Here is a 288,358-nt window from a genome sequence, read left to right on the forward strand (position 1 = left end):
GTGCATTATGCATGGAAATGTTTCTTTGTACAGAAAGCTAATAATAATAATAATAATAATAATAAATCTACACTTTATGGAGTTAATTGAACTTCCCCTGGGGGAAATTCAGAGCAGGACATTAGGGAATGATCTCATCTTGCCTACTGTGGAAAACCCAGGGATTCAGAAGAAATTTCATGTTAGGCAGTCTGAGTAGAGCTGGGTGAAGCCTCCATCAGTGTCCTCAATGGAAAATGACCAATCCATTTTCAGTTGAAAAATTGGTTTAAATCATTATTTTGATTGTTTTTGTTGAAAACACTTTTTGCATTCCATTTGTCAATAATTTTTCATCATATTAATTTCACCTTCCCAAAACAACAAATGACTTTTGGGTTTTCAATAAAAACTTTTTTWAATTGTTTTTAAAAAGTTTTTTTATATCATAATTTCTTTTCTGATTTTTTCTAGTTTGTCTGAAATCACAGTTTAATAGCTCATTTCTTGCTAGGTTATTTCAAATACTGTGGAATAAAGAACTAAATCATAGGTCTACTTTTATCTGCTCCTGTCACCCACAGTGTCTTCAATGCAGTAATCTTGCTATATGCTCAGTGGCCCTTAGAGCTTAAGGATCTTCTTCCTCTCAGTCAGGATGCTACACGGCTGTAAAAGTCCCAGTTCATGGTTAATGCCCATGCTAATCTACTAGGAATGAGTTCCTTCCCTCACAAAATATATGTATTTTATACAAAGCTTATATTTTTCTATTCACCTATTGCCTTTTAATTAAATGGAAACCTATTAAATTATGCAGATTACTTTGGTCATTTTACTTCTCGTATGTGGCAACACTTATTCTCTCCAATACCTTTCAAACCATATTCAGGGATTCAGTGTAAGCACAGTGTTATGCTGATTTCAATTCTAGGAGACATTTTCATAAACAGTCTTAAAAAGAAGAAGCAGTAGCAGAAAACAAAGTTACAAGACTAACTCCATTTAGAGAAAACATTTTTTTAAGGACTCTAGAAGTAAACTTGATTGAGTGCATTTATGAACCTGCTAAACAGAAATTAAAAGAACTTAACAGAATAATTTAAGGACGTGTAAAGAAAGGAAACACATTTTTCCTTTGTACAGTAATCTTGAAAAGACTTTTAAATAAATAATGCTATGACATTTGATATAATTAGGTTCAAAACCTATCATGAAATGCCATCCATTTAAGGGTTTGTATTTAATAAACTATCAGGGATTTGGATGAGGGGGAAAAAAAAAAGAATTCTGATGAACAATTAAAACAAATGTCATCTCTTTACTGAATTCACTTTTATTTATTTAGCAGAGAAAACATTAATAGAAATTCAGATACATTAGGACATTATGATAATTCTAGTACATTAATAATGCAAATGGCATAAGAACGTTAATTACTTCTCAAATGAGCAGTTAGTGTATAATGTTCTTCCTTTACAAAATGCACCCACTCATTCCAAGACAAAAACAATTTTTTTTAATTTGTTGTCTGCAGCTACTATCAAAATACACATAAGCATTTTGACCTGTGGATATGAAAAAATTATTAGTCTACTGGACCAAAGTCCAGCATTCAAAGATCAGGAGTATGTTATCAATGAGAAACTCCAGCCTTTAAGCAACATTGAAAACTGACAAAATTACCTCCATGGAAAAGGGTCATATGACTGCTAAAAGGTACCTTTCCCCAAAAGGTCAAAAATCAAGCACCATATTTTGCTTTCAGACCATCACACTGCTCTTGAAGAGAAACTTAAACCACAGTAGCTGATGTCTTGATTGAGCAGTAATGTGTTCTTTGAATTGTTTTAACACTAAATGAGATCTAACATACGCAATCACATTCAGAKGTCACGTTCAGATAATTATCTGAGTTGACTTTTTTGGTTTCTGGAAGCAGAAGTATTTTAGAACTGGAATTTCAGCTTCTCCAGTAATTTTTTTATGTACTCGTAAGAAGAAAACAAGTTTAAAAATTCCCTGCCACAGAATGAAAACTGCTGTGGCAGTGAGACTAGCATCTCAGTGACTGTCACACAGGTAAAAGTCACAGCCAGTGAAAAAGGATTAAATCTCAAAACATAACTTTTATTTATAATCCTTTGTGTGCGTGTGTGCGCGTGTATTTCATGCACAACATGAATATCCTCTATAGAAATGGCCTGCAGGCATTAATTACACTCAGTTCAGGGCTTCCACCCATATCATGATAACCAGAGCATACCCAAACATAACCTTGGACAAAATGTTAGATGACATGGTTCATAACAGTTAAAAGTCTGTGTCCGTATTTCCAGAAGCTCGAAGCTGGTTGGCTCTAGTATGAACTAAAAGGTCAGCCTCTCATTCCCTAAATATTTTCTTTGCTTTGTATTACTCTTAGTCCTTACTCTTAGTTCACTGCACTAACCCCATGATTAGGAAGGATTTGACACTGCATGGCATACCTCTCCATATGACCCGTGCTATATGAATCTGCCATCAGTCCATATGTTTTTATTGTGCAGCCTGTGTATCCAATAGAAAAATGTATCATCCTGAAGCAGTTCTTCATATGGACGGTGTATATCTCTGTGGATAATCATGTYTCCCAATACAAATTACTATTCTTACCATAAAATAGTTAAAACCTTTTTATATATTCTCAAGATGTGCTTTAGATAGCTCCTAACTTAATACAAGTTTAGTATGCAAGAGGTATATTAAAATTTATTGCAAGAATACCCCAAAATTCCTATTTTTTCCATTTAGTTCCAAAGCTTGCAGTTTTCCAGAATTGCTCCTACCCAGCTGCAGTAGAAAAGTATTGGGTAATCCTGATCCCACATTGCCATCGTATTGGGGACACACCAACTCATGTGTCCTCTGGCATGTGCACACCAGCTGGTTTTGTCCCACTACTATATATCATAAAAATCCATAGACAAGCTATCAGCCCAGTGCAGTCAAATGGAAGCATATCCATACTCTGTGTGATTATCTTCTGCAAGAGAAAAAACATGCCGGGGAAAATAAAAGAGGATGTAATGASTATATCCTCTAATTGTCTCATCTCCTTCAGCTATCGAATTGCCTCTATTCTTAGGTGAGGCACCAGGGCGTGTGTGGGTCTCAGACAGCTGGACAGTACACCCTTTTTTCTTTTTGCAGGTCTTAAAATGTTCTGGATAAAATCAACCATCTAAAGCACGGTTGTTCTGCCCGATACATCTGATTCTTGCAACAGAAGAAACTGACCTTTCCTCAATGCCCCAGAAAACACTCTTGAAACGTCACAGATTCACCTCTTGAATCACAAACTTCCAGATACATATAGCATTTGTACCAGAAATTCCCATATAACCTGGCACCAGCTGTCGAGCTTGTCACCACCCTCCCCCAGAACCATCTGCACAACTTTGGGGTTTTGAAATCCGATGAATCCACACCAAAGCATGAGTCCCAGTAAGTATTCTGAAATGATGGAAATGTGTAGCCCCGTTAAGAAGATAAAGCATACCAGAGATGCACAGATCAACCTGCGGCTAATCATATTTCGAGCACTTACATTTCTGTATGCCAGAAATTCCTCAAGCAGTAAAACCAAATAGTTTTAAATGCGAATGTCACCTTTGTCAGGGCTGATGGCATCCAAGTTTCCAAAGCTATGCTGCCTTGAGCTCCTTGCTGGCACTAAACATCAATTTCTAGGTTCTGCTGGCATTGGTTCCCTGTAAGTCTACCAGCTGCACCTGCTCCTAAATCACTGAAGTATCCCCATGGAGAGACTGCAACCATCCTAATCACTAATGAACACAACATAAGGAAACTCTAAGTCCACATAAACAAAATTATGCATAAGGCACTTGATTAAAATAGCATATTTTGAGTTAATTTCCATCTTTAGTGTCTGCTTTTCAATTTTGCTGTAATGATACGCAGTAAGAAATAAAATTCATGTCTGAATCACTTCTCTTCATTAAAACTTCACAGTTTTTCTTTAAAGGGCATAGTTTTTCCTCCTCACATTACAACTTAAAGTAACTTAAGTGTTCAAGTATTATTTAATAAGCATATTTTGCTTTTAATCAAAATTTAAGGAATTTACCAAACAGCAGACTAGAATGGGATAATTTTTTTTTTTTTTCCCACTACAGACACTATGAGGAAACAACTCTGGACACTTACTTTAAAGCAACTTAAAGATATTAATTGGCAATTTGATTCAAAGTCTAGCAGTGACTAGAGATGTTTTAGAGATATCACAGAAACTTAAGAAGCAATACATAATGTCTTATGCCACTAATGACTGCATTTTAATGCATTTTGCATTAGGAGGAAAAGTGCTAAATAAATGTGGGGAATGTATTGCTATTACTGCAATATTTATAGGCTAATATGTCTAAAACTATTTATACCATCATATAAAGAAAATGGATCTACCTGCAGAATRAGTTGCTATCCATGTGAATGAAAATGGCAGGCCTCTGAACATTTGGCTCTGTAGAATGATTGCGATTTCACTCACTGTATTTAATATTCTTCCTTCAAGCAAATGTCTTAAAAAGGGGAACACATAAGAATTTGTCTGTAGATTTGGAAACTAAAAGAAAGACATTATTATTGGACAAATAACTATAAGCAACAAGCCATTCCTCAAAATTCATTTTAGTCTGGTGAATAGTATGATTCATCATAACAAAACACAGTAAACCAGTTCTATGAAAGTAATCTGTATCTTTGCTATATGTAATTACAATATTTGTTTACCTGTAATCACATGTATTGAATAACAAAATGCATTCTTTGAAAATCAGTAGTATCTGTATTTAAAATATTAAAGTAATAATGATGTTAATATAGACAGGTCATTAATATATATTTATTGATAAGAATTTAATGTGACTTTATTGGAGACTGATACAGTGACTTTAGAGAAACTATATGAGAGCTGGGAGTGATCACAGAGCAGTAACCAAAACAGACTCTAGAAAACATCCCCTCCAAACAGCAGAGTAAGATGAGTTAGGAGAAAAAGTCTGAAAAAATATTTTGAGGAACAGCCTGCTAAACTCATAAAAGCTGTCTGTAAAACCAGCCCCACACACGAGATCGTGGGGACGGGAAGGAAGCGGGCACCGGCACGGCTGCAGGACAGCTCCAGGAGAGGGCAAGGGCCCGTGGGTAAAGGCACTGGGCGCAGAGGGGCCGAGCTCTGGTGGAGCACCCCAGGGCCCCCACCTGCGCTGTACCCAAGCTGTCATGAGCACAGACAGGCAAAATACTTGACTACAGAAGGGTCAACAGAAGATACTTCAGAACAGATCAATAATTTGAACGGTTACAAACAACCAGGATCAGGTGGTATCTGCTTAAGAGCTCTACTGCTGAACTATTAACCTATTGCTTAAAATCCACTTTGGTATGAAAACAGGTGGAAACTGTGAAACTGCTCTAAGTAAAAGGCTCCAGTGGTGAACCAGGGCACTACAGACTAAGAGAAATCTTATTTGCATATCAGACAACTAGAACTATAGTAAAAAATAAAACATTAGAATAGAAAATCATCAGTAAGCACATATTATATAGTAAAAGAGTTCATATTACTTTCTTCCCTCCTCTCCCCCCAAGTCAGTGCTAAGGAATCTGTTGCAGTTTTTGGATGGGTCAGCAAAAACGTGAATAAGGGTGATACAGTCAATTCACTGTTCTTGCATTTTCTGGCAAGATCCTTCCCTACAGACTACAATGCAATAGAAGGGAGGATTTTCTAGTGAAATAAATTGCTGGTTGAAAACACTAAACGAGTAATAAGTGATCAGTGTTCACAATGGAGAGATGTTGCCAGAATGGTATGAAAAGGTTGAATGCAGATAATTATCTCACAATACAAGTTCTAAAGGGCAGAAAAGGAAATGATTTAATTGCCAGCTTAAAACAATGGATATTTTTTCGTCTAACACATATCTAAATTTTGTAATTCCCAGTGAAGGGCTAAGATACAAATGGGTTTAAAAAGATAACAGACAGGAGGATAGGACCCTCTAATCATAGTACACACAATTTTTGCACGTCCTTACCACCTCACTGGCTTTGTAATCAGCTGTTTATAACAAAAACCTGCTACAGCTGTGTGTTCCCATGTCTGTGGCTAAAATGGGAGTGATCATAGAGTTAAAAGACAAAGAAATAAAGGGGAACTTCATTGACTGTGCATCTCTAAAGAATTCAGCTCAAGAATATGCAGAGTTTCACTGATCAACTCTTTTTTGTGATGAAATTTTTYGTCTATTATTAGCATGAAAAAATGAAACTGGTATTCATATTTTATAATGTATTATCTCCCTCTCTTGCTAAATTCATTCTGAATATAAATATTTATAGCATTAGCTGGATCAGTAGAATATGTTTCATGTTTTGCAGGCTACTTATATAAAATAAGTTACAAAGGACTTTTACTGTTTTCAATGTGAGCAATAGAAATAGTGCACACTTTACTGTAACAATTGCTTTTCACAATTAGTTTTGGCTGGTCATGTCATTGCAACATACTTTGTCCCAGTCTTGCAAAATGATCAGTGCTGTCATTCTTATATTTATTTGTACTCTGACAACACTAGTTCTCTGCCCATGCAGATCCCATTATAAGTTCAGGGACTTAGTTTGCTTTGCTGTTTCCCTTTTTGATTCTTGTCAATCTCCAGGATGATGTATTGTGACAAATATCACCTTGTATTAGCATCTTCCATGTTACTTGATGGAACAAGTCATAAAATGATTTGTTATTTTGGAAAAGAAGCTAACTGTCAGAATTATGATTTACTCTTAGGTTTGTAATCACTGCTTTTTGGCTTCAACCTGGAACAGATTTCCTAAGCAGCAAGCAGAAACAAACTATCCAGTGTTTCAAATAAGAGAGCTAACTTCTATAAAAGGTCATAGTAGGAAGCATGGTCATGCTACTACTTTTATTCATTAAACATAGGGCAGAGGAATCTCCCATCCAAGCYGACTGTTATTTTTTTACAGATGGTAGCATTATTGCAAATGTGTATTCTTAATGGAATTCTTACTCCATATTCCTAGTTGATTTCTCCTTTGAAACTTAGTTTCCCTTATTTTGTTCCGTGTATCAGGCAAATATGCAAGCAATCTTAGCAAAGCGACATACTTGGGTATCTTCTTAACACAGTCTCAGACTCTGAGAAACAGATAAGAGGTGGCTTCCACTGCTCAGCACCTTTCACATGGCTCTTTACCACATGGTCTGAAGACAGAAGTGTATGGGCAAACTGCAGTCAGCGGCACTGCCCTGCATTACAAAAGGTGAATACTAGATCCTAAACATTTGCAAGTAATTACAAATACTGAATTATCTTTTTTTTATAATTACTAACAATTACTCAGGGTTGGAGATTCTCTATAAGTTTGTTCTGTACCTTGCAAAACAGGCTTCTGGTTCCCTTTGGCACTTTAGAAAAACTTGCATAATGAATGTTAACTTTAGTAATAATAGTATGAATAAAATAATTACACCTGAACATTATTGYATTTTATAGAGGTTTTTATTAAAACCACCTTCGAGGATCAGTTCCAAATTACAGAATCACAGAATCACAGAATGGTTGAGGTTGGAAGGGACCTCTGGAGATCATCTAGTCCAACCCCCCTGCTCAAGCAGGGTCACCTAGAATGTGTTACCCAGGATTGTGTCCAAACGGCTTTTGAACATCTCCAAGGATGGAGACTCCACAACCTCTCTGGGCAACCTGTTCCAGTGCTTTGTTACTCTCACAGTAAGAAGTGTTTCCTTATGTTCAGATGAACCTTCATGTGTTTCAGTTTGTGCCCGTTGCCTCTCATCCCATCACTGAAAGAGTCTGGTCCCACCCTCTTTACACCCTCCCTTCAGATATTTAAACACATTGATAGGATTCCCCCTCAGTCTTCTCTTCTCCAGGCTGAAGAGYCCCAGCTCCCTCAACCTTTCCTCGTAGGAGAGATGCTCCAGTCCCTTCATCATCTTAGTAGCCCTTTGCCAGCCTTGCTCCAGTATGTCCATGTCTCTCTTGTACTGSGGAGCTCAGCACTGGACACAGCACTCCGGATGTGGCCTCACCAGGCCAAGGGAAGGATCACCTCCCTCGACCTGCTGGCAATGCTCTTCCTRATGCAGCCCAGGATACCACTGGCCTTTAATTGGAATTAAACATTCCTATACATTTTTCTGTGATGATTTTTTTTATATTTTTCACAACCAATTTATTTTTCGTTTATTTTGTTGTTCTTAGATATGTTACATTCTGCTTGGCAGTAGGCACACTGTGTTTGATCCTAATTTTTACATATCTAAATTTGAATATCTATGGCACAAATGAGTTTAAAAGACCAGTATTTTGTACCAAACAGCAAGCAGCTGTAGTGTCAAAAATCTGTAAAAATCCTCTTCATTTTTTATATCAGCACTTGCTGATCATGTCCTCATTCTTTTTTCAGACAGTTTCACTCTCCATAATGTACTGAAAAAGACAGTTTTGCAGTTTGAAAATGAATTATTATAGCAGAATCAAAACATAACATTATCTCTCCCTGAGTCTCCCTGACTCTGAGCTATTGGCTGTTCTGCTTTCTTTTTTCCTGTCAAATATCTGAGAGTTCTTCTGTGTGGGACAAAATACAAAACTTGAAAGCTCAACATTGTTTGCAAAGTGGAATTCTCTACTTTGTTTCACTAGGTACTAAAATGAACCACACTAGAAAGATGGGATAGCAGTGATTTACTTAAGGGGCAGATTTTTCATCCATTTTATAGGAAAAAAAATCTGTAGAATCACCCTTTTTGAAGTGAAATATGCAGTTGTGATTTCTATAGTTTTCACAACATTGGGTCATTTTGTTTTTATACATTATACATATACAACATACACTTAGGGTTTGGTTTCACATTCCAGCCAACTTGGTGCAACAGCAGTCTAACCCCAAGGGTGTCTTAGCTCTTCCCTCTTCATTTCCACCTTGTTCATACATCCAAAAAATCTAWCTTTTTACAGAAAGCAAAAGCAGTTCAGCACTCTGAACCAGCCCCCCTTGTGGGTGCATTTTTTGCTAATCCATCTGAAAGGAAATAGCAGGAGTAGGAGCAAGCAGAGCGGGACTACATCTATCAGTGGTSCCCTGCAGTGTGGGTGCCCGGATGAAGTGTAACGTTGATGCTGCACCTTTATCTCTAAGGAGAATACCATTTAAATTCTAATCAGCAGATATACACAAGCAGTAAGATTTTGTGAGACTAATGTTAGATGTGAATATGCCCCACTCTGTGATAACATCTCCTTTTAGGACTTTCAAGTCAGAAACGATCTTGCTACGTTTCAGATTTGAATCTTTTTAACAGAAATAAACAATGTAGTAATACTCCAGACTCTTTTAGGATTTAGCTAAATGTCATTTGTAATAGGTGTAGATTCTGGTTATAATTCTTTGTGKTTTTTAAATATTAAATGAGAGAACGGTGGTAATTATTAATATGACATGTTGGAAAGAAAATGAGTTCATAAACATATTTGCATTACTTAGTTATAGCATTTTATTTCTATTCCCTGTGGAAGTTGTATTAATATTGAGCATAATTTTTAAGCCACAGAATGTATGTAACAAAGACTGCAAACTATAAGCTGCTGCATGGCTACACTGTACATCATCTTGATGTATGCTAACCATTTATATCATACTCTTTACCGGTTACTGTAAGCAAGGGCAGWTAGTTTGGCCTTACTGGAACTGGACAAGAGTCCCATCTTTCATATTATAGATTAACCTGCCTCACAATCCCATGATAAATATGCCGCAATTTTTTATACATTATTTATTTAGTGTTTTCCACTCACCAGATCTAAAAAGTTGGTACTGTAGTTCCAAAGTTCTGTCTTAACCTTTATATACATATATCTACCCGGAGAGGAGAAATAAAACTTTGAGAGTGTGCCTTAATTAATCCAGTAGAAGATTTTTCATTTTTTGTTTCTTCATATYGGAACAAACAATTTGAAGCAAACAACATACTTAGCAAAGTTTGTCCTTTCTATTAACTATGAATTTTTAATAAAGGAACCCAGATTTTTACAAACTTTGTAAAATATTGTATTTTTTAAAGGAAAATGAAGTTTATGAATGAGTGGTTTCAGGTGATAGGAGGGTCATGAACTACTGATTGGATCAACTATTGCCTTAATTTTTCACAATTCAGAACAAGTTCTTCATGTCCTAAGGTTGGTCACGAAGGTCACATGATGTCATTTATATATCTACTAGGAAAACAGTCATATTTCCAGAATTTCTGGAATTCCTTCCATTCCTTTCTGGAATGAAAACTCACGTGAAACCTACACAAAGATTTCTAATTTTTTTCTAACYAGTAAGAATTTGAGTCCAGATCTAAACACTATAATTATTTTAAAGTCTCCACTGATTTCAGTGAATTGTACCAAGTCAAAAACGATTACAGTTTAAAAGTATGAAAGCTCAGAGGAAGCAAAGAGAGGGAGTCACAGATATTTTCAAAGCGATTTTAAAAAAGCACTCAATTAGACAGTTGTCTTCATCCATTCCCAATCCCCAGCTCACCAAATGATTTTATTTTATCAGCCACAGTATAAAGAAATGCCTGGGTTTTAATCAGCACAATTCACTCCTCATTTCATTCACATTTCCTAATAAGAGGTCTACTCATCCTCTTAACATAYGTTTGCCAAGAGCAGAATGCAGCTTTAAGTTTTAAGGTTTCCATTCTGAAAAGCTTGTGTTCTTACGGTCCTATACCATCGAGCCTGCTTTTTAACTGAGCCAGCAAGCAGCACCACCGGAGCCAAGGGCCAGTTAGTATGCCTATTGTAAAATTCGCTTTTGAAAGTTTATATGTAAGAATTCACTGTGGGATGAAATTTGGCATCAAAGGCCCTGGCATATAGTACTCTTAAAATGACACTAGTGCAGAAGAAAATCATTTCAGATCTAATTCAATATTTCAATGAGGAACTGCAGAAAATGTTCAAATCTACTAAAAGTCTGGCTTTCATAGCATTGTCTCCAGTAAGGTGTCTGATAGAAAAGTTTCAGTGCCAAGCAAAAACAGAATTATCCTCCATTTAGGAGGAAGTAAATAGATCATTTCTCTCTGACGTCCAAAGAGGAAGAACTGTTCTACCCACACGTCTGTGAAATGCAATAAAAACAATTATACTCTTGGGATCAGTTCTACCAATGAAAAGCCACTGAGCACTCTAACAGCATAGATAATCAAGGTAGTTGCATGAAAAATGAGGAATTTAAAGGATTGCTGGGAATGGGACTCTGGCCAATAAGAAAAAAAGGCTTAAAGACTAGCTAGGGGCAGTGAGTATAATTTAATATATTTCTGGCAGAAAACAAATAAGAAAATACTCATCTGCAATTACAGAAGATGTCATCTCTTTTGAACTACAGTTTGCAGAATCTATTTGTAAAACTGCTGTGTTTTCTTCTCATCTCCACCCCTACCCAACACAAAGCCTTTGCTCTACAATGGTATTAATAACATATATACTGAAAAATTCAGGAAAGATTAATACAGTTTGAAGCAGGGTAATATTTCACATTTCCACTATACTGTCCACACTGTTTGCAAGCTCATTCAGAAAGATACGGATAAGGATATGGACATGAGATCAACCAGGCTTTTTCACAGACACACGTAAAAGAGAAAACATAATGGTTTAGCTTCAGGAAAAGACTGGTGGCTCCAGCTGGGCTCCAGACTCTCTCCCTGCCCTTGGGAAAGTGAACTGTATTGGTCTTTTACCCAGAAGTACAGCTCCTTTCTTTGGCTTAGCTGTATAAACCTAATGTGGGCTTTTCTTCACCCACAGGCATGGCTGAAAGGAGTTTTTCTAAGGACAGGGCCATCTTTGCGCCAGTCTGTTAGAACTTTTGTTGCGGGTTTTTTTGCGGGATTGTTAGGAAGGTAACTAACTGGTATCAAACACGATCGATGCTTACCTGGGCCATGCCTCTATCCCCCTGCGTGGCGTAGAGCTCAGCCTGGCCACCTTCTCATGAGACCTGACACAGAAGAGAACAGTATCAGAGAATAATAAATCTCTGCAATATTGGGCGCCACATTCGGTGTCCTTGACAGGTTCTGGTTCTGCCTCAAACCCTACTCTGAAAATTTTGCTAGTAAAAAACACCTCTGGCTTAAGTGATCACATCTTCTTACTCCTGTGAAGTCTGCCTGAGAAGGGTGAATTTGGCCTTTCAACATTTATATAATTGGAAAAGATTCTACTGAATTCTTTTAAAAGTAGAAGAGCTTACCTAGACCCACAAAAGCATCATACTATACGACCTAAATAATTTAGTGCTTTCATATCCTGTCTTTTTAATGCTTAACTGTGCATGCCTTAGTTCATGCTAATTCATCCTGTGGGTAGTTGTTTCACTATGCATTATCAAGCCATTATTCAGCATCAAAGATTTCTCATGATTATAGCAAAAAKATAAAACATGTAAACTTCAGTATAAAGCATGGATACATTAAATTAATATCTCAAATTAACAATGCTATCAAAGATTGGTGTTGTATCAAAATGCTTAATATATGTATGCCAGTTACCATGGGGATGGCAAAGCTTTGAGAATGATTTATTATTAATGGCAAGAACTTGAGAACCTAAATGCTTCCAATTAGGCAATACAGCTACATAAACCAGGAAAAAATGGCAATTGCTATTCTTGATACAAGCTAGCTGTCTGATATATTTTTGAGTAGATGTTTAATAAGAAAACAGGCATTAGCAATAGCTGTATATGCACCTGTGGTATACCTTGTTTACAAAGGCCTCAGCTTTTGCAGTAATAGAATCCATATTACTTTGAATTGAACTGAAGGTGTTCAGTAACCMTAACATCTGCTTTCTGCAATTCTCTCTGCTCTACATAAGCACTTTTCCGTATTACAGAATGAAAAGAGCTGTCAATAAATGGCTGACCTGCAGTCTGGATAAAAAAAGTTACTATCTCATGAGGATTAAAAGATCGCTTTTGACCCTGTCAGCAGGTTTAATACCTACCTAAACTGTGTCCCAGTTTGACCAGAAATTAACTAACTTGAGAGCCACTGTAGAATAGGAGTGATGTATTAGCCCTTTTAGAGGAACAAAATAATTTATCCTGTAAGTCTGTTGTTTTCTGTGGATCATACTGAACATGCCAGTAACAATCGGTGAAGATTTGAATGGATTTTTGAGAGGGTAAAATGTCATTTTTCTGTGTTCTAATTGGCTAAAGCCTGTTGCATGTTGTCTCTTTATCCGTATTGAATATCTCTGTAAACTAAATGTCATATGAGCACCTGTTAATGCAGGTGAAGAGCAAGTCCACTGAATTTGCTAGATTTGTATAGCTCACTGTAGGTCTGACATGAGAAAAGACCAGATCCTCCTGTAGCACCTTCTAATTTTATCATCAGTGACCTTCTTTTCTGTCACCAGAGAAAAGCATAATATAAATTACAAAGGGAACAGGGAGGAACAGAAAATACAATTATTTCAAACTAGCACCTACAGTTTGAGTTTAGATTATGAAAAATACAGAGATTTCACTGGCAGTATATGACAGAGAAACCTGCTGAAGGCATTTTAGACTACCACACCACCAAGACACTGTACTAACTGAAAGGATGAATTACTGATATACATTTTTATGGACATAAACTTGCAGCAATTATCCTTTGTGTATGAGTGTATTATTAATATATGTAAACATTAATGAAAAAAGTATTATAGATGAGCTGGTTCTGGTTCTTTTCTAGTAAAAGACTGACAACATACCAGTTCTATTAACATGAGCTTTCCAGTGATATTTGAGGGAGTGTAGCATGAAGAAGCCCCATTGTCTTCATTTAACTTTCTTTGAATTATATCAATTAGAGGCTTAACCTTAAGGGGTGTTGAAAAGCATTGGTCCAACACTACCAGCATTTTCCATCCAATTCAAGTTTTAGGGGAAAAGCATCTACCATCCTGCATCTATTCTGGGATTACGAATAAATGATATCTTTTGTAGAGCCTATCTATCATTCTATAACTTCTGTGAGAGCAAAGACAACCTGCTGCTTCAAAAAAAGAGTCATTGCACACATCTTCTGTGAAAGCAGTTGATACTGAGATCTGAGAAACATTTGTTTTGGGAGAGCACAATTACAGGAAGCAGGCTCAGAAATAAAACACTAAACCATCTTATTTCACCAGAGAATGCCAAATCAGAAGGGAACATTTCCAACATAAGTTAATGTCAGAGTTAACTGAAATAACCTGTGCATTTTAGCAGTCGCATATGTGTAGTCAGTAGGGATTTTTCTAGCTACATGTGTTTTTTTCCCCCTGCATCTGTCAGATAAATCAGAGCGCCAAATGAAAATCTAGTACTCAGGAACATTATGTATTATAATATTGTGTCACATCCCCCRGAGGGTTGCAAGTTCATAATGCAATGAATGAATTATAAGGCAGCATGCAGGCTGAGATCCTGAAAGTTCCACCTACCCTTTAGGACATGCACTTCAGGATAAATTCCATTTAATAACACCAAGCACCAGTAAAAAATGATAAAAAACAAAAAAAACAAAATAAAAGTATTGCTTTTCTGTCTGATAAATGGAATTTTAAAAGGCTCCATGTGCGTAAAAGCAAATTGACCTCATTCACTACTGCATTACTCCAGTTTCATTGCATTATAACTCCACAGATGTGACACTGGAATGGATTTCAACTAGCATAAAAATAGAACAAAACAGTATTTAACTAGGCCTATATTTCAATATTTGAAAACAGGGTAAAAAGGCAAAACTGGCTAAGTGTCAATTATTATATTAATGTAAACCCAAATAATTGGCAAAGTTTTTTTCTCTTGCCTCTACAGTGTTCTCTTACAGAAAGAAAAACACTCAGCAGTTCCCTATAATCAGTATTGTGAAATTTTAAAATAATTATCACAGCAGGATAAAATTGAGAATGTGTATGACAAGCAATTTGTTTCCACATTTAAAATTCTCTTAAAGGAGATAGTGCCTATAATTTTCTTCTTTTTGCTTTACAGTAGTAATTCAAAGCAAATACCAAGTAAAGATATGTCAGGCATTGTTTTGGTTTAACCTGAGGCTCACAACGGTGTTACTTCATTGATTTCTCTGAAATTTTTGCCAGTTAACCTCTCTGTTTAGGAAAAAAAAGTAAGCTTTTGCAAATGTTGGATCTGTTCAGTGGTTTATGTCAGAGACATTAGAAGTTAGKCCATGCATCCTTTTAAGATAGTGCTAAAGCTGTTAACTTCTCAATGGGGCAAAGAAAAATATGAGACAGTCTGTAATATAAATTCTTCCTCATAGTGTTACACAATATAAAAACACCAACAGTCAGCTCTCCTATTCTAGACAAGAAAATTGTGCCCTGTCATTTTCAGCACCTTTTCTGGACAAAGTCCCCATGTAATGTCAAAGACTGGTCACTTAGAGCTTTTTAACAATCATTAAAAAGAAAACCAACTCACAACAGAATGACGTGTAGGAAACTAATATCCATAATCCACCCTAGAGGATTTAAAGAAAGGATCTTCCAGTGGGTTTACATTTGGTTTAAATCAGTTCCCACTGAAATGAGCAATGAGCTACCAACTGACTTCAGCAGAAGCAAGTTAAAACTATCAGACTGTTCTTTTGGGTATGTGTCCTATCCTAAAAAAGCAGAGAACTTCAGGGAAAATGATTCTTGGTCATGCAAGAAAAAAAAGAAAGAAAGAAAAAAAGAGGAAATCTTTGATTTTATAAAACCACAGCTTACAGTAACTGAACTTTCTCCCCTGAAGGAAAAGAGAACTGAAGTGATAAAAGAAGAATTTTTGAATGCTGCATCTCTATGGTTTCAGCTTGCCCAGCTTGATTACAGAGCCATCTCCTGGTTGCAAATAACAATTTTGTATTTGYTGAAAGTAAGTATGTGCACGCACATGTGTGTATTTTACTCTAGCTATGCCTTTTAAAGTGTTTTAATTCTTTGCTTTTAGTCACTTTAGAAAAATGACACAGAAATAAAATAGTGTGGATTCTCCTTTGTTCTGAATCCAAATGGCATGGTGACATGTCAGGACTTTTAAAATCTTCCACTTCATGCAATTAGGTCCATTTACAATTGTACAAGAAACTATCTAAGACTGCAAACATTGACCGTGAGAAGTGATGAAAACAGAATCAGAGTCAACAGAAACAAGATAAGAAAAGTTCTGGTTAGATCCCATGAAGCATCTCTTTCACAGCACACCCTCCCTGGCTGTTTCCACTTCCAGTAACATCACTTTCTGAAACACAGACACCACCTCGTTAATYTTCTCTTTTCTTAGTTTCCTAGCATTTTCTATTTTGGATTGATTGCCATAAGTTTTAGCTAATACAGCATTAAGTTTTGCACTGATTACAGTGTTAGAGGTGGCTGTCAAATGATTATAGCCTAGCTAGAAAACTAATCATACAGCATCTCAGGCAGAGCGTGAGTGTTATAATGTCACTCTGGTTCTCAATAAGTTTTTCTTGTAGTTGTGTGATTAGAGATGGCTGGTCCAAAACCAATATAGGTCTCTCCTCACATATTTCAGAAAGGCCAAGGATTACAAAGGCATGGAGTTAACAGTTTCTTAGCAGGATCACTACTAGAGATACATTAAGGAAAGGTAGGGATATATTAAGGAAAAAATGTTTTTCAGAAAAAACCCTTGCTTTCCATTTCGGAATAAAAACAGATGTCTACTTTTTTTGGAGCAAAGTGACAGAGATAGATCCCCATCCCGGGATATGGGAGAGCCAGTGATTGTTGTACTCACTATGGCCTAGAGCAAGAAACCAGCCCATCTCCTCACAGCCTGACAGCTGCAGCTGCATCTTCCACACTGTAGGTAGGTCCCAATTACAAACTACCTCATTTATCTTGGAGCTGTTCCAGTTTCTATAACCAATTTTATTCCCATTAGGTAGATGATGTGAACCTCAATCTGCCTCCTACCCACCAGGTAAGTTCCCTAACTACAGGGCCCTAAAATCATTTCTGTTTTATTCRCTCAGTGAAGGCAGAATTAGTTATAGAAACTAAAACAGCTCTAACAGAAATGCAAGAACAAGACTTACTTATAGCCTCTAGACAGCAGATCAGAGCCTTTTTATTTATTTATTTATTTATGCCAAGTAACAGGCTAACTACTTGGCATCTTAGTTTCTATCTTTCTCCCAAACAGATATCCAAATTTCAATAGGAGTTGCAGGCCTTCCTTATTAAAATTAGCATTTTCTCASAAAGTATTTTTTTTTTGGTATATTGGCAAGAAAGCAGTTGCTACTGAAATTCCTGACTAGCTGTAGATGTGGTGAGCTCATATTATACAACACAGGGCAAATGTATATTCTTACGCAGCAGTCGCACTCTCAGCGTAGAAAACTTCAGGTTCCACAGCTAATCCTAAGGGACGTTATAGTAAAAAGTCAAATGTTGTTGCCTTAGCAACTCTGCAGCCATTAAGGAATTAACTTACTAAAGTTTGAATTTTATAAGAGACTTGAATCTTAAATTCAATAGTACCTAAATCAGGTATTATTAAAATCAATTGTAGGACTCCCAATTTAGCAAGACTAGATTGTAGCAGTCATCAAACACCCGTATGTTACATTTGAATTTTTCTTGTTCTTTGGGTTATGCACACAAATGCACATATTCTTGTAAGTAACTGTATTTAAATGAAACTTAAAAATAATTTTGTTATCTGACAAAGCTGCTACTTTAAGACAGGTTTATGAATAATATGCTTTTATATTCAGAGGAACAAAACTGAACTTAGTTTGCGTTACACTGATTACTGCTGAATAGAGGACTTCTGAAGTACCATTTTAAATGTTTGGTATGTTAAAAACAAAAGTCCTGTATCTGCTATCTCCATACTAGAGATATTCAAATTATTTCCTGAGAATAATCAAACTAAGTCAAATTATTTATAACATTTTAAACAAGCAAGTTCTCTTAGGTCTTTTAGATTGGTTCCTACCAGGAATTGCTTGTTCTCTGTAGGTGGCCTTCAAACTGCTTTCACTTACAGAGTGTTTTAATAACATATTATTTGTGAGTAAAAATATGGTTTTATAGTTAGCTCCTGTTTAATGGCCTCTAATTCCTTATCTGCATTTCTGCTAAAGAGGGAGGCTCAAAAACTATATCAAAAGTTAGAAGAACAAATCATTCCTGAAACTGGGTGCTAGATCCTTAACTTAGTACATCCACCACAGGTTCAGTAACTTCAGCTGCTACACAGCAATTAGAGTGAGATGAGGATATGGCTCAGTGCTATCAAAAACAGTAGTCCTTTTATACCAAATAAAACAGAACTGGCTGGTCTATGAAACTTACCTTACTACATGTACTCCACACCTCTTAAATTCATCAGAAATAAGCAGCAGTGAGGCAACAGTGCATCAGTCAGCCATGCTGCTGGTGACAGGGAATGAAAAGAAYGTACTGGTATTTCTGAGCTTTGGTCCAGATTTTCTGGGGCCAGAATTTCATGCCCAGCATGGTCTTTAACAGACCTCCTGCTCGTCCTTTTAGTGTTACAGTACTGCCAGCTCAAGCTGGAAGAGCAAGTCAGAATACTTTTCAAACTACTATTTCCTTTCCACATAATCCTTGTATACAGAGAGGACATACATATTACATATATATGAAACCCCCTACATATATATGCAGAGTTTTTACAATATTTACAATTATATTTACAATAAAGGCCATGTTTTCTGTTACAGGTTTGTTTTTTTTCTCAGTTCTAATAGCACAGAAGTCATAGAGAAGTTCAATTAAAATAAGTGAGCAAATTTTAAAGTGCTGTATGTAAGCTTTTTGTTCTTTTCCCCACTGGCTACTATATTAGTAAAAAATACTTCAAAGTAACACGTTGGATGCTCAGCTCATGCTTCTCTGTAGCTATTTTAAAATGGATCACTATAAGCAGTGTTTTAGTTTCTTCACTTTTTCAGTCAGTTTTCCTAACACTTCAAGTGGAAAAAATACAAAAAGGAGAAAAAAAAGCAAATAAAAAAATGCTTAAATGCTAGTAATGGAGAYGTGCAAAAACATTCTATATTTGCATGTGATGTTTTAGATTCCCAAGAAAAGGGTAAAGAAAATCAAAACCAAATTAGCTTTATTATTAGAAAATAGAAGTCTTTGTTTAGCTCTTCTCTTATATACAAGCAATTTTTTCATGCATTTCTATTAGGTAAATAGTGTCTTTATTTTCAAGCAGAGTATTTATTACAAATGAAAATATTCAATATTTACAACATTYATTTTATCTTATGCTAGCTGGATTATTAATTTTAGTTTATTTCTTCATTTTTTATAATCAGAGGTTGTTCCTCTCCGATTTCTACTAGGAAGATCAGAGAAGTAGAACCAGAGGGAATCAAATGTGAGGTAGATGAGTGAATTAGGCACAATAATTTTTCAAGACACAGATTTCTAAAGTATCACATCTGCTGGAAAGTTATATGCAAATTATAATAAGTTCTAGTGGCTTGGAGAATATACTTTATGACTTTTCCTGTGCCGTCTTTAAAGTGAAAATAAACTATCAGTTTCTTCCATGAGAAACAACCTTGATTAGGGGCATATTTTTGATGACTAGATGTCTGATTCATTTAAGCAATTGTCTTCTAAAATGTYTTTACATGAAGGAAAACTTGGGAAAAAGCAATCACAGAAGAATGGTCTGATGGAAGGAGGGGTGAGAAGACCAATGCAACATCAGTTGTTCTTGGGAATACAGGCTCACTGGAAGGACCTGCGCTTGGAGCTCTTGTTGATATGAACTTGTAAGAACAAGCTGCTACTACTCATCAGGCKGTGCAAATGTTTGTTATACAGAGCTAAGAAAATAAAGATTGGACATTTTCTGCATGGACATGTCCACAAAGCAACCTTTGCCAAAGTCTTTGGCACTGATTGCTAAGCAGAATGTCTTTCTTACCTCTTGTTCTATCCTTGCAGAGAAAGACATTTGACATAAGTGGGAAAATCCTGGGTCCCTTAAGCTGACATCTCAAAACACCTATCTGAAATTATAAATTTTCAGTGACACATATCTTCAAAACTCTTATCTGATTGCAATAAAGATGCGTAATACAGAAAACAATAGCACAAAAAGGAGTTTACGAACTTGCACAGAGGTGTAAATTAATTATTTTAAAATACACTAATATCAATACTCTGAAAAGTTTATTTCCTCCAAGTATCAGCTTACTAACAGATGACACTTTTGTGTACTTTGAGATCAGCAATGACCAAAGAAGCTCTTCCTTTTAAAGGAAGAGGCTATAAAATGCTGTAACACTGAAAGCAAAGGAAAAATGTACTACGCTGGTCCATCCATGTTTTCCAGAAACATGGGAATCAAAATAGCATAGAGAACTGTCTATGGTCTATGTTGATTATTGCTTAGGAAATTCAGGTTAACTAATTGAAACAAAATACGACTTTTAAAATTATCCTCACTTAGGTAAGCCTTTCTAAAAAAATTACTTTAAATTTGCATATTCCAGCATATACTTCAATATTCCATTTAATTTGACTTTAAGCACACATTTCAACTGAAGCGTCTGTTTAAATACCTTGTGACAATACAGATGGACTTAAATATATGCTTAAGTGCTTTCCTGAAATGGGATTTTTGCCACAAATTGTGCCTTGGATTATTACAATGAAATAAGTTTAAATTATAATATATTACCATTTATGCCATCTATTTTCCTGCCCCATTTAACCAGGCTGGAAGGAAAGCCACTCTGGTAATTTCATCTTTTGTTGTAGATGTATGGGAAGTAGAACACCAACTGTAAGCAGCTATACTTTGGGGAAATCAGGATTCAGATCCAGAAGCATTTCATCTAAGTATCTGAGACTTTTTTCACCTCTAGTAATGTCTGTGCTGGTTCCAGCAATTACATAATCATCAAATTGTACTGACCACTTTTGTATGCCATCATTCTCCTTCCCTTGTTTTTAGATCTCCAATACTGCAATCCTGAAACCATGCTGTTTTCTCTTCACCTGTTTTCTTAATTCTGTTTCTGTCCATACATTTCTTCCATAATACCATTGGAGACTTCTTGCTGCTTTGGTTTTAAGAGGACAAGTTATTTACACTGAACTATTCACACAAGGAAACAAAAGGAAGTAACACTGCACAGATGACAACCTTGAAATTAAAGAATTAAAAAATGTTCAAATAAAAATCTTACTTTTTTGTCCTTAATACACAATGATTAATACAAGATAATCTCCATAGATCTAATTAGTAATTATGAAGTGATCCTCCTCATTCATCAGCTCTTCAGTGATTTTCTATTAAATTTATATTGATTTTTTGTATAAAAACAAAGTCTTTTTCTTCAAAATTTTCCAATTATTTTTCACACCTACTTTCACAGTGAACAAGATGAACTGTTTGCTCAGATGCCTGCACACACAAACATATGCACATTTACATATTTTGTATTTCACAGATGAGTAAGATAAAACATAGATGTAAAAGGAGATGGATTTTGAGCACGGACATATGTCCCAGAAGCCATGGCATATCACCAAGTCCATGACCATTGCCAAAGATACTTATAGGATTCGTGCTCTGGAATGGTTTTCTGGAGGAAAACATATCAGATCTAAATTATTCCTTCTCTTGGCTTATTGAGTCAGAGAAGTAGAGGAGATGATGAGCGTTTATCTGAAAGATTCATCTGCATCTGGATTTGACTGAAGATGATTCCACAGGTTGCACCTCAGAAAGCCTTAGGCACAAACAAATATGTTTTTATAATTTTAGAAAAAAAGTGAATTTGACACTGGTTTCTAAATACATTTTATCACAAGTTCTTTACTTCAGTTGTCATATTTTAAAAGCTTAGTTCAATTAGGTATGTTTATGCCATTTTTTCAAGTTGTTTATCTCCATTTAAGCCAGATCATTTAGTCAAATGAATACTGCCACAGATCATTGCTATTCATATGTTTATGCACATGACTAAATGCCTGAATGAATCAGATTTCAGGATTGGTAAATGACTTTTCATTTCTTATATCTCTTTCTCATCGTTTCCATAAACTGTGTCCAGAAGAAKTTACTTAATTTGAACCAGTAATAATTATACAGAAATCATTARATAGAGATAGTCAAAGACATTGTGGCTAAACAGCTTTCTGCAGCAAAGCATTTAACTGTGAATCTTAAAAATTTCCTGCATCAGAAAAATATCCAAATATTTTGCTTCACTTTCTTATTTTGATTCATTAACATCATGCATTTTCTCTCAGGTATGAATGTCAATGTCAGTATTTAATAGATTTTAATCAGACAACATTAAACATTAATTTAACACTGCAATTTAATAAATGTGAGATGTATACTATTATGTTATTTGGTCATATGAAAATTTTGTTCAGTACTGCATAGGAATAATGAATCTTCATCCTTTTCCTTTTCTAAATAGACCTATGCACAGCAGTTAGTCATTTCACTTTGGCAAATCCCTGTATTTAGATTGGCAGAGAAATTCTGTCATTTCAACATTGGTTCCCATCCCAAATTGCAGTGAAAATTTTAATGATTAATGTTTTAGAGAAATGAAAATTCAGAARAAGTATTCTATGTAGAACTTCTTAGCATTGACATGTTTTAGCATTAAACAGCAGTTTCCTAGAGGGTGTTAATGGACTGGCCTTTCTCATTTGGGAAAACAGGAACTAACTACACCTACCAGCCACTTGACAATATGTTTGTTACTGTTCCACAGTTTTGATTTTGTAGCAAATACCAAATGCTTTTATTGTCTGAATGAATTAACTTTCTCAATAAAATGAATTGGGATTACAGTATCAAGGAAGAAGCATCCAGCCCAATAGTCACCAGACTCTCAATGCATTTTACATAGGGAGAGATTCACATTAGTGCTCCTTACGCTGCTGGAAGGAATAGTTAACATCACAAATGCAAATCTGTGCAATCCACAAATGGAAAACTAAATGAATCAATCAGTGTATCAGATGGTCAAACAAGAATTTGCTTATGACATAAGAATAAAGCCCCTCAGAACAAAAAAAAATAGCAGCTGGCATTTTAAAAGATCTGCATGTTCAACGGTACAAGCAAGGATTATATGGCACATCCCAGCTAACAGGTCATGCATCTAACAAGGTTGCTCAGCCAGAGATGCTTTAAAAACCTCTGACCAATATTATATTTAATGTGCAATAATTGGAACAATTGACACTTGTGATAGATTCCATCTGAGTGGAGTTAAGCCTGAATACACTGGGGAAATGAAAGGGACCATATGCAATGTGGGGGCAGATCTACTACAATAATCAGAGAACTCTTGAATGTCATGAGTTTTAATTATGAGATCAGACCCAAGTATTAACATCTGAGGTAAGACTATCATGGTAGGGAGTGTTTTAAAATATCTGTAGCTTTCTGTGAGATTTATTAGCAATATAATTATCCTGAATTAACTCCTAAAGCATTAAGATTTCAAAACCTGTCAATGAACATTTTCCCATCTCTCCTTTTCCTGTTTTCCCATTTTCTCATCCGTCTCTTCCTATGGCTCACATGGGTTACCTCATTAACACAGTCATGTATTTTCATTTTCAAGTCATAATACTGGAAAAGATTTGTTTATGCCCACAGTATGCAGCACTAACATGCAGCTGGGATCCAAGAAATACAGGCCTTAAACAGAAGCCGACTGGCTTCTCTGTTCTATTCGATCCCTGGGATTTTCGGCTAATGAGAGAAGCTTCCATTAACTTTCCTGTAAGCTGATACCTGATCCAGTACATTCGAAATARTATGGAAATCATGTAAGCAGGGTCAGAATTAGGCCCTTCAACTTAGTGTAATCTGTTGGACAGCAAAATGAACATAAATATGTGAAAACTCCATCAAAAACCTTTGGAAATACATATTTTGCCTTTAACAGAGGAAGTACATATAACAGCTTTAATTTGCATTTCACTCAAGCCAAATTCATTTATGCTAACAGTATGGAGAATTGTTTTCATTTAAGTCTTGCTGCAGAAAAGCATATTCATTTTTTTTCCCAAAAGAAGCTTTTTCACCCCTAACAAGCCAGTTAATCCAGAAAAAATCTGCAGCTTGTCAGTTTGACATTGTTTAATTTGCAACAAACTGTAAACAGAGTATAGAAAATGGAAACTCTAATAGAGACAGGCAGAGACAAACTCTATTTTTTGTCACTAGGAAAATCTATGCGGCAAGAAATGAATCACATACATTTGCATTTGTCCCTGTGACCTAATGTTAAGTTTAATTACTTATGTGTGAAGCACCCTATTAGAAGGTATGCACCTAAAAATAAATAAATGCTGTTTTAGTTAATGGCAGTCAAATTCTAGTCAATAAAAGAATATTTTGCACTCATTCATAGATGCTTGCAATCTACATACTTCAGAAAGCATATAACATTCTCATTTGCTTAAATGTCAAGTGACAGAATTATCCTGATAAATATCATTTAAAATCAAGAAATATTCAGAAACCCTCCAAATGCAATTCAACAATTTTTTGAATAAGAATGTCTAAGTCAATATGTAAGAGGAAAGCATCATCTATTCTAAATTTCCACTGAGAAGCTGGTCCTACATTTTATGCTACTAGACTTACACATTTTAGTCTTTCTTATTCATCATAACATTCATTATAGCATCCAGTCCTTCCAATTACTCTATATCAAATGCTTTGTTAACCAAAGCTGTCCACAAGGGAAGTTGTATACCTGTATTCCCTTAGGCAAGCAGTTTGCTGTGTGATGAGCACTCCTATTTATCCTTAAGTCTTTTAATATTTCCATGTGTTTTAAACATTAGCTTTCCTTGCTTGGGGTTGCTCTGACATGCAGATAATATGCATGAGAATGATGTGAATACAATACTTGAGGCCGTTGGAAGACTTTTGAAAAAACTTTTTATTACCAAAATGATTTTGCTAAAGTTGTTACTGATCATGAATACAAATAAACCATAACAAATCCCCAGAGCAACTGTAGGTAGAAGTGTACATTTTAATATTAAATTATTCCTATCCAAAGTTTCAAGTTAAAGCTTCTGATAAATACGAAAATTCTGAGCTACACTTAGTCATAAGAAAATATCAGAAAATGGACCTTTGGTCATTTCCAATCCTCAGCATTAGAGAGAGATCTTTGAGTGGCATCTAATTATGACACTGAGGCCTAAGAAGTGTTTAAAGGTGTGAGATAGACAAATTTAACAGTAAGTGATCCTTTACTGGGATCTAATCCAGAACCTGTTAGCATTACTAATACTCATGCAGAACCCATATTTTGCATACTCCTCGGTAATCTGGCATGTGGAAGCCAGTACTATGACTGAGCATCTAACGTGCTGGTTTACGTATTTGCAAATTTTTCCTTCTTTTGCCTGTGCTTCCTCTCCATTTACCTTCACTAAGTGGGTGTTGTGACACTGAACTGCTAACATGCAATTTCAGCTGCTTGGGATAGCTGTGAACTGTTCTGTCATTCATATTTTTCTTTCCTACTCAGCCACTGTGCCTAATACAGTGTCTAAATTTCATCTGGCAACGTCTTCCCTATAGAAAATAAACTGTTTATGGCAAACAAAAAAATACAGTTAATTTGGAGAGCATAACAGAATCTTACATGACTCATTATTGTCCCAGTTCTTCCAGTAAATGAATAAATTTAAGCATGCTGAATCAGGCAATCATTCAACACATGGTTAAGCCAAGCTGAAATAGTGTTGATGATTCCTATTTTCTAATTGGGACCATTAAGAATAAAGAAAACCAAAAGTAATAGGCAAGAGAAGAAAAGTACTGAGAGAAGGCAAGCTGAGGAGAAAGAGAAGTTATGAATAAACTAACATACAGAAAACTGAAGAAAAAAGCAAATCCTGGGTTCATGCATGGAAGCATGTAAACCCTGAATGTTAAGAAGAAAACAAAGAAACAAGCCAAGAGAAATGCAAAGCATCTCAGAGAGGTGGGCCACAAAGGATCATGTTCAAAAACTGGAAAAAACTGCAGAGTAGAATCAAAATCAAACCATACTTTTGTAATTACAGTCAGTTTTTATTTAATCCAACCAATTATCTAAAATGTGATTCAAGCATACTTGACTTTAGTGAGTTATGTTCTATAAATTTTATATGTATCATTCTCAAAAGTCAAGTGTGCACTGATTGCATTTCAGAAAACTAGTTACATTTCTGAAACAGTGGAGAGGGAAAAAAACATTTAAATGATCTGTGGAGCATTGTTACATGATATTTGGACATGTTTTCATATTCTTTACTTCTGGAGTGCTTCCATGTGCACAGGGCCTCRAGTACTGTGCGTCTGTGTGCTATGTGCTGTGTGTCCCTGATGGGAGCAGTGTGCTGGGTYGACTCAGCCCAGCATCTGGCCAGGCTCAGAGTGTCCCCCCCATCTAGAAGTGTAGCTGGCCGAGCTAAGTTTAGCTGGCTGTGTCCAAGGTCAGCTCCTTCGCTGAAAAGAGCTGTTGTGCAGAAAGCTAGCAGCGAGGGCTGCCCCTCCTTGCCCTTGGGAGCAGCCGTACCCTGGTCCTCCCTGTGCTACATCGCAGATGTGCTGCAGCCCCATCTCCTACCTCCGCAAGTCTGCCTCTGACCCAGACCCGCTGGCTCAGCTTCCCAGCTCGGCCTCTGACCTGTCTCGTTGCTACAGACTTGCTGGGTGACCACCGGCACCTGACCCAGACCACTGTCTCTGGCCCTGATCCTGGCCCGGGTGTGCTGCTCGGCATCCCGGCTCCTTGCTGGTGACAGCACTGCTCCCTCCTGCCCTGCTATTGCTTCCAGCTCCTGGTCCTCCTTTCCTTTTGGAGCAGCCAGCCCTCACTGCGGCCTGACAGTGATGGAGTGTGGTGTGGGTTTTAGCATAGACCTGTACAAACTGGTCTTCTGGAGCCCAGGACCTGCATGAAAGTAATATGGGTAATTTTGATGTCCCAAAAAGCTCCTAGGCTAACATTAGTTGAAAGGTCCTGATTGCCATTCGCCCTGCTCTGATCACAAGGTCTTGCCCTGGCTACCTCCAGGATGCCAATGGCCAGAATTACATTCATCAGTGACTCTCCTTTTTTGGCTGCGTCACTCTCTAGAGACTTTGTGGGATAAATATTCATTCTGATGAACTGCCATTTTGATGGCAGTTTTAAAAGATCACTAGATAAGGGCACAAAAATAACTTTGAGGAGCTTCACTCAGCCTGATTCGTCAAGTGCTGAACAACATGGGATAGATTAGACTTTTCTACTGTTAGCAGTGCTGAAATGGAAGCTGGGCACGTAGTCATCACACTTCTGAGGTGTGGCAGCACTTGCCTAGCCTTAGTCAGCATCTTATATTCTGTAAACAGACTGTAAATAAAACCATACATTGTATAATGTGAATAAGATACTGCTGCTAATGACAATCTAAATCTGAGAATTAAATCAGGACCGTCTGTGGCACTGGAAAATTTCAGTTGTTACGTAAGTGAGAGGGAGGGTGTTCCTTCATCTTAGATGTCTTAATAATGCAGCCTGGAAGAATTATCCCTGTTCCCTTAAAGACTGTCTTTCTATGGCTGTTGTGCTTGCATTCCAGCTGGTTTTGCCTCTGAAGACTCTCCAGGTGGCAATTCTTTGTGTCCCTTGATGAGACAGTAAGTGGTAGGCAGTAAGTGGTAGGTGTCCTGTGGCCTCCTTTGGTAGACAGAAGCACAAAAAACCCAAGCAACCTGCATCTGTTTTGCAAGACATTTGAAGATCAGCTGCCAGCAGATGTGTTTTGATCAGAAACAATGAGTGTGAACTTCCTAAGGCATTTTTCTTTGGGTAGCTCTGAAGAAAACTGTTGAACTCCATTTCCAGCAAAGATATTTCACCTGTTTTTTTCCCTCCCTTTTAACAGGTAGTCCTACAGGGCCTAAACATGCATGTAATTAGCTTTGTATGTAATCAGTAGAAATACAGTATCAGGAAATAAAACTGATGTTTATAGAAAGGAAACATGAATTCAGTGTTTTGATTTGAAAGACTGATATGAACTTCAGCAAGATAAAAAACAAAGGTTCTTCAAAGTGCTCACTTAAAACCCCTCAAGTTTTGAGAGACACATTTCCAAAGGTTTTAAGGCATTTTTTTTTCAAAAAGGCAAAAAAAATCAAACCACCACAGATCACCCCCACAAGCAGATTATCAAACATCCATCTAAGAATACCATCCTATGGCTGATGGAAGTTTTCCCCACCAATTTCATTTGATTGGTCTTGGATGGTTGGATTTTCAGCACTCTAAAGGTATGACACATTTTTCCTTCAGGTGATTTTGCTTTCTCTTCTGTGTTTGGAGTAAAGTATTCAAATATTTTTCTATCTCAGTTTAATTTAAGGCAGAAACATCTTTTTGACACCTAATTCTAATCTCAGAATGTCAGTGATCAGTCTTTTCGGACTAAGATCACCCTTTCTTGGGTGAAATTGTTAACAATACCATTCGCAGCAATTAGGGGATTTCTTGTTATGTATCTCTGACTAGTAAACTAAACCTAAACTACTAGTTTAGGTAGTAGGATGGATGTTAAGTTTTAATGATTACTTTGAGCATTTAACTAACACATATTTAATCACTTTCTCTAGTTCACTTTTCTAGTGCTCTGTTCAAACTATTAGTTTCAGTGTTATTCACATGTCCTGAATTCACACAGTTATCTGTCTGTGCTTGAGATGGATATGAAATCATATCCTATGAAAATCATTTTTCAGCAAAAAACTTCTGCAACTTAAATATTTGGCAGAAACTTGGTGTCACAGAGACCACCTTTATTTTTTGTTGTTTGTTTGTTTGTTTTCTTTGAAAGAAAATAGAATGTTTATTTCTGGCTGATTTGAATCATTTCTGAGCAAGTTACATACTTAAATTTCATTAATTCACCTAATCCTACCTAGCACAGACTGCTATGACCAGAACTGGAATATAATCTTTGGACTTTAAAAAGGAATGTRTTGTCAGTCCAACCCAGAGCAGTCCTAGCTGTCTAAAGGAAAGATAAAATAACTCACAGTCGATCTTGCAAGCCTGCAGCGACGGAAAAAAAACTTCCTGAATCAGAGGATGTTCAAGACTGCCTGAAGCACACTGGGAGGCACAAACCCAATAAAACAATAATGTATAAAAACAGAATGCTTGAAGCTGTGGGAGGAGGGGAGAGGGAAGATTTACCTTGCTCCCAAATACTGACATGTGCTATGTGCTCCCGTAGTCCAATTTACTACACCCTTAGGGATGATGAGAGAGCCACTGAACAGCTAGCAAGGCTCAGACCTGCCAGGGAGGCTGCAAGATCCTCCCTGGCTTGGAGAGGTGACTGTGGGAGAGTTCACAGCAAAACAGGCTGCTCCTCCCTCCTTGGTCCTCTTGCTTCCTTCCCTTGCTCCTTGTGTGACCTCCTGAAAACCAGCCCCCCAAGACCTTGCACTGACTATTTTAAAAGCTTACTCTGGAAAGGTGGGTAAGAATTTAGTTCTAGTAGTTAAGAGTTGATTTCTAGTATGGTTTACAGCAGTATATCCTCTCCTACTTCACTTCTTTAACAGATGTCATTTATTTTTCTTCCTGTGAACAGAGGCAATGAGTCTTTTGTTCACCTCTTTCTCAACATAGCAGTGACTGGGTGATGATACAGCAGCCACATAAAAGCAATCAGGTCAAATAGTACATTGAAAACTGGAGTAAAAGAAGCACAGGTAGCAGTTCATTTTTAGGAGGCAGGTAGAGTAGCACTTCAGGATATATTTCATTTTAAGATGAATTCCTTCCATTCAGAGTTGTAGTTCAGAAAACTAGCAGTCATTAAAGAAGTCCCAGCTGCATCAAGGTTGAATAATAACTGAAAGTCATCCCCTGCTGTGCCTCTGTAATCCACAGATGTGTCTCTGGGGGTTGCAAGACAGCGATGAGTTTAGGAAACTACGAAAGTTGCCAACAAGAAAGTGCTGCAGTCAGCAAAGGCTTTATGCCCCTTGTTGTGGACAAAGCAGGCTTTGTCTCCTACGGCCAGAGAGAGCAAGCCAGCCTGACTTTACTAGGGCAGCCTTTGGCCACCAGTGTGTTCATCAGCAAGCAGTCACCTGTGCGGCGGAACAGTGGGAGCCTTTCATTTATTTATTCATTTGTATTAAAACAGCAATAGCAACACAAAAAGTTTTACTGGTAATATCAATAAAAATAACACAAAACTTCTCAAAAGAAAACATTAAATGAGAGCAGTGGTACCAGGTAATATTCAAGCCAATGCACAGATCTTCTCTAATGGTGGAAAAGTGAAAGGTTTGTTGTGAAAAGCTTTTCTATCCTGTTAAAAATATCAATACCACATGCTAGGACTGGCACTCTCCAAGAAATAAATATTGATTTCCCTCTTTCCTTCTGTACAAATGGCAGACAATAGCTTTCCTAGCTCTGACTCCTTCCATTGTTTCAAGGTTGACAGTTTCTGTTAGCATGGAATTTTTATTGTTTCATTATTCTCTTGTTTTCTGTCCCTGTCGCACACATACTTCTCTCTCTTTAAAACATTTATAGGTTTTGTGTGTGTGTATGTGGGGGGAGGAGGGGAGAGGGGGAATAACAGGACAGCTAAGGAGTAGCTGAAATTAATGTAGCACTCCCTCTGTCGGTTCTGATGTCAGGCCTGATTCATCTAATTTTAGTATTACTATCAGGAATGTTGTAACAATTTTCTGGGAACGCAAACTGCTAGTGATGATAAAACATTCCTATTTAAAAAATACATACTTTCCTGCAGATCATGCTGTAAGACATATGTTTGTTGTATAATAGTGAACTGTGGACATTACATTACACTCAGCTTAAATAATATAAACAAGAATCTTACTTTCTGTTCAGTGGAATCCATAATTTCACCACTTATCTAACAACTGTGAGTGGCAGAAGTGAAACAATGTCAGGGGAATATATAGGCGACTGCATCTTAAATGATCTAAGCACCTTAAATATCTTAAATAATAAAGCTAAGCAGAATTTGGGGCAAAATGCAGAGGATAACAGCAAAATATTCACTTTCTTTTTGATAGAATACCCACCATCCTTCAATAATGGGTGTCATGAAAAGCTTACAAAATAGTTATTCATTTTCTTGAAGGTCATCCAGACACAGTAAGTTCATTTCATTTTCCTGACAACAGATCTAGGCTTGTTATGTACCCTCTGAAAGATGACAGCAAGTGGCTGTCCCTCCAGTGCATTTCAAGCAAATATGATTTTACCTCTGAAGAACAGAAAGAAAGAGAAGGTAGACAAATCTGATCCAGCTGTATCTGTGATAACCCTGGAACAACAGGTAAAAGGGAATGCAATGCAGAAATAGCCACACTGGCTAGAAATAGGCCACAGTAAACTGAGGCTGAATCTGGCCAAGCCAAGCTCATAAGGTAAGCGGCACTTACTGCCGCAGTGGCAGCACTGCATGAGCAGAGCTGGTCACGAGGCAGGGTCTACCTTCGCAGTAAGGCAGGCCAGTGCTCTGGCCTGAGGGCACAGGACAATTTGGCTCATGCCCACAGGATTCAATCCCTTTCTCCCTTAAAACATGGGTGCAAACCCTGCACTGCTTTGTGGGAATGGCTTCTGCCATGCGCTGTCCTCTGAACCATGCCCTGACAGTGTCCGGGAGGGTACTAGGTACTACAGCCAAAATCATGCTAGGGAACATGCTAACAAAATGTGACAACCATGGGATGATGCACAAACCTGGCCCTTTTATTTTCTAGCATAAAGGCAGCATACGTGGCAAGTTATGGAAGTACGAGACTTGTTGCGTGTTTGGCTCAGTTTCTGCTAGTTCAAGGCACCACACTCTGATGTAGACATGCAGAGAAAGAAAATGTGGATCTACACTTTACTATGATGCCAAGAGTTTGTAATAGATATTAAAAATAAAATATTTAGATTTTTTTTTGAGTGCTCTGGTTACTTATTTTTCTTTCCTGCAACATCTTTGTTAATCTTATTTCTTTTCCTATGCCACTTTCCTCCCAGATTATCCATTCTCCTTTTCATTATTCCATATTCCTTCTCATTATTCATTTATTGGACACTAACACCTTCTATTTTGCATGGATTTGAAAATGTATGATTGCTGATTCGATTTTTCTTGTCTAAAATGTTTAATTACTGTCTATCTTATGACATACAATAGAAGGAGATCTTTGGAAATATGGATGCAACTCACATTTGGGAATTACACATATGCAGACTGACAGTATAACAAAGGCGCAATGCATAGGCTTTGAACATCTCTTCTAGTGCTTTTGTTAGTAACGTGCGGGGGATGAAGCAGGAAGGACCTTTAAGAACAGGGAGTCTATGGCAGTACCACATTGAGATAGATGCAAGCAAATGCAGCAATTAAATGGGGTGTCAAGCATGTATACTGACGATAAACAAACAAACAAACAAACAAAACTGATTAGTTAAAATTTGTCTGGGAATTGGTGAATAATAAGAGCTATGAATTATGGGACAGCTATCAGTGTTGCCAAATTTTCTCCTGTCCATCTTTTCAGCAATGAAAGTTTATAAAAACACTGAGGCATAGGAGATTTTTATTCATTACATTCTTTGAGAATGGAAAGATTAAAGAAATCTAGGAAGCTCTCTTACTGATTCTAAAAGACAGGTATTCTCAACTTATTTAAATATAGTTATAGAAATTACATTTTATAATATTATAATTATAAATATAATTATATAAATATAGTAACAGYGTCGAGATTTCAAGTGACAGAAAATTTGTAGAGACTAGAAGAGCCTGTGCTTGTAACCTCTTCAGAGTCAATGAGCCCAACACTGTTTATTACTTAATCTACTAGACTAGCCCTGGTTCCATGCTAATGATATTGCAACACACTGGATATCTTGCCTAAAACATAATTACAGGCAACTGAATTTCCTAGGTGTGGATATTTAAAAGTCAATGTTGATAATTTGCCTAAATGTATTTTGTAAAGAAAGAAATGAAAAAAAAATTAAAGAATCAGTAATTCAAATACAGAAAGATTTCACACTCAACTAATCGTGTTCTTCAGCTTAGGGAAACTAGAAATTGGAACTGATTAACTTCTGTGATAAACATGTTAATGGAAAATTTAAACCGGACCAAAACATGAAGTTTACATTCAAAAACATGATTTTTTCTCAAATTCTCTGGTATTCTATCACTTTAAAAATGTTGTGCTTTTTCACTGAATATTATTCTATCTCCTGATTTTCAAGCATGAAAAAATGTTTTGTGGGAACAAGACTTGCTCTGTGTTAGAAAAAAAAAACCAGTCTCCAAGCTATAGCTTTTCAATTTTATATTTTGGTCAAAGTCTTCAAATTTGGCTGGCAAACTCTAGATTTTCTTTTTCTTTTAAACAAGCAGTTTTGTTTTTCTGTTTTATTTTAAAACCCCTGGAGCCTTAACATATTTTTTTWAAATAAAATTACCAACAAAAATCATTGGAATTCTTTGATCAATTTGAATGATATGTTCTAATGCGACACATTAAATAAAAAAGAGGTATGTTAAGAAATTGTGAAAACTTGCATGAGTAACTGCAATCATTTTCTCTTGGCAAAGTCTGGGAGAGCTGCCAAGAAAACTCTTGCCTCTGACAATGGTTCCTATGCACTACAGTAACAAAAAGAGTAAATATATAAATATTAGTGCCAACAATAAACAAGAACATATTCATGGTGAAGGAAAAGGTGGCTGTTGAAACTTTGATTTTCTTCCATCATCACTATGATCACCAATGAATACTAAATGTACTGTAGCATTTTATGATGGGATGCACTTGTCTTCTAAGAATTGGACACAGCATAAACATAATGCATGAGGATGAACAGTCTACAAAAAAATTCTGACTATCACTGAGCTGGCCAGACTCCAAAATATGGCATTTTCACCCAAAGCAAGGTACAAAAAATGTTTGTTAAACTAAAGAGCAAGAAACAACAGCTCAGAGCTGAGAAAAGCAACAATAATTTTAAGCCAAGCAAGCTTCTAATGAAAATGTCTCCTAAACACTTGTGATCTGAATGATTCTGGAATAAAAATTGTGCTCAATACAAGTAAGGGTTGCAACTGGATAGAGGTAGGCCTGAAAGAGAGTTTGGATCCAGATCTAAGCTTTCAGCAAATTCTGAATGTTTAAATTTGGGGGTTCATTTACTAACCTGACTTCATAATACTAGGTCATAATTTGCCTTTAAGAGGTTTTTTTGGATGATATCATACAGAATAGGTCTGTAGAAATCAATGGATTTATAACAATTTACATGAGCTAAGAATATGCTCCTTTATCTTTCAAAAGCACAGATTGCAGAAACCTAATATACCAAACTTGATCATTGCTGGAACATCTGACTGATGAAGCCGCAGATTCCCGTGAGTATTAGTGCCTCAGAAGGGAACTGGGATTAAAATTGAAATGTGGATAATATCTCCGGTATCTCCACTTGGCAATTTCAGACAACTTACAGTACGTTACCTCACTTTCATGCAATTTGGTGCTTGTATGTCATAAATTACACTGACATGCCATTAACATAGGTAAATAGAGTAAATAATTGATCTCTCCAGAGAAACATTAGAACCCACTATAACAACACAGATCTGCAGCACATGTGAGTGAACAAGTCTCTGTTAGAAACTTACACACCTCTATTGTTTTTCTTTTTTCATACCTACCACTACAAAAATATGCTTCAAACTAAAATTACTTTCCTTTTGGTATCTTACTTTTGGGCTGTTATTCTTCTATTAATTATAACACAATACACGTTTAATAAGTGAAGCCAGAAAACTAGTTTACTAAAAGAAGTTTACAAGATATCCATGGAATTGTATTTTTCGTTTTGGAGGAAAATAGAAAATTAGATTATTTATGTAGTCTATGCTAATAGCAAGCTTGGTTTTTTCTCAGGCAAAGAGCGTGAATGCAGCAGGGTGGTGAACTGATTTATGCACGAGAGCAGGGAAAAAAATGGATTGTGGAAACTCTTCAACCTAGACGCAGGATGCAAAGCTGTGACACTGTGACCACAGTGACAATGGCCCTGGCTGTGACAAAGACCCTGCCCATCCAAACTGCAGAGCTGCCTGGAGAGCTCAGGACACACAATGTGCTTGGAGACAGGGTYTGGGTCAAACACCTGGAGTTTGACTCTGCTGATCTTATGCCAGCAGTTAGTAGGCCTCTCCCAAGAGCCATATTGATTACAGTGGCTCTTTGTTCTCCATTCAATACTTTGCATGGATCAGCTTTTTTAAAAACAGACAAGGGCAAAGTAAGAAGATTTAACAGAGTAATAGAGCCCCAGATCACTGAGGGCAGAGGTAGGTACTGAAGGCTCAGGGGAATCAGCCTTGGAAGAGGGAAGACATAGAAACTGTGGAAGAAACTGCCACAAGAAACTGCGGCAAGTAGAAAACACACTTAAGACGAGATAGTGTTTAAACATGGTTAGCCCTGAAAACATTGAGGCATGTGGGAGCAAATATTGATGTCTGCGACTGGTGGATGCACAGGGTGTTAAAACAACAGTATCAGTACTGTCTCAATGTATTTACCTTGAACTCTACTAATGATTTGCAAGACCGGATAGCACAACTAGCTCAGCAAGGCACTTCTGAGACATGTTCACTCTTCCTCATTCTGTGGATAATGAATTCTACTGCCAAAGGCAGAGGCATAGTGAAATCTCTCTTTTCCAGTATCTCTCTTAATGATCATCATGAGAGGAAGGAGAGGAAAAAATAGGAATTTCTGGGCTGAATTCAAAAACAAAATTAGATCCAGCCTAGCCGAGCTCCTATCCACTGATTGCTGAGTTTTTGGAACATGTTTTGGCATAAATAGTAAACTATGAGATCATAAATATGAAGCCAGACCTTTGGCCAGTATAAATTTGGGCAGTTCCATTAGATTCCTATTAAACTGTGCAAGTTTACAACAGCTGAAGATTGATCTCAATATGCTTCACTTTGCTTCCATTTTTAGTTGCCCAACTCTGTTAAATATTGCTAATTAACAAAGAATCCATATGTATCTGGCACTACTTAATGGAGAGAAGTATCTTCAGTGATTCCAAAGCATATGTATTTTCTACCTAATCCTGAACACTGGGTTTGCATTCTGTGGGTGGGCTGAAGACAGGTGGTCACAGGCAACCGGCCAAACTGTTGGAGGTAGAAATCCTGACACCATCTTTCACAGCCATCTCTTGTGTGGGTGATCAGAGTAACCTCTGCTATCTCCAGAGAACGGCCTTAGTATGTGGGAGCATTGACTGTAAGCAGAGCAACATCTTGGCAAGCAGTCTGACCACCTTGTGAAAAACCCCATAGACATGCATCCTACACTACAGCTTTTATTTTAATTAAGGAAGAGTATTACCTAAAGCATAATCTTCAGGCAAAGTGATACATGACTACTGACAACTTTTTAAAAAACACATTCTTTCTTTTAATCGTATTTTCTTCACCTAATTACAGGAGCCGAAGGAGAATGTTAATGTCCCACCATGGACATGCACAATTTTCCTCTGATTAATACAATATTACATTACTATTGTGAAACACAAATCTTTCAAAACAAAGACCCAGTTAGGACTGATATTTAAGGACAAAACTGCAAAGTCAGTTGGACAAAGCTTCACAAAAAGCTTCACAGGAGCACAAAGATAATTAAGGGGCTGGAGCATCACTCCTACAAAGAGAGGCTGAGAAAGCTGGGACTGTTCAGCCTGGAGAAAGGATGGCTCAAGGAGATATTATCCATGTGTTTAAATATCTGATGGCAGAAAGTAAGGAAGATGGAGCCAGACTCTTGTCATGGATGCCCAGTGACAAGACAATAGGCAATGGGCACAAATGGAAATACAGGAAATTCCATTTAAACATAAGAAGAAAACTCTTTCTGTGAGGGTGGCCAAACACTAGAACAGGTTGCCCAGAGAAGCTATGGAGTCTCCATCCTTGAGATATTCAAAACCTGACTGGACATGGTCCTGGGAAACCTGCTCTAGGTGACCCTGCTTTGAGCACAGGGATTGGACTAGACGAACTCCCAAGGTCACTTCCAACCCCAACTATTATGTGATTCTGTGATTCAGGCAATGAAAGAGCATGCTCATTCCTTGGCTTTGCTACAAACCTCCTTGCTCAAGTGTCCTTGCATATGTCATGGTATGACCTGTTTCACTTTGTCTTTTGTTTTTTCTATTCACATTTTGGTGAAGAATTATCCTTCAGTATATATTTGTGTTTGATAAAGGACCTGTCTGTCAATATGTAAATTGTCAAACAATTGCAGATTATGCAAAAAAAATATGAATCCTAACTCCTGTAGTTTGCAAGGACAGTTCTGCCATTTTGAAGTTTGGATTGCAGTTGAGATTCTAGATGATACAAGGAACTAGTACTCATCATTACTTTCTACCTAATTAGGGATCAGTGGTATGCACTTAAATTCCATGGAAAATGTTGCTAAAGTACAAGACATATTTTTTCTAACTTACTGATCATCTCCCTTGCTCCTGCACCTGGAAGGAAAAATAACATTGATGATTTAGAACACACTCACCTTTTAGAAAACCTAATTTGTCTGTGACTTTCTTTGTATGAAACACATCACTGCTTCTTTTGTGGCCAGAACAGTTTGAGATAATGGATCAATACACAACAGATTTTAGAACTTACAGAACTCACACGCACTGGTAAGGGGGTTATTATGAAGAGATATACAGATGCTAAAATCTAGTAAAGAGAAATAAATAGGTGTAGAAGTTACTAGTGTTTGAGATATGGCAACCCAAGAAAACAATAGAGTAGCAGGTTGTTTCACTGTTGGAGAGAAGGAGAGAAGGAAAGMAGGAAAGCAAGAGAAAGAGAAAGCGAGAAAAAGAACAAAGGAAAGGAATGAAAGGAAGGAAAGGAAGGAATCCAACCAACCATGCACATAAAAAGATGAAAGTTAGGCACAAACTGATTCACATTTTTAAAATTCTGACAGGTTTTATAGATGTATAATAGGATGTCATTATATATCAGATGGGTGACAGTGATCCAACACACAATGTAACTGAAATTATACAAACTTTTGTGATAATAATATTAAAAGAAAAACAGAATCGTTATCGGAAGCACAAAGTACAATTTATATATATATAGTTTATATACCTTTCTAAAAATAGGTGGCATATGCTATTTAAAGAACAGAAAATGTTTTAAAAACTGGGTTAATAATCCAGCTCTTAGATTCAGCACAAGTGATGAAACGTAGCCACGTGTTCAGCTAGTTGAGGTACCAATCGTTTTAAGGCTAGTAAATCATCCCAGATTTTCATAAGCCACCTGCCAAGTGAAAGAGCATTAGRTGTATGCAGAGCCAATAATTTTTACATTTAATGATTATAGTCAGCATGACGCATTGTCAAGAACGGTGGAGAAATACTTCTGAATACCCACAAAACTATCATACATGACTTATATATAGTAGGTGACTGTAGGTTTGTGTGGGCAGTCACAAGTAAGCGGAGCTTTGCATGTAAAGGGGCCTGCTTTGAGAACGTGGCTCTTCTACTTTCTCACAAATTCCAAATGTTAATTTTATCAGCAGAGTTGTATGTTTTCTTTGGAGCTGGTCAGAAGATTTGTAGAAATCCAAGTTTGAGAAAAACATAGAACAAATTGACCATGAGTATTTTCACAGGCTCAGGGTACTTTGACTCTAGATTAATATTATTGCGGTTTTCTCTCCCACATCACATTCCAATGTAAATTCTGTTAAACAAACTCTAGGTCAGCAATATTCAGCCTTTAGTGGTCTATGGTAACAATACCAAGCAAATAATATCCTGATGGTAGCATTCTCCTCTCCCCATATAGCCTGGACCACAGCAGAAATAATGTCATCTTTATCTGTAATTTCCTGAAATACTTCAAAAAAGTTTGACAACCCTCTGAATGTTCTGTTGTGTCTGAGCTATCATAGCAGCCTGCTTCCTTACATGATCCATAATTAAGAACTACACCAGTAAACTTATTCATGTCATTAGTGCAATTAGAGTACAAACTGTAGTATATAATTTAGATTTAAATTATTAAATTCAAAATTTTAGTGGAATTTTAGATTACTGAAAACTGTAAGTTGTTGAAGATAGAAAAGAAAGGACACCAATTTAGAAAAAATGCATCTACTTAGTCCAGGCTGCAATCATTCATCTAGTCAATATTTGGTAGACATGCAACGACATGGCTTGCAACTGTGTGGCTGCATGGCATACCCAGAGGAAGTGACTCCATTAATAAGAAACTGGCAGCTCAAAAAACAGATGCAAGTAAACCATTGCAGCAGGACAGGAGAGTTGTTGCCCTCTTCGTATGATGTGACCAGCTGAAGGTATGCCAAAAAGATTAATGAGCATTTGCTATAATATTGGTCTCATTAAATGCTTCCTGTATCTTTTATGGTACAGCTGCCTAGTATTCATGAAATCTGAAAGAACTGGATAAATACTTTATACATATGTTATAAAAAAATACCCCTATCAGAAGGATGATATTTTCTGCTTTTCAAATTGTAGCAAAATACATAGTGTGAAGGATATCTAAATTAAAACACTGGGTCACAGCTTAGTTTATGGAACACAATGGTGACCTAAATCCTACAGGAAATCAGAAGCAGAAAGCCTAATAAAAAAAGGGTTGTGATCACTCTTTTAATGTGTGGGTGCAAAGCGGTTTTGTTATGTGTTCAAATCTATTAGACATAATCTAACCATATGACTTCTTAAACTGACCATTCAGTTCATATTTACTGAACACTAACCAGCTTCACCTCTATATTTACTTTCTTTCTTCTGCTATGTTGTAATATATTTTTTTCTTATCATATTTCTGGAAAGCTTGAAAAGCCTTTAGGGGAGCTGAAAGTTTATTTCCAATAAATCCAGCTCTCGAGCAGTATTGGTCCAAAAATTTTGATATTGTACTGGTATAGTCAGGAGTCGAGTATAAAATCTTAGCAGCCTAACATTTTTTCCCTTATATGATAAAATAAATTAGTTTTCTTTCAAAATGATCTCTTTTGAACTCCGGAAAAGTCAGAAATTCCAAACATACAGTGAACTTTTCATCACAGACTAACTTAGCTTTAAATTCCTCCCTCCCCTCCCCTTCTCAAGAGTACAAATAGAAGGGTCAGCGATAAATATTCAAAAATGAGAACTTTCAGCTCTAAGTCACTATTCATATCTCAGTGAGGTCGGGCTAAGGCACTCATATTTCTGAAAGTTGCTCACTGTCCCTTATGACCTCCTGAAGGCAGTGGATCTAAGACAGTTCATGCGAGGGAAGATCAGTGATGTTACAAAGCCTGTTCACAATTCCTTTGAGTTTTCTGCCCACTGCATGGATGTCCACACCCCCAAAAGCCATGACCCCCAGAAGTCCCCCTGCTGAGATTTTAAGGCTGAGGACTAGGACTAAAAACAGAGAGGAAATTATCCTAAGAGGAAGGAGTCCTTGATTATGGGTGGCGGTACTCTGCCAGGACAGTCTGGGCAGCCTAAAGACCAAGCTTCTGTCTTTGCTGTCCCTGCCTAGTGAATGAAGATCACTCAGTTTCCATTTTGCTCCAGTAGAGTCATACATAAGCATTAGGTTTAAGATGATGGTGATGAGGGAAAGGCATTGGTGAGGGAATGATACACTTACCTGTAACTACCAGTTTGTGCTTGGAGTTGCAGAATGTGTTGAAATGACATGTTTTATCATGTCTACCCTGCCCTTTGCTTTTCAGGGGAAGAGAAAACAGTGTTTCAGTTTCTCACATTTTTGATCTTAACACTGAGCTGCAATTTCACAAAAGAAGATTCTATCCAGTCAAGAACAAAGAGGATTAGGCATAATATTTTGAGTATTTCATGAACTGAGATTGGAAATTAAATCAGGGGAAGTGCAATAAATACAAAATGTAATTTGACTGTCTTCCTAAAGGTGGAAAGATTTAGGTTTAATTTGGTTCAGGTGTGAAAGTTCAGATGTTTGGTTGCTTTTCTTCTTTTTACAGCTGCTGTACAAAGTAGCAAGTTGCCATATTTATGAAATCACTTAAATCACCAGAATGGTATTACAAGCAGCTCTAAAATGTTATTGTATAACGTCAGTTTCAGTTAAATGTGGCATTCATTCTATTAAATTTAGTTTACTATTTTTAGAATTTATACTTTTCAGGTTAATCATTTAGGCTTTTTAGAGACAACAGAGATCAGAAACATAAACTTTTTCATCATTAAAAATGCCATAAAGAAAAGGAAAATAATATAACTTTAATGTATTTACCATTCAATTATATTTGATCATACTACAGTGCTGTGCTGAGAGAAGGATGAAGAACAAAATCACAGACAAAAGAAAAAAAATCCATTTATGTGAAATGTATTCATTTCACTGGTTTAAGCCAAAATGTCTTCACTGTTTTTTGACAATAGCATTTGACTGTTAGACTCTGTGTCCTATGCTGATGAATAAATAATGTTGAGAATACAACTCCTGGGTTGTATGCCGATTTCTCATTCACAAACATTGGTTTAAATGCACATATACCTGCAGAGTGCTCAGAGCAGGACTGTGCCTCCCAGCTTGATTCTCTTTTCGCTAGGTAGTGCAACTGTGCCTCCTCCCCGGATTTTCTCCCCACCCCATGGGGTTTGAAAGCTGTTGTTCCTAGTGATAGTTTCACAAAGGAATGGAGAATATTCCTTTACAGACTTGCACTATAACTTAGTGGTTCAGTCATTGCTTGAAAATGTAGATATGAAACCCCAGAAAATTACATTTTCTGCATAAAAGTACTAAGACGGTATTTAAAGAAAGCCACCTCTTACCTCTCTGGCTTTGTGCTTTGGATTCCAGGTCTGAAAACTCTGGAAAGTGTCTGCTTTCAGACTCCCTTATGTTTTGTATTTCATATTAGATACTAGATGGTAGATGTAGAAACATGCTATACAAAAGCTTCAGTATCCCACCATGCACTATACAAATTGATGTTAATATTCTCTAAGCACAGGCTTCCAGCTGGAATGAACTTTTACACACTTTTATCACAGCACATATTGGTAAATACCTTCTCATTTTGCTTATGGAATATAGGGTATAATGAAGATTTGAACTGTGATCTTTTAATGTGATCATTTAGTTCATTAAACCACTACAACTGCACAATCTCTTGTTCATGAAGTTCATTGCAGTGAATTGCATTGCAGCACACATGAGTAAGCGCAAAGTAATAAGGACTTTTCCTACATCTCTGCGGTGCAGTCCGCATTGGGTTCTCACACCGAGGGCTTTTCAGAGATTTCTGTTCTAAAACAAACACGAGGGATCCTCCCAGCAAAAAGATCCATTTTATTTTTAAAGAATGTAACTCAGTTTATTGTGAGCCGTTACCCTGCAGCATGGGAAGTTCATAATTGGGCTCTGAAGTTCCTGTTCWTCCAGTATTACAAACAAATAGTGAAAACAACTGCATTTGGTCAAAGTTTTGCATACTGGGATTTTTCTGTCCAAAAGCAGAGGACAGAGAATGAAAGGATGGGGAAAGAGGCATCACAAGATAATAGGAGAAAATTTGTACGAAGTGGAACCTGAAACTGCTAAAGTGAGCTCTAACACCGAATTCACTAACATCAGCCCCTTCCAGGGCTCTCCAAGAATAGATCACAGTTTGTACAATTGTTGAATATTTGAAAGCAACCAGTTCTTTGGTTTTACAAGAGTTTTTCATGATCTTTTTCCTAATTCAATCTATTCATTATTTTCAGTTGGCTCTTTAGAATTTCTGATCACCCTGTTAATACATACTGTTGATAAATGGAAAATGAGCATCCTAAGGAGATAATGTGGGCAGGATGCTTTGAAGTTTACTATTCATATGGCATAAATAATCCTGACATCTTGCAGATATTAAGGACTGAGCATTTTTTGTCCAATCTGTGGAATCTTGCTCTCAGGGTCAGATGCTTAGTTTAGCCACAGAACACTCTGGTGGTGTTGGGGGAAAAAAATGGAAAGCAGATGATTACTGAACACCTCATTCCTGCTCCTCAGTTTCTGCAGGTAGGAAACCAGGGCTGATGGACTGCAAGGGACCTGTGTCACATCCCAGACAAATTACTCAGCTAAGTGTTTGGGTGACCATGACTGTGGGCCGCAAAGCATCTTTGCAGTCAAAAAGGAAGGTCCCACAGTTAATGCCTGTTGCAACTGAAAAACTTGTAATACATTACTTCAGCTTCCATCAAGATCAATTGACTTGACTGAAAAWTATCTATAATTTTCATATTTGATTTTTGTGGAGGTGTGTCTTCTTCTATTAAAGGAAATTCATAGAAAGCTTGCTTTACTTTTTTCTTTCCAATCAAAATCCAGCATTCATTCCCCTTTAAAAAAATAAGTTCCAACTAAAAACAAGAAATAAATTTAGTGACAATGCTCAGCTGCTTTGTTGGCAAAGTTAGACAATTTTTGTCAAAAAATCACTGATGTTTGAATGAAAAAAGTATATACATCTTTATTTATTGAAGGGTGAATCTTTTTATAATAACCTTTCTCCTCCCCTCCCATTTTCTAGCTAGATCTACCTTCATTTAGTACTTAAAATGCATGCTTTCCTCCCTGACTATGTAACATTTGGCAAAGGCCTGAAGTGCCCAGGGGTAGATTAGTGTGCAGAGTGAAGAGACACAGTCAGAAATACAGGATAAATGTAGTTCATCATATGGCTGCCCAATTTATCACCCAGACATCGCTGAGTGCTGAGGGTATATAAATTATATTAACCTAATCAAAATCCCTTTATCCAAAATAATTGAACATGAGAGCTAGTGTTTATGAATATGTGATCTAGCCACAAGATCTGTATTCTGATACTTTATAGCAGCGGAGGAGCAGCTCACCCTTAGCTCCCATAACATGTGAGATAAGGTACCACCCAGGTGATTAGACCTGACAGAATCCTACCCTGAGATGTATCAGCTTATATAAGACAAGAGTTGAATATATTTACCTGGACAGTGTCAAGCTATGTTGCACCATTATTAAAAAATTGACAAGTAAAGTGCTAAAGGTAAATAGTAGTGGATAATGTAAAAGGGCAGGGAAAATCCAAAGCCAACAAGACATGAGGAAAAGAGGAGAGGATTTCTGTGGAGAGTCCTTCTTACGTTAAGTCACTTAAATGCACACAGAAGAAAAAAAATTTTTTTRTCATAGGACTGTTATAAAGACTTCTCTAAGTCAGAGTGCACTGAAAGAAACATTTTCAATCTGATAATCAGAAGTAGAGAAAAAGCTATAACAGAAGAAGGTATGCCACAGAAAAATGTCTTTTACCAAGAGAGTCAGGGTCCTGATCTTTGGGACCCTGAAAGTAATGGTTTCTGATTAAGCCAAGCTGGGAGCATCTGGTAGAAATAAAGGAAAACTAAATTTTTAAGAATAGCTTGAATAATAATAATTTTTAAAAACCATTTACCCTGAAATAAATGACTAATTTATATCCAGAATTTTTCATCATTTCTGAATAACATACGTGATGAAGTGTGAGAATGATGCTTGATTAAATGAGGTCCCCAGAGTGTATCAGAGGAGATTTAGTTTGGAAAACAGCATCTGCTGTCTCTTTCTTTCCTTTTCTCAATGCTGTGTTGTTTCCAGTTTTTATAGCATATTACCCTCTTTCATTTTTACTGGAATGTGGCAATATTTATTCAGACTTCTTTGTGGTGGCCATACAATAGGTCTTTCAATGTGTTAGGGTCTGAAAAATATTGCTGAATACTTATTTATTTTTCCTGTCTGGAATAATAATAATTAATTATCAAATATGTTGATCCAATCTATCACCTTTTCTTAGTCAGTCAAAGGTTATACAGATCTAAGTCATTATTTTATATAATCATGCCAGTAAATTTAATTGAACTAGCTTTTTCCCAGACTATTCTTTTCTGCCTTTCTGCTTTTAACTATCAATGTACCTGACATTGAGTATCATGGCTTCCGTATAGCACCACCGAGAGCTAAACAGCTATATGAATGAACACTAGTTGGAGATTTGACCACTTTTATCCTTTGTTATTGCATTCAGTTTTATGACAACGAAATGCATAGACATTGTCCAAGACAACTGTGTTGTACACATCCATTCCTACCCAGTTTTAGAAGCTGAGCACATGAATTGCTCGGTTGGAAGGCCACCTGAAAGTCCAAGTGATCGTAGTTAAGATGCAAACAGTAATAGAGAATTTTGCACTGTATAAGTAAAATGAGTTGGGAGATTCCATTAGTCCCATTATTACCGGCATTTGGGAAGATGAGGCTGGGGAAGAAATACTGAACAATGATAAGAAATGAGAGAAAAGTCAATGGTGCAATCAGATCTCATATTTAATGTGTATTTTTCAACGTTTACATTGAGGCAACTTCAAGGAAACACAGGAACATAGTAAAAATATCAGATGGAAAAATCTTTCATTTTTAAACCTGGAGAATATAGTGTCAAAAAAGAGATACAGGATCACACCAGAAGCAGAATCTAAATTAGAGCATGTTTGACAATTCCCAGTAGGTTACAAACCTGCATCCTTAGAGATGTATGTAGAGACTATAATTGAAATGGGGGGTGGGGAGAGAGGGAAAAAGATTGCCAGCATATGACTCCAACCTCAAGTAACATGCAGAGAAGGAGGTACGCTGAAGTAAGCCAAGATGACTGCAGGAAAGGACTTTTCTAAAGCATACTTGCTGGCTGTGGACTATAGGTTAAAAATCAGTGGAAATCCAGYGACTTGCCCTTCCTTCTCTCTCGTCTGCTATGTGACTTATATGGTGCTCCAGATTATAGAAAATGTAGGGAGGTACATCAAAGCATAATAGTTGCCCATCATTCTCTAATTTAGAGGTGGAAGAACTCTTGAGAATTGAAAAGTAAGTGAAATCTCTGCCTTTGAATATAACAAATTAGCATCAGCTACTGCAGTGTCCCCTTAGCATGTCTGATAGCAGCCCACACAGCTAGCCCCATAAGCACTTGCACCTACCCTGACAAGGGAACAGCAGACGTATTTGCACAGCTATGTGCCCTGCTCCTCTGAACTGTTACTGGGAACATTGTGCTTGGTACACTCTCGAGCACCTTGTTCTAGCATAATCTAACTTGGGCAAAAAAGCAGTACCTACTGCCATCCCCTCACATAGCTACTTAGATGTGTCATTTGCAATGTACCTTAAACTACACATTGGAGAAGAAGGGACTTAAAAAGAATTTGTGAAGTTGTCCTAAGTATTATGTGCTTTGTGGTACAATCAGTGAGGATCTAAAGAGCCTCTTATGTTTTTCCCTTCTGTAACAACTCCAAAGCAATCCACTGAAGTGAAACCAGAAAAAACATTAGAGATACACAAACCACTTTGTCTATTCAGAATTGCCTAAAACAGACTTACTGCTTGGTAGTCGTTATTAAATGGCCCAAATTAAAATTAAGAGCAGGCTTCCCCATATCCTTTCATGCAGCAAAGACACCTAAGCACAGCTTGGTCAGTAACACAGGAATGATACTGTCATGTCTGGCACCCAGAGCAAGAGGTTGCCTTTCTGGTAACCAGATCCCACTGTCTGGTAGTAATGTTCAAGAGAAAAAGCAGCAAACAAGGATATTGTAAAAAAGTGCATGGTAGTAAATGCTGTGCCAGAATCTGGCCACCAAAGAAGAAAGGAAGTGACTAAAAACAAACTGAATACCCTTAGACAGCTCTTAGATCACCTCTAAAACATGTAAGACTGGCTCTAGCCTTCAGCAGTATCCCAACCTACTATCTGGATGGGGTTTTCATCCTACTTTCTTTTGCTGTGCTAACACCATCTGCTTGCAATTCATAGTGCAACATTCAGTACATTCAGTACCTGTGATAGCTGTAGCGTGGGTAAAAAAACCCCACTGTAACAGCGTATTTATTCAGCATCAAAAACAAATGCTGAAAGATAACTGGTATGTAGGTGGCCAGATTCTTGTCCACAAAAAGCATAGGATTAATAATGGGTCCAGTGGATTTTTTTTCTTTTTTTAAACTGAAAGTAAAATTGTTCACCCACTTCCTGTGTGCATTGCTTCTTTTTTGGCACACCTTTCTCCCCATCATGTATTTACATTTGATTAGAGAGACAACCATTTTTACAAGAAAATTTTATGCCAATATTAACTAGCAACAAAGATAATATGAAAGATAAAACTGCCATTGAGTTATTACAAGGCTGTAATTTGCTGGAACATTTTTATGAAATTATAAAATGGGATATCGTATCTATATCTGATTATGAACAGCAACATATCCCTGTGAGTTAATAATTATGGTCTTATTTTTACTAATTGCAATCTGAAGAGAATTTAAACAGATCAGTTCAAAATCAACTATCTAAAGAAAGGTAACATATTTAATGTAGGTATTTACTTTGGGTTGTGATATTTCCATACTTTAGCTGAATTTTGATATCTCTATAGGTAACATGGTAGCTCCTTAAGATAATAAAAATCAACTGCATTATCTATAAAAAGAGAATTTACTAATTCAGTCCTCGCTAAACATTTTCATGCTTTGGGTTTTTGAATGCTGTTGTTGTTTTCCCTGTAGTTAGAGCAAAGCAGAGTGCACAAGGATTTCTGATTTCCAGTCTTAGGTCTTCCACTGAGTAGCCATGAGCAACGAATTCTGGACCAGATTCTGCCTCAGTGAGAGCAACACTAGCTAGACCTGCATTAGCAAGTCCTGTGAACTGACAGGAAAGGATCTGAAGAGTGATGCACCTAGTGTTGAGGACCTGATGTCCACCCTATACACACTTGGGGGGAGATTTGGATTTGGGGGGGGGGTGTTTTACCTTGCTCCCATGCAATCAATGTCCTTTTACATCTGAAGTCCATTAGGTGCTCTCCCAGGGTGTATTTTCCAGCGTTGTTTCAGCTGAAAGGCGTCTGGGTCATACTCTCTGAGAGTATGCCATAATGTGGACCCAGGCACAATAAGTGAGGACGAAGCGGAGATTAGCTTCAAAAGCATGATCGTCATCCACATTAAACCAGTAATGCTCTCATTCTGTAGCACTGTGTTTAGGAATAGCAATATTGAAGCCTGACTCGTTAGTTCAGTAATCAGGAATGACAGAATCTTACCTTAAACCTTTAATCATCTAGCTTTCAGAAAGCATATCTCTGTTTAAAAAATAGGCACCTTTCCCACGTCAGATGGTTTTTATTATGTTTATCTGGAATGTCATTCAAAATGCAGGCTTTTGTGTGCTCTTTAACAAGCAGACATCACCACTACTCCTAAAAAGTCCCAAATATTGTGTAAAAAGGTAGAGCAAGGCTACCCAAATCTTTTTTTCTTATTACCTTCAACTTTCTCTTTATTAAAATGCCATGTCTGATTTATTTTAAATATAATATTTAAACTATAATAATGGCTGAGATACTGCAAGTAAGCATACTGCCCATTTTGGAGACTTTTAGTTCTGTYTGAATAGCATTAAGTAATTTTCAGCTTGACAGTGTACTATGTGGGGAGAAATCTGTGCTCTCCTTTATGTTTATCCAATGTTGTTGATTCTACTGAAGTGGAAGAAAATACAAATTGTCACTTGCTGACACATTTCAGTTGGTGGTTGCAAAATAAGACTCATATGTAACTGACATAATGAAGAACCAGTAAACACATATATGCATTCATGTTTTAAAAGCAACAGAGTAAAATATAATTATTTTAGTGTTAGTCTTCGTTTTGAATAAAAATTATAGAATCACAGAAGCTGAAAACTAAGAAACAGAACATCAGCCTGGGCTGCATTAGGACGTGCATTGCCAGCAGGTCGAGGGAGGTGATCCTTCCCCTCTACTCAGCACTGGTGAGACACATCTGGAGTACTGGGTCCAGTGCTGGGCTCCCCAGAACAGGACTGGCAAGGACATACTGGAGCGAGTCTGGCAAAGGGCCACTAAGATGAACAAGGAACTGGAGCATCTCTCGTACAAGGAGAGGCTGAGAGAGCTGCGGCTGTTCAGGCTGGAGAAGGGAAGGCTCGGGGGGATCTTATCACTGTGTATAAATATCTGATGTGAGGGAGTAAAGAAGATGGAGCCAGGCTCTTGTCAGGGGTGCCCAGTGACAGGACAAGAGGCAATGGGCACAAATGGAAATACAGGAAATCCTGCCTGAACATAAGAAAAAACTTCTTTACTGTGAGCATGGTCAAACACTGGGACAGGTTACCCAGAGAGGCTGTGGAGTCTCCATCCTTGGAGACACTCAAAGCCAAACTGGACATGGTCCTGGGCAACCTGCTGTAGCTAACCATGCTTTGAGCAGGGGGGTTGGACTAGAAAAGCTCCAGAGGCCCCTTCTAACTTCGCCTGTTTTGTAGTTCTGTGAAGATTAGCAGTAAGTAGCTAGACCCCAAATTCTTTGCTTATATCATTATATCAGTACATATCACTGGCTAAGTGCCGTATATTCTAAGAATACTTTCAGTAGTAATAGCAGATTAATTTCTCCATTATCAATGAGTTTCTGAAGTTGATTTATTTAAAAAATTTATAAGGAACATTAAAAATATTTAACTATCTATCTAAACTCTTCAAATTAATAATAAAGGCTTAATACTCAAGGGAGATCAGAAAGGATTTAGTAAGTTAGTATTTGAAGGTACAGGTTAATTGAACTGTGGGTCATTAAGCAAAACATTATTTTGGCAACAAATAATTTAACCACTGAATTTAGCGTGTGAACAGAAAATGATTTTCAGCATTTGTTCATATTTTTGTGAATAAATTTACTTGGTGAACTTTTCAAAAGCAGTTTGCTTTTAGCTTTCATTCAGTGTTTAGTACTTGCTACTCAGACTAGCGATGGATTTCTGTAATTGCATTTTATCTTTTTGATTCTTAAGAAGATGACCACAACCTTAACAGTTTTTTCTTTCTGCAGTTTGGATGAACTAGGGAAGATATGTACAGAAAGCAAAGTGCTGCTGAAGAAGTGCTTTAAAGGTAAATCTGGAAAACAGTGCAAACAATTCTCATTGAAATGGATTCTTAGGAACACTGAATAAAAAAGGCAACAGATCTTACCAACATTCAATCCCCAATATTATTTGTATTTTTCACATTTTTTAAAGATATTCATCTAATTCTATCCACATTTAGTGTGTACGAAACTAATGGAGATAAATGTGTGCCATTATTAGTGGAAACTATTTCAATTCATTTATTCTCTTTCCCACCACTTCTACTGAGAGCATAAGAAAATAGAAATGAACATTCATCTCTAAGAGAGAAAGGAAGAATAACTGAGACATATTCAAACAAAATTCAGACTTCTGCAAACTGTGATTTTTCAGAAGGCCTCTGATTAACTTGTGAGAGAAACAACCACACAGTGCAAAGCATGACCCCAAGTGGGGTCACATGGATGGCTGGTGTTCGCCAGTGCCTGCTCAGTGCAACAGCTTCTTTTTCCCACACTTGGTAAATGGGGGTCAAGGAGCATGAGGGCAATTCACACTGAAAACACATGAATTTCAAGTCTCAAAGCAGGGAACCAGAATATCTGCTAAAGACCTCTTATTATCTCTTCCCAGGAAACCTACATAAATCTTACTATTTTCTAGATTTCTTAGAAGTCTTACACACAGACACAGAGGCCAACATACAGTACCTTATAAAAAGAGAACAATACAGAAAATTTCAGGAGCTTTAATATCATTGGCAAAGCTAGAGATGTTGCCATTGTGAAGTGTTGTTTTTAGAACTTTAATTAAACCATTGATGGAAAACTGTTGGAAACCTATTTATTATTTGTTCCTCACACATACATGATTCCCACTCTTCTTAATAAATAGATATTGATGTTTGTTTGGGTATCTACTGAGACTAATTGAGTCAAGAAGTAAGTATTGACCATAACAAAGATGAGGTCAATACTTACACCGAAGGAAAACATATCTTCATCTCTTTGAAAACATGAAGCCAATAGGCCAAATGCTTGCCCTAATTTATTCATCCTCTGGAATTCCTGGAGCTTCTGCCAGTGCAACTGAGCATAAAAATTTTTATAGTATCCAGCATGTATAAAATCAGAGTGATTAGGTGAAATGAATTCTCACTATTTTGGCTGTTTCAAAGGGAGATAAGGCTATTAAATTCATCCTAACACCACAGTAAGACTCAGCAGTTGGGATTAACTGCTCTTCCAAAGTACCGCAAGTTTTCTTTTTTTGCTGCTGCCAATGCATTATGGAATATGTGAGCCATCCAAGGGCAACATATTGCCAATAACACTGGTTTTATTAAGAACTATTCTATGAATTCTACAAATGACCAAAACTATTTAAAGAATAAAAATGAAGACATAGTCCCCCTTCTATGTAGAATTTCCCTAAATGGATTATGTTGTCAAGAATATTATATATGATTAAGTCTTAGATGGAAGAGGAGTTGTGTAAGATTGACCAGAAGACCCCTAGATATCCCTTCCAACCTGTACTATTCTGAGATTCTATGAAGAAAAGATTTCATAACAGAAATTCCATACTGTTACACACTTGATTGTAAGTAGTGTCCAATACATAAGTAAAGACCCATTTAGGTAGCTATAAGACAGGAAAAAATACTTAAAATCAGAGCCATAATATTTTTATTCTGAATGGTTACCTCTTTTGCATATTTGTAACTTAGAACTCTTCCCTTATCTAAAACCTTTTCTAGTTAGGAACTGAAGTCATACAGCGTAAACCAATAAATACTGTGATTACTGATATCTGAGTCATTATTTTCCTTGCAGTTTAATCTGACCTAAATACAAAGCCTACAGTGACAAATATATTATAAATGAGCAGTAGGTTACACTTTTATCACATCTTACATGAAAAATTTTATCACAATGTGTTCTGGGTATTATACAAATTAAATAGGCATTCATCTTGCATATTGCACTGGAAAAACCTCATACGGTGTGTTTAAAAAGCAACCTTTAACATATTAATATGTCATAAATACATTTTCCCAGGAAAAAAGTCTTTGCTGAAAAGTAGGCATATTGCACAGTAGAGAAAAACAGATTGCACATTTTTTCATATATTTTTTAATTCATTTGATAATGAATGGAAATGTTCACATGCTGTTAGAATGCTGCTTTACTGGGAAAAGTATGTGCCTTTTAATGAAAACACTACTAAAGAAGTGGAAACTCCTAATTTATACAGCACAGAGAAAATTCAACACCTGCTTTTGAATACATGACTTGGTTGCGGTTTTAGCATGAAAGCAAGGATCTCTCATGCAAATGATTCAAGTTCAGCTAACAGGTTTTATCTTTATTTTCAGCCTGGTGTGATGAGGAAGCAACATGTCAGCTTCTTTGTTTTGATATTCCCATTTTGCTCTTCGGCGGTATGCATAATGTCTTAAGCAAAGCCTGCTTTAATAGTGTTTCTGAGGAGAAAAACATAGTGAGAAAATGGGATCCAAACAATGTCACCCCTCACCTCTTCAAAAATTTCAGTCTTCTGAACCATTTCTTTTGTTTCATTAAAAAAATCACTTCTATATTCCAGTGGAATTGTGGTCAGCTTTCCATCTATGTCACTATTTTGGAGAGAGAAAAATAATTGCAGAGGCTGACATTTTAATTTCTACCTGTCAAGAATGAAATATCTGAATGAGCACATACTATAGCAGGGCAGGTGAAACTGAGATCTTCATACTAGATTCAGGTGAGGAAAAAGGAATCAGAAAAACTCTAATCATCTATATACACTGAGGAAAACTCCAAGGTTTTACTTGGTATGGGTGGTCACCTTATTTTTGCATAAAACTAACAAATTCAAAAGTGTAAGTGAGAACAAAACGAATGATTCCTGTGCTATTTAATGATGATTATGTCAGAATCAAGGCAGTTTTTCCTGATACCAGCTAAACTTTTATTTCTCCATAGGTCTCCATAATATCTCTCCTCAAAAATACTACCTTTGAAAATACAAAAATGAGTGTTTGTTCATAAGTTATCCCTATAAGTTAGGGAGACAAATCTGACTGTTTTCACATGAAAAGGTATAAAAGACTGTAATTCAAAAATTCAGAACTCCTGTCTCTCTTATGACTATAAAGAAAGAATAAGGATATTAGCTTCTCTATGCTAGAATCATCTTGTATGAACAACTGTCTGCATTTTGGAGCTTGCTGATCCCTCAGTAAAAAGTATTTTTTCCTTCAATATTTATCATGTATATATTTGTAACAAAAGCAGGATGCGTACAAAGAACAAAGGAAAACATCATTTCTTTTTTGTAAAAATTGAAGAGAATAAAATACTACCATTGCCCTTTCTAAAAATGAATGAGTAAAATATGAAGAAAAAATGGTGACAAGTATTTGCTAGGAAGTACTAAGGAATTAGCAAGGGAATTTCAGTGTCTGAAGCAAAATCATGGAGCCATTCAGCAGCAACATATGGAAGAAAGGCACTATGACACAATAGTCAAACTTCTTAAAATTCTAACTGCATTCAGAGTACTTACTCCCGCTTAAAAAAAAAAAGAGCCTAAAACAAAACAAAACAAAACCCTTAAACTTTCAAAAAATTCCTGTGATGCAAGCTCAGGAAAATATTAAGAACTCTAGATTTTCAAGTTTGCTGAGTACTGAATCAAATGATGCACCATCATTGTGATAAAGTTTTATGAGAAAAAATCATCGCTGTGTGTCATGCAGGAGAACTATTTGTGAGTCAGTAACTAGCTTCAAATGTTGTGATGTATAAATTCAGGAGTTGAATTTATGATCATTTTATTTGCAGTTGTGTCAAAACTCCAAAGGTACTTCATAATCAGGTGTGACCAGTGAAAAACTTGTGCGTAGAGAGATACTTCATTTACAAGTGCATACTATAAAAGATAGTTTGAAAAGAACTAGGGTCATCAGTGTCAGCAATGAGTTGAAGAGAAAAATTACTTTGTGGCAGGGATATTTAGAGAAGTCCAGGTTTGATATATCTGTTGCTTATATCACACTTCCAGAACAACTGCTTTCTATAAAACTTGGCAAAATGAAAGTAATTCTTAAACATAAAATAGAACTACCATGTTTTGAGTCCACCTTCAGTCTCAGTCTGTGTAACAGGCCAGGACACTGAGATAATGTACTGAGAACAATAAAAACTAATTGTAAATGCTAAGAAAAAAAACCACTTCTTCACCTTAGTCTGCAGATTTCTGGGGGAGTACTATAATCAGTGCTTTTTCAAAAGAAGTTATTGAAATTTTAACTCTTTGAAGGTAAGGAAGAAGTGCTCAGGTCAATTATTTCTGGAGGAGTTAGTAAAGACAATAAGTGAACAGTATAATCATGAATTATTTTCTGTATATTCTTGCATAAAATCATGTTTCTAATTTTACATTAATAAATGTCAAGTGCAGTCTGCCCCAGACGTATTTCAACAGTGGGAAAGAGAGATTTTCCATTCGCTTTTTGGAATAGGAAGCTTAGTGATTTGGTTAAGTAACTTGGCCAAGCTGCAAATTTAGTGATTTGGTGAAAAAGCTACTTATTTATATAGACATGAATAGACTGGCAGACAATGAAATGAACAGTTTCCAAATTTCTAATGGGAAAGCTTTTCAGATCCTTTTATTTCTGGTTGCCATAGGAGAGAAAGGAGTTATCATGGGCCCAGTTCCAGCTCTGTAATCATGAGGTCAATTCTAACTCTGACCTCATTATGGAAATGAAAGGTCTAGGATCCATATCCTAGTTGGCAGAAAGCCAAAAGGAAATTCCCTCCATCAAGGATCACCAAACTTGCGCACCTGCTGTTCCTCTACACTGGCACAGGAACTAGCAGAGCATTAACAGAACCTACCGACCTCTGTTGCAAGGAAATGTAATTTCTGCACACTGGCAGGGGAAATTTTCTGACTAAGACTCCCTTCCAAGAATTAACCTTTGTGACAAGAGTTGTATTTCTTTGAAAAGCATGAATACCCGCCACTATTTTTCTAAGACAAACAGAGCTTTCGAATTTTGTGATCCTTTTGATAAGACAAAAAAAAAAATCACACCTAGTAAAAATGGAAAAAAACACTATTCCAGATACTATATGAAAGGAATTCAAGACCTCCAGCTCAAGATAATCTACTCAACCTTCAAATTTCATTTGCCCCTTGATAATTACTCTCTAATAATGTTGATCAGGATGGTAATTTCCCTAAAATATTACAAAGTGCTTAGCCAGGTAACTAATTTTACCACCTGTAGCTAATTGCAGCAAGTTATCCAAGAGAGCAGAAGCTTGTTATTATTGCTGCAAACAGCTGTATACCTTGGCAGAAGAGCTATACAATGACCTCCAAACAAATTTACAAATAAAGCTTCATCAAGCAAAGTCCTCAAGTAGTCAAAACCTTATCCTGACCTGTAAAGCCTCATACAGTTCTCTGTCAACTCCTGTGTCTCAAATTACAACTGTGGCTGAAAGTACGAAAATGTCACATTTGAAGTGACAAAAGTATGTTGACAAAGACTAACTTGGCAGTAGTCAAGCTTCTCTACAGGCATTGGAGAGACACATGCTCCCCATGCAGAAATGAAGAGCAGGAACCTAATTTAGCTACTCTCATTCATCCTCTAGACTGAAGGAGATTAGATTCACTAGGTCAAAGTGGACTTTTTGAATATCTCATTTTATTGCATCTCACTTTATTCCATTTCCAACTGCAGGAAGAGCATAAAAAAAACAGTCATCTTCTCTAGCTTCCAAGTAGATCTCCAAATTTATTACGATTTTATCATGTATATGTTAATTCTAGAAAATATCATATGTTAAAAATTATCATTAAGGTAAAGTCATTCTGACAAATTAATCACTGGCATAATTCCATCAGGCTCAGTAGAAATAAACCACATATTTTCACCATTAGTATTTAAACGGGATTCAAAATCTGCATTACATGGCAAAATTACATGTGCAATTCAGTCTATAAATCTACTATGATATACGCATTGATCAAGAGGGTAATTATGCAAAAAGGATTATCAGGGTGGTGCTTCAGCATTCTTCTTGAGAGAAATTAATTGTTTTTCCTAGGTTGAAAGTGTTCATGGAGTCACTGTATTAAAGTGTACGGAATTACACCAGAAATGAATTTGGTCTTCAGTGTTCGGAGTGTAAACAAGAACATTATTAATGCTTTCAAACCTTGCTGGTCTTAATGAACTGATCTGGTTATTCTATTCACAAGCTTCACAATGATGAGGATCATTATGCATTGTCAAAAGAATCAGCACATAGCATTCATAACACTGAAGCTCAGCTGAAGTATCCTAAAGTTAACGGCTGATAAATTAAGCAGCCTTAGAATTCTCATTAAGTATGTCAAGCTGAATTTCTGTATGTTTTGCCTTAGCTAATGGGTTGGGTGACCAAAAGCAATTCACAATTGAACTGAGGGCATAATAAGATCATCTTATTAAGGTAGCAGAATGAGTATTCAGAAGCTATGAAGCAGTAAAAATCCCCACAAATTCAAAGCGGGCGGTTCCATACTACAGATTGTAAATACTTCTAGAAGAAAGTTTCACTGATCTTCTTAAAAATAGACAGACACAAGCAAGTGAGAAAATATATTTCCAAGGACTAACATAAAAATGAAGTGGAATCTTTCTTGATGATGGCTAAATGTGATTCAAACTGCTTGTTTTCTGCTGGTTTCAGGCACTGAACCCAGGCCCAGACGCTCCCATTACTGATTCATTCTCTCCAGGCAAATGTTAAAACTCACTATCCACCATCTGTATTTCCCTTCTTTTTCAAGCAAAGTCTCTCATCGCTCATATCTGCTGCCAATACCTTCCCATAATTTTTATGAGAACATTTTGAAAAGAACTTCCTTTTGTGGTTCACAAGGCCCATCTTCATACACAACAGAAGCAAGAAGATACCAAAGATGTAGAAACACCCACAGCAGTATTATTGCTCTCTGGTCTCCTTTTAAAAGGTCTAGACCATTTTCCAGCTCTGAGATATCCAGTCTGGTTTTGTTTAAAACAGTTAAGAGACTGGTGACTGATCTTTAACTGTGACTGTTAATGAAGCCTTAAATAAATTTAGCTGAGATGAAGAGAAAGCATCTTGTTTTTCTTACATATTTATCTGTGCACTATCATTATCATAATTTTAAGTCTTGCAAACATTTTGCACTGCATTTAATGACATTACCAAAGACTTGAAACAGATACTATTATAATTCTCCTGTATTTGTAGATACCAAAAGCCATTATATTAAGTGACAATTCATTTTCCTTTGAATAACCCTTCTACAAAACTGTAAATAACATTTTTAAGTGTATACAAAATGAGGAGAACAAATGAAATGCAGTAGCATTCATGACAAGCATCTTTTTTTCCTCATGTGTACAACTTTTCCCTGTAGGAATTAACCTGTGATATATTGTCAGCTGTAGAACAGTGTAATTCAACTCATTTTTGGCTAACTTGACATTTTTAATTATGTGTGTTTACCACATATTTGTAGAGGTGCATGGACTTTCTTATTCTTCTAGGACAATTTCATGTTATCTTTTACTTTGAAAGTAATGAAGTAAAATTCTCCACTGTTAGGTTTTTGGTGGATTAAAGGTGTGCACATAAAGTACGGATTGCCTTCTTGATTCAAATCTTCAGATTTTCTTGCTTGCTTGCTTCTCAATACTTGGTGAAGAAATACTCCTCCTTCCTTACTGTTCCATTACAGTCCCATAGATGAGTATTGACACAACACAACATTTTAAAAGATTTCAAATGCTTGTCTTCATCACATACGACAAAAAATAAAAACTAGACCTTTCTTTAAGGATGAGGATTTTTAATTTGGACTTCACTTCTCACTAGACAAGTTGGACCCTTCTCCTAGTACTGCCTGTACTCTGGATTAAGACAACACACCAGTATGCACTTTTGAGTTGGGATGTGTGCAGTGGCTTTGATGTATTTTCTATGTGCTCCCCAAATTTTCATTTAGTTCAATGGATACAAGTGCAACGGAACCAAGAATAGTGATACTAATTTTACTACTGATACAGTCTGTAAGCAAAATAGTATCCCTTGAATAAACACAGAGCTAACTGGGGCCACAGTCTTCCTTACTGTGTTCCTAAAGCACAGTCACTCTGTACCATGTTGTGGAAACATACCCTAGCTCTAAATTACAATTCACCTCTTCAAAAACTTTCAAAACTAAAGAAGTCACTGACCAGAATAGGACCAAATATACAATTCAGAATACAATTTCATCTCAATACGTACACAAATGGATGTATTTTTCAAAGCAAAAATACCACAAAGCAATTTAGACTAAAAGATACAAAATTCCTGCAATACAAAATCTAGTTAATGGCCTTATTCACTGTGTCTCGAGATAATTAAAAAACATTACTGTCAATGACAATTACTTTGAACTTTATTAAATCTTGTGATGAACCCATCCCTATCAGTTTGTCACATGAGTGCTGGGAGAATTGTTTGATGCAATATTTTCTGTCATCTCAGGAGCACTGTAGACTGTTCCCCATGGTGACCTTACTGAGAGTTGTAAAAGACAAAAAAATTTTCAGTGTGAAGGGCAGAATTTCTAACTGTGCAGTTGATCCTTAACTCTTACAGTACTGAGGATATTCCATATTAGCCTTCTCCTGATTTGTTGAATATGTACTCTCCTGAGTGTTAATATTCAACCCACAGAAAACCAAAGCCTTTTAGGAATAGGGTGTAGGGGTTCCAGGTCACCAAAAACATTCCTGAAATGCTTGCACCTGTGTCCTGGCCTGGGCTCACGGCATTCCACTATACATATTATAGAGGGACTGAACTACAAAATGCAGAAGTAAAGCTGAACTCTGAAAACATTTGTAATATTCAGCTCTCACATTCTGAATTGGGCTATTCATTAAAAATACAAATTAAAAAAATGCACAAGCTTCCAGGGTTGCAAGTTACATGAACTTTTTGTTTAATTTGCTTCAAAAACATCCTCTCATTTGAGACCACTTGAAAACAATAGCCATCGTGGTACTGGACTTTGTGTAAGAAAGGCCATTTCAGCTAGCTCAGCTGGCTCAGCACTAAGAGAGGAGAGATGCTATATTAATATTCCTTGGGCATGCAGACAATTATTTTCAACAGAGAGTGGTAACAAATAGTTGGTGGCAAGAACTTTTTAAAAGATATCCTCAAGAGCTTGTTTGTGACTTTAATAGTGTCTATGCATTTAATAATAGTAATATCCCCATCTGAAACTTCTGAATTACGAAAACTTTCTCAAATTGCATTTAAATTTAAATAATCAAATGCTTTTGATTTTTTTTTAAATTAACCCACAGATTTTTCACCTGTCTGCTTAAAATGTGATCTCTTATTTTGGTAAAATTTGTCATCATTTTTCTTACTCCTTCAAAATGGATTGTTCCAACCTACCAATCACTTGGCATATATGTTATATATCTTTTAACATAAATTATGGAACAAAATTACCTTCTTTCATCTTCTTAAACTAATATATTCCCCAAATGCTGATCTCAGGTGGGGATAGACAACTCAAAATTTTCCAGTGAGAAAGTCCATTGTTTAAGGATTGAGCACATCCCCTGATTATGGTCTACTTCATGATTTGGATGGGTACCAAGTATTAAAACCTTTGTCTTAGGTATGTAAGTGCGAAATTTCAATGAGTTTTTAAATTTGCAGATAACACAAACCTTGTAGGGACTGCAAATATGTTGGAGGACAAGCCTGGAATTCAAATGAACTTGACAAAAAGGAAAGCAGATGAAAGCATAGGACGTTATTCAGTGGGGAAAAGGCAAGGTTTTGCACCTCGGCATGAACAATTAGCTATGTAAATGTAGGACGTAGAACAAGTAGTTAGCAGTTTCACAGAAAAGGATGAGAGTTTCATTATGCATCAATGCTGAACATGAGTCAACAATGTCATGCTGTTGAAAAAAAGCCAAATATGACCACCAGACAGCTAAAAATGAAAAAGAATCAAGATCTATGAGGTCATCTTTCCCTCTAGACAGAACTGGTAAGGCTTTGGCTGGAGTATGCTGGCCAGCTTTGAGCTTTGCTCTCCAAGAAACGTGGACAAACTGGAGAGAATAAAACAAGAGCAGTGAAACAGTCAGGGCTCATTATGTATGACAAAAGACAAAAGTATTTGGAAACGTTTAGCCCCAAGAAGAGAAGAAGGGTAAAGAGGATGATAGTCTATAGGTACATGAAAGCATTTTGCAAAACAGAAGTGAATAACATGTCTGTATCTGTGGTGTTTGGGATAAGAAGAAAATTAATTGCAATAGTAAGTATTCAATCTACCCTCTAGGAAAAAAGCCTCTATTTCAGTGTTTCTCTTTCCTTACCAACAGGAATCATGTGGACATCATCTTTAACACGAACACTTTAAGAACAGGAAAAGAAGTTTCTGTTAGGAATAAAGAAGGAGTAGTACATCCTGCCATAGTGTTCCTTAATGTCCCTTCCAGTACTGTATCTATTAAAAATCTAAATCAAGAAATAGATATTTGTACACAAATTGACAAATGGAGAATAAGGGCAATGAAATACATGCTGAGAAATCTTCGCTCCTTTAACTTTTCTTCTAGTTTTCCTAAATTATGGGAGAATCACATGGGAAGGATACAACTGGCTCAGGCTTCCAACTACTTTTTGGTATTAGAAGCTAACTTTGCCAGTTTGGATTAACGTATTATAATCAGCTCTTTTGCTTTCAAAATACACTGAAAAATACTTTCTAAGAATTTAATCTAACCAATAACCTGACATTGCTGATTCTCACAGGTTAGCTATTTGTTTATTCCCATGAACAGTGTTTAACATAAGATCCTGAATAAGGAGCATACATGCCTTTGAAATATGGAACAGAGAGAGTGCTTTTAAGGGGCTACTCCTATGGTAAGAAAACCATGCATTATCATTTTCAGATAATTAGTTTAGAGAAAGAGAAGACTAGCGTAAAACATTGCAAGGACTTCAAACTGACAAACAGAATGAGACTGGAGCAGAAAAGGATTTCTCCAGACTTATTTTGCAAAGAACTCACTCTCTAATACTTTTTACAAACAACATGAATATAGCTCAAAATGTCCGAAGTCTACAGACCATCACGCAATCTAATTTATTAGATTAAATTACCAATCAGATATTCTGTTGCATGGCAGAAACTGTATAGAGATGGTATAGACAGTGGAGGGCAGTAAATTAAGGGAATAAATAGTAGAATTGTGACATTCTRTATTTCATGGAAAGAGGTTGCTTTCTAGGACAATAGCAAGTGTTAAATGCAGAGGCAAAGGCCTGCAAACACCCAGAAGTTTCAGAAACATGTCAAATCCAAAGTCTGGGTCTTTTTATTGTAGGCTATCTACAAAAGGGCTTTGGCCATCTCATAAAAGGGGCCATTCTAGATCAGAAACAATCTGTAAACAAGAGAGACACCACAATTAACAAATGAAGCTGAGCAGAAAGCACAAACTTTTAGCGGTTAAAGGGATTATATTTATTTTATTTTTAATATATGTTTTTATATTTTTATGTATTRTTTTCTTATATATTTTAAATATATTATTTAATTAAATTATATGCAGCCAAACATATGAAGAGCTGCATTTCAATAATAAGATGTTCTTGACCATAGGTGGTCCACGATGCCTTAGCAGTATCTGTATCTGTTGTCATGGATTAAAAAAAACCTTGTTATTGTTTTGAATCTTATCCTTCCCATCATCTAACTTCCCTTCCCTGATTTACACATAGCAAGGATCTTTTAAAAAGAAAAATCATTACTCAGAATCATCAAAGGCTTAGTAAAGCAAATGGGGAAGGAAGAAGAAAATTTATCTACAACTCGGCAAAAGATAATGTCGGACAGCCAGCTACGTATATACATGTAATATAATGTTTTCTTGACTATAATGTTTTAGAAATTAAATTTCTGAAGGGAGTTTGCATGTGTAAACATAGTCAAGAGTACATAGCTCCTGCATGTGCTTTCATGCTAATCCATAAATGTATTGGCTTAAGGAACAGTCCTACTACATGGTGTAATTTTAGAAATTCTGCAGAAGAAATAGCTTTAATTTCTGTTGCCCTGAACTTTCATAGTATCAGATTTCAGGATACCTATTGGCAAAAATAACAACATTGATTCAGATGAAATGCAATTTATCATTGAGAAAACAGTTAGATAGAGATGAGACTTCAGGAGATACAGAGACCCCTCTCAATACATGCGCTTAATTCCTCTCAGCAGTAACAGGTATTATTTGGATGTTTCAGAATGGACTATATGCCTTGGACAAGTAACTCAATGTTTATTTCTCAGCTTATCTACCATGGATATGAATTTTAACTAATGATTGTTTACTATCTGAGAGCATCAGTAGCAAGTGATACAAAAATACAAACCACTTTCTTAGGTCAGGTATTTTCTTAGGAAATGCATCCTGTGCATTAAAGATTAGATGCAAAATTGTGATGATAGTAATTACAAGGTAAAACGCTTACAGAACCAGGTAGGAGTGGATATAGGAATGAAAGAAGATGCAGCATATAAGAATCACTATTATATTCCTGAGGGCCTCATCAGTTTTGGTTTCAATATTGATTGTGGTATTGAATACACCAAAGCATTTGACTAACTTTATTCCTAGTCATCTCAACCACATGCCTGATTGTATTTATACATTCGGTACTCCAGTGCTGACCAACAGGGATGCCTTACAGAGAAACTCAGAAAGTACTGGAAGTAAATACAAAAATTTTGAGTAACACTGGACTTTATTCAGAATATGGGTCTATTCAAATAACCAATATCCTGTGAATAATCAAACTTCTTAGTGAGCCTACTCAAAACAAGAAAAAAAATGCAATTCACCTTTCCTCATCTCCTGCTATGTTAGTAGACTTTTTCCAGCAATGAAGCAATGCATGACACTTATCTCTGATCATAGGCTGGTCCAAAATATGACAAAAGTTTAGGAGAACATGATATTTTTGATAGAACTGCACTTTCCTCATAAATTGCATTGAGTTGAGTATCACACACTTTCAAAATGAGAAGCGAAAGACAGGAATTATCCTACAATCACCATGGTAAAGTAATTATTATTGAACGAGTTTTACATCCCACCTATATGTAGTCACAAATAAAAATACATAAAGAAAATACAAAAAGACTCAGGTGATAGTTTTAATAGAAATATTATTGTTGAAAAAAGTAAGAGACAAATTCTTGACGGAAACTGGGAGATAAAAGATGCAGAATTTTTCTCTGCAAGAAGAAAAAAGAATACTTGCTTCAAAACTTACACAAAAATGTGCAAATTTTGCAGGAAAAATAAGAACTTTAATCAGTCTTCATTACACTTTATTTTTTGATTGGCAATGATGTTACATCCTCCCTTGAGAGATGCTCAGGTTACAGGACTCTGTACAAAGGGTTTGCATAGCTAAGCAAGTGACATTCCCTTGTAAAATCAGGAAGGCCATGGTATGAGTCTGAACCACAAACTTGAATCCCACGTGACTGAATCTTAGTCATTTTAAAATTTGAGGTCTAATTTGAGTTCGTTGCCTAGACTCCTCTGGTAGTCAATGGATGGATATGCACCTCCAGAAAGCAGTCAATCTCATCGTAAAATAGGCCAAATTTCATTTAATATACACCATATCTAGCATTGTGCAGATCTATTGCTTCTCCAAAGCAGAAGTTCTACCCTTGACATAATACACGGAAGTGACAGTGGGCTAGCTGGTGCATATCAGCATTTTTGTCTTATGAAAGGTGACCATGCTCAGCATCTTTGCAATGAGATCACTTCTGTTTAACTTTTTGACTGGACTCTTCCAGGCTTGGGATACTGATCTACAGATGTTTTGCCTTGGTAATGAGGACAACACTGCACCATGTGTTATACGTTTTGAAACAGCCTGCAGAAGATAGATCCTCCTTCTCTGCCTCTCCCTCTCCCCTGCTCTGTATCAGTAAATATAAACAGTTGCTTTACCTAAACTGTACTTAAAGAAAAGCTGCTATTAAATCACAGCATTAACACTTTACATGACGTTAAACTATTTCTCCTTCTTTGCTTCAAACAGGAAGACCTAGATATGATCCCAAGGTTACCAATAACCAGGGGTACAATGCTCAGAACAGAAAAGAGCTGTGAATATTGATATACTATTTAGCAAGTGGTAATGGTGGATCAGAATGATCCCTGCCTTTCCGGAATGCAGTCTCATTGCATTTTTATTCGAAAAATTCAATGACGCTTTGGTGCCTAACCAAACTAGCAATTAGTTGTCAAGGCACAGCTAAAATAGTGAAATAAAACCTGTAGATTTAATCAGCACTTCTATGGTAGCTGAAACTATGCTGCTTAGTGGCTGGAATAGGTTGCAATCAAAATGTGTTGACTCCATATCTCCAAAAATTAATTCCTAGAAGAACACTCAAAAACAATTGCTTCAGGAAATAACATTAAAAAGTATTGAACTACAGGTCTCTCAGTAGCCTTCAGACATGGGCACCAACCTGAATCTCTTTAGGAGCATACCAAATTTAGCTGGAGATGTAGCTGGAGAAAATAAAGTTGTAAATGGAGATTTTGATTGGAATAAATCTTTGGAACAGCTTAACTGATTGACTTTTCATAAAGACTATGTTCTCTGGGGGGAAAAAAAATAACTCTCCATGATGCTTTGGATGTTATTTTTATGAAATACCTCATTGTTTTCATTTTACAAACCCAGACAATACTGTTCTGTCATCAAGACAATGTAAATATGAAAAAAATCAAAAATTCTATTTGAAAATGATGAGCTCCACTTTGTCAAAAAATTGAATGAAAATGTCCTTGGAGTGCTCTGATGAATGCTGAAAACAGGCAGGATGTTAAACCTGGACTGTTGCCATCATTCCAGATATGACCAACATACATTGGACATAAAGTATCCAACAAACATTTGAAAGAGAAAACTATCTGAGAAACAAGATTGTTGTGTTGAGGTTACTGTAGACACTAATTTCACAACATCTCCACATCAATTCTGCAAACTCAAAGAGAATTTTCAGATCATGTTTATCTTAGCTTCTGAACATTTTGGTGAAATATTATGCTATCCACATTTATTCTCAGAGCCTTTTGTGGTTTGAATATAATTAAGTTTTGTATGTCTCAATATATTATGTTGTAATTTTATATGAGCTACTTTGTAAAATAATGTTGGAAATTGGTATTCTTTTTGTAATTCTGCTTGTGGATAACAACAGAAAATATTTCGCCATATGAATTAAACTTTTGGAGAGATGTGAGAGATCACTAATAACTGTCTTAATGTCAAATTTCAAAACAATAGCTCTTTTTCATTGTACTTTTATAGAACTTAAATCTATTATTATTACAATGTTTAAAAAAAAAAGTAAATAACAGAAAATTAAACTTTATTAGCTTTACCCACATGCTCATTTTAAGTTGTTAATATTTCAATACCACATTCCTCACAAACTTACCACTTGTGTTGGGCCTATGAAGATGGACTGCAAGAGTATGGATAAACTTTCTTTCTCCTTATGAGGAGGATGACACTATTTTACAAAATGACTTACAGACAGTTGTAGATTTATGGAGATATAAAGCAGGTTTTAGAATTCATGGGAATACCTGAATTCCTTTCCAACCTTAGCTGTCATGACAGTTCAAAATGATCTCAGCCATTATCTGCACTGTATGCATCACAGTTGCTGGTTCTGCTTTGGGAGAATTAGGTAGTGATGTCTGAAAGTATTTATAATGTTTGTATATATCCTGAGTGTTGTAAGGTTCTAAAAAATCTGAAAAATGTGCTTGCTAAAGCACAACTGAGTTTTAGCAGCTCTTGACTACATCAGAAAAGGAAAGCAAGAAGAACAAAATGGAGATCTGCATCATAACTCTGTCCATCTTCACATAGGGGCAAAACTCAGCCCCTAACTCAAGATTTCACTTCTACAGAAAAAAAAAGAAAAAATAAAGCATGTTACAAAGACACTGATGTGGTGGCTAAGATCACACAACATGCCATAGTAYGCATTAGCCAGGAAGCTAAGATACCTATACCAGGTACCTATTAATTCCAGCAGAGACATTAAGGTTTCCAAATAAGAATGCTTTCTTTTTGAAAGATCCTGCATGCCTATACTTTCCTGGTACAGAAACACAGAATAATTTAGGTTGGCAAGGAGCTGGGGAGGTCACTTTTCTGCTCAAAGCAGAGCTAACTTCAAAATTAGATTGGGTTGCTTAGGCCCCATCCAGTCAGGTTCTCTATGGATCTCCATTTTTCAGCTTCTCYGAGTCACCTGCTTCACTGTTCCAATACTTAACGACTTTGTGAAATTCTCTTTATATCTAACTAGAATGTCTTTTGCTGCAATTTGTTATCCCAAGTTGCCTCTTGTCCTTTTGCTGTGCACCTCTGAGAAGAATCTGGCTCTGTCTTTAAGGTGGCTTAAGAGAACAACTGGATCCTTCCTTGGCCGCCTTTTCTCTAGGCTAAACAAGCCCAGCTTCAGGAAGCCCTGCTTCCTTCAATATCATGCGCTCCAGCCCTGTAATCATGTTATTGGCCTCTTGACGAATCTTCTCCAGTTTGGCAATATCCCTCTTGTATTAGAGGCCCTCACACTGAACAAAGTTTTCCATACTTGGCCTTATGATTGCCAAGTAGAGAGGAATACTCACTTCCCTTGACTCATCAACACTGATGCCGATGAATGACTGACTCAAAGTTTCTACTGTTTGTGCATAATAATTACTTCATTTGAGTGAGATTAATTTGAGGAATATATTTGTAGCAATAAATTATGCCATAAACTCTTGGTATAGGTAAGCAGAAAATGAACAGGATTACACTGGATGAAATAATCACAGAAGGTAAAACACTTTTTTCTTTACATAGGAGCAAAATAGGAGAATGAAAAAAACCAATTAAATTATGATGTTAAGCTTTAGCAAATGTGAAACATTTAGAAAGTGTGATTCATTTTTTGCAATTCTGAGAAGCATTTTTAAAGGCCAATGATAGAAAATGCCTGGCATTCTGAAAGCAGAAGCAGTAGGAGTAAGAGGTTAGCATTTTGTCATTGTCTCCATAATAAACAAAGACAAGTGCAATAGCAATAGAACAGATATCAGGATTTTCATAGTTAGCAGCCTGCCTGTCACACCCCTCATTATCCCACTTGTGTACAGATGGCTTTCATGATATTTTCCCCAAGTATCCTGCAATACTGAAATACATTCCATAAAATGTTTTACCATATGTTTATAAATATTATGTACATAATCATTACATCTTGGCTGGAAGAGAGAAACATTTGCATATAGAAACTGTCAGATACCTCTCTAATGGATAACATTATAAATATACCTTACAACTAATTACAAGTGAAGCTTACTACTGGGAGAGGAATTAAAGGCAGTTGGTTCAGCACAGTCTGACAGACTTCATACGGATGTGTTCAACTACCTAAACATAATTTGAAAAGTCAGCAAATGTAGTATGGATAGAAAAATACTTTGCTGCTACAAATATATATCCAGTCACTTACCTCTTTCATCTCAAATGAATGTGTGCGGAATAGTACAAGTACTATGACAGGTACTTTAAATCAAATACTGGAATGTATTTTGAACATTTTGATATCAAAACAGGAAAAATAAAATAAACATTGAGAAGACTACATGCTAAGTCTAGGGGTTGCAATGACAAGAATTTTACAAAAGTATTGGGAACGGCTGCTCACTAAGAGAATTGTTTTTACACATATGCTTAGTGAAAGATGTAGGCTGAAATATGCCTAGTTAGTTCCGGTTTCTGAACTCTGTTTGTGTGAAAATATTTCTGCTCTTCTTTTAAGTAAATTTGTAAATCAAAGTCAGAAGTATCAGAAGTATCTTCATTAGCAACCTGACCTTTAGAGCTGTATTTTTCATGTTCTTAATGTTTGAAAGGATTGTCCAGAAAGGCAGTGAAACTTGGTCTTGAGATGATAAAGAAGACATCCCCATATATTTTGCTGTTACTTCTTCTAATGATTAATTAGCTTCAGCTAAAAATCTCTAAAACTGCTGAACATGAATTTGTCTTTAACTTTCACTTTAACTTTCACTTACGGGTTCTAGTTCTTCCTCCTTCCCCCAACTCACAAAATCTTGTATTGTAAATTTGTATTGTAAACAAGTCACATCTTTGTTTTGAGCCCTGTTTTGATAACCTAGCCTTTTTCCTCTAAAGGACTTTTATTCTGCAAGCCCACAAATCATGATGGTGGCTCTCTTCTGTGCAATTGAGTATTTTCTTTCACTGTATGTGCTCCACAGCAGCAGTTAACTCTGCATTGAAAATTTTCTCAGAATGGAGGTGCTAAATTACTAATGCACATGTAGACACTTAGAAAATGTACTGTATGAATCTCAAATAGCATCTAATTTGACATTATGGCCTACTGAACATGCAGTTAGCCTTGAGTAACAATCACAGTCCATGGTTGTGTTGTGCTAAGAACTCTATGGTCACTTTGGTAGATTCATTTTGTTAAAAAGTCTGTAACCCAGGTAACCCTGAATATAAAATCATTCTGTTGGAAGTTCCTCAAAAATTATAAATACTCTAAACTACAGGCATCTTTTTTAATGAATAACACCCTTTCTGACTGCAAGCTGAATGTTTCTCATCATCAAAGTGGAATTATTTTAGTTGTGCTCATCTAATATAGAAATGTAAGTACAATACAGCCTCTTTTCCCAAATATATCAGTCCACATTTTGGAAACTGTTTCAATGGAGTTCATGCAAGCAATGTGTGTGCTGAAACTGGTTACAGCAATAACTCAGTTAATCAGTCTTAGTAAGTCATTTATTTTAAAAACATGATTGAAATTGGCAGACGTTTTGTGAACAGCAGAACAAGACAGACATTCTAGGATAAATGATTCAAAGCTGTAGTTTACTTCCTTGCACTGTTCTGCAGAATCTTCTGCTGTGTTTCAGATCAGATGCTGTGAGTAGGGTCACTGACTTTACTCCTGTGCCTAAATGCTATTTGAACCCTGCAAGGTGCATGGATGTCTACAAGACACAGGCATCTCTTGGAACTGATTTGGGAACAGCCCAGACCTACTAAAATGGATGGCAACATGTTCTAAGTTTGTAAGGGGAAAAAAAGGAAGAAGAAAAGCCACCTAATTAATTAAGAATAAAATATCTCACTAATGCAGCATGATTTTTTTTGGTCCAATTTAGTAATTACAAGAATCATCACACCCCAAACTGACTCTTGTGAACATCAGACTTCTCATTGTATGGAACAGTTTGACATTAAAATACATTCATTGACTAGATGCAAAGCTGAGACACCGTACACTACCCCCATGTATCTTTGTTTAGTGGCTCTGCACAACAGATGGAATTTTATGTCATGCAGCATTAGGCTACTGTTAAATTTTAATTTCAATTAATGGTCTTTACACTCTTTCTTTATGCACACCAGGGATATTTTAGGCATCCATTTCCCTTCTAATTAGCTTTTATCGCTGAATTCATTCTGAATCTCTGGAAGTCATTAGATTCTCAAACATTCACAGCTGAATTTACTTACTCTCTAATAAAATAAATTAGTCCCTTACAAAAAATGGCTAAATTTTGTCTACCTCTATAGATATAGGTGAGTACTGAATGGTTGGTGATTCTATACATCCCTTTGTTAGTCTTCTTCTCTCTCCTTTATTTAATATTGACTTTTATCCCTGTTATGAACATAATTGTTTCTGAAGCTGATGTTTTCCCTACTTGACTTGAAATGAAAACCATTTCAAAAGCTCCTAGATTATGGCATAGTATCAGTTACATGCTAGTCGCTACTAAAAAGCTGTTATATGCTGGACTTTCCTTGGAATATTGTGTTCACTGTAAAATGAACATAGGGATAGGTAATTCCCAAACATACTGCTTGTGAAACTCAGATTATGTGGGCTGATAAATCATATTAAGTATAAAAACACTTAATTAGTCTGTGTGAAAAAGAGAAACGACAAGGTACTGCAAGGAAGAAAGAAGTCAAAAACTATTTTTATACTGCTGATTTACTAGCAGAAAGCCTCAAACCCCAGTATTCTTATTCTGACAGCTAATTTCTCTTTTGGAAACCAAAATTTCAGCCGTACAATATGTAAACAAGGAGGCTTTCATACTTTCGGGGAAGGAAAAATGTGATGTTCTGCACACTAGAGTGATTGCTTTCATGCTTTTTAACATTTGGATAGCTGCTTATAAAAACCCTGGTAGCTTAGTAGCACAAAAGCATTAAGCTCTAATTTATAGACATATAACTATGAAAACTCTAGAATATATCCTCAGGGAAGAAGCAATGAAAGGTTTTTCCTTTTTGTATGGATTATGGAAGAATATTTGTGACACTGTGGTTAAGAGTCTGCAAGAACTTTTGAGGTAACCTCCCATTTTAAGAAATACAAATTGTTTGTGGATATTATATAGATGCAACATGTTATAAATAATTGGTAAAATATTAAAATATTTCTAAGATTCAAAACTGAGTATAGCACATATTCAGTTTCCTTTATTTATATTTAATACTGTCAGCTTGGTAACAAGCTCATGAATGGTTTTGCTTTTAAAAACTGCTTATGAATATGCTATAGACATATCTATTTATGTATCTAAATATATATAGAAAAGGCATCTTTTTATTGAAGACACCATGTGTTATGTATTATATACACATTATATACATACTATTACCATTGTATACAYGGACATAGCATTAAATGTAGTGATAGCAGTGTTGTTCTTATACAATTTCTACAGCCAAGTGCTCCTCATGTAATTACTCATTTCTTAGGTTTCTTCACTATTATTTCCAGGCAGTCCTTTGTCATAAGATTAAAACAAGGTAAGTAAATGTATTTATAGAAAATGTTTAAATATGCATGGTCATGAAGCATGGCACAACCTCATTTTATGTTATTTAGCCTCATGAAATGTGAAATAAAATGATATTTTACTCTGATTCAACTTATTTAAAAAGGAAATGCTGACTAAAACAAAAGAATCATGCAAAACAGATGATTAAAATAAAAGGATCATCTGAAGTATGGATGCTAATTGAAGCTTTCATTTTTTTCCTCAAAAACTATTATGTGTTTTCATCTAGAGTTTTCGTTTTTGTATTTTATTTTTTTTGCATGAATATGTTTAAACAATGTATAATACAGATTGATTTACAAATTTGTTAGACTGGAATTTTAAATAGTCTTAAGAATTCAAGCTGGTCAAATATGAAATAATAAAAATAAGCCACCTGCTCCAATTAACATATCTAATTTCTTCTCTATGTACCTACCCCCTTTTCCCAAAAGCCCATTTCAAATACAAAAATTAAAAGTCCAGCATATTTCCTTGGTTTTAATATTTCAGTACTCCCTTCCTATTTACTTTCTCCAGATCTTAGATTTTCATTCAGGCAAAATTTCCAAGAAATTAAAGCAAGTCAAAGATTTTTAAGATTTATTAATTAATAAAGTAGTTTTTTTCTTTTTAAGCTGATATATTTCCTACATTTTTGTTTTAAAGTATTGAGTCAACTGTTCCCTGAAATTCACAGCCACTTGGTTTTGAAGTAACACATGTGACAGCCTTTCTCCTTGAAATGCTCAAACATGTTTCTTCTACTTGTCCTATATATAGTCACTTTGCCACAGAAACTGCTCAGCTGCCGTTGGGTACTGTTGGTACTCTTTCAAGCTTTTTCCTTTCTGCAGCTTTTGTTTGGGATTGTTTTATTGTGTCAATGACTAACAGGCCTCCTTGGATTGTCATCTTTTATTGCCTATTCCTGCCAGCTGCAAAAATACTGGCTTCCTTTTTTAATCATGAAATGAATAGTTGCAGGAATGGGGAATGCTACAGTTTCCTCCACATAACATTCTCCAATCAGAAAATTGTAATTTCTCAGATGCATTAGCACAATATACTAGGAAACAGCTGCATAATTTAACTTAATTGTTAAGCAATACCTCATTATAGCTAGACAGTAAATTCAGCAGTTCACATTTTTTTGTCTCTCAGCTTTTCAGTGCTTGAATCATGTTCTTTTTCATCTGTCTCCTCCCCAAGGTRCTGAAAAAGCCATATTTATAATAAAATGAATTTAACCTTCTTTAAGAACAAACCTAAATTCATCATAGATGCCCAAGATTCAAATCTATAGGAAAAGACCCTGGAAAGTTTGGTAGCAGATATTCACCCGTTTTCTAAACAAGATCAAAAAGAGAAACCCAAACATCAAGATCAAGTAAACATTCACATCTGAAATAGGTTTTAATTTTTAGAGGTCTGTGACAGCAATAAATATTACTCAGCAGAATAGAGGTGGAGAGCAGCAAGAGAAGTACATTTCAATGCAAATGTGTGGTTAGCAGCTAATGTATGACTTTAAGACACTATGAAAGAAGAAACTATTCGCATTAACCACATCTTCATCCAAATGAAAATTTAATTGTTTATAGAAACTGGACTTGGAGAGGTTCACAGATTAGCACCATCTAGACATTCGGTAAATCTAGTTCTTTAATTTCTTTTGCCTTCCTCTGTCATGCCTTAATAAAGGTTTTGTCCCAAATCACTTTATTCAGTTTGAGGTTTTCTTCACTTTCAAGACTTTATTTTTTAAATTTGCTACTTTCTGAATCAATTCTAATTTATTTTTTTGAGTTCAGCAACCTGACTCTGTCAGCTTTTGCATAGTGTATTCACATGCATGTTTATGCGCTGATTCCTAACTCCTGTGCAAGTTATTAATTTACTAGCTTCTGTGGTTTGAGGGAGAAAAAATTTCACTCGTTTAATTTCTATATTAGATATATTTCATGTTTCAAATAGCTATTCCAAACATGCATCACTTTTAGTGCCTTTGTCTAACAACACGTTTATGTATCTCTAAAATATTTATTTTGTATCATAAAATAAAAATACAATAAATCTACTGAAGTGAGTTGCTAGTAACTCACAAGTGGTTATCAGGCTTAGATTTTATGTAAATGTTACAAGAACTGAAACAAGGAAAACTAGGTCTATACACATATACACTGCATTTTATTAAACAGACTGATCAATCTAAAAATAAAATACAGTGTTACCAATATCATCTTTGTTGTGATCAGCATTTTCTATCATAAGAACATAGACTTCAAGCTACAGCATTAATGAACATGCTTGATCTGTATAGTTCACTCAAACACAAAAATTTCATTATAGTTACCTGAAATAAGAAATTATTATTAATCATTATGTCCTGAGGCACATGCGGTCATAAATACTGAATCTGAAAGAAAGAAACTGGTTATTCAGAAGAAGAAGGGGGGAAAAGCTTTCATACGGACTAAAAGTAACTGTTCTGACAACAGGATTAATGCAGAATGAGGAAGTGACTCTTGTAAAAGTTGCATCACTCATCTTCTTATAGATATATTTCCCAGGGAATTCATAACTTAAATGAATGTAAGAGAAAATTATCAGAAATTGTTTATGTTATTGGATGTAAATACAATGTTTGGTAACTACACAGACACTCCTCATTCATTTTATTACTCAAACACCGAAACAACATATCTGACCTAAAAATACATGAATTTACAAACTAATGATAACTGATACTTAAATTAAATATCATAACTGGTATTTACAGCTGCTAGCATACTGACTGGAATGGGAGGTCTTGCAGAGTAGTTACTAATGGAATTAATGACTAACAGAATGAATGCAATTTTTATGTTCATTAGTGGACACACAGAAAAGAATAAGGAAAGAAAAAGCTATCTTTCAAATGATTCACAGAAGGACAAATCCCACATTGTAACACGTTGGGCACTGAAACAAAAATATCCTGTAGAAGTCAGGTTATTTTTGCATTGTGGATGTCACTGCAGTTATCTCCAGCCCTATATTCCAGCTACTGCTACTTTGTGAACCTGCACCGTTTCTCTTCGTCAGGTTTGTCAGCAAACAAGATCACAGTGTATTCTGTACCTACCGAATCTTGTGCAAGTGTCACGGTCCATCTGGCCTCCAAGCAAACTGCACTAGTTCTGCTATAGTTAGAACTCACCATGGGAAATAAGGAACTGGAAGCACACTGAAATTTAGATACTCTCTGCTTGACTTAATGGCTTTAATTTGAAACCCAGACTGTTGAGGTTTTAAGGCTATCTTGTGGAATTTTGTCCAGCACAAGCCCTGCAATGACTGTACGGGTCTCAGTCAGCCACTTTTGTCCCTGAACATCTTCTGAAAGCTCTCTGGAACTCTTCTCTTCCAACATGCCTTAAAATGTCCCAGATCAACCAAACACCAGATTTATTAATGGGTGGACTGCTCTGGTGCTTATTATAACGACCAGTGTCATTGTCTTCCTGTACTTTCTGATCTTTCTGTTGTCACTTGACTCTCTCTCTTTGGACCAGAGATTTTCTTCTGTTCTAAATGTGGATCAAGACTGGCATGCTATCACAAGTAACAATGACGTGACTTGCACTGTTTTTAATAGTTGTTCATTTCCCTTCTATATTCTTAACCTAGGGTTTGTATAATACCCGCAAGAAGGAAAAGATTTTAAAAAATGGGGATATTCACACTCTAGCCTCCCAGAAAAGATCATCCTCTCCAAATGGTGAAAATAAGGGAGATGATAGTATCTGAGTTTATAAGTCTACTTTAAGTCACTCAATAACATACAGAACTCATTTTGAGTAAGGTCAGAACAGTAAATATTAAGAACAAGTGCTTACATTCCCCTCTGTATATTAGGGCTATTATGAAGATGAATTTAAAAGATGGCAGAAAAACTTCAATGACCTTTTTTCTTGTCAGTTCTAAGTACTATGTAGTATGTGCATTCAGTAATTAAAGTGTTCCTATAAACATAGCCAAACATGAAAAAAAAACTTTAAAAGTGAGACCTTTGTAAAGACCTTTGCTTTGGGTTTTTTGTTCCTTTGTTTTTCCCTTTGTTCCATTTTTTGTTCAAGAAGATCAGGATAAAATCACTTTGGTGTAAGAAAAAACAACACTAGGAATCTGAAAGTGTTTAAAGTCAGAATATGTAATTTTTGATAATAATCAATCATTCCTGTAGCTTCTGCTCTATGTAATTCACCGCCCACTGAAATTCAGCTAGTTTCTAATAAATGTGTCATTACAAAAAAGGTTATAAAAAAGCAAATCTTAGTTTATTTTGCCACTAATTATCTCGCCATCATAATCAAATATATCTTTTTTTCCTGATTACTGAATATTTTAATACAGCCTGAATTCAATAGATGAAGAACTTTGCACCACTGTAAACTGGCTTTTCTGCTAAGCAGTATCTGCATCATCTGATTCTGATTTCATGAATATCTGTGTATTAAAGGCAGGGTTTCAGATATAAAACTGATGTCATTTGGGAATCAGGGCAGTTCTGTGAAGTTTCTTTAACTTAATTGCTGGTTTTCAGTATTTTGGACTGCTACATGAATCTTTTTTTTCTCCATGAAAAAATAAAAGGGAGCTGATCTCTACACCTGGACTTTGAAACGAGGATCTGACATTTCAGGATCTGACACACAGTGGCGAAAAATATGTAAGCATATATTCAAATACAATTATACAATAAAATTTGTCTCTAGGGATCACTAAGGGGAATGGCTAATTGCTTTCCAAACCTGGTCATCTAATTAGAGTAAGCAGAACTATACTCATTACGCTTGTTTCTTAGCAGAGCTGGTTACTTTTTCTTGATAATTATAGAAGAATAGGAGAAAAACAGATTTGACAGTGGTTGGGTTAAGGGAAGAAAAATAGTACACTTTTGTATCAGGCAAAGAAGAGGAAAAGACCATTGCAAACACATGTTGAGATTTAATTTTGAAATGTATGATTTATACAAGCATTATCTATTTGCTCTCTCAGAAATACACTGTTTTATTCAGAAAAGGTATCAAAATAAGAGGAAACCTGCAAGAAGCAAACACCTTCTATGAAGTATTGTCGAGGTACAACAAAACAATGATACTGCAACCAGTTTGGAACATGCTGCCCTAGGATACTGCAGGCCTGAGCAGGATTCAGAAAGATCAGATGTTTATAGAGATTTCATAAATGTCCAGAGCTATATAATAAAAGTTTTCAATGTAAGATTAGCCTTTGTGTTACAGACACTACCTGACACTCACTGATGAGAATTAAGAAGTAAAACCCTCCCTGGGGTAGATTATCCTGTAAGAAGTAGTTTCTTACACTCTACTTCCAAACCTGTTGAAATAGGCTCCTTGGCTGTACAGACTGCCTTCTGGTGCGGAGTGGGAATTTACATACTTTTAGTGTATTTGATGTATAGTGAGTGATCTGGTCATGTAATGGATAATTTTTGTTTGCCTGTTCCAAAATGAAATATATTTTTGACCAAATCAGACCACCATTGCTATTATTTCTCAGTATGATTCAGCTGGTCTAAACATGACATAACAAATGGGATTCTAAGTTCACTGCTCCTAGTTCAAATTCAAGAGTAACTCAGGTGAAGAAATTACACCTGTTTAAGTGAGAGATGAATCAGGCCTGTTATTGAAAAGATGACAGAGAAGGACAATAACTTAGCAAACTGGAGAATGCTAAAGAGTGACCACTATTGTTTTTAAATCAGTTCCCCCAAACAAGTGTTTGTCAGTCACTTATTTAAAAATATTTACAAATGGTTCTAATAAAATCTGTTGGCCTCCTTTCAACAGAAAAAATGCAATCCTTCTGTGGCCAGTATACTATCTATGAAAGCAACATCTAAAAACAATAACAAATCTGACACTCAAAAGCTAAAAACAATTATTCAAACACTTGTAACTGATGCCTAACATACTAAGGTAAGCCATTGCTCCATTAGCATGTTTTGTAGTTCCCTGACACCCAATCATACTTATCAACAAGGAACTGAGTCTTCATTCTGCATGAATTAACCTTCATCTTTATCTCTCTGAGTTTTTGAATGGCAAACACTATAACAATGATCGAGATTAAAATGTTAGCCTGAAGTCAGATACCTGTTACAATGGATGAATCTTTAATTCACTTTTAAATTGCTTAAATAATGTTACATTCAAAATTTTCTGCATGGATGAACATTAATTCATCCAGTAAAGAAATGTTGTCATGTTTAATTCAGTAGTTTTTAAAATTTAGTTATTAAAAGATCCTAATTTAACATTTCCTTTTTTTATGACTTCCTTATTAAGAAGATGCATCAACAGGTCATGATAAAGATATTAAATAAAGCTGTAAAAATTCTGCCAGAACTGAGTATTTGCTTCTATTACAATAGCTTTTAACACAGGCAACTATGACAAAAAAAGAGTGACATAATTCAATAGCAGGTCAACACGATCATAATCTCTGTTTCTCCAGCAGTTCACTGATCGGTAGGTTACCACTAATATATGAAGCTCTATAAGGATAGTGGGTTTTACTCTGTAACTTATCACTAATTTGACATTTACACAAACAGATGCTGTTGCTTGTAAGATAAAAGATTGACCCTTGATGAGAAAAGTGCTAATCACAAGTGTTATAAATAAAAACACAAGGTCTCAAGTGTGATTAATGTTTCTTAAAAAATAGATTTTTAGATTTTGGAAGCACATACAATTTTAAAAGTCCGTAAACTGCTTTAAAAATATGCTGTTTTTAATAGCTGTCAAATGAATAGTTCCCTCAAATAACATGAATCAGCATCCACTTGCTTTACTGTGATACCCATTAAGAAAAAAATAAGAATGCCCACATTATGTGTAGAAACCTGTCACTATTGGCATAGGAGTTTGGTATTTCAGTTATAAATCCTCATACGAATTCTTTAACGTTAAACATTGATGTTCAGTAAGATATTGTACAATTAGTAGAAATAGATCCTTCCTGCCAAATCATGGGACTAAACATTTTTATTTCATCTTCAATTAATTTCATAAATCTCCATATTCATTATAATAAGTAGCACTCTTTAGGTCTCCACCTCCCTTCTGCATCCTTAGAAGTCTTGAAGGGGGGTCTAATAGCAATCTAAATGGAGGTCTTCTCATAGTAACAGGCTATCCCAAATGTTTTGGGTAATAGGAAAACATTTTTGAGAAAGTTCAAAAACGTTCTTTCTCATCTTCAAATAAAAATATGTGATTTTAATCACTGAAATATCTGTGCTGCTCTGCTAGTCTGGATAATCGAGCTTTAGGAATTTTCTACCAAAATCAGTTTTTCAGGATGTGAAATTGCAAAGAGTATTTGACAGTAAAGCTGTCTCAGGTCCAGGTCCCAGATTCAGATTTGTCCCAGTCTTATTTTTGGCCCAAAGGAGTCGGACATTCATCCACCAATACTAGAAATTTGTCTTTTGAATAGAATGCTGAAGGTCATCGAAAGCACTGGGTCATTTTCTGATCATTTCCTTTCTGGAAACAGCTCTTTCAGTGCCATTTGTTAGAGCATTCTTCCTTCTTATTTTGGTGTCACCTGACATTTAGCATCCATTGTTTTTACTTCATTTTCATACTTCATTAAAGAAGTTTGAGTGCGACACAAGAAGCAATCTATGAGGAGACAAAAATGTATTGGGACCTTAAACTATGGCAGGCTGCTAGAAGTCTGCTGAATTGTGCTGATGATTGTGGGGTAAAACACTTTGGCTATCCAGGTTCTAGGCAGCTTTCGCGATAGATATACACAGCTAAGCAACACTAACAATTAAAAAGTCCAAGCCATATAGCTTTCTATAACTAATCATCCATGTCCCAGCTGTATGTAGAACTCCGGGGTATGACTGGGGAACTCCGCGGTAGTTAATGCACAAATGTGTAAGTCCTTATCTCACAGCCTAGGGTTATGAAGAGATCTGAAAAAAGATGGAGACATATTGGGTGGGAAGGCAAGATAAAGATAAAGCAAATATGACCCTGCACATTACGACGTGGCTTTAGGGTGCTGTTCATATATCAGAAACGCACAAAGAAATCCCAAATCAGCCGCCTGAGGCAATAGCACTCCCCAATGAGCTGTACKGTGTAGAAAATGTTATGAGCCCAATACTCTTTCATGGATGTGAAAGAAAAAAACAGAAAAAAAAAGCCTTAAGCTTAGGATATCTCCAATAAAAATCTCTTTTGAAAACCTATTGGTTTATAGGGCAAAAATTTAGGACAGAATTTGAAACTGCTGAGGGATTTTTTGTTTGTTTGTTTGTTTAAGCCAGGGACAGTTCACATTGTTCAGCTTCTGGCAAAAGAAGTAATTAAGACTAAAAACTGTCCAAAGATTATTTTTGCTTAAGCTTACTTTTTTATCCTACCGTCAGCAACATATAAGTTTCAGCTATTGTTAACTTGTCATCTGCTACGAAAAATTACATTAAACTTCAAGTATGAGTTTAGGTGATGCTAAAAGCTTACAAAATATACTACTTTTTCATAAAAGTATGCTATGGTATGTTATGACCTTGATTTCTCACTGTGGTAGAGCTGAGAGTCGATGCAATACATAGAGGTGTCTAGAATCCTAAATTGTGAGTACAATATTTTTCCACTCTTAAGTTGTCCTACATGCTGTCAGGAATTGGGAATGTTTGTTTCAGTGCATGTGTGTCCAAATTTAATCTTGTAACCTCAAAAACATCATCATTTATTTTCATCCTAATGTGGTCAGCGAGCTTGAAATGTATCTAGGTGACATTTAACTATGCCACAGGTTCATATTCATATAGAAATATCTGCATATCTAGTTCCATGTGAATGTATACTTTTGTTTTTCTTATCTCAATTTCCTTTCCATGTGTGCTAAAAAGCTGCCTCTTGGTCTACAAATACTTCCTCACTGTTCAGTCATTCAGCCCAGCACACTTGTGCAAGCCCAGGATTTGGAAGAATTTTACATGGACATAGCAAGACCCAGGTATGAAATACACAGTTGCTTCAGACTTGGCATTCTACAACACAAAATTCTAACCCTTCTAAATCTGAACTAAAAGACTGAAAACAGACTGTTTAAGATTGAAAGTAGAGAAAGGTAATGTCTTAGGAACAGCACCAGCTGTGGAAGCCAAGGAACAAGCACGCATGACCTCGGTACATATTATTAATGATGTAGCACTAATTGCCTCACAAACCTCCATATACACATGGAAGCATCAACGCATTCCTTGCAATACCAAAAAAAAAAAAAAAAAGCTGCTCTATGTCTAATTCCTATTTCTAGAAACTTGTTTTTCTTGTTTTCATGCTTCAGGTTTGGAACAATATCCATGAAGGTGCGCCTTTTCATGTGGAAGTTTGAAACACCTGTTTTCCCTTCTAGATCTGCAGGTTAGAGACCCCATCACACTGTATCAGGTTATCTCAAATCTTTGCTCTACGAACATAATATCTTATCAACAGATTCCAAAAATAGTTAAATTTTGTAAGAATTAAAACCTGGCATAAAACCTCTGCAAACATGCCAACAAATAAGTATACTTAAGGGCCCACATTCCCGCAGATACGTAGGGCAGGAAATGTCTCTCACCCATGGGTGCCCTTTCTCACRTTCACAGTGTAACATGACTTACATGCACGCAGTCCAGGACTCCTGCACATACGGCTGGGCAGATATATTCCCATAGCTGTAACAGTTATCCARATGTTTGACTACTTCATAATAATATTACATGGGGATTTTTTATGGACTAATATGTGGTAAGAAAGGGAAATTATTCTTATTAAAACAGAGTAAGTGGAAACATAAATTAATTCTTACTGTTTGCAATAAAATGTAGGATTTGACTGTGAATGCACTCACAGGGCTGTGTTTCAACGCAGTGTATGTGAAACTAATTCCACACAGTGAGGGAAATTATGCCATGATACAATGGAGTACAAATGCAAAGATCTCCATAGTACAAGCAGAACTGGAATCTATCCAGCAAAAGCAGCCTTTTTGCTGCAAGCATAGTGTAAGGTAAGCACCCTTTCGAGACCCATGCAGGCTTTCACTGTGCCACGTACATGCAATACGCTTGCCAACGTCCATGTGTGATGGTGCGCTCCTTTCCCCCCCACTGATGTGCTCTCTCCCCCTCAACCTGACCTCCCTGYAAACAGCACGTATGCAGGGACTAATTGAGCATGCGCCTACTAAGGCCCATCTAGCATGCAAATATGAGTCAATCTTCTCCCCCCCCATAAACAGGGGCAGCCCAGAGCCCATGGAGCTCTCCTGCATGGCAGCAGGCTGCACTGCAGAACCTCCTCTTGAGCAGGGACGCCCCTCAAAGTCACTCCTCGAGGCTGAGAGATTCCTTACCCGTGACAGAGCCTCGGTAAGTGATTAACAACATGCTGAACTTTTGCGAACTTCATGAAACTTTGCTGAGTTATATCTCTGATTAATTGTGCACATAATCCCTTAGATATAAACCATTGACCAASTCTGAGACTAGGATAGGATCCAGCCACATCTAGGCTTCTCTCCAAAGGAGTTTAGAAAGCGAAGGGGTCCTTTCTGAACCTCGTGACTCAATGGGAGGGTCTCCGTTGCACATGCATCTGGCCCTGTCCTTCATGCAGTAAATAACTGAGCGAACCTTGCCAATCGAACCTCGTTAAATCATTCTTATTTACGACTGAACTTTGTTAAGTTGCTCTTACCGCAATAAACACAGTGCTGCTTCCCTCTTATGGGTGAAGTGCATCACTCCTTTGCGACACCATGTTAACTCAGACTTTTTTGCTCCACTATGTATTGTGGGCTGTAGGTATGTTCATAGTTACAAACACACAGGTATTCCCAGGGCTGCAGTGCTCAGTTTTCATTGATCAGAGTGAAAGATCTGCTATCATTTAGCAGCAACACTGTTAAAGAGCAATGATTCTTAGATTCTCTAAGGAGAACTGCCTTTCTGAATGGGCACCCTGAGCTCAGGAAGTGAATTAAATGAATTAAATTAATTTTAATCAATTATTTTGAAATATTCCACCTGACAAAGACAGCAATCCTAAATTTTCACTTTCTTAATTTTAAAGCCAAGCTAAGGACATTTAGAATCTTACAAAAATGAAATGTCTCTGTGTTTCTTAATATCTAACTATATTTTCTCTCACCTTTCAGTAAATGCAAGTGGTTAGCATAAGAAAATTCACCATATTGTTTTCTTTTGCTAATGTAATACCTGGTATCTAAGCTGACAGAACATGTTCCAGGAAAAGGGGGCCCTCCTTGATATAGTTGCTGTTATTGATATGGCTTGATGTATTATTTCATGTTATGCAGCACACTAAAATGGTATGACATAAAGATGGAAGCAGCATCTGCACCATCCCAGATGTGTGGCAGTGAGAAAACCTGCCTCATTTGTATCTGTGCATCCTCAGGTGATTGAAATTAGGCTGGAGTAAATGAGCTAGCACTGCTATAGTTTGTATTAAAGCTAGTCTCTCAGGACTACTGATAGCCTGCACAAGGGATTCCAGCCAAGATGCTCTGGGGGTATGTAGGGGACATACTCCAAACAAAAGGGTTTCCTCCATCTGTTTGTTTTTTTTTTTTTTTTTTGAAATTTTGAAAGCCTTTTGGGGAAGATCTATTCACTGCTCTGTATTCATTACAGAGGAAAACCTGCTTCAAGAAAAATAAGAAACAAACAGCAATACAAGTTTCTTCCCTCTTTCCCACCCTCTTTAAATTAAAAATTTTGATAATATATGAAGTTTAGGGAAAATCTGATAATTTGCATCCCAAGACAGTCATGTCAAAAATACTCTGGGTATAAAACGCAAAAGGATATGTCCTAAACTTGGTTATTTTTAAAATTATGCATGCCTAGTTTAGCAAAATACTTCTACATAATGCAAATAAAACCTTTGTAAGAAAAGTACTGATTTTTTTAGTTAACAGCTGGGACCCACTGATTTTGTGCCTAGACAAGGAAAATTAAAAATTGTTTTATTACTAACTTGCAGTAGTATAGTAATTTATTGGAGAAGAAGAACAGCGCAGGTGCAGTATGAAATTGTGGTTTGTAAAGAGTATCCAGAGGATCCTCAGGAAACAATACTTAAATTAAATATACTAATGCACTAAAAAAGAAAAAATGTTTACTGACCTGAAATGTTGAGGAAAATTAACTAGCAGCAGCAAAATCATATTGTTGTACCTTTTACATAATTAATCTAGCTTTGCTGAAGTTTTGTAACTTATAAATAAGAGAAAGGGATGTTTGACATACTTAGCCTGTTTTTCTAAATGATTTGTTTATATAATGTGCAGGTCCACCCTAGGAACCTGCATAATCTAAGCACATACAAAAGTATACCTGGCTGCAACCTGTATATTACTTGCACACAAAAGTTGTGATACCCTGGGACAAAGGGTGAGAGTTCTAAGAAAGAAAGCAAGAAGAAGTAAATGACTGATATTATTTAAGATCATAATAATAATTTATTTCTTAGCTAGTTTTCAAGTGAGAGAAAGTAGTCTTGAAAATACTCTTGTGCCAAGAGCCTATACTTGAGAGGGCAAAAATGGTGGGAGAAAGAAAGAGATCAAAGACAAAAAATCCTAATTTACTCCGACTACTCTGGACTCTGTATGAGGAAGCACATTAGACTGAAGATCATCTTCAAGCAAGGTGTTGTAAATAGTACATTTTCTTACAACGTGTTACTAACATCATGAACAAATGCGTTCCTTATGGTTTTATGAAGTGTTTATTTTAAACATTCTAGTTTACTCAATATTTCTTCTGTTTACAGTTTCTTTTTCAAACTTTAATAGCAGCCAGAGCAATAATATCTAAATGTTAATCTAATGCTAAATACCAAATTGTCTGTGTAAATATTGTACATTGACACTAGAGATATAAAAATGTATCCTCTCAGGCTATCATCTCTCAAAGGTTGGAACTGGAGAGTATATATGAATCACGGCCTCAGATTCTTGTTCCAACACAAGACCATTCCACTCCAGTGCAAATTCGATGCACACCAAAGGTTCAGAGTGTGTCATACATTTGAATACTGAATGTATATGATATGAAGGCATCTGAGGGAGAGGTCTCTGACAGCAGCTATGATTTGTTTTTGGCAGGTAGGTATCTCTCTATTCTTTGAAGAATAGAAATATATCACTATTTAGGAAGGAAACATTGTTTAAGTGGAAAAAAAAATCTTTCTGCATTTTTGTATATACTAAAACTGTCACTTCTGAAATGAATTTTCTTCCAGAATATGGGTAATGACTTGTCACCTCTTCAGTTTGATCTTCTACCCTTTCACCATCGGGGATGGCTGGCAATGGGAATGCAGCACTCTCAGCAGCACAGCCATTCATGGAAAGCCCTCAAGAATGGAAGGGAGGTACAAAAACTCTGAGGAAATTATTCTGACAAACCTGTGTTTCAAACTCATTCATTTCAGAATCCCCTATCTCCTTGTTTAAAAAGTTTCCTTCTGCAGTATCGCCTCTTTGCCTGCATCTCTGGTACTTTACTGAGCATGCTAATAGTCTCTATGCACACCATTTAGGGTGGTTTGTCTAATTTTGCTGTCGAGGTGAAACTTGCTCCTTGGAGACATTTAATATGTTTCAGATTCATCTGCATTTGTTATGTAGGGAGCCAACTCTTTACATAGCCTGTTGCAAAATGGATTTGTTCTCAAGATTTCTCTCCCCCCCCCAAACTTTCACTTGTCATACTATATAAAAAATGATTTTACTATTTCAGTGATCTTTTAACATAATGAAATAGATCCTTCTTAATTCTCTGTTTGTCCTAGTGCCAGCAGGGTTTGTGTCAGTAAGTTTCCAGGTTAGTGGTTTTTTTAGGTTTTAGGTTTTCAGGTTGGAGTATTCTTTATAGAAGCTGAACAATACTTGTGTGCCTGGCATAATCACCGTGATCCTGTATAACTAGCAGTTTACCCATATTCATCAATAATCTACTTCATCCATTTTGAGGTATAAGTTTCTTGCAGCAGTATAAAACCATTTCAGTTACTTTTTTTTTTTTTAATTGACCACATTCAAATTCCCAGCCTTGAAAATTCATCGCTGGTCTGGCTTTTGAGTTATCCTTCTCATAAAATTGTAACAGGAGGATAACTAGTGCAAGAGAAACATGGAGCATTTTCCTCTGCTGAACTGCGACCATGGAATCAGGGACAAGATCACTAATCTCATCACTCACCACAAACTGAAAGAGCCCTTCCTTTGACTTTTAATACAGTAACAGAATAATCTAAAATGTCAATGTACAGTCCTCCTTCCTTTCAAGGCTACAAAAGATCAGGACCAACTGGATTACAGAAAGCACCAACCTGGTTTAGGGTAATGCTTTAAGCACACAGTGATAAGCTGGATAAATAGGAAAGTCTTTCCACTGGGCCAGCAACACAAGACATTTGCATAGAAAATAGGCTAGAGTAATGCATTATCTCCCTTGTAACTTAAAATAATGGTCCTGACAACAGAATTAACTTATGTAATGTATTCTTGGAATTCCAGAAATAACTGCTATGGGTAAAAGGCATTTTAGCTACTTTTTTTTTGGAATTCTACTGTACTTCAGGTCAGAAAGAAGCAAAAAGGTGTCATTTTAATTTGCCACGTTTACTGTTAAAATGGATATCATATAAAATTCACAGAAGATAAATGCAGGGTTTCACTTTGATCAAACACCCGAATGTGTTTATTTTGATCTCCTACAAATATTCTGAACTGATCTATTAATCTGTAAAACATTTTTTACCTTTCAGATGCATTATTCCAACAAGATTGATTCATATTCTGTATTTGCTGTTTCTAATAAAATGGAAGGACTGGTGTTAAGAATCGCAATGTGTAATCAATTGCCCAGTGAATCCGTATGTGCAACTTCTGTACAATGAACCTAGTGGGTCATTTTAACTGAAGACCATCTGATTAGATAATTTATAACCAATATTTACAAACTAGACAGCTGAACCTAAACTAGGTTTATTTTTGAGTCAAACTTGTACTTGTGTAAAGTGAAAGTCTTTGAGTTTCTTTTTTTCCTGCAAGAGAGATACTGGTCTTCAAATAGCTGTAATTAAGGATGCAAGCAATATACTGTTTGAGAATGATTTACAGCACATCAGCTTTGTTCTAAACCAAACACAGAAAACAATGATACATGTCAGTGAGAAATGAATTTCTCTAGAACAATTAATTACTATGTTTTGTATGGCAATAACTGTGAAATGATTCATGAAAGGAAAATACTTTTATAAATCATTACATGACACAGTAAAAAGCTGATTAAACTGTAGTAAATCATAAGAAGTGATTGGCATGAAGCAAGGTCCTCTTCAGTCCTTCTCTATACACTTGGATGTAATACAGTGACTTTGGAAGTTTGGAACATAATTTTGGGGCATGTTTGGGTGTTGATGTGATGAAACTATTGAAAATGTTAATTGGGTAAGAAAAGTCTCCCAGTACATGAGCTTTAATTATTTCTGCAGTCTTCATCCTAAGCTCCTTCTCCGTACACACTGCCCCTCTTCTGAAAGGCTTTCCAAGATGAAAAGGATAAAAATAGTAGAAAATATATATGCCATAACAATCTGCAGGATCAGGGCCTTAACTTGTAGAGAAATTAAGAAATGGCATAGACCCAGGTGAAATTTTGCATCAACTTCCTACTTTCTATTATAAAATTATTAGTCAGGAGGAGGAAAAGGCAAGGTAAGTTAATTATTTTAATAGGGGTGGTGTATGCTCCCTACCTTTGAAATACAGGACTGTTTCGCATGATAGACTGAGGAGCCAAACTTCAAGCATTAATTTCTCCTCTTAAAGTTCCTTAAAAGTCAGCTCCACCCTTTACTTTTTGCCACAATGGAGAAAGATTTGTACTGCCTGCTCAACAGCAAGGGCAATTCTAAACAATAATATTTAATGCATCAAGTTTTGCCCTTCTGGGGAAAGTTAAAGTTACTGAGAGTCACTCGCAATATCCACGAGAGCAACACCATTTAGAACAAACGTAGCTGCTTCTGTAATCAAACTAAACGGAAACTCTCTAAACCAGGTTTTTGGATTCTTTTTCTCTCTCTTTCAAAATCAGCTTCAGGAACAAAGAAAAAAAGCCAGAACTCAGCAGAGAAGATAGAGAAGAAAGTACACCATAACCAGGGTTTGTTCTGAAATTGCCATGGGGTGTAGGGGAACTAGAAACTAAGTATTTTTTATATACATTGTCCAAAATAAGCTTTTTAGATGCTTTAAAATTACTACAATAAATGCAGTGTAAGTGTACAGAAAGACAGGTAGATTTAATTCAGAGCATATTCAAATACACTAAGTGCTTGAACACCGCAGATATGTAAGAGCTTCCTAGTTTCAAAAGCATGAAACTTTCCCCATAAAAGAGCCAGGCTATTTGCTTCTCTTAGTACCTTTTCTTTGAATTCTTTCTTTGCCAAATAAGAACTAGCCAGAGTGAACTTAAGTGTGCTAAAGCTGAGTGAGAGAGTTTTAACATATTAATACATGAAAGGCAGTTTCAAGTGAAGAAGAAAAAGTTCCTTCAGAGCTAAAGAAAAAAATATGGCCAGAAAAAGAATTCTTAGAAATGCAAATGCAAATGCAAGTCTGGCACCCTAAATTTGCACATGCCTTGCAGAGTATTTCCTGCAGTTGGGGTTAATTCCAGAGAGTTCTCCTGGATTCTTCAAGAACAAACACAGAACAAAGAGAGGAGGAAAAAAAAAAAAACCCAAAGACAAACTAAACAAGAGCACAAGATTCCTTTGCTGAAGGCACAGGGAAAATTTCAAAAGTACAAACCCTGAAGCTGTCTGAATGCTTTATAGTCAAAGTGTAAATATATAAAAACATAGTCCCTGAAAAAGATAGAAAGTATGTGAAATTACTATACTGAGACTCATTTCAAGGAGAATAGAAAACAATAGAAAAGAATAGAAGGCATGAGACACATTCCACATTTTTCCTATTTTGACATTTGATGAATTGATCTTGATGCATTTTCCTCTCATTTTCAAATGCTGGTAACATCCAGTTGAAGCACAAAGCTAGAGAAGATCTGGTAACCCAGAAAATTCATCTTTTTTCTGCTCAGAATCTTTGATTTCCATTGGTGCTTTGAAGTTTTGCACCCAAAATGAGAGGTTAGTTGAGCAAATATTATACATGTCAGCTTACTAACCCAAAAGTCACATGTACTCTTCAAAGATTCAAAATGGGTTATTTGTAAGAAAGACTAAAGTAGGGCTATTCAGAAAATACCTCCTGAAACGGAATCCATTTTGGTAGATTACAGACTTAAATGTTGTTCTTCAACAGCAGCTTTTATAAGCCTGGGCAAAGCCAAGCTAGAGGAAGGCTTCAAAGAAAGTAAAATGATCAATAGTTTACACTTATTGGAATTCTACCCTCATATAAAATTCAAAAATTCAACTGTTATGGGTACTGGGAGGCTTTTTCAATACATTTTCTGTTACAAGATTATGTTTAATGAATGTCTTTATATTGAATTCCTAATTCATTTTAGTATTCACAGTCCTACACATTCTTCCTCAAAGGCTTGTGATGCATACTATAATTGAACAAATGCACTGGTAGTTTTCTTAGCCCATTTAGGTGAATGAATAATGCTCTCCTGAAAGAACTCCTGTAGAGGCCAAAATCTATCAATATTTTCACCAGCATATGTTTCATGTTGCTCCCCATTTTCCATCCATTTTTTCTCTTACTGCTCACTATCTTGAATCTTCAAGTCCTCAACCACCATCAACAGTAAAAGGACCTTTCTTCTAATCCTGTTTATTTTTATAGTTTCCATACTTTCTTTTCTTTTTTTTTTTGAATCAAAAGCATTGAAATAATTTTTACAGATGTAAAATTTAATATAGATAATGCAGATGTGAAAAAAGTTTGGGTGCCTAAATTTAGGTATGCTAAGTGAGATTTTTAGAAAGGTCTAATCAATGACTTCTTGAAAATAAGTTCTGTTTCCAGTTAAACACCCCAAATTTCTTACTTCCTTGGAAAATTTTGGCTAAGCAGTAAAGACTTTTTGACACGTATTTATTCAGTTACTGAATTCCACTACCTCAAAAATAACCATTATAATGTTTAAACATTATTTCCAAAGTCTAGAGGAACCAATATTGAATCATGTACCATACTACTCATCCTGCTGCCTAATGATCTAATTTACAGATTAATATATACCAGGCCACAGTAAAATAGGTGTAAAAGAAGAGAAATTATGTTCTGAGTCCATATCATCTTCTGAATAACAAAATTCTTCCTGCAGTACACTTGGCAAAGCTACTGCTTCTTACTAATATTATAGATGAAAATGCATGGCTTTTAGGGGCAGGGGAGGAGAGGGAAAGGAGAAGTGATATTAAGGAAAGAGTAATAGTTTTGTATTATATTTGTTAATGAGAATGAATTTACTTTGTACAGTAAGACAATCATAATCTAACACAATAGATGAACATAATTTTTTCTACTACTGTGCAGTCAGTATTCTTTATACCATTTTGACAGTATTTTCTCCTTTACAATCTTATTATTTTTATAAGATGAATATGTTATTTGAAAGAGAAATGGTGGCATGGGTTTTTATAGGAATTTGCCAAATTACAATGTTGCTTCCTGACAACTTAGTTTTGAGTCTCAATTCTTTTATGCCTAACGTTCTCTGTCTTTTTAGAGTTTTCAAATATATCTGCTAACAGGAACACACACCTTGATAAAGTACTGTCTAACATACGGTCTGCCAATTCTGACATCCTAATTCCAGCTTTGGCCTATTGTGTGCTTAATAGCTTAGATGAAGGCAAAAATTTTCCAATAATGCATTCAACCTATGGTAAGTAAACAGGGGATAAGGCAGACCAACATATCAAATAACTGAACACTGAAAAGGTCAAAATGGTCTGATTTACAGTACTGTCATGTCACGCGCAATGCGTGAGGCATTTTAATCCTCATTGCACATTCTACAGTGACAATGTCTGTAATGAATAGGAAATGACATATTATGAATTCATTCTTGTGATGATAATTGTAATGAGAATAGTAAATAGTACAACAAATCCAATCCATCTTACGACAAGTTAAAAACCATAATCTGGTTGCAATTGTGGGGTATTTTTTAGATGCTTCTCTTAAGAAAACTAAATACAATTGACTAACAAGCAAAAATATTGTATTTTCCAGAGATGCTATGCCTATATTTATTGAAAAGTAGTGTGATCTCTGTAAGTCTTACACAAAAAGCTTTCCTCTAATTATACTGAAACTTCAATTTCTCTTTTATTTCAGCATAATATGTTATGACTTTATTAAGAGATCTTTAAAGGTCATCAACTCTAAATCACGCATTAGCAGAGAAAAATGAAAGAACAGGAAAAACATGAGTTATTCCAATAATAATCAGATGTTCTGTATGTAAGATAATAAGATATAGTGATGTATTGCATTTAATAAACCTAAGTGTTTAGGAAACCAAACTCTGCTACAAAAAATAAAGCTCAGTTACTTGCACAGATTTCACAACCTTTCCTAGGAGCGTGGGGGGGAAACAGTCTTTGTTCTAGTGCAAGACACAGCAGAGCACTTCCTGGAATAAAAATTCAAAGGCAGTATCTTCTGCATGCAAAAAAGAAGGAAAGAAAGAAAGAAAGAAAGAAGGAAAGAAGGAAAGAAAGAAAGAGCCTCTCTAAAAGTGAAAAATAGTGGGCCTCCTAGTTAGGTCTCTATCCTCTTTTACTGCTAGAGTGGTATAATCTATAAATACCTGAGGTGGTTTTTTTTTTTTTTTTGAAACAACATCAATCCACCTTTCTAACTAATATTTTACATATGCAAATGAGATAACTAAACAATTCTGCAATCGTATTCCTGTTAACTATTACTTTATTCTCTCCAGAGTCCCACAGAAACACACAAGGGCTTACTCAGGGACTGTGGTTCCAATCCAAGCACTCAGTTCTGACACTGAACCCTGGAAAGTAACGCTTTTGTTCTGATCAAATATCTGTCTTCTAACAAAATAAAAAAATATAAAGATGCATTTTAAGATTCATCCAAAACAAGAAAAAAATGTAGCAGTCATCTGGTTGAAAACACTTGTTAAGAAAAGGTCATTAAACTCATGCTAAAATAGGCCCTGTTCTTCTAGGAAACAAAATACACAGACATCATGGAAGAGCACGAGGGGGCTGCTCCCTGAGGAGTTTTTTATTTATTCCCTGGAGAATAAATATATTTATTCCCATAGAAAATATACAAAGTCAAGACATTATAGACCTGTAGGATCTTCTACTTTTCTTGAGCAAACCTGACAAATTTTCCAGCATATCTGCAAGTGTTTCTATCAATTCCATGCTTATACAGTTCTGAAGCATAGCTCTGTTTAGGATAAGCATGGTAATTACAAAAGCAGGTGACAGAAGAAGGATGATACTCTTGTAAATACATAAGGAACTATGACAAAGATCAAGCAGACTGTGGCTAGAAGAGCATCCTATCTATTCACAAATAGGAATAGGCTAAATCACTGCTAGGAAATAAACCTGACTTGAGACATAAAGGTTTTTGGGTGGCCAGATTTGCACCTCCTCAGAGCCATTTATTCCTAGCTGCTGCTGCCTGGGCCCATGGCTTGTCGTAGAGATTTCTGAATAATAAAGCCTATGCTTTTTGAAGACAATGGGAAGGCTCATATTGACTTCAGAAGGATTGAATCACTCCTATATTTTTAGGCTATGTAGAAGACCAAACTCGACAGAGCCCTCCCATCTACAAGGGATATAGAGCAACATTACTACAACATAAAAATACTATAAATTTACATTTAAATCAAGGTAGCAAATGTATTTTCCAGCTTCTTTAGATGAATATAAGCTGATCACAGCCACTTAAAAACTATTTCTCAGATCCCTAAATCCAGCCACATACAGTCATTGAGTCTGTGCTATCTCCTATCCCCCACTGTGTTATTAAAAACTGGAATTCATTATAACCACTCTATTTACTTGTACTAAATTACTATAGTGTTTCTATTGAAAATTTGTTACCCTCCCCAAACCTCTACCATCTGATTTCAATGCTCAGAATTAAATATTGGTTCCACAGCAGTCATGTGCAAAAATCAGACTTGACCTCACTGGGACCAGGACCTCATCATTGCTTGTTAATACCTTCTGTCATTCTTCCTCTCTTCCACGAATGACACTCAAACAACCCGCCAGGTCAAAACTTCCTCAAACCACTCTCAAAAATCTGAATTTAAGTCCAAGGGCCAGCTATCTCTGAGAAATCTCACCTTTGCTTCACCATGACTTCAATGTTATTTTCTGTTTTAATTGCTTTCTTACTCTCTGGCTAATCGAATCAAGCCCAAGTTATATTATTGCTCCCAGCCCAGGCTTGAAATCATGTAAAGTATAGGAGGGCTCATTTAATGGATCATTTCTTGCTAAGTTTATACCGTATTGCTTGGCTTGCAAGCCAGCTTTCTATGCGTGTTGTTACACAGCTGATGTTCTTGTAACTGTGCTGCTGTATCAACTGAAATTTATGTTTCTATTTAAGATTTACTTTGGGAATGATTTATTTTGTTTTCAAGCATAATTTGTACTCTAATAGGGCCTGTTCTGGGAAACGCAGAAAGCATTCTCTGAAAGGGTTACATAAGCAAAAATAAAAATAACAGTGACAGTCTATAATTTTCACGGATGAACTTTTAATACAAGTGCTCTAGTAAGCAGCAACAATTCGAGTTCACTTGTAGAATTAAAATCACTTGATATGTTGAGCATAGAACTGGTATTGAATAAGTCAGCTATGTAAGTCATGGGTGTTGATTATTGAATTTTTTAAAAGGTCTTTATCGATTTTTTAAGGGGAAATTGTATTTAAAAGGTGGCCCACTAGTGTAATTCTGCTCATTATAAAGTGCTAAATAGCTAAAGGGGACTAAAAGAATATTTGGAAAAAGAGAATCTATTTTTAACTAATTAGCTTTGAATCATTTGTCTAGCTAATCCACATTTTCAATCTATGGCAGTATTTGGAAGATAATTGAAAACCAGTGTTCTAATAAATGTGCAGATGATTCTTATATTGCCCTAAATAGGAAAGATTATGGCACTTACGAAAGGGGACGGAATGTTACAAACCAGTTCTGCAGGATTTAGGGCATGACTGACGGCTGAGCGCTCACTACGAAGCACTTGACATGTGGTAATGTGAGTCAGGCACCAATCTGTTAAAATCATAAACGACTGACAGCAAAATTACAGGAATTAAAAATAAAACTTTATGCTGAAAGACTATTTTGTTTGAGGTAAACTGTTTATCACTATGACTGGGATAGCTTTTAAAGCCTAATCAATAAATATGAATGAGACTAATTTGGGAATAAAAATATGAAAAATTAAGGAAATTGGAACAATATTTGGGCAGACAATCCAATTAAACTTCTGTAGTTTCAAATTTGCTGTAAAGGTCTAAATCTTATTGGAGTTTCAACTCTTAAATGCTTTTTTTCAGTCTGTCTGAATAATAGAGCAACATAAGATTAAGGAAAGCTTCCTGTTTAAAAAAAAAACCCCAAAACAGTATTACAATCTAGGAAGGGGATGAATAAGGCTCTTTGAAATGGGATGGTACAAAGAGCATTTTAAGATGCATGAACTAGCACCAAACAAATACTGTAAACAAATAGAGAATAACTCGACAACATAAAAAATAAAGCCTAGTATTAAGATAAAGCAACTAAATACTGTTCAGAAATTGAAAAGCATTATTTAGCAGAAAGCCAAGATTGACTAAAGATTTAGAAAGCTATCATGCTCTGCCAAACTTTACCTGACTAAAAGAAGAAACTGAGCCAAAGCTGACGAGACCAGGTCTGGCAGCAGTTTTTCACACATCTACCTACAAACATAACTTTGAATGTATACAGAATACTTACTTGTTTCTACAAATTTCATTGAATCAAACTACTTTTTTCCCCTATAAAGCCTTTGTTTCTTGAAAATTCTGAGCGATTTCTTCTTATAGTAGAATACTTTCTGACCTAGATATAAAACTATTAAGCCCGTATTCTAACAACCTTTAAGTTAATTGCATGTTATCATAGCTTTTTATTCCAAATTAAATGTACCTGAAAATTGGAACTGTTGTAAATTATTTGTAATGTTTAATTTCTAGAGGACGATGCAGTTGCTGGTTACATTTCACTTCCTTTCAGACTTCCAGTGTCTGAGAAACTCTTGATGAAACCACACAACCTGGTAGGTCTGTGAAGACCACAGAGCTGAACTATTGGTTGTCTTCAGCATTAGAGAATACAGTCTTCAAACAAAGATCCTATCCAAAGCCTATTGGATCCACTTCACACAGAAAAGTGGCCTTTAATCCCAATGTTGCTCTGTGTTCCTTTGTTCCAATACAATGTAGTGTATGCACTTAGTTTTCTTATCCTTTAGAAAGAGGCAGAAACGTAAGAACGAATATTTTTGGTGCTTTGGATCCAATAATGTATTCATCATAAAACTGCTGTGTTACTTTCTGACTCTGAAGCACTTTTAAGTGATATTTAGTGTTGTTTTCTCCCTCAAAGAAAAAGAAAACCTGAGTAGAAATGCTTTTAATTATCTAAGATAATTCAAATGTCTTTGATAAAAAGTATCAAAACAACTCTGCATTATTATAAGAGAAGCACTGAACAAGCGTATAGTAGCATTTACTTATTTGTATTCTAGATACCGTGCAGAAGAATAGTCAGTCATATTTTAAGCAATCTCACTTAACTTAAAAATACAGTGCCTGTAAATAATACCCTAAGTGCACCAAGACTACTAAGATACAACTATTAAGATATAACAGTAGTAATATTGAAACGCTTCATCTCCTTCGTATAACTTTCCCCAATGCCTACTTGTCTTTCTCACCCTTTGAAAGCTGCTGATGTTTGGAAAAATTAACTCTTACAATCTAAGCGGCAATGAGGAAGCCCTAAAAATCCTGAAAACAAAGGCCCAGATCATACATGGTATTTTTTTGGATGAACTCCATGGAGGTTAATGGAACTATACTTATTGACTTTGCTAGAATTTTCAACCAGCTCATTAGAAATTTTCAGCCAAAAACGTTCCACTGGAATAATCTGAAAGCAAAACCACCTTCTGCAGCAAAATATTAAAGTTGATAAATATTTAGCCAAAAAAGCTTCTTACTTCCAGGGGGAGGCCACGAGTATTACAGTATTTTGTGTACTCCTCTGGGATGCAAAAGCTGCATGTATCCTATGATATCCGTTTGTGAGTAAAAAATAAGCAGCACTGGGGATTTAAATTCAATTCCAAAGTAAATGGATTGTGAGCACAACCTGCCAAGCAGAGGTTGTAGGAACCTTTCTTTTTTGAATACGGTCTTGCATGCTGCCCCAGATCTAGCTTTCTTCTGGGAATTATTCCTACTATACCACCTTCAAGGACACAGCAGGGCAGATGAATGCGGCTGTACTTCTGAAGACTCAAAGTCATATGAAGCTGCTCCACTTAGAAGTTCACTGAGTCTTTGTGAACAGAAACTTAGATTTTATTATCTTAGGAACTTCCAAAGCAGAGTTATACAACATTCCTGTTCTATTGTCAAACTGGTATGAATAATTTTTCCTTTTTCTTTCAGCCTCTGTGATGTAATGTAATCATTCATACTTTTTATTCTTCAGAAAGGACTGTCAACCATTTCACTAGCCCTGCATTTTCAAGAGCCATTTGAAACAGAATATACCCTATAGTAAGGGCTTGTATTGTTTTGTCACTTTTATCAAACGAGGTCTCTCAGCATATGGAAGGTAGTTTTGTGCCACTGGCCATCACTTAACTACAAATGCTCTCTTCGATTCTTTCCCTGGAGTTGTAAAATATATATTAATTTTTAAGAAATGGACATTAAGATAAATGATTTTGATTTTGTTTTATCTTAAAAGAGGCAAAAGATCAAAAATAATTTATCTTGGTGGGACACAGTCTGACTGGGCTTAGGGAAAGAGCTCACCGTTACCACCGTCTGAAACATCTGAATGCTGAATCTTAAAGCCTTCTCTCCAGCTCTGTTTCCTTTTAAATTCTCTTCGGTGCACATGGAATTTATAGGAATAAAAGGAAATCGAGTATCATACTATTTTCAAAGGAGCCAGAGACACATAGTTATTTTCCTCCCATTTATTCAGTCCTTTTTCTCAGCTCTCTTTGCAGTGTAAAGAGGACTCGAATCCACTCTGATGTTAGGATTTATTTGACAAAGTACAAAGCAACTCTAGAAATCTTCTCAATAAGAAACATTAGACCTGTGTTTCACCATGCTTAAACACAAAATCTGGTGCATTGGAAAAACATATTCTTCAGCTCTCTACCTTAAGTTCCAACGTGACTTTTCTTCCTTTTGGATTTTTTTTTTCTTTTCCATAAAAATTTGCTTGAAAGATTATATGAAAGAGTCTGTTTTTGCAAGATGAGTCATAGTGCACCACCAACATTTTAGTGATTCCAATTATTTACTAGACAATAGTAGAACCGGAAAAAAAACTTGACAGACTGTCATGGACAATGCTAGCTAAGTTGTTTAAACCATCTCTAGGCATGTTCTGATTTAGCTCATTATTAATTTCCTGCCAGGAAATCACTGCCCTAAACCTCTCTTTAATTCAGACATAAGTCATTGTAAACTCTTGTACAGGCAGCTGATTTAGCCCAAGACTTTTGTCTCATTACAAAGCCCAGATGCTTTCAGGCAGAAGACTGTTGTAGGCATTTAATATTTTGAAACAAAATGTACTGTATAATTAATTGAGTATGAAATGCGTTGTTCATCACAGAATTAGTTTATCTTTTCAAGAGTTTGCTAGCTGTATGCAATCAATCATTCGTATTTTACAACTGCTGTAGGTTTATGAATTTTCACTTTTGATACAATTGAGTTCTAACTGTGTTGCAAAATGAATACCAAACACTATCTGGAGGCAAACTGAGTGAAACCCCTCTTGTTTTAGCTGGTAAAATAAAATGTTAGGTCATTAATCACCTTCTTCATCACTTTTCATTTTTTCAGGCAAATGATTTGTATTCTAGCCATGTGGTGGATACTAGCAGAGAACAAATAAATCTGAACTGACAAAGCAGGAAATACCTCCTAATTACTGTGATTGTTGAAGAGGGCTATAAAGCACAGACAAAGAAAACCCAGGAAAAGGTTGCTTTGTGAATCATTTTGTTTGGTAGGCATGAGATGTGCTTGTCATGTTAACTTTGGTTGCTAACTTCTGTCAAAAGGCAAGTAACTCTAAACTGGGATGTCACCAAGGTGGAGAAACCCAAATACCTGCTCATTGTACTTCAGAAGAGACAACTTTAGCTAGTCAATGTCAGGATGTTTATTCTGGCCTTATTTGAAGTGGAAATAAGCAGGCTGAATTCTCACTAGTTTTCCATTATCTCGTGTGGGCTAGGCCAGTAATACAATGAGAAAATACTGTATTTCACTATATTGGTCTGTTTCATCCTTTTTTTCAAAACAAGAGGAAAATAATTGACTGTAGTGAGAACTGCATTATGCATTATATCCTTCAGCTTGTCTGGCCAGAACATGTGGAAGCCTGGAACATTTATAAACCATTTTTCTTCTTTCTCTGAGATCCCTTTTACCATAAGATTGAAACCTGTGTCCCCTTGCCCTCCTCCCCCGTACTGACTGTGGAGATTACACCTGATATTGAAATAAGTCTGATCATGAAGGATGTATTCTTCTACCTTTAGCTTTTATCTTACGTGTAATAAAAAAAAATGGGGTGCAAGCCCATATTGCTACTGCAATATTATTATAGTATAAATCTCTAGCTTAACTGTTACTTTACACAATAAATACTTAAGAACTTTCTTCTAACAGGACTCAAATGCACATACCCTAGTGAAAATACTTGCATTTTCTTTAGACAAAGCTTTTGTTATAAAGGGACTGACAGCTATAAGAAAAATGTCTGCAGAATAAATAACGTGTTATACTCAAGTAGGTGCTACAATAACACCCCATAGTCTTTTAGAAGATCTTGGCGGATTTGTGCTATTTTGATGATAGCTGTTGATTCACAGTTCCTCAGACCATTTGACAACAGGGCCCCTACTGTGTCATATAAAACATGCACTTTAGATTTAAAAGCTAAAACCTTTAATCAAATTCAAAATGGCAGAGTGGAAATTTCAAATCACTGTCACTATGACTTTACTCACATCTTTGAATCCGACAGTCTCAAAAAATACTTTCTTATCTATACTGTATCTAATGGAATTAACTTAAATATAGTGGCAAGAATTTACAATAAGGAACCACTTTTATTGCTGTATTTCTCTATTCACATGGAGAGCTGTATGCTGAGCCACATTTTCATTATTTTTGCTTTTTTCAGTGAAAGCCTACAGCTGTCTGAATTTACACCATTCTGATTTTCAATGATAGGATAAACATTTTTAGGCTTTTGCTTTCATAAAATAGAATGACTGATATCAAACTAATTTAAAAAAATAATAATAATTCTGAAAACAGGTACATGACATTCACTTTTTGACATTTTAGGTGAGCCAATTACTTGTGATTAGACACATAACAGTTACATAGCATTGTACCACAACATTTTTAAAGGTATCTTTAACTCTCCTCCTCAATACGGAAATGTAAAACAGAATTCACCAGTGAAAAAAGCTGATTCCAAAAATTCCACATTTCTACCCCCCACTCTGCTTTCCATTTGGGATCCAAGCTCTGTGAGAAAATTACAATTTCTGCCATCATTATCATTTAGAGAGAGGAGTCAGACTAGAATTAACAGATGTATTAGAAAACCTGTTATTTTTTGTACTGCGTCCTTCCCGAGCTTTTGCTCACAGATTATTTCTCCAATAGAGATAGCTGTTTAGAGGTAATTTTCTTTGTCATAGCACTGATCCTGCATAATCCCTCTGCAAGAGCAAAATATGGCTTTACTTTGAGCGTGTAAGAACTTTTACTGCAGATGTTGGCAGTTTCTGGGTAACTTCCACTAATACCATTGGATTCTATCAATCAATGGCAATTGTGGGAGGTTCTTGATGAGGCGGGAAAGCTTCAAGTATAGTTTATTTCAGTCACTTCAGTCTGAAGGTGCAGGTGAAAGGTTTGAAGAATATATCCTATATCCCTTTCACCTGTCATGCAGTAAGCCTATCTCATCTGTCTTTCTTAGCCTGAAGATATGAAGATGTGATGTCAGTACCATGTCCACTGACATGCAATAATGATATTTGTACATCTTCTTATTCCAGGAATGGTCAAATCTTTATCAGGCGTCTCATAACTGTTTTCAGTATTCTAGCTCACTTACGGAATCAGGAACTTTAGAGAGTTTTAATGAGACCAGTCAAAGAGAACAACATCACATTAGGGTGCAATTGTTAATAGTATCAGAGGCTTTCTGTTGAAATCCATTTGACATGGTCATACATCTATATTTTTTAATCTGCTAAGAGCAAGCCATATTTTGCTTTACATTTGTGCAAAAGATGATAAGCTCCCAAGCTGAAACTAGGTTCAAGATTGGATTTTTATAGTCAGGATAGGATTTTATATTACAACTGCCAGAGTCCAGCTGTGGTGACTCCACTGAAATAGTTTCAAGCAAAAACTTATATTCACAAGTCATGGAAAAGTACAGACCTCTCTAACAGCGTTACATAACAAACATAAACCTCTCAGTGCACTTATGAAATTCACATGTGATACTGAATTCAAAGTTCTGAACACCACAGGAGTAAAGAAATGATACAAAGGATACTGGAGATTTTAAAAATTTTTAACAGTAATTAAAGGAAAAGCACCTAAGAAAAGAATATAAACCATGGGAGGAAGAAATCTGAAAAGAGATGAAAATGCCAGGATATAATACTGAAAGATAGAAAGCAATAACATATATAGACATGAATTGAATTAATGATATAGACAGAAAAACAAAAGTTGTTTTAGACACCTTTTAGGCTCAGAAGAAACAAAACAAGGATACAAAAATGTCTTTTTATATGCCTCTGATATAACCACAGTAAAACCGTGTGTTCATTTTGGACCAGTACCTTTCCAGCAAGAAAGGAACAAAATTGAAAACTTTAACAACAACAACAAAAAACAGTGAAAGAACCAGATGAGCTGATTCATCAATAAAGATTAAATAAAGCATTTACCAAGCAAAAATACACAACAGCCTTCAAAATAGTCAAAGAATGTTAATGCAAGGAAGGGAAATTATTTAGTATGGTGTGTGAAAAATAATGGGGTAAAAATAAAATTAGGGAAATTAGAAGGCTAAATTTTAGGAACCCATTTTGTAAGTGAGTTTACTAGAATGCACAGTAATTTTGCAATGGAAGCAATGAAAACAGCCCATCATCTGGGAATTAAACATGGCATATACACGTAAGTAAATGGCATCTCTAATAGATTTCTTATTCAATCTATTTTGATCATTTACATGGTGAATAAGTGAATCCATAGCTCATTAGATGAATTTTATCTTTAAATGAATAGTCAGGCAAAAAGTTATTTTTGAACTATTYGTAGGTAAATACTCTAATGAATATGCAACACACATGAAGTGTTCACAAAGATTTCCTGAAAACTTCTAATTAAGGACTCATCCAGTCAAGGAACAGAAATATCGCTTAGGTATGTACACACAGTGAATGTCAAATTGCAAGTCATGAACACAATGTGTAATAATTCTCACATTCTTTCTGCAGGCCAAAATAAATAGTTCAAATAACAACGTAATACCAAATTATGAAGATCCATTCACAGATAATTCTGGAATCTAGAAATCAATCTTTTTAAAAATAATTAGTCATTTAGATTGACAGTTTTCAAAAACTTGTGTTTGATTCACTAATATTTTTTAATATAGATGGCAAAAAAMTCCTTTTCCCTTATATCAAAGCTATTTAATATTTACTGAGCCCTACTAGATAATTTTACAGAGGTCACTCAGCAGGAAGCCATGCACAGGCTCAAACTTGCCTGATCTAAGCACATGCAAACTTGTGTGATGCAGGCATTGCCCTGCATTTCTTCCCGAGAGACCAGACAATACTGGTCCAGTATTGTTCTCCACCAGAAATCAGGAGACAGCGCCTATCTAGGGTCCTGGAAGGTCCTGTCCTAACTGCCATCTGAGGAAATTTGAGACAGATTATGTCAGTTGGTCTGTTACAGAACTGTACAATCTATTTAAAACTTTTATTTTAAGGGAAGAACTAATAAATCACAGTAGCTTCAGATGACSATTAAGCTTGTCAAGATTTCACTTTCCTTCTTACGTTTCTTGTGACTTGACTCAGTATTTTAATGATGGCCACATAATGTAATGTATGTTGATCTTCCCAGTCAGTAAGGGCTATCCTGTAAGCATTGAGATGACCTAACCTCTAAAGAGGACATCAATAGTAAAATGAATATGAGCTTAGACTGTGTGACTGATGCTGTGGAACAGAATCCACACAATATTGCATGCATAGTACATGCTAGGACACTGATAGAAAACTAACATTGCTACTTATTGCCATTCTACATAAAATTACATAGCTTATGTATACATCATGGCTGACATTAGGATCACAGGGTTCAGGGGAAATAAAAAGATATCCTTTTAAAGAGCAACGCAAATGTTATGAAAAAGGGGTGATGGAGATGAACTGTTTTTTTGTAATTGTTAGTTTAATGGTGTGTAAGATATTAAACATGAAATTAGAAGCATAGCAACCATATTCCTGTAAACAGTAGCGTTGATCAGAATAAGAGACTAGCAAAACCTTTAAAAAAGTTAAACTCCTCTCCCCTGGATTTTGGTTAAACATATTCACAGAAGATGGATTTGCCCATGATTTACCTAACCAATTATGCTATTTTTGCAACAGGGGGRAAAAAATTATTAAGATATGACCATTGAACCAGAGCAATTGTCTCCTCACAAGTTCGTGGTATGACCTATTCCCTTCCAAAAAGTTATTTTTTAATAATAACCCAGTCAAAGCTTTTCGGGGTAAGTCCATTTCTGATTGTCTTTAGTCTGACAAGATTATTCCCTTTTCTTCATTTATAAACTCTTAGTGACTTGAAAATTCAAAAGGAGCAATGGTCTGTACTGCATTTTATCTCACTAATTAAGAAGGGACAACTAGAGCATACCTTAGAGTAAAAATATTTGGAACATATTTGTATTCTTAAAATGTGTTGTTCAATAGATTATACTGAGTTGAATATATATTCAACAGCCATTATGGCACCACAAAAATGTCACTTGCAGTTTTCTTTCTAAAGGTGTGTTCATCATGTTTTTCACGTCAATGCAAAGCCCATTTACAAAAGAAAGCACAGAATGATAGTCTTTCCCAAAATTAACTAAGGTGCTTCAAGTTAAAGGATTATCAGCTAGGTATGTTCTAGGAAACTTTAAATTGGTCATTTGACTGAGATTTCTTGTTTTAATAGGTAAATTGCAATGAAATTCACTGTAAGACAATGATTTGTGGGGAAAGAATACCATATTCTTTCTACACGGGAATTTAAGGTCAATCCTTGGATGCTGCTATCAGTAATATGTGTTAGTAAGACTAACAAAATAAGTGCAAAAATAAAGTCCTAGAACAACTGAAGCCAGCCTGTGCCGTACAAGGTCTACTCACCCCTTCCCTCCCTCCTTCCATCACCAGATCTAGGAAAGCTATCGCAAAGGCACATAAGAGTAAGTATCACTGAAATCATTGAATGGGACTTGGAAAACTAATTTTCCTCATGAAGCCCAGGCCTTTCTATGGCTTACATACAACAGCAACAAATCAGTGATGTTATTTTCACTCTTGCATAGTGAAAGATCACTTAATGATTATTATAGTTGTTTTGGGAATTTATATTATAACAATCTTTTATTATCTCTTAATGATCTTTCCAATGTCTAAAAAAATAGAGTGATTGTGTTTGGTTTTGGTTGTTGTTGTTTCTATTCACATAGTATTGAAGTAGTTGCCAAGCAAGGCATAATAAATCCAAATTCTGACATAATAAATAGATAATATGTTGTAATTGGATTATTTGTAGACTGTCTCTCTCAGCAGAAATTTGCATAACACTCAGAAAGAATGCTGCAAATATCAAAAATAGTTTTTGATTACATACATCTTCCTGAAAACACACTAAAGAAGCAGTTAAAACTATACCTTCTCTGTAGTTTTCTTAGGAAAGCTTACTTTAGACATGTTTTAAAATGGTTACTTCTTCACTGATTACAGTGTTCATGATAGATCATGGAAAGTAGAAGCTATCTAATATCCGATTTGTTAGAGCAGAGATTACTATTCAGGATTACAGAATGTACGCYATAGAATCATAACCACCCTTTCCCATCAAAAAGGAGACAAAACCTCCATTACCATCCATCACACCAAAGATAACTTGGCTGATTCCAACAGTATGTAGTAAGGCTTCTTTTAATAGACAGACAGATAAACAGATAGATATGTGTTCATGCAGCCAGCCACTGAATTAAAACAGAGAAGTCGACTAATTGTGGTCCTGATGTATCAAAGAGAGGGCCTTTGTGGATTCAAATGCTCTATAACTTAAAATGGGATTTCAGAAGAAGTAATCATTTTTTCTGTATTGCAAGTCTGGCTTTGAAGATCAACATTGATATGAACATACATGAATAATTAGACCTGAGAATGGCTTCTAGATACTAATGTAATATCTTTCAGACCTTTAAATCAAAGAAAATAGGGAATCTAGTTTGCTTTTATTTTCCATTCAAAAACAAAAATAAGAAAGCAATAAAACAAACTAAAAGATGTTAGCGATAATATAATTACTTATGAACTCTGGCCCAGATCACCAGATTTCCTACAGGATTTAGGTAAATAAATGTCTTCTGATGATTGAGCTCAGTCATTGGAAAATTCTATGTAACTTCTAGTCAAAGCATCATAAATGTGCATAATGCCATCTGAGAAACACTAGTTTTAGGTGCATCTTTAAGCTTTCAGGGAGAATTACAATGTGGAGACAAGATATTTGCTTTCAAAATAACTGTCTTCATAGATGACTGCTGCTTTTTGGTTCCTTGCAGAACTGGTTACTATCTGAAGCTGTGACATTTGACTGGAGAGCTGTTGTAGGAGACATCACTATCGGCACAGAGGTATAGCAGCTCTGAGAAAACCAAGACACTCAACTTGTCTGATACTGAACCCTCTGTCTGAGAGAGATCTCACAAATAACCCTGACTTGGCTTGTACTTTTCAGTACTTATTATGGAGTCACTTATAGATTATGATGTTCTTCTCTGACTGTAGTGTCTTTCTTCACTCCATGCCAGTATATTAAAATCACTTGTATCAGTTACAGAATAAATGGATTGCAACTCTGATATAAAATAGTGTTACCCTTCCACCATATCCATAATTTACTCAGATCTTAAACCAACATCCAAACTGGGAGAAGCTATTTCAGTGACATGCTACCATGTGTATCATAATCATATTTCATGTCAGTAAGAGTGATATGTCTTTTCTATTTTCTCATGGGCCATACTGAGTCAAAGATAATTAGTTTAGACTATCTGAAGTAGCCCTGAACTATTTTGAGTATCCTAACAAGGGCAATTTGATATAGACTGTTGCTTAGGCATAAGGAAAATACTGACTCTGACTAAATGAAGTCTGTAGTAACTCCACTCACGAATTACTGTATTTCTAAAGTTCTTGAAAAAAACCAACAGCTGCAGTGGGGTTCTGTTCCCCGAGCTGAGGCACTGAGAGCCATTTCAGACATAGCAGGGTATCTGATATACCCGCCAGCTGCCATCTCAGAAGGCTGCAAATCTCTAATACGTCTAGATCCTTCAAACAGTTAAAGCGTTGCTTCATGCCATCTAGAATAGTACTGTAAATGCAACTCAACCGAATCCAAGGTGTTTTGCTGTTCAGCTTTTTAAAAAAAAGGAGAAGAAAACAAGAAAAAAAACAAATATTTTAGTCTCTCTCATTAGAACTGTATCCTACAAGAATTCAAAGTTTAAGTATAGTCTCAAGAGGGAAGAACTGTGTTAAATAGGATTAAAAGTTAATGAAATATTTTATGACAGTGTTTTACCATAGCAACTGAAAGTTAGAGCTAAGCATTGTATAAATATTAATATTACTCTTCTCGTCTCAATCAGTGAAGGACTCAAGGAAGGTATATGGAGGGGGAAGAATCTCATTTTTATGGTTCTAAAATTCAAATGCGAAAGAGGAAGAGCGATTTGGTTATAAAAATAAGGTACAGCATAACTTGCCTAATGGCCTGTAATCCTCTGGAAGTACAGCTGCAATGGGCTTTTAAACAGGTGCTTTGCTTATAGAGCATAACAAACATGTTGGGCTTTGTAGTGCATTTAATATCTTATAAACAACCAGACTAATTTGGGCAAGGCTAATGGATTAGTTCAAATGGTACTCTTGTAAAAGGTCTGTGATCATATCTGTGTACATTAAAGCTAAAATACCTGGTTTTCACTACACTGAGTTCCCCAATCTGCACAAGYGAGCAGAGCCACTTCAGGCATAGACAACTGGAGCCTATGGAGCCTACCGTAACAGCTACTGGAGGCTGCCAAGGGGCAGACAAAAAAATCCTCTCCTGACTTTTGCCTACCGGCAGTTGTGTTGTAGGCCACAATGCACCCACTTGCTGCTGTGCTGGCTCCCCACAGCCTACTAGAATCAGGTCTCAATGCCACTGGCTAGAGCAAACTCTAACTGCATTGGGCGCGTAAGCAGAGGGAAGGACTCACTCCATCTCAGCATGGATGGTGAGTTCAGCTGGCAGAACCTGGCTGCCTGCGGGAGCCCAAACCAGCATGGCCTGGCGCAGCAGCAGTTGTGGTGGGTAAGTGCTGTGAAACATTGAGGTCCGACTCCCTGGAGCACAGTGCTGACTGGGAGGAACCAGGGAGCAAGATGGGGGAAAATAAAAAGAGAAGATTCCAGAAACCTCTCACAGGCACAACATGAGTGACTAGTAGTTACCAGTCCTTGAAACCACCACTGCTCCTCCTAATTCCGCTTCAGCAGCTTACTAGGAAGAGCAAGGACAGTAAGGTGCTCTACTGAGTCACTAAAGTGGCTTTGGCTCTCCCAAGGATGAGTCCTTGAACTCACACCACCCAGTTTTGACAACGCACCCAGTAGCTACGAGTTTCTTCTGCCTCTGATAACTGTTTTTTCTTTTCTTGGATCCTGTATCTGTACAGTCTTTCTTTCTTAAAAGGAGAGAAGTTGAAAATGAGCTTGGTGGCCCAAGGTACTCTCTCTGCTGTCATTTAGATTTACTTCTTCAGAAATCTGTGACTATTTTTTCAAGTGCAGATATAGTAAGTACTTCTTTATAGTTCAATTGCCCATATGTTTTGTATTTCCTGAGGTTCATTTTACCACGATACCCGATGCCTCTACTACCTTGAGAATAAGCGGACTATACTTCCAAACAAAAAATAGTGTATAAAAAAAAGTGAACAAAAATTAATGTTAGGTTTTATTGGGGGAAATAATCAGAGTATTTCTTTTTGCGCAAATAAACAGAGTAAAGAACCCAGCGCAATGCTGTGTCCTGAACAGCACTGATCTTGTTTGGGACTGCAGTTCCTCAGTGTGTTAACACCTTGAACACTGGCTGCAGATGCTCTCTGCAGTTGCTCAGTCTCAGGTATTTCTACCGATCTACCACAGTATATATCACCGCAGCCTGCTTGCCCTGTGCACAGGAACTGCTTCCTCCTCTGCTCACATAACACACCCAGAAAAGTCAATCTGTACATGAATGCACTCATATTTCTCTGTTTTGTTCTGTCCAAGTAACACTTTATGCATATGAGTAAAATCACTGTCCCTATGGTCGTAAAATGAGGTGTTTAAATATTTTATTGACTAGATTTTAAAGCCAACATCCAAAGGGGTGAGTCTACACAAGACAGTAAGACATGCTTCCCTCTGGCTCTGCTTTGCTACTGCTCCGTAGCTAATTAATCCTGCTGAGAGATCAGTTTATCAAAAAGAGAAAGGATGTGGCACTTTAGGAAGGATCATAGAGGAAAAGCAGAGTTTGTGGACTTAGAGGGGAAATGACAGAAGAAATAAATATTTCATAGAAAATTATGGGAGCACCTCAGAGGCCCAAATTGTAATTGGAGCCCCAATGCCAGCTGCTGTGGCTGCAGTTACCTGTACAGGACACAGTTGTAGCATCAGAATTTTTAATCTAAAGAACGTGTCCTAGCTGCACTAAAAAAATTAGTTCATTTCATGAGATTTTTTTTAATTACTAATTTTTTATCAGAATGATTCTTTATACCCTAGATCAAATTCAATTCAAATTCAAAATTAATTTTCAGTATGCTTTTTTGGAAATATACTGTAGCTCACTGCGCAGTCAGAAATGGTTAAGTCACTCAGAAATTTCTGCAGCTTCTGGGAGTTTTTCTAAAAATTGACATTAAAATTTTAATATTTATGCTCAGTTGAATTTTAACACCTAAAATATCAGGAACTGATGTGACCTTTTAAGATTCCCATTTTGTTTTTATTTGAAGCACTGCTGTTCTTTCAAGCGTCTGTTTGCTGGCATACCATACATGAACACTTATTATTAGATTGTTTATTTTAAGAACAATGATATAATAGATATGTCATCGTTAGTTGAAATACAAAATATAAAAGATAGAATGTAAAGCTGGCAACACAAATATGTATTTCTGGGGTGCATGTTAGACAGCGAATACATTTATTATTCTGTTTCTTCCACAAAAATAGAGAAGCAGATTCTTTTATAGCTACATTAATACATGAACTGTTCTGATTCAAAAATACAGAGTTTCAGATCTGATGCTGTAATCCAAAAGAACAATGAGATGAAAAGTCTCCCACATCTTCAACATGRCATTTTTCATTTGAAGAAGAATATTATAAGAGAAAGAGATTAACCTGCTCATGCTGTAAAAATCCAAAGGTTAAGCCCAAAAGATTTACAGCAAGCACACACAGTAGCTTAAGCCAGAAAACAGTTTCTCATGGTGAATCACAGAGTTACAAAGATGCTTATCTCAGCCCAATCAAGTTCCTTGAACTCTATATGTCTCTAAATAGATGTATATGTCTCCCTGAAATCATACAGTAAAACCAACAGCAAAATATCAGCTGTTCTAATGACCAAATGATTTTAAACATGCTCCTGTCTAACCAACCAGTTGTAGCGGAGGCATAAAATTAAATCTCAGTGCTCTATTATTTTTTAACATATTGCATCATGGATATACTATTCAAGATCATTTTAGATTTTATATGTGCTTAATTATGTGATATCTTAAAAGCCTAAAATGTGATATAATGGACAGTTAGCTCAAAGATAAGGAAAGCTACTAAACTGCACTTTGCGACCATTCAATATCCTGACAGGAAAGGAAACTGACACCTGAGAAACACAGAAACAGCCTAACACGTGAATTATGGCCAGCACAGTTCCACTCATGCATTATTTAACTGGTATCACAACACAGTTCACTTTAGAATTAGCCAGGCCACCATTTTGTATTTCTTCAAATAGATCTGTTGATCTATTGGAACACTTACACAGATTCCCGTGTAAAAAAAACTGACAGGAACAAGTAAAATGAAATTATACATACAAATGATAGACAGAAGTATGAAATAACAAACCCAAGGGTAATTGTGCACATTCTGTCAATTCCCAACCATGAAGGAAATTAAGTATTCAGATGTTACGGTGATTCATAATGTATAAAGGGCAGATAATGTAAAGTTATTGTAATAACCCTGTATGACACAGGACATAAAACTTCCCTGAATTAACTTTTCCTTCCATCAGATCAAGACTCCTATGAAAAACATTTTAAAATTTACACTGAAGGAGAACCCAGTACTGTCTTTGTTAAATTGCTTTTACAGTTAATAATCCTCACTGTAAAGATCATAATTCTATAAAAGTCTCCTTCATTAACAAAGCATCACAAGCACCTTGATTCTTTCTGTTAAACATATTTCCCAATTCTTCCATTGCTCCTGCAGCAGCAGAACTGCATTCAGTTTATTAACACCCAAAAGTTAAGAGAAAGTAGTAAGCTAATTAACCATATACAAAGAGAAAACTCAAAAACATAAATCCAGGAAGTACTTCCTTCTACAAAGGCCATGTTCTTCCGTAAGCTCAGAGCTTTAGAACTAAAATTAGAGAGAAAGAAAAACAAGTATTTTCTTTTGTTTGTCATTTCCTGACGGCTGCCTTAGATGTCCCTGCAGGCACTATGCTGCGAAGGGCCCATCTCATTTGGAGAGGCCAGACCCAAACACATCCTGATACAAATGCGGTCTGCCTCTGCCCTCCCTCGCTCGAGTCAGCTCTGTGTCAGTGTCAGTTCTTACTGAAGAGAGAATTTAGTCTCTAACATTACAGTTATGATCCTATTTTATGGATCCATCTTTGTGAAGCTGTTAATTTTGTTTCTTCTTTTTTTTCTTTTTTCACTGCTGTTAATCTTGAGATGTCCTGGCTACCTGGGCTGCTTTTTAAATTATTATTTCCACCAAGTTTGACACATATTCTATTATTTCAATTATTTCCTACTTTCTGGATAATTTTAGTGACTGACATAAATTTCCTGACTTTATCCTTTGGTGGTTCATTTCAGATATGTAAATATAAAGCAGGTTTAGCTAATATCTGTTCAAAATATATAACACTAATAATAGAAAACTCCTTTCTTGATCAATTTGTCAAGTATGGGTCTTTGCATAGAGTATCTTAGTTTTTTATAGTATTAATCTGAGTTGCTGCTAATAAAATGAGAATATGTGAGGTTTCACAACAAGAATATAAATTCCAATTAACAACCAAAGAGAAGAAAAAAATTAATTCAGTAGACTCTGTATGCCAAAAGAATGCTGCAGTTGTAGCTGTTGAAATAATAAATATTACAAATATTTCTTACATTTTCATAGTCTCCACACATCAATAGCTAAACAAGGTTGAGAAAAAAAATCAATAATAAATTACATTATTTGCAAACATTAGTAAATATTCCTGTTACTTCTACAGCCCCTGTGTAAGAATGCAAAACAATAAATAATAAAGCTTGTTTCATTGTTCCACTTGGCCACCACCCAGATGAAAGCAGGTGGAGAGATTAAAGGAGTTATTAGAGAATTTTTTTCACTCAGTTATCTGTCCATTAGTTGTTTCCTTGATAGCACTACTATTTTCACTTTCATATACAACACAGTAGTTTATGTCCAATTAGAGTGTTGTAATTTATGGAATACTAGTTCTAGCAACAGAATGTGATTATATACACTACAGTAACTCCTCTGGATAAGTAAATTCAGTTAAAAAAATATGTTCATACTCTTAGCTACTGGACTTTATCCAGTGCAGAAATTGTATCTGTAATATATTATGTGCTATTAACTCCAGACAAATCTATTGAAGTTCATGATATTCTTTAGGTCACATGAGGACCAAAGAAAAGAAAATGGAAAGAAAGTGAGACAAATTGTGAAACTTCAGCATATGGTACAAGAGAATTTTCTTTAGAGAAAAAGTATAGTTAGAAGTAAGTATAAATACTACCGCTCTGCTCAAAAAGGCAGTCAACCTAGATCTTTCCTACTATGAAGAACATAAAAAATTATAGGACAGTTCACGTGAATGAGTATGGAATGGGTATTGGACAAAAATATCCAAAGGTAAGAATTACAGATATGTTTTTAGCAATAAAATGGTTTTCTGTTGCTTTAAATTGAAGTGCATTTATTTAAGTGATTTGCTGAATTTACTTAAGTCACACAAAAAGAACGACAAGGAGGACGGTGTCCTCGTTACCCACCATGGTTCGACGTTTCACACCCACCGAGTYCCGCTACATCCGACGCGGAGCCTTGCGGTGTTCGGGAAAGGCACCGACGCAGAAACACCTCCGCGGACGGCGCCTCGGCCGCAGCGGCTGCTCGGTGCTGCGCGCCAGGAGCCGCCCGGCGCCGCTCACGGCCGGTTCCGGCCGGTCCGTAGCAGCTGGCAGCTGCTCCCACGCCAGAGCTGCAGCCTCTCAGGGGAGTGTGGGCGCTGCGCCGTGGATGCAGTCAAAAGAAAGGGCGGCAGGTGCGAAGGGCGAGGGGCACCGACCCAGGAGGGGCAGAGGGGCGGTGGGAGAGCAGGCGGAGGGGGCGCGTGAGGAGAGATGCGAAGAGGCGCGTGTGGAGGAGCAAAAGAGAGAGGCCAACAGAAGGGGGCACGGCTGGACGTCCCACACTGCAGCAGCAACGCCCCTTAGTGACTGCGGCCCGTGGGCGATCCATGCCGGAGCTTGGACACCCCTGAGGGACTGCGACCCATGGGGGACCCACGTTGGGGCTTGGACACCCCTGAGGGAATGCGACCCATGGGGGACCGACACTGGGGCCTGGACACCCCTGAAGGACTGTGACACTCCTGAGGGACTGCGACCTGTGGGAGGCCCACGCCAGAGCAGGGGCACCCCTGAGGAACTGCGAGCCATGGGAGGCCCACCCTGGAGCCTGGACACCCCTGAGGAACTGCAGCCCGTGGAGAAGCCACGCTGGAGCAGGTACACCCTCAAGGGGACTGTTTTGCTCGCAACAATAGTTGGTGAAGGATGCGGGCAGCACCCCTTTTGGGCATAGTCTGGGGCTGGAGTAATTGTAGTGACTCTRAGCCTGCCGAAGCAGCCTTGGTTCTGGCACTGGGTTTTGTGGTGGTGTGCTGTGGTGGCAGTGGTGTGCCTGTTGTGTATGGGGGGTAGGAGCGAGCCGTGCATGAACGGGGAGAAACGGGGAGTCGGAGGGGATGTGGGGGAGAGCGCTTGCCAGGTGGGAAGGCATTGGGAAGAACTGGGGCGGGTCCTGCTCCAAGCTCGTGCCCCGGCGTCCTGGAGCCAGGGTCGTCTCCACGTCCAGGATCCCAAAACAGCATGGGAGCTGCTGAGGGGCTGCGGGAGCTGTGATACCCCTGGAGAAAAGCATGCTGCTGAGCTGTGGGGTGCACCAGGCTTACCGTGTGCTCCCAGCGGGGCGCCAGAGAGAGCAGGGCTGCCCAGCAGAGCTGGCGAGACGAGCTGGCCGCCTTTGTCAGAGTAACGGGCTGCTCACRGCGGCGTTAGCCCCTGCTCGGCACGGGAGGCAGGCCCTGCTCAGCGGCCGCGGCCTGGCAGTGACCGCCGGGGGGACTCGCACCTTGCGGGGAACCCGGGGCTCGGCTTACGGACTGAACGCAGAGCCCTTCCAGGCCGCCCCTGTTACGGTGGCAGATCTACGAAGCGGGAGTGTGACCGCTCAATGCTCCTTTACTCAGAGTGAAATTAAAGAAATGTGGGACACCTACAAGGCACCGCCCCAGCGAGATGCCCCTGCAGTGGCTTTGGCGGTGCTGGGAAATTGCAACTACTGAATTTAAGCTGGGGGAAAGGGGAGGGAAAAGTGTTTCCTTAAGTGTTTAATTGTTTATGTCTTCTTTATTTCTCAATACCTGAATTGGTAATGAAAGGTTTATGTTAATGGAGAATAAATTAAGTGAAATTCCCTAAGTCGAGACTGTCATACTGTGGCTGCTCTTCCCAGCATTGCCTGTTGCCTGCTGACATTAGTCAGTCTTTCTCACAGCAAAGGCTTGTGTGTTTTGTGTAGATTTAACAATGGTGATAAAAAGGATGGATGTCACTATATTACTAGTAGCATCCTACACTCGTTGTTTCCCAAAAGTCCACATACCATTGTGAACTCAATTAATTAGTTCTTCATTAGACAGGCCTCAATCCATTCAGAACAATTTGTCTGTTAGTCTCTAGCTAATGGTAAATTGCTGTAAAGCACAGACATTTGTTGGGATTAACAATAATTTCACCATATGATAAATTGTGACATATTAATTGCAGTGAAGTTGTAACTCTGCAGCATTCTGTATTTGTGGTCTTCCAATTGCTTTCCAACATTGCTTTAAATTTGCTTAAGCCTGAATATTTACCTGTGGGTTCTCTACAGTACTGTGGTCGCAGGGATATTATGGCCAAATGCTATTGCATATTAATTGCCCATCTTGCCATCTAGAGAAGCCCCATCTACATATGTTTACTCCTGCCCAGAGTAGGAAAAGTTAAAGTTCTCTTCTAGGCCTTCTTCCAAACCCTTTTGACTGTCTGAGATGGAGACATGGGGACAGGCAAAAAGCAAGTGCAAAGGGTGCTGGGTAAGAACAGAAGCAGGTCCAGAAGTTTCAGTATCCAGTTAAAAAATGTCTGGACTGGGAGATGATGCAATCGTTTGCCACTTCTTATATGAATCAGGGTGTTGAACCTTGTGAGAAACACTGAACCAAGCTCCTCCTCCTCCTCCTCCTCCCTGTTTTCTTGTGATATGGCAGATACTGGTTTCACGTTGGCAAGGCAGTTGGCTCTCCTCTGCAGGATAACAGGAGAGAGGCAGCTGTTGTGTCTTTGGGGTATGGTCTCCAGTAAGAGCCGAGAAGCTGGAGGAAGCAGCACACGAAGTGGACTCTCAGAGAGGTAATGTGGCAGTCTGCTCACAGTGTGGTACAARCCTCATGCTCATTGTAGATTTGCCTCTATACTAAGTGGTCCTGAGAGGTTTATGATCCAGACACTGTGGACAGGATAAAGACAGGGTACAAACTGGACTTGGGGTTTCTAGGTAGAGTAGAGTAGCATTGAATCTGTGCAGTTCCTTCAACTGAACAGTTGCTCAGTAAAATAGTGTGACCACCTTTGCAGATACCAGCACCGATGCTGATAGTTTTAATTATCAGATTTATGCTTATCGGCTAGTTCTGTTTGTAATTAACAAACCTGGCAGGCTCTTACAGAGACTCTGAAACTGGTATTAACTAGTATCTTACACTCCATTTTCCCCCCTTTTAAGCAGGCATTCCTACTGTGGGTTTGTTTCTTCTTGTTTTTTTGTTTTGAAAACAATGTTCAGACAGCTTCTGTTTTCCCCACCATCCTCACTCCCAAAACCTCATTTTTTTTATTCTCCTGTTTGTTTTTTCTCCTTTTTTCTGCGTAAGAGCTGTCACATCTGCAGTCAGCACATCAGATCTGTATCTGAATTATAAATCAGAAAATTAAAGATGTTAGGTCTCCAGTTTAGCCCACAGTAGGGTTTGCATGAGCCAGAAACTCTAGAACAGGCTTTGAATTTATGGGGTCTTCTCGCTCTTTATTTTCTAGCACCTTCCTCGCTCTAAGTAGGAATGGACTGGATGGGAAAAGGATGAGTAAAAAGAGCCTTTCTCTCTTCCTGTGTTTCCAAGGGTTTATTATTATCTTGAATTTCTAGATGGAAGTATGGCAGTAAAAAGAAGCTTCTACCGTATCTTTGTCATCCATTCTGTTGGCATCCCTTATGGCAGGAAGGAATCTTTAGTTTAAGAGTTAAACAATAACCCTTTTTACTGGTATTTATATGACTGAATGCTAACAGAAGAAAATCTTTGAACCTGTATGTGCTACAGCAACTGACTGTAATGTTTTGCATAGTCATTTTCCTCAAAGATAATAGAACAAAGATTAGTACTTGTATTCCACCATAACTGCAAACCTTTTCTTATGTTATATCCTATTTATTTTTATACAATCTTTATTGGAGAAAAAGGTTTTGAAGAAATGAAAAGCAATGTCTCTAAGAGTATTCTGCAGAACATAAGCATTATGTTGGACATCTGAATCTGTGAAGAGACAGTTAATATTGTGCTTCTTTGCAACAAATACTGTGCTTAAAGGTCATTCATGACAGGGGCTTTGAGATCATCTGTTGCTAGGAATACACAGACTGAATCTCATTATTGAAAACTATTTGAGTGGCAATCATCACTGTTTCACCATTCATTATCTTTCCTGTTTGGCAAGCGATCTGTACCCTCTTTCCGTCATTCCTGCAACCCAACAAATATGTCAGAYGATCTTCAGTTTGACAATTGTGACCTCAAAATCACCTGTTTCAGGTTTTATTTTATTAAAGTTTTACACTGCAGAATAGAATATTTGTTACCTTGAGGCAAATGATTAAGCAGACATTATCCCATGGATACTGTAGCCACTGAGCATGGTACAGGGGTGAGTTTAGTTCAGTGTGAACACGTAGACGTTTAAGCATGCTAGAGCTTGAATGTTTCCTCAATGATTTATGAATGACAGTAAGAATAACTTAATATTATTCATATTTGAACCTTCACTTGAAGTTCGCTCCCAGTTCTGTCAGAAAATTGCATTGTAGTATAGAATAGAAAGACTAGCAGTGGGGAGGGAAACTGTACCAGTCTTCTCACACCTACACACAATCTTCATTTGTAGGCAGAAGAAATTTAGTATCTGTACAATTAAATTGAAGAGACAATTGATTGACAAATTGGTTTCCCAAAGCAAAAACCCCAACCAAACAAAAACAAATGAACAAAAATATAGAACCCAGGGATTCTTGGCAGGCTTATTTAGATTGTTTCATTTATTAGATAAATTAAGCATTCCTATCTTTAATTCTAAGAACATTTTACATTTTAATTCCTTAATATATTTAGTAATATATACATCACAGTAAAAGCCTTTAAATTCTCCATACCAAAATTTAGCTTCCAGAAAAAAACATGATGCAGTATCATCAACATACAGAAACATTTCTACTTGTTTGAAAGACTTTGCTAGTTCTGCTACTATTACTCCACTAAAAGAGCTGGAAATATCATCTGTTCATCTAACAATGAAAAAACCTTTGCTGGTTAAAAATGTCCACCTCTTTTAGACCAATGCGAAAGCACGAGGGCCAAACAATTCTGCCATTAGCCTAGAAATATTTAAGTGTATGAATGGCTATCTTAAACCCTCAGCTGAACATGAGAAAAGACAAGCTCTGTAAAGTCCTGTCTCTGTAATGCTGCTAATGTGTAGTGCTAGTCCTGTGGAGCTTTGCACAGAGATCTTTGCAATATCTGGGTATAAAATAGTTACAACCTGAACTATAGCAGGTCTTTGTTTTCTTCTGAAATAAGCTACAACAGTGGCAACATCTTTGGTCTTCCCTGCCCTCCCTTGCTGGGAGCTGTGGATGGGCAAATGAAAAAGGTGGTCAGTTGAACTTTCAACCTTGGTTTGGTCCATTGCATGAACTGGGGATGGCCCGGACTCTGTGGTCCCTCCTGCTGGCCCCTTCCAATCCTCTATTTGTATCTTTACAGGTCAGCAATTGCACCATACAAAAAAGACTGACCCAATGCCATTCTCTTCCTCCTCCATCAGTGCATGCTGTAATCCTCGCCCTGAAACGCCTCTGTAAACTTCCCCTCCCCTCCTTTGGATGCTACTGCCTGGGCTCTCGGGATGCAGAGCCCTGCTCTGACACAGCCTGGGAGCTTGGCTGAGACAGCTGGAAAAATTGTTAGGTTGTAGAAAGCTGTGGGGAAGCTTGCTGAGAAATAAGAAAGGTAAAATTACAGGGAGAGGAAGACTTTGTTTATTTATTTTATTTTTATTTATTTATTTATTTATTTTGGAGACAGGCTCATTAGTAGCTCAGGGATTCAACAGGGAGAACACTAACGTAGAAAGATACCAAATCCTAAAGGAGGAAAAAGGAAGGTGGTCAAGAGTTGTAGAATCATCAGGTTGAGTTGTCAGTCAGATGTAATTGGCATGTTGGTGTTGACAGAAGAGAGCAGCTTTTCATCCATCCACTGAGGGATAGTGACAATCAGCCTAGCTAGCTGGTTAAAGCTCAGTTATCTTTTGAGTGTTTTGGCCAACAAACGATAGCTTTATACCTTTACGTTCTTGCTTGCAGACCCTCTTTGTGCACACCTGAAGATGGCCAAACAGACTCAGAAGAGGGTGGCAGCACCATACGGCCAATATGAGTTTATGAATCTGCTGATTGTAATTTAGAAAATCTGCCTCATCTCATAGCAACCAGCTACTCTTGGAGTACAAACACACTGAGTATATTGAATCATACACTTTGTGAGTCACAGCAACCTCCTGAAACTTAAAAAGCATTTAAATGCTAGTGTCCTACAATCTGGCCTACGTGTCTCACAGTTACAAATGAAACACACTGGTATACCTCAAAGCAGATTACCAATAGACTACACAAATCCCATCTGATACTTACATGTTTGTCTTTGTTTTGTGTACCAATACAGGGATGACATTTAATAACTTAAATTTGCATCAGCAGAAATGGTAATAACAGTTTCTAGCAGCTGACTAAAATATAAGCAATATTTGGAATTTATACCATTCTGGGTTTTTATGACAGATGACAGAATGCTCAGCTAATACAGATTTTTCTCCCATAAACACTTGATGTATACATTCACATACAATATTTTTGAAAACCTTAGAATAAGGATCCAGTGGTGTCAGTAATATTATATACACTAATCTATTAATCTACCATGTGACATACATTGAAAAAACTTTGTTACTTCGGTGTTCATTTCTATTTAGTTTTCTGCCACATTCCCTCTACTCGTCACTGAAAATCTCATTCATTGATTATTTTCTGACAATGACAGTAAACATAGATTTCTTCTTTTATTTATTATATATGTTTATGGGAGCAGGACAGCAATTTTGAATTATTCAGTTTCCCAGTATATGGTATATTTTTGCAAACAAGAATCAGCACATGCCAACACAAAATTGTTAATTAAGGTATTGGTTTCCCTTACACTGTACATAAAGTATTTTCCCTAAGCATCAAGCTGTCCAAAGAGGAAGACATGAGTGCTTACAAAAACAAATGCATAATAGTACAAATATAAATTCCTATGGGCATATTCCCCATTGTCTGCCTACCTGTGCCATCCTTTATCTTTTGGTAAAGTGGGCATATAATGTCATCAGATCTGAAAAGCAGCTGATTTATTCCTCTTTTCACAATGGTAAATGAAGATACAAGATGCAGAACAGCAAGAAATTTCATCTCTGGGCCTCCATAAGCCTCTTTTGTTTGCGCTAAAGTACCAGGTATATTTCAGGTCAGTGGAGATGAAAGTGTATTGGAGCAGCTATAGCATTTGCCATAAAATGGCTTCCACTTCTCAGCAATCCCTAAAGCAATCAGCTATTACCAAAAGTTTTTTATATGCTATGCTTAGGAGATATCTAACAGCTGAAAGGAAATAGTTGGCAAATGTTGATTCTGTATTTTGGGAAGCTGACATGCATATACTACTTTCTCACATTTACATGTAATCTCTATTATTCTTTTCATTACTGTTAAAAGCCACATCCTCAGAGCCATTCACTACCAGTTATCTAAATGCATAAAATTCATAATTTGGCCTGTATTTCCAAGGGTGCTCAGTGCATACAGAGCTCTTTTGAAAATGCAAATAGTTATACAGGTTGACTGAATGCTACTTTACATGTGCCAGAATCAAACTTAACAAAACAGCAGTAGCAGTATCTAGTGAAGAGCAATAACTAACTTTAGTAAAAAAAAAACAACAACAAAAAAAAGTGTCTTGCATTTGTTTAATCTTCAGAGAATAATTATTTTACTTGTCGCATTTCCGTGGAGTAGTATGGTATCTTAAACTACTATCAAATGTTATTAAATGCTGCTTTGCAAAAAAATGTTATCATCTGAATACATGTTGATTTATGTCCTATTTATGAAGGTGCTAAAGGTGTCAGAGCTGCTTATAGCCTATGGCTCTCACAATGCCAAGTCGTTGACTATTATTCAAATTAAATATGGTTTGTTTTATTTATGGTTTCTGCAAGCAGAAACATTTGCTTCAATATTCAATAAAGATTATGTGCCATCCACATGCACCCCTCACTTCCCCCCCTGCCCTCCCATTGTCATGGTTCAGGAATAACTTTCATGGAATATCTCCCCCTTTGCCATCTACGTATTTTTTAGCTGGATTTAATTTCTACTGGTTTTTAAAGGAGTAGAGGAGGTTAGAAAGGAAAAATAATTTTTGAAAAAACTGTTTAATTATAAAACAGGACAAGAAGCATCTTGCCTTATAATTAAATCATTCAAATCAATCAAGACTCAGTTTTGAGTTGGGATATTATACATTTGAGATCTACAAAATCATGAAGGCAATGGGTAAGGTGGTTTCAGAACTTTAATTCACTGAATCCCCCAATTGGAAAATGAGAAGGCAATCAGTCAAACCAACAGAAACTGTTTTAGAAGAGGGTAGAGTGGATAGTGAACTGCTGCACTTTTTTGCCACACAGATTTGGGGACTGGACCAGATGATTTCCAGAGGTCCTTTCCAGCCCCAACTCTTCTGTGATTCTGATTTGCTATGGAGGCAGACAATATCATCAGATTTGAAACAGAAATGAGACTATTTCATGACAACAGCTTCATAAACAGACATGGTAACATATCAGATAGGACTATTTCTGCTGCGGGATATACGAAGGGAACAAACTAGAGAAAGTGGCCAGGCTTGCATCGTGTTTAGCTATTTTAAACAGTAGCTCCCATTGCTGTCATCAAAAGCCTGAGTGCTGGGTGGACCATTCGTTTGGCACAGTATTGGTTTCTCATGTCCTTATGACTTGAACTGCATAGGCTAAATGTGACTGTGCTGAGACTGCTTCTCATTGCATCATTGGACATAGGAAAGAATGATGCATTTCTTGGTGGTTGGTCAAAAACCAAACCACATCAGAATAAAAGAAGCTCTGTGCTCACCCTGAGGATGCAAGGATTATGTTTTCTTGGTAGACCTGGGACAGAACTGGGGGAGGGTGTGAGGGACACCTTCTGCCGATTACAAACCCATTATCTGTTTCCCAGTTCTGATAAAGGAACACTTTCTATGAGATGGAAACATGTATGCTGTGACCCATGTGAGAAATACCTGCGGACATTTTTGTCAAGTATTTTAGTATATTTTATGAAATTAGATTTTATTCTGCAGTATTTAATATTGTCTTCTGATTGCCCGCAGGACATTTTTAACACACATTCTCTGGGTAGGAGTCTGACATATGATTAAAGATTCCTGTGGAAGCTGGAATCTAAACAAGTACAGTTTTGAAATAAARCCAATATAAGACATTTTTGCTTCTGATTTTAGTGGTGCAGTGTTACCTGTGATATTCCAGAGACAGGACTTTGTTTTAGTCTTTAAGCAGATCTTTGCTCCTGAGTATATTCTTCTCATAGGTGCCTCTGCCTGCTTTTCTTATTATATGCAATTTAATAACTTTCAGTTCAAATTTTAAGTTATCTGTTGGGCTATGGAGTTGGTGTGGATAAGTCATTTCTCATTGATACTGACATATCAAAAGCCAGACTTTTGCCAGAACGTTTCTGGAGCTGAGTTTGAGTGAGCATTCTCTATGAAACTGAGGCAAGGGTCTCTGATTCTAAAACATTACAAGACAGAGTTCTTCAGGAAATGCCTCATTTTTAACAAACTGCCTGTGTTAGTGGTGGTGCAGAGAGAGAAATCACATTACTGATTAGAAACAGCAAATATTATGAGAATCTACTTTTCATAAAAATAATCCAAGCTGTGAGAGAGTCAAAAGAGGGAGAATAATTTTTATTGTTTATTTGTAGCAGTAGCTACATGCTAAAATATGAAATATTAATAAGAACTATAATAGTTGTATTTCACATTTTGTCTAGATTCTTGCTACATCAGTCTAATTCAAATAAATATCAGTTAGATGCATTAAAAATACATCCTTAAAAATGGAATAGCATGTGACTTTTTCTTTGGAATTACTTAACATAAAAAAACCACTTTTATTTGTACATGTTCTAGTTTTATTTCTGAAATTAGTATCATTGTTAAAGAGTGACAGATATAATCAATAAATATATCTGAATTGGTCTTGCAAACATAAAATAGCTGATTTCATACAGAGAAAAGTAGAGCATTCTTTTGTCACTTAGTGCATAAGGATGAAAAAGATAAGATGCCTGAAAGGGAGGAGTTATGCAGGAGGAATCATAAACATTCACTGTTTTTGGATTTGGTGGTTTCTTGTTCTCATTCTTACTTTACTACTGAACTCTTGGGTGAAAGTCTTCAGCTGTAAAACAAACAAACAAACAAACAAACAAACAAAAAACCTCAAGGGCCTTCAGCAATGGTTTAGCTTGATTCTAGGTGAGATTTGTCTGTAATGTCAAGGGATATTATTCTGTCTGCATTGCTGAACTTCCACACAGAAATTCCATGGGGGTTTGGCTGATGGAGCAGTTGCAAAAGAGCCAATGTTGTATACAAGGAAAAGTTCTTGCATGAGAAATAAAGACCCAAATGTAGGCCAAGGAAAAGATTGCTATTGCCTACCAAAATACAATTCTGTATTTCTGCCTTTCTGTATTATGTAATCCACACAGTTTAAATGCAGTATATGTAAACAGGAATGGCCTTTCCAGACATTCTGCATGCCGGCTATGGAAAGTCCTACAGGCCAATTTCTGCTTTAGATATGACACTCACTGCTTGCTTTTATTAGTTCTTACTGGATGGAGCACCCCAGCTGATGTGCAAAGAAGCTGAAGCTATCAAAATGCCACCCAACACTTGTGCTTTCAGATGAAGTGCGCCTTCCACTGTCTGAAATCCAAGCATGTATAGCAAACTTCATTGACAAAGTTGCAACAATTGACAGCACCTTGAAATGCGACACTGACAGAAGAATATACCTTTCATCCATTGTTTATTTTGTATTTCAATTTATCTCCCTCTCCTGCTATTTTATTTCAGTAACTGTATTACCTTATTCTGTAAAGCACTTTAGGGATGTAGAGTGTCAGGAAAAACAGGAAGAGAAAAATACATTTTTGGATTTAGCTGGCTTTTATAAAGATAGAAGATGCTTCAGATATTCATTAACATCACCTGTTGCATTGTTCCAAAGTAATTTCTGGATCACAAAGAATGAATTAGTTATGCAGGAAATTAAAGTACATTAGTAATCTTGTTCACCGAGTAATCAGTAATCAGCAGTAGTCCTTCAGTTTAAAACCTATCTTGTTAACGGCCAATGTAAAGCTTGCTTAAGGTTAAATGAACACCTGTTTCTAGTATATTTGTAGTATGCTAACACTCTTCCTTTATCTGTCTGTGCTACTGTACTTGGAGAAAGTCCCTAAAAGTTGCAATAAGCAGGTACTTCCATTTTATTACAAGAGCTTGTAAAGCAGGAACCACGTATACCAAATATCAAATTCCTACACACTTACATTTATTTTCTATATTCTCTCTCCTACTTCACATTCATTAGTTGCCTGTTAAGGCATTTGCCATTTTCAGTTGTTCCTTGGTCTGTGAGAGTGTGTTTGTGTATATGTATGTATGAGTACACTTATATAAAAACAGTTACGGAACAGGTATGTAATAACTGGGTTGCAGTTGACTAAGAAGTACAAATGTGATGCAGTAACTAGGACAGGGAGGTAGAAAAAGGTGCTTGTTTTTTTTTTTAAGGCCCACAGTTCTGCTTAAACTTAGATGGAATCACAGCAGAAGTTGTACTCTGTTATGCAAAGGAAAGAGATGGACAAAGAGACAAGGACTTCAGAAATCTTTGGTAGCCAATGTGTTGTGTACAAGGATAGCAAAACATAATAAGCTATAAACAGTTTAATAACATTAATCAGCAGTAGATACACCCACTCACTTGTTCACCTGAATCGGACAACTCGTTGACCAGATGCTGTTCTCTGTTGACRCAGATTGGGTATTGATAGATGGTTCTTCTCTCTCTTTTCCCTCAAAGGAGGGGACAAGTACCATCTTTTATGGTGTTACCACTGTGCTTCTGTACATGAACTCCTGTTGACTTCTACACACACACGACTAACAAACTCAGATCCTGATTAGGCCTATCATTTGGCAGGACAATGAAATCATCTTAGTTTAAGATCACATCATCCTACTTTCATAGCATTTTTCATATCAATAATAATAGTTTAATGGTTTAATACAAGAGTTTAATTTCAACAAGCCAATAATATCCTTAAAATACTGTATGCCAGCAAAAACACCTGCAGCTATCAGCAAAATAAGAACTATCTTTTTTGCTCTGTGTTTATATAGTATATGGCATATTGGCATACCCATGACTGGCTACTGATACAATGGCAATGCACATGTAAACATTAAGTCTAACTATGGGATGGAACTAAAGACTAACAAATTCATCTCCAGGAGTTACTTGAAAATCTTTAAAAACAGATAAGACGGGGGTTTTTTGTGGCAGCTGTACCTTAGCAGGGCTAGATTTTCTCCAGAACAAAGGGTAACTGGAAATWTATCAGTTTGGACATGCAAAAGATGGAACCCCAGATCATTAAAATAAAAACTGAAAATCTGTCCAAGTAATTGCACTAAAATAGAAAGTATATAAATCAGCATATCACAAGATTTAGGTATTATGAGTGACTATACTGCATCAGCGGTTGAATAAAGAGTAATTACTTCTCCTGCTCACATTGCAGATGTGAACATGATAAAAATAAAGAAATACCACTTTACTTATGGATAGAGGAGTAGACAATATAGAGCCAATAGAAGGAGAATAAAACCCCACTTCTGTATAACAAATCTATGCTCTACAGTGGGTTTTTGCCCAGAAGTGTTAGCGTGGGGAGAAGCTTACACTGCTGAGCTACGTGTTTTATTTCTCCCTATATCCTGTAGTACCTGTGGCCTGGATTTAGAACAGCTGTGACAAGATGCAGCAGAAATCTCTGGTTAGCTCTRTTTTCTGAGCAAACAGTCCCTTTACTGCAACTGTACATTCTTTATCAGGATTTGGCCCTTTGTAGATAGGTTAATGGTTCTTTGGTTGTAATCCCAGTGGGGTGTTTGATAATTTTGTCAAAAAGAATCAAGAGAATGTAATATCACTGAACAAATAATAGGTTGTCAAGAAGACTTGAATTACAGGTGCTGAAAGTTAGTCTAAAATTCTTTGCTCTTCAGAGAAACCTAGAAAAAAATTGTCTTAATTTGGCCTTCAGAACTTTGACATCAGCCTTTGCTTGTCTGTAAGCATTAACTCAAACACAGGAATTTATGTGGATAGTTAGTCCTCATGAGAGATTTCGGCAGGCTGCTTTCCCTCAGGTCAGTTACATACACCATGAGAAGCTACAGCAACTGCTTTTCACCTTCATTCCTTTATGAAAAGTCTTACAGATTGTAGCAGAGAATAATTCCTCTGTAGCTCTTTTTTAAACTATCCAATGCAATGAATTATCACTATTACAAAAGATTAAAAACACATAGAAAAGCTATTTCTGTGAATTTCTAAAATATTTTTTAATAATTCCCATGAAGCACATTTCAATTAGCAAATTCCTAGACATTAAATTCAATGGATATTCTTACAGAAATAATCTGTAGTTTTAATTTTACAGAGAGATGTACATTAAGAGGCAAATAGAACTAAGTTCAATGCTCAATATGTTTAGCCAATACAAGCTTTTGACTTTGAAAAGGGTTTTTAGGGGAAATTCTGGAGTGGACACCACAAAAAATAAAGTTTTCACATCTCCTCCTACCTCAGCCTGCTGCTGCCCCACAGCTGCATTCCCACCAAGTCACAGCCATGCACCTCGGCTTCTCCAGCTGCTGCCCCACCAGTTCCCACGTGGGAGGAGGACATGGACAGGCAGAGGGGATCCCTCTGACTCCGGCCTGGGAGACACCAGGTCTCTGCCTCCTCTGGCCAGGCAGCTCCAGCTCCAAGACCCACAACCTGGACGAGACACCTGTCTGCCTTGGGACTTAATCCCCCTCAATCCCCTGATGCCTGGTTGCTGCCTTCCTCCCAGGCCAGCTGGGGAGATGATATTATCTGGTGGGTAGTGGCAGACCCATTTGGTCTTGGAGGGCTGGGAACCAGAACCCCCCTAGCCTGGCTCAGCTCTGCCATCTGGGGTTGCAGGGAGAATGATCTTTCAGAGCTGCAACCTCCACCCTGCTGAGGCACAGAGGCTGTGTTGGGCAGCCAGGAATTAAGACAGCTGTTTCTTGAAGTGTTTGTTTACCACTTGCAAAAATAATTTAGTTAGGCCCAGCTTTGGGTTGACAGTTGGTCCAGATGACCTCCAGAGGTTCTTTCTGTGGCTTCTGAACACTGACCACACTCTACATGAGCAAAAAGTCCTTCTACTGCGCCATTGTGTGAACGTTCATCCAGGGGACCGGGAAACACTGATTATCACTTGGCTTTATACAGATAATGATCATTTTAAGCAGTCTTAGCCATCAAGCTAGAAGCTGCAGTTGCTGGAGTATTCTACTCCATCCGCCTGTTGAAGCTGTAGAAAAGGATTAAAAGTTTCATTTGGCCAGAGAGACATGGCCTTTAGAATTAGGGTGGATTTATAGCCTGGGAGTCAAGTCACTTCTCTGCAACGACGGAGCCATAGGTTCCTTCTTCTGGGGCAGACACAGTGAGATTTCACTGTAAAATACAGGAAGAATCCTCAGGTGATGGCAACAGCACTACCTAGACCCACCAAAATGAAGTTTTGTCAATTAAATGAGGAAAGTTTACAGGATATCTTTTAAGCTGCGCGTATTTTAATTGTATATACTGTTTCTAGCTTGGGAACTTAAGCTATGTTTGTTGTTGAAACAGATTCCAGTTAAAACCTTTAAACTGTTCACATTTCACAGCATTGGTTCTCAAGCTATGGAAAGTATTTCTCCTCTCTCTTCATATCATGATTCAGTTCTGCTTAAGAATTTAGATGTGAAATAGGCATGGCAGACATATCTCCCGTTCCTGCATTCAACACAATAAACAAAACAAAGAGCAGGAACAACATGCAGTACAAAGATTAAGAAACTGCATTTCTGTGCAGACCTTCTTCCTTACCACTTAAGGCAATAAATCATTTCAATTGGACATAATAAAAACAGTTTGAAATGTAAATTAAAATTGAAATCAGTATTATCCCATTTCCCCCTTTCACATCCTTTTTAACTATCAGGAAGATACCATGTGTCTATCTACTCTTGGCATAGATTAAGCCATAACTTGTATTTTTTTATGTATAATCTCTGCTTGTAATCAAGCAATGGTATATGGACTATTATCATCAATTCCACAGTTACATAATTTTTTCCAAGTTCCTGCCCAGATACCTGTGGGCTTTAAATCCTTTATTGCCTTTTAGAATTTTCCTTTTTCATCTAAAATTAATTAGAGCACAGACAATGTTGTCTTTTTGCTATTCCATTCAGCTTTCAGGGCGTTTTTGTTCTCCGCCTAAACAGTGCTTCTGTGAAGCTTTAATACACTGCTCTCCTGTCTAGGAGTGTGAAATCAACAAAAAGAATGCCATGACAGCTACAGGCCAAAATTATATGAAGAAAAATAAAGAAATCTTTTGTACTCCATTATGCAAAAAATACAGCATTATGATATTAGAGTGCACAGCAGCAGACTGATTAATTAAGATAATAAAACTGATGTAATTAAACATGACTTGGATTCCTTTTATTAGTCCTTCTGTTGTCGAATAAACCTTTCAAACCCTGTAAATAAGCAAGCCAAATGACAGTTTCAATTGGTATGCAGGGAATTTGAGTTGCTTGATGCAGTAATTTTTTCCTGATTTTCCCTCTTTTAGAGCATCAGAACTAACACTTGGAATAAACACGTTGATTTGGTTGTATTATCAGTGGGTCACTAATCAGAGTAATCATTGATTAGACAGTAATCTGACAATTAAGTCTGATATTGTCTCTGGTGCCTTGGCAGTAGGGGGGCTGCATTTTTCTTTAAACTGAAACCTTGACCTTGTTGTTTTCACAGGCTGGAGACTGAAATCAGGATTCATGTTAAGGACAAATGTTCTTTGTTTTCTTTCCTTGGTTCTTTCAAGCTTGGGACTGATTGTTCTGTCTTTTTCTGTCTTTATCTCTTTTTATAATGAATACATGCCATTACTGCACGTAGGTGACATTTTGACAGGATTTTAAAAAACTTAACCATTTCCTCCCTTCATTTCTTGAAAATTGCTTTTTTAGGATTCATTAATCCAAATGATGTGGTGTTAGTAGTTTATAAAACTTGACTTTCATGAGGTCATTCTTATTACATCTTGGGGGATTCAGAATGTCACTCTGTGGCTAGTATGATTTTTTGTCAGCCTTTCAGAGCTCTTCAAATGCACAGCCCATCCAAAGTATACCAGCACCATTCATGGAGGAGGGAAAGTGAGATGTGATGTTAATCTCCCTGCATAGTACCAGAATGAGTAATTCTTCCAATCTAGCAGTAAGACACAATGTTAGCCTTGAAATTAGACACTTGGGCCCTGCCTGGTCTGTCATTAATCAGAAAAGCACTTGAGCATGTCTGTACCTTTAGGCATGTGCTTAAGTGTTTTGCTGCAGTGGGACAGGCTAAAGTAAATGCTTAAATGATTTGTTGAGCTTGTGTTTCAGCATGTTATTGTTAACATTTGTACATAGCAGCAGGAGCACATGTTGGTTTCTATACAGAGAGGATGGTTGTTAGATTCTGATTTCAATGAATTAAGTAAAGATCAGCTTAAATTAACTCAGTTACAAGAAACTGTCAATGCTGTCATAAAGAAAGTTCCATTCTCTCTCCAAGATCCAGTGGAAGTCAGTGACACCTATTAACTTACCCAGAGAAAAGATTTTGCTTAGATCTGCAGCATGCTGATCACCATTTTCAGAGGGTGTATTTCAGACCCAGATATATCTTATATATGAGAAACGTGAACAGAAAGCAGTATTTTAGTAGTCAGATGCTAAAAGGCATTTGCCTGTATTTAGAATAAGAGACCACATTTTCTACTGACAGGAGAAAACTAAAATCAACACTTAAGTACTGCTTTTATTTTTTCTGCCTCATAGGCCTTCATGCTATATATCATAGTGCTGCCTCATTATATACTGATAGATCTGAAACCCAGAGGTAGAAAGCAGGTATAAATTGGTATTTAAAGTTATATTTGACGGCATGTTCCCCCCCCCTTTTATTCATCTTCCAAAGAATTCCCATAAAAATGGGCATAAAAAGCAAAACAAGATTTAGGGAGAAAAGAAAGTCTCTAAGTGCACAATAAATACTCAGCCTGCACGGACCAGTTCTTAACTTAGAAAATCTTCTGATATTAGTAGGGTGAGAATTTAATAAAATAGCACTTATCTCCTAAGAAGTCTGTACAAGTATTAGTCTGTGTGTGAAGAATGGTACCAGCTTTATTTATTTGTTCTCAGTTTGTATGTTTTGTTCCTTCAAAAAAGGAATGACTGGAAGAAGAGGAAATGGCTCTTTCCCTGGGAAGCAACTGGGTTTCCCTGGGGAGCAACTCACCCTGGGGCTTCAGGGTGAGGCAGGAAAGGAGGAGCAAGAAGCTGTGTCCTTGGACAACCAAGTGTCCTCTAATTACAAAGCAAATGTCTAGTTCATTTGCTAATAAAACCAGGCTATTGTGTCAGTGTTTTAAGACTTTGGGGAGTTCACTTTTGAATGGCAGTCTAGGCAGATCCACCTTGACTGTCTGCTTAAGTTGGCTTCTGCAACAGCTGAAGTACACATACCACTGACGTAGTGCTGATTTTGCCCACCAGAAAATAAACTTTATCAGAACAAGAATATTATTGCTTAAATTCAGGGAATCCATTCCAAGTTTAAGAAAATCCAGAGCAGAATTTTGACAAATGTTCAACACATTCATTTTTTTCATTGCTCTTCTTTATTAATGGAAAGCTATCTATAGAGCTGTCACCTGTTTAAATATTTGTATTCAAGGGGACTATGTAAGCTTATTCTTTATTATAAAAGATCTGTCAAACTTTCTTTAAAAAATCCTCCACCAAATACCATTCCAATTTTTGTTTTCCTCCCTTTATTTTCTGTGCATTCTCCCTCCACCCAATCCATCCAGCAACCTGCTGAAATTGTTTACAACACAGATAGCAGAACGCTGGTCTCCCTGAGAGGCTCTGAAGTACTTTGGTACACATTTCTTCACTGGGAAAAAACAGTATCCAACATATTCTGCTTACTTAACCTCCCTTTTGATCAGTTCTCCCTCAAAGGAAAGCCATCAGATTTCTGTTCTTTTTCTTGAATGATATGTTAGTGGCCTTTACTGTGTTTCTGTCTCCCACAATGGATATCTGATTCTAGAGATGTAACACATTCAGCACTATCAATTTCAAACACAATACACAAGAGTAACAGATGTTAAAAATTGCCTCAGCCACATAGTATATTGTCAAAAAATAGATTTCTTAGAGCAAACTCTGGCTTTAAATAAAAGGTGACATTGTTAATGAATGTCGTCAGAGTGATAAAGTGGTAGACCCTAGCCATCCCTCTCTATGGACCTTCCTGAACAGAGGCGGTATAAAGAAAAGGGTATTTGTCAAGGAAAATTGGATAGAAAATGGAAGTTTTATGACATCTATTGTCTTTTCTTCAGCTCCTGTTCTATAGTGTATCTGAGTGTTTTTGTGACTTCTTATTTGGTTTAATTTTGAAGTACGTAGTGATGAAAAGTATAGGCACACCTTAGAAACCTCAGATGGAAATGAATTAATAAAAACAAGCAAGCAAAGAAACCTCCTCCTCCCTCTTTAATTCATTTCACCTAATATAGCCCTATCCCTATCAAAGAAATGAGAAAAATTAAACTACAGTATTTAGAAAGGCTATCTTACCTTGCACATCTTCATATAAAAGAATACATTAGAAAAAAAATGAATCCCCCAAAACTAATCTGCAGAATGGGATAAAATTGTCCTGCAAAAAGGTGTCTGCTACAAAACAATGTTTACAATATTGTGGTGTAAACAAGTGGTTAGTTTATCACATTCCTTGTATCAAATCCTGATTAACGGATAACTGATAACCATACAATGCTCACAAAAAAAGATTGAAGTTTTTTTCATTTGATGCAATTTTATGTAAATATCCACCTTCGTATGTTCAGTGTCAAGGACAAAACATTCTAATAATCACTACCCATCATTCACTCAAAAAACCGCAGGTGTTCCTTCTTGAATCATTCTTCATGTAGTAGTGCTGGAATTCATGTATGCCTATGTTTGGATATCACAATACTTTTTTTAGCAGTGTGTGGCTATTTCTGATTACATTAATAACTAAGGTCCTTTAAAAAAAAAACAATAATTTTCTTAGGTTCTCCAAGAGCAGAATTTATACAGCAGTTTCTCTTAGAACATGCTAATAAAGCCAATAGTACATATTTGTTTTGCCTATACTGTAAGAACGTAAAAACAACAGAAAAAATGTTACTTACAGAAATATGCAAATTAGTGACATCCCTCTGTAATATTCACCAATAGGTGGCATTGGCAATACCCAGTTGTTTGCAATATGCAATCATTTTGATATTGTTTGTGCTTCTGATTCCAAAGCCAAAACTCTTAAAATTCCAATTGATAGGTCTTTGTCATTGTTATTCATTAGAATTTGTTAAAGCCATTTAATCATGTGCAGACCCTACAAAGGATTTCTTCCCCTTTCTCTTTTTAACAAATATGCTTTTAAAGGTAAGCTTGCATAGGAAATAACTTATCTGATAGAAATAATTACAGCAAGAGGAAAAAAATCTGATCTGCTGGGAATTGTTCTTTGCTTTCATTGTCCTGCAGCACCATTTTACCAGAAAGTGCTCTGAATAATTTAGGAGCTGCTAATATGATTGCAGTATCTTCTGATGTTCACCACAATTGCTTGAGTTCACTATGCTCTCTGGTTATATTCGATGCCCAAGGAAATAAAAGGCTCTGAAACTGAAGGCAGTCTATCAAGTAGGATGATCATTCCTGTTGCATTTAGAGACATCTTACAGGCCATTTATGGTGGTCAGTCATAAGAGAAAAAATTAAAGAAAGATGGTAATTTCAGAGGTTTATTTTAGTAAAAAAACCCAAATGGGAAAATTGATTATTAGACTTTCATATTCTTCTTGCTTGTTTCAGGTTAGTGGACTGAGTTGTTAAGTCAATAAACATAAACTGCAGCATATTAAGTTAGAAAGCCTCTTCTCACTTTTTCAGACTAGCACTCTGTGGCCTGGTACCCTGCCCTGCCCTACTCAACAATCCCCATGGATTGCTGAACCTGAAAGTCTTCACTTTTTCCCTCAAAGAAAGAATTTGAATTGAAACAAAAAGATTCATTACTTTCAAAGTTACAAATAGCACAGGACACTATACAAAAAGTTTCTCCACTTAAACCAGAGAAATAAAAAAATGCAGAAAGGGGCATCCAGCCTTGACCTTGGGGCGGGGGGGAGGGCAGACAGAGGAGTTGCTTCCTTTGAGTCTTTTTCAAAGGACTGGATATAGAAAATAGATGAGAAAAACTTGGTTCCCTGCAGGTGTTTTCAAACTAGTGCCTTCAATAAGCAGCTCACCATATACACTATGACTGCAATGAGAAACAGAGCAATCTTACAGGTCTTCAGCAGCTTATGAAAGATGTAATTTCCCCACTCCAAACCTAAGAAAAAAAAAGTTAATTATTCCTAAACATCCAGGATTCCTTCTTCTGCAACTGAGCGGGACTAAAGAGAAGAACAGACAGAAAGGACTGCTACTGAAGACTGGTGACCCACAACCCGCATATGACCCCAGAGACAGGAGCACAGTCAGAGAGCAGCATACAGACAGAATAAAATAGCAGAAACAGGGTTTCTCTGAGGAGAGTATTTGCGATTTCAAGAACCTGCTTGCCTTGAGGAACTGCTTGCCTTGTATATATCTAAAAGAGATCCTAATTCCACCAAAGAACACCTTCTTAATTCTAAGGCTGCTTTTCAGTTCTTCTGGTTTAGTTTTCCTGATCTATGTAAGGAAACACTTTCCTTTTTTTTTTTTTCCCTCCTTCATGTGTGGCATTCCTCTCTTCCCTAGTCCATCTTGCTAATACTCAGACAGAGGAACCCCTCCCCCACCTTTGGTCTTCCTTTTTTCTATATCTGATCTTAGAGGTCAAGCCTCTTTAGCCCATAAATTCCTTGCTCAGTCTCTTAATTCCAGTCATAACTCAGTTCGCCCATCAGCAGCTCTTCTGGACTGGCCTCTTCTGGTGCCCTTCAGTGAGGTCTCTAATTGTTCCCAGGTTAATGCTAACATTTGCCTGGGTTATTTTAAAGGTTCCTGGCTATAGGCACTGAGCGGTAATGGGTTAGGTTTCTAGAATGTTTTTCTAATTCTAACTTGGTCTTACAACTATCTGCTCTCTAGCCTTATTTAAGGATTTCCTGGTTTTCACATAAGTGCTATGTACTGCAGTAATTAATCTCAAAACTCCATACTCTATTTAGTGCCTTTACTATTTAAATTTAATGGGTCTAAATCAGCCAACTTCAACTCTTTTGCTTTGGACATGCATCTTTGCATCATGGGCCTCTTATTTAATGTGTTCAGAATATAATTGGTCAAACTGAAAGAGAAAAGTCTATTTTTGCTACTCCTAAGTTTCTCTGTGGAGCTGAATACCAATGAATTTAATGTTATTTGTCTGCAGAGAAGTGAGGATGTCTGAATGAGTTTCTCAAGGTGAGCACCCTCCAACCTTTAGGATGAAGCTTCCAGTTGCTTAAGCTAGCTACAATTAAAGAATAGCATGAGATAAGAATTGTTATCACTGCTGCAAGGCACTGCGTATTCACCTACACCCTGGGAGTCCTAGTGTAGAATGAGACCAATGTGAATATGAGCTATGAATATGGTAGCTCATCTCTTAGGTATCGTCTCTTGCAGCTATATGTGAATCATTTCTTGAGCTGGTTCACCTAATAATTCTGTGCAATGAATAAATCTAAAAAAAACCTGTTGTAAATGCAAAAAAAGGTAAAACTTTTGCTAACTAAATTATTCACTCTGAATCATTCCTCAACTGTATCATGTGCTGACAGGTTGTATGAACTGTAAGTATAGCTTCAAGGGCTCTCTGGAAGTCAAAGATTGCTATTTTGTTCTTATTTAGCATGATGTGTTCAGAAGTAGCAACTAGTCCTAAACCCTGGACACTGGATGTTGGATGTATTGGAGCCGTACAAGAGACAAAACCAAGTCCTTCTATTGGACATCTTGTTAGGGGTTCAATATTAGTGGTTTTAGAGCTGGGGAGGAAGAGGGTTTTTTTAAGCAGATTACCACCATTTTTATGAGGACTCCTTTGACTACAAATGACTGAAGACTTTTTTTGGCAGAATGGTCCAAAATGTTGCAGTTAGGGACCTCAAGTCATCCAAACCACCAAGGTATCTGTGAACATTATTTATCAGTACTTCAACACGTTCTTCCAGATAAAATAATTCACATTATGCTTTTTCCTGGCAGTTCTTTGGGGTTGTTTTCTTCATTCTTTTTTAAGATACTAAAAATTTGAGCTCTGAGATGTGAGGCAAAAGCCCTGAAAGGAGTGCTGCAAGAGATATGTGTGTCCCTAAGAGCAAAATCCTGAACCTAGCAAAAATTTTGTGATGCACAATTTAACACTGCCATCAAATGGCCAAATATATTTGTTATTGTACAATGGCATTTCAGCTGAATAGACATTGATCAAGACATGCATATTAAAAGCAAAACAACAATGGCTTTCCATTTTCAGGGTTTGATGAAACACAGGCCTGATCCTGCAGCTAGCTTCCTGGAAGGCACTCGTGTCCGAGGAGATGCCTCACTGATGTCTACGGGGCTCTATGCAGATGCAGGCATCCACTGAGGTGGAGCCATTTAGGCGATCCAGATTTGCGTGTCCTTTTTGTGAAAACAAAAATTTTTCTCTGTAATGAGAGAATCAGCATTATTCCTTGGCCTATCACTTGTTAGCAACTTCCATTCTGCGCTCTCAAAAGGAAATATTACTGAATAGCCACATTTTCTGTTCCCAAGATTCTGTACTAAACAGGCAAATCGGATATAAAATTAAGTAACATAAATTAATGATGATCTGTCACGGCAGAGGCAAATGAGCAAGAAGCTGCATACTGTGGTGAAAAACAATAAAGTGCCAGACCAACTTTGCTGCCCATCACCCTCAGTTACAGACAGCTCTTGGCAAAAAGCTTTGCAATAGCACAAGGTAGGTTTACAGATGAGCTACGCAACTTGGACGTGCCTAGCAATGAGCACAGATGGAAACCATGCCTGTCAGTCTTGCTGTACTCATACTTACTGCTGAACAGTACCTTGCTGACATTTTTTGCTACTTAGTGGACTCGTGGCTCTGCTTCATGGAATTATCATACAGGTACCTGTTTGCACTCTCAGTACGGACCTRCAGAAGTAGTATATCTAAATAAATACATCTACACACCTCTAACAAAAGCTACCCAACACATGCAGAACATGTTATTCGGTAATTACTCAGAGCCAAGGAGATTCAAAGGTACCTTTTCCATTCAGTGCATTAACTCTACTGGTAAGTGTTATGCCATAAAACTCTGGGCATGGAAACACTAGTTCTAGTTCTAACTAGTTGCTTAAAGAGCCTCTTGAAAAACAGCATAAAGATATAGCAAACCCTACTTTTCTTCCCCGGCTGGTTAAAATAATATTCCCCTAATGCAGAATTTCAAAAGATTTACAGTGTCCAGGATGTGATTGAGATGCCATTGGGACATCCATACTAAGTCCACTACTTCTGTCTGTGTCGAGAAATGCAGCCTTTTGTGGCTGTTTTCTGTCAGAGACCTCCAGGCTTTGCAGCTGGGTCAGTTGGGGACTTTGAGAAGGGGTAGCCTATAGTTGTTGTCTGTGTTAACCTGGCATTTGCACTCAGCTGATTATGGTACTGCAGCTCGTTGCCACTTTATGGCTGTTTGTCACACCTGTTTAAGAATGTTTCATCTGTAATCTTAGGATTTGTTTTACTTTGAAGGTTTCTCTGTACATCTTTAGACCTCACACATAGTGAGATGAGTATTAACTTCATGCTGTAGAAAATGTCAGCAAGCTACAATATACATCATTGGTACTATTTTGTAATTTAACAAAATTAAATCTTGACGAGATTCAGGGAAGGTGTCTTTTTTTAAAACATTTGTTGTCATTTTTTAAACAGTTGTCTATATCCAGTGGCAAAGGAGATACATTATCCTTCATCTTATTTATCTAATTATACTGAACTGCAAAAATATTTTTGCCCTAGATTATAAGCATTGGCTRCTTGTCAATTATTACTGTTAGGTATAGCATGACAGTTAAAATCTACCTGATGTGTATGATGAAATCACTAGTGGTTATTAATAGTATCCTCTAGTAAAGCAATTTCAAAAAAAATAAGTATAGTATGTTAGCAGAAGTACTTATTTTTTTCCAATTTATGCTTGTCTTTGCTAGAGATCTTCGTGGAACCAACATGAGCTCCATTAGTTATGTAGGTCTATTTTTTATAACATACAATGAGCCTTAACAACCCCTCAATGTTACTGTTCATTTGAGTTTAATATAAAACATCTCTGAACTTCTCTTGGACGATTTGATCTCATGCATTCTTCATCTTCTGTAACACTTGAGAAATAATCATCCTGTGGTCTTAAAATAAAACCACATTTGCTATTGAAATTCCCACTTAAATTTCTAACAGTGCACTCCTTGCTGTTTTAGTTCGTTTCTGAAGGGCCTCATTCTAAGTAGAAGCTCTGACAATGACAATCTACATTTTATCTGGTCTTGGAGAATTCTTTCACGACAAATTGATAGGAATATAATGTAGATGTAGACTTTTTTTCCCACTGCACTTTTCTAAACTTCTCTAGAGAATTCCTGCAAACACTATCTTTCCTAATCTTTGCTTTCAATATACAATTTTATGGCTCGAAAAACCCCACCTACCCTGTAGTTTAGATGTGTCTGAGATATGGATTATGCCAACGTCAATTAATGGTTTATAGTCAGCTTTAGTGACTACTCCCACCTTTTAAATGCAACTGTTTATACTCATGAAACAGGTTTAATTATTATTTTCTTGTTGTCACCTATATGCCATTACATCCTCTTACCAGTCTGAAAAAAGTGGACATTTTCCCTGTACTCTGTTTGAGGGTATCTATAGGTTAGCTACATTTAATTTTATACATATTGATGTAGCACCTCGTCTCCTAATTCTTTTTAGTTAATTGCTCGAGCTGTGAGGGACTAGAATTCCATGTCTGTGCATCTGCGGACATCTTTGTGTGGTTGCATACATACAGTAGATTTTCCTTTACAGTTCACAGTTGAAAGAGCCCTTTTATTCCCTCCTTGTGTTCTGGAGAAAGCATTCTAGCAAGTATGAAGACAAAAACAGTTTTCTGTGTGCCACTGGTTACACCCTGCTTTATTACTTTTTCTCCCAAGCACATTATCGTACTCAGAAATTATATTTTATTTAAGCCATAACCCCACAGTTTTAGTTCCTTCTGTACTTTAGAGTGTTGGCCGTGTTCTTTTCATAGATCAAAATGTCATCTTTGTAAGGTGTATGCCTGTGAAATTAATAAAAATGGTAGTCTGGGGAAACATAAGTTTACGTCACATAGTGAGATCCCTTTATTACTGTAAGTTACAAATTTCACCAGTCCACCTCATTCTACAGCCAACCTTTCAGTGCTAGTTTCACTAACTAAAGGTACACATTAGTTTGGGTATCCCTGCTGAGCCCATCACTTCTTGCTAAATAAGTAGAGAGACAGTATTAAAGGGTCTTGGTCTCCCTTTTTCTTTACTACCTCACCTAACTAGACTCTAAATTTCACATAGAAGTTCCTAGTTCTTCTGGGCTTTTTTCAGATCTTAAAATAATCCTGTCAATGTCTCAGACTTCTTTAAATAGTGACACTACTGCACTTTTCATATTAAGCATACTGACAAAAAAGCAGTAGTGAACACATACAAATTGGTAATGATTGTAGTAGAATATTAACCACCTTATTTATAGCTTACCATAGATGACTTAAGTATTTTTCCCTAAAGAAATACTTACTAAAGTGAAGCTAACAAGAAACAGGCAATCAATACAATCACCCCACCAATCCACCAAAAATTAATCCTCCTCTTTCTCAGTTCCAGGCTGTGTTGAAAGTGGATAACCTTTTGCTGCTGGAAATGTAGTACTGCCTAACACTTTACTGTAGGTAAGAAATCATATCAGCCCTCTTAACCTGCTATATAGCTTCTGGGGTTTGGTTTCAAATCATCACCTTGTACATTGCTTGGAGCTCATGAGAAACTAAGTTAATTGTCTTTGTCCATCTTTGTCCTTGTCATATATTTATGAAAATGATGACAGGTCTTCTGCAAAGTTGGAAATGAAGTATAGATAAATCTGTGGACTGAGACTGCCTGATATATTAGACTTCTGTCTTTAAGCTTTCTCCATTCCTGATTTACAGTAATAAAATACACCAAAAGTCACAAGAAAGTTTTCCTAATATTCCTTAAAGGAGTGGTTAACTGGTTTTATCCTCACAATTTATACACTTTTGAGTGAATTACCTTTCCCTGCGCATTCTGAATTTCTCCACTCCTTCGACCAGGATGCCCTCTGTGTCCTAATAGTGACCATTCAGGTAATTCACTTTTACATCGCTCTGGGCTGAATACTGACAAGTGGCATTATCTTCGGTAATGATTACAGTGGGATAGCCCCATCTAATTTGCATTAGATAAAAAAAATGGCATCTTTAAAGTCAAAATAGACAAATCCTATAAACATAAAAATTCCTCTGAAAGTTGCTATATAGATGTCAAAGAGGCAGTGGAAAGTTTAGTCCAATATTAACAGAACTATTAGTTCATTCAGTTAGAAGGTAGGAGGCCAGAATCCCAGCTGATGCAAGATAGCCTTTTCCATTAAAATCAATAGCGCTCCTACCCTCTTGTAAGTCAGCAAAGGATTTCCATTTTCCCTTTGGTATTTGGCACACATCAGTCTGATTCCTTCCCAAGTTACAAATGAGAGAAAAGAGGCACTCTCCCTGCTTTTATGAAGTTGAGTCCTTCCCCAAGGACTTCGGGTGCCTTTCAGAGGGTTAGGCATCCAAACCCAAACACCGCAACACCTGAGCCCCAGTTCAGCACACAGTGGGCTCATGTGTTGATAATGCTGCTCCATTGATTTAGTTGCATTACAGTAGATGAATTAGGCCCATTATGCTCCACCTCAGATCCTACTCAAATGGCAGAGGAAATTGTATATATGTCTCAGATTTCCCCTTTATCCCTAAGCCATTTGAACTACTTAACCTACTTGGCTCCCAGAATCCCACCTAACTTGTTAAAAGACGAGCAGCACACAAAGGCGCAGTGATATTTTGCTCATATATGAGAGGTACAGTTTGTGTCTATAAGGGGAGTACATATTACATATCCAAGCATCCACAAGCAGAGCACCCATGAGAGCGCTGAATGGCTTCAGAAAACAATCTATAAATCTCCAGTGTTATCTTTCTGACAGCCTCCTAATCTCTGCAGGTTGTTGTTAAGAGTTGCATTAAACTAGACTGTCATTGATCCTAACTCTCCCTACTTCTCAAAGAGATGCGCTTCCTGTGATCAATTAGAAAAAGAGTCAAGAGCTTCTTAAAAGCATCTTTACATCAGGACCCTGTAATAACATGTCTTCCCAAAATGTGTATTTCTGCCATCTACATCATGTCTTGTCAAAACACTGCCAGCATTTGAACCAACAACATCAATTCAGAGTCTTCTGAAATAAAAAGCTTGGATTCCACATGTTGAATCATCACTCTCACCTCAAACTTGTGCTCCAACACAAATAGTTATGTTAAAGCAGTAGGTGCAATTTCTTGTCATTTATTTAATTCTGAGTTAGTTTTAGATAAGTTCTAGATAGGAGGTAGTGCTTTCTTAGCCACTTAGGGGAGAAAAGAGAATGTCATCCTTCTGCCTTCCTGTTAAATCTTTGAGAAAGGAGCCTGGCTTACTGTCCAGTTCCCCTTTACTCCACACTTTAATCAATATGAAAGTCTTTCCTCTATGAAGTCCTATGTACTAATTTCAAAGTGACTTAGAAAAGACTTCTCTCTCCTTTAGAAAAAAAATAGCGATTGAGATTCTGCTTGTTTTCCATCAAAACAATAAAAATTCTGAAAACTGTTTGAAATAAAAAAGTTTGAACTCCCTTTCTGTCCCTAAAAGTACAGACTGGTTTGGCTCACTAGGCATTTTTACCTGAGGTCGTTCTAAAACTTTTCATTGTGCTCCCTTTGATACTTTTAATTTCATACCAAAATTCATGATCTAATTGTAATGGAATGAGCAGGTAACAAGAAACAGATAGTTACTTAATTACAGCACCTCTGGGAGTTGGGGCTCCTTATGATTTTATGTGTTCTACTATACAATACATCAGAGGTGATCAGTATTGTAAACTTAAGCGAGGGATAAGCTAAAAGACAGTATTAACGAAAGAGTAGGTGCCTTTAGTCTTGAAACTGGTAGAGTCCCAATAATCCAAAAAAGTAGATAGGACACAGAAACTTACTACTCCTAAGAAATATTTTAAAACAGTATAAGATGTGGTTGTGTTTAGTAATAAGGGATTAGCTTTGATGGACCAATTACATTCCTATCATAGGAATTACATTTCTATTACCTTCTCCTGCACTAGCTGGAGAAGGTAAGGTGCCATCATATCCTCATTCCAGCCAGGGTAAAGTCCCATTGTGGTGATGAACTGTAAAATTTTCTTTAAAATATGTGCTTATTCCAAGTATGTTACAGTCCAAGTATTGGAAGACCCTCAGTTCCCTGGTTTCACTACAGGAACATTGATCTAGGGGGAAAAAGTGGGTGGGGGCAGGGAAGGGAAGGACCTGCCATCTCCAGGTGCTTGAAAGTGAGATATTATTTTATGCTGGATTATTGCATTCCAGAATATTTTGTGTCACAAGTATCAATGCTTGACTTTTCTATTTCTCCCCTTTCTTTCTTTTTTGTTATTTTTTATTTTTCAAATTAAAGAGATTGGCCTTTAAACGATCATGCTTTTTTTTTAGGACTTGGAGTAGTCCTAAACAGTAGTAACAGGGAAGTAGAGTGGAAGAGGAAGTTAATGATCTTTTGAAATTAAAATATATATTCTTTGCATTTGTTGAACTATGGCAAGATAAAGTAGCACAAATTCTCCTGGATGGGTATTCCGTTTCACAACTTTGTAGCCACTGACACTCAGACAAAGAAAGGCAATTTCTGTGTGTCTTAGCTTGTAGAAATTTTAAGACAAGACATTCTAAAATTGCAGCAAAAGGATGGATCTGTTTCAGTGTGCACTTGCAACACTCCATATAATTAGCAGGCTAAGCAGTAGAGCTGTATTTAGCTCACTAGCTCTTAAATGGAGTTACTTTCATTTGTTTACTGAATGTCTCTACCCACTAAAGGCTAATGAACTGGTAATGGATCTGTCAGAAAATGGAAAAGACAAATACCTCTAAATGTTGCTATTATAGCCTAAGAATGTGGCTATTAGTGTTCCCCTAACTCATGATGTTCATAAGAAGGAGGGTAGCTAGAGATTTGGTATTCTATGGGTGTAGGGAACCAGGAGCATAATTTATATACTGATGGAGTGGAAGGGAGGAGTGTGGTAGCCCTCAGGAGACGATAAAGCAAACCAGCACATTCTTTCTGCATATTTCTATTATCGCTTTTACATCTTCAGTTCCATGGTTCTGCATAAAGCATTTTCATCTTCTCAATTTTTATTTATACTATATAAAGTCTGAGTGTTCGAATCAAGAGCAGCATCCTGCTGTGTTAGATACAGCACATACATGAAGACAGTCAGTTCTGGAAAAGCTTACRATAGGGAAAGTGATTCTCCCAGGTCTCCACAAATGGGAAAGAGACACAAAAGAAACGAGGTGTAAGCCTCCTTTTCTAACATGAAGGCCTGTTCGGAAAAAAGCCACAGCCTAGGTTTTGGAGCTTGCCAGAGGCAGAGCCCAGGCAACCTTAGCTGGCTCCAAATTTGTCACTGTCTAGAGGGACTGAGCACAGAAAGACCTGAATATACTCATATCTAATTTGACGGCAAATATACCAGGAGGTCTAGTAATCGTTCCTGGGAAAAACTATTTCAGATTTACTGCAGCAAGTGATGTAGGGATACTTCATCAGACACTACACTCTTGATACAGAGGGTGAATTAAAGTCAATCCCGTGGAGGGGAAGTGCAAGGATGTTGGTGCTTGTACTTCCTCTCAGATCCACTCTTGTCTCTGCAGTGTACACATGACTTAACTGACTTGTCTAAGGTTCCTTAGGATGTCAGTAATAATAGTTAAAAAAACCAAACAAGTTATTTTTCCATCCTAAATCCAAGGTCCTACTTAATCAAGTAGGATACAACCACCCCCACCCTCAATCTCTCCATCCCTCCCAGGACTATCATATACCAGTTATAAAGGAAAATGGGGTCTGTTGTGAGCCTAACCTTGGAGCAGGCTGCCTAGAAGAGAAAAATATATTAAAAAAAAAAAGTGAGGTCCTTGGAGGTGCCCTTGAACACAGAATGGCCCCAGAACTGCTTCAGGACAAACAGAATAGACAACTCATGAGCGTTTTGGATACAGAGTTATCATTATCTCGTTCCCTTTCTAGGGGATCTTAAATAAGCATACCATTTGCAGCTAATTTTCTTATCAATCTTCACCTTTGCTATATCAACACACAGTCTGTCCTACAAATTTCCATGGGGTAGTACTTGCTTACAGAAAGCCTGAATTCAGCTCAGTAGGCTAAATTTGCATTTTTCTGTAAGTTAGAAAACAGATCATGAGATGTCAAAGTAAATCCAGTTTTGCCCCTTTGAAATTCATCAATTGAAACAAAGGGCCAGTCAGGTTGTAAACTGAGGGTTTAGGGGGAAGATGCAGCATTCAGAGTAATGTCCAAGTAGATGTGCTATCAATCAGAGAAATTGTCTGAAGAACATAAAAAAAACACAGGCGAACAGCTGCCTGGAAATTACACTTACTGTATTTTGTAGTTTTGAATGTTCTTTTTGAACTAAAATCCTGTTCTTATGAATCTGTATTACTAAATTTAGCCCAAAATATTCCTTGTGACTGAAAAGCAACTAAGAAAAAATGACTCTGGGCAGACTGTCTTTTTAGTTGAGTAGATGTGATATGAAGTACAATCATCGGAGATCAATGCTTTTATGGAAATATGCATAAATTCATGAATGCTATGCCAGTGCAAGAAGAACAACATTTACACATCTAGTAAGTAGTACAACAGCACTGTTAACACCTTAGTGATAGATTTAGTTAATTCATGCCTCTCTTTAGAAATAATGTTTAAATTATTTAATATTCACACTTTGGAAATATTCCTCTGTTCAATTCATAATACCTCTGTCCTTTACAGGCAGCTGTTCCTGTAAATATATAGAAACTTTTCTTATGTGGTACAGTTTCAGGTTTCTTTTCAATAGCCTGTTATTAGTTATTCATTCACTCCTCCAGTCCCCTGTGGTAGTGTTATACTGCACTTCAAATTTTATCAGGGGATTATTTTTGTGATCTTTGTCTTTACAATTGATCTAAGTGTTATTTCATTCCCTTCCTTCTAAAGGCTGTGGTTCAAAGACCATCCCTTGTGTCTAAGTTCCACTCTGGACAAGCAGAGGACTCAGAAGAGTCTTTTCTGGTTCTCAAGTGTCAGAGCTTCCACTATTCAGGACATCTGAGTAGTTTCTTTCTAGCTTGCACAAACAGTTCCACATCCATAATGACACAAGGCTATAGGAGTAGATAGATCCCATCACTGATGCTGCTCTAAGCCAAAGTGAGTGAAAAAAAGTATATACAGGACCCAGAGTTTCAATATCTGCCTTAATGCTTATTCAAGTGGTCAGCAGAAAAAACTCCTGTCAGAGCAGAAGAGTTTCCAGCCTCTTTGCGTCTCTTCAAGGCATGGACAATCTGGGTATGATCACAGAGTGCACCTCACTGCTATGGTTTTTAGGGCCCTAATGATCTAATTTTGCAAAGTAGAAGCCAAGGAACCTAATCAGTCCCATAACTTCTCTTTTAAATGTAGCATGCCTATTAGAAAAAGTTCAATTGTAATTTAAAGACTCAAAGTGATGTAGACTTACTTTTCTTGTAATAATACATTACCAAAGTCAGTTCTTTTTCTTTTGAAATCAGGTTATTGAAAGGACAGTCACTCTTGCAGAAGAATATAAGATTGAGAAAATATTTATGATGTTTCTGTTTCCTCAGAAAACAATAATAGGTCATTTGCAGCTCTAATTGGTTTCCTTGCAAATATGTACATAGACTATGTTTAAAAGTCAGCATGGTTTTTAGGGGTCATTATGAAAATGTGCTTTAGTTACTCACAGACCATCATGACTCTATAACTATTAGTCCAATATTTACTGTAAAAAACTTTGTAATATTTCTTAAAAACTATATTAGATGATATCAGTCCTCTCTGAAGTGCTTATTAATTTTAACTGCATAGGTATAGATTTGGCAAGATTTCAATCACATAAGCATCACTATGAGCTCTGTCTTTCAAGCACTGAGAACTCTGGTGCTGATATAGTGCCATATGTAACCCAAGGGTTGTGAAAAATGTTTTAACACAGTTATTTGGAAATACTGACATAATACTGAGTACATCTTAATCAACAAATTTTATGTGAATCCCTTCCATTCTCCCTTACAACTTTGAAACTTTTAGACTCTTCTGTGCTTCAGTAACTCACCTCCCTTTGTGTGGATAACCTTCTTTTGAATTCACAATCTCGTATCATCCGTATAGCAACCAAGCACTGTTGTTAATTCAGAAAAGTAATGTTAGGAAATATTAATGCATTTCACAATCACACTTCACTGCTTCTGGAAAAATGCCTTGCTTCCATTGTGCCCTGCTTTTTATTTCTTTTCCCCTCCCATCTGTTCCTGTTGAAAACAAGGCAAACCACGTGATCAGCAATCCACTCACCAGTCAGTCAGCCCAGGTTTAGCAGACCCCCATCCAGAACTGAGACAGAAACACCATGATCAATCCCAGCCTTAGCTCAACCCTGATCAGGTTTTGATTTCATCTTAAATTTGAAAGTAATCTGGAAAAAGCTGTTTCTTTCCTGTAATCCAGAAGATGATATCTTCTCTGATCCATGGTATGGGCAAAAGCTTCTTTTCTGTTCAAATTTTAGTAGCATAGTTTTGGCTGTTTAAAAAGGATCCAAGCTATTAGAAAGTACACATGTGGACTTTACCTAACAAAGTATACAGTAAAGACCAATGTACCTATTCAGCTCATTGATCGTTAGATGGCAAAGACAGCATCTGTCTCTGAAGTTCATGAAACTTGTCGAAAGATTTCATTCCTTTCTGCAAACATTAATGTCATAAAGAACATAACATTTACAATAATGTACTTAATTCCATTTTGTATGCATGCTTTCTTTCTATCTTAACATAAAAAATTGTATTTTTTAAATAAATGAATATCTCATTTCTGTTACAATTGTAGAGCTAATGTCTTTCAAAATAAGGTCTATTTTTAGAGGAATATAGCTAATCTAATTTGTAATAGCTTTACAAAATCATTACTGTCTGTTCAAAAAGATTCACTGAAGTTCTGTCTAAACTATTTTTTAAAATATACAAATGAAAACACGATGGAAACTGTGGTTTCACAATTTAGTATTTCATGTTTCTTAAAACAAACAGGTTGTTGTTTTCATAACATGTTCAGAAGCTTTTTAAAAAGTAGGTTCCTACCACAGGGTTTGAATAACGAATTTCAAGAGAAAATTCGTGGTAAGACATGAAAATTCTTTCTGCCTGCAAAAGCAGTGTATTTACCTGTATCTCACAAACAGTCCTGGAGTGGGCATATCAGTGGTTGTTCCTATGTTGTTTTGGAAGGAAATAGTAGAACATGTGCTCATATAGTCATATACATAATATATAGTTCATAACAGTAGTCCAAACAGGTTACAGCAGCAATTCAGAATAATTCTCATCCTAAATTCACCTCTGCTCCTTCTATCCAGATCTGCTTTCTGAACTCTGTGAGTCATAGTCAGTGGGCAGAACATTAGGGATGTTCAGTAAACCTAAGGGAGCTGGGTACCCAGTGACTACCTGGTACAGACTATAAGGTTCCTTTGATTACATAATTTTTTAACTCCAAATTCAGGTTGTGGATAGTATTCATGCAGAATTATGTCTTAGACAATCTTTGGTCAGCTAACTGTTCAGCTAACTTATATGGCCTTTGGCATTTGAATAGCAATAATGAATTTATTTATTTATCTATTTATTTAAGAAGATTGGAGAATAATTGAAATTGAGGTGAGAGTGTATATAGTTTTAATAATTGATTTCTTGTTCTCAGAATTCACTGTTGTATTTTTATATACATTTATTGAGGAAAATGTATTTGACTACAAAAGTATCTGTAATACAATCTACATATATTATTAGCATGAAGAAGACTGCTTATGTGGACTACAAAATGTCTTAAGATACTTTCAGAAAAATAAATCCCAAGTACGAAAGTATGTGTTGTGCTCTTTAACAAAGACTAAGATACTTCAGAAAGTATGTTATATAGATACTGTCATATTTCAGAATGGAGAGTTTCATTTTGATGGTTCCTTAGTATTTTGAGTTAAGGATCTCTTGTCACTTTAGTTTTAATAATTTTTGTTTATTGCTTTTTACCCTCATAGATACTATGAAGGACAGACAGTTTTATGTACTAGGATGAACAGAAGTTCCATGGCTTTTAGTGGCTCATAAAAGGTCTGCCTGAAATCTGAAGTCCTTTGTCAGATCTCACTGATTTTTGGGGTGGTGGAGTGGTAAGAAGTTAAAAGTTGTGCTATATTCCAACAGGCATTTTAAAGGCCAGCTCCAAACAAGGAAATTTAGATAATGCTCATAAAACAAAGCAAAGATAAAAATGTCTTCGTAATATCACACTTTCAAATGTTGCCCTTTTGAAGATTTAATGAAAGAACATCATTAGAAAGTTTGATGTGTTAGATCAAGCATTCTGAAACCACTGAGCACTTTCTAGACGGCAATACAAGGCTTCCCCTCTGGCTAGACAGAGGACGATGCCAGGATAAATCAGACATTGAAATATCATGAGTTACAACAATAGGATATACCTATCAGACTGGACATATCCTAGCTTAACACAGTCTGTTTTTCTACTGATCCTACGTTCTCTAATCACACCACAAACAAGTTCAGGGTGGGGGGGAAGGGATCTATTCACCTCTGCAAGTACATGGACTTGGAAGACATTTTTTATCTCTGAATTCAGGCTGTGGCCAGTCTTCCACACAGCTTGATTTCATGATAGCTCTGCAGGAAGCTGACACAACTGACACACACAAAAGGGAAATACCATTTTCTAGCTTTAACTGAACCAAGATAGCTAAAATTGTGAAAACAAATGTCATGCTACTTCCAAGGCTCCAGGATGTTATAGGCAGTTTGGCATGTAAGGGGTGGAAATGAAATTTGACTGAGGTCAAAGTGGTCACTGCACACAGCAGTAGATCAGAAGCTAACACTTGGAATGTGCATGATCTTCTCATCATGGCAATACAAATTAATTTTAAAAGAATACATGATGTCAGAAACTCCAGCCACAAGTTCCAGCATGGAATAATTCCAAACCAAAATTGGGAAAGATGTGGAAGCAGAAAAGCATTGTAGCATCCCACATTTCAATTAAGCATTTGGTATGTATCTCAAGGGCAGTATAGACTGTGGTAGAGAACAGCAACATTAACAGAAGAAATTAACAGCTCCCAAAGTCCTCTATTTGCACTGCAAAGACTACAGTTCTTGCACATGGTGCTTAGATTAAATAGCTCAGTAAGCCATAAATGTTTCTAGTTGCTGTGTCTATTTCATCTTTTCCTTATGGTGCTATGTCAGAAGCTCTTGAAAACTTTGAATGAATTACATTCAGCAGAGACATATTTTCCACTTATATTTACTTGATGGGACAAAGAGGATCAGAATTAATAGATTTAATGCTAGGTGGTGTTGCAACTTGAAGGGAAACTGATACTGAAAAGGGTATCTTATAAACAGGGAAGAACTCTTAACACACAATAAGGAATCTCTCTCAAAGATGGTATGCCTGAAAGAATATTCAGAGTATACATGAAGAACTGTTCAGGTTCCTTGAAGTAACAGACTGAAAATCTGAAACAGAAATTAAGTGCAGAATTGTCATCATGACAGCTGTATAGGCAAAATATAGGCTCAGAATCTTAGAAGGGCAAGAATTTCTCAAGTGCATCTCAGATAGAAATCCTCAGAATTATTATCTTCTCAACAGTAATATATTGTTGTGAATCCAGGCCTAATAACACAATAAACTGTAAAATTTAATCCTAACAGCAGTAAAAAAAAAAATGTATAATTTAGCTAGAGACCAGAATAGCAAGCCTAAAAACAGTTAAATAATAATAATTAAAAATTAAATAGTAAATGTCCTTTGTGGACAAATAGCATATTTCCAAATAAGATTGTATTGCTAAAAAAAAAATCTGTATTGGAATATTCCCAATCTGTGAAAACAACCTTTTGTGGAGAATTGAAATGGGGTACGGATGAGGGCTGGCCAGAGATTATCATAACTTGTGCCAAGGGCTAAACAATCCCTGATTAGCTCCTGAATTAACTAGAGACTCATAAAAGCATTGTACAATTATCTTTCCTCCCTGCTTGARCTCTGCACAAGTACTTTGCAGCCAGAGCCAAGAATCTTGCAAGGATAGAGAATATTGTGATTAAAACCTGTTTCTTTCAAATAGGCAGACAGCAATTTCTATCAAACTGCTCCGTACATGAAAATCTGTCTTGCCAAAGCCAGAGTCAGCTAGTAACATGATGCTAGTTAATAATGAAAACATGTCCCAAACTTGCCTCAGATAACTACTAATTTGTTTTTCAGGAAAGAGAAATGTCAGTTTTTTCAGAAATCCAGCTTTTCTATAAGCTTCTTTAATGCTGTTGCTGAAGTGCCCATATTTTATCAGCATATGTAGTAATAATAAACAGCTATGTTGTCTCTTTTTTAGAGCTTGATTGTGAAGAACCATTTTCTGTCAGGCACTGGGAGTTTGTTTAAATTTTGTGCTCTGCATCATAGTATCTTCCCAAGAAGCAGTTTAATTTTGTCTAAACATTTTAATTGCAATCCTAAGGGAAGGGAAGTCATTGCCCATATTAAACATGAATCCCATTATACTAAAATGTTTATGTTCCTCAAAGGCTATTTATAGATGCTTTGCTACAGTATGAAAATGTAAAATGCCAGAGCTGAACAATCATCTCTTGGCTCTGCTTGCCAGTCTCAACCAGCTTGTTTATTCAAACGGTCAGGCGAGACAGAGAAACAGTATTACTTTCAAAATTACCATGATTTCCTATAAACATTTATGACTGGCTTGTTGAGTCAGGGCAGATGCTAGAGGAGAGAGGTATACTCAGCAAGGAGAATAGATATTAGCTTTGCAGAAATACAGGAGTACAATGAAGGGATGCAAGTCACAGGCCAACAAAAAAACAAGATGGAATTGAATAAATGGTAGGTCTGAGACGAAATGATAGTCACAGAGGAATGAAGASACTTACAGCCAGATTCTTGTGTCATCAGTATGGTACAAATACGTTCTTCAACTTTGAAGAAATTTCTTGATATCTTTATGCTACAAAATACATTGAACCAGTATCTAAGAGACCTGAACCAATGGTTAAACAAAGCCTACCCATGTCAGTAGACTCTTTCTGTAGTATTAAATGGCTTTTCAGGCATAGCAGTAATTGATCTCTCTCCTCTGAAAAAGAGGGCATGAAAAATGGAGTAACAGGGTTTCTAGTTTACTGTTACGGATTTCTACAGCAAACTGATTTGGTTTACGAATATAAATTTCTTTGTATTATGTGCCAAATGGTACTCTAACATAGCCTTGAATCTGTTTCATAGCCTCTCACTTTTCAGAGGTTGTCAAAGCAAGCAAAAGCCTAGTTTCCTCTACTGAAATAGAACAAAAAAAGGAAACTGGGAAATTGGTAACACAGTATGTGATGCTATAATTAAGGAAATGTGGAGATTTAATACTAAGTAGAATTGCAATTACTTTACAGATATGCCATCAGGAGAAATAGATTTTTTCCAGATTATTAGTGAATCATATGCTCAATGAGAATGCCTGTAATTTTTGACATTTAATAGAAAGGATCACAGATAACAAAATAGCACTCCCAGTAATACAAATACAACAGCAGAACCCCATTACTTACCAAGAAACTACTGAATGTACAGCTTAACTTCTGTCAAAGGCATCTAAGAAAGAAAACAATTATGTATTCCTGAGTACTCAGCATAGTCTCATATGTCTTTGTTTTGTTATTGATAAGAATGAGTTTTTCTTCCAAAAAAAAATCTGCAATAAACAAAAGAATGTTTCTGGAAAAACAAGAACTATTTTTTATAAAAATACTAGGATTCCAAGAAAACAATTGAATTTGGATTCAAAAACTTTTTTATAGCAATCTGAAAAAGAAAAATAGGAAACATTTGGTATTCTCTTTGTTCTTTTCCCTCCCCCAAAGAATTTTTAAAACTACAAATATGTTTAATTTCACAATGAATACTAATCACAGAAAATTTCATCCTCTAGTGAAAGAATACTTTTTCCTGGCATATTGAAATTAACTGTAAGCATCTCACTGAAACAGCCTGAACACTGACAGACTAGAATTTCTTCCTGTACATATCATTATCTAGGAATAAACCATAGTAAAAATGAAAAAGCAGTGCCAGTGAGAAAAAAGCTATATTACAGAACACTTGCTCTTTTTTTTCTGCTCTCTCCTACTTGACAGTACTTAATAGATCACATGATCCCAGTGACAACAAAACTGTGAAACTGCATTTTCTAATATCCATAGCATCACAGGGAGCATCCATTTCTAGGAACCCCTGAGTGCTGAGTTAATATTACAAGCTTATTTGGTCTTACATAATTAGTTGTAATGACAAAAGGACTACTAGAACATAAAGTCTTTTCAGCAGGCACTGTCATTTCTGTGTGGTGTTTTATATTGTCTAGACAGTGGGTCCCTAGCTCTGCTGAAACTTCAATTAATGTGCAACATAAAAGAGGGTGAAACATTTTGATTATTTTGAGCATGGAGACAAAACTGATGCTTAGTAATATATTTTAACATAATATTTTAGCCTTTTTTAAAATAATGTTGCATTTTTTTCCCCTCGATGTCAAGAGGGCACTAGTGCATATACAAAACTTACGTAGCAAATTAAATAGGAAAGACAGCCATGTATCACTTTTAAGATGCTTGTAGTCCAGGCAAGTGTGTGTGTGTGTGTGTGTGTGTGTATTTGCATGTTTGTGCATGCAAAATTTAATGATCAATGAGTAACAGAATGTAAAGTTGAATTACAAGTTGTTATGGAGAACATAACTTTGGAAGTGCAGTGATTACTAAGCATCATACCTATGCAGCATAATAACTGGAAGACCTTTAGTTTAAATGCTGTTAATTTTGCCCAGTTTTATATACATTTTATATTAGTTGCTGAAAATTGTAGAAATTTGTCACTAACAATAAATTTTGTATTTTGTCACCTTCAATAGAAAGAATACGCATCTTCCTGTCAGCTTCATTTGTCCTACCAGTGATCCCACATGACTGATATTAGACCCTTTTGAGAGTGTTGCCAGCTGGCTCTCAGGAGCCAATGTGATTTGTAAATAGCCTTAGCTCATAAGCAGTTAAGACTCCTTTGAAGAAAAAACTGTATGTAGAGCTTAAGTTTCAAGTTTCTTCCATGGCTTCCAAGTTTTCCTGGAAAGCTTCAGCTATGATAAGAGCAGCCATAAGGTAAACAAACCAAGGAAACTCCCGTTATCTTTGGTGCGTTAGGTATGGGTGGCTGTAATTGCTGAGAGATCCAAAAAGCAGGATACTCTGCTACTGTGTCCATAAACTAATCGTTCATATACATCACTTCTGGAGAATGAAGGATTGCAACTAGAGCTGATTACATTTTCTTTTAAATGTTGCTTATGATCTAGACTTGAAAGGCTTGGAGTTTTAATCAAAATACTTTGCCCAAAAACCAACAGCTATCTTTATCCTTCCAGACATCCCAAGCATTTGCGTTTTAGAAGCGAATGCTGCATGGTGTGATTGCTTAGAATTATATGTATTATACAGACATACATGACCTCCTTCTCCGGTACTTAGAAGGGAGTTAGTAAAATAGACATATGATACCTACAACCTCTGAAGTGCCCATCTGGATTGCCCATCATTCATTTGCAAAGTTTCTAGAATCAAGAAGGGTCAGTCATTTGATGACATCAGAAAATAACTGCAACACATACTTAAATACTTGAAAAGAATGGTCAGGAGCATTAAGTTAGCAATCAGCTGTATTTATTTTACTAATATCACAGATGTTTCACTTCTTATGCGTAAAGTTAACCTGACTGCCAGAAAGAAGCTTTTAGAGAAAAACAGGAAATAGAAGAGTGACTAAGGTAATGTTCTAGCACAGTAATTACTTGAGGAAAGAGATGTAAAGGTATTAGTGAGAGACTACCCATTTATCTGTAGCCAGGCTAGCCAGTTACAATGTTCCACATCCCCAATGCTGACCAGTGTGCCTCCATCCTGACCTGGGGAAAAGGGGGCTTCAATAAGCAGCATTAACTAGAGAGAGAAGTTGTTGAGAGAGAAGCTGCCTATCTCTTACCTCAGAAGAGAAATAGGTGTTATGACAGAAAGTTTGCCAATGCTTATTCAGAATACATGTAGATAAGAACCATGTTTATAGGATTTCAATTATTTTGCCCTCTTTCTTCCTTGCCATTTGTTTCTGCCAAACAAATCATTTTAATATAGAGGATAATTTTAATATGGTTGCTAGTTAACTATTGTAGATGTCTTAAAACAAATTTTCTTGCAAATGGCAAATAAACATTAGGTCTCTTGTGTTATAAATAAATTTGGAGAACATAGGTGTTGAGAGGCAGACAAAGAACAGTTGGACTAATGTGTCCTAGCTAGGAGAGGCCACATCATCCTGAGGTTTAAGCCAAGTGGGAATGTTGGCCATCTGTTAGCACAGTGGTATTTTGCACCCTTTTCATTGACACTAGTAGTGAATTTGGAACTTATGCTTTGCTTAACCTTATTTTCTCCTTGATGCTACTTTTGTTTAGGAGTATGATCAGTAAGGAACCCATTTCATCTACTATAGCAGATATAATAGAAGGGAGGAATTCATTGTAGAATGAATAAATGCAAATAGAAGAGGGAATTCATTACATGATGACTTCTCCGTAATTTCATTTCTCATAGCTGGCAATTGGATGAGCTTCCAACTCTATATTCTACAGATTAATTTAGTAATAAAATGGGATTGTGGCCTCATTTTAGTTTTAACACACTTAAATAGGTTGGTTTCTTTAAAGTGTGCATGGGATATCCTCTATGAAGAGGAGTTGAATGGTACTACCCAGATACCTGTGTGTATGATGGGGTGTGTAAAAAGGGATATGCTTCCACTGCTGAATTACTGCTCTGCACATCTGCTGTGGTTGCTTCTTAATTTGGATCTTCAAAAGCCCAGTGTGATATGGATCATAAAATGGACAAAATGGAAACATGAATTCAATAAAGAGATAAATTTATTATATGCTACTCTAAGTTTAGAGAAATATATTAGCAAACTGAAATCTTCCTGTATATTAATGTTAATTCAGGCCATACATATTCCTAGTGTCTGAGCACCAAACCTGCAATATCTTTCTCCTAATCTAAAGAAAGGAAGAAGGATACATCACAGCATAAATAATATCCATCAGCAAGCAGTCAATAGCACATATAGGAAAACAACATTCCTTAATTATATTGTTTATTAAAACTGCGTATTTAATTGCTTATGGATTCCATGGACTACATAACCCTTCAGTGTACACAGTTTGTACACATGGCTAAGTAAAGTTCTGTTTCCCATGCTATCTGCCTACAGCTAATACTGAATAGTCTGTTTGAAATGTGGACTATCAGCCAGGAACCCTTGGGAAAGTCTTTGCTGCAGCTGTGATGTTGTGATTAATGAGCCTTTAAGACTTTTCATTTCTCATTCTAAATTCCAGCTGATTGAGAAGTAACAGCAGCAGCCCCCACTAAATGTTTTATTTATTTGATTAGCTTCTTAACACTAGATTCACTAAGTATTTTACATTGAGTTTATGTCTCTTTTCCCCATATCCATGTTAAAAAGTACTAAGAAAAAAGCCTTATATTCCCTGTAGATATTTGATGGGCTCATGCTATAATCATCTTTTATCTGTATTGACTGCATTCATGTGTCTTCACTACAAGTTGTAAGTAACCTTTTCCTCTAGAAAACTCTTATAAAAATTAAGAAAAAAGAGAGAATCTTTCTTTCTAAATCTCTGCAAATATGTAAACAGTTAGTTTTGACAGTGCAGTAATAAAGTACTTACCCTTTGTTTTTCCCAGTTGTGTTTTAGTGATTATTACAAGAATGGTTTAAAACTGTACTATCCTCTGCAACTTTTTCATGTTTATCACATAAGTAAGTGTCAGACTTCAGCAGCTAGGCAATTCTTTGACTTTCTGATATTATTTACCAGTCTGACTTTTCACTGGTTCATGTTTGGCTAGTACTTCTTCTCCTGTCCAGTTAAACATTTTCTGCACTTAGATCAAAGGCATAGTGAGTCATTAGTCTGATTCAGTGAGGGTAAGGAGCAGTAAAGATGTTTCTATGACAGTCTGGCAAGAACAAAAAATGGCTCAGCACTAAACCATGTATATAGTTGTGATTATAACATAATGACAGATGATGAAAATTGAATCTATTCCCAAAATATGATTGTAAAGAGTTATAAAATTGCAGTCTGTATTATGTAACTTGCTTGCTCTCAACTGATGGTGTCCAGGAGATATTTAGCCAGGCCAGGGGTGGGTTATACATCTCAGGTACTTGCAGAAATTCAGCTGCAGTTTCACTCCATTAAAACTTCAGAACACTAAAGTGTCTGGATTTTTATATTACTTTTGAGCTTCATTTTGCAAGTGCTTTTCTGGTGCATTTTAGAGGGGGAAAGATAGCTATCTCAATTTTGAAAATTTCCCTTACCACACATGCAATTCATGATGTGCTTTTATTAAAAGCAAACAGAAAACCGCCACAAAGACACTCAAGTTGACCAGGAAATTGTGTCCTGTATTCATTTTAGGAATCTCAGCTTTCCTTTCCAGCATTTGATCCAAGCCCAAAGAAGACGGTAGAAGGACTTTGTAGGCTAGAATATTTGCATGACTCTGGTTCAAACATTCAGTAGTGTTTTGTGCAGTGGTTATGAATTCAGAGTAATGTTTCTTAATGTTCTACTATTTAGTGTAACTTCTAAAATACTGAATACCATTCTGAATTTTAACAAGGAAGTAGGTACTTCAGGTTTTCCAAAACCACCTCTAAAATATCCTTTCAAACCTCAGGCATTTAAAACCCCAGTTTCTTTTTCAAAATTTAGTCCACAGTCAGACATAGAAAACTTGCATAAAATGAAGAGAATGTTCATTTAGTTGTTGCTCTATCAACCTTTATAGACATGTATTTTTTGTTAATTGGGAAAATTCTATTGTTTTATAAGTAAACAGGGAGCAATTAATTTCGAATATGGGCAGAATTCAAAACATTAGAGAATATTGTTGGATCTTTAAGATTACAATTCTTTCTTCTTTTATTTTTAAAATCATTACAGAAATTCAGAAAAGAGCTGTTCCTTGCTCTCACTCTTTAAAATATCTGCAGTAACTGACTGTGCCCTACTAACAGGCAAATATGCCTCACCTCACAGAGAGAAAGCTAGGACTGCCTGTTGCTTCTTTTCTTCCCATGCAGGTTATCAGTGGAGGAAGGGCTGAGGGAGAGATTTTGCAACTCCATGAACTGAGCTAGAACTGTGGTGAAAAAACAAGTTGTGTCAGAGATAGGAACTGTTCATTTGGTGGCAGGTTATTTTCTCATTTAAATATACTTATTTTTAGCTACGGTCCACCTGAAGTCACATTTTCCTGAGCTATGTCAGATCTGATCTAGAGGAAGTATAGCTTCAGCAAAAATCGTAGTTCCAGGAAAAAAAAGGATTTTGCATTTGAAATGTGGAAGCCAGAACCTTGTCTAGGAAGCAGGCCTCTGGGATCTCAACCCATCATCACTGAAGTGTGAAGTTCTAATTGTATTGCTTTTCATAATGTATCTTCTACATAAATATTATTCAATACCTGCAAATTCACACTGGTGGGAAGTGGAGAGGTTATAATGCAGGGAAGATTTATGCCCGCTAGATGCTCGGCTGTCGTGATTAAAAATTTTCCACCCATTATGTGAATCCTATTGATCATTGCAGGAAGCAGAAAATTGTGCTGTTCATTGATTTTGCGTGGCTACAGAATGCATTAGGCCTGATGCATTTGATGGGTAGGCAAGTTTTCAAAGGAAGCTCAGTTAAGCTAATCTTAGTTCAGAGGAATATGCACAATGGAATAAGAAACCTTGTAATTGCAAGAGCAAATAGAAGAGTCAAAGGACTATGTTATGAGCCATATCAGCATAAGAATTAGACACAAGCCTTCCCAAGAGACAACAGTAAAACGCATCAAGGCTTTGATGCTGTTTTTCATGAACGTAGCAATTACTGGATAAATTGGGTTTTAGCTTCTCACCCATCAACTAAGATAGTGAGCAAAAAGCAATTAGTTCTTCTACCTCCTTAGCAAAGGGGGGTTATCAGGTTCTCATCAACTCCATAAAATAATATAGTGAAGAAATGAGTTTGAATCCAAAAGTAGAGCAAAAGGGTACAGGGAAATGGAAGAGAAAAGGAAAGAATTTGTGGGCAGAGGGAATATTTTACCTTTGAAATTCTTTCAACTGATTTGATCATTATTATCTCAGACTTTTTGTTAGCTTATGATAATGCTTAGAGTCATCTCTGTATCTCATGCTGCATTTCCGATGAACAAAGGCTTTGAGCAAATTTAATCCCCAAAATAATTTCTGTCAGTATCTAATGCAGGGATTAATTCTAGTCTTGGAAATAAAGGGAAATAAAAGATTATTTTGCATCCCAGCTGGATGTTGTCTTAGTGGCATGTTACTACAATGTAAAGAGTTACCTCTGCGATAAAGGAAATATTAGAGTATCATGTACCTTTTTGTAGTTTATTAAGAAAGTCTGTGGCATTTAGACCCCAAAGAATCTAAGTCACTTTTAATAGCAGAACCTAAACCACTCAGGTCTTGCAAAACTCTGAAGAATACATATCTTTAAGAGTCCAGACTAAACATCTTTATTCTTATATTCTGATTTGATAACTCTAGCAATTTTTTCAAAACAGGCATACTAGAATTAATACTTCAAGAGGGCATTTGGGTGTTTTAATATTTCCTTTATCATAAAGAAAGTTCTCCCAAAAATACTGCCAGCAATATTAATAAATATTTTTAATAGTAATAGTTACATTTATTTATGCAAATGACATCATGTTGGTTTAGGTGGTGATAAAGCCATATGGGTGCTATCACTGTCTCACCAGTTTATATTTCATAACATAATGACATTCAAAGCAGGTTTGTCTGTAACAATTACAAATTTAAAGGCACAGCTCCTTTAGATTTCAAATATCGAGTGAACAATAGTCATATTTGACCTTCCCTAGCTGTGTATTATAGCAACTGAGGTTCAAGACTTAAGTTATTTTATTTATTTGTGGTTAGTAACTTTGAGGGAAAAAATGATTAAGTCTTAATACTGCAATGATGCTATAATTTTAAACTTAAGTGTGCAAGTTCTTAAAGTAAAATTACACTGATCCTATTTAAATATTCCTGCAAATCTCTTTAGGTTTGGGGATGTACCTTTTAAATAGAGAATACATGTTCAAGTCTGCTTAAGTACTCCCATTAGATACATAGTCCCACTGAGGCTGAAATAGCAGGACTTTTTTGTGTGCACAGGTAAGACTGTATGTACCTTGTATGACAGTGTCTGTGATTTGGAATTAAGGTGGGTTGTTATGGCTTGTTTTTTTCCCCCTTTATTTTCATTAAATGCCCAGATCATTGCAACTACTTCATTTTACTGGAAGCTTCAGTTAAACAAAATCCTTCTGTCACTAAGTCCTGCAAATATTTGAAGAACAACCAAGTTCTGCAAAGACTTAGCCCATTTATATGAAGCTTTGGAGAACTGGAATCTTAATTTGTAATGATGAAGCAAACCCTTGCACAGTAGTTTAATTATTCTACTGCTTTTTAAAGCTAGCAGTACCTCAGGGATTAAAGTAACAGCAACAAAAGCAGTGTAGTAACATAAAGCGTCAGGATTTGAAAGAATGGGAAATCACAGAAGGAACAACGATCATAGCTCTGCACTGAGGTCTTTAGCCATACAACCCAGAGGATAGATTTGTTCTTGTCTGGAAACTAGCCCAGCTCAATTTAAAAGACGAGGTTCAGGAATTACTCAGACACACTGTCTGGCTAGACTAGAACAATTGAAATATTTGCCCACACAGTTGCTTACCAGACAGTGTATTCATCTTTTGACAGATCTTTCATCAATATTATTTAATAGTTGTTTACTCTGAAAGCATCCAATTACTAATTAAATGCTATTAAAAGGCTTGCATGACTTTTCATTTATTTAATTCTACCGTTTCCCAGGAAGATGTCACAGACCACATGCCTTAACTTTTGCCAGCATGCAAAGCTGAACTGTGATTCTGTACTGTGCAAACTGACTGAATATAAACAATTTGGGATGACAAACAAGCACAGCCAGAAACCCAAGGGTAAAACCCAAAGTTCACTGATAGATAAACCACCTGCTGGTTTGGGGTTCTTTCCTGTAAACCTGAAGGTTTCCACTGTTATTCTCACAATAATTCATAGTGGTAATTTTAGAGAATTTAGGTCTCTAGCAGCCACACTCCTACTTGTATTCCCCCTCCTTCACAGTAGTTGTCAAAACTCATTGCAAGGCATTATRGTGATAAGTACCAAAACAGACAAGAGAAAATTAGATAAAATGTAAATGAAGGGGGATGATTCTGAAGCTGTAGGGTATGATCTCAGTGACCTCCTGTGGGGCTGTTAAGAGGCATAGAGAAGAGCTACATAGCCTTGCTGTTCCTTAATTATTGTCATAAGGTTTCTTTTGCTGAATCCTAAGAGCTTAATTCTCTGGGACAAGAAGTTCACAGGTTACAGGGCTCCTGCTCTGGTGAATATGTAGGAAATTTAGGAAGGGAGGGGACAAGCAACTCCAAAACTAGAAATGAGCATTTCCATTCTGTGCAGCCAAATACAAAGAATTCTTGCTCCTCTATTTCATCCTGTGAATTGGAGCTGGCAAACATCATAGCCAATCCATTAGTAGGCTAGACCATTGTGGCTATCAGCAGAAAGAAATGAAAAATTATAATTATTCTCTTTTAAATCATCCTGCTGTAATGGGCTACTTTACTGTTCATCTGAAACGGAAGGTTTTGTCTACACAGACAATCAGGCTCATCTGTGAAATGTGTGCAGTATACCATTCAGGAAAGGGAATATGTGTTCCTCTGAGGAATATCTGTATATAAAGGAATGATGTTTTGGGTAAAAAGCCAAAGAGAGGTCAATATTACTTTCAAGAGGAATGAGGTACTAATTTTCTCTTTCTCTTAGAAAAACAGTGAACAAGAAAGAAGGCCTGATCCAAAATCCCATGGATTCAATGGGAATGTTTCTCATGATGTCAGTAGTTTTGAATGAGGCTTGAAACTTGGAGTGGGTAGTTAGTGCTTTGCCACTGAAAAAAACAACAAACAGTTGTAGAAGACCGTGAAAAATTCAAAGAAATTTTTAATATGAGCTATATAGAATCCATATTAAAGGTTGAGGTCATGCTCATTATTATACTTGATAGTACTTGCTTAGTACTGTCAATATACCTTGAAAAGAAAAATCCTTAATATGTTATAAGGACACCTCTAGCTGATGTAAGTCTTTCAGCAGAGAAGGATTCTCACCTATTTAATTAGGACAGAGGAAACTGGAAGCAAACAATATCATTAAGATTTGAAAAGAAGGTTAACACAGCTTAAACTGAAATGAACAATTTCAGCCCATGTCTCAAATCATTTTTTCTCCCGAAATTGTGGTCCTTCACTCCATCTCTTACCACCATGATACCACAAGAAAATCATGCATTTCTGCAGTAACACATGCACAATTGGGTGACAACCATGTTTCCTGACATCCAGCTATTGGCAACAGTTTTTCAATATATTTTTCCCTTTTTCTTTCCTAAAACTTCATCCCTTTCACCTCTGACTAAATGCTTATCCAGGGCCACAGCAGAAAGATTTGTCAGGTGTATCTAATATGACTATTCCAGAGCGTGTATCAAAATACAACCGCCTATACTCTTACTCAGATAAAAGAATGAAGTGCTTTTTGGCAGAGTCCCTGAAACTCTGGTAGAATGAGTAGTTATAAGTTCTAAGTGATTCAAATGTTACAGATTGTATCTATTTTTATGACTTTCCTGTCATTTTTTATGACATTCCTGTCATTTAACATATATGATTGGAGTGTTCTCTTTCCTTCAGGTTCACATCCTAGGTGAATTCTGTAATTCTAGAAATTGAGCATTGTTTAACCACTCATATATAACTTTAAAAATCTTTAGTAGTATGTGTTGACTTTTTTCCAATTTCATGATCTGGCACACAGTATTTTAAATAAAGTATTGCTACCTTTCTCATAAGCACTGAAGGGAATGTTATCACCTTCTTCTTGGCAGGTCATGCATGTTTACTTATCATTTGTATCCCAAATGACTTAGGTTATTCCACAAGCCATCCTATAAAGTGTTTGCTATTTAATGATAATAAAAGGTAAGTTTTCATGTCTAAAACTGGGTTTCTTCCTTTCTATGGAAATTTGGGTTGTTTTTCAATTTGCATTAGATCCTTCTTATTTTAAGCCATGGTTTCTTTTATTTTGTAGTGCTAAATGGAACAAAACTGATTTCAGAGAATTAAGCTCTATTTAAATTTGTTTTAATTTTATTACCACAGTGCCCATAGGGTTTACCTTTTCTGTGTGCCTTTGATAAGGGAAAACTTTTTTTTTAAATGCAATATTATAAAAAATATAGTAGAAACCTGTAAAAGCTGCACAGCAGTGAATTGGGGAGTGGGAGAGAAATATCATTTGTTAGAAATGCTGAAATTAGGTGCTAGCTATTTGCTTACCCCAAAGTTAGATAGGTTAGCAACTGATGATGATGCAGCCTGACTTCCATGCCATTATCATCTATAACGTGTCCATCTGGCTTATTAGAAAACTGCTTTGCTGAATATGCTCCCACTTCTCTAGGGAGCGTGGCATGCTCCACGGTCTGCTTCTTTCCTATCTAAACACTTGCTTCATTGAGCCGCCTACCTAAGGAAATTGATTTGGGCTCTCCTGGCAAGTACATCTCCAGCTGTACCTGGAACAGCACTAGCAGTCACGTTGCCTCTTCAAAGTCTGGGCTACAGTGTCTGGGGTGACTCTCAAAAGGAAGCATGGACATATACAAAGAAAATTTAAATCAGCTGACCTTGTATTTCCCATGGCTCTGTACTGAAGACTTTCAGCACTATATCTGATCTTTATTTCTTTAAAACATTTAAAAATAAGCTAAAGTTTAATGCCTGCTTTTGTCCTTTTCTGAACTGCATCCACCATGAATTGCTTAATTCACTCATTAGGGCCGTAATCCAAGCAGATGTCTAAGCCAAGCATACTTTTAAGACCTATTGAATGCACTGGGATTATCCATGCTGAAAGACACAGTGTGCTCTTTGCAGAGCTGGAACACCTTAGGCAACACCATTTCAATTTGGGGTTAAAGTTAAGTGTGCTTGAACAATTAGCTGAATGACAGATTAATTATTTTTCTTCATCTTAAAAAATACTCCCTTTCCCTGCAAAAGGGAGCAGTACTGCAGTTTCTTTTTGATTTTTATTAGAAGTTTTGGAGTCATCTAATCTAATCTTGTTCAATTTACTTTAGTATTTTAAGTTGTCTCCATTCACTTTATAGAATGGAGGAAGAGTATAAGATGTTGGCTGCACATGGAGAAAAATAATGTTTCCACCATGGAAAAAATAAGATTTTATAAGTTTTTTCTATTCAATTTTTCTTGCAAAGGAAGAAAAATTTTTAATCAAACATTTTCCTGCCCAACAAAGATGCATGAATCAAAACATTTCCTTTCTATAATTTTGCAATTGAAGCTTTTTTCAAAATTTTCTTAGCACAAATACTTTCCTGTGAAATGGAATATGAATTCCAACCAACAGAAATATCTCTTCATCATAAAACTTTAACTTTCTTCAGCTCTAATACCAGCCTGGTGCTGGCTTCCCTGGGAACTGCATGCCAGCCTAGTCTATGGCATCCCTGGCGTGGTAGAACTAGAAAAAAGACAGAATAACGCCTTGTAATTCTGTTATTCAGCATCTGTATGACAGGATAGATGGCAGACATTTCAGTTATGCAGGAAGTAGCCAGAAAGCCAGGCCCAGTGGAGTTCCCTGGCTCTTATGGCAGTATCAATGCCAAATCTGCTCAGACAGGCTTGGGCTAGGAACTGACCTTAATAAAGGGAAGAAAAAATATAGCTTTTTTCTTCACAGATCTTCACAAAAAAGTTAGGAATCAGTCCAGATAGGGGAGTAATTCTTATGTATGCTGTTAACCATCATTTTTAAAGTACTGACGTAACTTTGCAAGACCTTTTTGCAGAAACATGTTAATTATTTTGCAGTAAGTTTCATTGTCAGCAAAGTTAGGCTCTGCGTTCTTAGATGACTTTTCCACATAAACTAGATATATCCAAGATACAATTCAATATACAGACAAATCAGTTGGGAGACTTTCCTTAGGATTTCTAAGGCTCACTTCTTTAACATCTTTCCAGCATGATCTAATTTTTGGACAGTTCCAACAGATGTCTATAATAAGGATATTGCACATTCCCTCCAGCAGCCATCAAGTACACTGCTATTAAGTCTGGATAATTTATATGTTGCTTAACAAGACCTATGTAGATGTTGACTGAATCTTCATATTTTGTACTTCTGTTTCAATATGTTAAAGGTATTTTGTAAGGAAGTTTGTTATTTGTTCTCCACTTAAATTATTTCCCAAGCCAAAATGCACTGAGATATATACATATTTGAGTTGGGTATCCAACTGAGCATATCTGAAGAGAGAATCCCTTTTCTTCAGAGAGTGTCAAAGCAGCTTTCTCCATATCCATTAATATTCTAAAAATATATTATTCAAAAGTTGATGGCATTGATGATGATACAGATACGCTGGCAACTTGGAAGGGCCATAGGAAGACTGGGCATTACAGCAGTGTAAAAATTTCTTCTTTTTAATATAAGATTATTTTTTGCTGTTCCTACATTGTTTCAACTTCATATATTCCAGAGACAAGTGGATTCTTCATTTGTTGTGACTGTTGGTTATGACGGAGGGTAAGATTTAAATTTCAGGATTTCTGTAGGACGATAGAATTACTTCCATTGGTCGTAAAGCCTTGGCACACACTTTGCCTGCATCCAGATAAATCAGGTAATTTTACAGTCTGATTTAAAACTTCAGATTACAGTTAAAACCATGTAAAATAAAAGTTCCGTGTGCTGAGAAGCCAACCTAGTCTTACTGACTTTTAAACACTTAAAAGGATTCCTTCCTTTCATTTTTTCCTCATTTTTCATTCTCTTTGAAGACAAATGGCTAAGTACAAATTCAGAACACTTTAGTGGGTTACTACAATATCATTCACATGCTCCATATTCAGAGGCTCTGAAGAGAATTTAAAAAGGACCACAGCACTACCTAGATTTTCCATATGCTGGATAATTTAGAGTCAAGTTTTGTGGAATGGACAAAAAAAGCTAAGGTCTTGAAGTCTACAGGCTTTGGTTGAATGCAGGAAGGAAGTAGTAAATAGATAACACTGCAAGTGCACAATTAAGTTTTGATAAATTATTTTCAGATCATTAAGGTTCAGCCTCAGCTTTTTCTTTTTCCCTTTGCACTATTTGTACAGCTGCTTGTATTCCTGTTAGGGATTTAAAATACTTACAGTTTATCTTCTTGATTTAACAACACATTTTATGAAAATTCTCTGGACATAATACTTGTGAAGTAGATCAGAAGTTTCAGAATAGGTTTTCAGAAAAGGTACAAACCAGTTACAGTTGTTATCACATTGACTGTATAATCATATTTTTTAAATAATTAAGTGGTTCAGATTGGTTTTTCTCTCTGCTTGATTGTAATGAAGCTTTCTAGGTAACTGTAATTAACCTCTACTGATGTTAATTATGCACAAAGTGGGATCTTGGAACTGCTGACCAAGCAACTCATTTAGAAGACTCTGGAGGTGATACCGATTGCACAGTATTTATATGCACTGTTTCAAGCTATTGTACAATGTGAAGCCAAAGCAGTGAGTTGTGCTTTGAAAAAATATGCCAAATTTGTTTGCATAGTAAAATCATTGAAGCTAGTTTATTTTGGAGTTAAGGAACCAGTGTTCACAGTAGGACCAAAACTTTCAGTAATAAGGAAACTCAGTTTAAATTCAGGCAAAGCCAAATTCAGGAGATGAGTGGGCACAGTTAGCCATTGTACACTATATACTACCTCTACATTGACTTTACTGATCATGGAAGCAATCAGGTGAGATACAGAAGGGCAAGGAAACAGTTACATTCTATATAAGGTCTATTTTTTATAGATCGGTTTATAAGCTGTTAGGTAATTTTCTCACCAGAGCACCTCTCCATCAGCTTACAGAGGATTTCTCTTCTGTTTTGTGCTGGGATAAAAATAGTTTAATTGCAGTTTCTCCAAGCTGCAAGCAATGCTAGAGTTGCAGCATTGCAAGTAATTCTACAAACAGACCCAAGCAATTAAATTGAAATAAACTGTCTTTATTTTAACAGAGGCCAGCTGACCATAAGAATATTTTAAGTGTGTTAAAAAAAAGCACTTCAGGTTCTTATTTTGTGCATATACGAATGCAGATCAGGACCCAGGTAAGAACTCAAAGTAAGGACTGAGGACCCAAGAAACTGTCTGTATCAAGAGGAGGGCTAGAGTTCAGGGGCATCTGCGAATGTCTTTGTCTTTCCAGTTCTTCTCTAGTACTGCTGGATGAGAGAAASAGCAGGTGGTAGAAAATTTGGTTTTATGACAGTGGCCTTATACTGAATGAACTATTACAGTCTTCATGAACTATTTAAGAATTAGAGTTCCTTTGTGCATTGAAACCTCTCCAGAATTAGTCCATCAGATGTATGATTTCTTGTCACAGCAATAGCCAGTGAGAACTTCCTAAGTAAAGGTTTAAAGTTCTTCTCCACATACTGACTGAATTGTTTCACTATTATCAGAGAAATACAAGGTCAATACTTTATTAATATCGCCTTTTCATATTACTGAAATTTTTCACTGCTAATTTCTTGCCAATTGGAATTAAAGTGTCAATTGTCTGTGACATCAAGCCAAAATCATCACAAAATATATTCAGGTAAATGAACTTTTAATAGTTATTTTAAATATTTAATACTTAAGTAACTTGTGAAATAACAAGTAGAAAATGCAATTTGTGCCAGCAGCACTAGAAATCAGCATATTTTAAAGGTCGACAAAGCTTCCAAAAGTTATTTTTCTCTTTGCTGATCTCTTTCTATATAATTGCAATGTGTGAGTATATCGTGATTCAAAACAGTGTCATTATATATGTCACAACAAAGTTTGGCATTGCAAAATACAAAAATACCACACTGAAGCTAGGTAGTTTCTTTTCCCTAAGTAGTTCCCATCTGTAAGTCTCATCGGCAAAACAAACTTTGCTCCCATGTGGCTTATTCACAGATCCACAGCCATAACCTGGATTCATTTCTCTTCCTCTGCCTTCAAAGCAAATTTCAGCTTATTCATGGAACTGGTAGATGGGTCTGCAGCTGATGACATACATTGACTTCAAGGTCATCTTAGGGGAAAAAAATGAAGGAGAGAAAGAGAGAAGGGAAGGGGTAGCACTCTTCCCAGTGGCTGGCTGGGAAGAGCAGTGATGGGGTTCCCAGATGGTTGCCCTCCCCTGGGTGCTCTCTGTGGTGCAGCAGGTGGTGACAAGAAAGAGGACAAGAATGATGAGGATGAGATTTGCCATGCTTTTTCCCTACTTCAATACACTTTTCATCCAGATCTGCTCAAACTCCCCATTCATAGTTCCTGTTTACGATGCTCTTAGTGCTGCCTGGGGCAGACTTAGTCAGGTGCAAGTGCTGCACGCTGACTGGTTGCTGAGCTTTGTGCACGTTTCTTTGGGAGCACTTATCAGGTATTTAAATGGTTATTATCTACTTTGTTAGGCACTAAATCTTGTTTTCCCGTAATGCAGGCTAAAGCTACAAACCAAGGGGTAGGGGAAGGTGGGGAAAAGAAGAGGGCTGATTCTCATGCTGGTGGCCCCAAGAACCATGCTTGCCCCAAGAACCCACTAGTGTGGGAGCTTGAGGTGAGGTTCTTGGCCTTTTCCAGAAAAGAACTAAAAGCCAAAGCTAAACTATCCATTAAGTCCAGAATTTTATGTTCAAAGAATAAAAGTCAAGCTACACAATTATTAAAACAAGCTTCTGAAAAATATTGTATACATCTTTTTAATATTTATAAGTATTTTGTGAATTGGTGATGTATGATATATAAATTTTGCAAAGCATCTGAGTCCACCACTCAAAGTAGCTGTTATCTTTGTAGTATTTTTTTAAATATTTTATTACTTTGGTTCCCAACCAGCTGTGATTCTTCACTTCGAAATTACTGTTCCATCATTTAATAATGTTTAGTTTATCTTAATGAACTTCTAAAAATCACTGACAGATGTTAATTTGATGCTGTCTGAAGCATTTGCTTTATTTTATCAGACAGAAATATGAAGTAGCCTAGGCTCTTTCCCAAAGTTTGAGCCAGCCAACATATTTTAATGGTAAAAAGAGGAAGGATAGAGCAGAAGCTAGTGTCTTCGAGCATGGCCTTTTCCTGTCAAATATATCCAGTCTAAACTAATTTATGTTAGGGAAGTTATAGACTCTCAGTGTGACATAATTCGCAGTAGCTTTTCCTCTCCTGTAGAAGTATATTTGACAAAGATCTCCGTCTATATTTATATTCAATTGTGGAGACCAAGAGTTGATCCCTACCATAAAGTATTCTACCCCAGAGAAGTTTTGTCCTAAACCAGTCCTGTTCTATCATCTATGCTACCTTTTTTTTTTTTTAATACTGAAGCACTTAATTCTCATAAAATGCTCTCCCACCTCTATTACCTTTTTCCCTGGCTTTCCTGGCCACTACACACCTTTTTATTCCAGTAGTGAGAGCTCTCCCCCATGGTTTCTTCTGTCCCTTTGATAGCCTTTTTTTTTTTTACATTTTGCCCAAACAGTTCTTGTGTTTCCATTTGGCTCTCCAGGCTTCAGACACTGGTGTGCACATCTTTTAGCTGTTTTCTTACTGACCTCACCCTCACAGTTTAGGCAGTCCTTTCTCTAACTATATTGCCTCTTTAAGGTCTTTATACAAGCAGTTTCTTTCCCTCCTTTATCTGATTTTGTACTCCCATGAATCTTATTTTCCTTTTCCCGCCTATCAACATCAGTTTGGTAGATGCTTTTGAGCTTCATCTGCAAGGAATTGATACCACTTCCTGGCAATCTGATAAAGATTTGAATGAGGAGGGCATACACCCTCCAAAGTTTTTCACTCAGCATAGCTGGTCCATAGCAATTTAACCACCTCTTGAACCAGCTGAACCTAACGGTGATTGTAATACTGAACTGGCTATTCTAGAAGGTGAAAAGCCTGTAGGTTACACGACTGTTATGAGAGCATTGTTTTATGATGGCTACAGACTACAACTGGAGCTGTGACTGTGTGTGATAACTATGTGCAGCGGCTGGCTTTCTAAAAAAATTGCAACAGATTTGTACTCTAGGTTTCCACTGAATCATTTATGTTTCTTTGAATATCTTGCTAGTGAAATTATTATTTTGGGAGAACTTTATCTTTYCTATGTTTTCTCAGAAAATTAAATGTCTTCATGTTATTTTAAAGTTTTAGTCTGTAAAGTATTTAAAATTGTGACAGTACTGTTTTGTCTCACTGTATATCCAGATTATTTTGTCCTTGTTTAAATAACAGAAATAGAAATACATTAAACTATATTTTATCTGTGGAAGAAAAAAAATGGATGCAGTTATATTTCTGCTTCTGCATGAAATGGCACAATTTAGGCTGAAGTAGTTTTGTATTTTCTGACACCTCAATATTTTTATCAGAAACCTTAAGATGGAAGCAGTTTAATTTTTGATATATATACTGCACTGACTGAAAATATTATTTCTGGTTTATTCAGAGACCTGAAAAAACACTTCAAAAATTAACTGACAGCAAATATRTTTATCAACAAGAAAGAGCGGAACCTGCTGGGAATACTGCAATACCATGAAACAAATGTGTGGTCAGCTTCTTTAGTGCTAAAATTAACAGGGACTAAATAAACAGCTTTAGAGTATTTAAAACATACCATGGCTGCCAAGGCTCAGCTGCTGAATTAAATCTATTGCTGAGACAGCCTTATCCTGTATGTATCTATACTATGCTAATTATAAAATAACAACCTAGATTTTCAAGGGAACCTCAATGTGACTCTTTAACTGTGGCCATAGCTTTAAATAGGTAAATATCATTGACATGAATAAAGTGAATATCTGCACTGCTAATTAGAAACATTGTTGACCAGCAGCTGGCACCAGACTAGAAGTCAGGAGACCTTGTGCTSTCTTTGGGACACTTCTACTGACCTGCAGTTTGACCTTAAGCTATTTCACCCCTGTGTTTGTACTTCTTTTTTAATGCTGTTTTCTTCCATGCTTTTTTAGACCATCAGTTCTTTACAGCTCATGCAAAGCTGAAGATTATTGTTGATAACCTTGAATTTTGAGAAACAGACACTGATTTTATTCTTCTCTATTTAAGTTGATTAGAAATATTTTGAGGGCCCAGTTTTTATTTTTAAAAAATCTGGTCAGAATAATTTAATTCAAAATATGCTGCATCCAATAAAAATCAGTAATTGATCTGATTTTAACCAAAGCTAAATTTAAAAAAAAAAGACAATTCACAGGGAATTAGAAGCTGTGTTTCCCAAAGCTGCTTATTCCATAGTGATCATCTATAGATATGAGACCTGCTTAACAGAAAGACTCGTAGATCCCTTTAGGCTCTGTGGAAACTGGGTCTGCTTTAAAAATCAAGGAGAAATCAGTCTCACTGCAAATCAAATATGTCCAGTTGGCTAGCCAAAAAGACAAGAAATGAAGATATCTAAAATCAACTCACATTTAAAAAAAATTCTGGACTTTCTTCAGCAGTCAGATTTAGGAAGAATGCAGTTCTGTCAGTAGATACATGATAATGAAATAACGACATTATGAAGAAGAGTGACCAGATCCTTGGCATACTTCTGTCAATAGATCTATACCAATTGATAGCTTCCGATGGTTGGACTTAGCATTTTAATCTAGCCATTGTCAATTCCAGTTCTGTTTTTATTAATCATACCAGCGATTTTGGAATAAGTAACTCCAGAGAAATTGGATTTAGAAGGTTGGTATTAAAGAATAAAATACACAAGTACAAACTGATGAATAGAAAGTTATATATTGGTTCTTTTTAGGTAATACATATTACTGCATATTCCTTCAAGGTATCTGTTGAGCAATTTAGCTGTGTTTTCTGGGAGCTGTCACTAGTATCATCCATCAGCACAAGAGCCCTAGCCGACAACTCTTTGCTGGATGCTAAAGGGATGTGGATTTTAATTTTGGGCTGGTTTATACGACAGACAGTGTGACAGATGAATGCCAGAAAAGCCTGGGACCATGCTAGAGTTTGTGCAGTTTCAAATAAATAATTGGGCCATTTTTCAAGTAAAAGCAATGGTTGGACTGTTCCTGTAGCTTATGCAGTCCATTGTTTCCAGGTTAAGGGTCCTGTTTCACCACCTCTGTTTAAGCATACTGTTGGGGTTAAGAGTGGGAGATCAAGGATGGCAAATGCTGGATGATCTTTGAGGAACCCTGAGGAATGAGATTTCCACTGTACTGGTTGTTGGATCGTATATGTAAAAGAAAGCACACATACAGCACTGGAAAGTGTGATGGGGGATGAAAGGAAGGGGGGAAAGTGATTGCTTGCCTGCAAACACATCCTTTATTTCCTGGAATGAGAAAGGAAGGAATTGCTGTGGGAGAGCTGACAGCATCCTCCCCTGGTACGGGTATCTTCCCCTGTGCCAACGAGGAGGTTATTGTTCTTCATCTTCCCTTAGCTGCCTGCCATTTTTTTCCATCTGCTAGATACTGTACTTTCTGTCCTCTCACTCAGCATTTTGGCTGTCAAGTTCAAAATCTAACAGGTTTACTTAAGAACCTAATAAATAGGATCATTGTTAACAAAGTTTACTTTGGCTTGATAACTCTAAACTCTAAAGCATATTAGGAAGCATTCACATGAGCAGCTTGGCAGTTTGGAGGAAGTGGTGGAGATAAATGACATATAACTTCAAGGACATTTTTATTTGCATCAGTATAGAAAATTTAAAGACACTGTGCTTCAACACTTTCCCACAGGCTCCATTTAAACTGGAGACATTGACCATATTGCTGACTGTCCCCTCTGTGTGCCCATGAAGATGTTGGCTGTTTGTGTAGTGATTAAATGTTTTAGCTGAATGGGGCAGACAAAGATTGCACTTTCACCCAGAAAGAAGAGATTTTAACACACCTGGAGATTCTGTGCAAGTGAATTTTATATCTCCAAAAAGAAATAACTGAAGCCATCACTGGTCTGGTATCAGCTGGAGTACAGCACAGGCTCTGATTTCTATACTTAGAATTTAAAACTAGAAAATTGCTGGGCTTCAGTCTGTACCATCTCCTAAAGGTTTTCATTGCTCCAGGATGAGACAGTTTGGGGATTACTGGTGCCCTTTGCCAGTAAATTCAGCAGGAGGGGACCCCCCTCTAGCACTCTGTAAGCCAAAGAGTTTACAGGGTTCTGCCACATGCTGATTTTATTTGAAGTCTTTACAAGAAGAAGTTACATTTTCCTGCTGAAACCCTGTAACAATGCTTTTCCCCACCCCTATAAGACTTTGATAAAATATCAAGATAAGCATCTTATATTTTACGGTACTGTTTTTAATGCACAACTTTTGTTTAGTTTTATCTCCTCCCCTACAAGTGTCTAAAGCAGCCCTGACTAAAAGAAAGTATTTTACCCTGAGACTGAAAAAAAAAAAAAGCTATAAAATAGAAAAAAAGGGAAAGAAAAGAAGGACCAGAATGACTAGTGATTTCAGGTGTCCCAATTTAAGCAGGACTAATGTTTGGAAGTGCTGACTACAGATAGTGAAAAGCCAGATAACCAAATATAGCTAACATTTTTTAAAATCTTAAGCTATTGTAGAAATTTAAGTATATCCTGATGAAAATTAGATGCATATTTTATAATAAGAAGATTTTTGCTTTTAAATTAATAAATATAGTGGGTTCTATCTTACTGAAAGCATTCTATCTCATATTTCTGTTGAACTGAATTTACATGAATGAAGCTCTTAGAAGGATAGCTGTAACGGAAATAGATTAAACCAAAAGAAAAGATACTTTAAAAATAGTTAAAATCCTGGGATCTTTCTTTGACATCATCTGTATTTTAATAAAAATTCAATATTTGTTTAAAATACCCAATGTGCTGATTTATTCCATGCAGAAAATATGCTGCAACATACTCTGAATTATTAGAGATAGGTAAAAACTGGGATTTCTGTCAGGTGAGAATCCAGTATTTTCTGATTTGTTCTGGTTAAAATGGTAAAAGTAGCAGAAAACCAATTATTTCTGTAGAACAGAAAATTCCATTTCAGATATATAAAACGTGTAGGTCTGCTCAACATTAAGCTGCTTTCCTTCATAATGTAGTGATAAAAAGCATGTGTGTTTAATTTGGTTTGTTCCAGTTTGTATAGAAGTACTTTGCATGGTCTGTAAGAAGACTTTGGAGGCGGGATAACAGACAGAAAAGTAACAGCTTGGTAAATGTGTTGGAGACGGTTGTTGTGGAAGGAAGGAAGTTGTTTATCCTGTGAGCACACCGCATGTGCCCAGCTCGAGGAAGGTCTGGGAGAGAAGCACGCAACAAGCAGGGGAGGAGGCAGCAGGTCACGGGCAGATACCCTGCCTGAGTCTCAGGGTGACCAGAGGAGGCAGCAGGTCACGGGCAGATCCCCTGCCTGAGTCTCAGGGTGACCGGAGGAGGCAGCAGGTCAGGGGCAGATCCCCTGCCTGAGTCTCAGGGTGACGGGAGGAAAGAGATTCTCTTGTCTCTTGTGTTGTTTTGTCTGTATATTGTTGTACACCTCAGGAAGCCATGGGAAGTTGCTGAGCTAGAAAACAAATACTGGAGGGACACACTTGCCCTTCAAGGACAAAATCAAGAGTTTTAATCTAGCTTTTTTTCCCCATTTCCCGTTTAAAATGATACCTTGTTCTAGTTTATTACTTCAGTGTTCTGATAAATGTGTTCTGATGTCCTTTGGCACATTTGCTTGAAAAAAATGGAAAAAAAATGGTGTGAACAGTTGGTGGTTGAGCAGGTGGCCAGGGCTACCCCGCTAAACTGTATTTCCCAAGATGCACTGAGCTCTTATCACCCCTGTGAGCCATCAGGGCAAATCACACCAGCACCAAGTAATGCTGAAGTAAACCAAGGTAAAACGTAATAATGACAGTCGAACTCTGAATTTGAACTTTGTAAACTCACAAATGAAAGCTTTTCTGTATGAGATTGTTCAGTAAATTCAACTCATATTTTCTTTTTCTTGATTTCTTCTGCCTTTTTTCCTTTTTTCCCTCTCTTTTTCTTTTTTCTTCTTCTTTCTTTGTATTTTTCTTTCTTCCTTTCTTTCTTTTTCCTTCTTTCTCACTTTTGCATTCTTTTTTGTTCTCTTTCCTTCTTTTCTTCCTTCTTCTTTTCTTGCTTTCTTACTTGCTTTCTCAACCACCATTTATACTGTATGTGATGTGTTTCCATTGTCTGTAGAATAAGAGCTTTCCTTAGTCCTGTTATGCATTCAGTGATTGTACCCTCTGAAACCACTGCAGACTTTTCTCTGGGATATCAGGAATCCATTAAGAACAACTGCATAAAGCATGCACACAGAGCCTCTGGAAGAAAGATGTTATCTTGCTCAAGAGGCATCCTCACCTCTGAGAAAATCCCAAGTGCATGATTGCTCTTGGTAATGATGATACCAAGATCCTTTCTGCACCTCTGAAAATGGAGAAAGGAAAGTAATTTATATATTTTTTTTTAAGATAGGGCTCTCAAATAGTGAGCAGCTAAACCACATCATGTATCATAGTCTAAAAGAGACAATCTGTAGAAAGAAAGCAAGAAACTAACAAACAAAAAAAGCCCTCTCAAGGTCTTGCATTTCTGATTCACTGATATAGAGGTGTGTAGGTACAAATAGACATTCAGGGCTCTCTGATTATTGAAGTCTCCTTGGAAGAGAGAAGTAAGTAATTGAGCTCTGTTAAGATAATTTAGTTTGGCAGAGAATATCACCTACCTAAACTATAGATTAGGCTARATCTCAACATCTGTGATCTATCCTAGCTCCTTTCTACTTTTTTAATAAAAGTTTGGGATCACTAGAATTTTATGAACATTTTTAAGACTGATTCTTGTAACCAGCTTCTGGACCATGTAGTTAGCAACTCTGCTAACACATTCGCTGTGCAGAGGAGTATCACAGAACTTTACAAGCTCTCCTTGAATTTCAGCCAGGGAGATGACAGAAGTGGGAGCTTTCCATTTGTGAGCAGAGAGGTCAGCAGTGTTTTAGGTTTGTTATATATTTTTTCCCCAGTTACTTAAAATCTCTTTCAGTATGAATAACGCTTAGTATAGTTGTCAGAAATACAACATATGCCAGAAGGTTTGAGATAACTGAGCAAATGGGCAAGCAGCAAAGGGCTTACCCTCAAGAGCAGCATACAGACACCCCATTTAGTGTGAACTTTATTAGCTGATGCTGAGTAGGGACTTTGTTGCTTCCTGCCAGAGCAGTAAATGGGCATTGGGAGAATGGTAGCCATTCCCAAGAAAATGAGTCACAGCAGTAGCAGCAACCATGAAATTAGTGCATTCTAACAAAATAGTATTTTGTTCATAAATTCATAAACTGAATTATGTCACCTGGATTTTTTTTTCTTTTGAGTTTGTTTTTTAGCAATGTGTCACTCAGCTACAAGAGCAGAGAAAAACATTACTCGTTTGAGAAGAATTTTGAAGTATTAATCTTTGGTTGAACGGCTCAAAACACAAACTAAAAAGTAGTCTGCAAAGTTAAATATTAAATCTGCCATGCTCTTATTCAAGTACCATTTGACACTGATTTACGTAGAAGAGTAGTTCTTTTGTTATCATCCATGGCTTTTTCAGATTGTATATCCTTATACTGTTCACTGTAACTAACACCAGCCAAAACTCAGTCACCAACAAAATACCAAAGTCAACTTACTAGTATTAAGAAATGAAAGTCAGTTAATGAACTGTAACATATAATAAACACAATTATTTTCTGGTCATGAAAAGGGTGCAAATAAGAATTCATGTACTTCAGATTTTTGATGGGATAGATTTATTTTCTAAGATAATTTGGCCTTTACCTAAATACATTCTAAAATGAGGCCATGTATTTATTAAAGTTCAGGTTACTGACAGGTTTGGAACCTTGCAGGAAGAAGAGGAGTAACTCAGTAGCATTCATGTTGGATAACTTCGGTCAGCTAATGTCAAGGCGTATGGTCTGTGGTATTTCAACTGGTTGATAAAGGCTAAGAAAATTGAGCCAGGCTCTCCATTGCATCACAGCCAAGAATCTGTTGCTTGGGCAGCAGTTCTTCCTATAGATCAGCTGCTATGAAAATAATTACATTGGCACTAGAGAGACCGAGAATACTTTTTTGATTTATAATTTCTAATTTTCCCTTTCTGTGCTCTCACTAGCTGTATTCACTCCCCTTGATATGCAGCATTTGCCTTGTAACAGAACCATCATTGCCCATTGGGATTCTCTTATTACAGCCTTCCCAACCTGAAGTCGTACTTTACAGTTTGAATTCTGTCCCATCAACTGAGCCAAGCCAGTGTAACTGTGGATTTAAATAGACGGAGAAGTGTAGTGATATCAAAAGGTACCCTTACAGTTGGGCCAGCCGGGTCATTTCTGAAAGTAACAAGCTTTACCGAATCAATTTTCCAAAAGGGAGCTAGGCCAGGGCTTGTAACCTCCGATCCACAGACCCAGAAGGCTAAATTGACTATGTAGCAGAAGGGCCACAAAAGCTGACTAGTAAAAGCAAGCTTCCTGACAGTAGGTTGACATTTACTGTATGCACCTCCCCAGGAAAATAATCAAGGATTCTCAAATGAAACTAAAAATTGAAAACCACTGATGCAAGGTAATATTTCCGTGTTTGTTTTAGGGTTTTTGATCTGACTGGAAACTTGCTGCACCTGGAGCCTTTTGTAATAGTACAGAGAACATACAAAAATTCTACTATTTGCTCAATCTTTCTATAGGTCTCCCTCCCTTCTTTCCCCCCAACATTTTCTGAGTAAGAGTCCACAGCCCAAAACCAGTTTTCTGAATTTTTTTCTTAGGTTGTTGTCTCATATCATTCTGGATCCATTTAACCACAATATTCAATTGTTAGTGATTTTTTCAGGTCAGTGTTAGTTGGTGACATTAACCTGAAAGTTTACAGCAGCCTCCAATCCAATTACCTGTGAATTCCCTTCTTATACGATGATCCCTGGATAGCATATGGCTAATGAACAAGATCAGTGCCATACCTTTAAGCCCTAAGGGTGAAGCCACATACAGGTGGATGGGTGCAGCGAATAAGTTAAAGCAGCAGTGCTGTCTGCTCAGCTCACTCCAGTGAGGTGAGCTCCCCGGCACCAGTGGTGATCTACCAGGCCTGGAAAAGTCTTCTCCTTCCACAGCCTGTTTCTTCATTTGGGCACCCAAGCACAAAGGAGAGGTAGCAAAATACGGCTATCAGAATCTAAAAGAGAATTAGAAAACAAAATTTGATATTGTAGTTTTCAGAGAATAATGTAAAAGATGTTTCTTTTTGCAGAAATGGCTACAGAGCTGTTATCTTAGTATGCAGAACAAAAGACTCATATCTTTAATTTGCACCTCATTTGCCTTCCAGAAATGAGTGGAAYACTGTAATTGCTGGTCAGCATGCATCAAAAGCTTCTATGCTTCAACAGCCAATAGGTATAAGTTGTTGTTTTATATTCCTATTCCTATGGAAGTTTTTCACTGATTGATAAATAAACATCATGAGAGCTGGAGCCCCTGGACATCTGTAAGGATCTCTTCATAATCTGTGGAGCCAGTCATGTCATAGCATTCACTTCTGAAGAATGACAACATTTTAATTTAAGCTGTGCAGAGAATTTTCAGCTTTTGCACTTGAGCACTGTTAATTGTTCGCACAGTTAATTAAACTATGGCTGAGGTATTCTGTTAAATATCCATGTGTAATGCACATATTGACTGTTTCGAGGTGAATACTTTTCTAAATCATGAACTATTGAATGTTGACTCACTGTGGTCCATTTTCTCTAATTGGCTTGAAGCTTCTCTCTATTGCTTGTTGTGATAGAAGATTTTTTTTCCACTAAAACCATTGCTGTCTSTAAATATGAACACCAATGGGTGCTTTGAGAATCATTGTGCAGGAAAGATACTCTCCTGAGTACACATTTAGGTCCATAATTGGCTGGTATTCACCTTCTATCTGTGTTAAACAGCCCATGGGCCTGAGCAGTCYCCAGTGTATCTGTCAGTCATGCTGTAAAAAGACAGCAGAGGACTATGTCTCTCATAGGATCCCAGCTTTGCTTTCTTCCAGAAGTCTCACTGTAAGAAAAGGTCTCAGAAAGGTTTTTTCTGTATGAAATGACCACCAAATTACAGGTTTTTGATAAACATTTGCAAGCTCTGCAAGATTTTTCACAATATAACATATCCTTGCCACATGTGATGTGATGAAAGCTCAGTTACTTGCAAGACTTGTCATAAAAATCCAGAATAGATGATAACTGTAAGAACAAACAAAGAAAAATCCATCATATACAGGCCCTTTTTCCATTCAGAATTTCCTTGATATCCTAGGATGCATTCAAAGGCACACTGATAAAATGAGGTCTCAGAAGAAATTTCCTTATTCATAATAAATTCAGAAAGAGTTACACATTTGAAGAAACTAATTCAATTCTGTAGCTTAGTAGAATCTCTTGATAATCTCGGCTATGTTATGAGCTACATATTTAAAGCGAAGTCAGGGAAATTTTTAATCCATGCTGGATGTCTATGTATTTCTGCATGATTCTGTTCATTGGTCAACATCAGATGTAGTATCTTATATGGGGCATCCATTTTTAGCTGAAACAATTAAAAAAGAGTCCTCTTTGGCTTTAGGGGATTTTAGCTTGAGTTCTAATAACAGAAGCAGTGAGATTCAAACCCCAATAGCAATTCAAGAGACATAACTCTTTAAAAACTGATTTTACTTTATTTCAATGGCTTTTTTCCCACCAGCATGAAAAAAAGTTTTCCTCTGTGAATTTAAGTAGCATTTAAAGCATTTAAACCTGTCTATTGAATGCTAATTGCTGCATTCAGAATTCATGTTCTCTTCCTCATGCATAAACAGTAAGATGAGAAAGAAGAGCATTTGGAAAAGAACAAATATTGCTGGGTACCATTCAAATGTGGCTGAAGGGCTGGAAGAATCTTTTGTTGAGGCTTTCCCCTACAGTGCAGGGGAAAATAAAACAGTCAGTGGTTTTCCCATGCCCATTTTTAATAAGAAGCTGAATTCCTGTTTTCAGGAAAGAGATTCAAGACAGGGAGAGTTAAAAGCASCAGCAGCCTGTCTCTGTCCTTCCTTATTTTTTCCAGAAGTCAAAGTACTCAAAAACCTCTTTGGTGTAACAGGTCAGAACTACTTTGGGGCAGTTATCAAATTCCAGAGATAATTCTTATAGCCAGAATTGGTAGAATTGTGCAAGGGAAAAAATCAGTCTCTAAAGAGCTCTGCTTGTAAGGCAAAAAATTAAATTCCCTCCAGCCCATGCTGGGAGATGGAAAGAAGAACTCTCTACAGAGAGCGAAAAGCAAATTCCCTTCCCTTTGCTGCTGCAGGAGAGAATGGTTGTACCCGCATATTCCTAGCCTCTTTTTTGGCTTCTACCAGTAAAGTATCACTAGAGATATTAGCTTCTGCTGGTATCTAGCCACTTTTGGAAGTAAGTTTAGACTTCGTAACCAAGTAGGGAGGGGTAAATATGGCTATCCAGAGATAATAGCTAATAAGCAAAGACAGAGATCAAAACAAAACCGGAAAGGTACAATTTCTGACCGCAGTGATGAAGAGTTAGTTTATGATAGTCTTTGCTCACTAGCTGGTATCTAGTCCTGCTCATTATTTTCCAAACTGAATAAATTTTATTTTGTCTGCCAATAAACTAAACTTTAACTTTCATTTTTGCCTTAAGTTAAGGCTAATGACTCTCAGGGGAATTGCCTACAAATCCTTAAACTCTCAAACAAAGGGACCAGAGGACTGAGGCATCAAGTTTCTTCTGAAAAAAAATTTTTCTATTAAAAAATAAAATCACAAAATAAGTAACTTTGGATTAGGAAACACAGCCTATTCATATTCATTATGAAAACAAAGAAAATTTAAATATGTTGACCCTAGAAGTTTATTTTTAGCTATTTCACACAGATCAGCAAATTACTCTAATGATTTTAGTACGTCTGAACTGGAGAGCAATTATTAGCRTTCAAATCAAGAGTTTCTCTGGAGTATAAAATACTTTGCTTAATATTACTTAAGAAATAGTATGTTCCATTGTTTTAGTACAGGCTATTTAGAGACAAATGGTCCTTGGCAATGATTTTAACAGAACATTATCCAGTTGGACATATTTCTTTTAGTTTGTCTTATCCTTCCTTTCCATCACTGTATCTGCTCAGGATAACGGATGTCAGAATGGTTTTCTATGATCAGGCCACTCTACGTAGAAGAATACCAAGTGTAATAGATGGTAGGGAGAGAAACAATATTGATAGAATATATTGTGTTACTGTCTAAAGTAGCCCTTCTACAAATATGATTTTATTCTAGCTGTAGTATGCAAAGTAGTACTGTAGGAATCAGTTTGGCATCTGTCCATAAATAAGGAAATATTTAGTGAAAAACTGAGGGCTTCAGTAGGGAAAGATAAACCTGAAATTTTACAAAATATAAAACCTAGTTATAAATCTTACAGCTTTGGGGAGAGTGTAGTAAGGTGAAATCAGAAAATTAGCTTTGAAGGGTAAGCTCTGCTCACAAGAGATCCTTGCTTTAGTATGTGTCTTAGCGTATGTGTCGTTTAATATGAATTCACATTTGTGTTTGTTTTGTTCAATGATAGATAAAAAAGATGGTGCAGAAGAAAGCATGGAATGTGGCCTTGTACTGTATATTTGACAAAACTAGGCTGCGACTTACTTTTTTTAAAGAAGAGTACTGGAGTTTTTTTCCTGCTTTCACTCTGGCTCCTCTGATAGCGTGTGCTTTCCTGCTCTGTTATTGACTTTGTTGCAAGCAGTCCTCTGAGTAGAATTGATTTATGATACATTTTGTAGCRATCCAGACAGCTTCTAGTGAAGTGACAAAGAAGTTCTGCTTCTGCACCACCTAATCAATGAAATGCAAAGAAAGACTATACAAAACAGAACCCCACATGGAGCTCCTGGATGCCAAATATCAAGCACAGTTGACAAATTCCACAAAAGTGACATCTGGCCTTTTTATTCATCATATGAGTATAATACGCCTTTTCTGTATTCCCAAGGCAAGAATCTTTCTTTTAAGTAACAAACAGAATAAAAGAAAAGCATATATAAAAACACACACCAATGTGTGGAAATGGACTCAAAGTTTAGCAAATGGAACATTAAAACCGTGGTATGTTAATACAGCAGAACAAGCAAGAGTTAGCAGTTTTCACCATCTTTCTACAATGGAAGAGATTTTAAAGCTGAAAATATAAAAGATACTTAAATAATTAACATGGATGGCTTGATCTTGCAAAGTACTGAGCACTGTGATTCTAATCCAGCAGTCTTCTGAAGGATGCATTTAACATGTGAATCAACATCCCAGTCCTTGGGATGGATCATATAATTAACATTAAACATCGGTAACTATCTTGTTAGACTGATGCTGAATGTTCTCTTCTTGCAGAATCAAACCAGATGAGAAACTAAAGGAATTTGCCAGGTTCTTGTCACCCTGATATCTGTRTGAGGATGACACAAAAGCATTGATTTACATTAGAAATTTCTTCATTGCTTGCTACAGAGATGCTTGCATATCAGACTCTAAAATGAGGGGCAATGAAGGCAGACGAAGCACTTACAAGGGTATTTCTGTGATCTGTCAGTTTAAGGACACATTTGGGGAAAATGTTGTGCCCATGCACAATTTAAAGCTCAGCAAGACTTCCAAAAATTGAATGTCCCATTGACCCACTGGGGGAGACAGACATGCTCCTTTCTGTACTCCTGCAAGAAGATAGAAACATGCCCTGTGTCCTCTGATGGGGTTTTATACAATAATTCAGCTGAGCTGCTAACCTTGACTCCCTTTTGCTTGTGCATTGTGGGGCCAGCCTGATGTAAGACCATTGTATATGTAGTTTACAGAGCAAATGACTATGTGAGGTGAAGGCGTAAGAGAATTAGGTTCTAAGACAGCATGCCATAAATCTTGTTTTACAGGACAGGATACTCTGGGTTGTTAGAAATAGTTTGTTATAAAGCCAATGAGATAGAAAAGCAAACAGTGACTCGGTTTTGAAGCACTTCAGTCCCTTGAACAGGTGGAAAAAAAAATCTCTAATACCTGTCAGCCAAAATGCATTTCTCTATACACAGTGCATTCCTATACACACACCCCACACATACAAAACAAATATTTCTCCCCACCCACAAACATTTTGTGTACATGGAGGCATTTATTGCTCCACTGTATTACTATGGGTACAGCTTATGCATCATTTCTCCTTCCTCCCTGCCTCTCTGCCAAGATTCTGTTTTGTGATAGATCTTGTCAGAGGCTAATTATAACAAATGTTTGGAAATATTTGCTCCAGAGTAACCTTTGGCTCTAAGATGGATCACTCATGTGAGGCCGGTCCCTGCGTGGAGCCCAGGAGATCAAGTTCTGCTTCTGAACAATGTGTAAAATTCAATAATGGCACTGTGTACTTGACTGACCAAGTTTGGCAGTTTCCAATTGATTTTTTTTCCTCTTCAAACCTTGCCTGTCACAATCAGCTAATTAAAAGTACAGTAATCTGATATAATCTGTTTCTCAGTTGGTGAGGCAGTTGGCTGTCTAACAGAAATAATTGATTTGTAAACTGCCAAACCTGAGACATTTAGATTTGCATTGTCTCCTCTGACCCATGTCTAACAGGCAAAATTTGTCCTCTGATACATCAAATGACCCACACATCAACATTAATTCAGCCCTCACTACTATGAAAAATCAATCAGAATAGAAATAGATAAATTTTAAAATATGATAAAAGTCTGGGGGAAAAACAAATGAACATGGATATAGTCTGTTTGCAAAGTCAGCAGTGTCAGCATTTGACTCCCTCGGTCTTTCCACTGCTTTTATTAAAACTAGTGATAGGTGACTTGTCACTTCAGAGGAAATTGCCCTTTCAGTTCAAATTGCACCTGTTCTTATTCTTTTTCAAATATAGGCCTAACCATTGAGTACCTGTGTGGCTTCAAGTGGCTGGTGACCCATGCAATATATTCTTTTAGTCAAGGAATGGTAGTCATATTGGTTAGCATCTTTGTTACTTTTTTCTTACATTAAGAAGGATTTCCTTAATGTAGGACACAACAGGAAATCTGAGTTAGAAAAGGTGGAAGTGTCTCACAAAAAGGATAAACAATGCAGTCATTTATTGAAATTTCTTTTTACACAATAAATAAGGGGTGCTGTGGCTTGTTTACAGCACATTTGCAATGAGCTCAGCACAGTAGAACTCTTTCAGTAGTAATGGCAACCGTATCGGAACAAGTACTGAAATCATTGATATAACACACATTCTTACAGCAGAGGTCTTTCCTGCCTAGTGAAGATAGATTTTTGATTTTCTAATCTGATGATGAGCATAAGCCTATGCCTACCTCTAAATTTATAAATGAAGCAAAGTAAGTCAAGCATGGAAGTGTTCTATGGATCAGGCTATCACAGTTCTTGAAAATTTATCTGCTCATAAAATCATCTTAAAACACATCTGAAAACAGATTTTGAGTAAGAAAACTGGGGTTTGCACTTCAGAAATGAAATGCACTAAAAAGCTGTTGCTGTATCTGAAATAGGAGTATTTGTGTAATAAATGTTAGTTGTTTGCTCTTTTCTGTTTACTTTTACATATCTTCTTTTATATCTTTATGTTCACTAATAAATCAACATCTTAAAAATAATTATATTAAAATGAGAAGGAACATATTCCGCCATAAGGAAACCCCAAACCCTATCATGAAGTGCCAGAGCATGGCAGCCCCAACTAGTCATTTTTAAAGCAGAGCACACAATGCCTTAGGCCAGAGCTTCAATCTGGCAGCTTCAGTCCCCGTTTAGCAGTGTTCTGCACCAGCTGATTTTTCTCCTTGCAGCTCTCACACCAGGAGGATTAGATCACACAAGGTTGCACCACTGGTTTCTGTGTTTGAGCAACTAGCAAGTCTCATACACTCTTTGCTCTCATTGATTCCTGTTAGAAATGAACAGTTTACTAATCAGTTCTACTCTAGATCACTGTCTTCTTTTTCTTTCCTTATGTACACCCACATACACTCATGTACAAATACATAAATAGGTTTAGTTCATGTATTTATGCACATTATATATATACACACACATACTGCATACATAATTCTGTATATTACATATATGTGTATGTAATGTATGCACATACATACACACTATGAGTTTCAACTATATTGCTATTTAAGACTCCAAGTCCTATGCACAGCAGTTGTTTTACTTGCCTATTTTTATCTCATAGTCTTATTTTATGTGAGTATCCTCTTGCTATATGCATGATACTGATTAAAGTTCTACAAGTAGTATTTTAAATCTAAATAAAGTTTATGTTAAATGCTTCACCTCCTAAGACATTTGAATCTAAGAGATCCACGACATTAAAAGATTAAAATGTGATCTAGATGACTTGAATGTCCAACTTGCCTTTTAAATATGTCAATGTAAAATGTGGATAACTCAAGCCTGTGGATGGCTTTGAAATGTTCAGACTTGCAATATTTATTTGATTAGATATATGTTTGATAGCATATAAAAGACATAGGCAAACAAATACTTCAAGCTTGTGGTAAACAGCTAAGAAAACTTTAAAAGATTTTCCTAAAAGATGACATCTCTCCCCAAAGATCTGCACAAAATCTCAAGTTCCTTGTTAAATTAATGGCAAAACCCTAGATGCTTTTATGTAGCACTTGATGTTTTTCCCTTTTTGTAGTCAGKCATCTACTTTGGGTACAGATTTCATTTTGCTACTTTTGTGCTTTTATATTTTATGATTTTGCATGAAATTGATTTTTCAGGTTTCAGAGATCCGAGAGCCTTGACACCGTCCTTTTCCTCAAGGCTCCCAGGTCCCTCATCCAAACTTGAGAGGTGGAGATGAACCTCCAGAACTTTCATGGCAGAGCTGGGCAGCTCTGGTTTGGCTTGGGGCTCTCCCCCGCTACAGTCCCTAGCAATTCTCCAGGAGGACTGTGCCACCTAAGGTTGTTGGCTTTGGAGGGGTCATAGCAGTCAAGTCCCCCTAAGGACCCCACTGCCCTTGGGTCTGGAGTGTGAGAAGATCCTCCAGAAGCCTGAATGAAGGCCTGGAAAACTCTTCAGGTTCAGGGAAGGGGCAGCTGGACAGACTGAGGCGCGCACGTGGCAGTTCTGCTTTGGCAGTCATAGCAGTGATTTGTCAGCAAAACAATTTGAACTGGGAATCAAGACAGGCACCTACTTGAATTCGGTGAGATTAGATGAACATTTGTAAAATCTAACATTTCCAACAAGACTGAGGGGACCTAAAAACATTCCCAGATGAAGAATACTAAATGGAAATTTTTCAAATCCTTAGTCCATGTTGTGTAAAACAGGAACACAGAAATTGCAATGAGAACTAAAAGTCATCAATCGTTCATCTTCTGTCTGTTATCAATTTGACTAATTCCAACTAGAGCAGGCTCCAAATAGCCTTCTTAAATGACCCTGTCACAGGCCTTGTTTTAATGACGCTCTGACTACCACAGTCTCAGCATTTCCCTAGTTCAGCCCAAGGAAGGTTAAGTGATACATGGAAGTAGAAAGTTTTCAGGAGTGATCTGAATTTGGAGAGTTTTAATGAAGAGAGATCTGGAAGTGTACTAGGCACACAGATGTATGGATGTAGAAATATATGAGATGACGACATCAAAGCTCTATCGAAAAAACTGCCAATCAACATCAACACAGTAGTTTGCCAATTTTTGTATGTGGGCTATAATGGGTATTATATGATCTGGTTTGTTTATTTGCTTCTGAGCAAATATGCTAGAGCAAGTAGAATTTTGGGGTTAAAGAATCATGAATTGGAAAAAAAATAACTACTAAAAAGAACTGTTCTAAGATTTCTCTCTGTTCCATATTGTGATTAGAGGCAAATTATCTTGTGGATCTAATAATTTAGCCCTTTGTCCCACCCAGAGAGATGTATAATGGACAATTTTTCCATGTTAACCCAACATCAGATTTTTCTTTTTCTCATGAAAAAATCCAAAATAAATGATTTCTATTTCCATGTATGTAAATGTGTAATAAAGTTTCAAAACTGAATAATGTTTTAATAAAAATCAAAATATAGAATTATGTGTAAAGTATAAAGCATAAATGAGCCTTCACTGTCATATGTCTTCCTCAATGTAGTTATTTCCAGCATAGCTTAAATTATATTCCTGAGCCAAGCCAAATGACATTGAGGAATTAATTACTGAGGCATTCAAAGTGACTACACAAAGATTTCCTGAAGGACTAGTATGGATTAATCATGACATCTCAAGGTGGTACCCTTAATAGGATTTCTGAAGATTTGGTCTGTGAGTAAATTTTGAGCTCATGAATATCACGTGAATCCATTTGTATTTTCTCATTACATCCATACTAGCAGACACTCACTTAGTTTTTACATTGTTAGTGGGTAGGAATATCTGTTGATAATTTTAAAGAACTACCATTTATTCAATAAATAATGAAGTTTTTCACCCTGAAAGCTGAAATTACACCAGCTGGAGATTTCTGTATAGATATAAGCCATATATAATAGAACATGCTTTTCTGAGTGCACAAGTGGAATTGTATGATGATTTACTGCTCTGGAAAGTAAGTCTCCCCAACATTAGTTATTCGGTTAGTTGTTATGCAGCTATGTAACCGTCTTATCAATACAGGTTGCATAAATAATCAGTGTTAGATATAATCTTTGTGAGTTAATTAAGCCATGTGATTGAAATCAGAAAGAGGTATTTCTAAAACTTTGTTGTAGCTTACTTTTGAGAAAGGAGCATACTCTACTATGTAATAAAAAATCTTTATTCAATATCGGAATTACTTTAAAGAGGAACCTAACAGTACTTCTTAATAAAAATTTTCACTGATCAGAAAAGATTGTTTGACTATAAATCTATTATTAAAGCAAAACTTAAAAATGAAAAATATTCAAAAATCTAAGTGAACACACATATGCGAAGAAGGGAAGGAAGAAAGAATACATGTTTTGTACACTTTGGGGGTTGCTTTTTAACTTAATTAAATTTTCACAATTTATTTTTGCACCTTTTGATCATTTGCACATATATGCAATATGATCTGAACAGGATTTATAGATTTAACCACAATAATTGTATTTTGATGGAGTCAGACCTCTGTCTTGCAAACATGCCTGATGTATTTTCAAAGCAAATGAAATATCTTTTTCTTCATAAGTCAAAACTTATCAAAATGAGTATCAGATTGTGAATCAGATCACAAAATATTATCAGAATAAAATCCACTGATGTTTTTTCCACTTCTGAAGCAGGTGCAAGAACTATGAGAACAGTTTTTCTCACATGGCAAAATTGTATCCCAGGATATAATAACTTTATAGCTTCTGGTAAAGGGATTTGGCTGCTGCTGCTGTGACACAAAGAAAAAACTGCAGATAAGCTTTTTCTCTGCTCCAAATTGCGACATCCCACATTGCTTCAGGCCTGGTTCAGAACCTAGTACCTTAACCTAACCTGAATTTCAGATTCCTGGGTTTGGCAGGCAAACTGAGGCATAACATACATTAACCCTGGGCAGAAGGAGTTTTCACTTTTAACTCCGCCCATTTTTGAGGTTCAGCACTTCCCATAAATAAGGGTGCCAGAGAATTTTAAAAATACTTTTTTGCACATTGTAACTAGGACCATTAAGAGGTTGCTTGACCCACAGAGGTATGTAGACACGTAATGTCCACTAGCTAAATAGGGGATCATCGGTGGGAGGAAACAACTGAGTGCCCTCCTCTCGTCAGCGTATCGTCAGCCTCCTTACTTTGAATGACTTTTATTGACATTTTAAGCTAAGATAATCGAATCTGCACTGAAATGGATAAAAAGTGTTCATACAATCAATGTCACCAACTCTGGTATGGACTTGGTCATATCCAGCAAAGGGAAATTGCAACAAACAATTGCAGAGAGATAACCTTGGAGTGAACCAGCCACTTGCAAAGAAAAGGTGCACCTAGACCAATGGATTAGGTTGAGTACCATGATGTGGCATTTGTGCAAATGAATATTCAATATAGCCGGCTTCTGTCCCTGAATCCTGTGATCTATAGTGTGCTAATAAATTCCTAATAGTAAATTGCAAGAAAAACCATTCTCCCTCAATACGCCCTCATTATTTTTAATTACACAGTTTTGAAAAGGTGTTGAAAAGGTGCTAATTTCAGCAATTATTTTTTATTGTGGACTACTGTAAAACCAAGCACTACAGAGAAGAAAAATGTTAGCCAGTTATTCTCCATGCTTTTACTTTTTCCTTATTAAAAACCTTTGTTTCACTTTAAGTATTACAAGCAGAGACTATTTTTAATTTATTATAATTGCTATTGAATTTTTTGATGTATTATATTTTGGGATGTTAATTCTGTGGCATAAATATCAGGCTCATTCTGATGATCTCAGATTTCAGTGAATGGAAGGTATCAGGCCCAGATGCAGTCTGTGTATGAGGCCCTGTTGTGGGACTCAGTCCCTAAGTTTCTACTCAGACAAAATCTTTTCCTTGAGAAAAGCTACCAGGTTTGTTATGCATGACTGAAAATTCCAGGAAGCAGCATGACCATGTTGTTGTTATGGTATATGAAATAGATAACATATAGTACATGCTATAGAAGGATCTCTCTCAAATCGTAGTTTCCATTCTGCACAGTGATCCAGGTTCAAAAAAAAGAATGAGAAGTGTCTACTCTATTTTCTGGTGGTGTCATCTGGGAGATGGCAGATACTGGTGGAAGCCGAGGAGGGTACTGAAACATGTTTGCTTCCTGACTGTGAGCTTTGCCCATTCAACCAGTGTGTGAAATGAGGGAGATATCAGTTCCATCACTCTGTTCTAGCTGTGCAGCGAAATCAGTGAGCTGTTCAATTCTCTCTCCTACTCAGAGCTGGAAGAGCCTAGCTAGGCCCTTAATTCCCAGCAGTCTGAGATTTTAGATACGTTTCAGTCCTCTGCTTTTCCTGGGAGTAGCTCTGGGTGGGTACCTGCTGAGCATGCTGACTGCCGGGGATCCTGAGATCCCCTCTTGCCCTGACGCCTTCTTGACCCACCCTGGGGAGCAGTGGGTAGAGGTTCTTGAAAGTCATTTGCAGCGCAGGTTGCTGCAGACCTGCACTGCAAGTTGCAATGCACTTCGCGTACAGTGGGAGACACCAGATAGCACTGTAGGTCCCAAAACAACTCAGCCAGAGAGCTGCCAGCAAGGATCTGAGAGAAAGCTGACCTTGTAAAAAAACTGCATCACAGTGATAATAAACTAGATTGACACAGTCTGGAAACTGCAGTAAGAGAAAGGAATTGCAAAGTGAGAACTGACTTTTCATTGCAGCCTCTGACTGGATGGAAGACGGTGCTTCTGTGGAGAGGTGCCTTTGTGGAGAGTGTTAGCTGGAGTTCAGGAGGAAAAGAAAAAAAAATAGGCCTAACTAAGTTAAGAAACAACACAAGGACTCAGGAAAAGATATAAGAATCTGTGCTCCCCTGTAGCAGTGCCTAAGATCTGATCAATCTCACTTAACTCTAGTTTTGCTTGTTTGTAGTAGGCATGTGGTAAATTTAGTGTGTGCTGTGGTTCTGGTAAGGAAGTCACATGCTGGTGGCAGGGTGCCGCTGTTTGCACGTTGAAATCTTATGATATGCTGGAATAGCTGTCCTGCTGCAGAATGGGCATTTTCTTGCCTGCTCTCTTTAGGAACTCCCTTTAGGAACCGTTCAGGGGGGTAGAAGATTTGCTGACAATTAGGAATTGTCAGGCGTACCTTATAGCTAAGGACTTGATGGGATTTAGTTTCATCCTACAAAAGTGCAGGTCTGGTATCATTGCTCTAACCTAGGMACATTTTGCTAGTGGTTGAAGGTTAATGATATACATGATATTTCTTTATATCTTTCTGTATTATACCTGAAGGTTTTCTGGCTAAATTTCTTCCTTCTGAAACAGAACTGTCACTCTGCACCAATACACCTCATTAGCCTATGAGAATGACTGAAGGCATCATGCTTCTTCCGTAGGCCTTGCTGCTGGGCCAGCAGGGAAGGAGTTAATCTTTCTGCCCTGAAATTAGCCCAGGTGCTGACAATCAGTTAGAGGACCTGGGGGGGGGGAGGCCATGTGAGCAGGCCCCACGCTGCAAGCTATAAAAGCAAAGGCCAGGCACAGCTGTGGTTTGGTCTTCTGTGAGCTGCTGGGTGGTGGCTGTGGCCTCTGCACAAGGATATGGTAAGGCCTGCTCTGGAAGCAGGGAGGTTTTTGAGACTTGGAGGGGAAAATGATGGAAGGGCTTTGGGTGCGAGGGCTGCTTGTTGTTAGCAAGCTGACCGTGGGTGGGACTGTTAAATGGTCTTTCTATAAATGTAATTGAGGTTAGTGAGCTGTTATTTTTATTAATGATGTTGCAGAAGGCTTGGAGATGCAGCCTGCAGCTGTTCATTTAGGGTCTGTGGCCTCTCTGTTTATGGTAGTGGGGGCTACACTGGTGGTTTCTTTGTTTTATGCAACTGTGTAGCTGCTCTGTATGTACTTGGACTGAACTTGAACAAATAACAAAAGCAGTGTGGTCAGGTTTACTCCCCATGCAGAAAGAGAAAACTGTTTTTTTGTTATTATTTTGCCAGTCATTTTAATTAACTCTCTAAGTGCATTTTACTTCAGTAAAACTAGCTTGCAAATCTTTCCTGAGTGGTGTTCTTTATGGGAGGAGGTGGGGAGAGGAGGGAATAGATACTATAGGTGAAGATTTCAATAAACTGGGATAATTTGCTTTTTTTATGGCTTAGCTGTTTTTGTGGTTAGCTTTTTGTCGACTCTTTTGCTTTTGAGAAGTGGCCATCAATGAAAGTTTAACTTTGGTGTATCTCAGTAACTGTTGCTAGGCGTTTAACTTCACCTTATAAAAAGCAAACAAACCATTTTAATTAAGCTATTCTATTTGCAGATAGAATTATTGATAGTTTGTCTGAAATCCTCCTGATGAATAACACTAGTTGGTCTCAAAAGCTTTGTTAAGTGAGGATGGTTGTGGCTGCTGACACCAGATGCAATTTCTTTTGGCTGTCCTGCAGTGCAGATCTAGAATGCTCCCTCAGTTGAATAAGTAGCTACTGTAAGGAAGACTGTTGARTATGGGCAGCTGCTTTTATTTCTCAGTATATACTTACCACTGCAGCATGCAAAGCACCAAATCATACCATTCACTTTGGTGCAGCTAGGAGAGGTCTACAGCCTGGATTTCTTCTGTGCACCTGTTACTGCTGCTTGGCAGTCCCAAATTCTGTAGCAAGAATCATGTGTTTTAATGATGCTTCAGCTCTAACGTGTTTTTAGAGAAAACTGCATAATCTTCACCTCTAAGCTGCATGCCTCTACAGCGGTTTTTTCAGAGACAGAATTTAGGGAGGGCCATAGTTTTCAGAAGCCTTTCCTATTCTAGGAGGCAGTGACATTTTTTCCACTGAACTTGTGTTCTCTCTTCCAACACTGCAAAAGAAATAGCAGCTTGCATGGTTTTGGAGTGTGCAACAAGTAATGCCTACCCTTAGATATCTACAGCTGGTGAAGTCAAATCTTTGCACCCTCTGTTCCATGTATGTACACATGCTCCATGGCAAATAGCAAATATTTTTTTGTGAGGGCTGGAATTAAACCTGACTATCTGCTGTGGCTCTATCCATCGCCTGGTTCTTGGGTGTGCTGGCAGAGAGGCCTTTTCCTGTGCACCCCTTCCTCAGGGGGTGTCTGCAGGGAGGGACCCTTTGGTGAGCCTCAGGAGCTGGTATCACAAAAAACAATGTACTGCTGGAGCAGGCCCAAAACATGGATGGAGCTTGCTGGCATCACTGAGGGGTTCCTGATGTGGCCTGCAGCCAGGTGCTTTAGGAGCAAAATGGTTTATAGCTTTGCATGTGGGAGATTCCACCTACACAGAGTGTATATGTCCAGTGAGCCTGCATGCACAATACACTGGTGGTAATGAACAGATTGTCTCTGAATAAAATTTGGAGGGTTTTTACCTTCAACACAGTACAAATACCTGTTTATTCTGTGAGTCAAGAGTCAAGATTTTGGTGCTTACTCTTATCCTTTTGCCATGTGAATGCATTCCCAGAAAATATTTCCCCTGTCTATAGCTCCTGCTTTTGCTGGATCTACCATGTGGATGCATGGATGCATGCAAGTGTCAGGTGTTTTCAATAAAAATCTGAATTCTGGGACTTGTGATGAGATGTCACTTGCTTAATTTCTCAGCAAGGTGTAACTTTTGTCAGCTTAAAAAGCCTTGAATTCTTGTTGCAGCATTTTCAAAAAGCTTGCATTGAAAGAGATTTATTTCTGCATAGAATATATCTGAAATAATAAATTTGGCTTGTTAGAATCTCTGTTAAAATAAAACTGTTAACAAAGCAGAACTATTTGACAGTTCTGGGGTAATGTAACCTCGCAGAGGTGGAGAGCAGAACATGAGAACTGTAAAATTTTATTTTTTTAAATGCATTATGGTGATTCAAGGCCAAGCCACTTTGATTTGGGTTGTTTGTAATGGCAACACCTACTATCAGCATACTTTTTCTTACATTTCTAAAGTCTACAGCACTAAAACATCAGCTTTCTATAAAGGAATAGGATATGATTTTGGATGCCACCTTCCTAGCTAGTTGAAGCATTCTTTTTTCCTGGAACATTTGTTCCTAAAGTAGTAGAACAGTTTAACTGTAAAAACTAGAAAAAGCTATTTGTTCTTTTCACTCAAGGAATCTTGGTGTGATAAGGTAAATGGTCTTAGAAAGCCTATTAACTGCCTTCTGGTATATTGTAGTTGGTCTAATCTTCAGAATTACGGAAATTAAATTGAGCCCAGATGTATCCAAAACAAAACACATGTATCCAAGTGTATGTGGTCATGCTCAGCTTGGTGCATAAAAAAAAATCCAACCAAAGAATAAGTTGCTCCAGAAGGAAACAAATTATTTTTGTTTTAATGCAATGATGAGTAGTTTCGGCAAGGCTATGAACTGTTCAAATTCACTATACCTAGTGAGGAACATCCCATCCCCTCTTCAACATTTTTCTTAGTTTTTTGTTCTCCCTTCAAATTTATCTTTCTGAACTGCAAATCTTGCATGTACCTCCCTGTCTTTCAATGCCTGTATCACATGGGGTGAATAGCTTCATTCCAGTTCTTGTTATTCATGGTAATGCATACTAATCTTCAGTGAGAATACTGACTTTCTTGTCTAAATTTTTTTCTTTACCAAGGCACTGATCTGCTGCTGAAATGTTCTAAAATAGTGTTCTTTAAACTTTAACCAGCTTTTCTTCACAAGGATCATTGCACAACATTGGTAAATAAATTATTTTAGACATGCTTTTATGCCAAAAACCTTCCATCTTGAACTACTAATTAATTTTAGTATGTTGCTCACATAGTTTTAACCATGTTTTATTTGTGTAACTATCACATTTATGAAACTTTATGTAATTATGCAATTTGTGGAAATATTAACAATAGAAAAGCATGAGTTTTAAATAGCTAATATTTAAAAAGTTCATTTTATTTACCTGTTTTAATTCCTTTATGACACAGTATGATGTGATAAATGTGTTCCAGAAATCTTGTCCATGGGCCAAACAGTAAAGTTCTCATTTATGCCACTGAGATCTGGCCTATAGCTTATTCCAACTATTGGGTTAGCTTCTAACTAAGGAGAAAGATTTTGTGCATCCTGCTTCTTACCTGTCTTTCTGTTCTGACTTCAGGAAGTTGCAGCTGATGTTTTTCCTTTGGAAAGGCTTAGTTTGTTCTCTGAATGACTTAATCTTACTGTTGATAGTATTTCTTCTGGTTATTTAGAGCTTGGCAAGAAAGGTAGTGATCAATAGTGCTGTGGACTAGGACAGAAAGGGGGAGAATTGCAGTCTCTGTCAAAAGTCAATTTTAATGTTGTAAAGCAGAATGCTATGGCTAATGTGAATTCTGTGGATTATATTTATACAATTATGGAGTGCAACAATGTGGAACAAAGTCATTTCTTTAGCTGCTGACTTCATTTTTTGAGTTGTTGTCATATACCTCAGTCCTTTTTTGCAACTAGCAAAGAACTATTCATGGCAAACACCGAATAAATTGCTGCCTTTATAAGGTTGGAAACTATAGCGGTTATAGAAAGTTCTTACTAGAAGAATGCTTAAAACCGCAAAGTGCACTTATGTGTGAGTGAGGTATGTAGTAATTTTCACTAGAAATATTAGGATTATATTAAAGGTTAATTTTGGCTGAACCTTCTTGATGTGTAATAATTAAAACTGTTGAAAGCAGCTATTCAGTCCTGAAGTGCTTATCTCTTAGTGTTGCCATTTCAAACCTGAATGAACATCTGTCATAATGATTTCCCAAATCACTACTGTTTTTGAGAATTGTACTCCTAGAGAGCTAAGCATCTCAGTAATTGTTTAAATATAATAACCAACAGTCTCAAATATGCTATGAAAAAACTCTACTATTAGGAGCTACATAAAATACATTTTCCATTAAACTGGCTTGTGGTTTTCTTTTTGTTGGAGTGGAGGAAATGATCTGGAAGGACTTAATATGCTGCTAATTTTTAACACTTTGAAAGCCTTCATGGAACAAAACAATTCCAGGATAAATTTGTCAAATGCAGGAGTGTTTAGTTCAAGTTTGTCAGTTTAGGGTGGTGCTTTTCAGTGGCCTCAGGCAGTTAACCTGTTACCATGCTGTTCATGTTCATTTATAGTGGAATGGGCACAGAATATTTTTACCAGTATCAACAGCAAGATTTTTTTTTATTGGGTGTCTTTCTGGTCGATGCTGGAGAACAGGAGCTTGAGAATATGGTAGTAAACCAAGGCACATGCCAGCTTTCCTGAGCTCTGGGCTGCTTTTTTTCAATGTACCTTAGTCTAAGCAAACTTGAATTCTCATGAATTTCTGGGTTTGTTCAGAGAAATTAAAAAATTTTTCATAGTTTTAAGGTTATAATTTTCTCCAGTGTTGCTGACTTTACATCATTTTTGCACGAGAGTAAACATTAATAGTGTAACTTTAGCTGAAGAACATATGTAAAACAGCTTATATAATGTAAGCTTTACACTTATGTTATAAACACACCATTAGTCATGAAGGTAACCGCATAAAGTTACCTAGGTAACTTTCTTTCATAATGTGAGGGGTAGAGTATTCTGAGTGGAAATGCCTTTATATACTGATCAGCTGCATGTTATCTTTTGATTCAAAAAAACCCACTGACATAACCATAGAATACAAACTCCTGTATGGAAAATACTTGTTTAAAAAGTCAACAAATGCATTCACTCCTTGAAACTGAAGCAAATGAACAAGTTTCTAATCATAGGAGGGACCATGTAGTCAGTAATACAATGTCCATTTTATTACTACCTGCAGTACTTTTCTGGCTTAGGCATGCTGTTATATTCTTTCATACTGTTTTGTTTTTTGAACTGTAGCACCATCATCTTTATAATTGCCTGTGTCCGAGTTCTTGGCCCATCCTCTTACCCTCTAGCCAATATTGTCATTTCACTTAATACTTATTTCTTTCTTTGTTCATGTGTCTTGGGATGGCTACAGGTAATTTGTGCATTTTCTGAGTGAAGGCCCTGAAAAATCATTATGGACTTCAAAGACAACCTTTCTTTTGTTTTGTTTAAATAGCGTACTTCATTCCAGGCTTTTAACCAAGCTGCCTGTGAAGTAACTATGTATAACTTGGAATGTTTCTCTGAGATTGTTTTGTGATATAACATGTACAGAACTTAGCCTGGTACTATTTATAAGTATGCTGACTGCCCAGTGTTTCAATCTGTTTGTACTACTAATTTATTTACCTTATGGCTATCTTGAGAATATTTGTAGTGACCTTGATGCTTTGATTAGACTTATTCTGATGTGACCTAGTTAGTGCCTTAGTCTTTGTTTTGCAATTACATTCTTTATATTTATTCATTCTTAGTTTTCGAAGTAGTGGGATCATTCACTCATCTTCAAACTTTCTTAGCCTATTTGGCTTGTCAAGATTTCTAAGTGTTCTGGGACTGAGCGGCAATTATAACCTGCTAAGGATTTGTGTGTTGGATTTTTTGCATGAAATGGCCTTCAAGACTCCTTTTGCCTTCTTGCTTCTGAATTTCAGATTATTCCTCTGCATTTTTTTCAAAATTCTAGTGACCTGGTAACTGGCAAGTAACAGGGATTTCTTTTATTTATTCAACTGCTTTTGAAGTAATTGGTTGTAATCAAATTGTTTAGGGCAAACCTATGTAACTATACAATCACCTTGTCTTATTGTTTAATATTACTGTGTTGTAAATAGCTGCAAGGTCCTGTAGGACCTAGGAGAAGGGACATTGTTGGCCTAATATTTTTGTAATGTGTAAGACAATAGAGTATGATACAGAACTGAATCTACCTTAGAAAATGGATTAAAAATAAAACATGCTGTCATAACTGGTCATGGTATAACTGGATTGATTTGCAGTAGCTGGGTAAAAAATGGGAGTAAGGTGTCAGTGGTAGCCTCACAGATTGTAAGCAGGATGTGGGTCCTGCAGAACTGTTAAAAAAGCATGAATTCAACTTAAGAATTGAAAACAGTAAGCATGGTGGGTTTACCAAATTAGGAAAAGAAGAAAGCATCCACTCTGCTATCCCATTCATAGCAACAGAGTTACGTCTTCATGAATTTAGGGTTTTTCTGCTTCAAAAGACCACTGAGATTTACTAGCATGTTATATTTAAAGTTCAGTCTTGATTTTGATCTTGATCAAAGGCATATACTTAGAGTATTTCAACATCTAATCCTTTCTCTTCACTTTCATCATTTCAAACTGAGGTAAAAGTAACCACTTCCACGACCTGCAATAGCAAAGACTGAAAAGCATCTTATCTATGGATAATGGATGCTGCTGCTTGGGACTCCATCCCCTTGATATGTTAGTGTAAAAGATGTCTCTCCTTTTGCCTGGGGTTTTCAGCACTGTTGCACAGTATCATGGGAAATGGGAAAAAATCCAAGCTACAAAGTACTTTTAAAGAGAAAAATCTATTAAATAATATGGGGCTAACAGATATGAAACCTTCACAGAGTGTGTGAATTCTGTTCAATACAGTGTCAATGAGGCCCCAGAGAGTAGTAAAAGATTAAAACAAACAGGCACTTTATTGTTGTAATGTAAAATTTCTCATGAGATGCTATCATTAGGCAGATCATTACAAACTTTTTTCTTCTTGTATCATAAAATAGAATTGCCATTTACTGGAGATGATATCTTGCACAATAAACTATAAAATAGGGGATTTATCATGGCAGCGGAAGCTACATAAAACTTGCTTTGTGGTGTTGAGTACTGCAGATGGGTCCTGAAAGTAGTGAACAGAGGTCTCACCGGAGTTCCTTCAGGCACTAGAGATGAGCCAGGAGGGTCCTAACCACTCGGCTGCAGTGGACACCTCTAGGTACCTGCTGTTCTTACAAGACTGCTTTAAGAGGTGTTGGATCCTACAGCTGTACCACCATGTCGGCCACAAAGCCATAACAGCCTAAAATATTTATCTGGTATCACTTTGTAAATTTGATGACAGTAAATGCTGAGGAAAGTCATTTCCTGGTTTTGTTTTTCTTTTTAATGATGTTTTAAAAATTCAGGAACTGATTTATACTTCCAGTTCTGTCAGGGAGCTATGATGTAGAGGATTAAGTAGTTGAAAATAGCATCATTTTGCATCCATAAGGTATCACCAGTTTCATGAGATTTTTGTTTAAATTCTGTCTTGCTTCAGACCTTTTAACCTTGCTCAGACAATGTTATTAAGCTTCTAAGATAAGTGTGGAGATCTTTTTTTAAGGGTGTACAGGGAAGTGTAGAGAAGACCAGTAACAAAAGTTAAGAATTCAGGTCTAACCTGTTCTAACCCATACTGTTGAAATGGAATAGGACCTATTCAGGTCTCAAAAGGAATAGAAATTGGTTTTAGCCCCTGTCTTTCCCAGTYTTCTGGCTTATTTTCCTCCTGCATATTCTCCCCCTCTCCCCCACCAGCTTTTTTCTACTCCTTGCCATCACTGTTGTTTTCCCTGCATTTCCTCCCAGGCTTCCTCCAGGAAGTTTTGTCATCCCTTTTATTCCATGGCTCCTTGCATAGCTGCTTCCTGAGAGGTAAAATAGGCAGCTGCTCAAGAGCAGCAAAAAGCATGTATGGCTGTCTTTCTCCTCCCTTGGCTCTCCTAGAGAGGGGTGTTCAAAGCAGTTAGTAGAGGTCACTGTAGGAAGAAAAAGTCCTGAGTCCTTGGAAGCCCCAGGATTAACCTCTATTAGATGGGAGGAAGAAGTTAAGGAGAAATATTAGTTGCTTACATTCTTGCTAATGAGTGACATTTCAGCTGATATGAGTGACAACGGAGGGAAATGATTCACTGTCACTTCAGATGAACGGTACTTGACAGAGCTGAAATAGCTGCTTTGTGGCTGAGTCCTTCTCAATTTACATCTCACTTTCCCTTCTGGTCTAGTCCATGATGGGAGTTGAAAAAGCTTGTGATGACTTCGTGAAACAAATCAGTCACTGCGTAATGTGTGCAATGCTGTAAGGAGCTCCGGGGGGCTGGTGCTGCTGTGTGTGCCATGGGCAGCAAGGCTGAAAAGGAAATAAGTGCCAGTGGGTAGTTGTGGAGTGTGAAATGTGTGCTCCATTTATCACTCCAGCTGAGTCTGTGGAGACTGACCTGCTCATGTTTGCCCATATTTTAATTTTTCCTTGACTAAGTGTTGCCTGCTGGAGCAGCATTTTGAATTGGAATTTCTAAGCATGCATGGATGATAAATTGCTTTTTGTTCAAGAAACATTTTTCTAAGAATATTTTAATTGTAATTAATAAGGGAAAAACCAGTGATCACTTCTGTGAGAGGCATTCTTTGTAAGTAAAACTTGCATTGATACCATCCACAAAGGTGATGTAGGAGAGCTACAATTGCATGACTTATTTTTAAGTATAGCTGTATTAGAAATCCATCCTTTGTGAGTGTGTCTCAGAGGGATGTTTAAGAAAGATACTAAACTATAAATACTGAGATGAACTTTCTATAGCTTTTGCCTGTTGCTTACTAGGTGTGGAAGAGACCAGGTTAGAATAGCAGTGAATGTTTTACATAGGTTTGAAGGCTGCTTGGTGCTCTGGCAAATCAATCCTTGTGATCCACAGGTAGTGCAGGGTGAGCACAGTTAAAGGGGTTTTCCACATTTGGAAGTGTGGAGAGTAGTGTTTCAGAAAAACACTGTTCATATACGTAAATGAGCATTAAAAACATTTAAAAGTTTCTTTCTGCCTTAAGTGAGATACAGGTTTACTTGCCCTTCCTCTCCTCCCACCTTGTTGGTGTCCTCGTAGCCATCACTGTGAAAGTGCACTTGCTTTTCTAAATGGCGGGCAGAGAACAACACTGAAATACTTTGCTTCCTTGTGGTTTCTCCTTTCTTCTCAGAGGGCCACCATTCACCAAGACCTCAGCTTAAGTTAATTTTCCTAGTTACATGAGGTTCTTTACCTTGGAGATGCTGGGATTAAAACAGAGACAAAACATTGCTATTAACTACATTTAAAAACTCAAAAACTGAACAGGTAACCTTTCCTTCAAATCAAGTCCTTTTAGTATTTCTCTGTTAGCAGCTTCCAGCAGCAATGCATACCTGAGTGAGTCAGTCTTCAGAAGGATGCTGCTTAGGAAAAAAGTGGATCCTAAGCATTTTTTTCCAGGACTTGCCAAGAGGTAGTTATTACTTTGTCTCAAATGAAAATTTAAGTCCTCTGTTTCTCTCAGCTTTAACCTGTGTGACCTTCTAAAAGAATACATAGGCTAAACAGCCTGACAATTTTAATAGGCTAAGCTGTTATTGTGCACTACAGTACAGTAATATTTCAATAGYCTTAAAATAGCTGAAGAAAATGTCCTCTAATTTCTGACCAGTGATGTTGCAGTGGCATTTTCTGTTTTGCAGAAGCACTGGTCTGTTCCTTCATAGCTGCCTGTTGCAACTTGAGCTTGCAGGGATGGAAAGGATGAGCTGCAGTGGRTGCAGTAAAACTGAGGGCAGGAGCAGAGAGATACCTGAACAATTCAGAGTACTTTTATTAAGCCCTCTTTCCATAATTTCTTGGAGGGAGGAAAAACATCTCTTTCAAGCTTGGCTAGACTTAGAATTAACTGCTGTCTCTTTCTTTGGCTCAGCACCTTCATAGCCCTGTTGCTGCCTTGTTAGCAGCTTTGGCTCATGAATAGCCAGCCTGTTACTGTGTGCAGGGAGGTTGTAATTTCATCTCACCTTTATAGCTGTATTGCTTTGACTTTGAGGCAGGAGCTCTGAGGACACTCTCAATGCTAGTGTTAGTAATTTTTTGCTTGTTTTTTTCCCCCTAGTAAGATTTGTTGCAGTTTAATGTGAACTGTAATTTGCTTCAAATACCTCCACCTCATTGTTGAGAGATGAAAGTCCTTTTTGTGAAAAGTGTCTGCAGTTCATTCTCAATACATTTGAGAAAGCCTTCTTAAGCTTTTGGAAGAGCTGGCTTCTATCTTCCTGAGCATAGCAAGGAAATAGTTTGGTAGGTTTCAGGTTTTCCTAGAATATTTATGTGAATCTTTCTCAGATGATTTTATTTCAAGACTAGAAACAACTTGTGTTTTGGTATATGAAGCATTTGACCATCTGTATATATCAATGATGCTGGAAAGAACTTTACAAGCTTGTAACACAGGTGGGGTATTTTCCAAAATATACAACAGATGCTAATTAATTTTTTGAGAAATGTTTGTAGAAATGAACTGGGAGTAAGCATTTCCTGTTTTATAGCAATCATCCTTATTTCTTTACAGTGGCTTGAATGTTTGGTGCCTTCTTAGAGAAGGGGAAAGTAGTCTTACCTGGCCCACAAACTATTTTAACCTGCACCTGTGTTTTATTTTGTTCCTTTTTTCCATAAAGCTAAATCCCTTTCTAAAATTCAGAGTTTGTGTTGGAGCTTTTCACAGGTATCTGCTCATTTTGGCTGTCCTATACACTGGGATTGTTTTTCAAAGAGCAGTATGCGAGGCTTTCTTGTCATCACAAGGTGCTATAAGTATGGGCTTTTATATACTTTTAATGTTGAGCTCATAGGTGTTGGCACTTTGCTGGCAGCAGCTTTGTTCAGAAGGATAGCCCTAGTTTTGCTGGCTTAAGTCAAAGGTGTACAGGCTCATACGTAAACCTGTGGTATTGCAGATTTTTCCAAGAGAACTGTGGCATACTTTTCAGATGGATTTCATGCTTAACATCTAGTACAGGAGATGAGTTCTGTCCCTTAAGATCCCTCAGTTTGATTTTTCCTTTTGACTAAAGGATTTGTACTCACTGTTTGCTCTATATTTGCAGCTTGATTACATTATTAGAAAAAGCATGAGTCAATAACCAATGCTTTTCCGCATCATATAAAACAGTCTAGTATAACATCAACTTGTATAGAGAAATATCTGGTGAACTTAAACTGAGGTGCACATTTCTCCAACACTTAGTCTGTCCTGAATTGTAGGAAGCAGAAATCTGCATTTCTTTGTTAGTCTGAATATTTCTATTAATAAAATAGGCATACAAAACCTTAGGCAGTAGTGTAGTCTACAACAAGCATGTGTATGAAAGCACTCACAAGTGTCTCAAAACCCACTAATATAGATGAGTGTGAGAACTTTAACTCTTGGCTATTAATATCACTAGTGTGGAAAACGCTTCTGGAGAGAACACTTCAGAATTACAGTGCAGCAGAGAATAAAATATACTTATTTTTGGTATACACTAAAAGTTAGCATACAGAATGCATGTGATAGCCTCATTTTTGTAGCTGTAAAACCCCATAGTCAAAGTAGTTGGGGTTGACTTAAGAAAACCTGGGCCAAACCAGAGATTTTTGAAAAGAACTATCTTTCTAAATACGGAGAAAGGAAATTGTTCTGATTCCTTTCTCCCTGCTTTATCAAAGTGCCAATTACTGTGTGAGGAGGTAACACTTACAAGTTATAAAATTGAAGGTGGAAAGAGAAAATAGGAACTAGGTACAGAATAAAACCCCAACTTTGCTACAATATTTCAGAATCCTTTAGTGCCTTCTGGATGGAGTCATTAAAGTCCAATCTGTTGACTTCAGACACAATGGCAAATTGCTGTCTTGAAATGATCCCATGAAGTAAAGTTTAATGAGGAATAAGGGACCCAAATGACTCCATTGCTGTGCTCAAGCTACACATCTGGCTACTGAGGCTGATGTCTTTGCTGATGGAGCATGCAGATGTTACTGCTCCATAAGTAAAGGTTCATTTCTCTTGAAGAATGCTCTGCAATAAATTGGTAATGACAACATGATTAGAGAGGTGCTTAGAAGAGACAGTAGCTTTCGAAGTGGCATGGCATACTAGGATATGTATCAAGTAGTTTAGACTTGTTAATTGTACACTGACACATTACAGCTGTTGCAGTCAGTTTTTGCATTTGTCTACTTTGCATGAAGAAAAGTTTTTGTCCTCTTAGTTGGCTATCATTTTCAGATATAAAACACTCATCTACTTAAACTGTAAAATTGCTCTTAATTTACCAGCAATGCTTCCTGTCATTTTGACAATTCTTGAGCTATATCAGGCTAAATCCCACACATAATTCCTTCTATGTTCTTAAGCCAACAAAGATCTAAAAGAATAATAGTGTTAGGTGTTAGACTTAAATTGATTAAGGATATTTCTCTACCTAATATCACACTGAACCCTTTCCCCTTTAAGTATTTAATGGCTTATATTTTAATATTAATTTACTGTAACTTTGAAAAACTTGCATCCTTTAACTTTAATATGCCATAACTTCACACAAGATTCTTAAGTTTTACATTCAAGGGTGCTTCAATAATTCTGATGTTCCATCATGAGAAAAATCAAAATGCTTTTTGTCTCAAAAAAGGATAAGAATGGTTAGAGTATTCAAGTGTTTCTTCCAGTTTGAGGGAGATGTGTGGATTTTTCCCTTCTAGATATGTTACTCAGTCCTGCTGCGCACAGTATGTGTATTCTTGTTTCCAGATGTTCATTTTAGGCAAATGGTATCTTGAACACAATTTACAGAAATGGGGCTGTTTTGAAGAATAAATCATATTTTAACTTGTGAATTTTTTTGCTTCTGATTGAAGTGATCATAACACAGTATGTGCCATACATTCATATTTCACACTGTATATGAAGGCCTGAGCTCCACTCCACATTCACTGAAGAGTTTGGCAAATAATGCCTTCATCAGTTGTATTGCAGAGAAGGAATTAAAAGTTGCACTGRAACTAACAGAACCTAAAATTACATTTACTTGGCAATGTCAGTGGAAAGATAAATGGAAAAAGAGGGAAGTATCAAATATTGGTAATGTTAGATTACAATATCTTTTTAGTCATGGGGTTAAAGTATAATTACCTGAACATCAGTATTTTCCAACTGTCAGCTGCCTTTCATCACTGACACCAATGGGAGCTGTGCCATTGGCTTCAGTGAGCAGATTCATGCTTTTTTTCCCTGCGCATCATGTGGCAAAATATCCTTTAAGAGATGTACTGATGCTTCAGAAGTGCTGAGGTCCAGCAGCCAAAAAGTCTGGCCCTCTCCTGTCTTGTCCAAGAGTAGCTGCATTACGCCTGGGTGAATAGAGACTCTTTTCTTCAAGCTTGGCCAAATAAAAATGGTTCACTCATCTATTTTGACTGTAAGAATTTGACTCCGCTTTCCAAAGTTGGCACATAGGTATATACACTGGGGGAGCAGGCTACTTAACTCTACTACAAAGCTGTCAAGATGGAAAGAGGGTGTTCTGCTGGTTTGGTTCGATAGTCTGCACTGTTCTTGGTTTAGAAAGGAAGTGGGGGTGGCTGGAGGTCAGGGACAAATGATGAATTTAAAAGCATGCTAAGACCAAAAAAGATGGAATTGGAATGTGCTTGGTTTTTGGCATAATGTCAGTAAATCCAGATTTTGTAAGATTCAAGGAAATGCTATTAGAAATAAGCAATCAATACTTCTAGATATCTTATTTCTTTAACAAAAACAGATCTTGTATGTTGCTGACTATTTTTCAGAACATCTGAATACAGATGAAATACTGGCATATTCTAGTGAACAGTACTAAGAGTACTAAGCTAGATACGTATGTATTGCCTATTTTTGACTAGAGGATTAGTAATTTCTTTGTGGAACTACACTGAGCTCTTAATTAAGCTTACCAGGCACAAGTGCACTTCAGGTGATCCAGACGACCTTTAAAGGGCCTGCAGCAGATGGTGGAGAGTCTGTGCTCTGTGCAGTATTCTGCTGTTTTGTCTGTTAAATAAGTATCTAATTACTCCCAGTCTTATCTTATTTCAACACTGTGTCACTAAATTACTTACATGGCTGTAAGTGAAGTAATCCGTTGCCAATCCGATAAGCTTTCAGCTTGACTTTTTCAGAAGTAAACTTGCACCTGATGAGAATTTTCTTTTGTACAGAGAAGAGTGTCTTCCAGTACTTTTCCAGGGACTCTTCAGATCATTTACAATCTTTCCCACATAGCTTTTCTAGCTGTTCCAAATAAATTTTTTGTGGCAAATTCTAATTTTAAATTTGTTTCTTGAGGGCAAAATGACTGACTTGCCCAGTGTAAAACATCACAATGGGAAGTAAGCATTTCTGAAATAATAGCATCAACTCTTTGTATTTGTGGATAAAGAATTATTACTTTGTTTTTTGAGCTGCTGCCCCCATCAGGCAGAAAGGCATTATGTAGAGCAGCACTTAGGCAGCTGATTGAGTCATCCTAACTTAATTTGTTCTTGAGTATTGTCTTGTGGAGACCTAAAGTGTGAGTAGGCAGGTTATTGGAGTCAGTAACTAGATTTTTTCACCTCTGACTTTTCAGTTTCACCAGTTCTATGGTGCTATGTGAAAAGCTTGGCAGTGCTCTTGAAGCTCTTCAATCTCCTCTTAGCCTTCCTGTAATCTGCTGCTCTACATGTTAACAACTGCAAGCCTGTGGAGGAGGTGTTTGTCAAATCAATGGCACTCTGTGCAGTGGAAAGAGGGAGACTTTCAAGACAAACCAAACTTCTTTCAGTCTCTAAATAACGAGCCTTTGTTACCTATTGATCTATGTTGCTGAAGTTCTTAATCCTTTTTGAAAAGAAATTGAAAATGAAAGAAATGTTTCTGGTCAATTCTGGCCCACAATGTTGTGCAAGAAGTGTCTTACAGAAATCAGTGAGGCTCTGCAAACATTTGTTGTGGCATTCATGCAGAGCTCAGTATAGGACCAGTTTTTATATATGTAAAATTGCCCTTACCTTTTTTCAGGAACTATTCTACAGTAATAATATAGAAGAAAATGCTTGGGAGAAGCATATCAATGTCATTACTCAGTTGCTGATTCAGAGTGCTTATATGCTTCATATTTGCCAGATACAAGCAGGGCTGGATGCTCGCTGTAAATTTGTTAACAAGTCTTTAGGCCAGTAAATATTGATTTTTTTTTATTATTATTATTTTTAAGCTCCATTGTTTTCCTCCTTTGTTTTCAGATGAACTTGTGTTCCATCAGAAATGGTCATTCAACTAACATGTGAAAAGCACTTGATTCAGTGGGAACTCTAGATGTTTTGACAGATATTGCTTGTCTGTTTTGGACTTGTAATGAAAGGTAGTCATGCTCTTGTCTGTTTTATTTGCATCTTGGAATGCTTGTCTTGATACCCCATGATACTTGGTCACACCTCCAATACCCTGCGGTGGCAAGGTAGGTGGTCTCATTTATCTCTATCCCAGGATCTGCTAGAAAAACAGTGCTCCTCCAGTGAGCTGAGGGCCCCTGCAGCTACCATCTTTTATTCTTCTGGCTAATCCCTCTGCTTCTGTGCAACTGAGGAATTTTTCCCCATAGTTTCCACCCTGAATGGCAGGAGATGACTGTTTTAGTCAAAAGTAGGTTTGGGGTTCAGACCAGTGTTCTCTGGGTTGCATTTAACAGGAGGTCAGATGGGATAATATCATGTGTCCTTCTGTCCTTAACAATCTGACTCTACCCAGGGAAGGGAATGTCTTCTTCCTGTCATTCCACTCACTGTGCTTAATTAAATTCTCACAACAAAATACAGGAAAAGGCAAGCTCACAAGCAGTTTAACAACCTCTGACTTCAGTCTCTGAATTCCCATAAATATTTTGTAAAATTACTGGTTTTTAGAAGAAAACCTGCTAAGGGTGAGATATTTCATGTTTCTAGTAAATATGCAATTCAGACTAATAGCGCTGTTCTTAGTTGTTGATATCAATGAATGACCAGTTTTGGCATAAACATCTGAAAACAGAACTGTCCTGTTGACCTACCAGGGTATCTATTAGCTTTTCAGTGATTAAGAGCTTGGAGATCGTTATAAACGTAGCTTGATGCAGCAAAAGTATTACCAATAGCATACTTGCTGCATTTATTACATGATCGATTATTAGAATGTGCATTGTTTAGATTATGTATTAGAATTCATGCCAGATTAAATACTATTTTGTCACCCTCTATGCTATTGGTAATTTCAATTAGACTGGCTAAAAGTTCCAAGTGCAGTATTCAAGATTTTTCTCATTCTGTGGCTTGAAAGCCACCTGAAGGATATTTCTTCCTAAAAATCAAATCCTCAAAATAGTTTCCTGCCTTGAAATGAAGTCTCCTGTTTTTTTAAAATAGCTTGAAAGCAGTGGTGTTAGAGCTAACGCCAGTGGCTGTGGAATTGGCTCAGTGGAGATAAAACCCCGAAGTGCAGGCCATTGCTGTGTAAGCACAAGTATAATTAAAGATGCAGTGGAAGGTAAAGCAGCTGTAGTGCTGGGGATGTTAGTGACCACCACAGCAAGGCTTGGGGGGAGCCTAGGGACTACGTAGCTGTTATCTGCTTGTGTTACTCTGAGCAGTGCCATGCTTAAAAGTTCCTCTATTTCTTTTGTCCCTGACGGAGGATGGTCATTCTCACTGCCTTTATCTGTGTCAGTATATGGGAATAACAGTGAATCAACTTCTTGTCAACCAGTGCAATATTCTGTCTCCAGAGGAATGTTTCCAGAGGGAACAAATTCTGAAGAAATTGGAAGAAACCATGCAACAGCTGTGTCCTTCGGGCCTTACATCAGGCTTTTTGTGGTTATTCTTACTGACCCTGTGCCTGGTGCTGTAGCTGGACTCGGGGCCCCCAGGGCACAGCGGGGGATTGGCATGTGCCTGGCCCTGCACCTTGTTTCTGTTTGAGGTAAGGAAGATGAAAGTTCACAATCCCTTCTCTGTGCCACCCATTATTTTTTATGTGTTCATCACAGCTTTCTTACAGATTTCCTTTCTGAAGTAATCTTATCTCTAAAGTAATTAAAAATTGTTTGAGTCTTTCTACTATGGCTTTCTATTTCCTTAATCTTTTGTTCCTACAATTGCCCTTGGACAATACTTTATCAGGTTCAATAACTGCACAGTATAGTTTTCCATGTATCTCCTTCTCTCCTGGCTTGCTGAAGTTAACCTGCTTTTTTAAATACTTCTAAAAAAGCTGTATCAGTGGAAATCCATTATTCCAAGATATTTATTTTGTATTGTTGTATGTATAGATAGCTTTCCTAGCTTGAACTAAAGCAAATGTATAATTTTCCATTTAGAATTGCCACTGCAGGGTGTTAAATTGTTGTTACTATAATGAACCTGCACCAAACCTAGTAAAGAATTTAACAGCTGTATATCTGGCATAGTGTAGCATAACAAGTCACTTTAGGGTTTGATCTCTGGAAATACTGAATGTTAGTGTTCACATTTCACAGCTGCAAACTAACCTGTCTTTACATGTGCTCCCAGGAATTAGCTAAATGTTTATGCATGAATTTATGGACTTAATGCAGGAACTCTGTTATTTTTAAGCTAAAACTTCAGAACAAGGTAGTATAATTTGAGCAAGCTTTTTTCTGAAAAAATTTCCAAATTGTGCAAACAGCATGATTTTAAAAAAAAAGTAATGCTTCCTCAGGTGATAACCTCAGGCAATGTATACTGGAAAGATCACAATGTAAGTTCAATGGAACTTTCTTGTGTTCCTAGCTTTTAATTTTCCTTAGTTCATTCCAGACTTTGGAGCAGGAGAGTAGATACTTAATCCAGCTGTTTCATCTCTGAAAATGACTGACTAGATGCTAAAATGAGAAGGCAAGTAAACATCTATTGAAATTATATGAAAGGTTTTCTGTCTTCTTAAAGAGAAGTCTTTGAAAGGTTGAAATTAGTGAGGAAAACCTAGTTGTCTTCGGTAAGATCAACATTTTAGATTTCCAGATGGTTTTTTCAGGTGATATGTATTCATGCTAGAGTGAGTTTGCATCTGAGCTTTTTCTGGTTATCACATAGTAATTAAATATTTCATAAATGAACTAAAATATACTCATGGCCACATCAGAACCACAGCCTTAGTTAACAAATACCAGTATCCTTTTACAGGTTAGGAAATGAGGTGCATATTAAATATTACATTTCCAGTATTACCCAGGAAACATCTGTAGGTAACTTGGGAATGAATCTCAGAATTCATCTTTTCCAGTACAAACTAACCTTTTCTCTTCAGCAGTCTGATACTCTCAACAAAAGGTAAAAGACTTGTATTGGAATTGTTAGGAAAGGGATCTTTGTGCTTTGAGAAGTATCAGATGTTTAGCATTGAGATTTATGCAGTGCATATGTATACAGCTACATTCTTTGCATTATGCTTTTCACCCCTGTGGTAAGAAATGGAGCATCTCTAACATGTTCAAGAAAACTTCCAGGTGCAAATCCCACTTGTCTGTCACTCATTGCCCTTCGCAATAATGACAGTTATTATTCTATTAATTATTTTAAGCAGAGAAGTTGTATCCTTTATCTAGTAATGACTTTGTAATAAAAGCTAAATTCTCATTCYACAGTGAGGAACTGAACAATAAAAAATGTAAGACTTTTATAGCTTTCACAAATTGTACCCTCCTTGTAGGGACAGCTAACATAACAGTCAGTTGCTTTGGCTTATACCAGAAGGATCTGGCTTGATCCTTCAGCTAAACCCCTGAGATTTACTTCCAGGGATTGCAACAACTTAGAGCAGCAATAGTCTCCAGCAGGGTCTTACCAAAAGCGTTCTCCAGAAAGATCAAAGGAACCATGGTGTGCTGTAGTGCACCTTGCTGGCTCTCCCACAGTTGAGGGTGACTGTAGCCATCAGGAGGCCAATACTGAGAAGAGGCTGAGGACTCCTGCAGACTCTCCGGTTTCCTTGTTTCTTTTAACAATAGTTGTCACATCTTATATTAAAATGTCCTCTGCCATGTTGGGTAGTTCCTAGGGTTGTCTGTGTACTTTTGTAACATTGTCAGGAATATCCAATAGCAAAATTCTGTCTTATGGCTTCCTCTTAAAATAAGAATAAGAAGTGGATGATCAGTATTAGAATTTGTGCAAGGATTAATTTGAAAGATATTCCTTATCTGTTCTGTTTGTTCTTTTAAATTGATTCCTTCCTTGTCTTTGCTCCATGGGTTAAAAAATGTCAGTTAAAGCTTCAGAATACATCACATCAGGAATGAGTGTCTCACCTAATATACTGTTTTTAGAGAAAATAGTTTTGTCCATGTCTGTTACTCTGAGTGCTTGCAAAGGAGAAGGTTCATATAGTTTTCATGTTCAGTCATAGAGAAATACCTGCTCCCTGGAAATGTTACTAGTTCCTAATGAACTCAGCTCATCTAAGCTTAACTTCCTCCTTTCTTCCCTATTTGATCTTGAAACATTTGTTTCCTGGAGGGGGAGAGAAGTATTGTAAAAGTTAAATATTCATTGATAGTTGTCTAGCATCACTGAATTTGTTCTATGTAATGGAGTTGTAATGATTTTTGCTTCAAGAGCATTTCCACCTATTCAAAATACTTGGTGAGAAACATGCTTCCCATGCCTTGCTGTCCTAATTTAAAAAGACTATGGGCTGAACACTACCTAGCCAGCACTCCTTCCGTTTGGAAAATGATGGAAAACCTGGAAAGGAAGCAAAAAGCATCTTGTCAGACCTATTACCAAACTGCTATATGCAAAATGTTTTCACTTGATTTAGCTATAATTTTATTAAACTTTCCCATTTAATCAAAAATTCTCAAAAATCATACATTTCACATACATAGCTGTATTATGTTTTTCTTTAATTTGTTAGCTCTGGGATAATTCCTGTAACTTGACACTCATCAGGAGGAAGTGAAAAATCATCTACCATTCCTTTTTGCCATTGTCAGAATACATGCAGAAGAAATGAAACTCCATCAAAAGTTAATAGAATAAAATGAGAAAGGATATCTGAGCTCTAAGCAGTGATATGGGGGAGCATAGGGAATATGCTGGGATCTCTTTCATAGGTTTGCCAGGTTCATGTACTGGCACTCACTGCAGGGAGCACAGGAAATCTAAGACTGCTACGTTTTAATGCATATTAAACTACTGCTGGAAAAGCCATTCTAATTATAGAATTTCATGTAATTTGTAAGTGATGTCACTCAAGGGGGTACTGAAGAAATCCAAAGGTCCTCCACAACAATATGCTTACAAACAAAGGTGTTATCTTTTGCACTTTTATTTTTGCAAAGCAACTAGACAAATCTAAATCATGGAGACAGTATTTTGCCAGGCAGTAGTAATCTGCACTCAGAGCAGCCACTCCTCTAATTTGATGTATATATCTTTCAGTCATGAAATAAAACAGTTGAGATGAAAATGTGGTATGATAAATGTGCAACTGAGCAGCAGGTAAGTGAAGAAACAATACACTGAAAAGCAGGAAGGATAGTACATCAGAGAATACTTTGTTCATACTCCTTGGCAATAATTTTATTTGAACTGTTTTTGAGAACGATTTTAAATGCTCAGTGCTTTTACCTTTCTTCTAATAAGCCTCCAAAATATGGGGCAGTAACAGTGAGTGCAGTCTACAAAGAGCAACTGCTGCTCCCCTTCATTTTCCTGATGGAGATAGGGTTGCCCATAGTGACTCTGCAGTCAGTTTTGGGAGTCTTTGCTCTGCAAGTTATTCTTTGTAGCCATGGAAACCTCCCAAATTTCTTGATTAGTAACTCTGACTTCATCTGTCTCATTGGTCCTAGTTGCTCCTTGCACTGGTCGCCAGTCTCTTCTGCTACTGTTACTGCTACCTTCCACTATATACAGTGGCCTTTTCTGGAGTTATGACAGACCTTATGCAGGGATATTTTGGGATCATTCATCTCATGTTCTTGCCAGGCCTGCCTTTTGTCCTGCTTTTTTGTTGTGCTGGTCATGACATTGGAACTTGGGCAGTTTTCACTGTAAATGGAGGCACAATTTTCTACATCACACCTTTGGGAAGGCTCCAGAATGAAAAACTATGGCTTAGGAGGCACACAAATGAATGAAACTTTGAAGGCAAAGGCTTTCTTGCTCCATCTCACTGAAAGACCCATGCCTTGTGACAGTGGTATCAGGGCAGCAGATGGCCAAGTGCTAACAGCAGGGGAAGTCATCAAGAGTCCCTGGAAAGTATATTTCAGGAAGTTGTGTGGCAAATCAAGGGACATTATATACCAGGGGCAAGGCAATTGTCTGCATAGCTATAAAATAACCTTCACCTTTTCCAGCAGGGACTGACACTGCAGTAAACAAGCTCAAACTGAGGAAGGCACATGGTAAATGTTACAGATGAAGTCAGAAGAGTCTGATGACCGTGCACTTAGTGTCCTTCATAAAAATCTGTCGACAGGCAAATGGGAAGCCAGGGACTGGCCAAAGTATCAGTGCAAATCAATCTACCTTTCACTAGCTCAGGAAAACTGCTGAGCAGATCTCTTCTCAAACACACATAATGTGGTGCCACATGTTACTGAAACTTGCAAAGCAAGATGGGGTCCGAAAAGATTGAAGAGTTGAGACTAGAGGAGCAGAAAGCTTTTTCAAGCCTGGGATAATTCAGTCATCTGCTYTTTGAATCCGCAGTGATCTGCAAGACAGTTTGAGACTGTTATACACACACTGAAGCACCTTGCTGCCTGGATTTATTTAATTTTATTAAAACTTAGAAGAAATAATAGCAGACATTTTATACTGAATAAGAAAATATTTCCTTGGAGTTTTGAGGGAAAACTCCTAAAGCGAGTTAGAACTCGCTTCTCTTGCCATGAGATAAATATCTGTTCTATTGATCAGCTTTTAGTTGGAGGTTGGATGGAGACCCATGGTTGGAGGGGAGATAGCTGCTTCCTTAGAAATCAGTGGATGTGCTCAAGGAAAAGAAGCTTCCAGCCTTTACGCCTGGGAAGACTGAGCGTTGGTGCGAGAGCTTGGTGAGTTGGGAGCCTGCAGCATGGCAGAGCTCGGAGGCGCCCRGGGTGAGCAGGAGGCATGTGCAGGGCCCAGCCGCAGGGGAACCTCAGGAGCTGTGGGCTGTGCAGAGTTCCCTGTAGCCCAGAAAGTCGTTGAAGACTGATACAAAGAGCAAACCTAAAAGAAAGGGCCTTCCTTGCAAGGACAAATGGCAGGGGAGGATTTTTTATAAACCCTTTTTTTCCTGTATTGTCTGACTGCTTGGAGTTCTATTTTAAATAAATTTTTGAGAAAAATCTTCCATTTCTATGCTTGCTACAGTAAAGTGTTAGCAGGTCTTTTGCAGCACCCTTGAAGCTTCAGGGTCATTTCACAACATACATAATGGGGTGCTCTGCTGAGGCAAACCCAGCTGCACAGATGTCAGGCAATCTGAACTGATTTTGCACTTGCTGTGGATTGGCCATTCTGTTTTAGATTTTGAACAGCAGTTAGACTCCCCAGATTTGATACAATCTCCTTTTATGGTTTATAAGCAGGCATGATTGCCATCTACAAATATATCAGCTGGAGCATGGTTTTGGAGCTGAGCTGATGTCTTTACTGTGGAAGGTTAGACTTTGTTCCTTCCTTGTTTTCTCCTGCTTGTACTTCCCCACTTTTGCCCTCAGATTTAGCAATAGTGCACTGAATTAGATAACTGAATTGTCTCAGTGGGCACCAGAATTTATTAGATGAAACCACATCTTGATCAGCTGTGGCAGAAGGGCTTGTTCTAGTTTGGTTTTCTCTGAAACTCCAGAAAAGTAGTCAAGCCTGCCACTGGACAGGAGGAGAAACCAGACTTCTCTTGCTCTTATTTTCTGTGATTTTTTTTTTTTCTAGGCCATAATATGCACTATAGGATTATAGCAACCTGCCACACACTTCTTACCATTAGGGAGAAAGATTCAGTCCTAAAACCTGTAATTCCTGAATTGCTGGTGATACAATCCTTTACTGCCTTTCCTGGGCAGGAATTGGGTGAACCTCATCTCCCAAAGTAGCAGTTCTTGCACAGGGAAATGAGAATTTGTTCTCTTTGGATGATCTGAGCCTGCTCTTTAAGTCATCCTGTGGGGGAAAGCAAATTATTGGGAGGAAAGACAAAAACCTCACAATTAACTTTCAGAGTCGGGTTTTTGGCTTTTGTCACAAGTGTTTAGTAGGTCAAGCTTGATGGAACAGAACTGCTTTCCTGCCCAGAGCTGAACTGGTAAATCCAACCCACTGCCTTTTGACAACTTAATTTTGATTTCAGRCTTGGGGACAAATCACAGAAGAACGCTAGTTGTGCAACAGCTGTCATTGGTGGGGGGGAATAACTAGCTTAAGTCATGGCATCCTACTGCAGGAAGCAAAATGTGCAAATGTGGCCCTGGAGCAGAATCACTTCTTACTGAGCTTTTATAAAAGACAATCTAACCTGTTAAAGAACTAGACATTTATTCCCACAGATGTTTGGTTGGCTGTAGCTATAACAATTCTGGAAGTAAGGGAACATCTCATGTGATGCATAATTTTAAGGTGCACAATTCAAATGACATGTATTTAACTTGTCAAGAAAGTATTTTCAACATAAGGCAAAATCAGTAGAATGTCTTTTGGGACACTGGTAACAAGGCCAAGCTTCCAAAAAAAGCTTTTTTACATCTCATTGGGTTTGGAGGAGATGAGAGATGAAACTGAGCTTGTTGGGTTGCTTGTTCTCAGGCTGGAGTGTACTAACATCATCCTGCTTTTAAAACGGGGGGAAAAAGCAAGGTTGTGCTGCCAGTGGGGAGACAGCTTCTATGAGTTAAAAGAGCATTTACTGTGGTAACAGCAAAGAGGAACTGCAAGAAGAATAAGCAGAAGCTGAGCTAAAATAACGCAGACCATGTTAGAAATGGAAGGCTGAGGAGTCAAGAGTTGCACTGGAATTTACCAAATGTCTCAAATTCAAATAGTAAAGAGAAAACAGATGCAAACCCTTCCTCTTTTCTGTTGAACAAATCTTCACTTAGAGTATCCTGTTCTTTATTCAGAACTTTCTGTTCTCTTAAATAATCCATTCTGGGTGAATTATTGTGGCAGAGAGGAACTGTATCTTGTTTTTCAGCTGTTATAGGCAGAAAGTTGGATTACCTGGTTTCTTCTGTCAGCCCTTGAGCCCTGTACACAAGACGGCTCTAGTCAGACATTCTAGCAATTAGCTATCACCACCTAAGAAAGAAGCAATGAGAGAAAACGGAGTCTGTGAATAATTGCYGTGATACTGGATATAAGCAACATAGCCAAAGATGGATGAGAAGTTATTTTGCTCATCTTTGTGCTGTGAAATTCACTTTTGCCTATATATAAAGCTTTGAAGCAGCTTTTCCTAAACAAATGTATGTGAAAATATTTGACAAGGTTAATCTTTTTTTTTTTTGCATCAGTCTTACAGTAGGCCTCAATGGATTTCAAATGGCAATCAAAATATTTATACTTCTTACAACCTCTTTTCATCAATGAGGGAGAGAAGATAGCAATGCAATTGTGACATTTGTTTTAAATGCTAAGTATGAGTCTGTTCTATTAAGATGCTGGCTTTGCCTTTTACAGCAATATACAGATATGAACGAGTTAATATCTTGTCTTTACAGTGGGTCACACTGACCCAGATGTATTCTAACCCAGTCAGTCCTATTGCTCTAATTTGCAAAAAATTATGCAACTCCTCTTCTGGCTGCATTTACATTCTTGTTTTCCAAGAATGTAAATTTCTCTAATTCCCAGAGAGCCTTAGGATGTGCTAACTGTATAGAATATATTATTTGGCCATCTGCTTCTGGAGAGACGCTTCCCCATCACTTTCCTATCCTTTATTTAAACTTTAGAGTGGACTTTCCAGACCATGGGTATTTATACCCTCATAAGCCAATTGCTTCCTATTGTTTTAACAAAACAGAAGAATTTTTACCTCATCAAGTTTTGCAAATGCCTTTGTTAGTACTCTGCAAATATGTGGTTTCAGTACATAACACGATAGTTCAAATAAACATTAATTAACCTTCATACACAAACAGAATTATTCACATATCAACAGYCTGGGTAAGAAGTTTAATTTGAGGTTCAGCCCATGCATAAAGCTTCTGTTGGGAAAAGTCAGTACATTCCCACTAGCACCTTCATAGGGGAGATTGTTCTTATGATATCTAAACTCATGCCAGAGTAAAAGATTTTGCAAGAAAAACTTACTGTCTTCAGACAACCTGAATGTTAAATGAAAAAAAAATCATTTCTATGTTTTTCCAGGCAACTTTACAAATTCTAGTTCACTGGCTCTCAGCAGTAAACTGATTCACTATTAATGCCTTGCCTACTGTTATGACTACTTTCCACCAGTTAGTTACAGCATACCAAAAAGATGTCAAAAACCTACCAAAAGTCCTCACTGAAATTAGTGTACCTTGCAAGGTTAGCAAGTCAAAACACTCAAGGTTTTCTGGACTGGTGGGTTTTTTGTCACTTAAATGCATGGGAAGCTTAGTACTGACTTAACTTATGCAGTTCTTGTGTAAGAGGATCTGATACCTTCAAACATGCTATTTGGAACTAGAAGTAGGTTTATATAGTAATTGCTTGTTAATGCAATGCATATTAATACAATACATTTTAAATTAAATTTGCTTCTTTCTTAGTTATGCATGTTAGTGATTTCTTTAATCTGTTCACTGTTGGAATTAATGCAACAAGAATGTATTTGTAATATGCTGGTTAGGTCAGAAATACCCTTTGCTGAATGAATTGACTGTGTGATATGGTTCAATTAACTGGGTCAACTGCTAAGTTACTATTAATCAGGAAAGGACCATCAAATGTGACAGAGCAGTATTGATCTAGCCTAATAAGTTTCTAGCTGTGCTCTTTAATTGGACTAAGATGCCTGGACATGGATCAAGAATGTGAATCTTGGATACAATGCTAAAAAAGCGTGGGAAAAGTCTATGGATAACATCAAAGCAGGAAAGAGGCCAAAGTTATTTCTCAGCTCGTTCACTGGGCTTTGTTTTTCAGTTAGGTTTCTGTTGCATTCCACCACTTCTAGTAGGGATTGCTTTCAGAAATTGTAGTTCGATCAGTCTCGTCTTAGAGGAAGAAGATCATGTTCCTTAAAGAACCTCAGAAACTGGTTTTCAAAGGCTTTGTTTTTATGAATGCTCTATTAAGGTCTTGAAATAACTGTCAGCCTTAACTTTCAAGTCTGACAYGTCAACAGATTTTTTGTTTTTTGCCTTTTTCACTAACAGATCACTATAGATCATGATTAATTTACATTTAGCTGAATAAGGAGGAGCATAAATATATCAGCATGTGCATGCAGCTGTGCAGTAGGATCTAAAAATAAGCACAAACTAAACTCTCTGGATTTGCCTGTATTTCAATAATAAGGTGCCTGCAAGAAAGGAATCTTGTGATTTCCCCATCAGTTAAGAACAGAGGCCCTAGAAGTGCTGATTGATAGGGCAGTCGTTTGCATAATTATGGTAATTAGATGTCCAGATCTCATGCATGTTCTGTTAAATGCATCTTTCTTTTGACAGATGAGCTGTAATCTGGTCTCTTGTAAAGCTGAATGGGTCACACCAAATTTCTAATTGGTGGTAATAACTTCAAGCAATTAAGTCCTAATCTGTTTTGGCTACGTATTTAAAGAAGGGCATCATTTTTGATCTGTGTTTTACTCTTCAGTTTATTTTAATTTGCATTTTCAGATTGCTACAGAGGAAAAAAAAAGACTTCTCTCCAGAAGACAGTTGGGAATGTTGAGGGCAAAAAGCTTAGGTTTTTTCCTAGCCACTCTAAGCAGACTTGTATACAAATAATCATGGTTTTTCAGGCTTTTTTTGTGTGTTTGTAGAGGAAAGGTTTGGAAGGAAGTAGATTTTTGACTTGAGATCAAGAGTATTCAGTACCTGAATTATCCTGTCTTTCAAAAGGTCCTAGAAATTCCCTTCAGTTCAAAAGTTATTATCACTATTATAAAAGAAAAGAGAAACAGTATTTGTAGATTGTAATGCAAGTTCATGTACATCTGTTACATGTAAATGTTCAAATTCTTCTTTTACCAAATTCTTTTACCTATTGTTGAAATCTTGCTGCCAAGGATTCAGTCAGTGCTGAACTCCATGGCCCAGTTACCGCACGTGAGAGGAGGAAGGTGGTTTACATCAGTGCAGGGGGCGTTTTTCTACACTGGACTATCAAAAATGATATCCCCATGCCTGTCCTGGCGCTTCGCACGCACAGATGTTCTGCAGTGTTTTTTGTTTCCTAGGCTGTGAGAGGAAAAGGTCTTGTGTTGAATTTGGTATCTGTGGAACCTGTCGATATGAGAACCTTGTCCCCTGTGGTCCCTTAACCCCGCACGGAACGGCTGTTCAAGGGGCAGCAGCAATGGTTCGGAACTTCCCTGTGCCTGCCAGGGTGCCAGCGCCTCGGCTTCGAGGAACCCTCTAAGTGAGGAGAGAAGTTGGGTTTTAACCAGCAGCTGCAAAACGGGAGCTGCTAGGAGTGCCAGGATGTAGGAAATTACGGCAACGGTTTCAGTAAAAAATGAAGGGGGAGGGAGGTGGAATTTGTTTTACTAATCCAGAGGGGAGTGGGAAGCTTGTAAGGAAAAGGTGATCTGTTTAGGCTTTCTGCCAATCAAATTCTATAATTAGAAAGTGAGATCCACTTAATATGGCAAACCTATTAAGAGCTGCTTAACAGAAAATTTCTAATGATCTTACACCTGCCGTGCAAAATAGATTGTATTTACTTACTGATCTATGATGTATACTTCTCAGAGAATAAACTTACAGGTTATTCAGTAATTTCACCTCTGGTATAGATAGCCAGAGAAAAACAATCCCTTTCTCTGTTTCATGAAAGAATCTTCAAGGGTTTTAAAACTTAATTTGTTTAAAATTATGTGATTTCTTTTTTCCACTCAGTATTTATCTGAGAAGTTTTGAGCAATTTTTAGATAAACTCATTTTCACAAATTGGAAACACTGGCATATGTTTAATGATCTTGACAAGAAGTAGCATTCCCCTTCCCACCTTCCCCCAAAAAGGCAATGGGGAGGTTAAGTGCATTTTCTTATTTTTCTACTCTAAAACAGCTAGTTTTGCTTCATTGTTTGTTAAATCCTGAACAAATGGACTTAAATATTTGAAGAACCAAAATGTTAATAGTAACTAATTTGTTGATTAGCACTTTGGACAAATACATTTTTGCACAGCAGCTTTGCAGAACTACTGATCAGTTTGCTCGAGCAGCCCTGATGCTGAAGTTTTGCCAAACAGAAGTTGTACAAAACCCTTGCAGAAGGTATCACTTGCAGAAAAGGAACATTTTATATGTTGAAGGGAATCAAAAAGTGCTTTTATCGATGAAATATTTTCTTCTGTTCAATGAACTCAGATCACCTAAAAGAACCCTCTGCATAATACAGCCTGTTTCTAGGGGGAGTGTTCAACATGACATCTGGCTAATGTATTTCTCAGTTTACTTGGCATTCAGTAAGCAGGCTGGGTTATCAAGTGCTCATTTTGTTTTCTTTTTCTGTGAGAGCCCCTGGGCTTGCAAATGTAAATTTCATCTACTGCTGACATGTCATTAAAATTGGAAGGGAAGAAATTAAAGAATTTATAAAATAAGGAAAAGCAAAAGATCTTTGAGAGCCCATGTTACTAACTTTCACCAAGCKTTAGGTTGGAGATGTGGTTAGATTTTTTCCCTCACTATGGTGTTCTCTATCTTTTTAAAATGAGTTTCATTGCTACTATACCAGTTGTGCAAAGAGTCTTATACATGTATTTCCAGTTCACTGATCAAGTAACTCTGGAAATATGGGAATCTGATTTGCTCATGATAATATAGACTACAATATAGTTGGAAGAAGTGTATAAATTGTCTGAATAAGACTAATATACTGTCCTCTTGAATACATAATTCTGACTTTGACTCATTGCATCTTGCAGATCTAGGGCACCCCCTAGATCTTGTATTTCCTAATCAGAAAAGGAACAAATCAATTTCATTAATTTCAGCCAAGAACAATGCTGTTTTCTAAGTTGTAATAGCGTAGTGTATGATTAGCAGTTGCCATTAAAAATAAAAAGCTTGTAGTACTTTCATTGCACAATTTGTTTTGATTGCATTTTTTAATGTGACAGGAAATTACCCAAATACTGTAGTAAATGTAATGGTTTAGTGCTGGTAGTGAGAGGTTGTGTGGGTTTTTTCTTTGGTTGATTTTGATTAGTTTTCAGGGCAGAATATCCAGCACCAGAAGAGGCTTCCAGATCAAGTAGTAACATCCTGGAGAAACATAATCTGGTTTCATAACTATAGTTGCAGCAGGCTTAATATGCATGAATCTGTCATATTTGCTAATTGACTCTCTTATATATCACCTGGATTCATTTATATTAGAAATGTCATTTTGCAGATCACTTGAGCAAGCTAAACAGCCCTGCAGGTATAGAATATTGATGAATCTATTTTTCTTAACATGTTACATTGTTACAATAGCATCTTAGCACCTTCCATATAAGATCAATCACAGTACTGAAGTCTGCGTTGGACTTTCTCGAAACCACTGGGAGGGACAGACAGAAAGAACTTGAAAGGATCATATAATCTGTCTCCGAAGGCGGAGGTGGGGGGTTAAGTGTCTGTCCATTTCTGATAGATGTAAAATACTTTGAAAGTCTGGGAATTCCAGTTCTCTGCATATAACCATAGTAGTGTTTTAACAATCCTTCATATCTGGAATGCTTTCTGATGTTTAGCACATCTTTTTGTCCAAATTGTGTTAATTAGTGCTTTCTCCCAGAGGAAATGGGAAGCAATCGATACTCTCCTCTCTTAGTCTTTTTTTGTATTGGAAGACCACATAACATTCACCTTTCACTGTTTGAGAGAGCTGCTTTCCTTCAGCCATTCTTGAAGTCACATTTTCCATCTTAGAATCATTTTTTTCTGACCCTCTCTGAACTCACCAATAAATCCATGTCTAGAAACCAGTGGTAAAAAAGGCAGGGCCATCCATGTGATCTTGCCAGGAACTTCCCCACAACTGAGTCACTAAGTGTGTGATAAATGAAGATGCTGAGTCAGTAATATTTTTCCATTTTGTATCTGTGTAAAAGCAGTTCCTTTTTGAAATGCTGTACTCTAAGCATAACTTCATTTATCTTGTTGGTTGTTTTGTACCTTTTTCCAATTCAAGATCAATTTGAAGTCTAGACTTATCCTTGAAATTTCTTGTAACCCATTCCAGCTTTCTGACACATCTAACTTCTATAGCTGTGTTTGGATCCATCATCCAAGTCAATGTATTGAATGGAACTGTGTCTGGGGCTGAACCTTTTTCAAGACCATGTGTAACAGGTCTTCCAACTTTTGACAGCTGACTATTGGTAACTACTGAGCACAGTTTCAGAGCTGTGCGGTTGTCCTGTAATGATTACATCTGTACCACACTTCATGAACTTGCTTGTGAGCATATCACCTGGAGCAGTGTCAAAAAGCCTTCTAAAGTCAAGATATAGCACAACTGCTGCTGTTACTTACCTGTTTAGGTCAGTTACCTTGTCAAGGAAATGAATCTGGTTTGGCGTGGTTTGTTCTCAACAAATCCGGCTGTTTATTACCTTATTTGCCAGGGGCTCATAAACTATCCTAGCAAATTACTGTTAGGGATTTCTGCATAAACGTGATGTCATTTACTATGGCTGTCCTGAGAGTAATGAATGCTAAGTCAATGTGCTAGGTTGAGAGAAGCTTGAAGAAGGGTTGTTTTTTAATGACTGACCTTTGTGGGTAGGAGGCCTGGTTCTGGCTTTCAGTTTACTTGAATTATCCATCTTGTGCTTTTCTATATTTAGCAAAAATAAGTTTGTCCTGTTGCAGTGAGCACTATTCCGTTAGGATCATTCTTTCTTTTTGTTAGATCTTTTTGATTCCACAATAACTTTGCATTTTGGTCAAATTTTGAATTTTAGTCATGACCTCAAAGGTAGGCTTTCCCCTTTTGGTACTAATTTCAAGTTTTCTGGAATGCACCTCTTTGTGTAATATTAGCAACATGGACTTCTTTCCTTGGTCTTCAATTTCTGAATACCGTACTTCTGTTATTGTTGAAATCCCTGAGAAGTTTGTTATTCAGCTGGAGAACTATAACATTTGGTTTCTTCACAAAGGAACTGACAGTGCTCCCAGACCTCTTTACAAATTAACCTTTAAGTAAATTGGATGAAAAATACTCTTAAAATGCTGTTACTGTATATGAAATAAGATCTCATTTGGAGTATACTGAGTTGAAAGCAGCTGAACTTTCTCCTCTTTGCTATTCCCAGAGTATGTTAGAAATGTGAATTGGTGTGATTGTGTGAGAGATTTCCTGTTACACAAAAGAAATTCCATGATGATACTTAACCTACTTGTTTTGTTGTGTTTGAACAGCAAATATTGTTCAATTTTTCATGCTAAGGATTCTTCTTCATTACTTGTATAACCGGGACATCCRCTGAAGTGTGTATTAGGTTTTTTCTTGATTGTTGAGCATGCTTATGGAAGTGGAATTGATTTTTTTTTTTTTAATATTTGAAGCTAAACACAATTAGCGAAGTCATGACGTGTACAGAAGATGCTCAAACAGTAGTTGTATATTTTCCTCTTTAAACTTCCTAGTTTGGTTCTTAAGTTGTTAAAAGATTGTCTTTAACTTTTTGAGGAAATCCGAATACGTGGAAACAAAGTTAAAACTTTGACATGAATAGATGTGATATTGTCCTTTTCTGAAGCAGTACATCTTTTAGTAGACTGAAAAGGAACAAGCATGGACAGCATGTAGTATTCTTTGTCTCAGTATTGATGTTGTTCAGTATCCTGCCAATGGTAGAATCTAAGTTTCTGATTCTAACTTTTCTGTACATATATATGGTGAACAGTGATTAAGAAATAACTTTGTAGTTCTTAGTACCCTTTGTCCATATGCCACTGCATACAAATGATACCATATTATCATGAGAGCAGCAGATGGCCTGGTTCCTTCTGAACGACAGTAATTCACCATGTTTCTTTGACTTTTCCCCTATGATATTTATACTAAATATGTTGTCTTGGAGTAATATACTTAGAGCCAGATGGACCTATCATTTGAACTAAACAAATTTGCACCAARGTTCTGGAAAATATTACAGGAATGTTTTATTTTTAAAAGTAATAAATTAGCAAAAATTATGGTATTAAGCTAATTTATTTCGCAGTTATAGATTTATTGCAATTTCCRTTACAAATGCATTTTTTCTTATGGAAACTTAGAAAATGTTAATATAATCTACAGGAGAAAAAGATGCAGTCTTTCTCTAAACTTGCTGAGATGGTGTGTACTCATAAAACTGATAAAAGTAGGGGGTGGGAGGTGCGGAGTCACTACTGACATCTATTGCAAATTGGAGATTTGCTTTTTTCCTTGGAAAGAATAAAGAAACTTCTGAAGGAGGGGACAGGTCATGACCGAAGGCAGAGAAGTGAGCACCACTAAAAGCTGTTTCCTGTGTTGAGTTCTAAAAGCCAGGTCAGATGAGCGTTCTAGAGACAACTGTTAGTTTTGGTTACTCTGTGCAGGCTTCAAAGAGCCACACTCTAAACTCTAGAGAAAGAAGTATTGCTGAGTTGGCTTTGAGATGCATCAGAGCCAAAAATTGGTAGGGTAGATTTCACTTCCTATGTAACTGTAGTTATCTTTCCAACATGGTAAATAGAAATTAACCATTTATTTTCCCTGAGATAAACTGTTCTCTATGGTTTCCTCTCTACTGTTACAGATGATCAAGTAATCATAAACCATGACCTTTCCTTGGCACTAACAAACCCAAGGAGAACAACTTGGTAGGCCAGCCTGTTTAGTGTCTTTAACCAGCCACAAGTTTGAAAATCCTGGTGRCTTGTTCATATTTCACAAACTCAGTTTCACATTTGGAGCTGACAGTACAAAGTGCTAGAAAACAGAAAAAAATCTCCCAAAGTGCTRTTTTGACAGGAATCTTTGACAATTTTGGGGGAGCAGTTTGTCATGCATGTCAAATGCTTTGGAGAATTTTGGGTGCTGCTTATACTCTTGGCAAAAGATTCTGTTCAGTCTTGGTCTTATTGACAATACTGCCTTGTGCATGCATATATATGTATATRTATATAATGTGCATCAGTTTCATTTGTAGTGTAGTTTTCTTGTCTATCTCCTAACAGATTACTTTTTTCAGGAAAATACAGTGTTATCAAGTTATTGAACAGACTAGCTTAACCATTGAATTTCTAGACAAAATGTGCATGTGAGAAGAGGGAGGTAAGACAGTAATCTGGAATGTTGGAGACTTGTTTCACACTGCGCTCTTGGGGGCAGGAGCCCATAACCATTATTTTGGCTATTTAGGAGCATATCTGCCATTTTTATCATGGTGATCTGGAGTGCCTGCCTAATTTTTCTGTTGAATGCTTGCAGTTTGCAATAATCTTTTCTAAAATTGTTTTAAGTACTCATTCTTTATCCTGTGCTTAGTGACCCTATTCCCACTACATTTTGATAAGGATTGAAGTAAAGTTATTGTCCCATACGTGTTTACTTCCCCCTAAAATCAGAATGTTATCAAATTCCTTGGAGTTTGTGTGCATATATATACACATTGTTTCTTCCTGCTCATAAACCAGCTTGCTTGAGCAATGTTTTGGGATTGTGTAGGGTATGCTCCTTTCCTGTTTGCTAAGACCTCAGCTGCCTTTCAGTAAGAGGAACAGTTGCCAACWGATGAAGCAAATTTTTACCCAGCTGGAGCCAGTGTGCTGGAAATGTGTGCAGTTTGAAAAGCTAGCATAAGAAACTAGCTGTTCTCTATTCTGTTAGTTCTGGATTAGTGATGTGTCCTCCTTTATTTCTTCGTGAGCATATGAATAGTCACTTTATTCCATACAGTATTGGATCTTCAGGAATAGTTGATATTTTGTTTCCTTCATAACGTTGGGTTGAAAAACAACATCTTGGTATGAAGCTGTTTTTCTTATGAATATTTAACTTGATTAAATACATTTCATCTCATTTTATTCCTGTTTATCATGATAATGCAGAATGTATTATAATGAGATCCTTTTTCTGCATGCATTCAGGAAAGCCCATGAAATCATCTACAGAAGTGGAAGCTATGTTTTTTCTTCTGTTTGGGTTCTGTTGCATTAAGTTTCAAATACTTCTCCCCAGCTGGCAATCCCCTTTCACAGGTAAGGTTGTAAATGTGTTCTGTTTGTTTTCAGAATGAAAAGCCACTGTGTGCCCTTTTAGCCCTTTTTTTAATAGGAATTTTAACACTTGTCAGACATCCAAAACAAGAGTTTGATTTGGAATAAATAATTCTTGAAAGAAATGAGGTATTCACAGGATAAGTCAATTGTGAGTTCCAAATGTGTTTTATTGCTTTCAGAGCATTTTTGGCCAAAATTTCTTCTGAGCAGATCAAAGAGCTCAATATTTTCCTAGAAAACAGTCTTATCTGGATTTACACAACTTATATTACGCTTCCAAACAGTAGCCATCTTCTCGCACAGGATATTTCACCTTATTGGTTGATAATATCTTATGTTTGCTTATCCTTATTAACTGAGCAGTTCTATGAGGAGGAAATTTAAGCACAAACAATTCATAACTGCTTGTATTTTTGTGCTCACCTATGGAAAAATCTTCACTTTGCTAATATAAGATGATGCTCTTAAACTCAGATGATGCTTATGCTTTGGAGATAATTTTGAACTTCCAGTGCCCTTTTTACTGTTTTACACTCATAGTTATTCTAGCCCTTTGTTACATGAAGTTGCTTGCACCTTACCCCTGTGAACATACTCTAGATCTACTGAGATCATTGAAAATTGTGACTGGTCATATACACATTTAGTGAAGAGTCTAAAGCTGAGTTGGGTTTGTTTGGGATGTTGCATGGAAGCACTTAGCCTTCACTTTTTATTAGAGGATTCCAGTAGTAGTTTCCAGTAGAAACATTAGAGTTTTGGTGGTAGGAGTACAGRAGTATACTTCTCAAAGAGCAGTTGGGCAGGCTGAGGAAACTTTCTTCATGATCAGTGAAAATTCTGAGAGGAACTGGCAAAGGAAGTGTTAAATCCTCTTTAAGGGCATTCATGCTAAATGGAGAAATGGAAAAAAGACTCTCTGCAGGCAAAAATGCAAGAAAACATTGTGCTAGCAGCTAACCAGCAAGAGCTACTTCAGTCTGAATAGAAGACCAAACTGCTTTCAGTGTCTGGGGACAATATTGTTAAATTACAACAGATTCTATATACTGTTTAACTTCCGAATGCATAAAATAACCATGTAAATTCTACACTACATTTATGACCTCTTGATTGACTGACCCAAAGGACTCTGTAGTGTATGAAGCCACAGCTTCTGAGCCCTTGATAGTATAATGTGCTAAAGGTAGTAAGCAGGGGAAGATGGATAAGCAACCAGAAGGGATCTGGAAAATTCTTCTGCTCTCAGAAATAAGCTTGGCATATGGAGGACAAAAAATATGATACAGAAAGCTCTCAGAGTAGTAAGTCCTGCTTAGCTAACAGAACCTAGTTGATGGTCTGGTTATCAGTCTTTAAAGCCAGAAAACAAACACAAATACAGACAGCTGGGAGAATACTCTAGCATTTGTCCTGTATTTTTCCTAGGGGTATGCCAAGGAAAAGGATGGCTGGTGGGTTATAGTTGCAGATTGGATATCCAAAGGAAAGGCTGAAGAAACTGCGAAGCTGATAACCAGTATGACATTCTCCAGATGGTTGTGTTGGTCTTGCAGTCGAAGCAAGTGAATTTGATCTGTTTGTATAGTTGGATGGATAAGAGCGCTCTTATCAATTAAAGAGGTTTGAATAACAAACCTTTGTAATCGGCAAACTTTTTTCTGCTAAATGGAAATAGAAGTGTTCTCTAACACAGACACTGTTGCTGCAGATGGTTGCAGGGCTGTCTAAAGGATGAATAACTTGCAGTAAACAAGTTAGCACAAGTAGYGGAAGCGATATAGTCACATTATGCTGGCATTCTGCCCAGTCTAACATCGCCTTTGTCAGCAGGGCTGATTAGCATTTGTGGGATGCTAGATGAAAATAACTATCTGCACACTTCAAAACTAGCTCAGCTGAACCTTTGTAGCCCCCTCTTGCAGTGTTGAAATAACTCCTAGGCTGTCGTGGAGGTACCTCATCTGCAGTGGGCTCTGTCCTGGGATTTAGGTACTAGCTGTACACCTAAGGGTGGTCATGGGAATTGGATGAAAGAAAAACTCTTAAAATCACTTTGGGATTTTACTTAAGTCACCATTGACATCATTAAGGCTTTGTCAAATGCCTTTTTGATTGAAATGTGGATAACTAAGAAAAACATAATTTTAGAATAACATTGCAGCTATATATGCAAGTTGCAAGTATATTTTCAACTGGCATTACTAACCAGTCCAAATGCTTGCTTTATTACAACCACATTATATAATTAGGTGAATAATTACATTACTCTGCTGTCATGGTCTGAGAAATGAAACAGCAAAATCACCTGTAATTRTATAGTTCTGGCATGATCGACTATAATGCATTCTCCAAATGTAAAGTGCTATTCTTTGTAAAATGACCTGGTTTATTACTTCAAAACTGCCTGTTATCTAAAAGGACATGATTTTTGTATTTCTCTCTCCAGACAATGCTTTAACAGAAAAGTTTAGGGGAGATACTTGTATTCACTTCAAAAATCAAGCCAATGACAATTTTTTAACTAAGATATATAAAAATTGAACTTCACCATAACCATTAATATTATTACCATACATTTATTATGGTATTAAAATGCTGAGTGTATTTCATAAATGAATAATTATGTTGCAGTTTCTTTGATATGTTTCTGCTCAATGGTGCCAAGAGTACTGTAATTATCATTAGTTATTCACTAATTATTTCCATGGGATTTTTTGGCATTTATTAATGCTCTATAATACAATGCAATACTTGTTCAATTAATGTTTGATTTCACACTTCTATTACTGAATACATATAGTGTGCTACCAATTGAGCTTTATGGTTAATGGAAAATATAATAACAAATGTAGGTGTTACTTTAGAGGAAAATGTTTGAAATGGTATTTCCTGAAACAAGTACATGTGCATCCAAGGTGAACTAAGGCAAAGAAATGTGCATAGCTTAAAGCTAAAATACATTTTGTTTTAAACATGACCGAAGGAAAAACAAATCTCTAAATTCTTCAGTCGCATCATGTGGAGAAACAATAGCTCTAGAAACCAAACATATAATAATAATATATAATGATATAATAATGATAATTTAAATGATCCTCAAGTATTTGTATGCCAGTATTAAGTGGGTTATTTTAAATGCATTTCTAACAAAAGCAAGTGAACTCCTCCATCGTTAATTGGACACTTGCTACAAAGCTGCCCACTGCAAGGGTTAAGCACAGGCTGCTGCCTGGGCAGCCCTCACCTGACGGCTGCCACAGGAGCTCCCTGCGGCCTGTTCAGCCTGGTGCACTATGGAGYGGCGAGATGTGCTGGTCCCGGCCCCGGGAGAAGCACCACGGCTGCCACGGGTGAGCTCCCTGCAGAGCCAGCCCTCTGTGGGGTCTGTGTACTCTCTGATAATGTGTACCAACAGGAGCATGTTAATATTTCTGAAAAGGGAAAATAACCTATGGGAATGAATACGTTAAAAGCTGCTCTTTTAAGATATAGGATGCTGGACTTGATTTGTGTCCAAGTCAATTGTTTCAGGAATATCCACATTGAAAAGAGGGAAGGGAACCTCAAGAAAAACCCAATGAAAGGTTAAAATTTCCAGCTTTTCCCCCAGGACTAGAAAGTTATTGTATTTACTAATGAAGAGAATATTAATGATTAGATCAACAATTAATAAGCTTATAATATGGATGTGATATGAAAGTTGTTCAAGAGAAGTGATTATGCTGTTGTACCTATAAATGAACAAATAAGTAAGCGAAGCATGACTTTGTCCTGGGTTAAGAGGTTGGCAAGGAGCTTTAGCGTGTGCACACTGGTTGTTGGAGAGTCAGTTGTTGGAGTATCTGATAYGATTACATAGGCTTCTATTAAACTCCAGCTGCATCCACCCATGACTTACCTTTTTCAACCATGGTAATATGTACTCTTAAAATAGCTGGGCTGTGACTTGGGTCATATAGTATTTTCTGTAATTGTTAAATCGAGTTTTACAAGATATTGCTGCAGGAGGAGCGGTTTTATTGGTTACATAGGGTATCTAGTTTGATAGAATGAAAAAGACTCCCTACAGAGGAAATTCAGTATGTGTAACAGTGTCRCTGTTGGTAAATAATTAAAAATAGGATAGAGGCATTTAGTGCCCTCAACAGAATGAGATGCTACTTTCTGTGGCGAGTTCTCCATGTCAAAAATGGAGATGTGCCCTACACAGGTACTTGGATTGTTTGGTTATTGCTTCCAAAATGTTTGGAGAAAAAAAGTGTTCTAGCAGGGATAATGCCATTTTTGTGGACTGAAATCACAACAGAAGCTCTGGAGGGAGGACCCAAGTAGCTACACTCTTCTGAGAATCTAGCATTGCAGCTGGAAGATAGACTTATTGAAAAAAGTCTGACTAGCCATCCCAGATCTCTTAAAGCCATGAATTTGATAGGAGTAAAGAAGTTTTAGTAATGCTGTCAGATTCCAAGTCTTTGTTAACGTCTTCCTAGCTTCCAAGCAGAAGGAATGAGCCTTATGCATTTATCTCAGATACCAACAAATGTGGGACAGGTGTGCGTGTTCATATTGAAGGGAATACACATAGATTTCTACAGATCAGCACAGCCTTCTCAATTATATTTTTATTTTGCCCTTTTGAATTACTCCTACAGAATTGTCATAGTGGCTTGACAATAAACATGGTTGTAGTGGAGGAGGCTGTCAGTTTTAYAGACAAAGATGTTCTTAGCAAAACTGTGGCCTTCATGGCAGAGTTAATGAAAAAAAAATCTTCATATTAAAGCATAGCTCATACAAAGGAGTGGAGAGAAGCTCTTCTAGGCCCTCAAGTTGTCTTTTTTTTAAGATTAATGCTAGATCTTCCTTGTACTTCTCATRTTGCATTTAAACTGCATAACCAGTCTTTCACATGTCTAACCACTAGACTAGCTGCCTTTCAGGTGATTTAACCTTAGCTAGGTAATATTTTTATTTTTGCATTGCTTAATTTAAACCATTCTCTTAATTGCCATTCAAAATAAAACATCAGTTACTTTTTTCCTTTATTGATAGCACTATGTAAAGGCATCTGTGTCCAGCAYCCTGTGATTAATGCTTCAGAGTTCATGTGCTCTGAGATGGGGCTCCAGCTATGTCAAAAAGACAAGACATTTTTCCCCTGCCCCTGATGGAAGGATACACTGAAGTCTTTGAGAGAGACCCTATTTCCAGCTATCATGTGCTGATTGTGTTTTTAGCTCCTGTCCAATATGTGCTTTTGCAGGGGGAAGACTGCTGAGCTCAGTCTTCTCAGAAATTGTTTTTGACAGTCAGGTCTCAAGGGGAGCCACAGCAGTTGTGTGCAGCCATTAGCTATGTCCTATCAGCTCAGGTGGYTATTCAGTTGCTGCATTTTAACAGACAAAATTACAGCAATGGATGTACTCTGGACAAATATACAACCAGAGCAGTTTTCAATAAAAAACTGAGACTTAACAGTTGTAACAAGAACCTGCATTATAGCCTGCAATGTCACCATCTAGTCTGGATTTAGCAGCTAAACACAGGTCATGGTTTTAAAGGTGGGGCACTAGCCTGATTAGCACCTTTAAAATGCATTAAAAGTTAGAAAAAACCCTCTGAAGCATGTGAGATATAAAGTCCGAAAGGTTTTAGTCCTAAAGTATTATTTTCTTTGCATTTAGTTGCAGAAAGATTTTTCAACAGGAAACACCCACTTTGACAGTCTTTGAGATACTGGAAAAGAGAAGGAAGAGAGTTGTTAGAATTCAACCCAGTGTTCTGGAAGGCAAAGCAAAACATACAAAGGGACAAAAATCAAATTACAAAGATGGGAAATGTAGCTTCTATTATGATATTTTTTTTACAACCTTGGTTCTGGAGAAGGATATGGCCTCTTGACCTCTTTGAGACCTGGCAAATGTGGACTAAGATGCAGTCTTGGACAAACGAATTAACTGTTTTGTTAAACAGAGCTGCTAGAGAAAAGAGATGGAAAGAGCATACAAAGAGCCCCAAAGAGTGCAACTTTGTACAATGGAGATGGCAGTGTGTTTTTTGGACGCTATTTGATCAGGATGTCTCTCAGCATCAGGACTCTTCAAGATGCTACAAATAGTATCAGGAAAGTYAGGTCTTTCCTGTCAACACATTTTTCCTGATGTTAATGTCAAATTTGAGTCGCCAGTAAGAAGAAATGAACAATAGATTTATTACAGAATAGAGGGCAGGATTTCTTTAGTTTTGTAACCCTGTGAATTCCTCCGAACATTTTCAGAACCTGCAGTCAGAGCAATATGTTATTGGAAAATAAATAATAAAGCTTGTGCATTCTAGGCAGTGTTGTCAGAGCAGTGAGATGCAAGTCTGACAACTCCTTCCAGTGCCTTTTCAACTGTATCTGCTCAGAATGTGAGCTAGAGATAAAGTGGCATTTTTAATTGCTCTTAGATTTTCAGAACTTACCTTTTTGCCTGGTGTTATTTTGTTTGGCCTGAATCCTGGGGTGCTCTTGCAGTATTTGATAGTATCTGTGAAAAGAGACTTCATCTCAGCTTTGCATGAGATCAGTGGGATGCTGGAAAGAGGCAGGGCTATGAAGTAGTGCAGCTGTGTGAATGACTGATCTTTGAGGTTTGGCAGTTTAAAAATAAACATTATTCTGAGATTGAACAGAACTTTTTTATGCAACATGCTGGAGTGAATATATACAAGATATCCACCTTTCAGATTTCAAATCCAATGAAAAGTGATGCTCAAACACATGGGAAACAACTTGAGACCAGTTTCAGAAAGTGAGTCTCAAGAAGATAAAATCCAAGAATATTTTCAACCTGAAAAGACAAGACTTGAAGCTTATCCCTAATGTTTGAGTGACAAAGCTTCCTTGTAACCTTTGTCAGAACAATGAGCCTCTTGGTTCTAAAATTTGTGAAATGATTACTTTAAAGATAGTGGTATCAGCATRTCTGCCTGACACTATCTCCATGTAGCTATCATGACTGGAGTGCAGTGTTTGTTAAAATCTTATCCTCCAAGTGAAATTGTGAGCTTATTCTAATAGGTTTTCCTCTATTTATAATGAACAAAAGGGTACATGTGACACATGCATCAGTCATAGTAGTGACAGTTGTTTTAAAAAATTAGAAACCCAAATAATATTGGTTAGGTTGTTTTATTTGACTGTGATCTCAAATATATACCTAAGTGCTATTATTGCAAGGTACTTCCTCATTTTTAGTTAATGGCAGAGTAGTTAGTCATACAATACAGCCAAATCTTACAGCTGCCCTTGGCTCTAATATCTTATGCAACCCTGTCATTTTTTAATAAATATGCCTATATTCTGCCCTCACTAGTAGATTTGCTATTACAAAGTTCTATTATGTGATGTTTTTGGCTTCCCAACTTCTGTTTCCCTGAAGYTAGGGGAAAAAAACCCAAAGCCCAGAACATCCCTCCGCACCATTCCAAGGAGTTGGTGTCTCAGGAAAGTGTAACAGGAAGCAGGGCAGAACTCTGTCATGAGTGTTTCATATAAAAATTGGTATTTGTAAATCTGTATGGAAGAACCATTAAGATCTTGTCTAAATGAGGACTTAGGAAAGCTAGAACAAATCAAACCAAACTGGAATGATATGTAGACTTCTCATTTAGGAATGAAGTGTCCTTAGCCCACTGCAGTTTAGTTCTTTTCCTCCTTATTCTGGAGTGCTGTGTTCCATATCTCTAAGACAGACATTCCAAAATCAAGTCTTCTCATGACATTTTCTAACATTTCAGATAGCTAATGTACTATAATTTTAGCTTATGCTCTTTCAATTACTAAGACAAATTTCTTGTGTTGCTCATTTACTGGCTTATTTTCTGCTGCACTTGTTATGTCTTGTTCCACAGAAACAGGCTTTTAAATTGGGGATGGGTCAAGAGAGCACACTTGAAATGACTTCTGACAAACAGCTGACATTTTTCTGCACCTAAGATGTTCTAATCTTCATTCTAATAAGGACACTTCTYGGAGTTTAATAATTGTTGATGGTTTTGGAAATAAAACTAGTACTTAGGTCATGCACAGTGTATGCTCCTGCAAAATGTAAGCTCAGTGAAGTGGCACAGAGCAGAGTTCTAAAACTGAAGGATATTCATGTCTTAAATGAAAATGTGAAAATACAGACCAAAAGCCCAATGCCTTTTATAAAAAAGTATCCTAAAATACATATTTTAGCCATTAATTATAAAAATATATTTAATAATGAGGATAGTTATAAAGTGTACATAATGTGTCTAGATTTTGGAAATCTAGACCAAATGTGTATTTTTCCTCATTAAATCTGTATGTGTAAATTAGCACTCTTAGTGTTTATTGGGGGTATGAAGGAAGAGTGGGAGTTGTAATAGATTATATCTCAGAAGTGTAAGTATTAGATTACTACATCTAGTTTTTCAGTGTTTACAGCCTGATTTAATAACTGTAATGGATATTGGTGTGGCTCCTCAGCTAATTTAGTGAAATCTATGTACTTGTAAAGGTTTGGTTTTACTTTTATTTTTTTCTTAAAGGTGAAGGATGAATAAGAACTAAAACCTGTTTAGAATGCACTATCTGAAATGCTCTTTCTTGGATCATAAAAGTGGAAGAAAAATGGGAGCAGAAATACATTTGATTTAAATTTTCTAGAACTATTTTATGTCTCATCATGATAAATTTGTTGTACTTTCAAGCCAAATTTGGCTAACCTTTAGCTGATGTCTTTATACATATTTAGGCAGTTAAAATGAGGTGACTTGACTGTTGCAAGTAACCRGCATCTGTTAGAAATGTATTGGTTTTGACCGTAAGCAGTGTCAGGTATTTGATACTTCTGTTGGCCATGTCACTCCTCTTTAGGTATTTTTGTGATGTCTGTGTCTGAAGATAAGCGGTTGATGTTTAATCGTCATTTCTGATTGCATCAGTTGACTATCAATGCTTTTAAAGGCAATAAAACTGATAGTCACCAGCCAAAGAGTCCTGTTAATTATGGTTCAAATYCCCACAAGTAGGGGCCCAACTAGACAAGACATGTCAAAGAAACGAGCATAACTTCCCTCTTGAAGTCAAGGATTGGATAGATTCACTACAGAATTTTTCTACAGAGTTTCTGTACAGAGGAAATACAACATTCTCATGTAAAAGCTTGGGCCTATGTTGCACATGAAGGCACGTATGGCAAAGGAGGACAGGGACAAGATAGCAAGGAGGGGACTGGTGGGATGGTGGAAGATGTGCCACAACAGCACTGTGCTCCTTTGCAGCCCTTAGTAGCTTGCTAAACACCATATGTGGTCATAATTATGTATTTTCGACTCTSACCATGTGCTGCTATAAGCATACAACCATATTTCAAGAAACCCAGAGTTTTTATCACACTTTCATTCYGCTGTCCTTGGTAGCAGTCTATAGTTACCTATATCTGGAAGTGTTTTTGTTCTTGAACAGTGCTTTTTCATCTTCCAGTGRTGTACTGCTCAAAGAAAGCACCTTTATGCAGTGACAGTCAGTGAAATCCACAGTACTTGCAACTAATGTAAATTTAGTGCAGCAGAACATTAAGTGCCACTGTATTTCCAAATGAATGTGTCAGGGTAGATTTGGACCAAAACATTTGTGGGGTGTGTGAATACATAGGTACAGCTTTTTCCTTTTCAGCAAAAAGAAAATATTATTGCTGAGTACTATACCTAGTTATCCACCTATTTTTGCATGAATGATTTATTTTATTTACACACAATTTAGATTCAACTTATACGGAGAAATCAAGAAGAATGCTGTCTGTACATTACACAAAATTGGTATCTATGAAGATTGAATGTTGGGCACACAACAGGGCAATCGCCTGCAATTTGGAAGTGAGAAAGCCATGAAGAGGAGCAAGAAAGCATAAAAATCACTCATTTGCATAAGTATGTAAAAATGGCTTATGGAGTGACTCAAAATCATAGAAATATTTTGGAAAGGTCCTGAGTCTGTGTGGTGTCAAGAGATCAAAACTGCAGAAGCAGGTAAATGCAAGATTTTTGCATTGATTAGAGGTGGTATGAGTGCTTGTGTAAAAACTTGACTTGCACACAAATTGATAGACACTAGGAAAGGTATTTGTCTTGAAGAATATGGCTAGTAGATAAGCAAATAACAGCCAGGTATCAGGCTTGACTAGATGTCCTCTTAAGTGGTTGCTTCTAAACAGAAAATGAGCATCTCTGTAGACTGAGAAGTAGCCTTTTTTCTAAACAGAAGTGGGACATATTAAATGACAGAAGTACAGTCAGCAAGGTTTTTATTTATATATAGCATTAAATTTTAATAATCCAGTCTCTGGTGTATGTATTTGCTTTCAACTTGGGAGACATGGTTTCAATTCCTATCCTCTGTGCATGCCTCCTGTGTGACAGTTAAGGGTCCCTTGTATCTGTTCCCAAGGGAAAAATCTTGAGAAGGGTATGTTTCCTACCTGGCAATGAGCTGTAGGGATATGTATGCTGCACACTGAGTGTTTGGGTTGACATGGTGAGGGAATGTTATCTTCTATAATGTTGTGTAATGCTAAACTGCAAGGCTCCAGCTTCACTGAGGTAGTRCACAAAGACCACTTTATAACATATAGGTCAGTTTAGACAGCAAGAGCTAATTTTTTGATTGTGTTGAAATGGTGTAGGTACACTGACTCAATCCCAGACTCCTTACCCTTCACATAAATGTATATTTAAGACTATTACCAAGCACTGTAGAGAATAGCTATTCAGTAGGTGAGTGAGAAGTTGCTTATGCTAGAAGAAGCATAGAAAACCTTCTCCTGATGTGAAGAAACCATTCTTGAAAGGGGAGAGGTGTGCGGGTAATTTCAATTATTGGCAATTGCCCTGAGTGAAGACAAAATAGTGCCAAGGTCGTTGTTAGGTTTGGGCCTGCTTGGAAGGCGTAATTCTGAGAAATGGCAGCGCACCTCTCTGGAGCACTGTTCTCGGCAGCTGTTTAGAGATGGGCAAATCCTAAGATTTTAGGGAAGGGAGAGGTAGCTCTTCCGGAGGGATAGGAAGGCTGTCAGCACCTTGAATACTCCCATGGAAAGATGAATTATGCTTGTGTAATGTGTGCGCCTTACACATCGGAGGTGTCACTTTTTGACAGGCTTAACTGCTGGCATGACTAGCGTTGCTAAGGTCTATGTTATCCAGTAAAACGATGAAACTCATGTTACAGAAAGTGTTAATGACCGCAATGCGTGGTGTGTGATATTTAACTTTTTTTTGCCAAGGCAATATGGTTAGAACAAAAATTTTGAGCTAAAGGCTGTGGAAAAGAACAATAAGCTAGTTATATTTGCAATAATAAAGCTTATTGCATGTCTCCATCCACTGAAGCATGGAAAGCCRGTGCATTTTAGCAGTACTTAGAACTCATTTCTCCTCCTCTTTTACACCAATGTAACTTGCTTCAATTCAGTTATTCCTCATTTACTGCCATGTAAGTAGGAGGAAGGTTTCTATGGCCAGCATACAACTGCTGGAACAAGTTTTCATTTAATGGCACTTAAAACTGTGATGCAGCACTGTAAATGTACAGAAATTAAACTATACTAATCTAATTTTCAAAACATACCAGGCTAGAAAGGGATTTTATCTAGACAACCTATGTATATCCTTGATGGTAATGTTAATTCCTAGTGTCTAATACAAAATATAGGATGTCATAGAAACATTTCTAACTAAGAAAAGATCCTTTCCTGTTCTTGTTTAAACTCTTACATGAAAAACTTTCATTTTTCTGAAGTGCTAAGTAAATACTGTCATTAATCCTTGCTTATTACTGAACATCTTAACCACTACTTTAACATGAAATATGAATCTTTGTATGCTCTGCCTGTAGTAGATTTCATTCACAGACACATTTAAAAAAAAATAGAAAAGGTGCAAATAGGATTCCATAAAGTTTTTATTTCTGATGCCCAAACTAAGATATTGGAATTTCTTTTTTCTTTTGATAAAAAGATGTGGAATGATGTTACTACTGGCAAAAGATACTTCTGAGGAGTTCAAAAGTCAGCATGTGGTGATTCCCATTAGGATGAGAGACAAATTCCTTTCTAAGCCTGAAAGTGAGGCTGATTTTTTCCCTGTGCAACTGCAATCACACCTACTGTCTGCTGGATCTCATAACAGCTCTTCCTTCATGTTAACATTCTCAACCCAAATTCTTGCAAGTATTGTATGCTTTGTATTTCAGGGGACGTGAACTCATAACACTGATTAGATACATGCATTGCTTCTCTGCACTTCTGGCAGCAGTTATGAGCATCTGTTGTCAAGAATGTAAAATATTGAATTAACGGAACCATTGGATTAGTTTTAGGATTGTACTATATTCAGTGAATAAAAGGCTCACAGTTGTGTTCTTTTTCCACATTTTTCTACTTATTCAAGTACTATCCATGACAGAAAAAAAATAGTATTTTTAAACTGAGGGCTTAGACTTTCATATTCCTGAAGCAGCAGGAGAGCAGATCTACTTCCTCAGTACTGCGGATGCAAAGACGCTTTTGTGAGAATGTGAATTGCCTAACTTGCCTGTGTCTAAAGGATGTACCAGACTTTAGGCAGAGCAGCTTAGGGTGGAAAAAAGTAGCTAATTAGCAAATACATTTGTATGCACATTATTCCAGCTGATATAGCAGTGGCTATTTAAATCTGAGGGCAAAATTCATTCTTTGGTCTTTTGAGGGCCTTTTTAAAACCTTCTCTTGTTCAATGTTTTGTATGAGTTTGCATAAATGCAGGTAAAACTTAAGTTGCTAATTCCAGGTTTTGATATGTCTGCTTTCTTAGTTTGCTTTAAAAGTCCAATTAAATTACTCCATACAGTGGTACTGTATATTTTTGTAAGACAACATAAAAACTTTCTCATATATAGCAATGTATTATCAGATAGAAATCTTGTTCAGTCAAAACAATTTGGTTTCCTTTTCACTTTGCAGCCACTTGTCATACAGAAATATCTCCCTTTAATGAATGTTTATCTGCACTGGTAAATAAATCTGTAATTTTACTGTTGGTGTCTATTAKCTTTTTGCTGACCAGCCAGGGCAGCAGAAGCCCTTGTCACTATCAGACTACTTATAAGTGGATAAAGTAATTTTGCATTACAGACCCTTGTTTTAAATATCAAAAATATTAATTCTATCTTAAGGTTTTGTTTTGTGAAACAATCCATAAGCAGAGAAAAGACATATTCTACCAAGCAGCACTGCTAGATTATTTTATCTCTAGTTAATAATATTGCAGGATTATTTAAAATAATTTAAGGCTAAGGTTGCACTAGGTGTTTGAGACTTGACAAAGTATGTCTTTGGTTTCCTTTGGCGAAGTTTCCTTACCCAATGTGAGTTCTGCCCTGAGCCCAGGGGAGCTGCCCTGGGAGGGGTGACCTGGCTGCAGCTGCCCCATGTCTTGCAGTGGTAGGTTGTGCTGTTCAAGTCCCCCTTCGGGTGGGAAAYGCTCTTGTAGATTTTGGCTAGGGCTGGTTTCCTACCAGCTCAGTGAGCTAAACTAGGATGCCCAGCCCCTCGGTTCAATGGGAAAGGAGTGCGTGGTCCGGGGAGAAAGTGGAGGGGAAGTGGGAACAGGCCTGTTCGCTACCTGCCCTTATGCTGAGCCCTTCGCTGCGATGCGGAGCCTGTACTGTGAGCTGCGCCATGAAATGGTCAGGATAAAAATTCTCTCTGCAAAGTAAATACATGGAAGTCCCTTCTTGTTGCCACTGTCCTGATACTAAGAGCAGGCTAGACTAGGAATTAATTGGTATTCTTTCAATTGTAGAGGTTTTCCCATACTGGCATGGTCCCCTGCATACTACAAATGTTACTTATTTGTCAGTGAGGTAGGATGAAATCATGTTTTTTACTTAGTAATTCTAGTAAAGTATGCATGTATAACTAGAGGAGGGAAGTTTCCCTTTCCAGAGAGATACCACTGCTTCCCATTAACCTTGAAATTTAGTCTAAAAAGTAAACTAAACTTGTCCCGCCCAGCAAAATGCATGGATTGAATAAGTACAGACTTAAGTCATGAAACCAGCTGTGAAGGTGTGCTGTGTTGACAAACAATGCATTTTTAGCAATGTAATTTACTGCTCAGCTTTACTGACCTTTTTGAAAGACTAAAACAAAAATATTATTCTGTGATTTCAGCTGTTTCAGCTGCTGTACTCTATGATATAAAGACTTTATATCAAAGAAGCCCTAAGGGAATACAGGGTTGAAGAAATTTCTAATAGTTTGAGGTSTGATTGTTATAACCTCAAGTTGTTAGTAGTATGCAAGGCTGCAGAAGAGGGTCGTTTATTTTGTCCCAGCTCAAGTGTATATTGCATTTTGTTTAAAAAATTGTTTTCAAAACTGTCCTGGGAAATGCAGCTTGGGGATCAAAACTGGGAGAGAATGTAGTTTTTGCCTGAGATGTCAAGCTGTCTTCCTTGGGATGAGTACGGAACATGTATGACTGGAAGGGAACAAAGTTTTCCCTGTCGTGCAGCTTGCATGAGGCACATGGCAACATGCATGTCCGCAGGGCACCAGGCTCTGCGCTGCTCCCAGAAGCACAGCAGCAGCTGTTGCTTTGCTGGAGCTGAGAYGCAAGATGTTCAGAGGCAGCAGTTTGTCTGTTGTCTTATATTTGGGGTGGAGAAAGGAAGGAAACTTCTGTATGTTACCTGGATCRATTGTTTTGGTTCTCTCCTTATTCTGATGACAATCAAAACTTTCCTGAATGGGAAACTCCAATTTACAGCTCATCTTCATTGGCAAGCAGCACACAGCATTCATGAAATATATTTTGCCATTCAGTATTGCACGGCAAACACTGGAGTGTTGAAGCCAGCACTTTACTCATGAGAAAGATATGCAGGTAACAGATACCTTACCTGATGTTCCACCATCTCAAAAAGCTGCTACTGATAGACGCAGTCCTGGCCTTCCCCAACCCTCATGGAGTGTTACCACCCTTGCGCTGTCTTCCTTGGGCCAGTGCATTCACGTGGCCCAGGTGAGCAATGTGATCAGGATGAAAAATAATGCAATAGCGATAAACTCAGTGCCCCAGTCCAATTTTGCCAGAAATGCTGTAACTATGAAGAATAAAACTCAAGTGCTCAGAAAATAACACATGTAGACCAATTCAGAAGCCACAAGAGTCAAATCATATGACAAATCAGAAAAGGAAAATATGCTAAACTGTCCTAGGATTTTCACTRTTAATATCTGATTATTTTTAATGCTTTTTTCTTTGAAATGCAAAGTTCATTAGTGTTCCACCCTAGAAAAGTTGTTACATCCTTTGACAAAGAATAATAAGAGCTTAATGTTATTTTTCCCTCAAATCTTAAGGTAATAGCATAGTACTGAAAGGGGTGTGGGGGATGAAATGAAGGAATTGCTCTACCAAGGCAGAACTGAAATCAATTTAATTTGGTATCTTTCTCTGCCAGYGGCCAGTGCTGTGTGCTTTAGGAGAACATATGAGAAACACTGATAATTGCTTTTGCAGGAATATTTCTTCCTGTTCTTCCTTACCCTTGTATTTGTGGCTTTATCTCTTGAGATACAATGTGCTGAATCCTTCCAGAATTTTACTCTAAAAAAAAATTTTTCTTAGCACCTCTAGAAGTTCTTTTCATTGAAATTAGTGTCTGTTCCCTAGTTTAAAAAAGTACTGATTTTTGACCTCAATACTCATTCCATAAGATCTCATAGGCTTATTATGCTCTGAGTTAAAAAGTATTTACCTTCATGGATTTTTTTWAATTACTGTCTTGTTTCACAGAACATGATGAGAAGTAGAAAAGTTCCCATTATAAGTTCTTTGCATTGCTTAATATTCCATATTATCATGTCATATCTCTATGGCAATGTACTTAAGGATTACTTTTGAAGTTGATATTTCTTAACAAAATGTACCAAAGAAATGGAAAACTTTGATTAGGGAGGGAAAGGAGATTAATATTTCATATAAATGGACATAAAATGTTGTCATTTTAGTTCCCCTTTCATGACTGGCTTTGCTCATATTGATTTTTGCATTTCTAATTTTTTTATGCTGAAGCTATCCCCAAAAGTGTTTGCCTGCATGTATTGACACATATGGACACTGTCATTGTCATATATTTCAATGCTGACAATCATAGAAGTTTCCTCACCTAAAGTGCAGCTTACAAGAATGAGACTCCAATGCCTTACAGATCATCTGCTATAACACTTGCAACCATGTAGATCTTGCTTTTGTCTTCAGGGCCAAGTTGATCTTAGGCATGACTTTAGGAATGTCTTATTTTAAGTTGATCAGGATCAAGTTCAAGATGAGCAGAARAAGGTGACTCTTTCTGAGGACATTTGCATTTCGGAGTATTTTGCATGGATTGAAAGTGTGTGTTTTAAGAAAAACTTTCTTACACAAACAGATCTTCAGCTGAAGTAACTCTGGGTGTCTTGTGGCTAGTTGTGCTTTGTAGCAGCTGATAGACTGAGCTGCGAGCAGATATGAGCGGGCCGCAGGGCACTGCCTGGGTGTTTTGTAGTATCTGGAAAAAGGCAGCTAGCTGCTGAGGTGGGCACAGGGCACTGACACTTGGATAGTTTCTGTTCATTAATATTGTYGCAACTAGCAATGATGCAGRTCTGAAGTGTGAGAAATTTWAAAAMAAAAAAAAAAAACTTTATGTAATCATCTGTATGAAAGGGGATGATTTTAATGTCTAGGGCTAAGGGAGGGACAAAAGGGAAAATATTTGGGAGGACTGGTTGTTTCAGAATCATGCTTTCAGAAATGCATTTACTTTTTACAGATATATGCTACTCAGCACTGTTTGCTTGCCTTGACTTACTTTCCCCTACAAGGAAGAAGATCAGAGCAGAAAGAGCTGTAAGCAGGGCTGTGCCAGGTGGTCATAAGAGCTGTCTTCTCCACCCTCATTGTTCTCCAGGGTATTGAGAGAGTAAAGATTATTCTTTCCTGGGTCAGAATCCACTCACTATCCTGCTATGGAGATATGCTCAGATAATTCAGACCCAAAATATGATCTTTAATTTCTACGTAATGTCTAGAGGCAGGTCTCCAACTGSTGTAAGTTAGAGGAATGTCTCTGGCAACAGGGAAAGAGCTCAGTAGTACCTGTCATCAGCTGAGGATATGCCTTCATGCAGTATTTCTGCATTTTCATTTTAACAAAGTGGGAGACTAAAGGGACACTCTGGGAAGAAGGGAAAACAACCAAACCAATCAACTAAAGCTCTAATCATTTGCAGAACCACACAGTAACCCCAGCAGTTAGTTGTCCATTCTCAAGAAACTGAGAGCTGTCTTTCAAAGTCTACCTTCCTCAGTTTATTTGTTACAATCAAATTTTCTGGCTGATGGAGAAGGGTATATGCAACCACTTCTTTCCAGATACYGCTTCAAAAAGAAGAGCGTGTGTTCAAAACAGCAGGTATTTCTTATTGATCATTTCAGGTATGGGTATGTACCATACCTGAAATTTCCAAGCCTAATGGAAATAGAGTACTATGAGTGTATGAGCTATCATTTAGGCATCATGCCACTGAGCTTAATGCAATTTTTGTTTCAAGGGATTTATACCTRTTTATATCAGCTAAGGATCAAGTTCAATTGTTTTTTCTATATTTCCTTTTCCTTGAACTTTACAATAGAACAGTAAATACAGGAATTCTGCACAATATATTTAATATCAGTCTCCCTGAAAGAAGAATTGATTCAGCACTTGGAGCACTCACTGCCCTACTACTGCATTTTGCTGGAATGGTTAGTTGCACTGTAACAGTTTGTTTTCAGAGAGAAGCATCAGATTTGTTCTCACCAGAATGTGAAGACAAACTATMAAGTCACCCTGTTGCATACAGTTGTAAAAACATAAGTTAACCTCAGGCATAGTTATTTGACTGCATTTCATGACCATTTTTTTTAAACAATGAATGTTTAAAGTCTTTTCCCCATGTGGCTAACACTCTGTTAGTTCAATGCTAGATAAGAAACCACAGTTTTGCTTTATCACTTGAAAAAACATTGAGACAAAAAAAAAGCCTATTCTCAGGAGATGACAGCCATCTACATTTATGCCAAGAAGATTAAGGCTAGCATGTTTGCAATGGCTAAATATAGATTCTGGACAACCTCTTCCAAAGGAAAGGTACGTGATGAAGTACTTGTTCAAGAATGATATAAATGCACAAGCAATTGTAATTTTGAATTGGTGAAAAGAGGTATTTCTGAAGCTCAAATGCATTGAGCAGTTGTTATTGTATGATTAAGCCACTTAAATGCTGCACTTCCATGCATTTACCTGTCTATTTTGAAGGGAAAAAGGTTTGACACCTTTTTTATAATGGTGTGGAAGAAATGAAAGTGCAGACAAGGAAGCCTTTGTATGTCTATGTATATTTCTTTCAAAATAATGTCTATCATCCTTTGCAGTTTAAATGTTACTTTGCAAACGGTGGGGGGGAGGGGGGAAGAATTACTTTTCCCCCTTAACCCAGGGATATGACCTTTTTTTTTCCAAAATATTTGACAAACACTTAGAACAAGAAAYGAGAAAAAAGGCATTAGAAAGTCCRTGTAGGCCAGATATTCCCACAATGCTATGGCAAACTTTTTTCCTATGTGACAAATAGTCTGGAATTCTAATTACCACTCTAATTCCATATATTCCCTTATTTAATGTACCATGCAGCATCATGTATAYGAAAACTATAATGTCACACAGTGACATTCCTGGGCAGACAGAAAGCATCTGATCCTATGGGTCTGCCTTTTCTTGTAAAGAAGGAAGGATGAAGTCAATTTTTTTTGCCCTACTGATGTTGTCATGCTCTGGGCACCGGGATGCATGTTGTTCAGTGTTCAAATCATGCCAGCTGTGGTTACACAGCCACTTTCTTGGCCACCCTGTAATGGAGGCTAGCAGAAGAGATGCACCAAGCCAGTTCTTCTGTGCCCTTAGAGGACTGGTGAAGGGAAGCAGGTTTCTCCCCATAGAAGTCTTTGATTTTTCTCAAAATTCTTTTTCCATAGACTACACAAAGCTTGCTGTACTTTATTTTTGTAGAACTTTTCAACCATGATACTTATTTTAATTCATTGTCACAAGATTGCTCTAGGCAAACTCTTTTTGCTCCTTCTTTTCTGATCCTATTAAACTCAAGGCATTCCCATTTTAAAGGCAATGCTTTGTAAATGTGCCTGTGGTGAAAATTTGGACCCATGGGATCTTTCAGTGGTGTATAAAATGCATGTTTCTTTCCTAATTTCTCAAGGCTTTTGGAGGCTTACATACAGATTCTGCAGAGTCATTTAGGCAGATTTTAAATGATGTGTGCCGAGTCCCATCTTGCTTGTATAGAGAATAAAAGAAGAGTTTAGCCATTTATCACACTTTTCTCAGCTATTTCAATTCTTCAATCACAGCAGAGCAGCCCAATGCATAGGGGGATGCGCAGGGAATGGCTTGAATTTGCCTGCCTGGCTGTGTCTGCATTACAGAGACAAACTCCAGATAGCTGTCAGTCTGCGTACGTGGTGCACAGCACACCTCCCGAGATCCACCCAAGAGTGGGGCATAGAGATAAGGTGGTAGTTACGTTGTTACGTAGTTGAGAGAAGCTACACAGAGAAAAGCATTTTGGAAAGCGGTTTTGGGCAGGTGCATTTTGACGAGTCCATGTACCCGAGCACAGGATTCCAGTGACATTGAGGGGGTGTCTGCTTCTGAAGAGMTGTATAAAAACTAGGGTCCAGATGTATGCAGTTCATTCTGTTAACATTAGGATTGTTTTTTGCTATTTAGAAATCTGGCAGTACTGGGTGACCATGACTGCAGAGCTTGCTGGGTTAATTCTAGAGTTAAGTGAATTGTTTTCTCAAAACTCTGAAAACAGTGCAGGTAGTAAACACTTTTTTGGTGACGCAGATTTGAGAACAGGATTCCAGATGTGGTGTTGTACATTCCCTTTACAACAGACTGCTTATTCTCTAAGGAAGCTGGATGCCAAGAGAAGCTTTATCAATATGCTGTAATATGAATCCAGATGAGAAATGCAAATTACAAAAAAGTTATCTTGAACTAGATTCTATACTTGCTATCTGAGTGTCTTTTGTTTTCCTTTTCATACTTTGCCTTGTTTCTCCATATTTTTATCTTTCTCAATATTCACTTTTAATTGCACCTTCATCTCTTCAGCCTCTGGAGTTGATGGATATGTAGCAGAGTTCAAAAAAGCCTCAGGTGGAGATGCCCTGCAATCAAAGGCTAAGCACTGGCAACATTGACTCTGTCTATGGATTCTTATTGCTGAAGTGCCTACCTACTGTCAGTATCCTAATTATCAGCAGATGTCTGTATTAATCTGCTTTATTCAGCAGTGGTTTTTGCCAGATTRGTCACATCCATGTGACCACAGGGTCCTGCTCTTCATGGCATTGCGTTAGCAGCCTAGTCTCTTGGGAGACAAGGTTGCTGACTAWGGTAAAGTTCATTTAATGTAAAATTGGCTCGTGATTTACTTGATTTTTTTGGYATTTTTGTTTTGTTAGTTCAGGGTTTTCTTTACTGATATTTGAAGGAAATCTGACTCTTAAGAAAACTATAAAGTTGTTCATTTGGGGTAAAACTTTCATGACAGTCTTAGCATGGGGCTACACTGTAATTGGGAGTAATCTGTGTTTATGCAGACTTATCTAAGTCATACCATGAGTTGCTTTGACATTCYAAAATGAAACTGTTATCCAGGATCCATGTTAAGACAGACTTCAAAACCTTCCTGGGGACAAGAAAGAAATCCTCAAGTAGTTTCTGCCTTTTTTTCTTAGGTGTGTTGTGGGTACCTGAGTCTGCCATTTTGAAAGCTGCAACATTTGAATTGCAATTTAAGGGCCCTGMAGCTTATAGTCGCTACTACGTTTAAAAATCTTGATATATTGGTAGCTCATGATAAACCTCTTGAGAACCACACCCAAGGTGTGCACCTGCCTCTGTAGGCACCTAGCTATAACTTAAATAAGGTCTATCTTTTAACCTCAATATTGTTTGGGCTTGTGTTTGTTTTACTCTTCATCCATACTTCATTGTTTTACTCTTTACAGGATCACCTGTAAAAGCTTTGTTACAGCTAGGCCAACTAACCTGGGAGAATGGACCACAGTACAGGAGTTAATTGTCTTCAAAATTGTTGCTTGGACCTTCAAAGCCAGCAAAAAATACAAAATATATATCAATAATGGCTGTGGCGTGAGGTAAAAGAATCTGATTTATGGCTTGAATGTCAGACCTAAGTAATATGATATGACAGGGCCTATGGTTCGTTGTTATAATTCATAGCTACTCTAATAGTAGATGGGTAGTCTAAAGCACAGGGCTGTCAGCCAATTAGTTGTGAATTAATAGAACTTCACAGAAGTGWCAGAAGCAAAGACAAAACGTTATAAAATGTTTAATATATTAATATGATATATTTATACATGCCTCCCATCATATGATCCATGTCATTGTAATGTGTATTATAGCTTCTGCTCTCTGAACACTGATTAACCAGTGACATCACTTGATTTCTCCTGCATATTTTCTCTTAACTGATGAAACTCATAAATCCCGAACCTCTGAACTATGCTATATTACAGTCATTGCTCCTGGAATTCTTACTGTCAATTAAATGATGAGAATCATAAATTTCCTGTCATGAATTTTGATGCCAATTCTCAGGTATTATTATAACACAATGGGATTAATCAATTTCTTGTACCTTTTCATAACTATGAATAATGACTGTTAATTTAAAATAAACAGGAATATCTGAAGTATCCTTTCACAGGTTTTTAATAGGCACCTTTAACTATTATATCCCAATGAACATGGCATACTTACTGTTTGCCCCAGTTTACCTTTGTAAAAATGCAAGCTGTTACATTTGACTCTGGTATTGCTTAAGATGACTAAAATAGCACTCAAATCCCTCTGGCTCAGGAAGGGGGATCACCATCATTAAGACTTCTTTTACTATTTCATCTTTACAAAAAATGCACTATTGTAAAGATAGCTTTATTTRTAAATATTAGTAAAATGATGCTACATCACAATAAAGCAGATAAAATGTATAGTGCAGTAGCCGTCTACCTCATGAAGAGCTCAAACTAAACCTGACTCCCCAGTGTCCTTGCTGTTTGAGGGCACATTCCCATGTGAATTGGTGACAGAATGAAGCAAATCCTCAACAACAGTGGGTGTGAGAAAATGCAGTTCCCTCAAGCTCAGCTATTGGAAAGTGGGCCTGACTGTAGTCCGAATTTCTGTTGATAGCTGTGCAATAGTAGCCCCTGCTGCTTCAGTTGCCAAAACTTCTCTTTTGCTACAGCCAGAAAAAAAAATCATCTTTACCTCTAAAATCTAATTTTCTGTGGATGTCATTAGCTGTATATTTCCCTTGTTGTTTCTTTCTACTGTAGCCAAGGGGAAGAACAAATCTTTCTGGTCCTTTGGGTCCATCATAAGGGATGTTCAGAAAAGGCTGTGATCTCTCCAGGAGAGACAGTGGTGAGGAATTACAATCACATGCAACAGATAATAAAACAAAAACAGTGATAGGTCATTACTATGGATCCTCTTTTTCTTTCCCAGTGTACCCTGCAGGGAATGATGGAGGGAATGAAACAGGTTTAAAAATAATGATTCACTGTAATAACAAGAAAACGCTCAAGCCTCATTTAACACATGACTTTATTGGTCCACTACCTTCACCATTTACTATAGTGTGCAAATATTTGAGGATAGCCCAAAAGGGAAAGTCACTGTTGTATTCCTAAAATAACAGAAGCACAAGCTGAGTGGTTTGATATTCACCAGCCAGTGCAATGAAACCAAAGAAAATGGGCTATTAGAGGACCACTGCTGCTACCCACCACGGTCTCCCACGGAGGCTGACCGGAGAGAGGAGTGGTGAGGGAAGCTGTCCGAGGAGGCGCTGCTGACTGCGTGTTTGCTGATGGGAACAACTCCCCGGCGGCGGGGACAGCAGCTGCACCGTCGCGCGCGAGGGCACTAGTTAGAGACATCCACCTTTGCTCTGAGATGGCCTGCATGGCAGTAACCCGGCTTTGCTTGTATATCCGGCTGGTGTACACATTGGTTGTTCACCTTCTCAGTGCTTCAGGGAGCCTTGTGCCAGAGGGCTTTGGGGAGGAGGCTGGGTGGTTTGTGCTGGCGCGGGTGGGCAGAGCAGCCTCATGGCCACCCTGCGCCCCTCCTGGAAGCCAAACCACGTGCACAAAAATACTTCATCTGTTATGGACAAACATGTAGCTATGTGTGAGATGGAGAAACCTGTGAAGTGCTGGCTACAACTACAGAATAATACGTTTTACAATTTACTTTGGAAAAATTTACTTTTTATCAGTTTGCAGAGAGGCTATTTTTGTAGTGCTTTTCTTGGGGATAAGGGGGAGTTATTCTAGAAATTTGAAAACACTGAATGACAGCCCCAATCTTTCTGATCTTACTCACTGCCAGTCCTCTGCCCTGGATCTCATAGGAGAAATTTCCGCTAATCATGTTTCAGTAGCAGCTTAGTGATATTGTTGGCTTGCTTTTATCCTCGCTGGTCTCCATCTAGGCAGCCGGTGTGGCTGCAGCCCCCTCCGAGTGAAGGGAAGGGGAGGATGCTCAGGCGTTTTGTGCAGTGCAGTTGTGTGTTTGTGCTGGAGAGATGGAGGGGGGGAGATGTGGCTGTCAGTTTGAGCAGTGCTGTATGAACCTGCCTCGGGAGATTGCTGAAGGATGAACGATGTGTTGGTTACGTGGTACCTGACCCACTGGTGGTGTGGCGGCAGGCTGTTTATGCATATGATCAGCAAGAACAGCGTGAAGCCAGTCTGAGGGGGAAGATGTTGTCTTGTTACTTCTCAAGTGTTTGTCCAAGGAGGTTATAATGGTTGGTTTAAAAAAAATAAAATCTTTATCTAGGGAAAGAGATTTTATTAACTAAGYTATTTTCATGTGTGAGTTTACATATTTTGATCCTGTCCTTGGAACACTCCAGTAAATAGGGATTATGTGAATGAGGGATACAGGATTCCACCCCAGGAAAGCTGCTGTACGTGGGAATTGTGCAGGATGTAAAACAGGAAATAGAACAAAGTAGTAATAGTCATGTGGGAAGGCTTTAATCATCTTTAGATGGCAAAAACAGTTGTTGCTGTTTATGGCTCAAGCTGAGACAAATCCCTTTTGTGCTGTTTGTCCAGAGTGGCAGGAGTAAGAAAATCAGAGCGCCAGACTAGCCTCTAAAGGCGTTTTCTTTGCATATAGTTGTCATTGAATGTTAGAGTAAAATTATGAAATACATTCCAATTCCTTTCCCTAAAAATAAATTTGCATTCACTTATTCATTCCCAAGTCATATTTAAACATTACTGCTTCATCAACGAACTAAATCCTATGTATGATATAGACTGGAAAAAAAGGGTATATATAGCTGAAATGAAAATAACTCTATCTCATACTATTCCACTGTAATGATCTATGTGCATGTGTATCTACAGAGGAATAGATTAAGCTTTGCTAAATGTTTGCAGTTTCTTCCTATGAAGTTTAAACTGGGTCCAGATCTTATTAAACTCTTTCAGGTTCTTCTCTAGGCTGTAAATTTTTCATATGAAGATGTGACTACAAAATTCATATAGACATTCTAATGCTCCCAAGACAAATGCAACAACAGCAATGTCATAAGATATGTTTGTTACTTTATATTTGTGGTTGGTTATTGCTAGGAAATAGTAATCTAATGTTTACTAGTTTTCCCGAAATGGCAAATACAACTCCAGGTGAAGGACTGATTTTTTTTTTTATTTTGAGTAAGAAAAATTAGCAATAAGATATTCCCAGACTCGTGCATGTATAATTTCAAGTTTCACTACTGACCCAGTTGTGTAAGTTGGAAATGATTATTTTGCAGTTAGACGCAGGAAAAAAGATGTCTTAAGCTCAACGTTTGTAGAAGCTTGTTGTTCATGACTTCTGCCCTGTTCTCTCTCTGCTTGCAAGCGAAGAAAAACTTGAGGAAAAAAGACAGTTAAGGCGCTCTGTTTGCAAAAAATGCTTTGTGGCTATCTGGTGTGGGAAGGGAAAGAATGCGGCTCTGACTTATGTGGATAACCCCACACTGACTTTAAATATCAGTACAGAAATCGATGAGAGGGTGTGTGAGGAAGAAGGATTAACCAGAGTTTGTCAAATATATTTTTTCTGTCTTGTTTTCTCCCCAGAGGAGGGGTTGAGGGGGAGGAATCCTTCATGGAAACCAAGAAACCAGAAGTGAAACTGCAGTTTCACAAGTCTAAAGCAATTTGGAGCCTGAAGTGTAGTTTTCCCTGTTTTACTGCATGTAATGCCCTGTGGAGCCAGGTTCTGGCTGTGTTAGTGAGCCCTGAGCTGCTGCCTCCAAGGCTCCCAACACCCATGGGTGCAGCTGACTGCGTGTTGCTCCTGGGCTACCTTCAGGAAAGCTGCCATGTTTGCAGACCTGTGTGTGACTCCTTATTGTACAGATTGCCTTCATCGAGCAGGCTTTGACTTGGCAAAAACCAGGCTTCCCCTGGACTCACACCGGAGCTGTGCACTGCTCTGTGCTGCTGGCAGCTACCGGCATCAGTGTGGCACCCACCACACCTTGCTCCAGCCCTTAGCGTTGGCAAGGACAGCTCCTAAATCATTTTGGTAGCCCCTATGGTTTCAAAATAAATTGAAGTCCAACACAGGCATTTCCCTGATGACTTTCTACAGACACTTTGAATAAACTTAGGAGTAAATTTCTTCTCGCCTGGCTTTTCACTTCTGTTAAATACCTAAGAGTGTACTTATCTCACCAAACTTCTGATCCTTTAAAATTAAATTACCCTCTCCTGGTGAACCAGATCAAGAAAAAAGACCTTGTAGAGCAGAATAATCTTAGCTTGTCCTAGTTTTCCTGATTAAGCACTATTAAGATGAATGCCCTCCCCCATGTGTATTATTTTCTTGAGGTCCTCCCTGTTCTGCTGCCCTTGAGTTATCTTTAAAAGCTGTGAAGTGATTTGTTAACATTTTTGTGTGTTTCAGAGCTTGGAAAGAATTGTTTCAAATATAAATAGAGTCCTGGCACTGAATTCCTCAAAGCTTTTCCCCATAAGCTTTTATCTTAAAATGGAAATGGGAGACTAGTGACCAAAAAAAAAAAAAACATTTTGTTTTTGGAAAAAGATATTCAGTTTTGGGGTTTGTAGAAGTGGAACAAAAATTCATTTTATTAAGCTTTAGCATGAAAGTAAAAGTCTATTGCTGAGCAACATCCTAAGGTCCTGGGAGAGGGCAATATTTGGCTGTACCATGTAGCTGTGTATCCCATTGAACTCTGTGACAAGTCACTCAGTTCTGATGAAGCAGCCCCAGACATCAGTCATGCACCCAGAGGTATTAGTGTTTCCCTCTGCTTTTTGGCTTTCCAATATGTCACTAATTTTTTTAGGCATTTGATGCTGCACATCCCAAGGTGAAATTCCATTATGTACCTTCCTTGTATGTGCTGTGAATGTAATTGCTTAAATACCGTATCTTTCAAAGCAGCCCTATTGCATAAAAGTTTAGTGTAGGCATTCAATACAATCTCAGTTAGTTAAGAACGAGGGTGTTCTTGCCTTCAGCATGCTATAAACAAATGATCATTAATTGCTATCAAGATTTTACACCTGCTAATAACAAAGTCTGCCTTTATCTGAGGCCTTCCAGTTTTATAAATGGGATTAGGGTAAAAATCTGTCTAGTACCCAGAATTAGCCCCCCTAGCCAGTACTGTGAGGGTATGTGCTAGGATAAATCTAGGAGTCCTGCTTTACACACTGTAATCAAGAGCTGTGTCTTAATCTGCCTGAAGTTGCTGCTGAGCTTAGGTTTTCCAAAGCATTAGCTTTGCAGGGAGATCTTGGAAAGATCTCTCCTGAGTTTATATTGTTTATACTGAGCTGTCTGCCTCAGTGTTGAGACTGTTGTGTGAGTTTATACACGAAACACTTCTGTCACCGTTCATGCTTCTGCCACCATTGGTACAATCCCTTTTCACAAGCAGTGTGCGTCCCGCACAGCACTGTCAGCGTGGTGCTTCTGCCGAGGGTCTCTGAGTAGACTGCTTTTCAGTATACCACAGCTTGGTGTTTTTCATTAAAAGTTTAAAGATCCAGCCTACTCCAAGTAAATTATTAGGAATTTGATCAGCTGAGGCCCAGTGACTTATTTAGAGAACTCATTGCCCTTAAAGTAATACCTCTGTAAATTGAAAAGTAAGAAGGTATTTTTTTCATTTTGGATGTAGTCTTTCTGGAATTCATTGCTTTTTTCTTTGTAAGACATTAATACAAGACAGAAGTTTTAACTTGAGATAGCTCACTGATAACTATAAATATCTTTTCCATCATTAGGAAAAGTCCACATCCTGAACTACTGTATCTATTTTGCATTCTGCTACAGGAGCATTTAAACTGTTGAAGTACCATCTCAGTCATATTCTGTCAGAATACAGTGTACTCAATTCAAATTACAGAAAAACACAAACTGTTATACTTTTAATGGGTAAATTGTAGAAAAGAGGATAATATAATCTGAAGTGAGTGGTGGAAAGCAAGTTCTTCATTACCTTTTATACTTGATAGCATAACGCAACAGGTTACCTTTTTAGTAATGGATTAAAGTAATACATTTGGTGTGAGAACCTATGAAATCTAGAATAGCATAAAACTAGTGGGGAGAAAAATGAGTTGTCTTTGAGTTTTAGAATGTCACGTTTGATTCTGGAAGCTACTATTAGCAAGTTTGGATTAAATTCTCTTCAGTTTTACTTGGTATAGTAGTTGAGGTGCCTCTCTGCATCTCTGTGGCCTTAGTCACACAAAGGGAGAAAAGCTGAAGACAAAATAAATGCACACCTAATCCTTGTTCCTCACCGGCCTCCATTCTGTTTCAATATGTATCATAATTTTCTTGCTAACATTATGAGTAAGAGAAAGTCTTCAATTACTAATGTATTTGAAGTTTTAGAATAAAAGATTCCTCAATACTGAGAGCAAGATGAATAGATGAACTTTAACTACAAGATCTATATGACCAAGCTGTTAATGTTTTTTTAAATGTTGGTCAGAATATTTTCAATAAAATCACTGGAAAAATAGAGCTACAACTGTTAAAATGTAAGTAACAGTGGAATGCTTCCAGTTTCCTAAATAAGGTAGTAGAGTTAGAGTTGCACAATCAGTTAACACAAAATCCACTGATTTTAATCTTTTGTTCTTTTGCCATAAACCACAGCATCATCCAATATTTTGCCTTCCTGTGCGTAAAATGTAACATGTATAACAGTACCTCAAATAAAATGCCTGCCAATGAGGACTGAATAAAAGAATAAACTGTCTGATTTAACTCAGAAAATGGGTATGTTAAATTTAGCTTGGCATTTTTTCCTGATTGGCAACTTTTCTTCTGGGGTTGCTGTTACAGGTTGCAAGAACAAAATATAAGCTCATCTTTCAGATTCATCCCAGAGTTACTGTCAGTAACTGTTGATGATATTTCAAGTTCACCAGAATGTGATCATGATTTGCAGGCACATCAGACTACTAGGGTGTCCTTGGAACGTTTTACTTTTCTTCTCACATATTAGCAAAGATGAATGTAGAATAAGGTAAATCACAGCATTTGTATATGATAGCTTCCTATCTTGGGTTTATTAATCTGGAAGCTCCTATAAAGCCAGCATGCAGTATCTGAAGCCCCRGATTAACTGATATTCAACATCTACAGCAGTGGGGGATCTGTGACAGGATTTCACATGTTGAACTTTATGGAAAAGTATTGACAATTAAAGATATAGTATTAAGTTATTTCAGTAGCAGTAGGAATGTCTTACTGTTTGAAACGTGCTACAAACACTCAGGATTGAGGAAGAAAGGAACAAAATATTTATAATCTCAAGGGCGTGTTTATGGTATTTTAGACCTATGTGCACTAGTTACTAACCTGGTTTCTGCTTAATCATTGTGATTTAGTAAAGTTGAATGGCTTCTTGAAAAATCTTGTGGTCCCTATGTTACATTCAGTTCTTTTAGGGATAATGTCAGCTGTACCATGTAAGCTCTGTAGAGCACTGATATTGCATATAGTTATGTTGTTACAAAGGTAACCTATGCACAGATTTTACATAGAAAAACCATAAGGTGAAAAGCAAGAAAGGCACTGAAAAGAGCTTACACAGCTCCAAGCCTAGAGGCTTACAAATTGATGTTAAGGCAACCCAGATTTATAATGGTAAATATTAAAACACTAAACAAGACTTTTGAAAGAAAATTAAATCTTCCTTGCTCTAGGGCATGAGTTGTAAGTATTGGATGTTCTGAGAAAACAGCAGAGTAGTTTCTAGAAAAGAATAACTTTTTCCTTTCTGTCAGAAGCCATTAGTGACTGCTAAGCCTATTCAGTAGGACAATCACTACCTATTCCAAACCGGTTTGTTTTTTGTGGTGGCTGGTTCCAAAAATACATGCATTTTGGTTGGCAACCTACTGCTGAACAGGGGAGTAGCTAAAGGAATCTTAAGCAATAAAGTCTTCTGCATTATTCCCATCAGACTGAGAGCTTTTCTAAACAGATGTTTTACAATGTCTGAATAATATCTAGTGTACTTTGCATTTTACCATAATAAATATACATAACAGTAATATAGCATGGTATGAATATATAAGTATTTTACAGCATATACAGTGCTGTTCCAGCAAAAGCATAACCCAGTAACTTGTGACCTAAATTCCGCTCTAATCAGTTGGAAAGGCTTTTTAGGGAATAGTTTTTCAAATAAACTGATTCTAGATCCAAGTCACATTCAGGTACTTAGTCTCAAGATTAGTATAAATTCTGCAAATTTAAATTACTTTAAAGAACTTGAGGTTGTGCCTTAACAGAGCTCAAGCAGATCCCACTGAAGTGACTAAGATAACCCAAATATGAAAGTTTTTGCTTCTTGAGAGCTGACAAAGGCATAGCAACCACAGTTTTGGAGACGGGATGAATCTCTTGCTCCCTCTGTAAAGCCAATTGCCCAAGGTGGAGCCTTGCTCTCCACCAGGACTCACGACTGCCTGGGCAGAAGGGATGGGCAGGGAGCTTGGGGTGGGCCATGTGCCCAAATGCTGAAAAGTCAATCTGTTACAAACACAGATCTCCACTCACTCTATTTTTACCTCCTGTGAAAGCAGAACTGTGGTGCAGTGTTTATTACTGCTTTAATCCTGCTCCCTCCTGACTCTGAACACTTCAACCTCACCCTGTCTGTAGATGTTTCCCAGTATAACGAGTATTGGAAGTACTGTCCTGCAGAAGAGATACAAAAAGTAGATAGAAATTATTCTTACTGGCTTGTAGATGTTTGACTGTCACATGGTACAGAAATCTCTGCCAGAAGAAATGCCTCTGTAAGAAAACTGTTGAGTTAGATATCAGCAGAGGAAGACCAGGCTGGACTAGACATAACACAGTATGTGTGGTTTAATAGGGCTCGTGGCCATTGAAATATAAATGCATAAATGCACTTCAGAAGCGTAAAAAGTCTTGATAATTTTATTTGTGTATTCAAAGTAGGTTGGTAACTGCTGGCAGTTAATAATGTGATTTCATGAGTGCTTCAGTCAGCGCTTGTGAAATCAACTGTTTTCACCAGCGTGTCTAATTGTTGTACGTAGAGACAGGTCAATGCAAGAGCGACTTCCACTTTCCGGAAACGGCTTAACCTGCAGTGATGAGAAGCCTCGGCTCCTGCCTTGCTCCAGGTTCCCTTTTCCATGTGCGCCTCCTGTGCTGCTGTGCGGGCTGTGCAAAGAACAGGAATTAGCACTGGCGTTATCTCCACTTATATCACTCTAAAATTACCTACCTTTTCTGGGTGTTTTTTCCTAGACTTTATCAGTTAGGTTGTTCTTTTAACCTTTCATTGCTCTTTCTCTTCTGTCCTCTCTAATTCCAGCACATGTATCACAAAGTCCTTGCCGATCACTCTCTAATAAAATACTTTTCTGGTGGAGAGACTAAATTTAAGTTTATAGTAAGAGTTGCAGACTTCACCCAGACTATACTATCTGATAGATTATAATGTGCCTGGGGATTATGTGTATACCTTGTGTGGAATGTTTAGTTGCATTTTTTAATGCTGAAGCAATTGACCCAAAAGGTTGCATTTTTACTTCCATCAATTTTTATCTTCCTCAGATGTCACCAAACAAACAAAGAATGTAGCATGGAAAGATGTTTCCTTTATCTGAGGGCAAAAGAATCTTTCTTTCCTTGATTAAATATAACATAGGTAAGAAAATTTCTGTTTCTGAAAAGCAATGCTCTGCATAGTGATGAGGGAGGTATTTCAGAAATATATTATTTCTTTTAAAATCAGTTTTGTAGAAACAGGAGGGAGGTGATCTCTCTTTACATACAGAAAAGTTATGGAAAGATCTTAACTGCAAAATTATCAGCTTAGTTGTTATAATTAGTGCTTCCCATGCTCCATTCGTGCCATCCTGTCAGGGCCATTTGACAAGTGTTGCTGACTTGGAAGCCTGAATAAGAAATGTTCCCTTAGACTTTTAAGGCAGTATTTTAACAGTTGTCTCTTCCTACATTTATTGGAAATCCAGATGTAATCTATGCACAATGTATATAAAACATGCATGACCCTGTTTTTATAAGCCCTAAGAATGCTTCTTCCAAGGAATTAAATACTCCACAGCACAATAGAATCAGCTATTTAATCACTGCAAGGGGAGGTCCGGAAACAATACTTAATGATTCATTAATGGTGAAAATGTAGGCACAGTTACAAATGATCATTTTTCTCTTAGGACTAAATCAATGAGTCTGCTCTACACAAACAGGCTGGTTTGGGTTTGTTTCCACTAAGCAGTGTTCATGAAGGCTAGGGAGGCTGAAGTCGATGCTGTTTTCCTCCCTCGTGCTTGCTCTTGTGCTCTCTCCAGGCAACAGCAGCCTCAGCATCTGATGCATGTTTGCAGTTCATGTCTCTGTGCTGAATCAGAGCAGGGTCTCCCCAGCAGAATTGCAGACACTTCTAAAAATCAGTTCTAGATTTAAGAACCAAGAAACTTTCCATCTCTTTTTGCTGCACATTGCTGGAAATAAAGACAACAAAATAATATTGCTGTTGTGACTAACAACAAGGAATCTGTTCTGCCCCACCAAACAAACAAAAACCCCACCAGAGAGTAAGGTGAAATGAAAAGAGCAAAAGAAAAGACTTAATGTCAGCTGTGCTTCCCTGTCTTTGAGAAGGGCGGCTGTTCATAATTAGAAGAAATGTGAGAATACTTCTCCTTTGCTCATAGAAGCATGTTTAGGACACCTGAATCTCTTTAAGTGTGTGTCAGCTAGAGACATGTCAAATGCTTGGGCTTTGAGTCTGTTGGGGGTGTCAGGGCTTTTTCCCTAAATTTCCTTGCATTTGAAAGATCTGTTTTCTTAACCTCCATAGCTGTTTTTTTTTCCTGCAAAGATATTTACTGGAGAGCTATCCTCTTAGCTAGTTTGTGACCAATTAACTTAAATTGTCTTTTGAAGTTTGTTTCTGAGTGCATRTGGGGATCACACTTTTGTCAGCATTGACTGGATGAATGAAAACTGAAAATTATTCCTTTGAAGGCAGTGTTGAATGTTGTTTATGAAACAACAATATCTATGAGAAATTACTAGAAAGGAATCCCAAATATGAGTAAAGCAAATTTGATTATTTTGGTAAAGTGGCTATTAGTATAAATTGATTTGAGATACTTACTCAGCTCTTATTATCCTGCCTGCTGTAAAGTATATTATTCAGGTCTTAATTGTCTTGCTGTGTTTATTACTGACACAGGCATAGCTAGGCTTGGTCAATAATCACAGCTGATTATCATCACTAAAAATAATTATACATTGCTAATTCACCTAGTATATAGATCATCAAACAAAGTCTTGGTCAAATTTGAGTAGAAAATGGTTGTCAAATGAAGTTAGATTAGAGGCAAGGATTCTATAAATTAACATAATGCACAGTATTTATCATATTACTGCAAGGTGTTTCAAGGGAAGCAGTCGATGTGAGGTGATTAGGCTTGCAGTCTTAATGATGTTATTTTGGATGTGATGCACCAGTATAAATAGGTAAAATCTAAGAGTGCTTTTTTTGCCTTAATGGAGAAATGTGCTTCAGAGTTTTCCCAAAAATGCTGTTTGTAACAGCAGCCATTATCTTGTTCTTGGTCAAGAAAGATATTAGTATGAAGGGAGTAGCAATCTACCAGTAAGAGATGTTTAACTAATTCCAGTCATAAAAACATGTTGAAGTGGTTTGTTTCTGCCGAATGAAGCCCTATAAATTTACAGGCTCCAGAATGATCTTGGTGCGAATGTGTCCTGGCTGTCTTCAGTCTTTAGATGAGACCATTAGAGTGGATTCAGCTGACCTACTATTAGGTATTTGGAGTGTAAATGTATGCACCTGGGCAAGTTGTTTGCTTATGTGGATGTAGAGAAATACACTTCTAGAGACTCTTTGTAATGCTGTCACCTAAAACAAGGCATTAAATCATGCTTTGCAAGACACTATTTCTCACTGCAGCTGCTGGTAGGCTTTAGACCATCACATGTTACAGATATTTCAATTCTAATGTGATGTCTGTAACTCCATTTTCCATGTCAACAGATAAGGGGATGCTTCATAATCATGATCTTGTGTTTCACCTTTGAAAGACCATTTGTTCTAATTAAGCTATATAGATAATCTGAAAAAAAAAATTTAACACCCCCCCCCATTTTAATTGTAATACTCTTAAGGTTACCTGTTTTTGAACAATTTACTGATGGTTCAGAAAGCGTCTCTCACCAGTAAGGCTTATTCCACCTCTGTCTTAATCGTTTTGAAAGTAAGGTCGGAATAGCTCTTCCTGAGACCTGCCAGTGTATCCTCCCCTTCACACACAACCCAGGCAAGTTCTATTCAATTAGCAGCTGAATCTTTTAAAAGATTTTGCTTAACTAGAAGGAGATACTTATGCATCTCATCAACATTAAATGTTTTTTCATGTTTGTGGGCTTAATTCAACAAATTGCTTTGAAAATGAGGCATGTGAGGTTTCTGATACTTTTTTGTTTTGTCCTAAGTTGAATTTGCTTCTTTCCTGTTTCCCCCCCTCCACCTATTTTAGCTAAATGCAGAAGGGATGAGTAGGGTGGTGGGGAAGAGTTTTCAAGAGAAATTTAGATCTATTTTTTGTTTTAAAGGCTATGTTATAGGTTATGGTATGATGCATAATATTAATGCTRTTTTCAAGCCAATGTTCAGTCTTAGGTAAAGATATTTATGCTTTTATGTAAAGGCACTGAACCTTGAAGTATGAGCGTTTGAGCAGAAAGAAAATTTGCTCTGGTACTTTCATTTTCTATTTGGGTTAATTCTTAAAGAATAAACTGTTCTTTATTCTTTAAGTGCTAGAGTTGAACTGAGGCTCCTGAAAGAACTGATAGCTTACATGCTGACTTTCCACTAGATTAAAGTTTAATCATAATATGAGTCATATTCTCATAAGTCATTTTTTTCTCTGCTCAAAAGCAGAGCAGTAAGACTGTAGATAGTTGCCTTAATTAGCAGAATAGTGCTACTGTTATGAGAATCTGAAGGAAATAACATTAATTTTAATGACAGTTTTTTTATTTTGCTATCTACAGCCATTCCTGTGTATTTAAACTGTAGATGTTCACTGAAACTCTTGAAGTTTTATTGTATGCTTAGATCCACTACTGTGACTCTTCTCAGGTATTTAGTTGGTAACCGTATTCTTCCTCATACTGTGAGGTTTTTGGGGGGCCAGATTTATTTTATAATTCTTTTAATCGCATAATTGCAAAGAACAAAACATTAAGTTGAACTCAAGCCAAACTGTTGCCAGGTGTTGACTTCTCCATTTGGAGTGACAGACAGTCATTATCGAGTTATCACAAAGAGTATGTGTAATACAGATTGCCATTTACTCGCTACAGAATCATGTCTGGGAATAGATTCTAACACTGCCCAGGACATTTTAGACACATTAGTGAATGGTATGGTTTCTCATGTTCAAACAGTCTTTTTTGATCCTCGTACTTCAGCAAACACTTAGGTCAGGCTTCACTTTTAACTTGTTTGTATTAGGTATGTACATTATTATTTCCCTTTCCTCAATATAATTATTTTTCATAAATGAATCTTGTCTTGAAAGACAAAATGAATTGGGTAATATAGCTGGAGGAGAGAGCCTACTTAGGTTTTCCATGTGCCCATTACTAAAGAWATGATATTCATTAAAAAAAGTCTTCATACCCTGAGGAAGGTCCAGAATCAGATTAAGAGATAATGGATCATTATCAGCACTATATAAACAGCATTTGTATTGATTAATCCATGTTACAACTCTTTAAAAGAGCTAATAATTTTAGTGCCAAATAAAGAAGAGATTGCAGTTTCCAGTGAGGAAATGGCTGTAATTGCCATTCCAGGTAGTGGATAGGAGATGATTATTAGACATCCGTTATTATGATCCAGCAGTGAAGCTGCTGACCACAGAGACCATTATGCTATAGATGAAAACTAAATTGCAAAGCATGTGCTGTTCACTGACACCCACTGCACATGCTAGAGTAACGATTAAAAAAGGCCTACTCTTCGATGTGTATTTTGGTATGAACCTATGTATTTTGGCACATTCTCCGCTCTCCCTTGACCACCTCTAATCTTGGCACTGACATGAGAACTGTTGTAACCATATAAATGGCTTTGTATTTCTTTCTTTCCTGTGAATACAAAAGAAAACAAAGCATCAAATACACAATCTATTTCCAAAATGGAGTTGAAAGTTAACTGCCTTTCTGGCCAGTCTAGGCTTGGATGTGACTTCATCATTCAAGGCCATTATAAAATTCCTATGAATTTTAAGAAAGTCATGATTTATTACTCTGAAAGAATACAATTCACTTACTCATTTAGCTGCTATTTCTATATTCACTTATTCCACATTATAGGTAGCCCATGTGAGTAGCATAATGACACAAGAACAACTCTGCTTTGGCAGTAGAAAGAAGGTAGCCCTGAGCCCCTTTCATTGGAGCTGTATACTCTGTTAAAGTAGATAAAATTCCTGTTTGTGTTTAACCTGATCTCAGGTTATTACGTGAGGAATATATAAAGAATTGTGACACAATATTAAGAACTCTGCGGTTATATTATATGTAAAGTAGGGCTGTTACTTCAGAATGTTGTGTTTATGATGTTACCGTATGTCCAACTGCTTCGAAAAGAAATTGAAAGTCTGAGTCTTTAGAATTACCTTAATTTATCCCTACTTTCCAAAATCAAAGATCATAGATACAAACAGTAAAAAACAGCATCTATTCTCACTAGCAGGTCTGACTTCTACAGGTGTGTGTAAGTAGGCCTTACACTGTGGTTCCAAAAGTCTTTTCTTTCTAAAGGAGTTTGCTTTTACATCTTTATAGTTTGATCAAATACAAAATGTTATCAATTCCTCTTGCCATGAAAAGACAGGAACTAGAGTGAATTGCTATTCCTGTATGCTGAAGACCTATTTACTTATACCATTAGCAGTCATTAACATATAGTACCCCTTTTATCTGTAATTAAGGAAAGAATCAGAATTGGAAAAAGATCATTCCTGAATTAAGCTTCAGGTGATAGCTCAAATCCTTTCAATTTCATTAATCTTACTTCATGACACTATTCGCAGAAGGGTATAATCTAAAGATTGTATAGCAACCATAGCTCTTAACTTTTAGCTTACTTTTTAATATTATTATAAATATCATCCTATTTCTTCATTCTAACACAAGTACCTGAACCTGAACAGGGCTTAAAGGGTGCGGTTTGTTAGTCATTGAATCGGCTATCCCTGTCTGAATTCCTAACTAAATTCTTGGGATTAGTGCAATTATTGGTGATTTGCAGTTAACAAGCTAAAGGCATTCTGAGGTGGATCTAGCCCATTCAGAGATGATCACTTAAGGCAACAAAAAGCTACTTGTTTAAACTTTATCCTTCCCTGTGTCCTTGTTTACTGGTTTACTAGAGAATGCTTTAAGTGCCCCATAACTTCAAATTCAATTATTTTTAAATTGTTTTTACATGTTTCCATAAGAATTCCTTTCTAATTTAGCATTAATGAGGATTTGCAATAAGCAGTTACCTGTAAAACTTCCTTCAGGAGGCCCACTTCTGTATAGCATAGCCTGATTGCAAAATTGTTGTCTACAGCAGCTATTGTGTGTCAGCCTACAGCATGCATTATACTACTTGTGTAAATGCAAAATTAGAATGCGTATGATTTTAAGAGATTGTTCTGTAGTTCAGTGAGCTGATCTGGAAGCTAGAAGCAATTATCTAGATGATGTTGATCAGAGTGACTATAAATAAGATGTGGTGTTACACAATTGCTGATAACAAAATGACCAACATAAAAGTGATGAAAATTTCTGTTTCAGCTAAAAGATGCAGGAGATTGAGATTACTGTGATTTTTATCCAGCCTTTCCCCACTTTACAGTTGAAGAATTAGATATTTTAACAGGGTAAGAAAAACAGTCTGGGGTTGAAACTGGAACTCTTCTTAAAAGATGCACCATATTCTTGGATAAAGGGCTTTTTTTTTTACTGTCTTTTTAAATTAACTTGTAAAATGCAAATGTTCTTGTTAGTTTTCCCAGAAATACTTGTAAAATCTGTTTTCAAAAATGACATCGCAGCATAAAGCRTTAGGATTTACCACTCACTACTGATATTAAAATAACTAATACAGCTAAGTATTCAGCAAGAGAACTTAGATATGGATATGGCTTAATAGGTAACTTGCTTCACTTGGATTGGAATTTTTTGCTACACTTTATCTTCAGACCACTTTTTAAAATGTTCATTGCTGAACAGTTTCCAAATGTCCATATGCCTTCCGCTCCCCTAGAAGAACATTGCATGGCCTGAGACTACACTGACATTTTTTTCATTATGTTCTCTCCAAATTTCTTTTAGATTTTTCTCATTACTACTAGATACATCTGCTTTAAATACTTCATTGATCTCCTTGCCATTTTACACTCTGCAAGGAGAGTATTGAAAAGTTTCGCTAGCATCATAACCCCTAAACTAGTGCATAGTAGAGCTCAGTATGTTCACTCGTTCCTTTAATCTTTCATTTTAAGTCTTGGTCACCCTTGTTACTCTGCTCTGAACTCTCATGTTTTATTTATTTCATTCTGAAATGTTAATTCCAGAACTGAGTGCTACTTTTCATGCATATTTCCACCAAACTTGTTTAAAACTTTATAGTAAAATCAGTTCAAATAACTTAGGTTGCAGGGGGGAAAAAATTGGTTTAAAGGTTCTCAGCATCCATTGAAGCCAAAGCAAAAATTCTTACTGTTGTGATGTCTATTAGATCAAGCCAGTATTCATGCTATAAAAGGAGACTGAGGCACATAAAAGTGGATTAACTGAATATTTATGATTAACACATTTATTGTCTTTTAGCATTTATGATGTATAAAAATCAGACTGGCAATTAATACAGAAACTGAAGGAAGGGTTTAAGTTGCAGACCTCTGAAGAGTAATGATTGCATTATTTCTTTCATCTAAACCATCACATAAAAAAATAACGTTCCCAGTTTTACAATAAAAATTCTGGTAGAGACTTCCTTATTATCACAAAAGTGAGTGGGGTTGTGGCTTTGTTACTGACTTAAACATGACAAATGCTTCATTTGAAAACTGTCAGCAATGTACAACACTTTCAAGCTGAAAATGAAAAGGAAGAGAAAGAATGAATGCCCTTGCTTTCTGTTATGTTATTCTCTCCTAAAATAAAGTGGCAGATAGTTGTAAAACTGGAAGAAAACAAGCTGATGTTTGTGCCCAGTCAAACGCAGCTCTCCTTTCTTCTGGTTAATAAATCATCTACACAGTCAAGTTTCTTCTTTCTCTGACATGTAATTTTAATCAACAAATAGACAACATGCTGTGGACAATGTCAATAATCCCTGCTGCCCTAAGCTGGGGAGGGGTACCTCAGTCCGCCCCAGCTCCAGAGTTGGTAGATTGGTTTGTAGGCTACTGCTAGTAGTTTTGGTGATGAGTAACCCCTCACCCTCCTTTTCTTAGTACCTGTCATGTAAGTTTGGTCCACAGCAGCATCTTTGTCTTGCTGTACTGGCCTTGGTGAGATTGTTATGTTTACTTTTACCCTTAATCTACTGATCTAGTCATTTGTAATTTGCCTAACAGGTCTTGATGGTATGCCACCAGCACATGACCCATGTTAAGGGCACTGTTACTTTTATTTTGTTTTTTGTTAGATTAACATAACAAGAATTTCTATGCTAACGTCTGCATAGAAGAATATCATTTTRTAAAGATTTCCATAATAGAAAACTCTAAGCCACAAAGAAATAAATTCTGAGATAAACAAGCATTTAGAGGATTCACTGTGTTTTACTTTGTAAATTCTTTGGTGTGGAGGAACAGAAGAGTTTTCTTGCAAGGTGACATTCTTTGTTTCCTTTTTGTAGTGCAGCTGCCTGAGATTTCTGTATTCATGGACCTGACCCAGTGGGTTCCTGCTTGCAAACATCATACAGTCCCCATTTGAACTTGACCTCAGGTTGCCTTTGATATTATAATTGCTAGAACAGTGTGAGCTTGAAACAGTGATTTACTTAACTATATGCATATTTTAGTGTGCTGTTTAAACTAGCACATTGCACTGTGTACAATGCTTCACTAATATATTTTAAAAAGTAATTGGATGGTTCTAACTATGTAAAATCACTTATACAAGTGTGACAATGCAGTACACTGCTGCTAAGTAGGCTTTAATCAGCTCAACATTGGGTTCATTTGGTTACTAATCTCAGCTGTCTATGCTTCATTTTTATGTTATAAGAAGGAAGTTCCTATAAATATTTAAGATATACTAAGTAAAAGTAATTAGGGCTTAGCTGGGAGTTTAAGCAATAGAATAAAAAGCCATATGAACTGAAATAGATTTTTTTGAAGTAATTCTTCTGGTGTAAGTTGGACTTGCATGAAAACTGTGGATCATTAATGTTCATATGAAAGCAATACAGTATACTTGTTTATCTGGAGTGTGTGTGTACTGTAAGAGTCACCTTGTACAAAAAAGATGAGCTTTAATTACAATAAAACATCTGTTCATCTTACAGAATGGAAGTCAACTTCTAACAAATTGGTTTTTTTTTTCTTGTGTGGTTTTGATATGCTTACAGTTTTACAACTAATTGTTTTCAGAAAAAGTTCGCAGAAACTTCTTTTTATTAGCATACTCTGTTGCCTCCATTCTTTTCTGTAGGTGGATCAGAGAAGTGACTGGACGTCATTTAAGCGCTGCTTGGCCATGGGAAGTCTGGCAGCCTCCCTGCTGCTTGATCTCCAGCAGGGATGGGGGTGGCACTTGGGTTTAGCTTGGCCTGCCCTTGATTTTTCTCCCCTGTTCCTCGAGTGGGGAATAATGACTTTGATTTAGGTGACACTTTGTTCTATTCCTGACATTTGATAACACCTACTTTGATAGTTTAAGAGATTGCTTTTGCCTTTGGGTTTTGTGTATACATTCAAAACTTGACCTCAGCTCTGGATACGTTTAGTCCTCATGACCTGGCAGCCTTTCCTGATATAGGGCATTCTGAGTTTTCCATGGGAACAGCTTTAATGTGTGGCATCCTTTTAAAATAGCCTGCCAATGAGAGGGTAGTTCTGGATGTTACGGCTCCCTGTCTGGCCTGAGTGTCAGGCCTACCAACGTGTGTATTGGCTGTGATGCTGGTTTTGATGGTAAGACCGCTTTCTCTTTCATTTAGTTTTTATCCTTTCCGACTAGCGTGCCCTTAAATGGATGGCCTGTAGTTAAATAGGCTGAGCGTCAGCCTTGCGTGGAGTTGTCGGGCCCTGGGGCACTAACAGGCCTCCCCCTGCGCAGCTGGGGGCTCTCAGTCCTTGCCCCATGGTGCTGCAGTAGCGATGGGCTCCAGCCCTGCCAAGGCCCCCCGACCCGTGGGCCTCGCTCCTTCCCCTTGGCCCTGCCCGGCCATCGTGGGGGCTTGCCTGACCCCAGTTACCCTCGCTGGGCCTGATCCTGAACCTGAGCCTCGACCCATCCCTGTGGCAGTGCCTGGGGCTGCCCGGCCCCCCTGCTCCCTCGTGGGGCGGTGGGACAGACCCTGGCCCTGCCAGCCAGGCTATCGCTCCCCACTCCCTTCCTCAGGGAGGAGAGTACCTCCCCATTTCTTCCTCCTAAAATACTACCTTAATGTTCTTTTTTTTTCCCCGAAGTTAAAAACAAAAACTAGTAGAATAGAGAAACAAAAAACTTCTCTGCTTCGTGTGCAGAAAGCTTGTGCGTTGCTCTGATTAGAAATAGCTAGGAAATTTATAGTACCAGTTTAACACAAGAACAAAGTTTAATTCAGCAGGCCTTTATTTTTTGTTTATTCTTCACTCAAAATGCTTTCCTATCACTAGTAATGATGCAGCATTACTTCCCCAACCCCAGTACCCCAAGAGAGGAGATGTCTCCTGAAGGGTGAGTMACTGCACTGCCTTTGGTGGAGGCTTCACTGTCACTTTGACAGTTTTTCTGGCTTTGCCTTTTGCTCTGTTCTTGTCTCAGGGATTTTTCGTCTGGAATCGTGGTAATTAAAGACAAGCAAGTTGTCTTACCTTGGATGAGAGAAGATGAGAGCAGGAGAAAAAAGGCTCAGATTTAACTCTCTGTTCTCATCTATCAAAGAGATTGCCATATGTTTTCTCCTCCTTTGCTACTTGTTTTATCTGTAAATATGACACATTAATTACATGTTGCATTAGAAGAGTTTTGCTCTTAAATCTGTTCATATTTTATTCTGTATAGTTCTTGTTTCACTTACAGTATTACTTTTTGATTTCATAATTGTAGGCTGGATATTTTCATGTTTTTGCATAAAGTTCAGCTGAATATTATCTGAACAGTATATAGAAGACATATCATGCATGACAATTATATTAACTACATTTGATCCCAGTAACGGAAGCTAAAGTTTCTCTGTTAAAATTGATGGAAACATTGATTTATGTCAGCTATGAAGATCTGTCTAGTTATATTTGCTATAGGAAATCCATTTGTTTGGAATGAAAAGATTCTTATTTCTGAATAACTTAAAAATATTTATTAGACTGGTTATTCTTAATATGTAAACATTCATATTCAGAGGAGTATTCACACTGAGGCTGCTTCATGATTATAGGGAAAGTTTGCTATTTCTGCAAGGTTTGTCTAGGTTGTGGCCTGGTTCAGGTCTACAGTTGCTCCAGTATTGGTTCACTGAATAGGTGATAGACTGTCAAGTTCAGGGTCAATCACTTGCCGTGCACACAGGGAGCAGTGCCAGGGAAAGGAGGTACGAAATGCCGGCGTTTGGGTCTGTCACTTTGGGGAGGCTCAGCAAATGTGAGCCCACTTTTGTGTCCCATTCCAAAACAGCTGTTGTTTGTTATTGATGGAGATTTGATGTTTTACTGGGGAGTCTAAGCTGGTGTTGGTATATCTACCTGCAAAGAATTGCAGCCTCAACTGAACAAAGCAATCCTTTGCTGAATATTGTCATGCTTTGGAATGACCTATGCAGAATTTCAAGTGATCCTTAGTTAAAGCTTTCAAGTGAAAGCTTTTGCTGCCTTTGTTATTTTACATCTTCCATAGTTAAAGCTGTTGCAGCTGAAACTTTGCAAAATTGCGCTTACATCCAGGGGTCTGCTTGATACAAAGGAGCCGCGTGTGTGTTGCTCTCCGTGCTGTTTTAACATTTGATCTTACATTTCTGCCTTTATAGTGTGGTGTGACCACACTTCTATGCTGTATTGTGTCAGTCCATGTGGACTCCTTTTCCTTCGCTTTGGCAATATTTTGCTTTAATTTCTTCTATATCTAGTCTACTGTCTTATTTCCAGTGGAATTCAGGTTTCCTATCTCTAGGCCAAGCTCTATTCAAACTATAAATTTCATTTTCTGTTTTCTCTAAAAAGCTAGTGCTACTGCAGTTTGAAAGTTACTTTTTGCTCTGACTTCCCAGAGTGTTAATTTTTAGGCTTTTAAAGATGTGATCTCAATGTTCAGAGGAGCAAATTGCTAAGTGTATTCAGGCTTCATTTGAACCATGACTGAAGCTTTACATTTGATAAAACTGAGTTAGAAAAGTAGGTTCCCTCAATAGTGTGCAGTTTCTAAAGTATACCAAAACCATTTTTGTTTATGTATGGAGGAAAACTACTGACCACAAAATCAAAGCACTTTAAAAGTGAGTCTGTAATTCTGTAGCAGTGACTCTTCCAGCTCTTTCCATATAAATGTGGTTCACTTAATGGTCAAATACACTTTTTTATGTGAGAGAAAGAACAGAATATTGCTTTCCTCCTTTTCCATAATGAGTTTTGTACATTATTTTAACTGATTTGTGCTTTTTGGTAATCTTATCACTTGATTCTAATTCAAAATTTAAGTCCATGCAAAATGAGTGTCTTCCAAAGCTGACTATTTTTAAGAGTCAATAACATTACACTGTAGGAGTTAGAAAATCATGTCATTATTGGAGAAGCRGTGACACATTAAAAATAAAAGATAGATCTGGCAGAGCTTAACCTTTAACACGTAGCTGTTAATGAAGGACTTGGTTCCAATGTGAATGTTCTTTTCAAATATGCATCAAGAGAGCTGATGGTGATAAGGGGTCACAGGTATATGGGTATATATGCTTTTTTCCGAACATACTGAAGAGGTTCAACAGAGTATGTCRCCATCTCTTGAACAAGTATTCTGTGTCAAATACTTTAAACAATTCACTGGAATCTGGTGCTAGAAATAGTGATACACAATTACAAGGGCAAGTCTTTAGGGGTAGATATATATGTATGTACATGAACACAAATAATATAGTTATTACACTTAGATGATTTTGAAGATTATGACTTGCTAAATAAACAGGAATGGGAAAGAAAACTTCCAGAGTACTTGCATAGTAATTTCTTGTCTAGTGGAAGTACACAACTAGTACACAAAAAATGGACCAAATTTTGTACTAACTTATGCTTTTCACTCAGTAAACTCTTAATTTCTGCTTTCATTAAGAAGAACCAAAGGTGGAAAGATTACAGAAGGTTTTTTTAGAAACATTTCAAATCCCTAAATAATGGTTTAGATTCATCTCTGTATGACCAGGATGCTGCTGCTTATAGTCAGATGGGATTTATTTTGTTTTATTTATTCTTTACTATTTCAGTTTTTCTGCAGTGTCTGGAATCACAGATATCTTCCTTCTTTTCGTGTTGCCTACACATCCAAATGGTATATTATCCTCTTCCTGTACGTTGATTATAGCTTCACCTGGCTGCTCTCTCACTTCATGTCAAGGTGACTTCTAGGGAGAAAAGAAAGGCCGTGGAGTCATTCTGATTCATTTCCCTGTCTGGCTGTTCACCATGGACATATGAGACACCACAGTTGTAATGCTTGACTTCATTAATTTTTTTGTATTATGTCRTGGCTGATTGGCTGGGTGGTCAGATTCCATATGTTTTTCATGTTAACTGTTCTATAGCTGAGAGATTTCACCAATTTTTTTTTATGTGCTTCTATATGTTACGTTACAGCAGGTAGTCAGGCTAATCTGTCTATTGTGTTATACACACAATCTTCAGCCAGGGTGGGAGATTAAAACAGATAAAATATTTCAGGTTTTGCAAATATGAATTCTATATACAATAGGTTTTGATCCAATATAGTGATAGCATGGATTATACAGCCCTTAAAATGAAACATGCATCTCTTAAACATTTAACATTAAAATATCAGATGTTGCTATTTCCAAATAAAGATATTTTAACTGATTATATGTGTATATAGTATATCTATGCAGATGAGATCCTCTAGGACTTATTAAATTAAAGAGAAGTCTTCTATTTCCTCAATAGCCCAGTGTGTGATTTTGTAAAGAGAAGTAATTAGTAAATTAATATTGCTGCAGAACTTCATCTGTGCTGACCTGGTTTGACAAGATGGTGAACATCTTGGTCCTTAACGAGAACACAGTGAATGTTTAGAGCTAAGCAGTATCACTAGCTTCAAAGGAAGAAAAAGTTAAAAGCTTTGATTTAAGAAAATGCTGATCAATTTGCAGGCTGCTCAGAGCTGCCTTAAGCCCTGATTTAGCTTTGTTTATTGAGTCTCTGAACATGTGTTGTTCCTTGGATCCAGCTGAAGTCAATGAGTTTCTGCACAGAGGCACACTAATCTGAGTCAGGTTTCAGGAAAGGGCTTAACTCTGTGATCTGCCTGATTCACTTTCCAAGCAAAGGCCTAGGAAGACTTAGAATAGCACAAATCAGGACAAAGAAGCAAAACAGTCACTTAGAATTGACTTTTCTTTCTTGGATATTTAGAACTATTATATGCCTAAGAGTAAATCTTAGGCCTTCCTAGAAGGCATTTCCTTTCCTCTAGATAAGTCTTAATGAAAGTAACCTGTTACTTTTAAAGAAGGGAATAATGCACTTAACCTGTTTGAAGGACTACTAAGATTTATTTTAGCTGGGTGTTCATCTATAATACATTATCTTTTTCCCACTTGATGACTGAGACTTGCAGTAGATGAAGTATAGTTCTTGGTTCACAGTGCTGGTTTATTCACTTTTCATTGCTTTTTTATTTAAAAAAATGGATTTACTCAGAACTGATTGCTGGATTTACTGCTAATCATTACACTATTCTTTACTTTTTGTTCTTTTTAAAGCTTAAGTATCACATAATAAGGCAGCTTGCTTTAGAAAGGAACGTTATGTAAGGATGAACTGCTTAAAACTGTTCCAGAATCAACTGAATTAGACATTGGGTAACTCCAGACATCCTTCTGCCAGAGGTCGCTGGTTCTGAGACCAGTGGACTTGAGCATCAAAACATGGATGCTGGAGGGCATAGTTGGTGAGGTTGTTTGACCACATTGTGTATTTGCCTTTATTAAACATAAAAAGAGCATTAGTTTCACAGACACGTGAAACTTTGGGGTAAGGAACATTGAATTATTTTCTGACATCCTCATACCAGAARTATCTTCCAAAGGCTAGATATGATTCCTTGGTCTTAAGGCCAAAAAGGGTTCATTGCAGGGGTCAGACTTAGTCTGGATATACAGAGCTATGCATTCTAGCTTGTTAGCTGTGACAGCTTAGTTTGCTTAAGTTCCTAGGCATGAGCTTAGCTGCAGTATGTACTCGTAGTACATGCTAAATGGGATATTAAATGTATTCACCTAAAGGTTTAAATTAGTTTGTCCTACTTCATATTTTGTAATGCACAATGAATACACACAAAGCTTGTTACTACATATGGCTCAGCTGGTTAAGCTGCAGTAACATGACCATATGTCTAATCCTTAGTGTCATATCAAGATTTAATACTGTTTAATGAATCTACTTTAAATTGATACCTTGTGTTAATTTGGATTAACTTTCAAGGTGTCTCTAACAAATGTGGACAATATGATATGTTTTACTGTCCTCTAAACTAGCAAGAACCACCATACCTCCAACTGACTGATCCTTAAAAGCATCATTTACAAACATTTCCAAGACCACATACTCTCTCAGGGATCATATAATGTAGTGTTAACTGCTGTGGTTCATACAGGCAAGCATTTTTGTGGGCATCCATCTATTTTTTTTATATAGGCTTTATTTTCAGTTTGGTACAGCCTTTTTTATTAGGTTGGTAATAGTGCTGTACTTAAAAAATGGTTAATGTTTTCTAAGACAAAAATGAGTAGGACAAGATTTTGGTAAAAATAAATGCTTAAGTTAATTTTACTTCTGTGTTCTGAATTTTGTCTTAAATAGTTTGTAAGACGCAATACTTTGAAAATGCATTAGCTCATACTAATGGGCAGAAAATACCTTTTCTACATTACTATGTATAAACAACTGATAGAAAAAAAAATAGCCAATACATTCAAAGATGAGTGCCACAAACCTGTGTGAAATCTAAATTAGTCCAAAGCTTCTAGAGTAACTTTCAAATGTTGCCATATGCTTCAGTTGTGTAGTCTTGCTAGAATAATCCTGTTCTTTTTGTTGTACAAGTGAAAAATAGTGCAATTTGGTCTGGCTAGACTCACAGGGGGTTGTTAAGTTTACAGCTGGGACTTTGTAGTGTGCAAGTTTGTGTTATTGAATGCAGTGGTATAACCTGTACAGAGCAAAGAGTCACTGTGAATATTCCCAYGTGCACTTAGTTCATTTAGGAATCTATGGAAATGCTTAGAGGTCTCATTTATTTACCTAATGCATTGAACCTACTAAGACTTTAACCAGCCAATACTTGAAATCGTATCATGGAGGCACTAGTCCTCATTAATATGGCTTGTTTCTCCTAAAGTAACTGATGTAAGGACCACTTCCCAAAGCTAGCAAAAACGTGCCCCATCCTCCCAGTGCTTACAATTTTTTCATTGCCATTTATGTATTTTTCTGCCTAGATGTCTCTGTGAAACTGCTCTTGGGACAAATGCTTTGAATGTTTTAGCTAATTTCAGTGGAGTAAGTTGGTCAGGTCAGAAGACTCCCCCCAACCACACTCTTCTGAGGAAAGTTATTGTTGAATCTGATCAAAGGGATGAGACTTCTCCAGCTCTTAGGCTGGCTGACATTTGCCAGTGTTAAATTTTTTTATTTTTACAAGTCTTGATGAACTCATTGGGCTTATTTTGAAAAGTAAATAGGCACAGAAAATGCCACACTTAGACTTCAGAGCATTATCTGTACTTAAACCTTTAAATTCTGAAGCTGATCCAAGGTCAAGTTCAGAATGAAATCAACTTCTATTAATGGTGAATGTATTAAAGGTGGGAATGTATATAAGCACAATGCCGCATCACAGACTACTGCAGAAAAACAGAGGAAGAACGTTTTTGAAGCAGRGGAACCTGACTGTAAAATACAACAATAATTTAAAAATCTATTTTGGGCGCAAAAACTAGAATCAAGGGCAAGGAAGAGATATGGTAAATTTTTGATCTGTCTGTTTCAAAGTTTGTGATCTGATGGTGTTAAATGTAGGCAGTGGTGGAAAGACCTAATTAGTAAGATGTTAGCATTGCAGGTGGGAATTCCCCTTGGGGAGCAGGAAGAGGGAAGACAGTTTACAATTATTCAATTTATGTTCATGCATTAGAGAGTATCAGCCCATTCCACTTGTTTAAAAACCTGATGGACTTACCAAAGTAGTTCAGAGGAACTAAAAGCCAGTCTAAAAGGCTACCTTGAGAATCAACTGGCCAGGGATCCTATTCACCCTGAAGACTTTGGAAAGATTGCACCCTGCTGAACTTTCAAGGATGTGCAAACCCTGGGGACTTTAAAAAGAGGAAAAGAAAAAGAAATTAAACTATGGTAAGCGACAAGTTTGTGCTTTGAGGTTCCCTAAGTGGTAAGCTGAAAAACTTGTTACTGGACAAAGAACAAGTCAGCATCAGGTGAGATTCAACCTGTGTTGTTCAGGCAAAGTCTGCAGACTTAAGTCTGAGAACCAGCTTTCAGAGTCCTGACAGGGTAAGAAATGAAGCTTCAGAAGTACCATCTGGTGAATCAAAAGTCTTTAAAAAGTTGTAACCGAGAAAGATAAGTAATCTTCAGAGCCTAATTTTTAAACAAATTGGAAAAGGATCAACAGGATATCATGAAGAACAGAGAGGAAGAACCTGTGAAGTAGACAAATCCACAGCCATTTGCAGTCTTTAACCAGAAAATATTATCGGCACCTACTTTTTTTTGCCTATTTTTGAAAAGGCAATGCCAAATGAAATCAAGAAAACATGCAAAAAGTGTTCATAATTTCTTTTTTATTCAGTCATCTTCTGCTAAGCAAAAGGAAAAGCTGATGAGATTTAATTCATACTAATAGAAGAACCATTCTTATAAGGATGGAAGTATGAACCTTCCTTAGCTTTCCTGTTACAAATAAGATTAAAGCATCAATAAAATATTTTCTTGCAGACATCCTTTTTCTAGAATTTGTGAAACTTAAAATACATTTATTTTAAAATTCTAATTATAAATAAACAAAAATCTAAGTACTGGTGCTTTTTTGCCTTAGCAGAGAGAAATGGTATTGTGCTTATGTGAAATTTAAATGTCATCAATTTATGAAGACTACGAAAGAGTACCTTTAAAATTATAGCAGCATTTTCTGCCCTGGGCAAATGATCGTGTCAGTATTTCTCTGATAAACTTATCTTTCAGGTCAATGGTCCATGAAGTAGGAAGGATTTACAAGTAAGTTAATAACAGCTTCAGAGGAGCTTTTTGTCTGTCTCAACAAGCACATCTGAAAATATTGCATTAACAAAAAATAAACAGTTCTTAATGTGATACATTATAGTGAACTGCATGATTTTCATTGCAGACCTGGAGTCAGCTTACCAGGGAGCTTAAGCAATGTTTTGTCATCTTGTTTGGTGGACCAACTACAACTTAAGCTGGCTATCCTCAAATTCAACAGTTAGGCTGAAAGTTAAATTAGAGAGATCCTTGCAGAAGATATTTAAGGTTATAAAGACAAGGATGTTAAAATACAAGACCAAATCTCCCTTCAATTATTTTGGCCTTTTGTCATTACTTTGAACAGTTGTGTTTCCCTAATTCTGAACAAAAGTTGCATTGTAAAACCTGAATTCAAACATGTGTTGTCTGTCCATTGCACTGATGTATTATAAAATGCAGCCTGTAGAATTAACTCTGTAGGCTGTTATAACCTTATGGCCATGTGAGAAGACCAKGGCTGATCTTGTTAATCAGGACCTTTCTCAGTTATGGTCTGACATGACAACCTAATCTTGCAATGCCGCCCTTGTATGGCAAGGTGGTGAGCAATCTGGTATTATGAATAAGCTTCCACTTTTCTACATGTGCTAATGGTTCTAAAGCTGCTGAAAGAAATAGATATACAGGTCAGTCTCTCCAAGATCTCTAGGAAGAGATCCACATTTTGATGGATGCATTTACTGGCCTTGGTTTTGATCAGTCAAACTTGAAACACCTGAATGAAAGCTAAAAGCTGGCTATGCTGTGCTGCTGCTCCAATGTGGTTTTCCTGTCAGTAGCAGCTCCTTTGGGAAATGTAACCACAGAAATTAGAAATGACTTTCCAAACAGTGGTTTGGGAATTCTCCCTTTGAGGAAATGAGATGGAAGGGGCAGAGGGAATAAGTTATATGAATCTAGATTAATGACCAGATCTTGCAATACTAAAGTGCTGAATTGTTATCTAATGACTGAAAGTAGATACAACTGTTATTGGTGTTAATGAACCCAAGAGGAAGTGAAATRTATTAAGGTAAAAATATAGGGAGAGGTGTTTTGTTCTGTTTTTTACTATTTTCGAGGCCATTCCTGCCTTCAGAATCCTTCCTGTTCATAAAAACTCTCGGTGGTTCTAATTGTTTAAAATCTCCTCAAAGCTTCCCATATCAATGGGAGTGTTCGCTCTTCCTGGATATGCTTTAATGATTCAATCACTAGGGTTTCTTAGAGAACCCTGCTAATGGGGATACTACATAGAGTACATAAATTGTATTCACTCAAGTACTGTAAATGATGGAGCACTTAGTTCTCTTATTTTTTCTTCAGTTTAATTGAAACTGAAACATTTAGAGCAATTAAGAGGGCTCTGTGGCAGCCCAAGTATAGTTAGTTATCTGATTTTATTCTGATTGATTTAGAGACAGCATTGCTGAAAGAGTCAACTAGTTTGGCGTTATTTCTTATATTACGGTGCTTATTAGTACCATATAAAATAGATGTATGCATGTATGAACTACATTTATTACAACTTCTGTACTGAACCCTCTCTTGTGGCTTAGGTTCTCCATGAACTGTTTTACTTGTTGAGACAGGCTTGCTGTTTGTTTTTGGTGATGTGGCTGCTTGGATAAAACAGATTTCACCCTGCCCCCTTTCTTGCCTTTCCTCTAGGAGCCATTTATGATAATGCCAGGTGTCTATTCAGAACGTGTGCATGGTGTTGCCTGCCACAGGCTGTTTGGCATGAAGGCTTTCTCTGATCTGCTCTTAATAGGCTATTTAGGGTGCCAAGGAGTGACATTTCTTAGTGCTTTTTAGGCCAAACTTACATGTAGAAAGCCTGCTGTATTTTCTAATGATTTTCTATACAGACAATGCACAGAGCATTTCGTCTCTGTTTCAGTCCATTAATTTCATTCAGACTAGCTAGCCACCTAGCTAATGTATGGAGCTTAAAAATGCCTGATTATAAACTGTGGTTTATAAATATAGAGAGGTTGCATCAGTAACATGCATGTTTAAGCATACACCACTGTAATAACAGGTATCAATGCAGTCATAGTAGATTTCATTGAGATTTCCATCTGCCACCTTCTCCCTTCTGTTTGGAACCTGTTGGATTCTGTTTGGAATCTAGATACAGATATATCTATTTATTACTAAGGTCATGCGTCCAGGATAGCTTTGTTGTGGAAGGAAGCAGGATTTGGAGTTTGTTCTGAAGTTCCCAAGGTTTTAGATTCGGCCTAATTTTCAAAAGGAATTAAAATGTTCATCGGATGCCTCTTTCTTTACGGCAGCTTGATCCTCACCTTGGATCGTGCCAAAGGGGCTGGCAGGAATTGTGTGGCCAACAGAGGTTATCCTTGAATTTCACTTCCATCAACATTTTAAACTAATTTTCAAGATGTGCCTCCACAGTGCCTCTCTACAAACATGAGAAGGGATGGTGACAGCTTGTTCTGGGGAGATGTCTAATGCTTCAGCTACTTCCCCTTTTCATTCATTAGCACTACATTTATATTTGTTAAAGTGGCTCATAGCTTGCTAGTTTGAAATACAATTGTTACTGAACACATCAGGGTATGCTTACTGGGAAACATCTATGTATCCTCCAGTAAGCCTTCCACAATAGATTCCTGGTCATCTATATCACGTACAGAAAACCACTCACATCCTCCTCTGCGTTAGCAGATTTTTAGATTTCATTGACTACATTTACRTTAGTGTGTCAGTTTGAATCAGGAGGGCAGTTCTGAAATAAATGGGCCTTTTTATCTTGCCAGCTGGGGCTTTTACCTTCCTGTTTACCTTGCTCTGGTTCACAGCGCAGTCTCAGAGCAGTCCTGACTCGGGTTCCTTTCAGATAAGCTGGGAGTTGTGCCCCACAAAATGCGCGCTGTGGGGGTGCTGCCCCCGGGAAGGGGTACTGGCCTGTTAGGACCATTTTGGTATAACAGACTAAGGTCGATTAATTTGGATACCTTGACATTGRGCAGCTTTAGGTCATCACAGTAATTTTTGATCATTAAACAAGATATTCTGGCCGTAAAGGACTTTCCTTACAGATTTTTTTATGGTACTCCTGCAGTTAGTTCTCCAGATTGTGCTTTGTTGAACAAATAATTATAGTTTTGCAAGTTATTCCTCCTAAAAATCTGATTTTATGAATGAGGAAGCTGAGGATGCTAATTTTAATTCCCCCAGGCTACTTCCCAGGGGTTTTCTGGAAAATGAACAGAAGCAACCTTCTACAATATCAAGAAATATATCACAAAAAGCATTTCCTGTCAGTCTTAATAGTCAAGTCTTTGTATGTGTTTAAAAAGATCTAAAATTAACAATATTCCTTTCTTATTTCAGTCTGTCTATTAAAATTTGTTCCCTTCCCTATGGAAGTTGCAACAGAAACTTGTTTCACTGTACAAACTAATACCTGAAATTCAGAGTTTTGAAGTTAGCTAATACATCTGTTCTCCTTGAAGGTTTATAAGTAGTTTGAGTCTTATCATAAAAAGGATTGCTATAATTGAGATATTTAGTAGATTAGAGTAAGTTCTTTGAAAGCTGGTGTATGTTAAGCTTGGATGGTGTCTCCTCACAGGTGGGATATTGAGCAGGTTTACTCTGCTTTGTTTACTCAAGTTTGCAGATTTGCACATGTACATTTTACAGATGTAACACTGTCTATCCTTTGTGTGAAATGACCTATCATTTTCTGGCAAACTTAAAGGATTCATTTGCATCTGTAAGACAGAAATTGTAGATATAACTGTAGTTTTTCAATCCCTGCAATTTAAAATTGAAGGTTGATTAGGGTACTACATCTTAAAACTTGCCGTTTTACCTTCATGTTAAATGATCAGGCCTGCAGGCAAAAATGTTAAATCAAAATGTGCACTGATTATTACATCGTCTATACTGGACATCTTTACAATTGTATTGCTTGAGTTAGAAAGATTTTGCTGTTCCAGTAAAATAATTTGCATGGCAACTGATCTTTGCCTATTAGTCAGAGGACCAATGACCAAGAAAATTCTAGATTTTTTTTTTAAGTGCTAAAATTCAATCAAAAGGGTTCAAGAAATCTAATGCCTTCATACAGAAAGAGCTGAATCACCACTGCTTTCTGGATGTTTGCTAAACAGGAGGATTAAGACATATCAGCAAATATCAAAGTTGTTTTTCAGGAGGAGTTTCCTATTTGGCATCATTTTTATCATTTCTTAAACGCTGATAATATATTTTCTATTCTTAATGTTTTAAAGAAAGATCCTGCTTAACACTATCAGTAACCTATGTAAAGCTCTTGGAAAAATAGGAATAACAGAGGTGAAGTCAAACAAATATAGTAATGTTGAACTACATCTATTTTATTTATTCCTTCTAGTCTCTCCTTCAAACTAGAGAAATAGATAAAATGCGTAATAGATTTGAGTTAACATTATATCTCAAAAGTAGGAAAGTAGAGAGATGTTTTTACACTTTCTTTTGTGGATTTAAATTTTACCAAATGAGCAGTCTGAATATTAAGATACATGGTGAAATGAACTGGTTAGAAATAGAGGGGAAATTCTGTTGTCTTCCTGCTTTCGCTAGTCATGGGCCATATGTGAGCTGAATTTGTAAATCTCCAATGTACATTAAACAAGTCTCTGCTCTGTTACATCTGTCTCTTGGAGAGATTAGGACTTCCCAAATGTCACATTGTTAAAGCATTGTCCTTCAGAGTAGACTCAGTATGAAGCCCAATGATCTGTACAATCTTCTCGTGTGGATCTCGCCATGAAAAAAAATCCACGGTTATGATTCAGTACCTTATGTCCTGTGTGGTCAGCGCTTAGTCCCTTTCCGTCAAACTAATACGTTGCTAGTCTGAGTAACACTATTCCTCTGCTATTTTCGTCATGTTTTACATTGATAGATGAAGTCTTTCTCTCAGCTCCTAATCCTTCAAAATATTTTCTGATGCTCTTCTAGATGTAGGAAGTCAGACAAGGAATATGATATAGCCATAGCTGTTGTCATCTGCTTTTTTTCTCAGCCTCAGAGGTCAGATGTGCAGCTAATGATCTGTGAAGACTGCACAAAGACACTGCTTTAGGATCCCCATCATTTTAATAGTGCAGAACAAAGGGTGATGAGTGTTTTGCCAAGTCATTGATACAGTGATCCTTTGGCTTAACAGCTGTCCAGTGCGACTCATGTCAGAGGGCAAATCATTAAAATCTGGGACCTGACAAACGCACAAGAGTTTGTACTTCAAAGCAAAGGTGGCAAAAAGACTCAAAACCTGTCATTCTCATAGCTTAGATGTGAACTAAACTTTTTTTAAACTGAAAATAATACTGCCATTTAAAATCTGTTAGAGGCATGTAGGATGTTTTAAGAGCTATGCCACAAAAAAGTGGACTTGAACTGTTCGTTGATCCGATCTCAGTTAACAAGCAATTACGTGAAAGATGTAGGTACTTTTGAGCTCTCATTTCCACAGGGAGAAGTTGGTACAAAGATTAAACACTGATCTGATGGCAACTTTTCTTAATGTGCTGTAGCAGGCTGCATTCTCTTCAACAAACCTGTTTTCTCTGTAATTTTTTGTTTCAGCTTGTCTGTTGGATTCCCTGGCTATACCTTTTTCTCCTGTAGATAACATGCTGAATGGGGAAATTTAACTTGTGGTTCATGAAAATCTTGATGAAGATCAAGTCAGATTCTTAAGCATGTTAAATGAACTGCTGGAGTTTAAAGATATTTTTGTTGTTGTTCCCATTTGTTACATCTGCCTGAAGTTCTCTGCTCCTGGTTGGTTAAGTTAATGGAAATGCTTAGGAAATAATTTCTGATTATTTAAAATAGATACCTTTGTTTCCTAGTTCTTGTGGTTGGGTTAAAGATTAAGGGTTAAAGATTAAAGAACATCTGGTTCAATAATGCTTTTCTTTTCCTGCTCATGTACTATGTCCTTTGTTCTGGGCTCCTTGTTTGCATTTAAGCATACTGATATACATACCCAGCACTACCAAAATGAAAAGCAACAACTAAAAGGTCAGACTTAAGCTTAAAGCATTGAACTGGTCCCTCTCAAAAAGGCCCTTGTCCCCACGGAGGGCCTCCCCTGTTCCTTCTCTGGTCCTCTGAGCATAAAAACTTGCAAACTCATCATTTGCAAGATTCTGGTGTACAAACCATTTGAGAAGAATGCATTTTTACATGGCTGTTTCACTGTGGTATCCTGGGCTATATCCTTGTTAAAACACCTTGCTTCTATCAATGAGAATTCAAGTAAGCAAAAGTTGGATAATCCCTATCGGGTCCTTTCATGTCCATCATTGTAGCAACATGTGCAGATACCTGCTTCTGATGGTGCCAGTTACAGTTTCCCCATTAAGATCAAAAATGCAAGGTCAGGATCAGTGTAAAGCACATGCAGCACAAAACGGAAAAAAGAGAGAACGTTCTTTGAACTAGCAATATTTAAATCAATATCAAGCTGTTCTGGCACATATCCACTATCTCTTTTCTTAAACTTCTATCTGGATCCCTCCTGACTGCATGGATGATGTTTAAATTTACTTTATTTCAGAGATGAAGGATTCATTGTGAGCAGGAAGTGGGAAGGCAGGAAAGAGAAGAAAGATCAGTAAAAATTGTTTACCATGTTAAACAAGAAACAAAACTCTGCTTTCATGTGCAACATTATTCTTACCAGACACTCCAGGCTATTTTGAATTTCATATCCTAATCCTGTGCCATGCTGTAATTCAGTAATGTTATTTTCCAAACCTTAAGAGAATGAATGCTCACATTTTTATTAAATGTGAAATTAAATCAATGGCATGTATTTTTTAAAAAATCCTTTAGATAGCTGTTAATTTACTTGTTCAACAAAGRTAACTGTTTGTTAAAATAGGCATCTGGGATGAATTTTGCTGTATTGTTTTCCTGTGTTTCTGAAAGTTCTAAAAGGCCCAACAAAAAGCACTATGCTACTAATATCAAACCCTGCATTTGTGTTCTGTTTCCCCCTGGGCAGGAGTCCATATGTTGTCTGGTAAAATTGGTTCCAAACAAACTGCCTTCTAATTCTTCATAAGGCTTTCACACAGCCTAGGAACCTAGGGGGTGAGTGACACCAAAATAGCATTGTTTCTTTTTTCTTGGGGCCCTTGAGATAATGGGCCCTCCAAAGTTTAGAGGCAGAACCAAACATTTGGGGTAGACATGGAGTAAGCTTGTTTCCATAGCTGGAAGGAAAAGAGGGAAGAGAGGTGTATTTTGTAAGTTAGCATGCCTTGTGGACAGGCCAAAAAACCCATAGCACTTGGGTTTCACCTTTTTTATGCTACTTCTTTAAGGTAGGAAAGTTTGGTATATATGTAATTATTGGAAACTGGAAAGCCAACTGGAAAATTAAAAGTGTAATTAACTGTAGTTCACTCTGAGATCACTAAGGACGTGACCTGGGGAGCACAACTTCATTTTACAGCATGGATGATGGAATGAGAGTGCAGACTTTAGATCCACATATGACAAAAAGTTGGTAAGAGTTGCAAGCAGGCTGGATGGCAGGTTCAGGATTCAAATGATCTTTTAAAAAAAAAAARAAAAGAAAAATGAAGAAATAATGGATGCAATTCACTAAGATCAAACACAAAATTCACACTCGCAAAAGATCTGCATGAATACAGGCTGTGAATGAATACAGAAGTGAGAGTTTGCAGTTCTACGGCAGAACATCTGGGGATTGCTGTGGAGCTTAAGTATGAAACACTTCTACAGAATCCCTAAATCTCACAGTATGATGTGAAGGGGGTTGTCTTTAAGACTACTGAGGTGTATCTAGCAGAGAGGAAAGATTGCTACTTAGAAATAGTATGAAACAACCATCTTCAAATATTTAAAAAAGGAAATAAACTATTTTTTACAGTGGCTTGGAGAAGAATTACATGTAGAAGGGAAATTTAGGCTAGACACTATGAATAAAAACATTATACTGGTAAGGACAGACCTGGAATGGACTAGAAAAAACTCTTCTTGAACATTTATCTTGTATGCCAAAGGAGTGGGAACGTGTTATCTATAATCATTTTTATGTGGCTGAAAGTCTCTTACCTGTTTCTAGTTAAGGCAGAATTCACCTTACCTCACAGTAGACATCTGCATTGTCCAAGCTGATTCACCTTATATAGAGGCAAATGCTTAAAATAGATAAACTGAAGCAAGCACTAAATGAGCCTAATTCATTCTGTTGAATTTTTTAAAAGCCAAGGTTAACCAAAATAAAAGTCTATGTTTTGTCAGATAACTTCCCTAAGTATTTTTCATGAATCTGAAACTGTGCCCACTAACATCTGGAAATGTGCAAGCTATGAAGTTCATGCCTATGTCTCTCACTGGTCAACCATAATCAGGGAAAATKCTATGTAGACAGCTTTTAATCTTTCAACATAAAATTTAGAGTGCTTTTGGAAATGTCTGTCTAGAAGTAAATGTCTGGAAGAAAGCAAATGACAAATATGTTGAAGAAGCTTCAGCCTTGCTGCTATAATTTGGGCTCAGTGTATGTTATGAAGTGAGTCAGTTCTCTGCTCTCATGATGCTGCACTGTCTGTGTGCAATCTGAACTGGGAAAAATGCAAATGAACATCCTAGAGATATAGATCTACAGATATAGAGGATTTATATCCTAGAGAGAGAGCTCTATGGAGATAGGTCTATCGAGCTCAGAATTTACATCAGAGTCAGTAGTCAACAAGCCAGGCTGGTCTTTGTAAATCTTATGGTAGCCCAGTGGTAGCTTGCTTGTCATGCAAGCATCCTTTTATCAAAATGTAATTATGAATGAATATGGATTCTGTAGGCCAGATATAGGCTGTTATAAACATCTGTGTCTTGGAGAATGTCGCAGAAAATGGGAATAGTTTCTTTCGTTGAAGTTCCCAAGGTTTTACAGGCCCCAAGGGAGCAGTTTCTCTTCAGCAGCTTCGTGAGAATTCTTTTAAAGAGAATCCTACCAGAGTCGTTCCTCTTTCAGGGAAATGCTCTTCAAACCAGCTTCCTGCAAGGTCCTTTCCCCAATACAGACATCTAAAACACAACAATAGAGCTATTGTTATTCCTTTATAGATGAAGAAAAAAGTGAAGTTCTTTACTGTGGGGGATAGAAGTCATCTCTTGGAAAATACTCATTCCTAAATCCTACTTAAAGTCTAAATACTCTTCTCAATTAATCCTTTCCTTGCTATGTGTTTCAAGTCCCTGCTTCATCTGTTTGATCTGATCTGTACTGAAAAATGTACTAGCAGTTGGAATGAGTATTTTCACACCATAAGCTAAAAGAGAAATATCTGCAGCCCTTTGGGTGCTCCCTGGTTACCCTGCTTAGAGCTCTAAACACACAATCTTGATAAAGTTGATGAAGTGTCAGAATTCACTTTTGGGTATTGGGGTGGGGGGGGTGGGGAGAAGTAGGAAAGGAAACTGGCAGTTTATTTGCATAGTGGCATTTAATCACTCAGTGTCTCCATGTACTCTTTCAAGTTTTAACCAGGTTCCATGGTAAAACAGGGAGCCAAGCTTAGAACCAATATTCTGTATTGCCTTATAATAATTTCCTTTTAGTGAAGATAGACTGTGATTCCCTACCCTATTACTCAGTTGTGAATTTGTTCATAAATTAATGTAATCTAATAGGTATACATAGGTGAGCTTGTTTGTGAAAACCTGGGCGGAGTGCTCTTGGAGATAAGAGTTGAAAATTCCAATAACCTTTGATTCTGGCCAGAAATATGATTAAAAGATGAGAGGATTTCTCTTTGAATTGTTTTTAATTGCTAAAGCTGAAATGAAGAGGGTTCTTCCTATATCAGAACRTGAAGAATGTGATATTTGGAAAGAGGTTAGGTTTAAAAATAGATGTGAGGCCTTAAGGAAAGGGGAGTGCTTGTTCTGTAACCTAGAAACTGAAATCCCTGAAGAAGTCTCTGCTACAGCAGGACCTGAAAAGAATGAGGATTTTAAAAATCCAGTGAAATAAGCAGTGTAAATCTCCCMAAAAAAAAAAAAAAGCATAATGGAAAATAAAACACTAATAGTGGACAGTGACTGTGGTCTATAGCTCTTATTGCATGTGGTCCTTTGTAGTGAGGCATTCTATTTGGAAATAATGTTTTTTAAGATTGGAAATAACTGCCTGTTTCTCTGAAAAATGTAGTAAATATAACATGATTTATAAACTCTTAACGCAAAAGTAAATTGCTTGTGCTTCAGAATTTCACGGTTAGAATTCTAACTGTATGGTTCTGGGCCTTATGTATATTATAAAATAGGTTCTTCCTTTGAAACATTACACAGGGAGTACAATTTTAGTTAGCAATGCAAAAAAAACAAAAACAAAAACAAAAACAAAAAAACCAATCCCTTCTTATGTGTCCATTAATGCTAGATAGCTCTGTGTGTAGAATTTGTCAGTAAAATTTGGCCGGCATACCTGGCACTTTCAAAGATGTACAGCAGCCCTCCTTCCCCTTGCGCAGTATGTATAGTGGCCTACTCAGACTTGCAATATGTGTACTCATCTCTGAGTGAAAGCTGTTGACAGATGATGCAAAGAAAGTGAGTTTAATGTCTCTTTTTTTTGCATTAACCTTTACTAAAAATTAAACTGAGTAGAACAAAATAGCACAGAAGGGAAAAAAAGAAGACCTCTTGTTCTTGATCAAGGCAAGAACACAAAACAGAATACTTAACTATTTTTAAATCAGGTGAGTCTGATGAACTTCATCTGAGAGTTGGCTGGATGTGCAGTCAACATTTCTGCGAACACACAGAGCGTGAGCAAGTTACCAGAAAGCTGAAAAATACATACCTGATACATGTCTCTAAATAGGAGGAAAAGGAAGAAGTGATGGGTTGTCTATCGGTCAGTTTAATTTCAGACTATACAGCTCAGGAACAGATTGAAAGCTGCTGTGTTAAAAGCAGACCTGAAGGGAGGGACCTACCCTGTAAGGACACAAAGGGCTTAAGAAAGATTTGTTTCCAGCCCTCTTCTTTAACCTTGTTCACCTGGTAAATTTAAGTTACCATCAAAAGGGTTACCTTGTTCCAGGCAATAACAACAACAAACTTGGTTTAGAAATTGGAAAAAAAATTCTGGGTGGTATGCTCACTCTGATGAAAAGGCAAGACAGTCTGACCTGAAAACTAATATTGGCTCAGGGTTGTTTCACACCATCGCTTTGCAGACAGGTTGAATAAATGTCTATCTGGAACAATACAGAGCTAGCCCTGTACTGGTACGGGGAAAGGGCCTACCTGACTCCTTGATATCCTTTCCAGCTCTCTTTTCAAGGGTGCTATGCTAAAATAGGCCTTGTATTCCTGCAAAAGTGTTTTGATTTAGTATGAATTTCAGGTATTGAATGTACATAGCGAGTTGGGCACAAACAATTCACAGACAAAGAATTAATTGTTCATGTTCACTGGCAAATAATTTCATTTCAAATGTATTTGAAATTACAGAGAAATGCATGGATTGTCACTAGCTAGGTGTCAAAAAAYGTCTGCGAATGTGCTAAATATGTTATTTCACGATGAGCAAATGTTCTTAGCTTTATGGCTTTGTTGCTAAAACAATTGATTAGTACAAGAGTGTTTATTTGCAGTTAAGCAGTATTCCAGTTGACTTGTATTCAGCAACCAAATTACATTGGAAGGAGACAACAGTTGAGCTTATATGTATGATAGGAAGTGAAGAAATTACTTCTGCGGATCAAGAACTAATAGTATGATAGTTAACATCATTGTTGCCGAAATGTTTTTTATGTCAAGCCTTACAGTATTAGCTGTTCTGCTGTGTTGGTCTGATACATGGAGTTACATTATTAGATGAAGACCTTGTCTTTAATTTTTACTTTATATTTTCCATAAGTTGCTAGTACTCATGGTCACAGAGAAAATCTGTTAACATCAATCCATATTCGCAGTCAGTGGGCTCTGAGGTGGTGCAGTCTGTATCTAGGATGGTCTCTGTTTTTATTTTTAGAGAATCTCGAGGTCTGGCTTTTAGCCACTCATGATGTCCGGAAGCCCCTTCGTAGCTGTTTGCTGTAGGGGCTGCCTTTGCTTCCCTGGCTCTCRTGGCTCTATGGGGACCTAACACTGCTTGCAATCAGTGCTCTAATTTGAAGAATATTGGAGCACGTTTTGTCTCATTATGGATATTGGCTTGGTTTTCACAAAGAAATGTTAGTGAATATTTTATTGTAACCAAACATCTTGTGGGGGGGGGGGGTTCCAAATGTATTCCTTGGTTTCTCATTCTGCGTCAGGCTTATTTCAGTCCATAAAGTTTGGAAACTACTTGAGCAAATTTATGATAAATGTACCAAGCAGAAGCAGGCATGTGATGCAGTTGAGTTGTAGTTACTCATCTTTTCCCCCTGCCTTTTCATTCCTCGTTGAACACGAATGTTGTGTCAGAATCTTGCGAGTTCGATGTACAATCATGCTGCAATTCAAGTTGCAGTAGTTAACTACCCCTACAATAAAAAAACTTTCTACTACCATACCTTTTCCTAAAAACCTCAATATATACTTTATGGTGCATAATTTCAAAATCAGTTAACTTCCTTTTTCTATATCAAGCTGATTATTGACAGTATAAACTTACAAAAACAGACCATATCATTATGAAGCTTTCTCTTACCTAGCAAGGTGGGTTTTATATATTTATTTTAATCTACAGGGTGTTCAGTTCTCACTGTTTTTTGCTGGGCTTTGTGTTTGTTTCCACAAAGAAATACTTGGTGAAGATAAAAATCAAAAAAAACTAAGCTCAGGACAAAAATTCAGCCCATCAATTGACTGCACAACTCTATACCACAGTAATGGATCAATTCCTTAGGTCAGGGATTTTTTTAAGCATGGGATGCGAGCATTTTTGGACAATGTCAAAATTCAAATCAGAAAACGTGCAGAAGAGAAGCTCCTTTCGAGAAATAATTAATATGCACTGCACAAGTAGCCAATGCTGCGTTTTACTCTCTTCTTTACGAAGAGAGCTGAACTTGCTTCCTTACGCTGGATTCAAGGAAAAGCTGGAAGAGATGTGTTCAGATATGTAGCAGGGGAGCCTTCTATAGTGGCTTCCTTTCTCTTCCACTCGAGTCCAAAACTTAGAAATACATCACACACAAAATAAACAGATGATCAGACTTACAGAAATGGGCAAGACAGTTTCCATTCAGCAATTTTTGACAATGTGAGTTCAATTACCAACACATGCAAAAAACAAAACAAAACAAAAAACCCACCCCCAACAACCAAACTAGCTCCATTACTCTTGAACAGGTTGCAAGATGGATCCATATTTTATTTGGTGGACATGACTGCGAGGTGAAGACACACTTTAGCTGATTCAGTTTGTTTGCCAGAGGTTAGCCATTAAAGCTTATATGTTGATTATCCTGCATTTCCACAGAACAAATGAAGGGCACAAAAAAAGTAGATATCAATATTAAAAGAGTTATTGCTTGCTAGTATTTTTTTTTTTCCTGAACTCTAGCACACTAACATTCCCTTTCCTTGTTGAATTAAGCATGGGGTAAGAGTAGACCTTTGTCAAACACAACCCAGTTCCCTTAGGTCAACAGAAATAAATAAATGCAGGTAAACAGAAGATCCTGATTTTTATGTCAGGGTATCAGAAGTCTGGATTCAGGTTCTGTTTAAATGACATTTATCCAATAATGAAGACCAGGCAGAATGATGAATGTGCTTCACTGTGTCTGTGCTGAAATAGGTTTATAAACAAGCACCTGCCATAAATCACAAAAACGGCTTTGTCAAAAGTAACTAGGGACCAGATGCATCTTTATAATTACCTGTGACACCCTTTGTCCTGCTTTCGTATCCTCTGTTCCTCACTTAGATAATCTGTTTTATTTTACTTGTGGTTTCAGTGATTTGCATTCTATTTTGAAACATGGGCTTATGTCTGGGAAGCTTCTTGAGCAAGTCTGTAACAATTGCATTAGAAGCAGTAAAAATTTGTGAGGTTTGATGGCTAAATGCTACAAAGCATTTATTGAGAAGATGAAACTATTCACTAATATTTTCACAAGAACTTTGACAAGTATTTTCCCAGTTTAAGTATTTTTGTTTGCTTCATTTCCAGAGTTTATCAGATAAGGGAAACTTTATACTTGTTTTTCTTGGCTGCAGCTTGTATTCAGTGTTGTGATGATGGCCTCAACTCTCAAAGTTAATTTTCATCTATAATCAATAACGAATAGTAGCATTCTGAAGAATTCTGTTCTGTGTGTTTCCTTTTCAGTTAATCTTGGGATTGGAGAATAATCAGCTGTCTGAGGTTCTAACTAAAAGGTTATTTTTGGCTTGGCTTAGCTTAGAGAAGGCTAGAATGAGTTCTGCCTGCCTCTTAATCTTTGCTAATTTTTCTATTTTATTGTATTATCAGGCATCAAGAAATAGCATTATGGCAAATAGTGTTAGGCTTAAAGCAGGCATCACATGGAAAGGAGATTAAAAGAACAGAATATAAAAGCTTGGAGGTAAAAGCTGACTGAATTTGACTTTTTTATGTTTTTGTATTTCCTACTGGGGCTGCCGTGCTTAACTGTTGCACAATCCCAATAACGTGTGCCTTCGTATTGGTTTACAGAAGAGCTTTGCAGTAATCACGGAATAGGAAGTGCAGAGCTCGACAATAAATGCCTCTGCTCTCGGGTCAGCCCATTTAATTTCCCTTTCAAATCCAATTGCTCACCTGCTGTGCTTATTAAATATAAGCATACTGTCTGTATTTGAATACACTGTGCCACTGTGGCACTCTCTACCTATTGCCTTGCCATTACTGGCGCAAGTTGCTCCTGAGGTTGATAGAGAATATGAATATATTTACACTCTTGCCCAAAGGTATTTTTTGTTTCTCCCTCTCTCCC

Source organism: Apteryx rowi, unplaced genomic scaffold (assembly GCF_003343035.1).
Source record: "Apteryx rowi isolate R43461 unplaced genomic scaffold, aptRow1 scaffold_92, whole genome shotgun sequence".
Lineage (NCBI taxonomy): Eukaryota > Metazoa > Chordata > Aves > Apterygiformes > Apterygidae > Apteryx > Apteryx rowi.